A 252,078-nucleotide genomic window follows, 5' to 3' on the forward strand; every position below is an offset into this window, starting at 1 on the left:
ATGTGTGCGTTCCGTGTAAATCTCATAAGTTTTGTTTGTTCCATTGAGCTTTCCGGGCCCTGTGCTCCGGGGGTAATTGAAATGGCTTTTGGAGAGGGAAAAATAATGAGAGTGCTACGTGTCAAAGCGATGGAGAAGAAAGGAGGTGGCAGAGCCGAGCTGGAGGGGCCACGGGGCAGTGGGGGGTGAAGGCGAGGGTCTCCGGGATGTCAGCGCAATTTTCCAAAAATAGCCTTGTGCTTTGGTTTCATTGAAAGTAATGTGAGAGGGCAATAAAGCTCCTGTCCTTTTAGATCAGCACGTATTAATCATATTTATTGGTGCATTATGGAAGAGGATGTGTGCGTTTTGGGAGAGCAGATTGTGTGTGCCTGTGTGTGGCACAGAATTAGCTTGCTTCTCCCAATTAGTGAGAATAACAGGATGTCTTGTTTTGTTAAGATGTTCCTGTGTTTCATAGTGAGGTGTGTGTGATTGTGTGTATGGGTGTGTGTGTGCCTGTCCTCAGGAAGGAGGTGCAAACATTTCTCTTAACAGAAGGGCCAAGACAACCAACTTGCAGCCCTCCCACGGTTATCTATATACCATTGTCCAGCGGCCGAGACCTTCGCATCCTCTGCCAGTTTATACTATAGACTTTCAACATAAACACTTGAAAAAGACAAAAATGGACCACATTTGCACAGGACCTGAATACACAAACACGTACCGCATCTGGCTGTCTGAGTGTCTGCTGTCAGACGGCGTTTCCTGCGTATTCATCCTGTGCTCGTGCAGAAAGGGGAAACAGAAACACGATGGCAGTGTTCCTGCTTTTTGATCGTCGTAGGAGCCTCTCTGTGTTTATGGGCCCCACCTGCAAGAGAGACAGAAACACATACATGTATTACACCTCACTGGAGACGCTAATAAATGAAGGACATGTTGTAGGTGTAAACCTTTTCCTAAACACAGGCCTTTCCTCACTAGGAGGGGCCACTAAGAGAAAATGATTATTTGTGAGGACTCAAAGTTTAATTCAAAGTATCAGTTAATTCATTAACTAATAAATTAGTCAAGATTCCAACATTTTCCTGAATGAATTATCGCTGCTTTTCATAGTTTTATATCACTAAAATGCCACATCTTTATATAGAGTTAGACTGTTATTAATTAATGGGAATTCAAAATAATTATCTAATAATGGAAATTGAAAAGAAAAGCACTGTCCTAGCACGGAGCTCTGAGATATTTGTTGCTGCTGAAACAAATAAATGAACATTTGGGATCTTGGTAAGCCAACATCATTAAGCCTCTAGTTGAACATTAGACTAGCAACATCATTTTCTAGTACTGGAACTTTTTTTTAATCATTTTTTATGTGTTTTTATTATGTAAAGATACGGCAGCTTTGCTTCTCTATGGTCAGTTTGTCTCTTACTTGTCTGTTATAAAAGAAAATAAGTCTTAAAGAATCATCGTTTGTAACCAACAGAAACAGACTGACAAATGGAGATGGATGCAGACAGAGAGATAAACGACAGAACGACCAGGTTTTAATTCCACCTCACCCCTTCTCTGTATCCCAGTCACACTCATAACTCAGTTATGTAATCACGTTTAAGTGGCCGTCCAGAAGGGAAAATGGCATGTGAAAGTAGCAGCAAAAAGACACCCATTCATCTGCAGTTCCGGAGGCCAAGGCACATTCAAACAGCGTTCTCTAGTTTCATCTCACAGTCTGGCCACCGACACACATGCAGGCGGTTTGTAACGCTTGGAGCCACTGAATAAAATGAAAGCTGAAAGTGACATTTCCTCACAATGTCGAACAATCGCTTTCGTCCAGGTTAACTGAACTGAACAAGGGTGGTTGGTGTGTGTGTGTGTGTGTGCGCGCATGTGCTTTGCTGGATCTTGAATGGAAAAACTGAGCTGCCTGGTTTCATAGTTGCAGACATGCCAGCGTGTCTGCGGCATCAAACCCGAGCAAGTTCTTACGCTAAGAAACTTTCCACCTGCATCATTCCTGCGTGATGTGTCACGCAACTTGTATCTCTTAAAGTAATCGTCAAAGCTGCTGAATAAGCCGAGGTGTCGCTTTCTGTTATCAGCAGAGTTAATTTCACACTTGAAAGCCTGAGATAATACGGCATCCCCGGTCTCTCCAGGAATGTGATATAGATTTAAGAACGTGGGTTGGCGTTAAAAAAAACAGTTTTACTCACATCTGCCCACACGCAAACACGGAACATCTTTTTTTGTTTCACACTGATCCCACGCATGGTGTGCTTATTAATACCCCATTTTGTCATCGGTCTTCTCCCTCTCACCTCATTAGTTTGTGCGATATCCTTCCTCTATTTAAACTGAGCCAAAGTGGGACAAAGAGTACCATGAGGACAGATTAATGCGATGTCATCCAGGCCAAACTCACTCTGTAACATAAAGAGCAAACCTGCCGTAGAATATCTGGGATTTTATTTATTTTTCACAAGGATCTTTTTGTCTGACACACACCTTCAGCCATAAATGTTCTGCAAAGACGATGCTGTCTGCATGCATGAAAAGGGGAAAACTTATTGTCACTTCCCCAACCTCCCATGGAATAAACTGCCATTTCATTTCAATGAAAATGTTTAGCTCTTTCTCAAGGCAACTCTCCTCTCCCACTGTGTGTTCATCTAGAAGGGGATCCAGGGTCATCCTGCTCTCTCTCTGTATTCGTGTGCAAATATAGAGTGGCTGCATTTAGTTCTTAAAAGCAAGTGCATTATCTACTTATGAAGGCCTTTCTAAACACAAGGTCTTGACTGATATGTGGCATGTGAAAGTGACGGTCCCCACGTGGAGTGTGTAAATGCAGTAGTCTAAAAAATGTATTCTTAATCAATGCTGCCACCTACTGGGTGTAACGTGACTTGCAGTCAACCAAATCTTGACATTATGTATGTTGAGTGAGGATGCATCTATCCGATTCACAATAGCTCCGTGCTGCGCAGTGTTTGGACATGGCTGCATTTTTTGTAATTTTGGTTTTACTTCAGAAAACAGAAGGCAGAAAAAACAAGGATTAAACTACAACTGCAGTAACAGCCTGGCAAAACATCACAAAGGTGGAAACCCATTCTTTGGTGATGTCCACACAGGCTCCAGACTTTAGGCAGCCATTGTCTGCATAGGGCTCCCGATGAAGTATTAAAAATAAACAGCGGCTTTGTGATTAAATTATTTTGGAGCCTCCAGGGACTGAGTAAAACTGATTGCAGTTCTTACATCTTTCCTCCCATTTGGGTGCAAACAACCTCAAATTAAAGCTGCAAGTCTGAACTTTAAGCCCACGTCCGTTAAAACAGCTCAAATAACAAAGAAACGTGTACAGATCTATATACCTGATTAACTGGGTAGAGGCCATGATGATGACTCTTTCCATTAGTCTGACATTTGATTCAATTTACATTTAATCAGAAACTCACTTCCAGTCTTCTGTTACCACTCACTGCACCATCCCAGCATACATGTTGTGTATAATTTTATATGTATTTTTCCTAACAGACTTGGTATGAGTGTTGAGAAGTGCTTTTGTAAAGGCTGGTCCATGTTTGATTAATACACCATACGTGAAAAGATCCGGTTTTGACTATAGACATGGAGCTAGGCTGTGATTAGCTTAGCTTAGTTTAGCACGAGAGCATGAGGGAGTGGAATCAAGAATCTCTGCTAGTTGCCTGGCAACCGCCTAAAGAAACCAATTAAATCATGAAACCCTCCCTAAAATTACAAAACTCACAGAAATAAATGAGATTCAGCATGTTCATTAGTGGGTTTTAGAGGTGCAAGTCATTATATTTTTGAATTTGGACAGAATCAGGAGCTGTTCCCACCTGCTTCCAGGCTGAATTGCAGCTAATCACCTCCTAATATCTATTAATAGACATCTGTGCATCAGTATGGGGATTAATTAAGCAATGGACAAGTACATAGTACCAGAAGCTTTCTGGTTTGTGTTTGTAGTCCTGAGCAGTGTTGACCAATCATGTTTGAACAGGTTTAGGTTTGAGGCAGGTAAATAGTACATGTGAAGCACCAAAGGTTGAACATTATCATAACCTGTTAACACGCAGGCTAACTGTCACGTTTGTCAAGTATACACCTTAAACAAAAACTGCAAAGCGACTGTAAACTGGTTCTGTCCTCCATCAACTCCTAGCTACTGCTAGTTATGCTGCAAACAATGACTGGCTCAAGGACCAGGAAGTCTTAGCTCAGATATTTGTATTTCTGTCATCTGGATGTCCGCCTGCTGCACCGGAAGACCTGAAACATTGGCCTCTGCCCCCAGAAGTCATCAGCTGATGATCAGTGGGTTCCCAGATTGATTACCTCCTGGCTCTAGGGTCATTCTTTACACACAAACATGAGGGTGGAATTGTTCTTCACGTCTGACTTTTTGCTAGAAATTAAACAAGCTCTTGAAAGCCATCTGGGTTTCAGACCTTAACAAATCATTTACACTTGTATCTCTAAATTAAGTGCAATTATGAAAAAAATAAATATAATTTTAAATATAATTCAGAATGTAAAAATGAAAACCCAAAGTAATCTGGTTCTGTACTGTGTGTACATTGATGTTGATCTGTTTTAACTAACTGCTGGCAACCTAAGCAACACTAAAGTACTGTATGTGACATCACTTCTTTCCATTTGAGCCCTGTCTACTTCAATCTAGTTTAAAAGCCCAGATAAAACAGTCAAGAAGAAGGGTCAAGAGGTTTGTGTATAGAGCCACTGACTATTGCATCTTGATTTATCTTTTCTCCTGTCCCCAGGGTCTTTTAATGTGAACCTGCGCCCGCCTGACCTCCTCTTCAAAGTTATCTTCTGGCTCGGCTACTTCAACAGCTGCCTGAACCCCATCATCTACCCCTGCTACAACCGCGAGTTCAAGCTGGCCTTCATTCGGATCCTAAAATGTCAGTGGAACCAGCGGAAACGTCCCGGATGGAGAGCGTACAATTACCGTTCCTCCAACTTCAGCTCCTCTGGAAACTCCCGCAAAGGCTCCGCAGATCACAACTCCAGCTGCTTGAACGGAAGCCAGCGCACCCTGCCGTCCTCAGCCAGTCCGAGCCCCAGCTACCTGAACAAGGGTCTGCCGCCTTGCATCGAGGGAGAAACGTTGTACATCTGGGGAGCCACCACGCCAGCTCCCTCCACACCCAACCTGCTGCCTGGCAGCCCTGCAGACTGCCAGCACAGTAGTCTGAGAGGGAGTTTCAGAGAAGGGAAAGCATCTGAGGAGACAACTAGTGGCGTTTTCTCTTTCTCTTTTAGGAAGCTTAAAGACAAGGGAGGTGTCAACAAAGACATCATCATTCCCGATGATAATGTGTGACTGCTGTATCTCATCATTACTGAATGAATTCCTTTATTGGGATCACACTCAAACAGAGCATGGATGTAGGATTTCATAGGTTTCACTGTACGGCCCCATGATCATTCATCAGTCAGTGGATTGTCATTGTGATTAGTGGTCAGTGTGAAGTGAAGATAACTATTGACTACGCTGCTGTATCACTAGTACTTTGTTCTGTGTTGCTGTATCTGTGATTGACACAGACAGTTTCTTTCAACGAGCAGCAAGGGGCTCCAAGACAGTCGATCAAAAACACTGTTTGCCTCCATCTTTAGACTGGAAAGAGACCCGTGCATGCATTTTGCTTTAAAGGACAAAACACATCACTTCGGAAATGATGTCCACCCAACACGGCCTTCCCTGTATCCATTTTAGTTCCGATCCAATCCCATCTGCCCTGTAAAAAGACTGAACGCGACAAAAAAAAAAGTAAAAAGCGTGATGAGACAAGGACCCTGCCTGTTGTTGCAGTCACTTGATATCTTTGTGGTATATTGTGGAAGTAAAGTATAACCCGTTTTCTCTGCTGTGCGCACAATCATTAGGCATCATCTTGTTTGTATGTTTGTAGAAATGTGATCGAGAAATAAAATTAGAACATTGCTTAAATGCTGCTTCAAGGAAAACTCTTAATCTGTCCGTTTCCCCTTTGAAAGGAACTTGGCGCTGTCACGTTCTGATGGTGAGTGAATCTAAAGTTTGAAATAAAAATGGATGTGATTTGCCGTGTCCTGACTGAAGGGTGAACAGTTTGGAGTGTCTGAGGTAGAGAGCAAACATTATCCTTTTCCATGTAGAGGACCATTTTCAGCAACCAGAGATGGAAATTATTTTATATCGATAACATAAACCAGCCACAAGATACCGAAATATATATACAGATTATCCCCCCTTTACCCACTGAATCCTGGTACATACCACTTAAGCTTTTACTCTTGCTTTATTTTGACAATCAGTAAGTCCAGCTCTTATTAAGTAGACACACCATGCATTTGGGTGCAATCTAAAATACCTGTTGCTCAACATCACCCTTTGTTCATCTTCCATTTTTAGTCTGAGCAGCATAAAACTGGACCACAAAGTGCAACCAAGACATTATGGACATTCTGCTCTGTTGGGTTCTCCCTTTTGCTTCTTCTTCGAAACATGCGCTCAGAAGTCTCCTGCTGTGACTTTGAAAGCTCTGCTGCCTCCTCTTTCATCCCCATGGGGTTCAGGCTGCCGGCCCAAGGAAAATACCCTTTTCACGGCTGTCCAGAGACAACTCAGCTAGATCCATGCAGTTGAGACCCACAGTGCTTCAGATGAATCAGAACACCAAGATGGCTGACTGTTCAGGGGAAGGCCCACAGCAAAAGGAGAACTATCAAAAGATAGAAAGGAAGTGCAGTAAGACACTCACTTTCCTCATGGGGTTTTCTTATGCTGGCTTCCTTTGTGTGACATGGTATCTCTGATCCCTTTCCTGTAAGCTTAAGAACTGCATGCAACCACGTTAGACAGTGGGATTCTTGGCAGAAAGAGCAGGTTCAGTTTTCTAATTTTGTATTAGTCTTCTCCGGAACAAGAAGAATAAATTAACCAAGAGAAAACTCATCCTTCCCACCAAAAAATTGATCAAAACTGAGGCAGCAGAGACTGAGAAAGTCTTAAAACATTAACATTATAAACCCACTATGGGTTATAATCTTAGGTTCAAGGTAAGATAACCCTGGTGACACCAGGAAGGTACAATTGAGACTGAAGTCTAAATGCAATTTATCTGTAAATCTTGGGAAAAAAAAAAAAAAAAAAACATTTACACATACTTTACACTGTTAAAGAGAATCACAGCTTTAGCGCTTTGTCACTTTCTTCAGCAAATTCAAAGGTTGCACGTTTTCCACTTGTGCACTGCATCCCAATATCGGCACCGATGCATCCTGTTCACAGGGACCAATTAGTACTGAAGCAACTTTAAAATGCAATGAGACAGAGGGGGAATCATTCCCCTGAGCATATGACAACACGATCAAAATACCAACGTGTCAAAAGAAATCCCAAAAAAAATATGTTTGGTTATAGGAGTCATTAAGTGAGCCCATCTGCTTTGGAGATTTATAGTTTGTTAGTTTAAAAGTATTTTTAACGTTGGCTTGCAGCCTTGACCGAGAGACTCTTAAAGAGTGTTGGTCCAAGGCAGTCCAGCTCAAGTTTTACTAAAATTAGCAATCTACAGAAAAGCTAGAGAAAAAACAAAAAACAATAACTGGACAAAATACTTGCAATTATTTTCAATAAAGCTAAAGTGGGCAAAAAAAGTCTGAACTCGAGAGAGAGAGCTGGTAAGTTTTGAGCACGCTAAAGATACAGTGGCTCACAACATGTTCCCTGACCTCCTGTCATCAAGTCATAAAAGTCCCAGGAGTACACAGAAGCTTAGACATGAAATACAGCCTCAAAAAATGCATGATGTCAAACAGAATTGCCTTTTCTTCAGCATTTTTGGATATTTCACATATGCACACTGAAATCGCTGCTGTCCATAACTGGGTTTACACAAAGCTTTTCACGTGCGTTTTTAAGTCGTTCACCTGGTGCACTTAACAGAATGCTCCTTTTTTTAAAATCACATGGATGACCTACAGTGTAATACAGTAGCTTTAACACCGGCTGTTTAGATACAGACCACAGGAGTTGCTGGTCTGCTGATGCAGAGCTCACACTATATCTTCCATCATAGAAGTAAGATTTTCTTAATCTTAGGCTCACAGCTCTGCCTTAAAGCATACTGTAAAAGTGCAACACATCCACCAAAATGCCTTTAATTAATGTTTAATGGCCGGTGTGATCACAAGGAATGACTATAGCAAGTATAACTCTTTTCCCTTCAAGACAAACTTGAAAAATTTCAAACCTGTCCTGTAAAGTGATTCCAAATTCAATGAAAAGCTAAGGCCACACCCCCATTTCTCTGAAAGTATTAATTCAAAACCCAGCAGTGCTGTTTGTAATTTTTCCACTTGATGATTGAAGTTAAAATCTTAATGCAAAATCTAACATTTATTCCCATCATCACTCCACCACAGTGCTGCAAGGAATCAGTATGCGCGTGAGCAAAAAGAAGGGAGTTTGCAAAAAGACTTGGCTCAAAGCAATTCTATATGTCTTAGTGACGCCTCACATTATCTTCTACTGAAAGTTTACATCGTTGTACGCCACGTCAGAGAGGAAGCATAAGCCAAGTGACAATTGGAAAAACACAAATATGATCAGTATCAAAAAACATTCGCTCAAATCATTGGACTTCGCATGGAGCTGCTTTAACAAACATTTTACCTTATAAATGTCACAACAACAGTTCTGCCGAGTGTTTAGTTCGCTGCAAATGAATTGAACAGCAGATGCTCATTTTCCTCTTGGCCACTTAAACAGAAATGATTGGCTCATCCTTAGAAATCATCCAACTCCACCGCCTCCATTTCAAGCTGCTGTCTGTGTAGTGACACAGGGTTCTAGAATGATGATGCGACAACAGCCCTGAAGAATTCTGATGGGTTCCCATTCCTAAAGCAATTAAACGAATTGTCAGTAACTGAATGTAAGTAAAGTGGGTTATTAGTTAAGTTTAAGAGGTCTAAGACTTTCACTTCTAAGATAATAAAACCATACACATCCCAAACTTTCAAAACATCAGGATACTGCCACCTCTTTCCATCTAAATACAGGTCACATGTGAAGGCCTCACCTGCAGCCACACTTCCACAGTAAACCTTAATGACGCCCGTACTTAGTCACACTTTAGGTTTCTTAGATTTTGACATTCTTCTACACCCATAAATGAGGACATATAATTCTAAATTTCATTCAGCATGCTCATTGTTCTGTTTGTGTTTACTGGAGATTCATTAGTTTGACATATTTAACTCCAAGTTAATTTATCTCAAGTTGCTTTAGTTGTCATTTAGCTTTACCAGTGTGGGGGGTGGAGGATCCTTGCTTCAGCTGCTGCGGTCATCACCAAGTTATGGCAAAAACTAGAGGCCTACAAGTTGTGGTCTTAAATACAGGAAGAGACTGATAAGATTGTACCAAGTACACACCAAAATAGGGGTGTTCAGGTTATTTAGTTCATATGTTTTGGACCTTTTATTTGATCTAATGTTGGAATTTAGATAATTTTGTCCTTGATTAATTATATTTATTTCACTTTATAAATTAACTGTCTATTGCGTTTCCACTGTAGTTAGTTAGGCTGGAAGTGCTCAGTGTAAGCCCCTTTATATGTAATTGGTTTGATCAGCCAGGATTGTCCCCTTTTGCTCTGTTTGTCAGACAGGTAGAGTTTTGTAAGGTCAGCTGGTCACTTTTATATCATAGCATGTGTTCAGTTCTGTTCATTTAAGCATTCTGGACCCAGAACTTTATTGTTGCTTGAATTCAAGCCCTTATTTTGAAAATCCACACGCGACCCCTTCTGCCTTCCAGCTCAGCCACTGACAACATTAATTCGCAGTGTAATTCCAAATTAGGATGTCAACACACACATTGTATTTGAAGCATTCATTGTCAACAAGTCAGTGACCGCATTGTTTTTGGCAGACTGAAACATTATATACAAAACAGTCCACACGCTGACAACTACTGCGCTCAGCTGTTGATCACAACTACAGCATGACAAAGTGCTTTTCAGTCAAACAGAAATAACTCAGAGGTAAGATGATAATAGTATATTATATTATTACGATATAAATGACACTGATTTAACTTCCATAATGTCTATAAATAAAGGAACCTCTGCACTTGGGTCTGTTTTTGTATGCAAGTTCAAGGTGAAAGGTCTTTGGGGACTGATTATATTATATTATATGTGTATATATATATATATGTTATTATTATAATTATAGATTATTACTCTATACAAGATAATGTTTCAGTTAAAGGGGAAAAAAAATAAAAAAAATAGTTCCAATCTCAGTCCACTAAGATTTTCATGTTGTTCAATTTAATTTAAAGTGAATGTGGATATAGTATACAGTTATATATACATATATAATCTTTTTTCTAGTTTTCTCTAATTATTCTTGAAATAAACACATTTATTTTATTTTATTTTATTGCATTTTTGTCCCACTGTTTCTGACCAAATATTGTGAGCTCAGAGGTCTGCTCACATAAGTGTTCAACCCATGCCATAACTGAAACCCATGGCAATACTGCATGCAGGGGTATAGTGGTATAATGTGGATGCTGTTTTATTTTTTTTATTTTCTTCTGGCAGTTCTTAACAAGTGACAATAAATATCTGACCGTGGCTGCTATCTTTATTTTGTCAGTCCTTAACAACAAAAAGCTGAAAATACCTACACACAGTATACGACCTTTATTGAAAAGATGCCTGTAACATGAACAAAGACACACTGTATTTTATGATCCACACAATGCATGCACAAACTTGCAGAGGTGCTAGAAAAACCTGATAGTGTCAGGAGCATGGACATATTTTGAATAGAGGGGGAAAAAAACAGTCATAGCTATGCGTTGCAAAAACAACGCTAACATTTTTCACATGCATGCGGGGCTGACACATGGTGAGATTATGTGTGAGAGGAAAGGAAGAGGCAGGTTTGAGAGTTTCTGCAACAAGCCACTCCTCTCTTGGAACATAAACTCCTTCCTCATTTCATCACTTCTACATCAGCATCATGGCTTTTGCTGGGAAATACGAGCTCGAGAGTCAAGAAAACTATGAGGAGTTTCTGGAAGCAGTTGGTATGAAAACTCTTCTTCTTCTTTTTTTCTGATACTTAATCTATATGTGGGTAAATGTGGGCCACCTTTCATTTAGGGTTTGCTGAATTTCTGCATTTAGAATTTCACCTTCTCTATCACAGGGCTTCTCAATGCCAAGACAGACCACAAAGTGGTAACAGAGGTGGTTCAGGATGGGAACAACTTCACCTGGACACAAACCATCCCTAACTGGACCTGGTCTAATACATTCACCGTGGGTCAGGAATGTGAGCTGGCGTCAATGACAGGCTCTAAATTCAAGGTGAGCACATGACATGCGCTGGAGAAAATCATAATTTAACAACTAACCTCGCACACTTCACACAACTTCTCATAAATGCAATCCAGCTCACTGAATATATTTCCCTCTGTGACCTTTTCCCCTTGTGACCTATAGGCCCCTGTTACAATGGATGGCGGCAAGATTTCAATTCAGTTTCCTCAGTACCTTTTCACTGCAGAGATCATCGACGATAAACTAGTTATGGTAAGAGAGGGAAACGCGGGATCACACGGGGCTAAATCACTCACACTGTGTTTCTTTAAATAATCTTTTAATCATTTGTTCTTTTTCCACACTGTATCATGCAGAACTGCATAACGCCAGGAGAGAAGGGTGTGACCTTCAAAAGAATCAACAGGAGGATCTAAGGCTGCAAGACTCAACATGCTTCAGTGGATAAGGGGCTGTGGGAAGGCTTGCTCCCGTTACAAAAAAAAGAGGAATAATGTGACCATCTGTACTGAGGAGGAAGTGAAATGTCTATTGGACTGAATTTTGCTGTGGGAACATTCAAAGTTGTGAAACTAAATCATATTCTGTATTTCTACATAAACATGTTTGCACTGTGTTCAGTATGATCCGGTATAAATCACTTAAATACAGCCTGACTTCCAAGTGATAAAGAGATTTTGCTTTACTGTCAACACTTAATGACTGTTAAAAAGCAGCCAAACATCTTGTCATGGCTGGTTTCTGCTCAACAAATGAGGTGATCTTCAAGGGATTTTATGTGTTTTATGTGTCCGCCGGCCAGCTTGAACTTAAATGAGTAGAAAAAACATGTTTCTTCCCTATAAGTCAGTTTAACAGAACCGTGTTAAATGTGCAAAAATGTGCAAGATATATTCCCTTTGGGTTTCAGATTTGATTTAGGCGCGCGAATCAGAATAAACAGCAAATAGCGACTACTTGGCTCAAACCTGCAGCTGCTCGCAGGACTTTGTATCATAATTACTTGAAATATTTCCTCATTCTGTAATGGTTAACTCATGAAGAAGGCCAACTGCCTGTTTATGCACCGTAATCATTTGACAGGTTGGGTCAAGTTGTGAATCTGTCCAGTTGAAAAAGAAAATAAATGTCTACAATGACGCTTGCATTTGCACTTCCTTTTGTGGTTTTGTCTTCTTAAGAACATCCTGTGTAAGCAATTAAAAAACGTGGAAGTGAGCAGATAAACACCTGTGTCAGAGTGACAGTGATATAAGAAAACAAGAAAACCTATATGAGTAAAATAAATAATAATGTCTCCCTGTTCAAAAATTTGAAACAAATTTGTCAAAGTGACGTGGTCATTCAGTCAGATATCTGTTAGAATTTCATCAATCTTGGGACTGTGGAGGTCTTTTCTACGGAGATAAAATGAAAATGAGATATTCATGGGGCTATTCATGAATACATATTATTTTGTTACTTTGCATGCATTCATTATGTAAGAAAACACGTGTCCCTTGCCAATGGACTTCAAGAGAAGCTGGCTCGTGGTTCTCATATTTCTCTGATGAAACCAACCCTCTGCTGTTGACTGCTGACAGTTCAACTGGACTAAGTAAAACAACCAGGGCCTCTTCCAAAATCAAATCAATGGTTATGTTCAAAGAAACCATTATGAAATATTAGACAGCACTTAGTGTTTTCATGATGTGCAGTGTAACTCTAAAGCTTATCAATAATAAGGTTTTACCCCAAATTGTCAACATTAATCTTCTCAAATAATTTTTAGGTATATATTTTCTAAAATCCTTTTTTTCCCCCTTTAGTCAAACTCAAAAAAGTTAATAGTAAAAGACAGTAAGAGACATTCATTCATCTCAGTCACATCAACAAGATGAGGCTCAACCAAATCTGTATGGGATGGCCACAGTGTGTATATATATTTAGTATATTTAACGTACACTAAAAAGGAGAGAGATCCGCACCAGCCTGCTACAATTTGAGATTATTAACAGAATACATTTTTTCTAGCACTTTACTGGAAACTGGACTTTTCTCCTTCACAACAGATGCGCCTATTTTTTTTTCTATTAAATAAGACCCTGTACCATTTGCTCCTATTTTAATAGATAGCCGTGTGACATCACATCACTTAGTCACAAGTTAAATATTTCTTCCTCTTCCCTCTTTTTATGCATTTGAGACATTCAGTTTTGTTAACCTCAATGATCAAGCTGAAATCCACAGTACAAACAGTTAAACAAAGGTGTCTATAACCACGTAGCAGTGGCTTACAAAATATCAACAACATTAGCCTAACTAAGCTTTTGGTTATCTCCACACGTTCTGTGAAAAAAAAAAAAAAAAAAACACACTGTTAACACAGTCAGAGTGGTTACAGTCTACATGGTGAGCTCTGTACCATCTGTGGTTTTATGTGTACAGTTTAGTTTCTTCTTGTTCTTCTATAAAAGCCTGAGTACATCCCCCTGCTGTTGTGACACCAGCCCTGCTGCCTGTGTGCCAAACCAGGCTGCCTGTCAGGGACCAAATGCTGCAGCGGAGGATGAAATCCCACAGTCTGACAGAGACCTTCAGATGATCACAAGCTGCCACTCGCTTCTCATATTCACGACATCACTAGACACGCTGGAGGTTTCTCCACAGCGCTGCAGGTCCAAATCTAATGATGAAAGAGAATGTGGGAGTGAGGACGAACACATATACTCATAACCTTAAAACCACACAACATTAGTCTGGCGCAAAGGGGGAAAAAAAGATAATTTAAAGCTGGAGAGATGGATCCAGCTACAGTTGGATATATAACATTTTCTGCAGGCCCTGCACAAGCAGTGCTAAAGATGGATTGGGAGAACTGACTCAGTTACTGAACACATAAGCAATTTCAGCCGCATTTGTCAACTGTCACCACTAGGAGGTGCCCTTATTCTTCTGGAAAACATGGACTTTGAGGTTTAGTTTCATTGCATTAATTCAAACATCGATTCTGGATGAGGGAAAACATTTTTAAGAAACTGCCGTGAAGATTACACCTGATTGTCTGATCATGTGGTTTAGTGTGGTTAGCTGAAACTGATCATGTAGACTGATGCTTTTACTTACTTTAATGAGTAGCAACATTGATTGTAATCAGAAACACACTGTAACAGGAGTCCTTGACATTAGTCCTGGATGACTGAGATGTTGATTGTCACCATGGAAGGAAGATGGAGAACTTGCTCCTCAAGTCTTATGTTTGTTTTTTAGCTATCATGCAACAAACGACCTGCCCATGGCTTCCTATCAGTTGTTGACAAGGTTGACATGACATATCACAAAGGGAGATTGTTGTTTTTCTGCTAGATGTACTTAGATGGGCAGTCAGGGTCCTGTTTTTACTTTTTAATGACTGAGTACAGAAAAAAATACAGTAAAGTTACAGTATTTGCCATGATTATGACCAAATTATACCTCAACGTCCAATCTGAGATGTTTGAGAGCTGCCAAACAGATAGGACCTCCTCTCCTCTCCTACATGAAGACTCAACTCAAAACTCGAGCACACAATTCATAGGAGGAGGAAGTAACCGAGAACAATTACACAAGAGAGAGAGAGAGAGAGAGAAGAGGAGAAGCTGAGCATCCTGGAACACAGATCCTCATCCAAAACACCTGAAATGAAGACAGGGTCACATTGAGGTCATTTCATTCAATTTCTTCAGGGATATGAACTGAAACAATTCATTATTCAGCAGTTCAACTCAGCTGATGAATCTGTATGAATGGAAGCTTAAGCCCACAAATGATGGTGATTAGATCGTGCATTGTGAGTTTAGAAAACACGCACCACAGGCATAGGGTGAGCAGCCCTCCCTACGCCAACACCCACCACATTCTTCCTTGAGGACACATTTAACAGAAGACAGCAGCCTACTTCTTTAGCTCTGCACACAAAAGACTGTAAGTGACAGCCTGAAGCGCTGCCCCCACCTGTCCGCACCTCCTCCGCCTCTTTGCAGATGGGCCGCTGAAGAAACAGAGAACAGCTTTTATTTTTCAGTGCGCAGATCAAGTATCGGCAAGCCGACGGGCATTTCAATTACAAAACTGTAAATATTCTGGCGTGTTGGAGGGAACGAAGCAGAAGGAGTCCACTATTCCGTGTCCCACATGTTTGGGAGTATAATGTCTCGTGTGTGTGAGGGAGTCCCGTCACTGAGTAGGTTTCTACGTATCAAAATGCCATACAACACAGAAAGCTCTGAGGGAGCAGTGGAGGCGGAGTTAGGAAGCAGATAAGAGACTGAACTTGTTTTATCAAGTGTTGAATAATGACTTTGTCAGCTGTCTGAAAAGTAGCACTGCTCATGTCTTTAGTATTCCACCCATGGTTTACAAGCGTGGGAGTTACAGATTAAATTATTTGTTTTAGATTTGATCCCAAGCATGAGGTAGGCTTTAGTGGGTGATGGAAAATTTCCTAAGTAAAAATGCCAATCCAAAACACAAATTAAAAGTAAAATTAAAAGATAATGTGCTTTTTTTTTTTTTTTTGTGAAATGTAGTTAGAAATATAAAGCAGAAGAGAACTGATAAGACTCTATAAATGTACTCCACCCCTGGCTTTGGCTTTATTCAGTGCATGTTAAATGAATGTTTTGTCGCATTGACAGCATGTGGCCACAGCTGGACGTCTGTGCTGCTACATTGTCTGCCCTCTAAACCAAATGGAGCAATGCAGTGGAAACCATCATTTCCCTAAAAGCTGCAGGCCCTTCAGTCACGCTTCCTCAGTAAGAAACACACCACCCCTCAGGAACTCTGCTCACATGTGTTTATTTTTTTCATGGCACTTTATGATTTAAAAAAAAAAGAAAAATGACATTTTTTTTAATCATTCAGTGTCACATAAACCAAGACTACAGATCGTTACAAAAGAATATAAAAATATAAACTGGAAGTTTGTGGTGTCGTTTCGTTACTATCACATTAGCGTTGTTTTGGTGTGAGTGGCATCGGCGCCTTTCACGGGAGGGACAAATGCACGGTAAAACTCTAGCTAAAAGACAAAAGCATTCAGTAATATCTATCACTCAAAGCGTGCGGCTGCAATATGCAACATACTCATTGTGTTCAGAGCCCACTGCCCTCTAACAGGAGACCAAGCTACAGCAAGTCAAATCACACAATTATCAAAAATAAGTTACAAAAAGATGAACCAGTGGTATACACGAGACAGTGATGGCTGTGGTCAGTTTCAACAGAAAAATAACGTATTGCACCTTTGACACCTCGATAAGGAGTTGCTCGTGAAATGTGAGGAAAGAGCAAACTGAACTCTTAATAATAAAAAAACAAAACAACTAGTTCACAACAATTCATCAGAAAAAAAAAATAAAAAAATCACAAAAAGATTGAACTAAAATACAATGAAAACAAACGGAATGTAGAAAATATAAGAAAACTGTACACAAGGTTAGAAAAACAAAAAGGCATAGTATCACACTTCATATCACTGAAAAGCATCAAGAGTCTCTCTTCCAGTGGCGGGAAACAAACGGATGTCTGGCTGCGAAAGGGCCTTTGATCGTTTTAATCTGAGTGTAGCGGTTTCAGAAGTGTTCACGTAGTGTTATCTGAGAAACGTTTGTACACGTTTACGTATTTAAGGTTCATGGGTAAAGCCCGACAACAGCTGAGTACAAGGCATTGACATGACGGGATGCGCTGTGTCCACAGAAAACACTAGTTTAAAGGCGTAAAGCCAAATCATTTGAATTACAGGCTATTAAAACAAACTGCAGCCAGTATATATATAAGTTATTAGGAAATCCTTCCAGAGCAAGTTCACAATTTTCCAAAAAAATATTAGAAGACCCTGAATTAACTATGATGCAGAAATGCTGAATGTTTCCAATTTCCATCTTGATTTTATTTGCCATATAAGACCATGTTTTACGCAGCAGGTTATATAAAGCATGTAGTGTCCACTTGGGCTCCAATTAATTTTCAAATGCCATTCATTTAAAAAAAAAAAAACACACACATCATAGACAACATCACAGATGCCACAGCAGATTAATCGTTCATTAGCAGATTAATCGTTAATTAGATCTAATTCAGTGCAGTTGGCAAACACCCCAGAAATCGGGGTATTGCGCATTTAAGGCATCGCCATGGTAACCAGCGGGCAACCCTTGTGACCGGCACGGCGGGAAATCTGGATGTGTTTATACTTTAACAGGATGTGGAAGATTGGAGGATTGCAGCTTTAGAAATCTGGGAAGCAATTACAGACGACTGGCTGCAGATGTTGGTGTTGGTGTGTGTGTGTGTGTGTGTGTGTGTGTGTGTTTGTGTGTGTGAAACCAGTGACCACGGGTTTGTTCCACTCTGTAGCAGACTGCTTCATGCGTTCATTTACCGAGTTGTACTGTCCAGTGATGAAGAAGGGGGAATATTGCAGACCCCACAGATGCTGAATTAGCATCCACTTTAAAGCATAATAGCACAGAATAATGAAAGGAAGGCCGCTAGCTTCAGCCTTACAACCTGAGCCTGAATATACAGTTTCTATAAGCAGGTATAAAGAAGCTATAATTAACCAATGCTGGGTTTCTAAATTGGTATAAAAAGCTAAACTATAGCAAACGAAAATGAATTACATAACAAAAAACAAAGAAATGAGTCATCATAAATAAAAGCTATGGCATGTTTCAATGGCATCATATTCAAGTAATCTTGTTAAAGTCCCTGATACTTCTTGGTTCATGTAAACATTTGAGTCATTACACAGACACAGAACCAACAGTTAAGAAGGCAGCAGCAATTCATATGTACACGACACAACCGACGTCCACGTTTCCGTTCGCCGCTCTGGTCCAGTCACATCAGTTTGTGTTCAATTCTTTGAGTGGCGCTGGTGAAATTAAAACTTTAGTAGGACGAAGCCTGCAGCTGTACGACAACCACGTTTTCACTTGCAAGTGTGAGGGGCTCTGCCTCCAGGCTCGACTTTGGAGAGAAAGAGAGAAAGATGACGAGAGAGGAGGGGAAAAAAAATAAAAAATACTGCAGGCCTGATCGAGCTGCGGACTTCACCTGCTGTGCACAAAACAATGAATTCTTCGTCCCCTCTGAGGTCTTATGTTGTGAGGAATTCCCAGAGGAGCCCTTTAGCTTGACAGATCAATGTTCGCTGACATTCAGGAGACACAACCAAAAATTCCACTGACACACATAACCTCTTTGTGCCCTGCCAAGTCAGCCACAAGCCCCGCTTTCTTCTTTTTTTATCTCTCTCAAATGGTAGCTCCAAAATACAATACCAGCCAAATTTTCCTCTATAAAATGTTTTCAATTTTTGGGATTAGAAACAAAAATGTCAAGCAGCAAGATATGCTTATCACACATACTTTATGTTCTGTGCACTTCTAAAATTGGCTCAGCTATAACACAACTGAGAAGAGGCACTGAATGAGGTGGGTGTTAGATCACACTGCTGCTTTCATCTCATTCACAGTGATGACAGTCTCATAATAACACACAGATTTATAAATCCAGTTCCGAATATAGCAGAGCCTCAGATTTTCATGCGAGGCAATGAAGCATTTGTCACGTCAGTGTGATGACTTCCACTGGGTCTGTCTTGCCTTTGGATCTCTGCTTGCGCTTGAGGCGTCTCTGAGAGAGGGACGTGGGAGCTGGACAAGCTGAGGGTGTTGCAGTGCCGACGGAGAGAGAGAGGAGGTCTGCAAGTGGATGTTTCGGGATAGGGTGTTGGGAAGGAAGCATAGCAGCGGACTCCCTTTGGGGTTTGTGTTCCCTCTCCGTCTCCTGGCGTCACCTGTCAAAGCAGCCGGCAGTGAACGTGTGATGAGCACCGAGATATCCCCCGCTGTAGGCCATACTGAGACAGTGTCGTGACTCTCCAGCGAGGGCCATCTGCACTGAAATGGGGCCCTGGAGCGGCAGCGCACGAGCGGCCGGCTGGAGGGCTGAGGTCAGGCTCGGGTAGGTGGGGAATGCCGCTGCAGGGGTGATGGTTGGAGCCCCAGTTAGAAGACCCATTCTGTGGCTCTGAAGAAAGTCCTGAGACATGTTCATTACAGGGCCCAAAGCCTGGGAGTCAGCTAGCGCTTGCAGCTGGGTAAAGGATGGGGAATGCTGAGAAAGATGTGGGAAGCCATCTGGCTGAAAGAGCAGCTGTGGTGTGGAGGAGGTGGAGGAGGAGGACGCTGGCCTCTGTATGGCCGACACTGGAGAGAGGTGAGAGGTCTGGGGCTGCGACTGCAGAGAGGAAGGCCGGTGAGGCGGGGTGGATTTGGTTTTGTTTGCCTCCTTCACATCGTTGTCGTGAGCACTGTGGAAAAATAAATGCAAACATTTCAGTCGTCATCACAACAAAAGGTTAAATAAGACACGAAATATGTAGGTAACTTGTTGTGGAATTACAATTAAGATTATCATTGCCATCCAAACAACAGCTGCTCAGATAAACCATGAACAGGAGCAGAGATAGATCTGTGCTAACCCTTTGAACTGCCACACGTTTAGTCTGAACATGTGCAAACGATTACACTTACAAAGATGCACACAAAGGAATGTAAACTGCCACAAACTGACCAGGAAAATGTGGAACTTATTAATAGTTTTTAACTTGAGACATCTCGGAGGGTATTAGCTACGATTACAAGATGGAAAGGATTTGCCTGTTTGATGAGACACAAGAGCATAGCTTATTCGTCTACCTTGTGTTCCTATTAGACTTGTCTACTTGTGTATGTTTGTTGGTATACTACTTACAGCAACATGAGCTCAATACACTGGGTCAGGTGGTCCCAGGTGTAGCCTGTTAGTATATGCAGGGCAGCCGTCCAGCTTGGGGAAATCTGAAGGCAAATACGAGACGCTGCTACGCATGCAGCAGCAACCTGGGATGGTCTGAAACTCAGGAAGGCATGGTCTACAAGAAAACAAAAAACAGTTCAATTCACTCTTTGGTCAAACTTAAATCAAACACTTTATGTCCAACACGTGTGACAAAGTAATTGTCTCCTTCTGAACTCACCCTGCAGTGAAACTTCCAGGAAGTAGTGAGTGTACTTGTCCATGAAAGCCTTGGTCTTGGACAGGGAGGACAGGGGCCAGCCATTGTAGAGGTCGCCCTCCTGCACCGAGGCATGGAGGTAGTAGTCAATAAAGTGGGCGGGTGTGGGCATGCACAGATTCCAGCCGAAGGTCTCCAGCAGCAGCAGCTCCATTTTGATCAGATCCTTCTTGTTGAGAACGAGGTTCAAGCTGCACATAAAGCCCAGAGAGTTCAGCTGCTCCAGTTTGGGAACACGATCCTCTTTCTCCTCAAATTTACCTGGAAGGAAATAAATGCAGCGAGGTTAGATTTAAAGTCCTGGCATACTTCTGTAGAAGGAAGTACTTTCTATACAATCATTGCCAAATAGTTTACATTTATATGTAAAGGCTAGGCTTCTTGTGTTCTGTTGAGAACAAACAAGTCCTGCAGCTTTTGGTTTCAAGTGTATGTGTGAGATTTTTTTTGTTCTTCGTTTAATGAAAAAGATTTTGGTCAATAAAATCTCATAAAAGTGTATGTATTGCGGAACTTAGTTGATTAAACTAACCTTAATTGAGCAAACAAACACTGATTTTCACTCTTGAGATGAGTTATAAACAAAACTTCAGGGTTTCCCGTCTTTACAAAAAAAATATGAAATAAATAAAATGGGGCTTCAACTATTTGACAAAAAGAAATGAAACCATTATTGACAGTGAAGTCAAAAAGTAAGATAGTAATATACTAGCTTGTAGAGGTATGCTCCAAACATGAGTCAAGATATTGAATTGTAACATCTCTGTTCTATCGAAACGTAAAAACGTAAAAAGACATCTTGGTTTGGGGTGGAGGCGATTCATCTTGCAGAGGAAACTTTATTAATTGCTCTTTCCATTTTCTTTCTTTTTTTTACAGTGTTTTTTTTATTACGTGCAGCACGTTTATGGTCAGCTCTAAAGCAGCTTACGCTAGTTTCCACAAAACCTAACAAGTGCCTGCTAAGCATTAGCAATTAAGTTGACTACTTCTGAACATCTGGCCATAAAGCTAAGCTCTGCACCAATAAGCCTTGGGAGACATCGCTATAGGCTTACAGAGAGTGGGGCACTTACAGTGGATTACAAAAAAACACTTTCTATGAAAACAGTCAGCTTGATTCTCAATATTTCTGACTCACCCCAGCTCCTCACAAGCATTAGAGCAATGTCATTATGGTGAGCCCCCTCCCCATCCCAAGACATCCTCCTTTCCATAGCAACAGCCCTGAGGCCTCTAGGGCTCATGTGACCAATGAAGAGGGGTGTTTCTGCCTTTAATCCAGGAGTCCAACAGGCCTCTTCTCAAACATCAAGAATGAGGGGAGAAGGTGTCAGGTTACTCTGATACAGACTTCCCTGTAAAGCCTGTGCCGTCAGCTACACACAGCTTAAATGAAACCGATAGCGCCAAAAAAATCCAATCTAAAATGTTTGGGGGATTTTTGAGGCCAATCTCAATATTTGAGAATATAATAATAACACTATTATTAATAATATACAGACATGCTGTTTGGCATTTTTAGTAGTTCCTTAAAATAAGGTCTTACCCTAACAAAGACTCCCTAGAGCAGAAGCTAATGGCTGCTATGACAACACTGCTTCCCATTATATTTGTAAGAAGTAAGCTGTCTGTTTACGCCTATACAGATTTATAAAAACTAAATGATGTATATTTAAATGAACGCTTCCCTCTAAGTGTGTCAACCAACATTCGGCAGATAAATAATACAGCTGCATTCCCAATTACTGTAGGAACTAGTCACTGGAGTGAAATCTCAACACTATCTATACTAATTAAATGGCAGAAGATGGTACATTTTCTTATTTCATTCTAATTAGATTAACACCGCATAAAGCTCATGAATAGTATCATTAGGTAAACGTTTGAAACGGTTCCTTCATTGATTTCATGTTACAATGTCAGTATGACAAAATGTCTGAATAAAAGGTTGAAAGATTAATGTTAGAAGTTAAGGTTAAAAGGATTAAGTGGCTGCTCAGAAAATAATTGATGGGTTAGTGTCACTCCATGGTCACTGTAGAGTTATTTGGTTTAACATCCACTAGCTAGGATTATGAAGTTGTGTATCAGCTCAGCAAAAACATGCATCAAGCTGAGATCAACAACAACCACCACCACCCTCTGTTGGGTAAATCTTCTCATCTAAAACCATGGCAACCCACCATGCAAAATAGAGGCTTTATTGACTTTTCCGAGCTATAGTTAGAAGTGAATATTTCAAGCAACAACCGCCTGACATTGGTGTTGCCTTTAATGGACCTCATTTCTCTCTTGATGCCCACATCTACTGGAGCAGGGTGTCTTCCTACAAAATACAAGTTCTATCACTGACATGGCGACCTACCATTAAGAAAAGAGAGAGGAAGAGAGAAGGAGTGCCAGAGGAGGGGGGGGTGAGGGAGTAATTAGCAGAGAGGCAGTAATGGCGTCTCTCCAGCAGAACAGGAAGCACTATGAAACAGGGCTGTTTACAGCCACCAAAGCTCGTTTCCATGGCCCAGTCCACACTTGCCCCATTCTCTCACCCTCATATCCTCTGGAGCAGTGCTCTGTCTGCTGCTAGACTGCTATGTCCACACAGACGCAGCCATAAAAAGCCATCAATACCCCCAATCTCCACACAAGCCCAGCCTCTTTGATCTTAAGAGAGACACAGTGCAAGTCAGTATCCTTATTGTGCTTTGTGATTACGCCACTGGTTTATAACTGTGGGTGACCAAAACATGAGAAACAAGGGATGCTCAAAAAAAACAAAAAAAACAAGGCAATTTCAGAGGAAATGCAGTAATAGTTTTGAGTCACAAATCGGTTTGAATTACTGTAAAAAGAATGCCGTCTTGTGTATATTACAGCCTTTGTGACAAAACAGTGGCCTCATTCATTTCAAAGGGTAGACACCACAGGGGTCAGCCATGCAGCAAAAAACACAGGATGGTGAATCAGTGAGGTTGACCCTAGTTCTTTTATGTTCAGCAGACACAACGCAACACCCTCCAGCATCAGCTGAGATACCGTTTGAAATCTTTAGATAAAAAGGATTAATATTTATCATTCATTCATCTACTGATTTTCAAATTTAATGGTTCATTGAGGTTTAAAATGTTAGACAATTTAATCCAGTTTTCAAATTGCCAGAAATTGCAAAAGTCCAACGAGCACTCAAAAAATTTCTTGTACATTTGTTCATATGCTAATATGATAATTTGTACATTTTGGCTTATACTATTTCTATTTTATGTTACTAGATTTTATTCTACTTATTTTTTATTTCTATTTTATATAATTTTATCTTTTCTTTTTATCTGAGGTTCTTAAGAGTGTGTTTTTTATGGACAACTAAGCTACTGTAACCAAGCAATTTCCCTTGTGGATCAATAAAGTTTATCTAAGTCTAAGTCTAAAAATCTAAAAATATTCAATTTTACTATAACAGAAGACAAAGACAGCAGGAAGCTTCTTTACATTTAAGAAGCTGCTAAATTGTTAATGTGTTGCTGCCTGCCCAGTCCTAAATAAAAAAATAAAAAAACACTTAGGTTCAAAACCCAACCCCATCTTGCTCCATAAAGCACAGACCAATTAAATCCTCTCTGAATATACTCTTACTTGCCAGTAAGTGTATCACCGGGTCCTCTACTGAAAACAAATACACGGAAATAAAACAGTCCTGCTCTAACACGTAGCTTCATATAAGTTAATGTATTCAGCATTTGTTTAAAATAACAAAGAGTTGTTGATTCAGCTGTATTTTCATTTTAAATGTTGTGGTTTGTCGTAGTACTGAACCATATTGTGTTGTATCGACACAGGTTTCTATTTCCTTGACAACCTTATTGGGGCTTGTCAAAACCTCCAATGGAAAAGCCACTGCACTTTGTGATTTGTATATAATCTTGCCACCTATACCCTGTTGGAATGTGCCAACACTATCGTAGCTCCTTGTGGTGTTTTTCTGTCATCAGTGTGAACGAGGTCTGAGAGCGACGGTGCATTCCGCTCCTATGAGTTCAGCCTACCTGGAATGCAGCAGCAGCAAAGTGATCCTATCTTAAAGGCAGCTAGTAGAAAAGAGTGTGTCGAGAAAACAGCCCTCCTTTTTCACACCAACCGCTTCTTCATACGCAGCAGATACAAGACGCCTTACAGGTGATGGTGATGAGAAAAAGGTCGAGTAAACAGGCACAGGTTATAGGTCGAGGGGTTAGGGAGAGGTAAGGCCAGGATGCAGCGCTTTCTCCCAGGTGTGCTGTTTAGGGGAAGAGGTGGTGTGAGGGGAAAGGTGGAGATGGGTTTAGAGTGATAGGGGCTGTTAGGAAACCTGAGAGCTGTGTTCTCACGCAGAAAGAAAGGCATTCATTTCTGTTGCTCTTCATTTTGCCAACACTGTGCAATCAGGTTAGTTTTGATCAGCGTTTAAGTTTCTCTAGAAGAAATAAGAAGTGGAAAAAAAAGCATTTCTCTACTTTTCACTGTTTTGATTATCCAACAAAAACTGTAATTAAAAAATTTTTTTTTTACAATTAATATTGGGACAAAGAGTGTTTCAAATGTGTATTATTTTTGTATATTCTGTAAAGAGAAAAGACCGATATTTATCATTTATTATTGCTGAAGAAATTCTGAAAATCCCTACCTAGGTGCATAACGCGCAGCTTGAAATTAATCCATCAACAAGACAGCATGAACACGATCGGATTGCATAAACAGGATTTGTTACTGCCATCATTTATTGTTAATAATCTCTTGCCAAGAAAGACTTAGCTTCAAAAAAAAAATAAGTCTTTTGAAGTAATCTTTATTTTCTTCCTCATTCTTTCCTGCTTTTTCTCTTTGACGTCGTGACAGCCATGAAGGAATTTCCTCCGCTCTTTAAACTTCTTTTATTTGTCGGTTCATCTTTCACTGGGAGTGGGAAATTGGTCACAGCTCCATTACAGAATATCTGCGTTGCCACCCCTGGTCCTGGCAGCTCTCACAATGTAGGTCTGGGCCGACCCTTGACCCCTGATGTTGAATGCTTGGTTGACTAGGGAGAATCCTCGCCATGTTTATGTATGTGTGTGGGGGATTCACTGACTGAGGGGGTAACGTGGCTTGCCTTTTGGGTGCTGAAACTGGGGGCATGTGGGCAAACCGAGCATCAGCCATTACACAACAAAACATTACATTTATATTGTAGATTTGTGATCATAATTACACAACAGCTCACAAGTTGAACTGTAAAATGGTGCGTTGGTGGCATCTAGCAAAATAACAGATAAAACCAATGTATTGAAACCGATCTGTGTATCTTTACATAATTTCTTTAATTGTGTGAGAGCACCACATGACAACAGCTCCATCAGAATTACTGTCAAACATCTGTGAGGGAGATAAAGGGGGAAGTGGGTTCCCTATTAATCTACATTTCAGGGCACCCTGCTGGGGTGGTTCAGTTCTAACATGTCCCGTTTTGCAGGCCACCACCTCTCCCTCCCTTTCTACCCTGTTTAACATCAGCAGCCAACCTGCCTTTGAAGTACCGCGCCACTCATTTCCCAACCCCCCCCAAGGGATGTGGGGCTGCTTTTACTGGCTGCCCTGTCCCAGGACTGGTTCACTCGGCCTGACCCTGACAAGGTGAGAGAACAAGGAGGAAACAGAGCCAGCAGCAATAGGTAAGAGGACACCACCGGAACCCAGCCGGTTATATGGCTAAGTGGAGGCAGTAGTAGTGATGTCCTTTCAATAAAAAAAACTCTCTAATGGATTACACTTCAATGTGGATCTTAATTATGTGACTACAAGAAAAGAATAAATAGGTTTATTGCAAGGTTGCCCTACCAACTATGTCCTCCTTTAGCGTTGTTAGCTTACAGCAAATGTCTACCATAGTCACACAAACACACGCCTGCACACACACACACAGCAACCTCCACCCCTTAGAGTGTGCTCCCCTCCCCCTCTCTGCTAAGGGTCTGGCTGGCTGTCCTGCTTGCATTGACTGGCTTTTGTTTGAGGGCTGACTCGGAGAGCATATGGCAGGTGCCCCCTCAGCACACAGCTCTTCCCCACCCCCGGGCTCCGAGGCGTATATAAGTACACTGTTTAGTCAAACACGACAGAGGTTTCTTGTGGTTAGTCATTTCACAGGAAGCTCTTTTTTTATTGTTAATGGAGACCCTTCGTTGAATCAGGTTCACTGAATAAAATACATGAAAACTAGGTTTCTAGAGAGACATCACAAACTCGTTTAGCATCAACTTGTCCCAACAGAATAGCAACCATTTACAAATATACTGTATAAGCGCTGTGGCATCACGGATCCATAACATGCTTGTATTAGCTGGCAGCAGAGCATTAATGATAACAAATAGCTGCAGTATGCAGAGCTTAGACTCAGGGGACCAAAATCTGCCATGAAGACTGATGAGATCACTGCAGGACTCCACGGAACGTAATACAACAGAAACTTAAGTTTTCAAAAGCTGATCCCCTAAAATTCTCATTAGATACCCTTGTATTTATTTATTTATTTATTGTTTTTGCAGTTCAATTAGTTCTCTGGAGTTAAGCGGGGCCTCTAAATAAGTGCCCAATAGTCAATAACACAAAATCCCTATGGGTCTAAAAAACTGACCATAATCTCACTGCTCCTAGTGTAGAGTAGTTTATCCATACGCGCACACACACTCACAAAAAACACATACAATGGAGTAACAGGATTAAGCGGTGACTGCTGAGAGGCACAAAAGAGGTACCGATTAATTAACCGAGTGCAGAAGCCAGACAAGTTTAAAGAAAGACAATGTATGTGTGCCTGTCAAAAGCGAGGAAGAAGAGGGGACCTGGGGAGGTTGTTCAATAACTAGGCCAGATTCCAAAGCACCTCAGGACGGATGAAAACCCAAGACAACTTTGAATCAAACGCCCTTTCAAGCCTTCATCAATCATGACAGAGACTCCCTCGAGGTCCCGGGAGGAGTCAGAAGCCGGAGAACAGAGAGGAGAAAACCTCACCGACTGAAAGCCACAATCAAAAGATTCAATATAAAATCTGATTAATCTATTAGTGATTAAAAGAGTAACCCCTGTCCAGGTTGGGCTGTTATTACTTATATCGCTCCATGAATAAACTCTCAAAGCTATTCTTGGGTCCTCACGAGATTACTTTTAAATAAATCCTCTTTCAAGTCTCGTATTCAAATTTATCCCACCACAGAGACTTCTCTGATTGCAAAGATGGCCCGTACGCGACACTGCGCACGCACACACACACAAACATGCTCTGAAACCTCCCAAGTGAGCAGGCCCTGTTCCAGACTCCTACTTTGACAGCATCATTAGTCTAATTACCCATGATGCCGTGGGCTGCATTAATGTACAGAAAGCCTCACAGTCTGTTAATCACCAGACAGACACAGAAACACTAATAACTACCGTACAACCTGCGCCATGCATCAGCAGCAGGGGGAATGATTAACACACCTGCTTCGCCCAAAACACAAAGACACATTTTTTAGATTTCACAGCAGAGAAGAAATAATCAAACTAATAAACCACAACTTCGCTCAGTTCTACAGACTCTTGATGATGATTAACATTTACATCCATGCACGCTGAAGTATTTTTTAATAGGTTTTGGATAACAGTCGAGCTTTATAGCACAAAAGGTACTATTAAACAAATGACTTCTCATGGACTTACATTGTAATTGCAGGCTTCCTGCTGCAGTGAATCATATGTTTTCAATAACAGAGAAATAAATATTACACCTTTAATTAGAGGACATTTTGTCCTTGGAAGGTACCAAACCAGTTCAGCTCAAATGGACTAAAGCAACAGAAGCAGCCACAGAGATCATATTACAGCCAGGATCAGAGACGCAGATAAAGTTATGCAGACTCCAATTGTTAATCCTAAAACAATGGCACAGTCATCCTTCCATACTGGAAACCTGTTTTTTCTAAGCAAGATTCCAGCTTACAGTAAACTGTCAACACACTTCAGTCTATAAAGTAGAGCTGGAAGAGGAAAAAACAGCTTGGTCTCTTGAGCATAACTCAAATTAGCCTTTTTGCAGGAAGCGCTTCACCTTCTGCCATCTGCGCATAAACCACACGGTGTCTGGTTTAGCTCTGTAAACACGAACCCCAATCTACACAAAAGGTTCCTCCGTGCTAGATTCTTGTTTAACAGCTTCCACGTCGTTAATTAAAACTTGTGTCTGAATCTAAAATATAAACAAAAATGGAACGGTTTAAGTAAATATATATATATGACAAGCAGAAAAAGTAATAGAAACATAAAACAAGCTGGATTTAGAAAAGAAGCTGCCTGGACTTACTAGCTAGCAGCAGGCAGGAGAGAGCAATGACATAGAGCTGCTTGACAGCCACATCATAGTGGTCCATGAACAAGTCCAGCAGGTAGACAGCCAAGTGACGTGCTGTGGGACATAGCTGGTAGCGATTGCTCAGAATGGCCAGCAAGTCTGCAAAGTATCGGCGCATGCCAATCTGCGGAGAGTGGGCCCGGTAGACCGGTAACTTCAGCTCCTGGAGAGGGAGAACAGAAAAGGGGATGTAAACAACAGGGGGTGAGGGTGAGAGGAGCAGGGTGGGCAGGAAGCAGCGATGAAGAAGTGTGGGGGGTTGTAAAGAATATGCATAATAATAGTAAGCCATGCGTGTCTCCTGCTGACTGCTTTTAACTGCTGTCCAGAGAGGAGCTGTGGGTATAAAACACTCAAATCAAGAATAAAACTCAAATCGAGACTGAAAACTCTTCTCGATTTCAGCCTGGTAGAACGGTGGGAAAGGTAAGCGCTGTTCTACACGAACGCTGCGCGATGGTCGGCTCGGTGTCTTTCTGTGGTGGAGTTTGCAACATGTGGAAATTAATTTGGCTATAGGTATAAATGAGAGTGTGAACGGTTGTCCATCTCTCTGCGTTAACCTAACTCTGGCAACATGTACCAAGCGCTTTCCACCTCTCGCCCCAATGCTTGTTGGAATTTGCTGAAGACCTCAGTGACCCTCTACAGGATGAAGCGGGTATAGATGGATGATTCAGCCTCATTTAATTCACCATTGCTGCAGAGAGCTGGAGTTAATTTGGGTCATTGCAGGGGTCTCTGAACAATGGGTTGAGGGTTTGTGTGTGTGTGTGTGTGTGTGTGTGTGTATGTGGTTCGGGGAGGGGAGGGCCTTCCTCCGGTGGAGGTTGAGGAACACATAAGATTAGGTTTCACCCCTAGCACATCTCCTATTCATGTTCAATTAGCTGCATGTGTTTCAAAGTGGAAGGAAGACACTCGAGGGCATTAGCATTCAATCAGCCTTGTGTATGTTCCCAATCAGCTGCAGAAAACGGGAGAGCACAAGGTTTTCAGTTTCACAACCTGTCTCAGAGTAAGAAACAAAAGGCATTTAAAATAACATGCACCCGTGTTTAAGCCTCTTATACTCCAAAATATTTTGTTTCTAAAAATGTTTTTTTTTTTAGCCAATCCGTAAGTCTGAGTAAAAACAACATGTTTTGGATTTAAGAGAGATTGAGCATTTGTAGATTAATCTCCTTAGAGTCAGCGAGGGGTCATTAAAATGGAGGAAAAATACAGAAAATCCACACCATGCCAAGACTATTTAGGAATATCCTAGACGTTAGACTGGCTCAGACAGCCCAGTTATGGCTCTAAAAGCTTTGTATAGCTGCAATGAACAGTGTTATCTTTAATTATTAAGACATTTCAAAACAAAATATCAAACATTTGGTGGCCTCATGTTCTAATTTATTGTTCTTCCATTACAGTTAGAAAAAAAAACTGCAGATTGAGACAGTTTCTTTAAACAAATACAGATTAACTGAGAAAATAAAATAAAAGGCAGACCAACCAGTGATGAAAATGTTTGATTATTGTTTAGTGCAGGCTGACTGCATTTTTAAATAACCGTAAATCGCTCTGAGGATTAATCTATCATCGCTGCCACGGTTACACAGACTGTCATGTATATATATTTTTTTTCCAGTTCAACTAAAAACAACAAAGAAGCTCAGACTGACACTTCAGTGGAATCCAAAAATAAACAGTGCCCTCCTCCCAAATCAACATATAGCAACACCACCCCCGGTGCCACGGCCGACCACATCTCCCAACCCTCCCCAAACTTCTCCTCTCCTCTCCTCCCACTGCCTCTGGTCCATCTGTCTGTCTGGGGGTACAAGGGCAGCAGGAGAATGGGGGGGTGGATGTGAAGAGGGGAGGCTGCTAGAAGTCTGGGGCGGGCTCTGTGGGGTAGAGAGGTGCCTTTGTGGGGGATCCGCACCATAATTAAGGATTCCACAGCTGCCTACTGATTTGCATGTCTGATAATTTACCACATGCTACACACCACCGCTATCTCCCACATCAGGGCATTATGACTGCAGCGAGCGTCATTAAGGCAGGAAGAAATCTCAACGCTGTGTGAAGACCTTTAACAAACAGCCTTGATGCAGATTTTTATTATTCTCCTGTATTAGAAATTTCACTGTGATTACAGATTATGCTTTTCTGAAAACATTTTAATGACAACTGACAGATTATGTGAAACGAATCCGTCTGACTTTTTACGAATTGTTTCTAATTGAAATAAGATGAGCTTTGTTTTGTCAGCGAGACAAACAAAAATTAAAGGTAATCAGTCTGCAATCATGAAAATCAGCAGATTTTGATGTTTCAAAAGGAAGAACAAGCAAATGTTCTGCATTTTAACTTGATACTGATTTACACAGTAATTTTAGTAACAAAACTGCTTTTTCTTAAAAAGTTAAAAATATATTCTTACAGAAAACCTTAGGTCTGCTCCAACTCAAATCTGGGGTTCATTTATTACACTTAATGAGGCTTTAATGCTGTAATTTCTAGTTTAGTCTACTTTATTCTTATTTTTTTTTCAGCTTAGTCTTTATCCAAATTACCTTGTAACGTGTTTCTACTACAATCTCTTAATACTGTTTTTGTTTAATGTAAAGCTATATTTGCCTTATTGTTAAAACATGTTGTACAAATAAACTTTGCTATGTTAATTATCTGTAAATCAACTACGCTGTTTTTATACAGGAACATACGAGAGGATCAACTTTAGAAGTCTTTAGCGGAGCACCACTAAACAAACAACAGTACGTTTCTGGCAAGGTAAATGTATATAAAAGTTATGATAAGACTGACTTCTTGGAAACGCCGCAACTCTTACAGTACATATGCATCATGAGTTAGTTTATCAAAAGGTATTGAGAAACTGGGAAAAACCCTGTTCAGGAGAGTCTGACTGACTGACTGGGTTAAAACAAGGTTTTAAAAGGTAAAGTTATCAACTCTACTGTTTCACTCAAGCATTCCTTAGTTCCTCATATGTATCACATATTTCTCTATTTTAACCTCACGCCATTTACAGCGAGGGGATTGCATATAGTCGACACTGTGGAGTGATTTAACCCGAAGTGATGATACAAACCAGTCAAAACCCGACGTTAGACTTTTAGTATCTCCCTCTCTTTATAGTATATGAGAAACGTGTGGGTGTGTTGTTTAGTTTCCAGCTCTGCGTTCAGATCTTCTGTCTAATTGACAGCTCTGAGTCAGATGCTGGCCGGCATGAGTAAACCGAATAGAAGCGTGTGTAAGTGAGTGACTCATTGTATGACTCGCAAACATTTGATTCACAATCTGATACGCAGCTCCCTCATTCTACACTTATAGTACACTCAATCGTGTTTTGACATGCGACATCTAAAACCTGGTCTGTGATCCACCTCCTTTAGTAAGAAGAAGGCAGGAGAGACCCGGCTTGAAAATGCCTGTCAAGTGACAGATGTCTCCATTAAAGCGACACACGGGAAGAAATACGATCACGCTTTGAGGTTAATTAAGACATTCTCAATTAATGAGCCTCAACTCCCTCCATGTAATCTAATTTAGATCATGTTTAAATAGACAACAGGGCCGTGTAATTATATTTTCTTGCCAACTCTTCATCGGGTAGCATATAATATGCAGTGGAATATCAACAAGCCTTATTTTCAGCATGCTATTAAAGGTATTGTAAAAAAAAAGCACAATATGATGGCAAATAGAATTATACTCTCGAGTACGGCTGTGGTCTTTAAAATGATTAAGATTTAATTGTCCAAACATTTCAAACCCTCAAAAGATATTTAATTTATTACGCTAGGAATAGCAAGTCAAGCCCTCGCTCATTACCTTCAATGAATTATTTGGGATTTAGTTACCATCTTGTCTGTTTTATTTATAATATAGTGCAGCATACACATGCTCTCGGGTTCATGATGGAAAGCTTAACAAATAAATGGTGTTTTCTTAAACTCACGCAGCCAAAACTGAGTGGTCGTATACCAACTAAACGTAGAGTAGTAATGGTGGCTAACTCACCTTGATGCGCAGGGACTGATGGATATCTGCAGCTAGCTGTCCTTTCCACCATTGCAACTCCCTCTCCATCTTTCCCATTCAGAGGAGGCTTCAACAGTCAAGGTTTACCTGCCGACAGAGATGTGTCCGAAAACGAGACAAAGTTCAGATACCAACAAATGTGACAAAATTTTAATACTGACACAAAAAAAGAGCAAAAAAACACAAGGAGGTCGAATTTAGTGTTTCTACAATTGTTCTTATCAAGCTATAATTTTGGTTTTATTTCAGCATGAGGTTTGTGTTTGCACTGATAGTAAAGAATCAAATAGTAATAAATACAGTCGTTTCGGTAAAGTTTTTCAACACCTTGCTAATCCAACAGCAGAGGTTTCTCTGCCCACATAGGCCATTTTCTCTGCTCGGGCATTTAAATGGCTCAGTTAAATGCCCTCTAACCCTAACCCAAGCCGTATAGGTTAAATTAATTTAAACAGCCTCCCTGAAATCTCACTTTGGACATGGTTGTTCATTGCGGCGACAAATCCCCATCACATCCTCACTTTAGTGATCATTGCATGGGCTTCTGCACCACGAGCCAGCGGCCAAACACTGAGGCTACACAAGTTAACTGCCCACCGAGCACAGAGACGCTGGCCTCGTTTTAAAACAAAAACAACACGCTGCCCTGAAACTACACAGCTCCACACAAACTCGGCTTATTCCTCCTACCGGGAAGCTACCAGGTGAACTTTTCATCTCGGTGGGTAATACATGTGCCACTCACCGCTCCGACGGGAATGCCCCCCAGACCCCTTTGTCTCAGTCCGACATCCTGAATGAGAGAAGTCCTCTTCGGCTCAACTTTGAGAAAGACCTCAATTTGTCGGCGAAAACGCAAAGTTTAAATCCGCTGGCGAGGTCACACAACAGCCGCTACCGCCAAATTCCCGCCGACGGGCCTTCGGTTGAGCCGTTTTCGCCAAACTGTTCACACTTTTCAGAGAGAATCCGCTCAGCCGTTTGCTCTCCGGTAGCTCCGCTGTAACAAAGTAGCCTCTTCGGCTGCACCAGCTGCTGCTGTTGAGTTGAGAGGCTCGTGCGCTCGACGTGCTTGTCCCTTCCCAGAGCTGGGAGTTGTAGTCTTTTAGAGGTCAGCTGTGAGAACTACAAACAGCCACAATTTAGCAAGGGTTAACAATTACGTTTCAGTTTATATTATATTATATTATATTATATTATATTATATTATATTATATTATATTATATTATATTATAATAAAAACAATTAAAAATCAAAGTTCTTATAGACAAATCTGCTAACATTTTTTTTTTCTTTTACACTTTTCTCTCAATTTTAATACTGGATAATTTGAACAGTGGTATAAATGAAAGTATCTGAAAGGCTTGGATATGTAATTATATAATTATATGTGTAGTATTATAATATATATATATAATATGTATATGCATTTTTACACATTTAAGCAAAAGTTAAAATACTCCTTCCACCACTGCTGTAGATTATGTCTGATTAATTGTTTCAGCCTGCAATGAATGATTGGCCAACACCATCACTCTGACACATTTGAGCATAACAAGCTTAATCTCTTTTACCAGAAGTAACATTTCATTTTATACACCAGGCTGTAACGTGAAGCAAAACACAGACTAAAGCTCCTCTCTCCGTGCATCCTTCATGAAAAATCTCATTATCTTGCACTTTACTAAGTACAAAGATCATGAACATTAAATGTATGAGAATCCAGTTAATGCTGGTACTGTCACCTGGTAGACTGGTAATATTCGCCAAGAACAGCTTAGACTGTTATTTCAAGAAAATGTCAGATGTATCATGATTAAATTATGAAATAAATGTAGGTATAAATTATGTTAAAATTGTCAAATTGTAGGGTTTTATTTGCTGACTTTTCTCTTGAGACATTTTTTTGTTTTTGTTTCACACAAGACCTGAAAAACAAAATGCATTGCACTGTAAAAAATAATATTACAACAAGTTAAAGGAACAAAGGAAGGTAAATTAATTCAGATGGGTCATAATATAGCACCACGTTGTGGCCACAACAGAAATGTTTTGTTCAACGTCTCCTTGGGTGATTTTTTTTTTCTTTCCTTGTGCACCCCCTGGTGTCAGAAGTCATTGAACAACTGAATTCCACTGAAGGTGGTTAAGTGTCAGTCTGAGCATTTGCTTTTTTATCAGACTCGTCGAGAAACTCCTGGTCAGCGTAAATAAGGAAGCCAGTGAAGGTGCTGTCGGTCCAGAAAGGGTCAAAGAAGAGTCCATTCTGCTCTGAGTAGAAGATCTGCAGCCAGACCTGGTCTGACCGCTTCAGGTGGAGAACGGTAGAGCCAGAAGCTACGTCATGGTTCCCTGTGTTGGCATCAAAGGTCTTGATCTTGTACTGTCCGTTCTGCACCAGCCCGATGGCCAGATGCTTATTGGCTAGAGTGATGTCGTAGGTGAAGTAATAAACCCCAGGGATAACACAGACAAATTTCCCACTGGTGGCGTTGTAGTGATTACCCTCATTGAGCAGGATCCGGCTGAAGCGAATGGGCATTCGCTCTTTGGGATAGCTCTTTGTCACAGCCACAGAGAACGCTGACCGGGCTGTACTGCCACAGTTACAGCCACCAGGAGCTCCCTGCTGGCCCGTGTCACCCAGCGTGCCCTTTTGTCCCCGTTTTCCAGCCACTCCAGGTATTCCACGTAGCCCCTTCAGTCCCCGAGGTCCAGCCTTGCCGATAACACCTTCACGACCTTTCAAACCTGGCTTGCCTGGGTTACCAGGTCTCCCTGGATCACCTGGAACAGACAAATAATAAAAAGAGTTGACAGGATGGCAATAAAACATAATGTTTTTGCTGAGCACAAGTATTCAAACATAGAGTGTTAAGAGAGCACAGAAACCTCCAGAATCTGTCCTCATATCTCACAGTGGATCTGACACTGACACAGTTAAGGTTGTTGCTCTCCGTTTGATGGCTTTTGAAGTGAAAAGAAGTTAATAACCTGCAGCCAAAAACAAACTATTCTTCAAATGTTAATGTTCTTTTTATTCCTGAAATTAAAAATATAACTACAGCAACTGTAGCATGTGCAAACAGCAAATGCATTTTTTTCACATACTGGTAAAACACCCAGAACTTCATTAACTTGGCCTTTACTGACACATTAAGACTTCTCTAGCAGTCAGCTGGTGATAACCACAGAGCCTGATAAATTGTCTGTCTCTTCAAACCTCCTGGCAACACTTAGCAACCACCACTCCTCCATGCAACCGAGTGAGGATCTGAAAATGAAACTAAGCGATGCCATCAAAGCAGGGAAGGCTAGTAAAAGGTATCAAAGTGCTTCAAGCTTGCAGTTTTATGCTTACTGTGCTAAACGTCATTAAAAAACCCGACACACCAAAAACACTGTGACTCTTTATGCTGTGAAATTGTAAAGAAATCGTGCCAGAAAGCAATTACCTTATATTGTGAAAAGTTTATAAAAGTTTATAAAAATCATGTTTAGTGTGTTTTTGAGTTGGCCTTTCCCAAACAGATTATTAATTTTACAGTAGAAGAGAGTCAATAACTACCTCTAGTGCCCTTTTCTCCCTTCTCTCCGTCCTTCCCATCTGGGCCATCTTTCCCTGGGGTCCCCATGGGGCCCATGACCCCCGGTGATCCAGGGGGTCCTGGGTTTCCTGCAGGCCCGGCTGGACCTGGCAGACTGCAGACCACCTGGGAGGACTGGATGGTGATATTACGAGATCTCTTCAACAAGGGAATTGTTGACTGTGAGACGACAGCTGACAGCAAACAGATCATCACGCACATCTGGATCATGGTGAGCGCTGTGGAGTCACAAGAAGACAGTGGAAAACCGCAGTTCACAGCAGTAACTTTGATTTGAGTTTTCTGTGCCAGTCGTAATCAGATGATGTAAACATTCGTTACCAAAAGACAGAGAATCTGCCAGATCATCTAGAGCTAAAAAAGAAAAAAGAAAATCATCAGCTGAAAACCATATGATCTAAAATGGTGCGGTCAGTTTCAGGCTATGCCTCAGTTGTGTGAAATAAAAGTGAAGCATGCAGCTTACAGCATGTTTTACACAGGGTGTGCATCAGCCATCTTAAAAACACAGAGAAACGACTCACCGGTAGAGAAACTGTGATCCATGGGCTTTTCTTCACGTCTATCTGAGCTTCTTTTTTTGGCATGAAGGTGCAAAAACTGTCCTACATTATTTTTCCGGTAAACGGGTGAGATTTGAGATTGCTTTCTTCAAGTGAGGCGCTGCAGAGAAACATGCAGCCCAAAGAATCATACTCCATAACATCCGCCCTGGTTTGAGCAAGTGCTGTGCCAAAAAATTCTTTCACCATGACATCATTAAATTCAAGTCAGCGCAACAGTATTACGCAGCTGAAGCAGTGATGTATCACTTGTTCAGAAAGTCTCACTATGAGGAAAATATTGCATAACAGATGTCTTGAAGTGTAAAGCAAACAAATCTAGTTAAGTATTTTGAAGGTTCAAAATCAGCAGAACGCGTTGCAGATGTGTATTACAATGCGCTGTGACTACTACCAGTTGTGTTTGTGTATATCACTGTGATTAAGAACCACAGGCGGAGAGGCCAATAATAATGTTCCAGCAGTTAGGTGAGGCTATCTATCATTCAGTTGTATTTACCTCAAACTGGAACCATTTGTTTACTATGTTGCATGTTTCATGTTTCCAAGAGACATTTTTAGCCAAAGGAAAGAAATAACCACACAAATGATCGACTGCAGTTGATTTATTTCTTAGCCGTGGCAAGATAGAAGGTGTTAACAATATTTTGGAAACTGTGACGGCCTGGGTTCGATGTTGTGTCTGCGTTCGGTGTACTGTTGGTGTGCTTGTTTGTTGCAGGTCTGAAGCAGTGCATTAGGTTGACAAGGAGCACTTGGCCAGCGTTTCCGGTTAGGCCTATTTAACCCCGCCTTCCCAGATGCCAGATCACTCTCCAACTGGCACCAAACCAGCATGCTGGTCTTTTGTTTGCTTTGTCTTATTTCGCACTAACAACATGCACCACACATTGACCAACACACCCATACATGCACCTACACCACTGATACGGATTTCGGAGTATTTACTTTAATAAATCTTGGTTTGTTGTACTTGACTTTTGAGTGTGCAACTCCTGTTCTGTTGCTGCGGCCTACGAGCCGGGTTTAACAGAAAAATATTATGCTTCTCTAAAAAAGAATACTCTTTATTCACGTCACTTCTTCCACACTGTGCAGCAACGTCTGAAGCAATCAGAAATCTAGTAAATGAAATGGTTCATTTAAAGACCTTTACTCATAAATGTGCTTGTTAATTCTTGGCTGTTTGGGCCTCATTGTTCAGTTTGACATTTAAGGATTTTTTCACGTGCTGAAATTTCAATCTGAGTTTAAGACCTTAATTATGCAAAAGATCCTTCTGTGGCATTAGAATTTCTTAAGGAGAAATTCATAATCCGGTATGCAAAGAAAGAGCAGGTGGAATTTTAAGTAGTCAAAACTAAGAGGACACAATATTTATTCCAAGCATATTTTTCTTATGTGATGTGTAGAAGGGACCTCATGTGAACTCACCAAGAGACTGAGAGACGAATGAAAACACCAATACATTCAGGGATATTTTATTGTAAAAAAAAAAGCATTAATCCCAGTAAATGTAATTATGTTCCTCAAGTTACTGTGAAGACTGAAGGTGGTTTTCATTTGACTGAAACGTATTTAAAATAAAAATAAAATGTTCTGCAGAACAGAGACTAAACAAAGCACACTTCAGTCCTGAAGTCTATCGACGTGCAAATGTGACAATGACATTTACAAAATACTGTACACAATCTTTCTATACCCAAAACGTAGCACTGCTGAAGGGTAAAGGATCAAAGATTTAAGGGTCAGAGATGATATATTCTGCAAGAGCAGGTGCTCTGATAAAATCCTCAGGGAGTTTAGAGGAGTCAGCAGGGATTTAGAAGAGGTCACTGTCCTAAGAAGGAAGCCATGGGATCATCTGCCCGTGGGCGCTTCATGCGGAAGGCTTCCATCTCCTCCTCTGTGGGTGCCTTTACTTCATGCAGGCTGCTGTACGGCCTCTTCCTTTCATCCAGCTGCATTATGGAATCTATGTGCTTCACCCGCTTGTCCTCTGCTTCCAGAGCCTGTGAGGAACAATTGGGTTGGAGGTCAGTCACAGAGAAAACCATCCAAACGACAAATACAGAAAATAAAACAAACAACATTTTTACCTTTCTCAGCTTCTCCTTCTTCTTCTCGTCATCATCCGAGTCACTGCCGTCGGAGACGTGCTTCTTGTTCTTTTTGTTCTTCTTTTTGTTCTTCTTCTCTTTTACCATCTTATCTCTGTGCATCTGGTGATAAAAACAATGACACGGTGAATATACAATTGAGAACACAAACAGTTCTCACAGATAACTCTTGTAGGTTCATCGTAATTTATTGCTGTATTTTTAAATCAAAAATTGAGTATTGCTTACTTCCAGCAGAGTCTTTGGCGGTTCCTCCTCCTGTGGCTCAGTTAATCCTTCTTCAAATGGATCACAGTCTGTGTTGTTCTGCAGGTTATTAAAAATAAACTGCATGTAAGCAACAACGCTAACATTATAAAACAAAACAGAGGATTTAAACACAGTCAGTACATGTACTCACTGTTCCAATTCCAGCCGTTCCTGTGCAGTAACTCTGTTTGACCATGGAGTGACAACACTTGAATCCCCAGTAGCCGTCCTTCCAGTAGGAGCCCCATATACACTAGAAACAAGAGATATGTTTAGAATACACAATGACTGAAATTCACTTCAGGAGCTTTTCTTCTGCTGTCCTTACAGTGTGGTTGTTGATGAGCACATCCTCCTCATACTTTGAGCGGGCGACGGCCTTCTCTAGTCCTTTCAGCACGGCACCGTGGCGAGAGTACTCCACATAGTCCTCCGTCTGGGCCAACAGCAGCTCACGTGGTGGTGCATCCAAGTGCTCCTGACCTCCATACTGAATGCCAAACACAAGAGCAAGAACACACAACAGTAAAGCAGTGTTGGTTGTCCTGAATACATTTATGAAACAGTCAAGAGAAAATCACGGTGAAATCTCTCGTTGTCATTTCAAAATAGTTATTTTAGATTCAACTGTGAGACACATATGCCAACAGCCAATTTTAAGCTTTGTGTCAAAACGCAGACAGTAAACAAATTAGGACCAGAATCCCAAAATGTGCTGCTTTTATCTACAAACCAACCCAGTCAAAAGCTTTTTGAAAAAGAAACAAACTGTAAAGGGCGTAACACTGCCGCTTTACGATACCAGCTGTGTACCTTTTCTAGGATGCTCTCCCTCTGTTCTTCTTTAAAGTCCTCCTTCTTGACCTTGAAGGAACGGTGGAGCAGCTCCAACTTGGTGGGGTCAGCCTGCAGATGGACCTCAGAGCCTCTCTCATAAGCCTCCCAGGCAAACACTGTCACAGTGAAATGACAATTTTAACACAAGACATGCATGTAATCTATTATAGTAACGAGAATTTCTTATATCTATCATTTACTACAAAAATATGATCAATCCTAACATGTTATAGCACCACAGGTCTGGCTTTGAAAGAGTGGTATGTTGGATTTACTGCCATCTAGTGGTAAGCTGAAAATAGCGACCAACTGAATAACTTTCCTGACTAGTGCTATTGTGTGTAGAAGGGTCTAAAAAGGTGAAAAATCCCATCAGGCCCTCTCTAGACCTTTGTTTGGTTTGTTTGGTCTTGGTTACTGTAGACAGATGGGAGCCCAGCATGGCTGAATTCATGGAAGAGAACCCTGTAAATATGAAGGGCTCATTCTAAGCAAACAAAAACTAAATAATTGTTCGACAAGCTAAGGCAAGAGAACCTCAAGCTACTAAAACTACTGCGAAGATGTTAAAAGACATAAGACAAGACACAACTTAAAATAGCATAATGTGAGCACAGCAAAGTTTATTTTATCAGTTATATCACAGTAACCTGCAGTTGAGATGTAGCTGATATCCACACCGTAGATGGGGGAAAATATGTTTTTGACTTACACTGTGTTTGAGCCATGGTGACTGTGTCCCCACTATAGCGAGCAAAGTTGTCTCCAGCGTACCCCACTCTGTTAAACGAAACAAATTTGAAAACGTCTCAGTGTAAGCCAGTGAGAGACCAGCCATCCAGAAATACAGCAACTGTAACTTACTCATCAGGGTTCATGCCGGTGTTTGAGTACGGGTTCTCTCTCATAGCTCGAGTCTTCGGATCGTAGTACGCCGAGTTTGGATCCAGATTCCTCAAATACTGTAAGAAACAGAACGTCGAGCACCTGAATTGTTTATTACTTCATCAAAGAGCTGCTTCAAGAGCTATCTGTAATGAAATAATTGCTCATCATTAGTTCCTGAGCCTCTTACTTTAGCCGTGTCTTCTCTGATACGCAGATTCCTGACTGTGATTCGCCTTTTGGAGTCAAAGTTCTGACCGGGCATGTCGATGTCATCTGCATATTTGTCTTCATCCTCATCTTCACTATCGTGTTCCCGCTCCTGCAAAGAAAGAATTCAAATTAGTTTGATATTTAGTTCAAACAGTAGACAACAGTAGAATCTATTATTATTATTATTATTAGACATATATTAGTGAACACTTACAGTTTGGTCTAGTTTTCCTGAGGCAAGCTCATCCTGTAGTTTCTGTGCCTTCAGCGTCCGTTTGGCCTAAGAAACAAACACATAAGACATCAGTCATGCAGCACGCATGAAGTCGAAGACACAGATAAAACACAAGGTTAGTAGTCAGATGTCAACTTTTGACTCTTACACCTATATAGTTTAAAGTTGCTTTGTAATATGTGTTCTCATTTTTGGTTGAAAAAGGGTCAACCACATTCACGAGTCCATTTTCTTCTTCAACCAAGCCTGCTTACCAGATCGACTTTGGCGTACTCCTCAACGATGCGCTGGTGCTCCTCAGGATCGTAGCCATTCCAGCGATCGCGCTTTCCATCGTAGTCCATGTCGAGCTGGACCTGAGCCTGTTCATCTGGAGCAATGCTTGTCCCTGTGAACTTCGCCCCAACCTTTCTGGGTCGCTGATGGCACAAAGTCAGATGTTAGCATAGTTTATAACAGATATATTAATGTATAGGAGAGAAGTAAAGTTTATATTCCTGCTGGCAGATGAAAGATTACTTTATGAATGTTACCTCCAAACAATCTTTTTTCTTGTGTGTCATGGCACCACAGTTTTCACAGGCGCCCTTGCGGTATTTAGTTGTAATGGCATTCTGTTTGGAGACACAAAATCAAACTTTGTTGTTTACTTTTCTTAGTTAACTAGTTATGACCGTGTTAAAATATGCAACTGACTCATCCTTGCCTCTTGCACTCCTCTCTTGTACCAATCGCCAATGGCTGCAAACTGCTTCTGACATTCAGACTGAGGTCTCTGATGCTTTAGTGTGGGCCTTTTAGATGGGTCAATGTACCATGGAACTGATGAAATATACTGCGGGATGTGAGGGTTAATGTCCCTGGAGAAAAGAGAAGGCAACAGTAAGCACAGCTGTAAATGTGACATTAAACACTTCTCCAGGTTATTCAAAACGACACTAAAACTTACTTTCCCTCCTCGTCCACCTCAGCTGGAGCGTTTCCCAGTTTCCTCTGCTCCTCCAGCTCCTTCTTCTTCCTCCAGTCCTCCCTGGTCATCTTCTTTGGCTCATCCAGACCCACGATGCCCTCCGAGGCAGCGCTCGTCTGCACGATGCTCTCCGCGCCGGCGCTCGTCTGCTCGGCCATGACTGAACCTGCCACCAGAGAAACACACCTCCTTCATGCATCAATGCAGCCACGAGACACAGGTAACATGTTTAGATTATCCAGATGATTATCTCTCGCTCTCTCGTTTCACCCATGCGCATTCAACAGCAAGTACGTTTTGTTTCTAGTTAGAAAAGTTAAAACAGAAAACATCGACACTACAACGTTAGCTAACCTAGCTGTTTACACGCAGTGTTAAAGTAAATTAATTACAATCTTATAAACTTGGTTACCTTTACAAGTTGCGTCAAACTGTACGGTGTTGATATTTCCTCTGTAAAAGCGACGCTTTTCTTTGAAGTATGTACTTTTTTGAGGCTCCTCTGCTGTGTTTTGACTAAAACGCGACCGTCGCCATTTTACATCAATGGCAGCTACGTCACGTCGTTTCTTCCTCGGTGGTGTGTAACTTGCGTCTGTGGAGTCGGCGCCGGGAAGAGCGACGTCTAGCGGACGCGACCGCTCGCTTTATTCCCGGAAATGTTCGCGTGTTTACATTGTGGTTATTTAATCAGCACTAGCTTGTTTCTGTGAGATACATGGCAGATTTTAAAATACGTTTAAACGATAGGGGATGCTCATTTATTCACAGCTGCAGAGCAACTTTACCCCCATGCCCCTGAACTCCAAGGGCTATGGCCTGCGTGCCAGTGATTGAAAATTACAGTAGTTTAAGAATACACACCGAACAGGCATAACATTATGACCACCTTGTTAATATTGTGTAGGTCTCCCTTGTGCCTCTAAAACAGTTGCGACTCATGAGAGACTGGACTCGGGCCATTTGAGGGTGTCCTGTGGAGGGGTCCTTTATGTCCTATGGGTTGAGGGGGAGGGGCCTCCGTGGATCATCCCACAGATACTTGATCAGTTTCGGATCTAGTGAATTTAGAGCCCAGGTCAACACCTTGTGCTGTTTTTCATGTTTTTTTTTTTAAGTTGTTCCTAAACCGTTTTTGTGTGTGTGCCTGTGTCAGGCTGCATCCTGCTGGAGATAGCTGCTGCCGACAAGGAGTGTCATTGGTGGGTGGTACATGTCTAAATAACATCAACACGAATGCCAGGTCCAAAAGTTTCTCAATAGAACATTGCATTGTCACAAGATGGTCATTCACTTCACCTTTACCTGGTCATAATGTTATGCCTTATCTGTGTAAACCTCCAAAGCAGAATATGAGCTGATATAAGGGTCCTATTCTAATGTGTAGCCCATCTTTAAGTGGGTTATTTATTCCAAATCTGAACATTCCTAAATGCCTGCTTTATATAAGTTGTTGCAGATGGATTTGTATTGTATTATTAATTCTCCCTTACAAAAATGAAACATCGATTCCGTTATCTTTCTTCATAGAAAACCTGAACACATAATACGGAAAATGTAACTGCTTTGCCTTTTGCAGATAGAGGACTGTCAGCAATCCTTCCAGACAACTCTCGACTATTTGATGAAATATACAACATTAAAGCCCAGCTCTAAGTCATGGGTGCCATACCTGAGAGCCAAGTTTCTGTTTCACTCCAAAACAAAGTATTGGACACTAACAGAAGAAGTACTGTGATTTTATTCTGATATTGGGGGGGACAGTAGTGCTGGCTGTTACGCCAGTGTCAGTTATATCTGTAATGGTATCCTTTTCATTTCTCTGTGCTGAGGATCCAGAGCTATGACTTACCTGTTCACATGGTAAAAGCTAAATTCATTCAACTTAAAGTCAGACTTATGTTGTGAGAAGAATTGTCTAAAGCCTTTAGCCTTGATGACTCCAGTGGGTTTATTTTTTGCATTCATCACAAGCACCAAGTAGGTACCGTCGTGCCTAACTGTAACACAGACCAGTGAGAACCCTATGTTGATGACTCTTGTAATTAGAAAGACAAAGTTAAGACAATAACAATGTAAGATGCCCTCATGATGACAGTTTGGTCAGGTGGAAATTCTCACCGTTTTTCTTATGCTCCAAACATTTAAAAAAGGCCCAAAAATGTAAACAATGTTAAGAGAAACAACAACAGAAACATAACAGCACCAGACACAGATAAACATATCAACAGAAGTATAAAGAGACTGAGTGGATCAGTCGTTGAGCCTTAGCACCAGCACACATCCCCGCTGTCAGTCCAGCCGTCTGGAGATGAGAAGGCCATGTTGTACCAAAGTGAAGGCGGCGTTGCATTCAAGTAGGTACCAAAATATTGAACTCTTTCAGTTTTTTTGAATGTCTAATGAAGGAGCAGATGGACCGAGTCACTTGTCATCGTCCTCCACCCTCCCCCACTCCTCCAAGTCCTCCCCCTCCACCTCTCCATCATCAGCATCTTCGTCCACGTAATCGTCCCACGTGTCGTACACATCCCCTCCCTCGTCCTCCTCTTCATCGTCGTCTTCCCCCTGCAGGTCGCCCCCGTACAGCGGCTCATCCTCCTCGTCCTCCACAATCTCCATCTCCTCCATTTCGTTCTCTTCCTCTTCCTCGTCTGCTTCTTCGTCGTCGTCGTCGTCGTCATCGTCCTCCACCTCCTCCATGTGTAGTAACCCGCACACCTCCCCGTCCTCCACCTCTCCTTCCTCCCTCTCGTCTTTGGAAGAAGCAGGAGTGGAACTGAACGTTTTCCCGTCGGCTGCGTCCGGGGGGTAGGACCTGCTGGAGGGGACGAAGCTCGAGGTAGCTGTCTTTGTGTTGATGTAGAGACGAGGAGGCGGCGCCGGGCTGGATGCTGCAGCCTGGCCGGAAGAGGAAGAGACGGAAGACGCGGAAGAAGAAGAGGAAGAAGAAGCGGCTCTTCTGGAGTTGGAGATGTGCGCGGGAGCGACGGGCACGCCAACAGCCCCGGGCCTCATGGAGGTCATGCTGGGCACGTATTCACGTATCTCGCCCGGCTCCAGCGGGTCGGGCCCGCAGGGGTCGTGTTCACTGCAGGATAACTTGCCGTCCAGCTTGGAGATGAAGAGCATACCTTCCCGATGCTCTTTACAGTAGGAGCTGGGACACATCTCACAGAACGAAGCTGCCTCTTTGCCACAAACATCACACTGATGCCACGGACACTCCCATCGCCCTGGAGACAAGATCATTGGGATTAGACTAAGTAGAGCACCTTTACTGTTACAGTACTGGCCCAAACTCCACCTCTACTTGCCTGCAGGCCTCTTGGCCAGGTTGAGGCAGTCGGCGTGATAGACCTTCGGACAGCCCGGCTTCTTACAGGAAACTATCTGCCCACCATCACCACAGCTGAAGCACTCGTCTTCCCTCTCCTTTGTTACTTGCTGCTTGGTCTTCTTCTTCATCGGGACCTTCCTTCCTCTCCCTTCCTTCAGTTTCATTTTCTCAGCAGATGGCTGGTTCTACACGACAACAGGAAGCAAGAACACTTACAAGACAGCCCTTCTTTTAAAACTCAAATTTAGTGTAGGCTGGTCAGACGATCATCTAAGATAGATCACCTTCGGTCGAACACCCAGGAAACCACTGCAGTTGGGTGATCCACATTTACAGGCAGTCTTCCCATTGCCGAGACACTCCAGGTTGTAGTTGAAGGTCAGCTCCACCCCTGATGTCCCGGTTTAATAAAGCGTGAGATGAAATTTAGATCCTACACAATATGAAACACTGAAATCAGATGAAGACTGTCAAGACTCAAACCTTGCGGGATGTCCTGTAGAGCAAACAGGCCCACTCTGGTGTCCCCGTTCACAGTCCACTTCTGTGTCTCGCAGTTCGGCTGGCAGCTGTGGTTCATGAAGCGGGCTTGGTTCCCTTTGGGCCCGGCATCGATGATCCGGTCCTGGGGTGAAAAGAAATCACAAGCTGGTTTGTAAGAATCATCTGATCCGTGCTATAAATGAAGCCTGTCGCTAAGGCCGCGCTTGAGGGTGTCTGTCTCATTATTACCTTGTCCAGTGTAAGCATGTAGAAGTTACAGATGTCACTCTCCTGAGCGCGTCTGATCCTGGCTCGACATTCTTCCTCGTCTATCACCTCTCCCACATATTCACTCACGAAAGCTCCCTGAGCAAAAAACAGTTGATGGAAAAAGAGGAATAAGCTAAATGCGCATACAAAAGCCCTTTGGTTTCATTTGTTTTTCCTCCCGACCGACCTTCTTTATGTCCGAAACGCCGCGTAAACCCCAGCCACGGGACAATGTCCTGAAAATCTCCACGGGTGTGTACTGGCGCTTTGTGAAAGCCTGGTTCTGACACCGCTCCCCTGCCGCGCACACCTGAGGGTGGCACTCATACATCAGCATGCGATTAATGCACTCCGAGTCGATGCCGCACGGGCTCTCGTCCGACGCCTTGCAGTTACAGCGGGGGATCTCTGACAAATCCGCTGTGATGATCTGCACCTTCCCAATAGGCCGGTTTACCTAGGAGACAGAGACATTGCCATGATTTATACGGTACATCTCAGTGAGTTGGTTTTAAGTCCGGTTAGATGGGTACCTTAATGTGCCTGTATGGAGGAGGTTTCTTGTCGTTCTTTCTGTCTTCCTGAAGCTGCTTCATCTCCTTCTCAGCCTGGAGCTCTCTGAACCGCTCCGCTGCTTCGTTCAGGGCTATTTAAAACAGACATGACCCTTACTGAGACTTGTGAACACAAACAAGCTGAGGGATTCTTTTTTTTTGGTGACCACATACCCTTTTTATACACCGCATCTGCACCCTTGCCCATTTTCTCTATGTTGTGGGTGTCACCCTCCATATAGGGGAAGACTCTGGCCTGGTACGTCCACACAAAATCTTTGGAGCCAAAGAACTGCACCGGGAACTCCCCCACCTCGTGTTTCATCCTCAAGATGTTGTTGGGCACATCTTTGGCCAGACAGACTTCAGCAGGCCACCACCTGAAGAGAAATATAAATACGGGTCGTTCAGCTGGTGCAGCCCTGTGGCACTGTGCATGTGTGCGGGAAAGGCAGCGTCGCACCCTCACCTGTAACGCCCCCATTTGACCCACAGTATGTCCTTAATGCGAGGCTTCTTTCCAGCTCTGCAGTCGTTGCAGTACCAAGTACCCTGAGGCATTTCCATATTCAAACACTCCCGATGGAAAGCAGCAGGACAGGATTCGCAGCACAGCAGACTGCCCCCTAAAAACACCCAAGTTAGTCATATAGTTTATTGACTGTCATTACAATCTGTGTACATTTATGAAGCATAACAGGCATAAATTAATTATCTATTTACTAGGAGAATGGTCGTCAATAGTGAGCCAAGTTAAGATTGCGAAACCGATGCTGAAAATGAAGACATTAAGGATGCACCGAGCTACCTTCGTGTATTCAAATGAACTCAGCCGCATCATCAATGTCAACAGCAATGGCATCCAACTGTGAACGTGCCGATTTAACACTCAAGTTTTGGCACATTCATGGAGAACAGCCTTGTCTTTACGGCTGCTGGGTTTCAGAGTCAGATGTCAGTGGAGGTAAAACAACTGCTGCATTTCTCAATATATTTTAAAAGCAGGAACATTTAAGTCACAGGTGTCAAACATACGGCCCGGGGGCCAAAAGCGGCCCACCAAAGGGCCTAATCTGGGCCATGGGATGAATTTGCAAAGTGCAAAAATTACATTGAAATTGCACTTTTTCTTAAAAAATGTACAGTTGTTCCTTATATGTAAAGACTTTCATAGCGTACTTGTACTTCTTTGCACTAAAACAAAGGGAAACATTTGGAGTTGTCATTTTTTGTAGGTTAATACGCTACTGTGTTAGCGGTCCGGCTCCCTTGAGATCATACTGGGCTGTATTTGGCCCCTGAACTAAAATGAGTTTTACATCCCCTATTTAAGCGGAAAACAAGATGGACAATTATGCCGAATCATGATGACAGTTTGGCAAAAGGTGCAGGAGCGCAGTCAGAGGTAATTGAGAAGTCTGGGTGCTGAACCGATTATAACGCCCGTATGTGATTCTCAGTATGTCCACACTCACCTTCAGAGCAGACGAAGCACCAGCTAACGTTGATGTGTTCGTGGTTCTTGCAGCCTTTGCGGGCAGTGAAGTGGTTCGGACAGAGGAAACTATTGTTGGCCAGCACCAAGCTGCCCGCTGCCATGCAGTTGTCGTTGGCATGGTAGGCCACAGGACAGCGCACGCATCGAGCCAACCGACCTACGGACAGATATACGGGAGGAAAGGCAGCTTGATCCATGCACATCTGGACTTTTAACTGAAGTTTTGTAACATTAGCAACCCTTCACGGAGCACTTTAAACACACCTTGTGTCGATTTCACCTTCATTATCATAATTTCATGAGATTATAAGAAGAGATGATAGAACAAAGCACAAGAAAGCAATCGTGTACATGTGCCAACTCATGCTTTTCCAGAACTACAGCCAGAGGTTAATGGAGCCATATCACAGCCAAAATCCAACGAAACACACCGTTGGTGTAACAGGTGCTGTTTCAAAAATATTTCAAGAACAAATGATCTTAGGCTACTTTATGTCTAATGACCATGAGCAAAGATGCCAGAGCTTTCTTGTTGTTTTTTTGGCACCATATCTTTCTCTGCTTACACGAACACAGTGAGTCATTCATAAAAGAAAAAAGCTTAATCACCACCACAAAACCAGATATCTCCATGCATGAAACAGAAAGCCATTAAATAATGGGTTCAAATGAGGCCGCGGATGCTTTTCACTCAAAATAAAAAGCAAGCCTGCATTGTTAAGCAACACAAAGCCCCTCTGAGGTCAATGATCGTCAAATTAGAAACAAAGAGATCCAGCTGTTGGTGCTCGATCTCCCGAGAATTGTCATACGCTGACAGCAAGCTCAGCAAAAGCAACTCGGATCCAAGACTTTGAACACTACAAGATGGCATTAGTGAAGACACACTGCAGCTAAAGAGGTATAATGTAGTTAAGACTGCTGTATACTGTATATCAAGTGGCCTTTGAAGCATAAAGCATCATTTTAATGTACCAGGAAATATGACTTTACTTCAAGGCCAATTACTTTGCTGTAACAGCATCCACAAATCAGACAATAATATTATTTGTAGCCATTAAGATTATGGAAGCACATTTCTGCCAGTGCGATGAAAAACAGGATGCCACAAGGCATTATAATAAAGAAATTAAATAATGATTTAAATCTTGTATCAAGCGATGTTGGGTAATTATTTCAAGACCGTTTCTCATATAAATGACATCCAGAATGTTTATTTGTTTCATCGTGGAGGCAGAAAGGGATTTCCATATCTGCTGAACTGCGTGGACGATTTCCAACACGCGGTTTGTGGCAGGGATCTCACCTTTAGAGCTGCAGACGTTGTGAGGGTTGGCGATGTGGCAGGACAGACACACGTGCAGGGAGCAGCGGAAGCCTTTGTTATGCATCTGCGTGGTCACGTTCTTCGCTATGCAGTCAGCGTGGTAGAACTTCCCACACAGTGGTATCATGCAGCGCTTCACATCATCACCGGACTTCTTACACACGAAGCATGAGTGAAGACCTGAGAGGTTGATAAAAAAAAAAATAAAAAAATGTACATTTAAATTCTGGCTTTACTCAGTCACGTCAGGACATTTTATTTCTCATAAGTGACAGACTCCTCTCAGACACAGCGTGCACCCACCAGTTTTGCATTCGGGGCAGAGGAATTTTCCTTTGGGGGCCACCGACAGCCCAATGCATTGAGGGTGAAAGGCTCCATAACAGTGGCCGTCACACACCAGCAGGTCTCCCGTCCTCTCGCACACCTGCATAAACACACACAGTGAAACACCCGCTAATGATTTACCTGTCACAAAGGAAGTGTCACAAACCAAGCAAAAACAATATATATATATATATATATATATATATATATATATTTATATATCTAACAGACTGTCTCACCTGGCACACATTCTCCTTCAAGTATGTAGCTCCTATTTTCCCTTTCACATCCACTTGGGAAGAGAGGCCGTCGTTCAACCCAACTTGTAGCACCTGCAGAGAGGAATGTCATCTGCCGTCACTGAAGCATAGCATGACACCCATGGATCCAAAGATACTGATTATTTCCGTATTAACGGGCTAGCTGAACAACACGCTACCTCGGGTTTGGGAGTTAGTGTTCCAGTGTGTGCATTTGGTTTCTCCTCCGTGCTACAGGCCTCCATCTCAACCTCCTGCTTGGGGGTCTCGGATATTTGCGGGCTGGGAGATCTGCTCTTTGAGTGCTTGCTTGCAGCGGCAGCAGAAGCAGCAGCAGCAGCAGCAGGGGCAGATGATGGGCCGGGTCCAGGCTTCTCTTTCCTCGCAGATGCACACTATCCAATACGAGATTTGGTTGAGTTAATTTTAGCACGATGGTGTTTGATGGGAAACAATGATAGAGACAAGAGTTTTCTTTTGATGTACCTGATTTCTCTTGACTAACACCTTCACCTCTGACGTAACTCCACCTGGCTGGTTTTGCTCCTGGAGGACAAACAAACATACATTCAACATCTTCAAGGCTAGCAGAGAATGTTAACTGAAATATCTCCCAACGTACCTTCTTCTTCGAAGAAGCAGCAGAGACTTCTTCTATGGTACATTCCAGCACCCTGTGCGACAGCTTTCTCGGCCTCTTTCTATCACGAGGCAATAACTCTGCGTCTAAAATAAAAATAATTCAACAATGAATTATCTTCTCAAAGATAAAAAAAAAAAAAAAAAAAAAGCCTCGAAGTCAAAACAAATGCGATACTGCAATTAAAAATACTGTAAAAAGACACCGGTTTACCACATTCAGGAGGTAGATCAGTTTCTTCTGCGGTTTCTTCCGCTGCCTCTGTGTCAAAGCAGGGTTGTGTTGTGACTGGAGATAGAGATGGCGGTACGGGAGAAAGCTCGTCCTGGGATGGACTCCGTTCCGGCTCTGGCGGGGCCTCGGCAGGCTCTTCAGATGACGAGGTTGAGGTAAGAATCTCTGGTGTGGCGCCGAGATCATGGAGTGCTGCTATCCCTGAAGTCTGCTGCAAAGACACATGACAACAAAGCACAGCTGAAGTGCATCAAATATGTCGTTTTTATTTGAACACACGGAATGAGTTCCCCAGTCTACTGTGGAAGAGTTTATAAAGCTGCTGTTTGTTTCTACAATATTTTTACAAAACCGTTGACCATAAATGAAGGAACACATCTGTGCGTACAGACGGAATCTGAATGACGTTATCATTGTGGTGGTACTTATACCAGTTATTCCCTAGAATTAATAAATTAGGGCAATTTTCTTCACACATGATTGATTTTTATTTCATTTTCGGAGGAGACACGTTTTATGTGTTAAAATTAGGACAACTGAGACGATACAATGTGTGTCTTTTAAGGCGGGATCTGAAATATGTTGTCTGAATGTAAAGGCATATGAGTATATACACAATATGTAAACAATATAGAGGAATATATTCAAAGTATCCCTGGAAACACGTTATATTCTGTGGGCTACAGACAACCTGGACCTTATTTCTGGCATAAAATACGATGCCAGGGTGTCATTTGGAGTCGTTCGGAAGATATTTAGATCCAGCGGAGCGCCCCGTATATCCATATAGTGGGAGTGAATGGGGCACCGAAACGCAGCCTCTACATAACGCAGTATCTGCCGCGAAACTCGTTCATTTCACCAATATTTTGTTATGATATGCTAGTGCTATTCCCCGGTGAGTCAGATAATGCGTTACTTAGAGGCTGCATTTCGGTGCCCCAGTCACTCCCACTATATGGATATATGCGGCGCTCCGCTGGATCTAAATATCTTTCGAACAAATGACACAAAAGTTATATGGGTGAGTAAATGATAGTATTTTATGCCAGAAATAAGGTCCAGGTTGTAAAAAACAGTAGTTCCCCTTTAACACTCCAAGGGGCTCATAGAACACTTTGCTTAATTAACATTAAAAAAACGTTTTAAATTACAATCTTATTGAAAAGCTGAAAAAAAACAAAAAAACATTCAGCAGTCAAGAAGGTGTCCAATAAGCAGAGGTGTGGAACAGAGTTAGTCTGGAAGCCAGTTCAACTTCACCACACACACAACTGTTCTGCGGTGGAAATGTTCTGATAAGAACCGAGTTTGGCTAAGTCGGGCTATAAAAGAGTATAAAAGCCAAGTGATAGACTACATGATAAGCTCAAATAAACACAGGCCAAGCCGAAAGTAGCAGATAAACGGTTATATTACGTAGACAAATATTGGCTAACAGGTCAATAAATATTGGTGGATTGACTGATTGTAATGATGCAAGTGATGGAAATAGTTTTTAGTAGGGTTAAAATATTTAACCACTGTGCCGTAAATGGAATAGATGAATGGCTGAAACATCCAGGTTCTGCCTCGACATGAGTAGTCTGCCATGCTGCTCCAAAACACTGACTGATTTCAAAAGTGGTTTGAATCCAAGTTTAATTAACACATTTGGAACGTGACAGGTGGTAACGAGGGGCGCCAGAGATCATCTGACAGGAAGAGTGTGTCTGGTAGAGAATCACTGCTACAGTCAGAGCGCACACACACACACCGCTTTAATGTTTGTGAGATACTTTTCATGTCAAGTTATATACACCGCAGCTGAGCACTTTCCTTTGTTCTGTGAAGGAACTGAAACATAAAGCTCTTACCATTTTGGAAGATTCTGAGTTGTGTTTCTTTGATCTCTTTTTTGGAGCAAATATTTGTTCATACTCCTCAGGTGACTCCAGGAGCCTTTTAGTCGGTTTCCGCATGCGCTTGTTCTCCAAGTTTCCTGTAGAAAAAAAAAAATAAATAAATAAAAACTTGTCACTTTCTTACTCATTTCACCGTCTCAACGCATAAAGACCAAGCAGCAGCAGCAGCTGTGTACGTCTTACCGGCCGTGCTGCTTGCGTCCGAGAGGTGCGAGTCATTCTCCGCATGCTTCTCGACCCCCAGATCGAGATCCGGCGATGCTCCCGCGGCGCTCGCCCCAACGGACAAACCAATCGAAACGTCACCCTTGTTCTCGGCGGCCCCCTCTACCAACTGCCAGCGCTTCTTTGGAGCCACTGTGGTTTCGGAGTTCTTATCGAGGTAGCTGGTGGAAGGATGAGCGGCGACAAGAGGGTCAGCCAAGTCGGCGTGGCCGCTGACAAACTCCCTGCCGTAAGCCATGTCGGTCAGGTCCGAAGAAAGGCCAGGTATGCTGAGTTTCAGTTTGGCGGGCAGTCTTTGTTTTCTACGCTGTTTGTCTGAGATTCCAGTCTGAGAGTGAACGGGAAAGTCTTCATAATGGTAGGTGTCAGCTCTCATGATAGGTTTAGTCCTCATCCTGGTTTTACCTGCTGTCTTATGGGATACTCTAGATTTCCCTGGCTGGCCGTTTTCTAGTTTGACCCCACGAGTTAAACCAACGCTATCCCCAGATGTAGGGATCACCAGAGGTTCTTCCTTGATTAGGACGGGTGATGGTGGGAGCGCCAGGGGTTTGCCTTCCTTTTCTCTGGTATCATGCATGTCTTTTAGGAGCATCAGGAAAGTACTAAATTTATAATTGGAATCAGGCCGAAATGCTGTCACATCAGAGTCACTGCTGTCCTCCTTCACAAGAGACTTGAACATTAGTTCCTTGACATCCTGAAAAGTGTCCAGTGAAGACAGAGATAAGGATGGGGAGGTGGTTGATTGATCCGACACAGTGCTTTCTGTCTTGATCTTAACAGGTTGCAAAGTGAGTTCACTCGAGTCGACACACTTAGACGTAATCAATGAGCCATTACGAATTAGTTTCTTATCGAGCTTCCTCGCACGTCTTTTTGGGGAGCTGTGATTCACAGAAGACGACGCATTGTTGGGGAATTCCCAGTCAGAAGACATTTCAGCTTTGTAGGGAGCATTAGTAGGTGTATCATCAAGACAATCAGCAGCAGCGGCTTCTGGTGAAATTTGGCTTGTGGCCAGTGCATCTTTGAGATCGGTCTCTTCCTCTGCTTTCAGAGCCCTCGTCATCAGACGACTGCTGGCAGGAAGATCCACAGAGTGCTTTTCACTTGAACTGAATGAGAGTTCAACACAGCTGCCCAAACTCTGACCAGAAGTTGCATTTTTAGATGACAGCGTATTTCGAAAAATGCTTGAGGAATAACCTAAGTCTGTACATTGGTTCATCTTTTCCGAACACTTTTTTGCTTTAGTCGGAGCCTGCTGTTTTCTGGTCAGTCTGTCCATATCCTGTATTGGAGACACAGCTGTGCGTTTAGGTCGATGCAGCATTGGAACTGAATCCAGGTCAGCATACGGTGAGTCCTTTGGCTCGTCTTTCAGTGCATGCGTTGTTGTATGAAACTGGCCCGAGGCGTTCGTGACGGCAGATGATTCCTTCGCTCCACCACCAACTATATGACCAAATATGTCTGACAAACACTTCTTCTTCTTTTTGCAAGTTTTACTCTTACTGCCTTGAAGTGGAGAGTTTTTGGTGAGATGGTGCTCATTTCCATTGGGGGCCACGCGGGGTGATGTGGGTCTGCTGGAATCCACAGAGACGGAGGGAGCCTCCTGTGGCTTTTGAGCAGGGAGTGGGCTGGGTAAACGCTCCTCTCCATGGATGGATGCTGAAAGAACACTTTCACTTTTCCTTTGTCGACTGGGCAGCAGGTACTCCGCTTCTGTCACACTGACTTTCCACGCAGTCAGCAAACTTTTGGGTATCTGCCAAGAAAAGTATCAATATTGAGATGAATGTTCACAGAAAGTAAATACAAGACGTTCATCATTCATTTCATGACTTTACCGTGTACTTGTAGTCTTTCTCCTTCTGCTTCCCTCTCCGTCTGAGCACAGGAAGATCCTCAAACTGTTGGCCTCCTTCAAAAGCAAGAATGGCATTCCCTGGGACCCAGGCGCGTTCTGTTATCTCCCCAAACGTCTCCAGGAAATACATCCGACAAGGTCGGGGACTTGGAACTGGAGCAAAATAAAAGAAAGTCACTTCAGGTATTCCCTGTGGTTGGTGTAGACATGCCAGGTAAAGGCCAAGTTGTGGGAAATAATCTGATTATAAAATCAATATTCAAATAAACCTTACCTTTCATCTTAGTGTGAATGCTCTGATCTGGGTCACAGGTGACTTGGCAGGGCCACCAGGGCCGTCTGTTGAACTTTGCCCACACCAAGTCCCCTTCTAAGTATTTGACTGCAGGAAGAGGCTTTTTCTTTGGGCTGTTGGACTAATGAGGACAATGAAAACACTTTAGTATCTGATGCAGAAAACTGTGGAAGTGTGTCGAAACAACTCAAAATCCATTTCATGTTTGAACTGACATTCTAAGTAATAACATATCCACAGACAACACTGTTATGAACGTGAACTGTCTGTACGGTTGGCATCATGTTTGAACGGTCATCTGCTGTTTTATGTTCAAACTTTAAAACCTTTGCACTCTGAAAGATTATACAGGCGCACTTACAGGTAGCTCAGGTGAATGGGAACATTACGCTTAATTATCACTTAAAGCGTTAGGTTTCTCAATATATAAACCCAAAATAACCTTGGTTGTACAGGAGTTTGAAAAAGTATCCCAGATGTTTCAGACTCACATTAGAGTTGGTGCCAGCTGGTGAGATAAGTCCAGGATCAACAGGAGAGGTAAGTTCACCATCACTGTCCGACTCCTCACCCACACTCCACCCATCTCTCATAGTGATTTCTGGCAGTGCACTGGGGCTTAGTGTCGGGTTGAGTTCTGATATTGTTTTTGACATCAGATTAAAGACTGTAGGCTTGTATGTTCTTTTATCCGCCCCCGAGTTCTTACACTCAGTAACAGTTCGGTCCTGACTCAGTTTTGGGGGGTGGTGAAAAGGTGCAACGTCCTCGCTGCTGTCGAGCTCCCCCTCTTCATCCTCCTCCTTAATGTCGCTGCTGTCAAACAGCGTGGACTCGAAATGCAGGTAGCCATTGGGGATGGGGGAACAGCGCTCGAAGCTGTCGGGACTGCAAGGGGAGAAGCCGTTCCTGCTCACGTCCTGCAGAGTCTCAAAGGGCTCAATGTCATCGTTGACTGGAGAGGGAGGCAGCTGGACTGACGGCGCCTCAAACTCATCGTCGTCACTGATTGGGCTCGCGCAAGGCAAGTTGCTCCGAGGACGCAGGTCCCTCTCTAGGTCGGGTTTGCCGACGGCGGGGTCCTGCTGTCTCCTCAGCGGGCTGTAGCAGTGAGATCGCTCAGGTGGACTGTAACCCAGCAAAGCAGGTTGTTTGAGGTTGCAGGACTGCTGGTCTGAGCCGCGCTTCACAATGCCACACTGGTTTCCATAGGAAGTGCTCACAAGGCCATTGTGGGGCCTCAGCTCTGACTGACTTGAGCCAAACACTGAGCTTACCCTAAGACCTGGTCTGTATGACTGATTCATGTTGTCATGTCAATATCCTATCAGGTCAAAAAAGAAAAAAAAAAAAAAAAAAAAAGAGGTAGTGTTAGACAGGGGAAATGTGCCATTTAAGTTTCTGACAAAATATAACATGTGGGGTTTATTTAGACTTGTACAAAAATCAGAAAGCATGAAGACAGACGCACTAATACATTTCAGAAATAGGGCAGCGATCATATCCAGTCAAACAGAAAACATATGAAGGAGCATACCAGCCGAGGACTGCGCGCACACTCACACACACACACCAATAAGCCGACATTGCACGGCCTCCATTCTAGAGGCCAGTCGGACGGCACAAGGCAAAACACACAACACAACCGTATTCCATTCACAAACTATTAGAAAAAAGAAAAAAGAAAAGCGCCGCTTTGTCTTGACGGCTGTGGGTCATGGCGATCGCTGGCTAGTACAGTCAACGGAGGAGGCTGTAGTAGAGGTGGTGACACTGAGCCATCACAGAAACAGTGAGTGGCTCACACAAACAAGCTACGGCCGCACACCGACATAGGAAGCTACTATTAACTCCCACACACACAAAAAAAAGGGGGCTGATCGGCACTAAGTTCACAATTCCCCCCAACAACACGTGGAATAACGCGACAAACTCACCATTTGGAGGTCGGTCACCGTGAAACCAACAGCGGGTCTTTGATAGTGTGGCACAAAGCGAGTGTTTTTCTCGGTTTGTGAAGGCAGGTCTGCACAATCCCAGCTGCAGCAGCACTAGTAGTAGGCCAAGGCACAGCTCTCATTCTCGGCACTTCATCGCCTGATCAGCGGCGGCCCTCTGAAAAAAAAAAAACTGTCACACTGAATACAAAATAACCAGTAGAGCTCCTTTACGCTGCAACATCTTACAGCGACGAAATTCAGTGTGCCACAGCCGGTCCCCTTAACAGCCACAGCGGCTTATTTACTACATGATTTTTGCCTGCTGTCGAAGTGCCCCCGGTAATGTTAAAACAAGCCCAGGCTGACTGTGTTGGTGAGCAGCAACCAATCGGCACCGCTACCCAACCCCCCGTCTGCAGAGGGCCGTGACACTCACCCTCCTAACACACGCGCACACTTACAAGCACGCACGCACACAGGCAGACGTGTACGCGTGCGCGCGCGTCCAGGTGAAGTTTCTAATTGTCACTGGGTTTTTTTTTTTGTTTTTGTGTTTTTTTTAAATAATAACAGCTTTATACACAAGTGAGCGTGTGGCCAGATTTGGACATTTGCGCCGTTCCTGCGCGTTTGTCTTTTATAATTTCGCGTCACCAAAAAGCGTTCGGCGTGTGTGTCAAAAGGGTCGCAGAGGGTGAATCGACAAAACAAAACGATTTCAGTGCGCCCGTAACAACCACACGGCCTTTCCGGTCAAACCGAACTCCGTGCGCCATGTTGCCTTTCCACTGAGACATGAGGAAGAAACAGGCCGCCAGGCGCTCAGGAAAATGAGATAAAGAGGGGGTGAGTCAGTGTGGCTGCGAGCGCGGAGCAACTCGGGGTTTACCTCGAATAAATAAAAAAATAAAACAATAAAAAAAAAAAAAAAAAAAAAGCAGAGGCCGTCCTCCTGCTCACACCGTGCGCGCCTGGTAAAGCCGGACAGAAACACGTCCATAAACGCGCAAACTTATGAGAGCACAATGGGCTCGCTGCGGCGGGCCGGTCCCTTTAGATCAAACAAAGACCATCCTGTTACACGTCGAGTGACAGCAGAGCAACTTACTTCTCTGTGCTGTATTTTTTATTTTTTTTTCACATAAACTACATGGTTGACGTTGTTTCTGTTGACCTCAGTGCGGTTACATTTCTCAAACGTTTCTGGTGAATGATCATGTGGAAAGAATATTTACGAGGCGTCTGCCCTGTTACATCAGCTGCATAGCGTTTACACTGAAACTTATTTCCCTTTCCAAAAATAAAAAAATCACATCAGCGTGACGGCACGTCCAAAAACTGACACCATAAATAGCGTGTCCGCGCGCTGTCGTTTCATTTAAGGTGTAAATAAAGGTATTATTACAAGGTGATCAGAGCTATCTGGGGACACAGGCCCCCTTGCGTCTACAGGGAGAATTACACGCTTTCGATTTGGCAGGAAATTGTGTGACAAAGACGATTCCTTTTCTTTTATTTTGGTTTCACAAACAGCACATGAGCATTTATTACATAATCCACAAAGCATTTTTTTTTTCTCATTTTCATGAAGTTCTATTTCGTTTCTAGTGATCAGTATAACAACATACATGTAAATATGGAAGTGCAGGTGGGATGGAAACAGCTCGTTACGCTACGTGAGCAAAACCTGTATTTACAAAGAGCAGGAAAAAGCAAATGCTGTCAAACGGATGTTATACATTGAGTTTTAACAGTTCAGGCTAATTAAAAATAAAAATAAAATGTCTCGCTGTGTTCCCATAAGACAAAAATAACACATGTTGGACAATACATAAAAGACGACTACACATTGACACACTTAGCTCAGGAGAAAGATGACTTGATTGAATGATTGTACTAAAACGTTTATGAGTGTAGAAAATGTCACAAGACCTCAGCTATAGAAATAGAGTAAGAGAACAACTCAGGGACAAAATGATTACTGGGGAAAAAAGAGAACTCTCCTGTGACGAACCACAAACTGATACGTACTTTTTTTTTCCTATAATGATTTCTGTGAGTAATGTATATATGCATGCATCTCTGTCAAAGTGGAACAACGTACTTCAGTCATTTGTAATGAGATGAGGAAAGTGACTAACACTAAGTTAAAAAGAAAAAAGTTCTTTATACCAACATCTGAGAAATGGTTTCCTTGGCGTCCTTGTTCTCATGCAACCATGTGTTGTTGTTTTTTTTTTTTTTTTTCAAACACCGTACAGAACTATTCGCTGCTTTCATCCACTTTGCCACCGGGCTCACAGAGGTCTCTTTTCTCCATCATGGTGTATGGAAACGGTGGAACATCACAGCTAGTGAAGTCCAGTTTCTTGGGAACACTGCAGTTGCTAAAGTCAAGTTTCTTGTTGGCGTCGCAGCTGAAATCCAGCTTCTTGAACCGAGCCACACTCTTGATGCTGCCGGGCGGCCTGCCGGGGCTGACCTTATAGCCCGCCGCTTTGGTGGTTCCGAGTGGCCTCCCCGGGCTGGTTTTGAACCCAGCTGCTCTAGTTGTCCCAAGTGGACGCCCGGTACTTGTGCGGTACCCAGCTGACTTTGTGGTCCCAGACGGCCTCCCTCTCCGGCCCGATTTCACTATGCCCTTCTTCTTCTTAGAGCCGTCGGGCCCTTGGGCCTCGGTGCCTCTGATTCTCACTGTCTGTGGCTGGAAGTCGTTCTGGGAGTCCTGCAACTGGCACGCCATGGCTTTGTGCATCCCCTGTGGCAAAGGGGCAAGGCCGGCGAGGGACAGTTGCAGACCAGGGTTAGTCGCAGAGGGGTAGAATTTGTTTGACTGTGTGCTACATAAATCAAAGTGTCCGCCTGGATGACAGTCGTCTCCCAGTCCACTCATGCAGTAGTCACTGCTGCTGCTGGTCACTTGATGCATCATTTTCTGTTGGGGTGCACAGAAATATAAATATTAGGTAGAAGTGCCACTTGTACACTCACAAACATGAACCCAAAGAGGCATTTATAGTAGCTTACTTTTGGAGCAAACAGGCCGTTTAGCGTTAAACACAAAAGGTGCCAAGAAAAAGTGGATTGAACACATTTATAGTGTGCAAAAAGTGCGGCATGCGTAAAGACAAATGTAAATCGGAACTGCTGGAAAATGCTTAACAATATTAAGAACGTAAAACGAACAGTTCGTACCTCATTTGTTGTTGGATTTTGGGCAGGAAAGGGTTAATTTCGAATCGTAGTCATTTCCCTTCCTTGACAGCCGCAACATCTTTGTGAAGGCGCTGCACAGACTACGCCCTGCCGTCCCTGAGTATTGTCTCGAAGCGGCACTGGGATTTCTGCTGCTCGGTTAATCCTTTACGCAGAGGTTTAGATGAGAGTGGCAGCCATTTTCGGCCGGAAAAATAAATTAATAAAACAGTATGCGCCCACCACGCATGCGCAAACGAGCTTCCAGGAAACGTAGAAGCATTTCAGCGTGACGCAATGTGGCTTCTCAAAAATACGACCACACAAAGAAGGGTCCCGCCAGCGAAGCGTGGACTTCTGATTATAAAGTCACCACAATATAATATTTGTCAACACTGCAGCAACTTTAAATTTATAAATTAGTTTAGATTAGTAACTACTAATAATGGTGAACTGACAAAAGAAAATCTGGGTGTATAGGAGTGACAACAATCATCAATGACACAGATCATTCTCCATTTTTTGTAGTTTTTATTAACACTTACATGAACTTAAGTAAAGACACTGCATTTATGGAGCAACCACAGTGCTAGAACAAGTAGCAATGTACATTTATGAGCGTTTCCCCCGATGGTCGTCTTTAAGTCCACAGGACTTAAGTTTCCTTCATCAGCTTGGTCAGCTTCTGGATCTTTGTTTTGGTGGACATGTCCACATACTTGTCCCCGATACTGACGATCATGCCACCCAGGATTGACGGATCTGACTGTAAGGAAAGATTTAAATTTTTATTCACCATTCTGGCACCGAACTGATTTGGATCACAACTGATTACAATACAATTAATAACAATTGTACATTGGATATTTATAGGTTTGTGGGATCGTTCATTAAAACAGTACCTTTGTTTCCAGCTTGATCGTTTCCCCCTTCTGCAGAAAGCCGTTCAGAGCCACTTTCAGGTCAGAAAGATTAGTTGCATCCAAAGGCTGAAATGGAGAAAGTCATTGGTTGATTGTACAGTACATCTACAGTAATAACACTGCTTATGAGGCGACCAGTTTCAAAAAGTAGGAAGTTCAAAGAGGAAGTGTCTATCCCCCCATTTTATACCTGAGCAGTAGTGACGGAGCAGATGACCTCTTTACGGTGTGCACTCATCATCTTGCCAAAAGCGGTGATTACATCCCCAGTTAGAGGGAGACGACCGTTGTCGGACAAAACATCTGACAAAGAAGAAAGATATGTTTGAGCGAGACTGACCAATTTTTATGTTTCTCTGCTTCAACAACAGACAGCGTTGACCGAGTGAAGAAAACAATAAACACTGTATTATGCCAGTTCAAAGTCAAAAGATATTGTCAATGGTTTTATTCAACTGAACCTACAATATAGTTTTATCAATTAAACATAAAATTTAGAAATAAACCCTCCAACGTTTACCGACAATGGTACATTTACACAGTGTTGACTACAGCATTTGTTTGCTAATGCAACTGTGAGCAAAGTCAAGTAAAACCTATTTTCTTGACTAAACTTCAGAAGGTAGTATTCTTTACTACGTGACAAAAGGTTTAGTGTAAACCACAGTGTGTTCAAGTTTGCAGAAAACATTTAAATTTAAAGGAAACACTGCGTGATTATGTTAATTATGAGAATTAACTTAACATTAACATTAATTTTAAACTGTGAACAATTCGCAGGACAACAATAAAGTGCTTGCATTGTATCTGGTGTGTGTTGGTGGACTTGCAGCCAGTCTTTTTATTATTCATCCTGCTGATACCTCTCAGGGAAATGTTGAAAAGGAAGGCTTAAACTTATTTTAATGTATGAACACTACACACACACACACACATTAACAGAACCTACTTGGATTTTAAGATAATGACATGCTAAGATAAGCCAAACACGCCAAAATTTAGCAGCAATGGGAACACTTCGCCCAGGTTAGAGATGACTCACTGATGAGGTTGATGGTGATGGGTGAAACCTTTGCCTTTGCAAGAGCATCACTGAAGGCCTTTTGCTTGAGGCTCCGCTTTACATGAGGATTCATTACAATGCTGGAAATCTTGGGGTCCTTGATCAGGGTCTGAAAAGCAAGATGGCACACGGCAAAAAAAAACAACTTAAGTTACATACTAGACGAAAGGCAGCTTAGGCTGCAACTGCTACAACATTTAGTACTGATCAAATTATTATCCCAATGCATCATTCTACTGACAGTACATATGTAGCGCGATTTACCATGCAAATATCCTTATTTATTTTATGCAGACACTAAAGAAGCTGGACGGATAAACCAAGTGTAATAAGATCTACAATAAAGATGAATGTCTTTGTTAATCATCATTTCATAGCAAGTGTATGTATACGAATTCCTGTGTTTTCTAATTTCATTCTCGTTCTATTGTTTATCTTAAAGTGGCTCAATAAATCTTATCCATTTACAAATTACACAAATACATGCACATTGACTTGGGATAAAATACACCATGCATGCTTAAAAGAAAACACTGTTCTCTATCATACACACAATGAAACTGTGAGTTATTGTTGGACTTACAGAAACTTTCCCCAGCTCCTGCTCCACTTGGTCCAGTTTGTTCTGCTTGCTGGCAGCTGAGAACAGAGCAGTGGCATAACGGCCCTCCACCCCATAGACCTGGATGGGAGGCTGGAGAGACATATGCACGGAGACAAACTGAATCAAATGAACCAAACACTGAATGAATTCTGTCACTATTCTGTTAAACATTGCTGCGCCGCACAGCTTCACGTCATTTACCTTCATCAGTTTTGATGCAGGTCTGATCACAGACGAGCTGAACTGGCGGACCTAGAAAATAAAAGATATGCACCGTGTAAACACACAGATAACAGCATTTCAGATGATGAACAGTCGGCACGGTTTGTGCCGTTTACGTCTAAGACAGTTAGCTTGTAGGCTAACACGTTAGCAGTCATTCAAGTGCAAAGCCTCGCGTTAATATTTTGGACGTTTAGCTTTACCTCCTGGACACCGCAACGAAGAACATGAGTAAAACGTGCTTTTAAGATGGGAAAATGCCGAAAAGATCCATTACAAAATTACTGAAAACATTAAAAATGTTTCAATGTCTTACCTGCTGTCCTAGCATGTGTGCTGCCATTTTCTCCTACAGCTGTCTAGAGTAGAACGACCGACTGCGCATGTGTACTTGAGAGGAAAGCGCTTGTCTGTGGGTAATGTAGTTTTTTGCAGTTTACACGGGAAGGTTATCTGAAATGGACTACAAATATTTTAAATGCACTAAAAGTTCGTGTTACGTTCAGTCTCACTGGTTGACTATTATGTCATAAACTTGTTAAAAAGAACAATTGTATTTTTAAACAATTATAAGACTAGTTCACTAAGATACAGAATGATTATATTATATTATATTATATTATATTATATTAAAATATATTATATTACATCCTGCAACATTTAAAGGCTGCTATGCATAACCGCACTAGTAGCCTAAATCCTGTTAATATAAATTACAGAAGGCCATTTAAACACTTTACGCACATTATTCTGATTAATTCTATTAGTTTCATTTTATTTATATAGGTCTGGTAAATTAATTTATATAGACTTAGGTGTGTATGTGTACGTTGTCACCTTATACAAACATTTAAATCTTACATTTTATATTATATTCCCCCATAATGTCTAAAAACACCAATAAACAACATAGACACAACGTGTCAAAGTGCCAAAAATGACCAATTATGTAGACAGGGTTTTCTCCAAAGCTGCAACCTTCAGGGAAAATTCCTGGAATGTTTTCTAGAACCTTTAGAGAACCTTGGGGGAATAATTCCTTGGCGTTTTCTGTTTCTGCAGCCTTGTTACAGCTGGTAAAACTTGTTCATGGAGTCATTATAGGACGTTCATTAAAAGGTTATTTTTTGCAGAGCCCGTTCTCTGAAGGTCTCCTAAAGGTTAATGGCAATTTAACTTGTGAATAACCGTCACTCAGAAAGCGCAACAGCAAGCCAGAGCGTATAAAAATAAAAACAGATCCACTATCAATGCAACGTCATCTCCCTTCTATACGCGATGCCGCAGCCTTTAATGTGATTTATTGATCAGCTTCGTCGTGAACCAGAGTCGGCAGCATTTCAGAGCCTCTGTGATCGTATCTTCCGTGACACCATAATTTCTGTCTACTTTTGTCGCCACCAAGCCGCAGGGACGCACTGTGGCGCGTTCGTTTTCGTGCAGCGCACAGACGCACTTACGCGCTGCGATTGACCAGAGCTGGGTAGGACGCAGTAGCGTAGCCGGGGCACAGAAACGTAACGAAATAGAAAGAGGCTTTCTCGAGGAATTTCAAGGTGCGTCGGCTCGCTAGCTGACAGCAAGCCAGGCATGGACGACAAGTCATTCACCAAGGAGCTGGACGGATGGATCGAACAACTGAACGAGTGCAAACAGCTATCAGAGAATCAGGTCAAAGTCCTGTGTGAAAAGGTAAGGACTGCGCAGTAGGAAGGCAGGCGAGTCATTAGCAGCCTGAACTAGCCGTTAGCTGTGTGTGCATCTCTGTGATTCATCAGGTTTGGTAGACATATAACCAGGGCTAGCCTCAGTTCGGCTACTGCATGTGGCCTTGCTGTAGAGCACACCATTTGGCTGCAGCTGCATGCACCACATTTCTAAAGGAAGGCACTCGTCAAGAAGATGGAGGGGGATGTCTGCAAATATTGTTTTCCCAGCTACGCCCACTGTTGGTACCTCTTCACCACTGGAAAGTGCACTAGCGACAGAACAGCAAACTATAACATCTCTCTGTGTGCTTCATCCGATGAAAAGGATATTTATATTTAGTGGATTAAATGCCTTGTCCATGCCCACTCACTGTGTTCGCTGCCACTGTGCACCATACCAAACTGTTAACCCACATCTTCCTGCGTTTTCTGAATTTTCTGTTCCAGGCCAAGGAAATCTTGACAAAAGAGTCCAATGTGCAGGAAGTGAGGTGTCCAGTGACAGTCTGTGGAGATGTCCACGGACAGTTTCACGACCTCATGGAGCTGTTCAAGATTGGGGGGAGGTCTCCAGACACTAACTACCTCTTCATGGGAGACTATGTTGACAGAGGCTACTATTCTGTGGAGACTGTCTCGCTCCTAGTTTCTCTTAAGGTAAAGAAAACAGACACATGGCCTCTGATGCCCTACTTAAACAAGTCAACCATGATATGTCTCTTTAATACTCTTTTCTTTGTAGGTGAGGTTCAGAGAGCGAATCACGATTCTCAGAGGGAACCACGAGAGCAGACAGATCACGCAAGTGTATGGTTTTTACGACGAGTGCTTAAGGAAATACGGAAATGCCAACGTTTGGAAGTACTTCACAGATTTGTTTGACTACCTGCCCCTTACAGCGCTGGTAGATAACCAGGTAAGGTTGTGTATTTGGTCAAATGTGGCACGTGACGTAAAGCACGGATGCCAGGACTCGGTCATTTATTTCGTTTTTTCTTTTTACTTCAAGATTTTCTGCCTCCATGGAGGATTATCCCCTTCAATAGATACGCTGGAGCACATCAGAGCGCTGGATCGCCTGCAGGAGGTTCCCCACGAGGTATATAAGGTTTATACAAATACTAGAGTAATTTTGCAAGTGATGAATTTGATTTGGGTTAATTCAACAACTGCACACTGTCTAAATCATTCTGCCAAACATACACATTCAAGATAATCCATCTCAAAGTCTGTAGGTAGTAAATCTCTAGCATCCTCCATCTTTACTGAGCTTGCAGTTGACTTAACAACACTGTCTCCCCTCCGCGTTTCAGGGCCCAATGTGCGACCTGCTATGGTCAGACCCAGATGACCGTGGTGGCTGGGGAATCTCACCCCGTGGTGCTGGTTACACATTCGGGCAGGACATTTCTGAGACTTTCAACCACGCAAACGGCCTAACTTTGGTTTCAAGAGCCCACCAGCTGGTGATGGAGGTACTTTCTCTTTCCGTTTCCTTTTCCTAGTTGGAACTGCAGATGAGTCGTTGATATGTTTTGACTTATGCAACTAATCTCTCGGTGCAGGGTTATAATTGGTGCCACGACCGAAACGTAGTGACAATCTTCAGCGCACCAAACTATTGTTATCGTTGTGGAAACCAGGCAGCAATAATGGAACTTGATGACACATTAAAATACTCCTTGTAAGTAGAGTTTCCAATGTATATTAAAGCAGACATCTCTGATCTGTCTCATTATTATCATTATAAATAGTCATACTATTTAAAAAATGGGAGGTGATGATGAGTCCTGCCTTTGTTTTTTTTTTCCAGCCTACAGTTTGACCCTGCGCCACGCAGAGGAGAGCCGCACGTGACGCGGCGTACACCGGACTATTTCCTGTAAATACTGCCGGTGAGGATGGTAACAGGCTGCACAGGGAGGCTTGAGACATGAAGCATTCAAGCGCTCTGAAACTGTGCGCCATAATCACAATAATACTAATAAACTATCACGGCGAGCTAAACACCACCATCCTATCGACGTTTCCCCCCCTCTCTGCATGATGTTTTAACTGCTAGAAACTACCGCTACTATGAACTATACCGTCGTAATACCTGCTGGTTTGTCAGGGAAAATGAAAGACATGATGCTGAGATTAAATGTTAGTGACCTTTGTGTTAATAATGACCAGATTGTGTTGCAATATACAGTATTTAAGCTGCGTCTCTCACTTTGGCATGACCTCCGACCAGACGTTGCAGTGCATATAATGTGAACTTTTTTCTTTGTAACAAGCACCGATGTTTATTTCGTGAGATGCTAGGGTTGACGTCAGAAATGTTTGCACTTTTTGTATTTGATTTTTATCACACGGCACCGACAGACTGCGTTCTTTTTATACTCTGTTATAGTCTCTATTAGCTCCCCTTCTGCTGTCTCTTAAAGGAGTGAGTGTAATCCATTCAAGCAGGCCGCGCTGGTGCGAACGGTGTCGGATGTAAAAAGAAAGGAGTCGATGTTTTGCAGGCGCAGCTGTACAAAAATAAAGACAGAATCTGCTTCGTCATTTCTATTCCCGCAGACACAGTGTGCAGGATTATTCCCCTCAGCACTCACCAGTCACCACTAGATGGAAACAGACACCCAGAGTTCTGACCATCATTTGACAATATGACAAGACTGCCAGCACAGTTATGATCGGCCTAAACTGGGTAATTTGTCTTGATCTGTTTACTTTAATTTAAACGGTACCACATGTATTTATTCTGTATATTTTAAATGACAAGATTAATGTGTTCTTTCATTCATTCGTTTAATTATTTGTGTATTATTTCATTCATTATCATTATTTTTTTTATTTATATGCCAATACATTAATCAGAGAATGTTGTGTTTGTTTTATTGGACATTTGCTCCTTCATGAGTCGCCTTTTCATGCCTGTTCGTTGTGCGTAAAGTCGCGTTGTGTTGCAATCCTGCAAAGTTTTTATACACATTAATGATTTACTGCCTGTAAATCAATGCAGCGTTAATGCATTGAGCCTTGACGGATGTAGCACTGGCTTCGGCGCTGAAAATAAAAGCATGCCTTAAAGGACCAAGTGAACTGAACCTCAACTTTGTCAACCCAGACTGTGTCGTCGCTTAACAGGAGAGTAGAAAACAATCAAGGATCATTTCGGGGCTCGTTTCTCTTGGCAAGACTCTGGGTTTCCTGCGCGAATTGAGGCTGGGCTTTTACTTTCTCGGCGAGGTTCCTGGCGCTGGGGGATGTGCCTCTGTGCGCTCTCTGGCTGTGCTGACGCTGCTGCATGAGAAAAAAAAAAAATCTGCTGGCTGCAGCCTTTCAGGGACTCCTCTCGCGGACCGCCGGAGCACAGTGCAGTAAGTAGCATGTACATGTTTTGTTTTTTTTCCTTAATTGATCCACGCACAGAAAGCTACGCGTCTGATTTCGGTGCAACAGTGACTCGGCTCCTTGAGAAGCCTGCTGTCTGTGTGGATGTGGCAGGCTGATACTAGTTGAATCTGGGGCGCACAGCTGGACAATTATCAGACTGGACAGATGTCGCGCCTAATTGGCCGCATTGGAATTATGACACTCGGGTTTTCATTGATCGGGTTATGTTTTTTCTTTTTGTAGCCTACAGTTCTTCTTAGATGCAGAAACACCTCCAGTCCAGATCTGACTGGTCTACGTCGGGTCGGACAATAAAGCGTAACCATTCACCATGCACGCGTTTTACCCACAGACAGCGGCGTCTGTACAAACGGGGCTCACGAGAATTAAAACATCTGTCACCAGATGCCGCTTGTAGTATTTTAATGATGTGTTTGATTGAGAGGAGTTGTTGTGAATCGCAGGTTAATGTGTAGCCACGCAGGCCGCCGTTGATTGGTGGAGAGTGAGGGCAGACGCAGCTGAGGGTCTATCGATCAAAGGCCGCATGTGAGTCCAAAGTTCAGTCCTCTGATAATCGATCGTCATGTTATTGCTAATAACTGGAGAGGGGGGGTGACTGCAGGAAATGCCCTGCAGCCAATGCGCAGACCAACTCGTGCAGTGATATAGCAGTTGTGCTGGATGGGGGGGTGTTTTGTTGCCGTCTCGTGAGAACCCCGTTGTGTTTAATTCAATTTAAAGAGACAGCGCGCCTTCTGTGCAGCACAGCCTCCAGCCAAGAAGAGACTTTCTTGTCAGTTTTGTTGTCAATCCAGCAGCCATCTTTGGTGCAGTTTCAGGTAGAGTCCTGTGCTGCTGCTGCTGCTGCTGCACTGACTCGCAGCACTTTGGTGTCCTTGGCCTCACTGTACTCCATGAGGAGCAAATGGTTAAAAACCAGATCTGGCTGGGTTACAGGACCCACACACACTGGGAGGAGGAATGAGCAGGCTGCATGCACATCCACAAAGCTGATGTTTCTGATTGTGCAGCGCGAGCCAGTCTGATCTGGTTTCAGACTGTTAGTAAAAACACAACTCTTCTATGAAAACTGTAACAAACCCCCCAGATTACATCATCTGCAGTGCTGTGCTCGGTTAATTTGCGGTTTGTTGATTAAAACGGTCCTTTCACCTCCTTACAGTGATTTTCTGTGCGCGTGGCGTGCAGAGGGCTTCGTCACTTTCAAGGAGCTGCTTTTCAGACACAGTTTGGGGGTTGCTGTGTGTCCATAATAGGGCTTTGCAATTTAGCGCTTCACAACCCTTGTGTCAGGTCAGCCATCACCATAGCAACATAATACTGAATTAGCAGCACGGCAGTCGAGAAAGGAGCATTGTACTCCACAATCTCTTCTTCGCAGACTTGTGTATGCTTGAGAAATAAGGAGCAGGGTACTGGTTCCATGAAGGAGTCAGTATTTATATTTTACAATACAGATATGAGCAAGACATCTTCAATTCATGTCTAGTTTTGAGAACTGTAGTGCTTCAGATTGTTAGCACTGCTTCTAAGGGTGGAAGAAGGTATCTGAGAACCTTCAAAGCGTCACAACGTGCACTGACAAAAATGTGATATTGTGAAACATTTCTCTCTCCAGATAAATATGGCAGCAGAGCTATCCACTTCCATAAACATCAAGGAGCCCCGGTGGGACCAGAGCACATTTGTAGGTCGGGCCAAACATTTCTTCACCGTCACAGACCCGAGGAACATCCTCCTCACCAACGAACAACTCGCCCACGCACACAAAATCATCACTGACTACAGGTAAACCACGAGCCGTCCACCGGCAGCTAGATGCAAGTGACGTGTTACTGGATGAGAAGTTTTCTTTCTTGCTCTCTCGCAGGCAAGGTGTGGTCTCTCCGGGCCTGACGGAGGATGAACTGTGGAGAGCCAAATACGTTTTTGACTCAGCCTTCCATCCCGACACCGGAGAGAAGATGATCCTGATCGGACGCATGTCGGCGCAGGTCCCGATGAACATGACGATCACTGGGTGCATGATGACGTTTTACAAGTGAGGACTTGTCGGAGCCTATTTGACTATAACACACAAGCTCATGCTTTAAAAATAAATACAACAACAACAAGGCCGCTGTGGCTTTTTGCGGCTTAACACGTTGAAGCGGGAAAATCAAACATGTGATGTCTGGTTGCGGTTTAGCTGCTTCAGTTTCAGGGTGCTGGCACTGCATACTGTCGCACTGTCATACTTTACTGAGACTCTTAATGTTATTAAAAAACCTTTGCATGACTTACTTTGACAAAACAGAATTAGATTTACCTGTTAATACTTGATGGGAACATCTGGCAGGGAAAATATAAGTTTAAACCCACGAGTTCATATTTTTATCATCTCATTTCATTTTCAATCTTGCAGGACGACTCCAGCCGTGTTGTTCTGGCAGTGGATCAATCAGTCTTTCAACGCAATAGTTAATTACACCAACAGGAGTGGCGACGCTCCAATCACAGTCAGGTGAGAGACAGGCGTTTTGCCGCCGCCACATATTAACCCTTTAATTCTTGAGTTGTTGCTTGGACGTGGTCTTTTGTGTTGTTGACGTGACCGGTGACTCTTCTGTTTGCAGTCAGCTTGGCACAGCTTATGTGTCTGCCACCACGGGGGCAGTTGCCACCGCTCTAGGACTAAATGCACTAACAAAGGTATCAGTCCATCTAACCCCATTCTACGTCTCATTTTAATGCAGCGACCTCAGACGCATGGGTGTGCTGACGTGAAGTTAACCACGCATAAATAGGCTCTTTGTCGCAGAGGAACCATGTTATTTCCAGGGTCATGCTCAGTAATCAGTGTGTCACCATGGCAGCTTCTACACTGACTCTTGGCTGTAGATTCTCTCTTATGTTAGAAAAGCCTTCATGTCCAGTGTCTGAAATATAACACGCAGGAGACGTCCTCTGGTCTGAAAAGTTAAAATGATTTTACTGTTTTGCAGCAGCACAGCTTGATTAATGTCCTTCTCTTCCCCCCCCGCTGTAGCATATTTCACCTCTGATTGGACGCTTTGTCCCATTTGCTGCTGTGGCTGCTGCTAACTGTATCAACATCCCACTGATGAGACAAAGGTAAGGAGGACATGCAGCGTTAGGCTTTTCACATGTTGATCATTTCCGCATATAATCGCTTTGACCATAAGCATATGCATATTTTTCTTTTATGTGTCTGTTTTACTTTTGAATTAAAAGTCATGCTGGTTTTTTTCAATACTTTTTGTTTCTGGTGCACTGCTCACATGACCGATTTTCTGCCTCTCTGCGTTTTTAAAGTTGATGATATTTTAGTTTCACTTCTTGTACAAAATCATAGTGATTCTAACAGTCTCACCGCAGACAGCGGTGCTGAGCCACTCTGCCATTCATCAGGACCAATCCGTGCTCTTCTTCCTCCCTGTTCTCAGTGACGGTGTGTCCAATACTGTATTTACTGATACCCGTTAATCTTTTTCCCTTTCTAAAATATTTGGAAGAGGCTGGGCTGCTTTCTTTGTTCACGTGACACATCTGTGTTATTTGTGACGCCTCTCGCTTTACGGCACGTCGCTCAAAGTTTCCTTAAGCATCCACGCTAACGGATTGTAGGAGATCTGATTTATTCTGAAATCAGATCCAGTGATTTTGGCCAGTATGTGACTGATACTCTGCACCAGATCAACATATTCCTGCTTTGGTGCCTACACCAACTGTTTTGAGTGTTCTACACTCAAAGTATATCTGTAGCTTCTACCTCGGGGCGGTCAAACATAAGGCCCGTGGGCCAAAACCGGCTCGCCAGATGGTTCAGTCTGGCCCGCTAGATGAATTTGCATAGTGTGAAAACTACATAGAAGATCAGTCAGAAGATAACACTGCACGAAAACAAAGGGAAACGTATGGAGTTGTCATTATTTCTAGGTTATTGTGTAATTGCTGTGGTCCGGCCCCCTTGACGTCAAATGTCCTGTCTGTGACCCCTGAACATGAATGAGTTCGACACCCATGTTCTACCTGAATGTCTCCGGTCTGGCGTTTAGTTTCATTCCTGCGTCCCTAATTGCACATTCGTGTGAGCATGTTAAGTCTCTGCTCCTGAAAACCGAACCTTTCCTGCTGTTGTTGGTTCACACTGAGAGCTTTTCACCGGCAAACTGGCAGAATGCCTTTTTTGTTGTGAATAAGTTACGATAAATGTAATTTAGCAGAGCTTCATTAGCTGTTCGCTACTTTATCTTGCTGTGCTGAGCAGTAGAAAAACACTTAGACTGTATCAGCATGGCTCAACTGATCAAAGCCTTTCACAGCACAGCAGGGCACGACTAATCAGCATGCAATGGAAAAATCCCAACTGGCTTGGATTTTTTTTCACTTTTGTCTCCAAGTCTTAAGATGTTCGCATCAAAAAAGAATCTGTGATACGACTTATGTTTTCTGTCGCTGTTTCTTATGTGTCTCTCCTGTTAAAGGGATGTAAACTTTCCCTCAGACAGACAGAACGACATATGGCAGACCAGAGAAGTCACAAAAATACCATTTATCCGTACATGTCCTTTTAGTATACATGCATTAGCATTTGTGTGGTAATGCTACTTGAAAGTGATTGCATGTGTGCATGCATCGGTCCACTTCTTTTTTGTTTTCATCAACACATTATTACCATTAACTATCTTTGGTTCCAGGCAGAGTTTTCAAAATAAAAGTCACAAAAACTAGTAGGAGCTCATTGCAAGTACGCGCCAAAGGTGAATAAATCCTAAATCTCATTAGGTCTGTCTCGTTTTACTTTAACTTCAACCACATCTCACCCTTCAACTGAAGCTTTTATTTCAACTCTTTAATTGACTTTGAAAATCCATTTGATGCTTTTATTTCCTTTAGCACTTTAACCGTTTTCACTGATTGAAATTACACAGCTCCCCCCTGTAATGTGGTCCAGATTGCAGCATTTCCAGATATGCTTTGCAGTTTATTTTGCCCATCAGCCTGCACACGTATTACCTAGAGTGCATCCATTATCGCTCGTAATTTTCTCTGCTTCTTACCTTCAGAGAACTTCAACACGGTATCCCCATAACAGATGAAAATGACAACAGGTTAGGAGAGTCGACGAAAGCTGCACAGCAGGCAATCTCTCAGGTCGTGGTCTCTAGGATCCTCATGGCTTCTCCAGGAATGGGTATGAATGTATTTGCAGCGTCAGTCCAGTCAGACGCATGCTCTGAGATTTATGGATACCAACATTTAATCAAACAAATCAAAAGTTTTAACGATTTATGTTAACATGCGACGTGCACTCAGTTTTTTCTTGGTGTCTTTTCAGCTATCCCCCCGTTTTTAATGAACCACCTGGAAAAGAAGGCGTTTCTGAAGGTAGGCACATTTATGAATTCATCTTTTAAAACACAAACCAGGGAATGCATATTTTAATACAGCAGCCTCTCGGACATTAAAAGCTGTATGGTGAGAATTACACGGCCGCTTTTAGTTACCACTCGTCAGAGGAATGACATGCACCGAGGACATGAGGCCGCTCTAGTATGGGAATTCTCCAGCGCCTTTGTGCCCCTCACTCGTTTTTTTTTTTTTCTGTGCTTGGTCTTTTCAGAAGTTCCCATGGATGAGTGCACCTATTCAAGTCGGCCTGGTGGGATTCTGGTGAGTTGTCAGAGACGGTCCACCTGACAAGCCATGATGTGGGGGATTCCTTTGAAAATTTAACCTGATTTCCTACAACCATGATACGATGTATAATACTGTACTGCCATTCAAGTTACAGTGAAGTAAGTCAAATGAAATGTGCGCGTAGGGTTTGTCAGTGGTTAATGCTCTGAGGTTCCTTCAGCCCACCTCGTGGCAATTAGGTGACACTGAAGTTTTTTTTTTAAGTTTTGCTGCTCAGCTTTTCCCCTTTTGAGGCCGACCTCTGCGTGACCGTTTAAAATAATTTGTAACATTCCTTCTCCGCGGCACGAATGTCATGAGAGTGATTAGCAGCACATGCTGCCAACAAGCATGCACGCAAGAGAAGAGCTGCTATAGGGGCGGATAGACGGACAGAACGACGTGCCACAATATAAAAACCAACGACCGGTGAAGAGAATTTCATTTATGATCTCAATACAATGTCTTGTTCTTCTGGGAGTAATAGGTCCTGGCATTTATTCAGATGTTAGTTTGATACGTACCACAGCCTGAACTTTAAGGAGGTGTTCCTTGCATCCTGGTGCCATATGTTCACCAGCTAAGGAACGCATAGACACCCGGAACATCCACATGACGTAAAAAAATAAATAAATAAAAAAGTGATTCATCAGACCAGGCCACCTTCTTCCACTGCTCTATGGTCTCGTCCTGCTGTTGGCGGTGGCCAGCCAGCAGTCGTCGTCGGCACCCTGACTGGTCTGCAGCTTGGCAGCTCCATACAAAACAAACTGTGACGTACTGTGCACTGTTACAGGAGATCTGTGTGTACTGTGAAACAACAGAAAATGGTCATCTGTCGGAGATGTAGCATTACTTTATACACCCAAGGCCACAGAGTGCATTGCAGCAAATCACCGTGAAGGAGTGTTATGTGGTGAAAACATGCGGACATTTGTATGATAACAACACAGCTATTTGATGGATTGAAGTTCAGTACACATGTGCTCATGTTTCCCTCATGACTGTAACAACTTTATGACCCATCTGCTTGGTCTAATTATACGATCATTTAATTGTGCAAGACAGACTTTCTCATCAGTCTCAGTTGTTCCAACTGTGCTACATTGAGAAAATTACATTACACACAACAGCACGATGTTAGCGTTGACATTGTTAGCATGCTGCTTAGTCTTTTTAATGCGGATTATTCACATATTTTTGCAAAATGTTATAATATCGTAGTAATATTTATATCAATGAAAATGAGCTGTGCATCTGATTGTGTACTTGAATGCACTGATTTTAAAGTTTATTTATTGTCTTTTCTGTTCGGTGAGTTCTTTTTTAGACTTCTTAAATGATGACGGACGCTCTGGACTGTAAACTTCATAGATCTGTGTTTCTTTTTTCAGTCTGGTGTTTGCCACTCCACTCTGCTGTGCATTGTTCCCTCAGAAGAGGTGAGTTAAAGTCGACACAGAGATAACAGCAAATTGTCCGTCACGGCCGCAGAACCTTATCTCCGTCTGGCTGAATATATACGCAGAGTGTGCAGGAATCTGTTTTGCCTGAAAAGTTGCGTAATGCCCCTGCAGAGTGTGCTTGATTGTCCCACTGACCCCTGCGTTTCTCTCCTCGACCCAGCTCCATGTCTGTCGGCCGCTTGGAGCCAGAGCTGCAGGAGAAAATCCGGGCCAGCCACCCGGGAGTGGAGAGGGTTTACTTCAACAAAGGGCTATGAGTGTGCATCCCCTTCATCCAAACACTGCCATAACACAGCTGCAGGCTCGGTCCTCACCTCTCTGCCAGCTCTCCTCATTCAGTGTGCCAAAGTTAAGTTTCTGTCCGCTCATTTCCACCATTCACATGGGTATCTGAGGACTCCCTCTCTCAGTCGGTCTCTTTGTAATGAGATGTTTGCTTTTGTCAATGTGATCGTTGATTTTATCGAAACTGCTTGAGAAGATTTTCTCCGACTGTGCCGGGTGGAAAGTTTGATGTTTCTCACGACAGTAGCCCATGTAAAGGTTGTTTTTAAGTGGACTTTCTTTCCTGTGAAGTATTTTTTGAGTCGGTGACTTGTCGATCGTATGTCGCCATGAAAACCAGCGTCATACTCTCCTGGCTGAGATTGGCAGGCAGTTTAATTCTGAATTATTACTGATTATATTATTACACAGCTCTCAGCAGTTGTTGCAATTGCCAAATCTGTACTTTTTAGACCTCTATCAATGACAACAACCTCCTAATTTAGTTTTGAAGAACGGTACTCCCTTTAACTCACTTAAATTCAGCTCATTTTGCCAAATCAGGTACATTAAGGAAGCCTTGAGGCCTCTGGACATCCGATGTTGTATCTGAAAACAATTCTCCAGGGAGCCACCCTGTAAAATGTGACGGTGGCAGCCATTGATAGGCCAACACGGTGCTATTTGATGTCTTATTGATCAGTGTTTATCACACTATTTATTCTGCTTGCCAGACATGCATGAACAAACCACTCCTCATTCGAGCGTCGCGACAGAAAAGTAATATTTCTGTTCAGGACCAGTGGACTGTGTTACAATAGATGGGTTTCACCAAAACGCAACAGGGCCGACCTCCATTGTGACTACTCAACAGTTCAACAGTTAATCCAAGGCTTTCTGATCGCGGTCAATTCTCATTCATGCCATACGCATGCCACACGATTATTATAGCACAAAGTAACACATTTTAAATTGTTGTGGAAGTGTAGTCATGCCGTTTTTAAGGTGTTAAAAAACCTTTACTTATAGATATGGATGTTAGTGTTTAGGGAAAATGCCAAAAACATTGGAAAGATAGTATTTGCCGTCACGGCTTCAAGCAGCTTTTAACATTTCAAACTATGACGCATTTCAGCCTGGGGAGTTTGAGGAATGTAGGAATTCCCAGTTAACAATCTCCTGCTTTGTGTTCCTTTATATTTCACTGTCAAAGTGAACTTTATTGTACCGCACAGTCACAGACAGAACACGCTATCAGCCGATAAAGCTGCCGTGTGATGTTGCAACTTTTGTTTTACTGCAGCCGTCAGTATTCAGATATCTGTCAGATATGTTCAGACTTTGATGTATGAGGCCTGGTACCAGACTGCATTCATCCAAAAGTTAGCCAGTGTTGCTGAGCTGCAGTAACTTCACACAAGAGAGACTGGGTAGTCACATGCCAGATTTATCACTGGACATTTTTTAAATTCAGGGATGAGAGTGATAAATACAGACTTGAAGCCACAGATCTCACAAGCAGTATTTAAACTTTGACCAAGCTGTCCTCATTTTAAATGATTTTAAATGTATTCTAAGGACCCAGTGTGTATTGAAATCATCCACTGTTTACATCTTAAATTGAACTACATGAAATGCTCGTGATCATTTTAATGCATCCTGTCCTCCTCATGGTGTGTAATTTTCGTAAGGTGTTTAGTGTTTAATACATATATTGCCGTATAAGTAAGTTTATTTTAGATTGTCGGTGTTTCCGGGGAGGTGTGTGCGCGTTGGATTCGGAGCTGTTCCCTAGCTGATCTGAAGTGAAGTTTGTTATTCTAGTTGTTCATGGTGAACTGAATGTAGCATTTTCCAATTCCAGCTGTTTCCGATGTGTTAGTGTAGAGAAGCACAATGTTGTAACAGATCTTAAATGCTGCACAATTTCTTTTTTACAACACGTTAAACCTCTTCAGTTTCCTGACCACAATGATTTCTCGGTACATTCTTTGATCAGCAAGGGAATAAGGAAAAAATTGTTTAAACTCGACCTTTGGTAGATATGTGTCTGTCCTTTTAATCTTTAACTGCATCTAACGAGAGAGCTAACGCCTCGTCTGTGTGAGGAAAAATCTAAAAAAATGAACTCCCTGTAATGAATAACACACATTCTTGAGCTTCAATCTACCAAAATCAGATGAAATATCAACAGCAGCCAAAGCGATACAAATCGACTTAAGAGGAATAAGTCATTTATGGGTTGTGTTAATCAAAACGAATATTTTTAAAATACTGTGACAAAATGGTATTTGATTGTTTTGCAGTACACTGGGATGATGTGATGTTTAGACTAACCGGATGAAATAAAGTTGATAAAATCTACAAACTACTTTTTTTTGTGTGTGTGTGTGTCGCTCGATCACGGACAGATGGCTCCGCAGCACCATCTTCTGGTTGAAAGTGGAAACTGCAGTCGCGTTACAAAGGCATTTTATTCAAGGCACACAACGTTCAGAAGAACTATGGAAGATGGCAAACACAGATTTTGCTTAATTTGACCGCACACAGAGTCTTTACAGAGCATTGCACAAAAACCACAGATTGACATGAATCGCACTCGGCAAGCTGAGACTGCTACGGAGTATAGTGCATCGTGGGAAAGCGGCAGGACAAACTGAAGGTGTTTTTTATTATCAAAGAATACAAGCCTGACGATGAAGAGAAAAAATAAAAAAGCTAGGCTATAGTAATTTCTAATGATTGGACAACAATAATAAAAACAGTCTAGCTACGATTGCAAAGTATAACTGTTGTGAATCTCAGATTTGTGATTTTATAATAAGTACTAAAGTCATCAGTGTTTGCTTCTCAGTAACTTGTTTGGTGGAGCTGCTGCAACACAGCTGGGTTCATTCTGCTGTGTTTCCTGCTCCCCTTGGTTTAGAGACGTGTCTTTGATCTACAGCAACCACGTGAATCTTAGGAACAGTTACGCCACCTCATCTACTGTAACAACAAGCAGGGCGCAATCACATCTACAGCTGAGCCTGTTCAAAGCGAAAAGTGATTCGAAACAAGGTAGGCAGTACTGTACTCCAAGCGCAATGTAACAACTTCCGCTTAAATATAACATGTAGTAATGTTCACATTCGTGGACAGACATCTTCTGCCACTGACCGGAGATGCAACGAGTTGACAGAAGTAAAAGAACCAGATCACAGTCGACTTTCAGCAGATCTCTGCTTCGAATCGTTGACCTTCACTCTGTTCACATTTCATGCACGTTGAGTCCAAGATAACTTTCTGCACGCCGCCCTCTTTGGAATGTGGTGGACTGCCAAGTTGGCATTTCAGCTGGCACTTGGGTAAAACTGACATTTAGCACTCACTTCATACATGTTTTTTTGTCAGTTTGCAGCTCATTACAAGGCTCCTCACACTGTCTTTATATGCTTTGATCAGTAATTACACATTTTGGGAGACTGAAAAATTAAAATTGGCATTTGGATTCAACAACTTCATTTTTCACATAGTAGATATAGATATAATGAAAAAAACTAGATAAATAATGATAATATAAATAGTCTGGAATTCGAAAACAGTGTTTGTTCAAATGTAACTCTGTAGTGTCCTCTCTTAAATGTCTTTGGATAGATGTTAAAGATTGTTATGGGCAAGTGACCACAGTGGCAGAGATGGTCTTTACTCTGCTTCCTGGATGTGGACGTTGCTTCAAGGCTCTGACGAAGCTTCATGCCCCTGAACAGAGAGTGTAGGCAGGTCAAAGCGTCTAAGGATTTGTCAGAGCACACCTGAGGGCACCACAACAAAAGACAGTCTGCAGCTTTAGGAGAAGAAGTCAGCCCAGCGTGCTCTGTAGTGCATATGATGAGCTGGTTGAGCTAAAAGAAAACATGGGCCATACAAGCTCCCTTGAAGTAAGCAGTACTGCCCTGAGGGCACCTTCAGCGGATGGATGGGCCATTATTTAATGTTACCCTTTCAGCTCAGTCTGGCCTTCAATAAATGCAGTTACTGTTTACTACAATCATCTCTGCTGACCACACGAGGACCACGTATTCAGCATAACTCCTCCTCGTACAGCGTCGAATCCCCCACCAGCAGCGAGTGTTTGTCGGGCTCACTTAGCGCCAAGCTGTTGAGCGAGCGCTTGTCGGAGCGCAGGGAGTTGATCGAGGCTCGGCTGTAGTTGACGATTCGGTCCAGCAGGCTGAGTTTGGGAGAGGGACGCCGCCCGTCACCCATGCCAATGTGGACGCTGACGTCAGACAGGCTGCCCTGCTGCCTGCTATTCCCCAGTTTGGCCTCCAGCTTCTCAGCAGTGGGCTTAGTGTAACTACACAAAGACACAGGGAGCAAGTAGAGATAAACATATGAAAATGAGTTTCTATAAATATAAAGTACAGAGCCCACATACAACATTAAATATCTCGTTACCATTTGAGTAGAAGGGAGGACAAAACCACAGAGACTGACGACAGCGCCATCGCAGCAGAGCCCATCCACGGCTGTAACACCAGACCAATGGGAAGGAACACACCTGTGCACAGACCAGAGTAGTCACTTTACTGCTTCACTACAAATCATTTGAATGGTTTAAGACTCTGAGATCATATGTTATTAAATAAACATTTATTTTCTCCAGTACATACCAGCAGCAATAGGAATTCCAACCAGGTTGTAGATAAGAGCAAAAACAAAGTTGATTCTGATTCTCTTGACTGTCTTTTTAGAGAGGTCAATACTCCCTACCACGTCCAGGAGGTCGTTCTGAAGGCAAGAGGACAAGAGAAGGTAAATGAGGAGGGTCTTAATATCAGATAATACGAGGTTAATAATTAAGTAAGATTACCTCTACAGAAAGGGTATGATATAATAAGGAAACAACTTTATTCAGGTTTTTATAGGTCAACAGAGAAGAGTGGATTTTAATTTAATTTAATTATTCAGACACCTATTACAGGACATAGTTTATGACTCTTCAGTGAGTAAATATAATAATACTGTAAATCCTATGTGTTTTAAAGACCTCTACGCCCATATTCTTACCCTAATCAGCACCACATCTGCTGCCTCTATAGCCACATCTGTCCCGGTTCCTATGGCGATGCCCACGTCAGCCATGGCCAGAGCGGGCGAGTCGTTCACGCCGTCGCCCACCATGGCAACTCTCTTCCCTGCCTGCTGCAACTGTTCCACCTTGGCCACCTTGTGGGAGGGCAGCACCTCAGCAAACACCTTCCTGATGCCGACCTGGCGGACGAAAGGCAGAAACCGACCGGCTCAGAAACACACAAAAACATGATGGATTTTCCATTTGCAGCTTCATATTACAGTATAATTTGACACACTTTTCATATACTGTACCTAAATTACACTATATTCATTCGATATTGATGACGTTTCACAAAAAATACATGTGGCTAGCAGGGGTCGCGTTAACCGAATATTTTCCGTCATTGACTTTTTTTTTTTTTTTAAATATGACAGAAAAATCTGAAGGCCATCCGTCATTTTGACAGATTGCAGTTCACACCGCTGACCTCTTGGTGGCGAGTGACCTTATTAATTGGCTCTTGTCTCTCATCGAAGTTTGCGTTCCAAACATCGCGGAACTTTTGTCGGTGCACGATTTCCTGGTACACCGATTACACTGATGCACACGTCAGAGCTCGGCTAACTATGGACCAGGGATTCCCAAAGTGTGGTGCGCGCACCCCTGGAGGTGCATGAGCTGCCTCTAGGGGGTGGGCGAGATGCAAAATGCAATGGCGGAGAAGAAGTTATCTTCTTCTACGCACCATATATGCGCAACTAACTGAGCCAGCTGTGCTGCACTTGATAATCGTCAGATGGATATTTTTTTTTTATCTGTTCCTGAGCCTATCCTCTTTGTTATTTTTGTTGTGGGTCGTGTGCAACTTTATTACAATTTAATTCAAATTACTGGTGTTCTAATTTTATTTCCATAACCGCTGTGTTATGATGACGCGGTTGTGTTAGCTCCACGGTCATTGCTGCAATGTTTGTTAAATGCGGCTGAAAATGTTATCCATATTTCCCCCAACTTATCTGCTTTCTGCCTCTGAGCCTGAGCCTGAGCCTGTCATCCATCCCCTTTGCTCTTAAAAGTAGAAGCTTGTGCGTAACTTTGTTTCATTATATTGAAAATGTTACAGTGTTTCAGTTTAATTCAAATGCGAGAGCGCGTTGTTGTGATCGGGATTATTTTGTTATATGTGTGTTCTGGTAACTTGAGCATGATTAAACATGCTGCCTTCAATATGGATATAAAAAAGCTTGTTGCTTTTTTTTTTTTTTAAAGTGTGGGGGATTGGGGGTGCGTCAGCGCGGTTGGGATATAGAAGGAGGCGGTCAAAAAAGTTTGGGAACTGCTGCCATAGACCAAATACAATATATATGTATATATGTCTATGTCTACGCAGCTAACGGCTACCAAAATGGAATTTGCATACCACCGAAGCACTTCAACCCTACGGTACCGTCCAAGAGCTGTTTACGCTAGCAGTCCCGTACGGACAAGACGTGTCGGCAGCCGAAACTTTTTTTTTTTTTGGTTACCATTTAAAGTAAATACTGTTCTGCAAAAAAGTACTTAAAGTTAATGAAACTTTAATGAAAAGGAAATGCTATTGAATATGTCTTTATTATCATTTAAAAAAAAAAATAATTAAAGTGACGGGTAAAAATAGATTATGACGGAATTTTTATGACCTTGTCAGTCAAAATGACCTACAACGAAAAAGTCTAGCGCAACCTCTGGTGGCTAGTTATTAGGAAAATTTAATATCAACGTGTCAAATATTTTCTTCATGGCAACCTTCTTAATTTTAAATACATACTGAGGTTGACTGGTCATCGTAACTAAAAAAAAATATGCAAAATAAACATCAGTATAAATCAGAGCTTTACCCAAAATCTTTTCTTACCTGGGCAGCAATGGCTCGAGCCGTCTTGCTGTTGTCTCCAGTCATCAGCACAACTTCCAGACCCATGCTGTTCAGCGTGTGGACTGCCAGCTCAGCCTCTGGTTTCACCGTGTCTGCTATGGCTATCATTGCACACAGCATATCTATATATACACACACAAACAGCCATTTAACCATGAGGACAATATTTTCTCAATATTAGAGAAGAACACAGCTTTAAGCAAATTTAGGAGCAAATTTAAAGTTAAATGTTACTACTCACCGTCTACAGCTACTAGAACAGCAGTGCGACCTCTGCGCTCATGCTCTGTCATGGCATCATCGACTTCAGGAACAACTTGCACGCAGTTCCTCCTCATCCACTCCCTGTTGCCAATCAAGACGACATATGTAGCCGTCTGGACGAGGCCTGCACACAGAGATCACACGGCTTAGACGGCAACAAAACAACAAAACCCGTGTATTAGGTCGCTCCAACATACTCAGTGGCTGTGGGTCCATGATGAGTGGGTGAGAGGTGGCGGACATCCGGGTGTCACTGATCTGGACGAGGACACTGTTGCGCTGGTTGTTGTCCTCGCTGTCGCTGTCCGCCTGTTTTAGCAGAAACTCCGTGTTGCTGACCTTGCACTGGATGCCACATCCCGGCACCGCCTGAAAGTCTGTGCACGTTCCGAGAGAATCTGTGCCGAGGTCCTGCGCACACACGCAGTAATCGAGCTTTGTCATTTTACAGATCACAGTAATGTGTAGGACCAGTTATTTAAGATTTTGACTAAGTCTGAGGATTGTGGATTGGATTGTAGAGGCTGAATCAGATGGAGAAACCAACCTGTTTACAGTATTTGGTGACAGCTACTCCCAGAGGATGTTCACTGCTGTTCTCTGCTGTACCCACAATGGCCAGCAGGCGGGAGCGAGGCATCTTATTCCCCTCCACTACCATCTTGACTTGGATAACCTTCGGGGCCCCGTATGTGATGGTTCCAGTCTTGTCAAACACCACCGTCTGCACCTGAACAGAAAATGACATATAACGAAAACGTAAACAAAAGCCTGCCTGGCTGGATTTTGAGTAATTTCTAGACTAATGCGGTTTTGTAACCTATGAAACCAGAACCACATCACAATGTGTTCAAATTGACAGTTGGCCTGTTACATAATTGGCCGACTACACAGAGGTGTCAGAATGTCATCATTAAAGCACCTTATGCGCCATCTCGAGTGGCTCTCCTCCCTTTATCAGGATGCCATTTTGGGCTCCGACACCTGTGCCCACCATGACAGCTGTCGGGGTTGCCAAGCCAAGGGAACAGGGACAGGCGATGCATAACACTGTTATGGAGGCCTGGAAGGCGAAACGAATCACTGCCTCGGTTCTGGAAATGCTTTTGTCGTAACCCTGCAGGGAGGACAACAATTACTTTTACCTTCAGTGAACGACAAGGCGGATTTAGATATACTGGGGATCTTGGCACAGAAAGATATTAAGATTAAAAAGAACTCACAGGAAAGTACATCTCCACTAGAGAGAAGTTCTGAAACCCAATAATAGTCCAGGCGATCAGTGTAAGAAGAGATATGACAACAATGAAGGGTACAAAGTAGCCGCTGATCTTATCTGCATACTGCTGGATGGGAGCCTGAAAAATAAAAATGGACAACGTTAAACACCTGCAGAGCGTTAACCCCGAAGCTGGTAGACACGGTGCACAAACCACGTTAATTAACCTTGGAAGTCTGAGCCTCCTCCACCAGTTTGACGATCTGAGCGAGCGTAGTGTCCGAGCCAACATGTGTAGCGCTGACGAGCAGAGAGCCGTTCTGGTTAATGGAGCCTGCGATGACCGAGCTCCCAGGCTTCTTTGTCACTGGCATGGCCTCACCTGAAGTCACAAAGCAAGAGCTGCTCAGAAAAACAACCACGAGGGGCAGTGAGAAAATCCTTTAATCGACACTACTGTTTCGTCCTTCACTCCTGATATTTCACCTGTGATGAGAGATTCGTCAGCCATGGAGTGTCCCTCAATGACCCTCCCATCGACTGGGAACTTCCCCCCAGGAACGACTTTGACCACGTCTCCCCTCTGCACCAGTTCAACATCCACCTGCTCTTCACTGGAACACACATGAAAATTGGAAATGTTGCTCATTGTTATGCTAACTGTTATTTTTCAGCAAACTTTTGTGATTATATAAGCACCGCGCCATCCTGACCCTTTCAGCTGATTTTCACAACAAACATTTGGATACGACGTTATCTAAAAGCGATAAAAAAAAAGAAGCTTTTTGTCAACAAAGTGAGGTCAGAGAACAAGGAGTACCTGAGTACAGACATATCACTGCCCAGCGTGACCACTGTGGCCTCGGTGGCTTGTAAAGACATCAGTTTGGACAAGGCCTCGGACGTCTTGCTCTGGAAGGCAACAAGCAAACTGTTACGATTTCTGGATTTCAAAAAGGTCACTTTAAATGTCATAGAAACCATCGATCAGAACGGGTTAAACCTTGGCTATCTGTTCCAGCCATCGTCCCAGAGAGATGAAGACGAAGAGCATAGGTGGAGTGTCAAAGAATGTGATGGGGTTGATTTTCGCCTTCTCCACCATTGCCACTATTAGCACGACCAGTGAGTAGCTGAAGGCTATGGTAGTGGCCAGAACTATCAGCACATCCATGTTGGCAGACTTGTGTTTCACTGCTTTGTAGGCTTGGATGTAGAAGTAGCGACCACCTATAAACTAGAGAGAGGGAAAACAAACTGTTTAGCACTTAGTCACACAAAAACATTTCTCTACATTCTCCTGCACGTGAAAATGTCCAGCTAATATCAGGTTTCATGAGGCTGGAGTTACTCCTTGCGGCTTACCTGCACAGGCACACAAAAGAGGAAAGAGAGGAGGTTCATGATGGAGAGGCCGGGGAACAGCTGTCTCTCCAGGAACATGGTGGAGTGGTAATGGTTGCGGTCCTCCGCTGTATTGTTGTGGTGATGTGAAACATTCATCTGGTGGTCGACGATAATCATGTAGACCATCATCCCCATTACAGGCACGCAGAAAACCAAGCTCACAAGGAAGGATTTTCTCCATCTGAGGAAGTGAGGACATTTATGTGTTAGAAACTGATTATTATTTTTTTTCATGATCTAGTGTTTTTTTAGTCTAAATGATTAAATATAAATATGCAAGTTTCAAAACTTTAATCCTAAATACAGATAACGCTCTACAGACACAAACAAGGCTTCGCTGCTGAAGCTGTTTTGCTCTCTATAGAGTCTGGTTCCTGCAATAACAGGATTTATTGAGCAATGTGCAGGCAAGGACTAGTCATAAGACAGAAGACCTTTCTGAGAAAACTGTGAAGTCATTGTGAGTCAAAAATACAACTGGCGTAACAGGACTTCAAGTTACATACACATATACAGCATCAGAAGAAATTCAGGCAAACGCTGCTTACTGTCGAATCTCTTTGCTGTGGTCCAGGTGACTGGCAGTGCGGTCCCTCTTTACCAAAGATGCTTCAAACCCTAGGCTCTAGAAAGTAAAATAAAAACTACTGATCAGACCTCAAGTCTCTGCGATTTATCACTTCAAACTTAACGGGCAAGTATTGATGAAATAACGGCAGAGATAACGGAGGCAGGGTCAATATACCTCGATGTGCTTGATGATGTCTCGCGCACCTATGATTTCAGAGTCGAACTTAATGTGTGCTTTGTTAGTTGCCAAGGCAACAGAGGCATATATAATCCCCTTCTCTTTCATGAGGCTGGATTCGATTTTGTGAACACAAGAGGCACATGTCATTCCTCTGACCTGAAAGAAGATAAAGAGTCAAACAGCGACGTCAACATTCGTCTATTAAAAGGAGGCTGCATGTATGCATATACATTCTTCTAATGTAGTAACAGGAATGTTTGTGTATTACTTTTATACTGCTAATAGAGAGGTGTACGCATACTCACCACCAGTTCCAGGTTTCCATCTGAATCTTCATAGTTCTCCATAACGTGGGCGCTGAAGCCCAGTTCTTTCACACACTCAGCTATCTTCTCTGGATTGATGACTTCGGGGTTATACCGGACCTCCGCTTTACTGGCCATTAGTGCAACCAGAACAGAGGAGATACCTGCACAACATCACAACAGCCACATTTTCTCTTTAGATACAAATAAAAAGCAAAGACATTCAGTGAATCCATTTCAAAAGTATATTTATTTACAGACCAGGTTCGTTCTTGAGGTTTCGCTCGATGTTTGCCACACAGGAAGCGCAGGTCATCCCTCCAATCTGGATGAAGCATTTGGAGTGCGTGGCTTCGCTGTCCGGCTTCTTAGATTTGACAGGTGTAACACTTGACGAGCCTGACAACACGGGATCTGATGCAGGCAGCAGAGAATTGGTTTCTGTTCACAAGAAATGATCGTTAGGTCAGCTTCAGATTATCTGAACTGCTTCAGCCATCCCACTTTGTAGGTAATTCAGCCACCACACAATGTATGCTCTTACCGGGTAGGAAAGCATCGAAGCCCATATCTTCTACGGCGTCCCTCAGCTCCTCTGGTGTGGTTAGAAGGGGATCATACTCAAAGATGCCCTGGTGATCAGCCAGAGAGACGCGGGCTGACACTACACCCTTCCTTTGAGAGATCATGCTTTCAATGGACTGGACACAGGAGTTACATGTCATACCCTCAATGTGAATATTAGCTACAGTAGCCAGAGGCTGAGTAAAACAAGGCTGTAAGGCAGCAGGTTTGGCCTGGGTTGCTCCTGCAGGCCGCGATGAAGGTAAGGCAGGCGTAGGCGATGTGAATGCAGGACTGAAGGGGCCAGAGGAGTCCCAGGGTTGAGTCTTAAAGTTTCCTGGAGGCAGTGCCTCAATTGCCTCTTGCAGCTGAGTCACTGTGACCTTTAGGGGATCGTAGCAGATAGAGGCCATCTCCTTTTCCAGTGAGACCTCCACAGACGAAACACCAGGCAGCATTGAGATATTATCTTGAATGTTGACCACACAGGAACGGCAGTGCATGCCTTTCACCCTGAGCATGACAAGTGTCGTGTCGATGAAGATTTCCGTCTCCTCCGATGTTTCTGACGGAGAAGAAACTGTTGTTTTTTGAGAATCGGCTAAACGTTCAATTTCACTGGGAGACAACTGCAGAGGGCGGGGCTTGGACTTGACGGAGGACTTGAAGCCGGCAACAGCAATCTGGTCGATGATGGTCTGGACAGTGATGAGGTAAGGCAGGTAGACGACTGTAGCTTCCTGAGACTCTAAAACAACTGTGAAGAATGAAAAAAGGGTTAAAAACAGTTATTTCACAAGAACAGGAAGTGACTGACAGGTCTGCAAGGCACATGACAAAAACATTAATAAAATCTATTCACTTTAAGCATTCACGGTAAAATAATAAATCCTATTAAAAAATGTTAAAGGAAGGCAACTGGACTTGAAGAATTTCTTCTCAAGAAAATTTTCAGGAAAATCAAAAGTCCAGATGTCTTTCTTTTTGGACATATCTTGACCTGGATGACTGACAAAATCACAGACGTTACACAATCCTGTTATTTTGAGATTCTGGGGCAGAGATCCTTTCAAGGCATGACTTAAAACTATAGTAAGAAAAGGCTGAAACGCTCCTGAACAACCTCCCTGAGAAAACCATACTGGCTAGATAAGTAAAATCTTTTAAGACTGAAAGGAAACTGCCAAGCCATTAAAATTAGTCTCTTAACTGTGATCAACTCAAATAGTATACGCCTGAGCCGCAATGTGATGTCTGAACCAGACAAAATTAGTCCTCTCCTGTGTCAGAAATAATCTTAGTGCAGATGTTTTAATAATTTATTACTGTATAATTGTGTCATGTGAGTTTTGTGAATTTTGTGACTTCATCGAGAACCCACTGCAGGCTGCAGGCTGCACATACAGTCACGTCAACACAATGACAATTCTGTACTCAGCAAACATAATCCCATCTGTCTACATGTCACTCCTTCCAACAATACAAGTGAAAGGATTTCATGAGTCAGAGTCAAATCCACAAAGCAATCCCTCAGTAGCCAACCTACAGAGAGTCCATCTGATATATAATGACATGACACCTGTCATCTGTAAGATTAGGGCTGGGTGATATGGCTGAAAAATGTATCACGATATAAGTGTTTCATATCAGTCGATATCGATAATTATTGATTCGTTTTTTTAACCTATTCTACCCAGACTTCTCAACTGTGCTAAACTGCATCCGTTATTTCTTTATATCGCTTTGATGTTTTGTCGTATGGCACTGCTGCCGTGTACCTCCAGATCAGATGTTGCGCTAGACTTTTTCCATTGTCTGTCACTTTGACGACAGGGTCATAAAAATCCCGTCATAAACTATTTTTTATAACTATACTTTAATTTTTAAAAAAATTATAACAATGACATATTCAATAGCATTTATTTTTCATTCATTTTTAATTAATATTCAGTAGCGGTGGAAAAAAAGATTCGGTTTATATAACCGGCAAACTAAGGTACTCAGACACTCACTCACTTAAGCACAATACGCAGAGAAACGAAACTTAACCGACTACTAATCAAGAGACAAGAGCCAATTAGTATGCTCACTCGCCACCAAGTTAGCAGACAACATCAATTCAATTCAATTCAATTCAATTCAATTTTTATTTATATAGCGTCAATAACAATACAAATCGTCTCAAGACGCTTTACGAAAACCCGGCCTGAAACCCCTAGAGCAAGCCTGAAGGCAACGGTGGCAAGGAAAAACTCCCTTTTAACAGGAAGAAACCTCGAGCAGAACCCATCTGCCTAAGGCCAGCCGGGTACAGACAGAAGAAAGAGAGAACAGCAAGATAAACATACATCTGTCATAGATACACATATCTGACTAAAGTGTACATGTGGAATCTTATGATACAAACTGATGATGTTACATGACAGTTTGAAAATGTAAGAGGAATCATAGGCAGGTTGGAGAACTGTTCATTCAGGTAACATCGGTCTGACTCTTGTCTGACTTAAAATAACCAAAATATTGCCAAACTGGTGACGTGACCGTTCCTTTTTTATCAACAATTTCCTCTCGCGCTGTCGCACACATATTCTCCTTTCACTCCACGCCGTTCTTTTTTTTGTTGTTGATGCCACCAACCTGGCATAGCTGGGCCGTGATAGGTCGAGAGGCTAAAGCCCTTCCTCTGCCCACATCCCCCAGAATGACTTGCAGTTCTGGCTCGGGGTTTTCTTCCTATTTTTTTCTAACGGAGTTCGAGTGAAATTATCGAACATTCTATCGAACGTATTTTCTATTTATATCGATCACGTGTCTATCGCGTGACTATCGCGATATATATCGTTATCGTTTTATCGCCCAGCCCTACGTGCAATGCAGCAGTGTTTCAACATCTCTTATAGCTCAGACAGTGACGTTATATATGACTGTAAGCTTGCAAACTCATCAAGTACATTACGTACCTTTGACCTTTTCAATCCCTTTCAGTTTCCCAATCTTCCCTTCAATGGTGGTGGTGCAGGAGTGACAAGTCATTCCTTCAATGCACAGCTTCAGGAGGGTCACTCCTCTCCCCGTGGTGGCGTGAGATGGAGACACGGGTAGACCTTTTTGTGTAGGGCTGCTGGGAGCGGGCATCTCCACAGGCGTTACGCTGGATACAACCTCACTCAGCTGCAGCATGGAAGTCAGGGAAGGAATAAACGTGACAGTGAGACCCATCAGAGGCAGGTTCTCTCTGACATCCAGCACTCCCTGAATCTGTGAGAGCTTCTCCAAGGCTTCCTGTTGGGCTGCAGGTGTTAGGCCCGAGGTGGCGATCAGCTGGGTATCTGTAGAGACTGGTGTGGCTGCGCTAGACTCCGACAGACTTGATTCAAAGCCCATGTCCTCGATGGCCTCTGACAGAGTCTCTGGGCTCTGTTGGCTGTGGTCAAATATGACTGTGGCATTTTTCTTCTCTAAAGACACCTGCAAAATCAAGCCAAGTAAAGGGCTATAATTAGAAAACGTAACAACGGACATTCATAAATTGTCAAAGAAAAATCTGCCAAATCTTAATCAGTTCGTAAATCTATGCCTAAGTTTGACGTGAGCCTTTTATTCTGCCATTAACTAGGCAAACAACCGCTGCGGGTAGCTTTCCTTTGATAACACTGATAAGGGCTTAATGTTGATTTGGTTGCCCTTGGCGCAGAGCTGTATTCAGTTTGTTATTTATTTTAGCAGGCTTCTTACGATAACTTTTGGTCGAGTCAGCTTAACGTTGACTTGGATACTATACAAACTCTTGCCTCATGTGGCCACTGGCACTCGTTCAATTCCATTTCCATTTAATGATATTTTACTGCCACTCGGTGAATGTGTCTTATATAAACAATAAACTTTTTCTACATTATAAGGGCAACATGAGTCCAAGGGCTTGGTAAGCTTGCAACACGTTCCGTCAGCATGATGAGACTCAGCAAGAAAGAAACATGTGACACACTGAAGGGATCACTTGACTCCGACATAAGTTATAGACCACAGTGGGGGGCTTAGTTGTGAGTAAACGTGGTTGCCTGAAGGACTAACCTTTATTTCCTGAGAATGAGAGGCCAAGGAATGAGAAAATGGCTATTCTACCAGAAAAAATCAATTCACTCCTTGCAGATAATGTCTATATAGATTAACATAAAATGATCCAAGCTCTAAATTCTCTTAAAACACAAGTGACATTTCCTGTGGGTACAGCATATACATCCGATGTCACGGTGCTGCAAAGGGCAGAGCACTATCAGGGAGACTTTATTACATTATCTCCTCATTTAACCTTAGCCTGAGGGGTAAACACACAATAAGCAAAACAGCAGGCCAGACCCATCGCGATTAAGCCGTCTCCCATGGCTACACTGATGTTACTTGGTTGTAAATCAGAGCAGCTTGTCCTAAGGGAGAAAGACTCTGGCATAATAAAACGCTGAGATGAGCAGGAACTTTTAGTTAATATAATAATGTGTCGATATCTGTTGTGTAGATGCACTACTTTAAAAAACACACTGGACTCTTACGACATCTATGGTCAGATCCTGTTTTTAAAACAGGAAGTGCCATGGAAAAAATTTTCAAGTCATTAAATTTTAAAAATAGCAACGCAACATAGAACAAAACTCGCTAAATGACATTTAAACATTGACGTATTTACCTTTATATGTATTACGCCATGGAGAGACCCAATGCGCTGTTCTATGGACTGGACACAGGAGCCACAAGTCATTCCCTCCACTCCGAGGGAGACTGAAGACAGGCTGACTTTCTGTGTCATGATTGTTTAGCCTAAAAATAAGGACAAAATAAAGACAAAGTTTATCGTCTGGCATAAACAGTCTTTGGATTGAACAAAAAACACAGACGAGGAGGATCACTAAACCAAAGCAGATGCTGAAAGACACAGACACATTCTTCCCTCAAAAAACAAAACAAACAAAGAGGCAACGGAAATATATAAAGCCAGTCATGTTACATTCTTGGGCAAAAACAACATTATTATTATTGTTATATATATGGCATTACACATTAATATAAATAAAGTCTTTCATTTCAATTTGAATCAAAAGAGACTTTAAACTAATCACTGAGAAATAGAGTTTAACAAAAGAAAATAAAAGGTTATTTTTGAGCTTTTAATCTTCTAATCAACATAGAAAATCAATATATTTTAAAAGGGGAAAAAAAAGACACTTCGGCACAAAAGGTGAATCAAACTTCTACTGTCTGTTCTATATTAAGTTTAGGTTCAAAATTGACAAAAACATTCCCTTGTACAAGACGTACGGGAATGTAGAAAGCGTAAGTCCTCTGTGGATATTTCATTTTCAGTTTCCTTCAAGAAGTAGTTCAGCTAAGTTAAAGCTTGTAAAATTATGACACTTTTATTGGATCTACAGTCATCTATATGCACTGTCAGATGAGATGAGAAAATCCAACACATGACTGTCATCAAAGGTTGTGGATGGGAGCCAAATGAACAGTCACTTAGCTATCGATTCAGCATGATGTTTGCGGGACACTTTTAACAACAACACAAAGCTCACTTCTCAATTTCAGTTATGGACACAGCAAGTTAGGACACAGCATTTATTTTTTTTTTTTTACAGCTACGACCACCTTGTAACTTATTAAGTTAACACAGCAAAAGTAAAGTTGACGTATGTTTATTCTTTCTTATGGTTACCAGTGGTAACCAGTCACTCAGTAAATATAATCATCTACAGCCTACCTAATGTTAGCTACACATGTTTTGTTACATGACTAGTTTTGTGACTTTTGGTAGCTTAAAGACTCACTTTGCTCGTTCTCATATATTTCATACAGCTGATGTTAAAGAAGCTAACACTAAGCTACCTTGTCTAAGTTAAATAACAACTTAAACTGGACGTTACAGGGACAACTCTAACTGTTAGCTGTCGCCTAATTGTTGCTAAACTTACAAAACCATGTATCATCAGTCAGGTGAAATGTGTCCTTGACCTACTGGAACAAAACGACCCACCTGCTGAAAAAAAAAAACACGGCTGATGTTCATGGTTAGCATGGAAAACAAAACTCTTACCTCGGGAATCCAGAAAGGAAGTTAGCTGCAGGCTGCTAGCGTCGGCTGTCAAGACTGTGTGGCTAGTTTAAGCTAGCAGGCTAGCTAGCATCTTCTCTTCATCCCACGTTTCAGCCGGCAAAACGGACACGTCGCGGCATCGTCCTGGAGGCGAACAACAGCGGAGAGTGCCGAGTGCCACTGTTATCACAGAACTCATCTATGTGCAGCTGTTTTTGTTGCTTCTCCCCACGCCGACGTGACGGACGGCGACTGCACTGTTGGTGCGTCAGTTCCAATGGGCGGAGCCTCGCGAGGGGAACCGAGCGTAATGCTAATGGGTAAATTTTGCCCTAAAGTTTGCCTATGAGGGTGTTAGCACATAGCTATTATCGCTCTCATAACCCTCTGTTGTATGAACGTGTTTCGACTGTATTGAGTTAGATCAACTATTCGTTTTGTTAGTTTTACGGGAGTGGATTTGCCAGTCCTTTGTCAGAGGCAGAGTTTGAAAAATGTGAACGTAAAAGACAAAGCTCAGGGCTATAAAACATATAAGAATCAGAATCAGCTTTAATGGCTAAGTGTACACATACAAGGAATTTGACTCTGGTTCCTTTGCTCTCTTGTACAGAAACAACTTAAATAAGTGAAAGAAAAATAAAATAAAATAAAATAAATCTCAATCTGTACACACAGAATATAGGATAAGAGCAGATATATACACCAAACCAGGGTTTTGTACAGTGAGTATATACAATAGTGCAGAGTTATTGTTTACTGATCATGTGAATGGTTCACACTCTGTGACTGCTCAGAGTTCATCAGACCGACAGCCCGGGGGAAGAAACTGTCCTTGTGGCAGGTGGTTTTGGCGTACAGTGCTCTGTGGAGTCTGAACAGGTTGTGACCAGGGTGTGAGGGGTCAGTGGAGATTTTACTGGCCCGCTTCCTGACCCTGGACCGGTACAGGTCCTGGATGGAGGGAAGGTCGGTGCATGATTCATCTTTGAGTGACCTCTTAATAAACAACATTGGGTCTTATAGGAGCACTTTAAAAACAGAGCCTTTTTACATCATCATAAACTGTATGCTTGTTGGCTTGTTGGCTTGGCACTAGCTGGACTGATTCTCCTTATAATGCTATATATGTTGAAATATGTTCTTGAATCAAATGGCATTGTTTCATGCTGTGACTGAATGCTTTTGATTTCTGAGATTTAGACAAAGAATAATAAATGTTTATAATAAATTATTCTAATAAGTTACATCCCCAGGTGAAACCACTGGTGGTAGGGAATACACAGAACACAGTCATCTCATACTTTTTCTTCTTGTTCGTCTTCTTATCATAGAGCATATGTGTCAAAACATACGGCCCGGCAGCCAAAATCGGCCCGCAAGAGGGTCTAATCTGGTCCGTGGGATGAATTTGCAAATTGCAAAAATTACATTGAAGACATTAACTGCAATTTTTCCATTAAAAGTAATTGCTGTTCCTAGGGTTCACACAGATTTAGTAAGAGTTGTGGACATAACACAACACTGAGACCTAGAACTAAACAGAAATTGCACTTATTTTTCTTAAGAAATGTCCAGTCATTAAATGTAAACATTTTCATAATGTTCTTCTTTGCACTAAGGGAAAGGGAAACATTTGGAGTTGTCGTTATTTATAGGTAAACATCGTGTTATTAGTCTGGCCCCCTTGACCTCAAACTAGTCTGTATGTGGCCCCTGAACTAAAATGAGTTTGACACCCCTGTCGTAGAGGCAAGAAGAAAAGTACATCTACCATGTGTAACAGTGAAGTGGTTGGAATAACACGTGCACTCAAATACAAAAGCCGTAAGCCTGCATGATGCACAATGATCCAGCTGAGTGTTGGCCGATTTACTTCCGCAATTATTCTCCAAGTCAGTGTTAAGATTCACAAAGACTGAAAGGCACCCATCTGCAAAGCAACAGGCAATCAGCAGCATACGTGGCTACAAGTAGTAGTCACACCAGTCCCTTTTAAAATGAAGCAGGAAGATGAGTAATTCACCAACGACCAAAATCCTGCTACACTAGAAATACTACATATGGTAGGGTGACATGAAGTTCTCTTTGCATTCATGACAAATTCCAGTTTTTTGATGTTGTGAGTCTCAAAGTCAGAACAATATTAACATAGATCTTCCTAAACTATATGACTCAAATAAGTTATTATGACCAGTGCTTCAAAATTGAGACTGAATGACAACATATTGCTCAGTTTACCCTGAGAACCCAGAGGAGAATTATGTGTTTTATCTCAAACCCTTTACACACAGACACACACACACAAAACACCAGCTGTCAGTCTTACAATAAATTATAGTTTATTGGCGTTTAATGCGTGAACTAAACATTTAGTCTGCGACAGTTTAATGTTCCAGTGAGCTTAAATAGATGTTTATGGATGTGTCCGTGGCTGTTTTTTAATGACCATTTTCACAAGATCACTCTGTCTCTCTCACACACACACGCGCGCGCGCACACACTTTGACACACTGACCTACTTTCTCAGTCCGCGTGCACATACTATCTTGTACTCTGTGCTCGTGGATCAGGACAACAACAACGCACATTGTTGTAAACGCATTAGTCAAAGTGCAGGTGTTAAATTATCCTCAACAGGGAAAAGTACGAAACCCGTAGGTCCCCCGTCGATGCAGGACTGCTGCTAATCTATTTCTCTGCGTGCATGCTGGTGGCGGGAGATGCAGCCGAGCAGATCCATGTTTTCCTCCGCTCACGTGTACCGGGCTGCTCGGCGGCGCCCGTCAAGCTGTCGCTAAAGCGAAGGGAGCTTATTATGGGAGCTGCTCATGCTGTCCTATATCAGCAGCAGCCAGCATTTCTCCAGTCTTCTTCTCCAGCCATGGCTCCAAGTGGACGCTCCCTTCCAAGGCGGCCGATCACAAAATCCGGAGGGAAGTGTTGTTTTTAAGCAGTTCGTGTAAGTAACATGTCGCGTTATTGGCTGTTTGAAGTGTGTTTGATTTTACTGTTCAGCTGTCGGTGAAGACCACCTCAGAAATGTGGAAAAGCTGGTGTGGGCAGCTGTGCGTGTTTGCACATTAATGCTCTGTAAATGTGTTTATATGGCGCCACAGGTGATCTTCCACTCAGTTCAGTGCAGTTCAACCTTTAAGATATGCAATATACTTTGATACTGTATAGCATACATCAATAACATAATACAATCATTTATATAGCAAAAGCAATAAGTATACTGCTACAAAACTAACAATAGGAAAGATATCATGTTTAGTAGTGCTGTTAATACTAACACTTCTCTCAAAGAGTCTGCACTGAGGGAGGCTACAAGAGTCAAGCTTCATAAGGGGTTGTAAATGATTATTTTTAGGCTGGACCAACATGTCTGTAAACAGACATTACAACCTCAAATTTAACTTTCAAAGCCTGTAGCTGCAGCCCCTGGACAGGACGGGGTAGTGACCAGTTAAGATACTTTATAAATAAGCAGGAGCCAATGATGATTCTTGCGTCGTGCAAAATTATTGCTCCCGGTTATGAACCTGCCTGCTGCTCAGTGGGAGATGGGTTTTTTGATTGGTGGTTCACTCATGCGTGGAGATTACATCAGTGCAGATCTGAGGACTGAGTGAAATTCTGCTTCTGCAAGACTGGTGACAGATTACAGGGAAAAGGGTTTAATTCAGCATCAGCATCAACTGTCATTTGGCTTTTTTTTTTTTTTTAGGTAAGTTCACTATCAATATTTATTTACTTGAATCAAAGAGATCAGTGTAGATCCTTTAACTTGAGATGATAGTATATGAAACTGTATTTAACTTTAAAAGGGGGCTTTTTAGAAATGTTTTGAATGTCACAGGATTGCAAACTGTGAAGAACCCATGGCATTTAGTGGAGAAGTAATTATTATTGCTGTGTGCAAGATGCTTAAAGTAATTCAAGATTTTATAACATGAGTACCTTTTTGTGCATTTTGGATTTTAAACTAAAAAAAATCTGCATATAATCTGTATATTATAAGGTGTGTGAAAAATGGAGTACATAGCTTAATACAGAAATGAATCTAAGTAGTTGCTTAAGAGAAGAAAATGTGCGAGCTATCGTTGAGTAATGTGATTTTATTCATGCTGGACAAAAACAGAGATTCTGCAGAAGCTGAGGCGTTTACCCATAAAGCTATTGTTGGAGAGAAGACCTCAAAGTGTGTTTACATAGTACTGAACCGTGTGGCTTGTGATATCACACCAAAAACAAATACAAAGATACTGCAAATGTGCTGCAGCACAAATATTGTTGGAGTATTTTGTTTCTACCAATTCCTAATTCTCCTGACGCCACAGTGGGCTTTGATTTGTTTCAGGATGAAACGAGGAAGGACAGGTCTCAAATCCAAGTGCCAGACCTTCTCCTCCCGTGAGAAGCGGGCTAAAAGACAGAAGCGAGCGGCATCCAGTTTCACCCTGACTCAGGCGCAGGACTGGGGTAACCTGCCCCACCACATAGTCCTGCAGATCTTCCAGCATCTGTCTCTGGTGGACCGTGCCAGGGCCTCATCCGTGTGCCGGAGCTGGAATGACGTCTTTCACACGCCCGAGCTGTGGAGGAGGTTTGAGTTTGAGCTCAATCAGCCCGCCACGTCTTACCTGCGCTCCACCCACCCTGACCTCATTCAGCAGATAATCAAGAAGCACGCCCAGCACCTGCAGTATGTTAGCTTCAAAGTAAGAGCCTTCCTGCTGTCGCCCTTTTCTTCCCTTCTTTCGCCTCCTCTGGCCTCCTTCCAACTCTCCATTTTCACAACACAGCTGTCTTAAAAACAGTACGCACGCTCCTTAATCCAAACCATCTGCTGCTGAATTGATCATGACATATTAGCCGTCTTGGCTCTTTGGTTTAACAGACTGAGATGATTCTCACACCTCATCTCTGCATTTTTCATATGTGTTTTTATTTATTTATTTTTTTTACCTAAATGGTGAATGGCTGGTAAATCAGGTGGACAGCTGCACAGAATCTGCAGAGGCGGCCTGTGACATTCTCTCCCAGCTGGTGAATTGTACCATTAAGACCCTGGGGCTGATTTCTACAGCACGACCCAGCTTCATGGATGTGTCTCAGGTAAGAGACAGCCTTGTGTGCACGTTATATATTCTGTTTGCATGTTAAACAGAATACTGTATTCACCTCCCCCCTCCCTGATTTTTTCACTTTGTCCTGAAATAATGCGCAATAATTGTCTGGACAAAATTGCTGTTATAAGATATGACATCCTGGTTTAACCACCGCTGTTTCCTCTCTCCTCAGGCGCACTTTGTGTCTGCGCTGACGGTGGTGTTTGTGAACTCCAAGTCCCTGTCCTCTATCAAGATTGATGACACCCCAGTGGACGATCCATCCCTGAAGGTGCTGGTTGCCAACAACAGTGACACCCTGAAGTTGCTGAAGATGAGCAGCTGTCCTCACGTCTCCCCAGCCGGTCAGTAGTTTTGAAGCAAAGTTTCCTGTTTTGGCTTTTATTATTTTGCACATTAGAGGATGCAATATGAGAACAGAGAGCGACAGTGACAACGCTGATATTTAAAAGCTATAACGCTCATGATATTCAGTGATCTTAGTCTTCCATTTCCAGATTGGCACTAAATAATAAGGGAAGCTGATGGGAAATGTTGTTATTTGTTCATAAACTAAAGTATCTCTTTGACGGGACAATGGTATGTGAAGTGAATGGAGCCACACCAAAGTGTTGCTGGCACATTTCACTCAAAAACAAAATCCCATAGTGGTGTTAAAGGAGAGTTCAATGCCTCACTAAATTCAACAGGATTCATCCTCTGGGCAACAGTCGCTGTTGAGATCGGTCAGGACAAGGCTTGTAGGCCAATCATCTGAGCGATGTGTTATTCACACCATGCTGCCTTTTTTTGTTTTTAAGAATCTTTAACATCCATATGTTCCTCTCGTTCTTACTTCAGGTATCTTGTGTGTTGCCGATCAATGCCATGGTCTCAGAGAGTTGGCGTTAAACTACCATCTCCTGAGTGATGAGCTCCTCCTTGCCCTGTCGTCTGAAAAACATGTCCACTTAGAACACCTGCGCATCGATGTGGTGAGCGAAAACCCCGGCCAGACACACTTTCACACCATCAAGAGGAGCAGCTGGGAAGCCTTGGTCCGACACTCGCCTAAGGTCAACATCGTCATGTACTTCTTCCTCTATGAGGAGGAGTTTGAGCCCTTCTTCTGCGAGGAGACCCCGGTCACCCACCTGTACTTTGGCCGGGCAGTTAGCAAAGAGATGCTGGGCCGCATCGGACTGAACTGCCCCCGGCTGGTGGAGCTGGTGGTGTGCGCCAACGGCCTCGAACCCCTGGACGAGGAGCTGATCCGTATCGCGGAGCGCTGCAAAAGCTTGACGGCCATCGGGCTGGGCGAGTGTGAGGTGACCTGCAGCGGCTTTGTGGAGTTTGTGAAGATGTGCGGGGGCAGGCTGACTCAGCTGTCAATCATGGAGGAGGTGTTGATCCCAGACAGCAGCTACAACATGGAGCAGATCCACAGCGAGGTGTCGAAGCACCTTGGCCGCATGTGGTTCCCTGATATGATGCCCACCTGGTAGGCTGACATGCAGCCAGAGGGGATGTTAATGAAGTGCATGACATCTATGGCCTCCGAATGAGGATTGCATAAGGGTAATCTTAACATGGTTACACCTTTTACTTTTCATTTTGGACTGGACAGTTTGGACTGTAAGTGTTCTTGGCCAGATTACAAGAAGATGGATCATATCTAAAGCTATCATTCTTATTTTCACCTTCAGCCAATTTGATTAATGTTATTAAGACTAATAATGGAAACGGTTTATCACAAACTGATCAGCTTTTCCTCTATGCATTGATATTGTGATGTGATATTTTGGATGTAGTAGTGTGAATAATGGCCTGAATTTCTATACACACTGCAACCATTCAGCCGTTGTGCATAAAGGATGCAGATCTGCCATCTGCTGGTTGCTTGTGTTAAAAACACCACACTTCCTGAGCGTTATTTATACCCTGCTGTATTCCTTTTCATCAAAAAAAATGACTTCTCTGCTTCTGCTTAAGCTTTTTCCCAGCATACACCCTTCCCTGAGCATAGCGCCAACAGAGGACCGAGAGAACAAGAGTTTCCTGTTGAGCTGGAGCAGGAATCACACCTCCATGTACAGCACAATGGATCTTTTGTTTTCCTGTTTATTTCAGTGGAGTTCTAACAACTCAGCTTTAGATGCTTTTTACGTGCCGAGTCGTTAAACCAGAAATTCAGATCTCACCTGTCTTATCAACAGTGGAGTTTCATTTACCCTTTTCTTGCCCCTGAAATGATTCAATGAAGTTGGCTTCATGTTCTTTACACACAAGGCAGTTGATGAGAAGTTGTAGTGAAGATAACTCTGTGTAATGTGTAAAAGATAAAATGGAACTAAATGAGGAAGTTAATCCTGTGATACAATGAACATTTAAAAAAAACATGAACTATAAACTTAATTTGTGCAAATCTTGTGCATTACAGGCAGACCCAGTGCCGTGATACATGACTACAGCTGTAAATATTTATACTGTATTTGTTAATTTGTCAGTTGAATGTAAGTTATTTATCACATGTGTATTTTGGGTATATGCAGCAGTAATGGGCTAGCTAGAAGTCTGCATCATGGACACTGCTCTTTCTTTTTCTTATGGTGTATTTAAGTCTTAATAAAAAAAATTTAAAAAAAAGTGTTTACATGACTTGCATGTTCTTTTGGCTCTGGTACAACAAAGCCTGATCTAAGCTGTCCCTTTTCCTGACTTTGTCCCATTTGACCTTTCTGCAGCTCTCCATTCTCTGCTCTAGAGGGCAGCAATGATCTAACTGGAGGCTGTGGGACGTTATATAAGCAGAGCTGCTACTGTATAATGAAGTACGCCAATGATAACTCAGCCCTTTTTGCAAGTGGATTCACTTGTGCACACTCCATTTCCATAAAAAAAAAAAAGCACCAGACTTTGCAGCTTCGAAGCCTTTTCTTCCGATTATGCTAAACGTACCGTTTTGTCGTAGATGCTCCGTCAGAAATAAGACGAAGCTTGACAGACACATTTGGGGAAAATGAAATGCAATGTATTTCCTTTTCTTTCTTTACAGATGTACATAACATACAAGAAACTACTCACAAGCCAGCCAATAATAATAATAATAAAAAACAACGATAATACACAAAAGATTAGGTAGAAAATCTGTAAACCACACATTTTTGCCTTCGTGGCTGTTGAGGGTATCTAGGTGAGAGGAATACATTAAACCAGCTAAGCATTTTGTCTTGGAAAAGAGCCATTTTTTGGAGGGGTGGGTGGCATGAGTAATTGGGTTACCACTGTGTACAGAAAACCCATCATGAAAGTAACAGGCTTATGTGTTACTTTGTTATGAGGAGAGGAAGGAGAAGAGGGCCTACGTGCTTTTGTAGAGTAGTTTATTGCAAAATAATCTCCAGCGATTCACCCTGATTGCCTTTCCAAAATGAAACATTATATTGGGATCATGAGCCAGCTCAGATATTCACAATGTTTTGAATAAATAATCATCATAGTGCTCTTTTTACCCCCTTCAAGTTGCCTCTGTTTGTCATGTGTGCACAGGCTGCTTATAGTTTACACTGGTGACATTCAGTGAGAGATCGTCCCCCGTGCCATCCGCAGCAAAACACCCAGGATAATTGTCCACAGAGGCATCCAGGGTGGGAGAGGGCGGGGTGGACAGCCGGGAGCGTTGGACATGCCCTCCGCCCCTGAGGCTCCTCCACTCCTTGATCCACTCGTCTCTTGTGGAAGGCTCCATCCGGTCCAGCTGCCTAGCTTGTAGGATCGGGGAGGGGGCGATAGAGTTCTTCAGCACGTGAAACACGTACCTGGGGGAGAGAGTGTGGTGGTGAGAAAGTAGGCCAGTGAAAAATATGCGGCCCTTTGATGTAAATCAGAGCATTCCCTCTAAATATCAGCTCTTTTAGACGCATCAGCAACCGAGAGGAAGACTGAGCCATGGTGCAGTCGCTCCTGACCTTCACAACTAACGTTATTTAATTACAAATTAGCCCAGAATATATATATATATATATATGAAACAACTTCACAGTTCATAGCAGTTAATGATTTCCACCAGTGTAATTTATAGAAAATTTAATTACGAGGTAGACTAGAATGAATCTCTGACAGTCTTTGAGCAATATCTACATGGGCTCCCTCATCAGAGGTTATTTTTAGATGCTAAGAGAGAGGGTAACGTTCGAGGAAAAGTAACATCATCTGATGCCTTTAATCACCTCGGGACTGCTCACATTCCTTGCTGGTAACCACTGCAGTAATCCACCTCAAATAAAGACTATGTGATGAACAATAAATAAACAGAATAGAAAACTACGTACAAAAAAATCCTCCGGCGGTGCATTTTAAAGACTATTCTGCACATGTTTTGATGCTGATTCATTGTTAATTAGTCAAAAAATGACTCAAATATTCGTTTCTTGGTTTCATCATTTTGTAGTGTTGTAAAGGGAATATTTTTTGATTTTGGAGAGCTCTGAAAAACCATGACCGTGTGTTTTTATTTCTGCCACATTTCAAAGTGTAAAACAGCTAACTGATTAATAATCATTCAGTATTATTAGCTGCACACACTTTGGGCTTCTCCATAGGTTGTTTTATGAATAAAAGCCGAGCCAAGCTGGTAGTTCTGGTTCTTACTTTCCCCAAAGCAGTTCAGTCATGCTGCCGAATAACATTTTTAGACATCTTCCTTCTCAGGGATTAAATGAAACCAACAGGGCTAGGTAACAGGTAATGCTACTTCTATGCTCTTCAAAGAGATGTGATCGGGGAAGGCATGCATGTCTGACAATGGAAATAAACAAAAGAGTACGTCAAAAGAAGTGATTCTTCTACAGTGACGTGAAGACATGAAAAATGTCTGTCATCCATCGGGTTGTTTGAGTGACAGACGCAGGGAGGAAAAAAACACTTATAGTACCTGGGAAGCAGAGCAACCACGGTGGAGAGGATGCAGACAAGGTAGAAGACGGGGTCGGCCAGCTGCCTCTGGAAGATCCAGTATGGGTTGGACGGAGGGTTACACGTAACGCAGGTGGCGCTGTAGATGAGCGTCACGATGAAGAACAGCGCCACACTGCCCAACATGATCAGCCAGTGGACTTTCGTCTACAGAGCAGTCACAAAAACCAGCTGTAACAATCCAGCAGGCCGGACAAATTGCAGCAAAAACAATTTCATCCACAAAACCAGTTTTCTACAACTGAACTCACCCAGGATTTGATCTCTATTGACAGATGCAGCAGGATGGTAAACAATGCAATTGTGTTTAAAGGAGTTCCAAAGGCGAACATGCCAATGTCTGAATCCTGGTAAGACTGAGGGAAAATGAAACAGGTTGTCAAACTTTATTTAGAAAGCAGATAGCAAACGTGATTATAGCCGGACTATTTAAATGTGTCTCTTACCCAATATGGAATAAAGAACACCACCAGGCTCTGATAGAAGGCATCGAGCATGGAAGCCCAGAAAGTAGAAAACCTGTATTCCTAAACAAAAGAGCACACATTTAAGTACACAAATTAATCAGATTACTCATTTTACTCAAGACACAGCAGGTACCGGTTTGATTTTCTCCCTCAGACTTACCCCTTCACCTTGTCCGGTTTTGTACAAGTCAGGGACACCCAGCAGCACCTCAGCAGAAACATCTTTGTCCATGATGCCAAACATGATGGGTGGGACGGATGTGAAGAAAAGATTGAAGAAGATCAGCAGCCAATAGTCGGTCATGGAAGTGGCAGAGAATCCGCAGAAGAACTGATACCAGAAGAGCAGGTTCACGTAGGCCTGAGAGACACATGAAACCGCGGATGATTACATTAGAAATCAATGCAGACGGTGGATTTCGACGCTAATACAGACACAGGACTCACCACATTCTTATAGAAGAAATAAATGATCATGTTTGCCAGTCGAGTGTAGCACCAGTGCCCGTGGACCAGGAGAAGTTTCTTCAGGTGTTTGAAGCGAGATATGGCAAAGTCGCTCGCCATGACGGCCTGCAGACGGCAAGAAAGAAGTCAGGATTAGTTTGAAGCTGTGAGAGCAGGAACAGAAAAAAAACACATCTGTAGCTTTAATGATTAAAAAAACAAAACAAACTCCAACCTGCATCCCCTCCTGACCGGATATCCCAATGCCGATATCAGCTGCTTGGATCATGTTCACATCATTTGCACCATCACCTGAAACCACACAGTGAATGTCAGTCCCAGGTTCAAGAACTTAACAATGCCCCTCGAGTTTTTATTTTGGAGTTTAGTGCAAGTTAAATCTACAACACACATTCTTTGCATCAAGTTAATTTAATTTCCAACACTCACTCTCTTTTAGCCTTGTGTTTGGCCTCTACTGTACCCACCCCTGGGGGAAATATCTTATTCTTTAGCTGCCAAATGCTCAACCGTGTTCAAGGGTTGTTGCTAACTGTGTCTTTGCTGAGCAGGCAGGAGGTTTAGAGCTTTTTTTAACTGCAGAAAACAGCTGCCTGATGTGGCCAAAAAAATGACACTATGGGAGCAGTGAGAATGAGCAGTGAAGTTGCAACTCACTATAAAGCTCTGCAAAGCAAGCGGAGAGCTGAGAATCACGCTATGTCAACAACCAGCTGTGCAAAAATGTATATGGACATAAACCGGCCTCTTAGGGCCGCTCAAGTGGGACACACCTGATTTGTGATTTAGAGTTTTTATACAGTTACTTTTAATCCTGACAGTGTTGTGGATAAATGCATATTGAACCAAGCAATGACTTAAATGCACAGATAAATGTGTCAAATCCAGCGTCTTCTCACCAACAGCGAGTGTCATGACCTTGAGTTTCTCCCTGACCACTTTCACCACTCCGCTCTTCTGCAAGGGTGTGACTCTACAGCAGAGCACCGAGCGGCAGCGCTTCGCCAGGTCCACAAAGCGGTCCTGCAGGTCCGCCGACAGGGCCATGGTCAGGGTGCGCCCATCGATCACCAGAGCGATGTCTGGAGTCGTGTCCACGTTGCGAGGGTCCTCGGTGTACCTCCTCACCTCTTCCAGAGCGCAGTCCAGGATGGATGTGCACATGAGCTGTAAGAAAGAACAAAAACAGGGGATTATTCTGCTAATTGTAATAATATTACTATTAACAGATAATCATTTCCATCATTGGTTTGTTGCAGCCTCTCAGAGGTGAAAACATTCTGCTTTCCTTTGTCTGACATGATAGTGAGAAGCTGGTTAGACAAAGTAAACATCCTAAACATGGCTTTTGGAAACAGTTGATTGGGGTTTTTCACAGACTAACTAACAATTAATTGAATGAACCAAAAACGATCAAGAGTTTAATTAATTACGAGTGAAAATAGCAAGTTAACAAAATGGTAATAAATAGAAGTAACACTCAGGGACTATTCTTCTGGAGAAGGGTACAGATTACAGTGTCTGCCGGTAAAAGAAACACCTTACGCTGCCGGTGAGTCATGTACATGATGTCTGATCAGTTACCAGGCTCTGGTCCCGTCAGACTCATCACTGTTGTGTGTAAATAAGTCCAGACTCTCCGCCAAAAAGAAACTGACACGACGTAGAAAAGGCTGCGTTCTATTTTTATTCCATCTATCGAATAGCTGGCTAAATTTCATTTGGCTTGGTAGGCTGATGGCTGTGGGAGCTCATCTCTCAGGTGGTCATTGAGTTACGGTTGTAAAATATAGTTGATTACCATTATGGCTCCGTCCTGGATTATGAGAGGAAGGGTATTTCCTCTGAGGGTGGAATTTTAGACTGGTAATTAGATATGAAAGCAATAGTTATTGTGTTGGGGGTATCACACTCCATTCATCATCAGTGACTAGTCCATCTAAAGGGAGCGCAGCAGCCGCCCGTTTCAGAAACTTCCACATGTATCTGACTTAGAGCCGACAGGTCATTTTGGTCTATTTGAGGCCGGGGATGATTAGACATGGCCAGGTTGTTATGAAGGGTTCATTCCTGTGCTACCAGATCTTTAATGACCTCAGAGAAGCAAGGCCCTCACCTGACACCTTATCTTCCTCAGATGGATAGTGAGGGTTTGACCTTTAGCTGAAATGTAAAAGTGGTCAAAGAGGTTCGGCCATTTAAATTGGAGGGAGACAACCTCACGAGGGAAACCGGCCGAACTTACTACTTGGAAAACACACAACTTCTCCTAAATGACCATTAAAAAAAGTTAGTGCTGCCCTCTGGAACAAGCGGTGCGGTGTGTGATATATTAATTATATCTCGCCTTAATCTGTTTAAAAAGGCCTACGCGCGATAAAGGTTTTTGATGCTTGTTAGCTACTACTACCCCATGTCTTTGCTATTATTTAAATCAAATTAAATAAATTAAATTCCTAGAAAAGTTGCTCAAATATTCAGATACATATTTGATGAGCCCAGTAAATTGTTTTTCAAAAGCTAAATCGGACCTCAACTTCGCAAGTTGCAGCCTCGAAGATCTCTTTTACTTGGTAGTAAATGGCAATTGAAGACATGTTTTTTAAACATCACTTCACACGTATCCAAACCGTGTTGCCTGTGTGGCGTTGTCAGTCACGTGAATGTTAGCGTGACTTCCTGAAATCTGTCAGAAAGGAGGATGCTGGATGATGGAAAATGTGTCGCCAGCTGTTCACAGTTTGCGTTCTTGCACAGGAATGTTTTCACACACACCCAGTCCTAAATACGGTGAATGCAAATACTTGCAATAATAATACATCTTGTCAGGTCAGGTCTATTTTGCTTTGTCATTTCAGCCCCTTGCCAAGGCTACATGGCATCCACAAGCCTATATAACCGTCCGTTGTTTTATATCCCTTTACAGAGATGATGTTTTACTTTATTTTGAAAAATTATAAAAAACAAATCTACTTTTTTTTTTTTTTTTGAACAGTTTGACGAGGTGTTTAAAAAGATGGTTTGATGTTATCATAGGACTTAGTAAGAGTAAAACAGCAAATCTTCACTGAGGAAGAAAGCGTCCTCCTCCTCCTCCTCACCTTGTCTTTGCAGCTCATGTTAATCACCAGGTCTTCATCTTCCAGAAGCCTGCAGGCATAGCCAATGTTGACAGCCGTCTCCGGCTTGTCACCAGTCAGCACCCACACCTGGATGCCTGCCTCCCGCAGAGCCAGGATGGTGTCTGGGACGTTCTCCTGCAGACGGTCCTCGATGCCTGTCGCCCCTGCAGGATGACATAAATCCAAAGCCGGTTATCATCCATGCACAGATCTTATATCACACATACACATGATGTATGTTCTCCAAGTGTCGTGAATGATGTACGTTGGGTTGATGTATGTTACCTAGCAGGGAGAGGCCCGTCTCTAGCTGCACAGCAGTCTCCATGAGGAGCTCCTCTCTGTTGTCTATAGCAGCCAGAGCTCTTTGCCTGTCCTCTAACCAGCTTGCATAAGCTTTTTCACTCACGACCTGCAACACACAGAGAAAAAAGAATAAACAAGGGATTTTTTTTTTTTTCAAATAAGTGAACGATGCTGGTAAATATAACTATATTTGATTTTATACCTTCTTTGCAATGCACAGTGTGCGGAGCCCCTCCTTAGCATAGTAGTCAATGTGATGCTGAGTATCAGTTGCTATTTTCTTCTTAATGCCACTGAGGTGTTCTGGAAATAATGTAATACAGATATATTTATATAGTTTTATTCTGAATTAAGAGACGACTCAGATGACCTCAGAAGTGAACGATGAATGTAAGTAATTTAATAAATACTACTTTCATCAACACACACCTGCGTATGGTGTACCAAGTAGCTCCATGATAGCGTAGTCTGCACCTTTAGTGTACAGCACAAACTCTTTTGTAAGTGGATGTCGCACCAAAACAGACATTCTTTTCCTGCTGGAGTCAAAGGCCAAGGTGTCCAGCACCTCAAACACCAGGTCCTCCCCAGACGGGAGCCTGACCGTCACGCTGTCAGGGGTGCGGGCCAGCAGAGTGAAGCCATATGCCTTGGCCGCGTACACCAGGGCGGCCTCGTCTGGACTCTCCGCCTCGTAGCTCAGATTATCCAAGGGGGCTGCAGGCTTGTCGCTCTGGGAATGAGCGTAGAGAGAACATGCCTGGAGCCCATTGGTGTCCACGATGTTCTCCATTATTATAGAGGGATGAAAATGGTCCTCTGTGGCCGAGTCCTCTGAGAGTGTTCGTCTTTTATTGGACTTGTCTGTGCATGAGGTAAGACGGTTGTATAAAGATCCAGCATTTTTCACCAGGCTGGACAAGGTATCCAGTGGATTATTTGTCTGGCCGAAGTGCCAAGACCCACTCCCCTGAAGAAAAGTCGAATAAAGAAAGCAAGAATTAAATATGTTATTAGGATGATATCTTGCCACATTACACATATGGGCATAGACCAGTTTCCTTAGTAACAATATACAGTAGTTCCACTTGTTGTTTTGTGCATTTATCTTTAATCACAAACTCTAGGGAGATAAAACACATATAGAGTTCTCCCATCTGCTAGATCTCAAAACAGCACAGTTGGGAGCAGCAAATTCTCTAAATAATGAATCCTTACATCATTGCTTCTGCAAGCCTCTCTTAATTATGTGGCAAACTAAGTGAAGACTCACAACGTTTACAACTGGGACTTTTAAAGACAAAAGAAAATTAGTACTGATTTAAGCTAACAGTTCAAATTAAACTTCGCCGTAATGTTTTTCTTCATTAGAAGTTTGCAGATGGTGGAAAAAAAAAATAAAATAAAAATAAGATAGGACAAATCTTTCATCCATCTTTCCCATCCTGACAGTGCCCTCCATCTCTTCTTCCTATCCACAGTCGCAGTACCAAAGGAGTGCTTACCCTCTGTCTCCGATCTGTTGCCGTGGAAACCACCACTGTGTTGCAAATGGCTAGAGCCACAAAAAAGTCCAGGTAAGGATCCGTCTTCAGGCTGCTGCTGTTGCTCTCTGCCCTGCTAATCTGCTGAAGCAGCTTCCTGTCTGGAATCACCTCAGTTTCCTGTTGGAGAAGAAGTTAATCAGTTTTTTAATTAAAACGCTCGCTGTTGACAAACCGCTTCTAGTTTTATTTTCAGCTTTCACCGACTTGACTAAGAGGGGACTTGGAGAAAGTTTGGGGCCTGTTAAACTTTTCACCCAGCTTTGATTGTCTGTGTTTAAGGAAAGATTACAGGAAGGACAGAAGGAAGGGAGGAAGTGTTCATTCATACGAGCATTCTGGTCCGTTAGAGACGCAGCGTGAGGGATGCTAAAGATGGACCCTGTGCTCTGTGCTGGAATAAACGCAAGACCTTTTTCTGTCTCAGCCTGTTTCTCCAGACCTCTGCTCTCTGCCCCGTGGACAAAAATAGGCACAGAGCTACTGTACTGTATATCAAGATGCCGATGACTAATCTATAGTGCACGTTTACAGTTTGTGGGGCATACGTGGTCTGTGCCAAATGGCGCTCAGCGTGACCATATGTCCCGTCACAGACACAGGGGCAATTCTGAGCCAAAATGGATGTGCTCATCACTGACACCTAGCAGCTTGGCCATCTGCAGCGGGGACTGGGACCATGAGGCCTTTTGACACTAGGATGGGTCAGATTTGGGTAAACAAATGTCAGTTTCAAGTCTTCTAAGGATGGATTTGGATGTGAACTATGTCTTGGGTAAGAAAGTCCTTATGAAATATCCTTTGAAACGGATCAAACTGTATTTTAAATCTTAAAAAAAGTGGCAGTTACTCAATAATTGAACAACATTTCAAGGAGAACCCATACCCATAATTCACCACAAACATGCACTGTCATTTTCCTCAGTCATGATTATTATATGAAGACAAAAAAAGCCCCCTTCCTAAATTAAATAGCTGTCTTATTTTATTTATTTGACTGAGCGATTAGCATACCAGCGGACTGCTGAAGGCCACATTGCTCTGGGCATTTCCTGCGACCTTGCTCTTGCGTCGGCTTCCACGGCGTTGTTGTAAGTCTTCAGGCTTGATATCCTCTGCATCCAGGGACCAACTTGTCGGTAGAGGTAGGGGACGCTGGTTGAATAGAATGTCCTCCTCTGACTCTGGTTCATCAAGGACAGCTAAGCGGACGGCTGCCAAGCCAAAAAGACAGTATTGGTGTATAAAACATGCACCAGGACTGGTTCAAGCGCTGAGTCCTTAACCTCAACAAGAGTGGTTAAGAGTTTAAAGCCACACTCTGGTGGACAGAATTAATCTCTTGAGGTGAGACAAAATAAATGAAGGAAGAACCTGGAACTCAAACATGAAACAAAAATAGCAACAAAACAGATCAGTTTAAATGTGGAATCAAAAACATACCGTATGTATCCGATCTGCAATCAACACAATGTACAAATGAAAAAAAGGATAGCAGTTTGGCTCTTCTTCATGTATCTTTAAACATATTTTGACTGATGAAATGTTTTTTTGTGTGACGGAAGTGTTGCTCTAATTATGATACAGCATTAATATAAATGATTTCACGTGTAGAGTCAACCAGGAAGCACGTGCCAGATCAGAAAAACAGATCAGGGTACAAACCATAATATAATCAATGTTCAATGACATCTGAAGATAAAATAATATTTATGGCACACGTGAGCTGGCAATATGATTTAAGTGACTCCCGGCCAAGTGTTTTTGTTCTAGCATTACATTAATATCGCATACTAGTGTTATCTCGATGTGTGCTCTGTTAGCGTTACTGTAAGTGTCATGGGAAGAGTATTTTCTGTTTTGTGATCAACTGAAATATTGATATTGTGCCAACGCAGAAGTGCCAAAAACTGCAGTTCTTAAAGTGACCACTGGGGAATGACTTGAAAGGTGTATCAATCCCCATGTGCGACCTTGTTAGGGTGCCCAACTTTACAACAGAAATAAACATGTTGACTGCACAATAAAATAATAAAAAAATAAATTAAATAAACATGTTTCTATAGCTAAAGGGGGGGGGGGGGGTTAGCATTTAAATCATGTCAAGGCTCAAAGTTGTTCAGAATTAAGGGCATAGCTGCACTTACCGATTACTATCTTTACCCCTAGAGCCTCTCCGCTCACGCTCCACCTCTTTACACATTTTTGAACTAGCCAGGAATTACGCCGTCTTCAAAGGGAGCTTGTGAGCTTCTGGTTATAACACGGGACGTCGTGCACACAACTTGTAAACTCTGACCTTACTGAAAATTTCCACTGTGTGAAATCCCCAAGAGGGGGCTTGTTCATACGGAGTTTACTCGTTGTTACGTCCCTCTGCACCTCCACTGACAAGTGTGCAAGTGTCTTTGGCTTGTGCTTAATCACCATAACCAGCCACACATGAGAAGACTGAATAAAGGGCCTTGTTGAAGAGGCCTAGGAGGAATCACTTTTCAGCTGCAGGAGCTCACTATGTCTTTTTGTAACTCTGTCATGTGTCTCCACATTATGTTGCGCCTCTCGAGCCCGGTCGAAACATCGCTAATGTGGTAAATGGTTAAGCCATCGGAAAGATGGTGACGAGCTTCAAAACCTCTCTTCAGATGGGTGATGTCACGGAGAGTTTGCCCATCTTTGTATATGGTTGACGGTGTTAGGTGATGAATAAAAATAATAATAAAAGTAAGAATTCATTCATTCACTGTCACTGGTCGAGACTTATTAATATTTAACTAATGAATCATTAATAGCTTTGTGCTGCCGAGTGGCTTTGAAACAAGAACAGTTCATTAGCAAAGTGGTCAGTATGTCATGACAGATTAGGCTGTAACTAATTCTGGTTGTAATCATTAACTTATTTATTATCAGGATGTTCTTGATTTGTTCCTTAGGAGCTCCACTCACAGTGTTGTGTACCATGTTGTACGCTATTCTCAAATCAGGAATCAGGATGTTTACCGTTCTCTTTGTGTGGATACTCGGTGCCCATGATGGAGCATCGGCGAAACACCATCTTGTTCTCAGTGAGGGTGCCCGTCTTGTCTGAGAAGATGTATTCAATCTGCCCCAGGTCCTCTGTGATGTTCAGAGCCTTGCACTGCATGCGGGTGTCCGTCTCCTCGTCGTACAGGTCGATGTCGTTAATGATGAAGAAGATCTGTCCAACCTTGACCAGCTCAATGGATACGTAGAGAGCGATTGGAATCAGGATCTGTAGGAAAGGAAAGGATGTAACAGCAAAAAATCAAAATAAGTCAATATGAAAACGGGAGAAGTGAGACAAAAGAGAGAAGAGGTGAGATGAAGAGAATGGGACACAAACAACAGAGAAGAAATGGTGTTGATGTAATTATAGGAGGTAACAGAAGCAAAAATGTAAAGATAAGTTCACAACATATGGGACAAAAACACAGAATGAGCAAAGAAAAAAAAAAAGAGAGAGGAGGAGATGAAAGGTAACCCACAGGGAAAACCAGAGGGAAGTAGTCCAGACAAGAGGAGAGAAGGTTCGTTTAATGACTTCAAAATGAATCTAAACAGCCTCCAAATCGTTATAAACACTCTCACTCAGACAGTCAGACTGCTTCACCTGCAGCAGGATGATCATGGTGAAGAACATGTAGAAACTGGACAGACTGGGACTGTTCGCTTGACCATCGTCAAAGACCAGGTACGGGGGCACGTCAGGCAGCGCCTTCAGCCATATGTAGTGACCTGCATGTATGAGGACAGCGGGATTAATCACACTGACTGCGGAGCAGGGAGGAAAGCTATTTTTGGCACCACACCTTCCCCTGTCTCCTCCCTTTCCTCTTGGTATGTTTTTAGGCCCGTGGCCAAAGTGAATCCTCTCTTTTTTTGGCAACGTAATGCCCCCTCATAAATGTAAATGCATTAATCATGAATCAGTGTGTGCAGTGAGTTTATAGTTCAGCGTTGTAGCTCATTACTGACCCACAGATCCGACGAGACACATGGCGAAGAGGAGAATGACGCAGAAGAAGACGTCTATGTTCAGCTTCCGCTCTAGTTTGCTGCGCTTGTATCTCGGCCCCTTGTTGTTGAGCATGGACTTGGTTTCGTGGCCTTAAGAGGTTGGACAAGAAGGAGGTTGATTCAGGCACTCTGTCAGTAAACTTCCCCAGGAAATCAATATCATATCTTAAAACACGTGCTCACTCTGTGTCAGTTCATGCTAGGACACAAAAATAACTGCTTGAAGCAACCACTGAGGAAACTGAGGTCATATACTTTGGCATATTTTCCAGAAATTTGAAGTTTTATTGTGGCATTAGGAGGCTTTTTTCACTTTTTATAATACACATAGATGCAAATGATGTTAACCAGTCCCCACCAGGGTATAACTCAACATCTACTTGATTCAGCAGAAGAATCATTATCGTTCATGATCAAATTCGTGGAAAACTAAAGACAATTTAATGAGTCTCGACTGTACTTTGTGTATATTGTTAATTGAAACTAAACTAGAATGAACAATAGGGACATAAACATTACACCTGCTAAGAATCACTATCGTCATTGTGAGCATCGAGCTCAGAGCACTGCTGGGTCATGAGTACGGCCCCACAAAACAGCTTGCGTGACTGTAGACTAAGTTGTTGGGAAAACTAATAAATAGGTCAGTAAATAAAATGCAGTTGTGCAGAACATGTTATATTATGTGATTTGGTTGGCGGTGAGGGAAAAGTGTCCACTCGTGGCCTCAATAATTCAAAAGACTTGGCTCCGAGACAAAAACTAAATGTAAAAGTTCAAGGTTGAGGCAGCGAAGCAGCTGAGACCATACCTGCATATACCACAAAGCCGACAGCATGGTCTGTGTTTCTCACTGTGCAGCCTCGCAGCAGCAGACTCTCAATTCCAGCTCCCACCTTCTCCTTATCGGGTTTCTCTCTGCAGTGGAAGAAAGTGAGGAACCACCTTTGTACTATCAGATGCTGTTAGAGATTCATTACTGCTTATATATGCCCCATTATCAATTCTCCTGCTTTATGACCATACAGCTGAACAGCGCTGGCAGACCATCAGTGAGAGGTGTGGTGCCTGAGCAAATCGATTACGGTCTATTACAGCCTCCGGATGCATCAGAAAGTCTAGCACGCGCAATTAGTTTTGCTGTGAAAGGGTCGGAGAAAGTGTTCGGGGAATCCATGTGATGTGTGCATTTGATACTCACACAAAACACTTAAAATGATTCAGGTTGCTGTTGGGCTTTTCACACACCACAGTGCTGTTGAAGTTTTCCGGGTCAAATTCTGGATTCTGGCAAACGTGGAGAGACATTAGGTCATTAGAGCACAAGTGGAAACTTTTTAAATGCAACTCAAACCTGTGTTTCAAGGTGGAGAAGATTACTGCTGTACAAATGTATGCCTTTATGGCATGCAATCCAACTGGTATGTTGTTTGGACAGATTCTGTTACGTTAAAATGTGTGTTAAATTTTAGTCACAGCCAAGGAGGCGGTGGACGAGTGTGTAGGAGGACAGGAGACAGAAACCAATGATGAAAGAAAAAACTAAATCAAGAAGTAGTAGATTTAGTAACTCACCGAGTTGCAGAGCCCAGACACAACCCTCCTCTGCTTCAGATTGGTCTCTCCGTCCAGGTTGGCCGTCTCTGTGAGACACACACCATTGGGGTCTGATGTGTAAAGGAGAAGGAGGTCTGCAGGGATGATCTCATTGCAAACCACCTTCACGAAATCTCCTACCCGCACATCCTTCCAACGTCTGTCCACAAACTGTTTCTGTTTCCTGAAATCAGAGCCACCATTTAACTTATGACCATCTAGATTACTCTATATTGAGAAAAGTATTTGCTCATCTGCCTTTACACACATATGAATTTAAGTGACATCCCATTCTTAATCCATAGGGTTTAATATGACGTCGGGACACCCTTTGCTGCTATAACAGCTTCAACTCTTCTGGGAAGGTTTTCCACAAGGTTTAGGAGTGTGTTTATGGGAATTTTTGACCATTCTTCCAGAAGCACATTCGTGAGGTCGCTCTAATTCATCCCAGAGGTGTTCTGTCAAGTTGAGGTCAAGACGCTGTGCAGGCCAGTCAAGTTCTTCCACACTAAACTCTCTCATTCATGTCTTTATGGACCTTGCTTTGTGCACTGGTGCGCAGTCATGTTGGAACAGGAATGGGCCAACCCCAAACTGTTCCACAAAGTTGGGAGCACGGAATTGTATAAAATCTCTTGGTATGCCGAAGCATTCAGAGTTCCTTTCACGGGAACTAAGGGGCCAAGCCCAGCTCCTCCAAACTTTACACTTGGCACAGTGCAGTCAGACAGGTACCGTTATCCTGGCAACCGCCAAACCCAGATTCATCCATCAGATTGCCAGGTGATTCATCACTCCAGAGAACACGTCTCCACTGCTCTAGAGTCCAGTGGCGGCGTGCCTTACACCACTGTAAAACAAAAAGCAGGTGAGGGGTGATAGGAGATGAAGACATGCATCTGCTCTAGAGTCCAGAGGCGGCGTGCTTTACACCACTGCATCCGACGCTTTGAATTGCACTTGGTGATGTATGGCTTGTACGCAGCCGCTTGGCCATGGAGACCCATTCCATGAAGCTCTCTACACACTATTCTTGAGTTAATCTGAAGGCCACATGAAGTTTGGAGGTCTGTAGTGATTGACTCTCAGAAAGCTGGCGACCTCAGCATCCGCTGACCCCGCTTTGTCATTTTACGTGGCCTTCCACTTCATGGCTGAGTTGCTGTCGTTCCCATTCACTTCCACTTTGTTATAACACCACTGACAGCTGACTGTGGAATATTTAGTAGCGAGGAAATTTCACGACTGGACTCGTTGCACAGGTGGCATCCTATCACAGTACCACGCTGGAATTCACTGAGCCCCTGAGAGCGACACATTCTTTCACAAATGTTTGTAGAAGCAGTCTGCATACTTAAGTGCTTGATTTTATTCACCTGTGGTCACTGGAACTGATTGGAACACCTGAATTCAGTTATTTGGATGGCTGAGTGAATACTTTTGGTAATATAATGTATTTCTAAGACTCTGGGCAGCCTTTATATTGATTTTAGTCACATTTATTAACTGTAATATTGGCATCACAGGCACATTTTATTTCGTATTATGCAATCAAATGAGATATCGATTCCTTTGCCCACTGAAAGAAAAGAAAATCTGAGCACTGACTTCAGTTAGAGAATAAACAACAAAAGCCAACAACAACAAAAAAAAAATCAATTGGTTGTTTTTGGAGAGTGGCCCACATGTGTTTTGTGATTTTTAAGAACGAGGAAGCATGAAGTGGCACATTATGAACTGAGGCTGTTCCCAGCATCAGTGGTTTCCCACAGAGCCTGATGGTTTAAACCTGCGTGTCAGGCTGGCTAACCACCAGTGACAGAGAGTTGCAGGTATGCTGCCCTGCATGTAGGACCTGATCGGGTAGCTGCTAGTGACACCACACCTCACGCCAAACAAAGTGAGGGGACTTTGGTTGGATTTATTTATTTTTAGCATGCCTTCTTTAGATTATCACCAGGTTGCACAAATGTCATGTAAGGAAAGCTTTACAGGGAAGCCTTGTTCCGATTATGAAGGAGTCTGACAAACTCTTTTAAACGATTGAACTTATTAGCTTTTTGACAAGAGTTACTTGAAAAGGCTGACAGCATTCTCATGCTCTGAACGGTAAATTTGAAGCTACTGCCAGAAGACATTTAGATAAGTGTAGCACAATGACTAGAAACACAGGTAAGCTTGTTTCCTCAAGCCTGCCTCTGTCCAAAGGTGACATTATTCATTTGCGAAACAACAGTGAAGCCATAGTTCAGGACATAAACCTCCTATAAAAGGGAGTATTGACAGGGTTACAGTTGGTTCTTGTACAGATTAATCAAACATGTCAAACAAAGCTAATTAAACAATTAATTAGCTTTAAAACTACAGTTGGAAGATGTATGTTCCCTTATAACACATGTGTGCTATTTGCCCCTTTTTACCATCAATAAAATTAACATATTCCCCAAAATGTTGGTGTTTTATGTTATGTCTCTCAGAAACTTTAAACTTGGACTTTAAATAATATAATAATTTAAGTTAAATATCTGGATCGTCTTTGTGATAAAAGTTTTTACAGACAGTCTTAAGAGATTAACATTTTACAACGATAATGCGTTCATTTGCAATAGACATGATATGAGTCATAAGTACAACGTGTAGATGTCTTTTGACACAGTGAGGTGAGGTGTGGTGAGGTTTTACTGCTCAGTGTCGGGAAGACAATAAAGCTAGCATTGTGTTCAACAATGCAAGAACACGACTTAGCATTCCAATAATCATTATTAACAACTTGTTTGTTTCATGTTTGGCACGTCTGAGTGTAGTAGTGAACTGTGAAGATACGGAGATGAGATAGGATGGCCCTGAAGATACGCAGACATTTCACACCGCTGTGAAAACAAAAAGCAGGTGAGGGGTGACAGGAGACGAAGACATGCGTCTGTGGATGTGATGGGTTAAGTTGGTCTCATTTGGCTGCATTCCATGTGGGCTCTTACGGGAATTACAACGATGACTGACAGATTTGAGAGTCCTCATCCTCCATGCGTGCTGAAATTGGTTCTCATGTTGCTTTCAAACGGACAAACTAGCTAGCTAGCTGGACAAGAAGAAGTAGCCTAAAATTTATTCTGGAAGCTTCTTCAGGAAACATTTGTATACTTCAAAGAGATCCCAGCCAGTCGATTCTTTTCTAATCTTTACAAGCCCAAAACGAAGCTTTAGTTTCCCCCAGCCAGCGAGCCATGGGAGACCCACAATAACCCGCTCACCGCGGCTTAACTACCGCATGTGTGATTGTGCGAGGCAGCAGCGACTGGTGTCCGCTAACAGGCCTGGAGGGACACGGTTCTTCTCTGAAGTGCTTGAAATGCTGCATCTTGAGTCCACACTTGAGGCCACCTGGACCCAGTCACCGCACACACAAATACAAACACTCACTCATACATAAACACACACTGTTCTGAGTCTTCCCGACACCACTGCCGACTCTTCTTTGGAAATTTGAAAGCAAGCAGCTGCTGGAAAATGACAAACCCTTCCAGAGGTTGAGCATTCATCATCACAGAGAAGGAGTTTCACATCATATCCACAGGAAATCCACCTCCCCTCATCCTCGTCCCACTGTACTCCAAAATCACAGCGGCAAAAGAGTTGGGGATGACAGTGTTTACCCTCCTTTGTGAATTATTTATTTTTCACCAGTTGTTCAAAAATAGATAACCGCTAACCTTACCGTCTTCGCTGACGCAATACCCAGATGAGGATTTCATCAAATGTGAACAATGTGGTGGCGAGAGATATTGTTGTTAGGCTCTTCAAAAGAGAAATAATCTCCCACACACACTTTCTCTTTCTAAGTCAAAAATTCCCACGGGGTGCTGCAACGCAGAGGAGGTAAAACACACACACACAGCACAATCACACAGATCTACACACTCACACAGCAGGACGATAAGATTCACAAACACAGATGTGGAGGTGCCTGTAACCATGAGAGCTTCCACTTGCCCCATCACGCATGAACAGCACGACACGCCGCATCTGTGTTCAGCACATTATTGTTTTCTAGTTAATTACCTGCTGTAGATGGAACATAGCGTGTTGTTAAGCGTCTTGTCCGACTGGTACCTCCTGAAGTCTTCCCACGCGTCCTTCAGGGCCGTCAGAGCCAAGATGATACAGATGGGGATGACCGCTACACCGGGCTCGAAGGCGTTCACCACAGGGAAAAAGTTCAAAATTGCCAGGCCCACAAAGTAAAGATTAGCCACGCGGTGAAACTGTTCAAAAAGGTTCATAGGGAGAAAAAAGAGCAGGGTGTATTTGGTGGTTTTGACGGCATTTGATGGAAAGTAGCGGTTAGGTTGCTTGCTCTTCTCCAGTCCCTCATAAGGCAGATTGGAAACTAAGTGTCGGAGCTCAGACTCCCGTGCCCTCTGACCTCGCAGACCATCCCTTATCAGGGCCAGAGGGCTCCTCCACGGCATGGCTGACCGTCCGTTTTCCTTTTCCTCTTCTCACCAAATATTTATTCCCATCCTTTCAAAGCTTTCCTTTAAGACACTCTCCTGAGGAACCATTCTCTCCGTCTGTGATTTCTTTGTTTGATGCCTGTGTCACAACAAGTGGCAGCACACCTTGTCGTCAGTAGAGTCCGCCCCTTGCGTTGACAGGTGTGTTTGCATTCCTTGCACTGAAGCTGTTAGGGGAAGCATGTCAGACAGCTACGCTCAGAAATGTATATGTGTAATGAGTAATGAGTGTCCCGGTTAGTCTGGTGATTTGGACTTTGAAGCCAATAATAATAATACGGTCTGAAATGGTCCTTTGCTTTTCAGATGCAGTGAGGCAGTGATACTTGTTTAGTAGTTTTAAGTGTTGCTAACAGGTGCTCACAAACGGATGTTGAAATTTCAGAGACAAATAATCTAATCTAATCACAGTAAATAATCTACTGTGACACATACGAGTCAAAGATATGTTTCCACATACATGGAGACAATTTACACACCAGAATGCAGGTCACAGTGTTTAAAGAGATCTGATTTATTGTTCTTAGTTAAGACCAACCAAAATAAACAGTGAGCCTCCTTATGGGTGCAAGTGCAGAAATTTGACAGGTAGGCAGGGGCGGTTTCTTGTCACATTAGGAGAACATCTTCGGATTTGCACGTTGAGTCATGAAAGTGAGTTAAGATCATATTGTTTGTGAGGTGTTTTTTACATGCATGCATGTGAGAATGTTTTGTTTGATGGACTGCAACAAAGCAGCATCTTGCACAGATGGCATGCATGTAGGATGCTTTCCACTTCCTCATGTTGACATATGTTGTCTTTTCCAAAGCAGGCTGCCAAACCTGTTTAAAGAGGCCTGATTTGCACCTTGCCATGTTCGAATCTTAACACATATTTGCAGAATCTGCCCTGATACTATCTTGTTATTCAAACATGTGAAGGAACATGTGAACCGTTGGACGTTTATCTTCATTTCTTAATGATGCGTCACGCTGCTGATATATCACCCAATCGAATATTTGAATCATTTCCTGTTTTGTATCTGAACAGATGACACAATCACGTCCAGCTCGCCGTGGTGTTTTTATCCACCAAAATGTGTGCGCGTCAAGGTGGCCTCAAGCGTGACGCGAGTGTGGCAGACTCTCACCTGTCCCAGTCAGCTCTGGCTGGCTTTGGCTCGGCTTGGCTGGCAGGCCGACTTCACAGTGGCGCAGCTGTGAGTTCACAGAACACACAAAAACTAAAAAAATGGAAAAAAAAAAACACACTCTTGGAACCATAACACACACATGCGCACGACTCCACAGAGCAGAGGTCTGTGCATTGCTAATTACGCCAGTGACATGGAAACACTACAAAGTAGAAAGCATCTGCCTCTCCCCCACTTTGTCAACACTAATGCCCCTTTTGAAAAGAGAAAAAGAGAACGAGAGCGAGAGACAGAAAGAGAGAGAGAGGGAGAGAGAGAGAGAGAGAGGGCCAATTTAGCACAAACCATCTGTCTACTGTAGTGAGATAATACATCTGTTATACTGAGGGGCGACAGCGGTGTAGAGCTGATTTTTACCAATGCATGAAGGAACCCAGAACAAGGTTACATGTCACGTTACATCAGTTTTTACACCAATTTGCCTTTTTAGGTAGTTTTGCACTTAGAGTCTTTACTCCCAGAAGCATCACACACGACACACACAAACCCACATACACACAGAGCACGGTTGCGCCGCTTCTGTTTTCTCAAGCTCAAGCTGTAAAACACTCCGAAACGATCAGTCTCCCTCAGTTAAAACGCTTGCTGCTGCAAGCTTTTATTTGATGTATATGAGCAGTGTGACTAACTCTAAATGCCCTGCTTTCATACTTTATTTCTAATTCATTGTGTTAATCAGATATTTCCTCACTTGGTCTCTCATTGTGTGCCTCTGGTCCCCGAAGTTCAAAATTAAACATTAGCTGCACATTAGTCCCAGCAAGAACAAAATCCCTTTTTAAATATTAAATATTCAGTGTTTTGCGGCATCAAATATTCACTAGCATCCATTTAAGTGGTCAGGTCAGGAAGCGAGTGCAGCGCAGAGTGCAGTCGGTTTGCTGAGTGAGGAAAAGATGCAGTTAGAGGTCGAGGCATGGATGGAAGGATGCATGGATGGGTCTTTCTCTTTCCTGCCCTTTATTTTCTTTCTCTTCCGTTTTTTTTTTTTCTTTTTTTGTAGCAGGCGCTCTGGCCCCTGCAGCCAGAGGGCCACAGTTGAGTCCACAGAGTGCCTCCATATCTACGGCTCTCTGCGTTAATGTCCCCCGAGGCCGGGGTTGAGCTCAGCCCTGCTCAAACCACGGACGAGCCCATCGCAGTCAGCGCAGACCACCACCGCCGCGGCCTCTCGCTCCAACTCCTCTGCCTCGCCATCCATTATGCAGCCAATAGTCCCCAGCTGCAGCGCTCGCATCTCTCAGCTCACCCCTTCATTTGCTTCTCTCGCTTGCCCACTCATTCCCTGTGTCGGCTTTAGTTGTTCACTCGCTCATTCAGACACTCAATCAGCCGTGAGCCCGACAGTCAGCAATCAGCCTCGCATTCATGCAAGGACACATAAAACTGGCACCCATGTTCTCCATTATTGAAGTGATAGACTGAATTAAGTTTTAATTGAATTTAGATACATCTTCATAATTGCTGACAATCATTACACAAGATATTTACAGTCATTATGAAATATTACAATTGGAATTTACAGAAACTTTGTACAAAATATGCCTGACTTCAATGCCTGGATAGTGGGGTCCTTGTTAAGTCGTTTCTGGAGAGCAAAACATTGACCCAAAAGTCACTGGTGTCTGGAAGTGCTTTAGTTTCAGCAAGTAGATGCTTTTAGAGTCCATTAAAAAGAAAGTAAAGAGAGAAAAGTCCCAAAAGTACAGAGTCAGCAAAGTTGTGAATCGTGTTTTCTTTTTTCCGCGGTTAAATTGCTCTTTTCTTTTTTCTTTTTCTTTTTTTTTTTTTGACTGAATGGTACGTTTGATCTGTAATTCAACTGCAAAAACAACAACAAAGACCCATTTAAATAGAATAAATCCATAATATTTACACGATAATGTGAGTATTGATTTATAAAAATGAATTATCTCTTTTTCTTTGAACATGATTTATGTTTATCTACAGTTTTTTCTTTTTTTTTTTTCAAAACAGAAACCTAATCACAATGGAACGCATCATACTTCTATCATTCAATTTCTACTGATTATGATGATTGTGGATTGCCATATTTATGCAGCAACTCTGATTGCAATGAAACTCAGCTCATCAGAAAAGTTCTTACACCAGCTTAAAGTCGTGTTAAAGCCATTCTCCGCCTCTGAAGCTCCTCGTGTGATGGCAGAAGGTACGGAGTCAAATGTTCTCTTTAAAGAAAAAATGAAAAATACACGTGGTGAAATGGACTTGATTCTGTCAGCACAGCAAAAGCGAAACATAAACTCGGCCAAAGCGTCAGTGTCCACAGTTCTGCTCTTTTTCCAGATAATTTTGTGACCTTTAACAAACTGAGGATTTTTTTATTTTTTTAATTTTTTTTCATTTTCTGTTCAGCGTTGGCACCATTAGAGCCCAGCGAGGATGTCCAGAGAAGAGAGCGCCTCCTGCTGTCCACCGGTTGTCATCCAGCGTTTCTCCGACCGTCCGCCCAGGTGGGCCGTGCAAAGCCACAGCTGCGATCTTGAACTGACAGAATAACCTCTACTAGTAAAACTAAAATGCTTTGCGCTCCATCGTCATTATGACTGAGATGCAAATGAAATCAAACATAAGCATGCTTTTAAAGGATGTTTTTGATATACAGTAATTATAGGAAAATAGACTATCAAGGATGACTCCTTTAAAATCATTTTATAAAGCTTTCCTGGATGCAGACAGCTCGGCTACGAAGTAAATAGATACTAAACAAAAGAAATCCTTAAAGTATATGCAAACACAAGCATAAATATTTGATCCACAGAGAGTAAGCTACGAATGACAAATATTAGTGATATATTGAAATTCTGGAACAGGCACCATTTCTGTCTTTTTAAAACTCACTCTTCTTCTTCTTTGAGCGCTTGTCAGACGTTTTAAGGTGTTTCCCAAATCCTAAAAGAGTCACTGCTGACTGTAGTGTTGGGTGCTGCTGCAGTCCATCTAAAAAGTCTTTGCATTCTCCTTACTTTTTCTAAAACGAACCAGCTAAAAAGTCGGTGCACTGTTCATCTCTCATTCTCTCTCTCTCTCTCTCTCTCTCTCTCTCTCTCTCTCTCACCTCATCTTTCTTTCTTGATTTCTATCGTCTCCCCTAAACCCCCCTCTCCACCCTCCCCTCCCCTCCCCCCACCTTCTTTACACGCTCGCCACAAGCTGGCCGCTGGACTCCGCCGGCTTTAATGGACGTAGTAGAGCCAGTAGACCACGTTAAAGAAGGAGAAGACAGTGGGGAAGATCATCCTGGACCACTTGTCAATAGAGTTCACGTCGGACAGGTCAGGGATGTTGACCTTGAGCTGGGAGGCCCGTCTCCGTAGGCGCGACTTCTTCTGGGCGTGGCGCTCCAAGGCGCTGTGGCCATAGTTCTGGCGGGCCATGGCTGCCCTGCGGTACTGCAGCGTTGAGCTATCGTAGGCCAGCATGGTGTTGCGGGGGTCTCCGGGTGCTCCCAGGCCCCGAGACAGATCCCCGGCACCACCCATCTCGTTCTTCATCTCCAGGGTGCCGAACAGGATGTTGTCGTCAGGGGTCATCTGTGTGAAGGTGCAAAAAACAGGTGGATCCATGAGAAGTTACTGCCAACGGGAAATCTTGGCGTGTGTTAAAACTTTTAACTAAGTCTAGCCAAATTATTACTCACAACAAGTATCACTACAACAATCATTAAGTAGCTGACTGTGTAAAAATACTGATGAGGTGCTAGAATGGGTAATGCAAATGAGTCAAAAATTGTATTACTTACAGTGAAGAAGGATTTTAAGCATTTTTAAAAGCACTAAAATAAATTATTGATCATATGTCAATCAATATCTGAGTGATAATACGACCACAAGACTATGAGATAACATTCCTGGAAGAGCACAACGCACTCCACAAACTAACTCTCATGGCGAAATCATCTTCATTGTCATCTCAGAATTTCAACCGGGGAGGTTAAAATTCTGTCGATTCACAAGACAAAACTGAATTTAAAGAAAAAAAGTAAAACAAAATAGAGAAAATAAAAAGAAAAGAGAAAAGCAAAGGAAAAAAATGTGACAGGAGAAGGTTGAGAGAAATAGTAAGGACTTTGCAAAGATGGAGGAGAGGCTAAAAGGTTCGGGGCAGGTCAGGAGAGACGTTGTAGGGAAGTGAATTCGGATCAACATTTCTTCATCCATAGCCTGACTTCTGAGGAAAAACATCCCAATAATCCAATCCCGTCCTGCTGTAAATGTCAGCTTGATGTATTTTGTTGTTTTTGTGTAACTCACTTTGAAGCCACTTAGTTGGTGCAATTCATCAAACTGCAAATGATTTCTTTCTCTTATCTGACAATTCTTTTTACTTCTTTTTTTTTTTTTTTTTTTTTTACCCCAGGTGCTTCACTTAGTTTTAAGAGGTGAATCAATTGCCGTATATATATATACAGTACAGTATTTGCATCTAAATGATCTTAAGAGAAGCTACTGATGTTTCGTTTTCTCTTGCCATGTTTGTCGTTTCCCATTAAGTCAGATGTAGAGCCCAAGTTAAGATTAAATTAATGCCTGCAGAAATCAAACTGCTAAGCCATGTTTGTCAGGAAAATGCATGAAGAGCAAACCAAGAGAGGGAAAAAACACAATGGTGGGAGTGATGATCAAGGTTGCCTTAAAAATCTATAAAAATCAAAGAAATGCACAGAAACTACAGCATTTTCCTCTGATCTGGATTGATTCAGATTGATGACATTGTTAGTTTTGACTTTCAAAACCTCCAGTACCTTATTTCTTTGCTCGCCTAGTCCTAATGCGGCATCGTCCACAAAGATGGGATCCCACATCGAGTCATATGCGTCAATTTCCCTCTGTTTCATTCTGGCATACAGAGCATCATCTCTCTGAACTACATTTCCCACCAGCCACTGCAAGCATACAAAATCAGCACTGTTACTTAGGGGAAATCGTAGCTTGCCACACTCAGAAGGAAAGGGTGTTTTATCGTTTTTATGTTGCCGTTGTTCTTGCTAAGTTTAGCAGCTGAATAAAATTTAAAGAGAAGGCTTTGGCACCGCAGCCAGTGATTTTTCCAAGGCGCCTTGCCCTTTGGGAGACACAGAAATATGGAGATAAAGTATAAGCCAGTCATTGCTTCTGCATTCACTCTTTCAGATCCTAGTTTGAGTAATAAAGTTGACACACAAGGCTAAACCAGTGAGAAATGGAGAGCTAGAGAGCAGGAGTAAAGAGTGCTGGTAAAGGACATCAAGCATTGATCACAGCATCACATTGACCTTGAGAGGAGGAAAAGTAATTTGCTCCCACAGAAACAAACACACACATTAACCGACAGCACAGATACCTCCAGAGGAAGTTTGCCCCGCGCACGCACCTTGTTGGGGTCGGGCCTCAGCTTCTCGTTATTGGCCGTGGCCGCCTTCTCGGCCGCCTTCTTCTGCCGCTGGGGGCCCTGGCCGAAGAAGATGTAGTTGACGAAGGCGTACTCCAGCAGGGCCAGGAAGACAAACACAAAGCAGCCCATCAGGTACATGTCAATAGCCTTGACGTAGGGGATCTTTGGGAGCGTCTCTCGCAAGTGGGTGTTGATGGTGGTCATGGTCAGCACCGTGGTGATCCCTGGAGACGTTCAGACAGAAATTCTTTAGGCGCCGTAAGGAAAAATCATCAGTTAGAGTGAAAGTAATACTTTTTTTAGCAGGGACAGTTCCTATGTGCGTGCACCACTTCACTTTGGTCCACACTCAAGTATCCCCCCAGACATTCATGTTCCTCTGAATCCTCCTAACTTTGCTCATCTTGTGAATTTTCCTCTTCCGTCATGAGCAGGCTGGCGTGTGTGGTTTTGAGTGAAATGTCTCACTTTAGCTATTGGTCGAGGTGCCGCAAAATTTTACCTCAAATGTTCGCATGCCCCTCGAGGGAGGGGGGGGATTATATTAATTTAGGTGATGTTTTAACTTTTTGTTCAGCCTGAGAACCAGTGCTGATCTTAGCATTTGGCCTTAGGGACTGCTGAGTGTAAGCAGTCCTGCCTTCAAATATATTCCTATTTACCCTGTTCACGAGAAGAGTCTCTATGAACTGAACGTAACCTTGTTAGAGGAAAATTTGGGAAAGTTGCTGTGACCTAAATAGTGGAAGTGGATGGTAAGTTAATATTTTGTAATTCATGTTTTGTTTGTCTGTCATTTAATAATATGTCTGAGGGAAATGTTGATATTACCGACAGCGTCTTCCCTAAATCGGGATGATAGTGATGTAGTTGCCACTAGCTGGTCGTTCCCTATCTATGACATATACCGACCAGGCATAACATTATGACCATCTTTCTAATATTGTGTAACCTCCAAAACAGTTGTGACTCATCGGAGAATGGACATGGTCCTTCTGAGGGTGTCCTGAGGTGTCTGGCAACAGGACGTTGTTAGCGGGGGCCTTTGGGTCCTATGGGTTGAGGGGAGGGGCCTTTTTGGATCAGGCTGGTTCCAGTGCATCCCACAGATACTTGATCAGTTTGGGATCTAGTGAATTTGGAAGCCAGGTCAACACCTTCTGCTGTTCTTCATGTTCTTTGAGTGTCAGGCATCCTGCTGGAGATGGCTGCTGCCATCCAGGACTGTCATTGATATGGGGTGGGGGTGTCTGGTCTGGTCTAGGTGAGTGGTACACGTCTAAGTAACATCCACACAAATGAATGCCAGGTCCAAGAGTTTCCCAGCAGAACACTGTATTGTCACAAGATGGTCAATGTTATTTACTTCTCCTGTTGGTGGTTTTAATGTTGTGGCTGACCGGTGTAGTCTTTTAGTTACTGCTTTCTACTGAGAGTCTGTTTTAAAGGTGTCAGTGAGTCAACGCGGGCGTCTTGCTTCATTGGATTTTGCTCTGCGTCGAAATAACTGACATCAGGTGCTCATCATCAAAGGATATGAGCTTGTGAGCATGACCATGTGGGCCTACATTATGTTGTATTTATTTATAGCCAACAGACTGTTTGTCTGTGTGAGGCTACATGGAAGAAAAATATCCAACAGAACCTCCTGAGCCTGAAACTGCGTGTGTTTCATAAGCTTGTGAGTGAGTTTTCATCCAGTCACGTATTCACAGATCAAACTGTGCAAAAGGCTGCAACACTGTCACTGTAAACATCTGCTGTTAATCACAACACGATTCACCTGTTTTTTTGACATACACGCATTGTGTTTGATACATTAGTCATCTGCCTGCACAATCTGCATTTGGTCAGATTCACACGTATTATAAATAACCCAGCAGCCTCCAGTGGCACTGTAGCATGGAGCCTCGTCTCTCATTGGCTGCACTCGCCCGCTGCACGTTCTCAGGGAAGCAGGCACATCTTTAAATCACGTAACCCTCCGAACAAACAGTCTGGGGCTTCAACCTGCCTGCGTCCCGACTCGCAAAACAAACGGCGTGCGACACGTGAAGCTGAAAGCCATTTCCTGACTGTGCTGCCAACGTGCCAGTCTAAAAACGTTAATGTTTAAGGTGCGTTAAAGCAAGCGTTGGCGCCTTTAGTTTCAGCCGTAATTTAGCTGCGATTTGGCTCTGATAAGCTGGGCTCTCAGGCCAGCGAGAGGCTCCGATAGACAGACAGGCAGAGAGGAAGACAGCACGCTTCAAGGTCGAGCTGCAGCGCTTCTCGCTCTGCATGAGTCATGCATATAGTCATCTCTGAACAACAGACATTTAGGCAGGCGGCCTATCACACTCGGCTATCACACACATGCTTAGAGCTAATGAGAAAAAACTAAAGGCTGGAAAATTAAAGAGTCAAAACATCAGGCTCGTTACAGACACAATAATGCACAGATCTAAAATGGAATAGGCTCAGTGTATGTTAAATGGCCGCTCCGGTTGTCTGTTTCATTTCGGCTTTGGGTTATTTCCCAGGGTCGCTGTTGAGCAGAGGCGAGGCGATCCTACCCAGGGCCACTCTGGCAGCCGATGCATCGTAGTTGATCCAGAAGGAGACCCAGGAGAGGATGGTAATCAGGATGGAAGGCATGTATGTCTGCAGGATGAAGTAGCCAATGTTCCTCTTCAGTTTGAAGCTGAGGGACAGGCGGGGGTAGGAACCTGAAGGAGGCAGAGGGAAAGAGGAAGCGGGATAGACTCTGAATGTTTTGCTGCATGTCTTGAACACATTTTTATTTATTTTTTCCAATGATCAGATGCAGATTAAATCCGCGTACCTGTTGAGAAGACCACGTTCTTGGAGATGAGCTTGTAGTCGACAATGGAGAACTGTGGCAGCTCTATTCTGTCGACCCCGGACACTGCGCCGTCTCCACCTCGCCAGTAAAACTCGATATCATCTGTGGTGTATCCGTCTGCACAAGACAAAGCCAGGACACTTATCATCACTCAGTCATTTTTATACTATACATCATAGCAATGTTAAATTGAGTAAAAATAGTAACCAAATAAATAGCACATCACTTTAAAATCCGTTCTTGGTGGTGTGTTTAAGAGCTTCTGATGAAGAAACCAAGACCAATTTACGGAAAGGCCTCCCTGACACAAACGTGTGACATAAACAAAAGAATGTGGCTACATGTTCACTGTGATGGATCGGTGTCCCAGACAGGTTTGTGTTCATGACCTACTTAAGGCACATCAGCTGTAAACAATGACTGCAACCACAAGAAGAAAACAGGTTTAAAATGAGTCTGAAGTGCTTGGGAGAATTCCTGGCGATGGCGCAAAAGGAGGTCAGCGGAAAAAGCACGAAAATTGAAAAGGGATACGTGGTGAGTCACCGAAACTCAATTAGAAGCGAGTCCGTGTTAAAAACATGGGCACATTTCCACGGGGGAAACAACTTTGCAAAGGGAACTTCATGCGTTTGTCGCACGCGCACGGAAAGCAGTGCAGCCGCAGTCAGGGGACGCTCGTGTTCAGACCGCCTGCCTCCGACACGAAACGGCGTCTCAGGCGAACGGGGAGCAGCCATCTCCCTGCTCCGAGTTCTACTTTGTCCGCTTCACACTCAAAATAGAGGCAGTGACCTATTCAGATGCGATGAATAATTAAACTCGGAGGCTTTGATTTTTTAAAAATTAACACGAAATTCTTTGTTGCCATGGCGCTGACATTCAAGGTGAAGTTAGTCACGGTGTTCATGTTGGGTTGTTATTGGTCGGACAGGCAGCCACGGGCCTTTTTCACAGCAGACATTTTGATTTGTCATAGTAGGAGAAGCACAGGTGTTACTAATAATATGAGCAAAGGCTTCTGTCGGCGGTAACCTGCATGCACAGTATCAGACCCTGAAAGTGAGCAGCCATCAATCATTGTGTTATTTATACCTGAGCTTTCCCTGCTGTGAAATGTCAGCGGTGGAATAAAGGGCTTCTGTCTCTGGTGATGGTTTGAGGATATACATGCATCTTGCATCACCGACGGTTAAAATAAAGGGTCATGAATACATATAGATTTATTTATTTTTTTTTAAATTAGTATTTCCCCCCAAAAAGCTCATTGCAAACATTACTCAAACAGGAATAACTTCTGTCTGTTGAGCAGCTTTTGCAACTGTGGACGGACGTTTTGCAGCATTGACTCAAAATAAACCAGGCTGTATGAAGGAATACGTCAACCAGTAATACAGTGCGGCCCATTTGTGTGTTGTTGCACAATTTTTTTTTTTTAAAAAGTAGTTCCTTAGCACAAAGAAAAAAATGCAGGCGTGCAGCAAAAAGTATTTGACGCTGAAACAGTACACCTGCAGACACAGTAAGCTCTCCCTCAACGTCTGCGTTATCACCACCCTGCATTACCCTGATCGCAGCCGAGTCCGCCGCGCTCCTCTTTTCGGATGCGCTTCTCAGTTCAGTTCTGATCAGCCATGACCAGCCGGGCTCAGCGGGGCGTCAAGGCATTCGAGCAAAGGAGGTTTTGTTATGAAGAGCGTCGTAAGCGGACAGTTTATGGCCTGCACGTAACTGGTCGATCAGTTTGTAGCTCCATTCGTTCCGGACCATTTTCTCTGCACGTTTTCAGAAAGATGTCGATGTATTACATCACTGTGCTCACCCTGGGCTGTCATCTGAGTCCCATGAGGAGGACATGAAGAGAGAATACAGTATGAGCCGAGGTACACGAACATACATGTAATAGACTGTTAGCATTAGAGGAGCAGAAATGAATTATTGCTGAGTACAGCCCAGCATGTGAGACCAGTGGCCAGAGCCACAGCAGTGAGCTGCTGATGTATCAGGGGTTCTGGGGTTTTAAGACTTGTGTCTGTTAAAAATGCATCAAGTTTATCAAGGGAAGTGAGAGTTCTCTGGGCTCATTAGTCTGAATAAAATAGCACGCTCTGGCATGAAGCGATTCCAGCGTTAAAACCGTTGCCAGTTAATCCATATGAGAGCAGATACTGCCTGGTGATCAAAACTGGAGCTGTGCATGTGAGACTGTGTGTGTGCATGTGTGTGTGTGTCTTTTGCATTGGGCTGCCTGAGAGAGGAGAAGAAGAAAAAAAAGAGCATATGAGTGATGGAGGGAGAGATAAAAAGGCTGTGGGGGAAAAAAAAAGATGTGGATGAGACTGTGCAAAGAAGGGAGATGAGAAACGGAAAGAGAGAGTGACGAGGAGCAGCGGCGAGGGGCGGTTCTGACCCGCGCTGTTTTTGTGCTGCTTAACGCTGCTGGCAACAGAGTGATCAAACCCGGAAAGACTGCGCCCTACAACACATCCCAGCCCCGTAATCCTTCTCTCCGGGGACCCAGATAAAACACGCAAAGGACCTCGTCTTTCTCTCTCATGTTGCTCCTCTCTCCCTCACTCCCTCGACTCGAGAGCACCGGATCACGTACAATTACAAACTCCATGTGAGCGGCGCTCTTTGTGCCGTACAAACATGGAGGCAGAAAGCAGCAGCATAACGTCCTCTGTCAGCACACCCCTGAAACACTGGACCTAATCAGGCTCCTCCACGCCTTGGGAAGCCACTGCAGTTGGAGTTGAATTAATTAGGCTGGATGTTATCAGTCACTGAGCCATTAGTGATGTTCCTCTTCTTGATGCATATCTCTTGATATCTCATCAGCCTTTCTCAGCATTTTACATCCAGTCTTATCAACCTTCCTTCTACCTTGGTGCCACTGGGCCGGCAGACTGTTTTCAGAGAGCTGCATGCGTTCTCTGTTTAGTTCTGCGTCTACGTGTGGGTGTGAGAGCTGGTTGTCAGGGACGACGGTACTTACAGCTTTCGATCTCCAGGGTGCAGTTCTGCTCGTCTAGAGGGTAGCGGCGCAGGTCCATCATGCAGGCTGCAGTTGTGGTGATCCTAGACACAGAGAGGGATGAAAAACACAGGATTCATCTCGGAGCCGGTCGAGGCGGGCAGCCGGCAGCCCAGCTCATTTCATTTGACCTTCACTGCAGAGCACGATGTACACATCTCAGCAGGATGACGACAAACCTGTGTAACTAAGGAGCACCGGGCGTGGAACCATTCCTCTGAAAATAACATCAACAAATCTGAGAAAGGCTTCCCAGAAGACGCTTAGACAGAATCTTTTTTTTTTTTTTTTTTAAATAGCTTTGCTCTGTCTGCCCTGTTAGAGTTTAGTTACTGTTTTGACAACCTCAAAAAAAAAAACCTCCTGCTGACCCTGCAACTTGCGGTACCTCAACATTTCCCCTCCAAGTTTGTGATCTCCTAGGGTCCCAGCTCCTGAAAATATATTTTTCTCTACTCTCAAGCAACAGCTCAGCCTTGCATCCCAGATTGAATCCATACCTTTGAATCTTTGTCTAAATGCTGGAATTCTGCTTTTTTTCCCGTCTGTTCTCGTGGCTCTCATTAGGCAACCTTGTGTAAATGAATTAATGAACTTATGTAGCAGCTTGTTTACTGAGTAAAACATCAGATATCATTAGCATTAGCTTTCAGGTCTGCAGCATTTATAGCTTCTCAGCGATTGTGATTAAATCCATACTACAAGCTATTTATGAGCAGGTTTGGAGAATGCATCGTGTTCACACTGTGCACTCTGCTGTCTTACAATACGAAGTAAAAATAAATGGACTTGCTAATCAGATATTAAATAAATTATCAGATCTTGTCTTTTATTGTTGAATACTGCAGTGTCTTTATTTCTTTGGCACTAACTGTAAGAACAGCGTACTATTTAAATCAGGACATAATTCATGCTGTGAGTAGTGCATCCTATATGGAACTGAGATACGATACTGTTTTTTCTAAAAAAGATTTTAATCAGACCAAGAGATAAATACAAAGCAGGGTTCGACCTCTGTATATCCGGAGTGCGGGCCAGCCGCGTGCGACAGGTTCACTCGGAGCAACGCACTTCCTGTTACACATGACAAGTTGGCCAGAGCTGAGACGCGTTGGCACCCGGCCGTGCCAAAGCCCCCCGGGGCCGTCCCAGAGAGACTGGACACACGCTTTAACTACGTGGAACTAAATCTAGCATCCTAGACTAAGACTTAAGATAAAAAAGGCCCAACACACACTGATTGATGTAAAACATGATAGCATCATGCAGCCATTAATAATAATAGCAGCCTGTGGGAGAATTCCCAGTATAGGATGAATCGTTTGTCGTAACCGCGGGTTTCCCTTGTCATATACAGTCACTGTCACTCTGTCAGCTTATTGCGTTAGCGGTTCATTCATTCATACATGACAATGAGTATGACCTGGGAGCACCCAGGCATGGACCAATCAGTAGAAATCAGTAAAAAAATTTAAATTTAGGTAACGGTTGGGTATAAAGTTGAGTATTGAAAATCTTGTTTTCTTAATTCAAGTGAAAGAAATGTGCCAATAAACCAATGAATGAATTAATAGCATTATTTGATGGTCTTCTATGGAGGTACTCATTACAAGTAAATAGGACGAGAAGGAATAAAAGAAAAATCTTAGCAGGGGTGATATGGATAAAAGGTTTTATCATGATATAAACAATTTTCTGGAAAAATGATCAAAAACACTATTGGTTAAAAAAAACAAAACAAAACAAAAAACATCCAGGAAGTATTTTACTGCATCACACAATAATCCATCCAAACATGTTAGAGGGGTGGTGTCAATGATATGACAAAATCTATACTGTCTAATGCTACGTACCTGCCCTGGGTCAAACTGTCAAACTGAGCTAGACGCTTTATTTTTTTACACATTTTAAAAATATGTTTTTCTGCACAGCAACTAAAACTGTGCTCCGTGGAACTGTTATTCCATGCAGCTGAGGGAGTGAATAACTAAATCACGTAAGCTCAACTTCACCGTATCTGCAAACATATCTTAAAGAGTGCTTTGTCTTTAATAATGAAGAGCAAAAGTTTATGTGAAATCTTTCTACGTACGATGTGCAGCTCCCCTGGGCTTAGCCTGGCAAGTTTAAGATTTCATTTATTTATTTATTTTTGTAGATGAAGGGACCCACAGTCTTTCTCTCACACACTCAGACTCTCTGTCTTTCTGCTTCACTTTTTCTTGCTCTCTGGACTCTTACGTAAGAGCCAGTTAGCAGGGCCATGGAGCACTGGGGGATTAACACAGGAGTCTCATTCCTGTCCTGCTTTACCCCTTTTTATGGCCACAAGTTGCTGGGACGCTCGTCAGAGAGGCGCTCATCACTCACCATCATCACCAGTACATCATCATCATCAGGGTGGCGCAGAGGAAACGCAGGGGAAAAGCAGAAATGAGGCCAAAATGGCAGGGGTAAAAATAACAGCCTATTTATAGCCCACCTACATCATCACCAGAAGCTTTTTCGGCTGAGACTCTGCATCGCCGAGCTGCATCAAGAGCCGCATCTGCATCCAGAGGCTCGCTAACATGTTCGATACCCACTCTAACAATTAATAAAATGCTATAAATGAGCAAAGACGAGGAATGGATTGAGGGTTGCTCTGCAGGATTCCCTCCCCGTCTTTGCCTCTCCTCCTCCTCCTCCTCCTCCTCCTCCTCCTCTTCGTCATCTCCACTGCAGAGAGAGTCTGCCGTGGACCTCTGCAGCAGCAGCAGCAGCAGCAGCAGCAGCAGCAGCAGTGATCATGAAGCACAGGCGTGTTTGCTCTTCATCAGCGTCAGCGCCGGCCCCTTTCTCTCATCCCAACCTGCCGGCGGAGAGGCCGTGCTCTAGCAGATCACGCAGATTCAAACACGCTACATTTGCTCTGCGTCGGAGCTAATAGGACATGGAGTTCTAAAAAAGGCTGTTTTTTTTTGTGCATGTTCCTTCACAGTTCAGCCGGGGCTCTCTCCCTCTGTCTGTCTGTGTGTGTCTGTGTGCATGTGTGTGTGTGTGGACCCCCCTAAGGCAGCCTGTGCACCTTTATTCCAAATGACCTTGTTTACGGACATAACAACCACCATGGATTCCCAGACAGAATCTCATTTCGAGGGAGCATCACAGCAGAGGCCGAATGCAGAGGGAGACGTTTTGCAGTTTGCAAACCTGCGCTGCCTTTAATTAAACCGACCTTTTATCACACGAGCATTATAATAAAATTATCCTTTCAGAAGTTAAATTAAGATGGAGAAGCTGCCTCCATTTTGGAGCTGGAGACACACATGCGATGGATCGTCTCCGCCTGCTCAGGCATGGTCGGCCGATTTGAAAATAAAATGTCTGCAGTCACAACAAATGAGCTTCCATATGTGCCAAAGCATGACAAATCAAAGGGGAGGATTATTCGTTTCAACATAAAGGCACATCCAACCATATACTGCATTAACGAACCACGCTGCCTGATCAGTAACTGCAGAGGGAGATATATAACTTTGAAGGTGATCCTGCTGAAGGTATTGAGAGGAAAAAGAAGGCAGCTCTCTCCTCCTGGCCACGGGATATCATCTATTGAGCAGCAGAGTGGAACACTCTTCGCCCTGACAAAAGACGACGTCAGTCTCCATAGCACAAGGATATGTCCTCTCACAAAAGGAGTTACAATATTCACAGCGAGAGGAGGGAGTGGGGAGAGGAAGAAGCGAGGGAGATGGAGGGAGGGAGAATCCTTATAATTTCTCCATTTTGAATGAAGTCTGACCTTCACGTCTCTTTTTCTTTCTCTTTGGCTCTCCGTCTTTTCTCAAGTCTGTGAATTTGGGGCGACGTGCACCAGGAGTCACGCACCGAATGTCTGTGTTATTTTTTTTTTCCTCTCTTCCTGAATAAAATGAAATGCTAAGTGGAGTTTGTGTTTTCCTGCGGTGTGTGTGTGCGTGTGTGTGTGTGTGTGTTTTCTCGCAGCCTGTGCGGTATCTGTGTTATTGGCTGAGGCTGTTCAGGGGCTGGGTAATTAGATCAGACGGCCTCTCCCCGAGAGTCAAACCGAGCACTAAAGTGACAGTTGGGAGCACTGTTGTAATTTTCTGCTCCTCCTGGTAATTGAAGACCAGGATTTGGCAGGATTGGGGTGAACTATATATCCAGAGAATAAGGAGTAAACAACACCCTCACCCTTCCTCCTCCGCACGCACGCCAAAAATAACACCCGCCCACTCACGCACACCCACCCATAGACACAGATCCCTTACACACACACACACACACACATACTCAAACATCTAATGCCTCCTGCTAACTACACAACCGTCTAATTTCCTGGTGTTCCCCAGGTCCGGTGTTAACTAATTTCAGTTATTTCAGGCCTGTAATATGTTTTGCGACTCATTATGCAAAGATGGGGGAAAACGCGATGTTGTGTTGCATGATATTTAGTAAAAGTTTAAACTAAAGCAAGTGTATTTTGTAGTCGGATTTGTTGAGTTTTGTAATACACAACGCTTTTATGCAGAGTGTGGATGAATGAGAATGTAGGAGTCAATGTGTGCTGCATTTGAATGTATATTAGTATGAAATTCAAGCTCATGGCTAAAAATACTGTTTGATATTAAAGGTGTATTCTATGGATTTGATATTAAAGTAAAAATTGGGAACAGAAAATAGAAGCTACGGACTAAAAATAATTGTCACAATTGCTGCAGCAGAAGTTGAGAGATTGTGATGGATCAGATCCATAAACCAAGGATCCTACATTTCCCACGATGCAACACATCATTTTCATGGCAGGTTTTCAAGTCTCCAAGAAAAAGCTATGGTAATCAGGATGTGTAGCACTTCTCATGAGGTGTAAACTGATTTTTTTTATGTAAAAATGTGTTCCAACTATTATGGCAACAAGCAGTGCATTGTGTGTACCTACATGCTCTACTCATAGTAGAGCATCAAAAAAAGGTGGGTGCAAAACACAGCAGACACTTCTCACCCTCAATGGTCGCCATCTTGGCTAAACGTGGGAAGCTAAACCGGTTTTTAAACTTTAAAATGCTGAGAACATGGCACTGTACGAAAGTGGAACACATCTCCAAAGTGTATTTGAATACCGGTGTACTCTCAATTAGAAGCCATCTGTATACGTATTGGGTTCTTTTAGCAGTCTGTAATAAATCTGTATCATAAAATGCAACAGTTAACACTGGTCAAATGTTGCTGTCGTCGTTTTGGTGAGAACCTAACTAGATGTATTCACCTTGAAACAACACAACCATGTTGAAATTCATGCACTACACAAGTCAGCGTACACATCCAGTATGCACTGTACTACATGGAAGAGTATTATCGCAGTTTGAGACAAGGTCACAGATATTTTAATGCTTCTGACTGAAGCGAAAGTGGCGGTGAACAGTGTTTAAATTAAACCTTAACATTAAACAGGATTTTTGAAATATTCGAGGTATTTCAACTTGATGGTAAATTATAACTGTAAAATATTCTATTTAGCTAACATACACAGTCACATGTACAGTATTTGATAGCTGTAGTTTCCTTAGATGTTTCTGAGATTAATATTGTATTGACAAGACATATAACTAGTTAATATTATGCATTATTATCGATTAAACTACAGTATGTAAGGAGCAAGCAAATTTGGTTTGTTCCACCTTTCCCAAATACTCCAATCAATCAACTATATGCATCAGGAATAAAATTTCCAGTTGCTACCAATATAAATATGCAGTGGTCATTCTGCAGCTTAATTTATCTTTTGTTTACCCTTTACTTTAAAATGCAGGACTTGCAACAGATCAAAATACATCTTCCACCGCCGCTGACGTTTACACTGATGACGATGACTCGAATAAATTCATAGCCCCGCAGATGACGGCCCAGACTCCGGCTGAGACACTCTGACAGGATGTGTGTTCACATACGTCCTGTTTCCCCGTTGAAGGCTCCGCGTCTCCTCTCGGTGAGCCGTCTCCTCCACATCCACCAAAGCCCTGCTGTTGCAACCAGCCGGCCCCGTCTCTACAGGTATGTGTCAGTGTGCTCACAGCGCACAGGCATCTGGCCGGGCTGACTCTGACAGCAGCTTGTGTCTGGCCTTGCTAGCATCAAATAAAACCTGGACCAAACCCACGAACCAAATAATGGAGGAGCCGGGAGGCAGCGGCACTGACAAGGACAACGTATCTGAGCTAACATCCCTCTGCTGCACGCACACCCTCCAATTTTTAACCACACTTTCACAACTCTCCGAGCTGCTTTTTGGCTGTTACACCAAAAAAAAATAAAAATAAAAAATAAATAAATAAAAAAAAACGTGTGAGGCTTATATAATTGTGTGTTAGAAATTACATGTCTTGTCTCTTGAAACAAAATGTGGCGATGAATAATCTGGTGCAATGCAGATACTTAAATTTTTTAAGCAGTCTTTGCGCAAGAAGGGCATCTCAGTCTAAAGAGAGAATGAGTGAGCACTGCAACGTCTTGAATTAGCAACAATAACCTCGGCTTTTAAACACACACGCGCGCGCGCAGACACATGAAAAGGCGGTGACAGATCTGAGGAGGCAGCAGCGGCGGTGACGGACGGGCTGCGTTAGCCCGCGCAGGCAAATGCGCAGCAGCAGCATCAGTACAAATACAGATTCAGTGTTTGTATTGAACTGCTACATTATTGATCGGGAGTTATCAATTATGGATGCCGGCATCCTCAGAGGCATCGCAGTCCGGCACCGCAGAGAGACGTCTTGTAGCAGGGCTTAACCGTTCTACACAATCACATTCACTTTGGCTGTTTGTACCCCACCTGCTTCATTATTGATCATAACCAATCAATTATTGAAATTGATGATCACCAGGGGATATGAAAGGCTAAGATGTACAGGCATATAGATGCTCCTATACACAGCATGTTAAGGATAACTTGGCATCTTTACAACTCATCTTTGGGCCTGGCTGCTTTCAGTTATAATAACAATATGCACCAGGGTTATTACCGAGGAGTTAAAACGTGACTTTATGTGGAACAGTATTTTTTTATTATCCTGTTGTCAGGTTAACTTTGTGTGTCTTTTAAAATATGTCTTAATGCCTTTCTTATGTAAAACACTTTGCCTTGCTGTTGGAATCGCTGCACCAGTAAACCTGCCTCGCCTGGCCTCGGCGTGCCGTCTTCTTTTCAGTCTCGTTAATCATCTCAGAATGCAGCGCCACATAATAATCTACTCATTGCAGACGAAAAGTACAACTTCAATATCGTCGAGTCGGGTCGGTCAAGGTTGAATTCAGAAGTCAATGTCTCATGAGTGAGTGTCAATTTCGCTGTTTGCTTCCATTTTCTCTTGCAAAAACAAAAGTGAATGTGACTGCTCGCGTTTTCTTGCCACACTGAAACATTTCTTTGAAGGATGTTTCATATCTTATTACAACCATTTGATATTTGGTAGTGGAGATAACCAGGAAGTATACTGGATTCAAACCAGCTCCACGGTGGTGAGGACTATAGCCCGCTGAGCCGTTACCAGCAAAATCAATACCAGAGGACATAAAATTAACAGCCAAAATAAATTTAACTGGCAATTACAGTTCATTAAAAGAGGTTCAGTCTGAGATAATTCCCCTGATACAATCACATAACTCCATTATGCGTCATAATCAATCCTCTAATTGGGACACAATGGGAAGGGCAGCTGTAAAAGGCTTACCTGAGTCCGTAGAGCACCGTCCCATCGGGGTGGAGACGGATCATCCTGTTCTTGACGGTGACGCCGTGAACGAAGGACTTCTTGTCGTTCAGGAAGTAGGTGTCGGGCACCCACAGCTGGTCGGCCACTCGGTTATCCAGAGTCAGGTTGTAGGAGATCTCGGAGTAGGACAGACGCTTGTCCCGCCACGCTTGTTGGAAATACATCGTCAAGGTGTAGTCCTGGAGGACGACATTGAGAATCAATAATCCTGGTGGTAATTACACTATAAAGCCAAACACATAAAATCTATTGACTACATCTTTCAGGTGCGATCAGTTTTACTTTCGCTACCAGCCGGGGAAAACATCAAGCACCAGCAGCATGTCATCTCAGCTGAACACGACCCCAAAGACGTGTCACAGCACGTTGTATGGATGCCGCATAGTGAGAAGGTCAGCCAAAAGGTCACGGGTGGTTCGAAAGGCCACAGCCTGTACTAGGGGCCATGGAGGCCGGGGTTCGGGGGTTAATATTCAACTATCCTCGCCTAATTCTGAGACCATAACCAGAGGGGAACTTTTTCAGCTGGCTGACTATTGTCTCGCGCTAAAAATATCCGCCTTCCACTTGAACGAGCGAAGCCACTTTCTGCTTTACAGAGACAATACTCCCTCCAACGCGAAGCGCCAGCAGATCTCCGCAGCTGGGGCTTCCTCCCTCTCCCTTTTACTGTCGGTTTTTGCATAATAAACAACCAGAGCTGATGAGATTCAGGAGACTTTTCCAGATTTAACCTTAGTGGGGGAAAAAATTGTCTTTATACTGTACAGTTTGTTTTTACACATGCTCAGAGATGTGGCAGTAAACTGTACCACCTCCTCTCTTTCTCTCTGTCTCTTTTCTCTGCGTCTCACTCTTAAAAAAAAAGACTCACACCCACACAGCCACAGTGTAACACAGCACTGCAGTCGGATCTGCTTGGTTACAGTGCATTGCAGTGCAATCAGCGAGTGGGAAAACAAATTAAAAAATACGGCCCGTGAAACAAGGCCCTTGAGCTTTTATTCAGAGCAGCCATCATCATCACTTATCGCTGTGTTTCTGTGTTTCCGAGCCGCCCCCCCACCCCCCCACCCCCAACCCTCCCCTCCTTTTTTTATTTTTTATTTTTATATCATCACACACTGGCGTGACACTGCACAGCAATTGCCACTTTCGCTCCCAAACTCTTATCATTCATTGCATGCAGCGTGCGCGACCAAAACATTGTGCAAAAAGGGCATCTAAAAATACATGAGCCGCTGCCATGTTGATTTTCTTTTCTTTTTTTTTCTTTTTTTTCAGGAATGAAAAGTCAAGCGGGGACAGCTGCATCTTTATCCTGTTTTTACAAGAGTCCCCACCGAACCCTCCGCTCACGCTCGCTCCCTCTCTGTCTCATTATCAGCCTGTCGATCGGATATCTCTATCACCTCTGGGATCGTTAGCGGCTGCCTGCAGGCTCGGTGTGCACATCGCCCGCTGAGGCTGCATCTCCTGCAATACGGCCCTGTCTTTAGCGCCACCCTTGTGCCATGTTAATGAAGGAGCACAGGAAGACAAGGAGCTTTAACCGAAGAAAATACTGTAAAGATTTTTAAAAATTAAAAAAAAGCAGAAGATAATATCAACTAGAGCCGCCTGACAATGATTTGAGGATCATGACTGTTTAAAAAAAAAAACTAAAGTGAAAAATCATTTTGGCGGATAAAGGGAGAAGGTCAAGAGTGTGGACGCAGCATGAGTGTGTCGCCCACGTAGTTCAGGATTTTAGATTTTAATGTTTGACCTGTTCATTTGTTGGTTGTTTTGTCTTTTTTTGTTCTGTCCAGTCAGCAATTCAAAACTCAGAGATACAACATTCACAGTGGTATAACGGAGAGAAAGGCAGTAAATCCTCATATTTCTGCTTAACAAGTGAATCACGGGACTGATTGATTAATTATTAAAACGTGATTAATGTTCCTCCGGTCGACTAATTGATTAAATGACAGATGGTTTCAACGCCACTGGAATTTAAATCAGTCTGTATTTTAAGTCACTCTCCCTCTAATATAAGACACATTCAGTCACTTTTAAACCACCGCCATGTGTCTCCTGTCACTCAAATGTAATTTTTTGTGTCTATAATATATGAAAAAAAAGAATTACAGAGGAATTTTTAACTTGTCATAGAAGCACGAGTGTTATTGAAAGCATTAATGATGATTATTCAAGCGTTAACCCGTGACAGCCAGACAGTGAGCAGGGACCCTGAAAGTGAAGCGGTCACATGGAAACCCAGCTTCATTTTTTATTTATTTTTTATTTTTTTAACACCTGTGCTCTTTCTGCTCTCTAAAATGTCTGAACACATTTTGAGATGTAGCTCTCGTTAAGGTAAGGGAGCATAGATTTAAGACGTCTTCTTGACTTCAACGCCTCTTTGAGTATGTTTTGGGGGGTTTTAACGGTATAGATACGCACTGAGAACACCTGGGCCTGCACACTGCCTCCTGGCTGTGCTTGAAATGGCAGCGTAATTACGGCTATGCAGATGGTGATGTTTACCTTGAGCTGGACATCACCTGAGCTTAAAGAGGGATTCAGAATATAGAGTCCTTTTTTCTCTTAGTTATTGTAAAACTAAATCTTACTCTACTGTACGGTATCAAGGTTACAGGCCATGCACATGCCCTGCATTACAATAGTAAGAACAATAATGTTATTTTCCTCGAAACAAAACAAATATAATAATAAAATTATCTCCGAAAATATGCATATTTGACAAATTTATTTCTGCGTCCTTAGTATCAGCATCGCTTACAGTCAAGATTCTGATTTTTCCCCCCGGAACTGAAAATAATTTCTCTGTAACAAACAAGATGTGAAGTCAAAAGCAAAAAGACACGAGAAGCAGGTGAGGAGGATTTTTTTCAGCATCCAAAACAAGCAGCAGATAAGCAAGAGTCGGGCCGTCCCATGCTGGAGCGTTGGTCTCAAAGCGACCTTCAGTCTCCTTGTCACAAGCTCTTCTCAGAAACTCCATTAACATCACGCGGACGGCACAGTGCGCGTCAGAGAGGGAGACATCTTGTGGAGAGCGCCAACATTTCTATTTTATACCATGACAGCACTGAATATATAAACGCGGTGGAGATGCAAACGCGGCCGGGCCACCTTAAAAAAAAGAAACATCGAGGCTGGGCGCTACGTGACAGCGTCCCACTGCGGATGCGTTTCTGGGCTAACAAACACCCATTACAAACCTGACAGTGACAAGGGGTACATTTGTGTTTCCCTGAGAAATCTGACAGACTACAGTTGTTACAAGTCCTCCATTACAACTACACCGGCTGTCACAGGCGACATGGGAGAGAGCTGCACATGGACAAGCTTGACTCCACTCGGTTTGTAAATTTAGATTTGAAGGAGCAGCTGGCATTATACATTCACTTTTATTTTTATAAAATGAAACCATCCCGCCAGTTTTATTCATGCAGAGTAGTATTTTGTGTTCATTTTATGTTAATCTTGATTTCTAATTAAAATACTCAAGTATAAGTGTATACGGTTACTATTTAGTCCTGGTCTCAGATGAAAAGTGATTTAGTATGATGGATATAAACTAATTTTCAATGCAGCACCCAAAAATAAATGAAAAATGATTAAGTTTTCTGTTTTGTAACGATTCGTCTGAAAGATATCTAGCGGGGAGGTTAACCTCTCAGTGTAACTGACCCCAAACATGAATAAAATCATAACATTTATTTGTGAATCAATATATCTTTTAAATTTCCACACATAAATAAACCAGCGTTTTAAAAGCTGATGGAGAAATTCAGCCAAAACATCTGAATTTATAATATTTATATGAATAACTATATTAGAAATGAAATATTTCACTATGTGCTTTACTAACCTCGGCTTAAGGCTGTCTTTTTTTTATAGCGGTGGAGAAAAAAACCTTGTCTCTATGTGCTCTTCTCTCACATCTCTCTGCAGCTTTACTGCACCGGACAGATGTCCACCATGTTGCTACCACTTTCTCTGTACCAGGGAAGAATCTGCTGATAATAACAAAGTCCACTGTCTCACGAGGAGACAATTTGACATTTGGGCAATAACGAGCTCGTCTGCAGACATCTCGGCCTCCTCGCCTCTTTGCTCCCGGTCTACGAGCTGGAGCCCATAACACGGCACATCAAGTGTTTCCGGTTAAGCACAGGCTTCAAATTAAATATTAGTGGTCAAGGGGATGGGGGATGGTGGATGGTGGTGGTGGGGGGCTTTAGTGCATTCTGAATGAGTTGCCAGTCGCACACATCCCGAGGGAAGTGACAACATGGACGCCTTTATGACTCTCTTTCAAATGGGTCATTTTTCAGTTGCTTAGCTCCACTGGAGAAAGTGCCGGACAGAATCATTAAGTCATCAACACATTAAGGGCCTTTAATGGAGCTGGTTAACTCACGCCCTGCTTTGAGACAAACTGTTATGTTGTTCCCTATATAGGCCGTAATGAAAGAAGATTACGACCAATTTAAACTTGGATCATAACTTTTCTCCCACACTGGGACTCTTTGAGAGAAAGCATTGCTAACTACAGTAAATGACAAAGCCCACAAAGTAAAACCAGGAAATCTCTTTGATTAATGTCGATGATCAATGAGAAAGCCACCGACTGATTTACAAATTAATAAACCGGGTGTGGGCGGCACAGTGGCGTGGTGGTTAGCACTGATGCCTCACAGCAAGAAGGGTTCGAATCCAGGTCTTTCGTGTGGAGTTTGCATGTTCTCCATGGGTTCCCACTGTCCAAAGACATGCTCATTAGGTTAATTGGTGATTCTAAATGACAGCTGGGATAGGCTCCAGCCCCCCGCGACCCTTCACAGGACAAGCGGTTACAGAAGATGAATGAATAAACCAGGTCTGTTTAACAAAAACACAGTCATCATTGAAAAAACAAAACCAACGTATTACAATCCTTTCTTTACCACATTTGGCTTTGAGGTCTAGCATAATTGTGTTTTTTATTTTATTTTTTTAAATGAGCCTTTTCGAAGCAGTGAAACCCGCATGCATGTAAGTAAGCTGCAGGATTAAGTGTTGTTCTTGTGCTGTAATTATACTGCTGACCATATTAATCTGTAACTCTGTGCGTCCGCTCAGCATAACTAATGACATCGTTCTGGACAACCTGCATTCGTGTCCTGGGCTTTTTTTTAGGAAGCTCAGCAGAGCAAACGGAGGAGACACAATCAAAGCTATGATTGGACAAACAAGAAGCAAAACTACTGAGTGTATAGACTGTGAATACGTCTGTGTGATAATGTGCGTGTTTCCAGTTTTGATTAACATGTTAGCAGGACAAATAAGGGTAAGAGTCCATATTTTTTGAGGATTTGAATTCATTCAGAGGCAATTCTGACGCAAATATCAAATAATAATTGTAAATGGTTGCTGGATTCAGCTCCTCAAGTATGAAGATTAGCTTCTTTTCTCTGTTCTCCGTTAATAATTGCACATTAGTTTGATTGAATAAAGAATTTGGAAGTGGCTGTTGTAGCTGTGATGGGAATTATTTGCAGTTTCGGGGAAACTAATAACAGGCAGTCGCATCTATCTGAGACATTAACCTTCTTGGAAATTCTCATTTTAAGTCAGCAGTTGTTAAAATAATAATAATAATTGCAATAACAGACAGAAGATAAAACAATCTTCACCTGGATTGTAGCTAAAAACCTTGAAAAAGTCCCGGGGAAAGAAAAAAACAAAGAGGCCTTATTTGCTTTTCCTTGACTTTCCCAGATCCACCAAAAAGGGCTGCGTTGTCATGGCAACACGGAGTAAAAATAACACAAGCTTATTTTCCACAAGCTGAAAATAAAATGGAACAGGATCAGTTTGGACAAACAAGATCAAAATGGTTGCTAATTCACAGACACAAGGAGCTGCATCTCTCGCACACGGACGCACTGTAACGCCGAGGCCCCTCGTCTCCTTCCCTCTGGTCATCGGCTCCCGCTATCCGGCGGCCCGATCCCCGCCTCGTGCTCACGTAAAGAGACCAGCGCTCGTCGGGATAATGATCTTAATAAAGGGAACTCTCACGCCCCACTAATTCCTCCATCCCAGAAGCCACCACAGCTGGTTTGTTTAAATCTTTTAATTCACAGCCAGCTAATTAACATTCAGAGAACAGTATTATAGTACAGGCAGTGCCTCTTAACAACCACCAACCTCAGGTACTTTACATGTAATTAACGAGAAGGAGGAAGAAAAGGCGAGGAGCGAAAATACTCATTTACCTCCCTCCTCATTCCTGCCTCGCAGCGTACATTGTAGCTGTGCTCAACATATGGATTGCATGCTGAAGACATTGCTATGCAGCACTGATGCAACGCTGAGACAACAGACTCGACTTGTATTTAATCAGCTGCTCTGGCTGTGTGCGGAACACTTTTTAATGCACCGTAACCAGGGTTTGGTTCCTGGATCTGTGATTTCAGCTAAAGCAAACAGCGTTATGCAAATGAAACTTCAGCTGCAGAGTGAGGGAGATGATTGATGAAGCGAGAACAGGCAGACAGACAGATAGACAGACAGAGTGGGATAAACAGCAGAGTGGGGGTCTCGACCATGATATCATATCTGTGCCATATTCTGCACTAACCCCAGTGAGTCAGCACAGCCCACCCAGCGAGGATGTGTGGTCACACCTCGGACTCGGAGGACACTTCCCTCCTGAAATAGCAGATTTGTAATGTCATGCAGGCGAGGCTGCTACCACGACGCTGACTGACCTGCACATTTTTATTGCCCGACAACATGGCTGACCTTTGAGCCTCAATGGGCCCGATGCTGTGGATCAAACAAGAATACACACACACACAAAAAAAAACCGTGGCACACGTGAACCTGTTCCACAGAGGAAAGGACGCAAAAGAACTACAAGTCCCAACACAATCCCCACTTCAACAACCATCTTGCCCTTCATGTCAGAACAAAAATGCCACAATGCCTTCAATCAGCCACGACCAAAATGCAGAGTTCATTGTGCACCAGAGGCAGTTTTATCTTTAATTAGAGGAGCGAGCAGCTGTATCCTGCACACCACCACCACCACCACCACCGTGGCAGGCCCTGCACACAGACACTGAATTCAAATCCAGTCATTTTCTTTCCACGCAGCAAATTCCTCCATTTTCCTCCCTTCACAACTCGTCTTCATTTGGAGTCGAGCATAAGTGGGATGGATCTGGTCAGCGCTACTGTACCGGTTCCTTAGAAATCCTTCTAATCAGAAATCACTGAATTTACAATTTTGCCCTGATTAAGACGACATAAGCCCACTGTCAAACCAAACGAAGGCTTTTAATAGAACTTCTCTCACAGCCCCTCTCAGAGCTGCGACCAGCTTGTCGTCTTGAAGACAAATTTACCCTCAGCACCTTCTCATTCTCCTTTTAAAATTCAAATTAAACACCTGATATCTTTAACCAGAAACCACTACGGCTTCTCGGATGTGAATATTTTCTTGGCTCTGTGATGGTTTGACTTGGTTTGGGGGAAAAAATAAAATATTTGATAATTTTACCGCGAACACCAAAAACTTTTAATGACTATTTTTCCCTTTTTTTGGCTGATATTGTTGGGACAGGCTGGAAAATGTGTCATGACCCGTTAAGCGCTCATTTCATGTAGCTAAATGTTTAAATTCTCTAATTTCTTTAAACTAATGTAGACATCCCAAATAGCTAAATATGTCATGCCAAATTTGGTGTGCATCTAGACTATTTCAGTAATATTTCAGCTTGATGGGATGGTCCTGCTCTTAGATTTTGATCAATTCTTGAGTTTGAGGGTTGTATAATTTCAGTAAGGATGATTTTTCCAAATTTAAAGCCATGTCAGGGGGTTAAAGATGCCCAGACATCAGATCTTCAGCGGTGACACAAAGGTCTGCAGCAACTTCTTCTACAGATGAGACGGTGAAACTGATCACCTTCACCTCTCTCCCACCCCGCTCCTCACTGCATTCACCAGCTTCATCCCGGGCCTCTCTGTGTTGTTTTCCCTCTCAGCACTTTAATCTTAAAAGCAGCTGCCCCTGATGAGGAAGATCAAAGCGGCCCTGCACCAAGCACAGGTCACCGACTCCATCCTCATGATCGCGGTGCGCGGTGATATTATTGATTTCTCTGAGATCAATCTCGTCAACCGCTGTTATCCTCTATTGCACCAAAGAGAGCTGGACATGAAGGAAGGAGGAGGAGGAGGAGATTCCAGCCTGTTATGTAAGTCGAAGGGAGGAATTTTTCAGAAGGTAACAACAGCGCTTGGAACGCGGGTCCACAAGGACTCGAAAGGTTTTCGGGTTTTATTCTTTTGAACTTTTTGTCTAAATCTGTCTGTCGTGTCAGAGGGACGCCTGTGCAGTTCTGGCAGGGGGAGCTTTTTCTGAGAAATGAGAGAGATGAATGCGCTCTCATAGCCACAGGGAGCTGCATGACGTCAGTCGCCATTCACTGTTTGTGCACAGTTTTGTGTTTTGTTGCAGACACACACACACACGGATGTATGAAGAAGTGTTTTTTTCCAGATGAATGCCTGCATAGATGCCTAGTTCTTAAGTAAGATAACCCTTTGGAGCAAGGCAGAGGTGGATTACATGGCTGCTGAGCCCAGAGTCACAGCCAGGGATCCAGTCAAAGTGGTGGGAGGGAAGGATGGAAAAGAGAGAGAGAGAGAGAGAGAGAGAGAAAGCTGAAGAGGGGTTTCTATTTCAAATCTCCCCGGACCCCCAAGGCACTTCCGTTCTGGCAGCATCTTCCACCAAAATAAATCATTTCCATCAAAGAAGAAGCTACAGTCATTGTTTTTTTTTTTTCCAACCCAAAGCAGCTGTTATGTATTGGCTAAAAACTCATGCAGGGCGGTTTTAAAATGACCATCCGACACAGAGCAGACATGCAAAATAACCACAAACCAAATTAAAAATGGTTCAGTTTAAAACAGAAAACACATCTCCTTCAGTTCCTGGTGGCAAACTTGTTTTTCATGCTTCTTATATAACATTTCTCCACGGAGAGGCTGCCTTGTAATCATCCTTTCTCACACTCTGACTGCTCTTAATATATTTAAAAAAATCTCATTAGCAAAGCCAATAATTTTACACAGAATCAGAGCGCCTTTAATGTCGTTTAGCTGCACTAAAACACACATGCCCCTGCCGTCAGCTTCATGCGGGTTGCGGTCGGTGTGTCCGTCTGTCGCACGGATCAATAGGTGGAGCTCTTGCATGGGCTGAACTTTTCCCCCTGTCCTCTCCAAGTCGCGCATCAACTTCATTTTTTTTTTTGCGCACCGGAGCTTTTTTTTATATTTTTTTTTGCCTCAATGCTATGTGACCATACATTTATTAATAACAAATTGCTTACGTCATCTGACAAGTAGGGGGGGGAAGATCATTTACGTAGGATGATGATGATGTGACTGGTCGCTGAACTAAAAGCCTCAAAAAAAAAAAAAAAAAAGAACCAAATGATGGATGTTTTCGGAGGGGAAGACGGTGCCTTGATTCGTTTTGGGGGTGGCACATGCGAGAGAGTGTGTGTCCGCAAAATTAAACCGCCGAGGCTTGACAACGTGAAGCAGTCACACACACACACGCGCGCGCGCGCGCACGCACGCACAAGCAGCTCTCCGTGCGCGCAGCCGGGGCCGTGCGTCCGAGTGCGCCAGTGAGAGTGTGTTTTGAATTCAAATGCAGCATCACACCAGAGCTGCAAATGCGGAGACCGCGGAGGAGAGGGTGGCGATGATGTGTTTGGGAACGGAAGACCTTCGCGTTTCTTTCAAGTCAAAATATAAAATAAAATAAATGCATTCACACAGATTGATTCTCTCACACACACACACACACTGACCCGTGATAAGTAGCCCACTTCAGAGGTGGGCTACTGCAGCCGTGCCAGGCAAACAATTTTGGCAACGTTAAACGGGATGATGGTGGTGATGATGACGACGGTGATGTTAAAGATTCACCTACCATATTGACTTCGGACACCATGTCTATGCTGGCTATGTCTATATTCATCCCCACGGCCACCGGCGCACCTGTGAAGGAAAGGAGGCGTTAATACACGAGAAACGAATTCTTCTCTCATCATGTAAATGCAACCGATTCGTGACGCGAGCACAGGTTCCTCTCTGATGCCCGCACCTACGGGAGACTTGAGCATCATCAGCCCCCGAGCAGGAATCTTCGCGTCGGACACACACACACACACACACACACACACACACACAAACGAGCTTAAACGGTGTTAATTTCATTTATTTGGCGGCGTAATCAAACATTGATGAGCGGGTATCGATCACGTTAAAAGCGCCCCCCCTCATCAGGCGAAATATGCACATCATTTCTCTTAAGGCTAATTGGAAAGGCCTATCTGAGTGTGAAGGGACGATTATGTAAATTAAAGCAGATTTTGCGATTCATTAAACATGTATCGCACGTCGGGAGGGCGTGAAAACATGACATTCCGTTTTCAATTTGCTCGTTACCTCCGAAATCTGGCCTCAACCGAATGTCGTATCCTTTCATCAGCCTGTCCACTGTTTCTTTTACCAGAGGCATATTGCTCGGATCTTTGATATCCTTGACGCTGTGGAGGAGGAAGAAAAAGGTGGTGTAATGCAAAATAGCTTGTTCATATCTCACGCCAGGCACGTTTTAACAGAGGCTACACGACACGCAAGACACGGGGGACCGACACACGGCATTACCTTTGAGCCCAGACGAAAGTCACTAGCAAGGAAAAAGTCAAAATCCCAAAGTGGTTTTTCCTGATCCTCCCCATCGCAACAGCTTTCGTGATGGTTTCTGGATGCGAGTGAGGAGAGCGCACATCCAACTTACTCCAGACGGTGCAGAGGAGCCAATGAGGGGCGCATGCGTGCAGGCAGCCCAAGATCAAAGAGTGGAGACTGATGATGGTGGATGAGCAGTTTCCATTGCAGAGAAAAATATTAAAGGGACAAGTGGATGTGCGTAATGAAGAAACAAGCGAGAGGAGAGGGGGGAAAAACTGCATCTATGTTCTATTCAGGCTTGCTTTATTATTTACCTTCATTACATGGTACATAAGTTTGTCTATAACCTCACAAGGTCAAACAAATGGTTGCACTGTAGGGGGTAAAAATGTTCAGATTAACTTGAGAGCAAGTTCCTTCTGTATTTTTCTGCCAAGTGGCTAAAAAAGAGAGCAGCATCCAATCCTTTACAGGTACACACACACTTCATACAGAGTACAAACACCCCAACAACTATGCACCATCCATGCAAAAATAGTAAATGAATGCCATTAACACCCATGGGTATTATATCCCACTCATCTCCGCAATGTTTCCAGAGGACCTGCAGTACATCTGAAAATGCAAAGGGAGCACCAGAGCGCCAGAGCAGAAAGGTGGGAAGGAAAAACACAATCCCCACAATTCATTTTCTCGGGTTTGAGTACATTTTTGAAGCGGCGAGGAGGGACGCGAGCCCCCTCTAAATCGCCTTTGATCTTGTTGTAGTGGGAGCTGTGCTTCTGTAGAGGGCAGGCTTCTGAAAGCATTGGTTCGCAGTTGCATCACCACCAGTTACAGCCATCATAGATTATATCATCCGCATCTTTTTGATGTGTTTCTTGGCGTGTTTCTAAGCGTGCGTCGGGAACATCACGCATACTGTACGTGTGTGTGTGTGTGTGTGTGTGTGTGCGGCGCGTGACGTCTGCAGGCGGCCCGGGCCCCCGGGAAGTTGTCGTGTGTGTACGTGGAGGGGTTTAAAGTGATTGAGGCCCCCGTGAAGGGCAGCTCTTCAGTTACTGATCAGAACACAAGTGGGCAGTGGTCACAGCCTGTGAAATGAATAGATGTGCAGCAGGAGAATAAATGAGTTTCTGATTCATTTCCTCTGTCAGATGAGAGCAGAGTGAATGCTGAGAGCTTGTTCGCAGAGAGAGAGAGAGAGAGGGGAGGGTGAGGTGAGGCTGGCTGGCTGGATGCTGAAGGTCTCTCAGGCTGCACATGCCCTTTTCCAGGTCCTCTTAGTCCCTGCAAGACCAGAACACAGCAGAGCAAAAATAAAAAATAAAAGCGAGAGCAAGAGCGCACAGAAACCTCTCTGCTTCCACATTCAGAGATGCTCCCTCTGCAGTATACGGCACAGCCAAAACTGTTACTGTGCCCCCCACCCCCCTCCCACCCCATCCGCTCTGTGCCTTCTTATAAAGTACCAAGCTGGAGACATGGAGAACATACAAAGAGAACAGATATGATGCAGCTGTTCTCTCCATCTTGTCTCTCTCCTTATGCTGCAGAACGCTATAAACAAAACAACCATAAAAATTCACTGGCAGGAACATGAGAAGCATGATGAGCAGATTTGCACTCCCCAGTGTTATATAACACTTCTCTCTCTCGCTCTCTCTCTCTCTTCACTCTCTCTGTATCTCTCTTTTTCTTTCTTGGACATGGAGCTTTGTGTTCTATACGGGGTTCACTTATAAGCGGGAATAGCGAATAGTCGCTTTTTCACATGGTTAATGTGCAAAGTAAGCTCCGGCTTGTTTCGCCTGTGAGTCTTTTCTCCCCGTGGAGGAGCTGTGTTGTCATTAAAACGACGGAGGTTTTTGCCAGCCCCCAGGTAAACCTTATCTAGAAGACGAGAGAGAGAGAGAGAGAGCTCGATGCATACTTTCCTTTTCAAATTAACTGAGTGCCCGGCCCCTTTTTCTATTATGAATCCAAGCTGATGATAAAAGCCACAGTGCTGGCGTCAATGCAGCTACAACGCCACCCAACATCATTCTCCGCTCTTCTGTTTTTTTTTTTTTTTCTTTTTTTCGCCTACAACTCCCCGGGCTGTTTCAGCATTAGAAATTATTGATGTCTTTACTGCCTAGATAAAAGTCTTTGACAAAAAACTCTAAGTAGTTATTGTTACACTGAAGCTTTATCAGAGCAGACTAGAACAGGACTCCAGCTCTTTTAAGATACAAATATAGACTGTAAATCCTACATCCACCGTGAGAGGTTTTTGTAGGATGCCGTTTGCCTCGGCCATTTTTACTGCTTCACATGTGCAGCTTTATGGGTCTGCTGCCTTGTCACATCTGTCTCAGAAGGTCAAAGGTCAAATGCTGAGATGGCAACGTGAATAAAAAGGAAACATAATGCAGCGTTTTATCCGTTTGGCTTCATTTCGTTTGGATAATTTTATCTACGTATGATGAATGACAATGAATGGTAAACATAGTTAATCTAGGATACTTATGTTTGGATCGGTCACCAAATGGCAAGGGGCTCATCTGCCATCAGTGTCTTGCCCAAGGACACCTCGGCATGTGAATCGAACCGCCAACTCGTGCTCACACCTGAGCCAGGTTTGCGTTTTCTATGTCCATGTGAAAAGTCCATACGAACAACCACTTCTAGCGGTACTCGGAAATTTGTAACTGGGAACAGGCCTAATTTGATGTTTTTAAAAGTGGTGGAGGACGATGGTGAGTTAATAACCTGTAATTTAGCCATAGAGAGCGTCCTTTGTCTGAGGAGAATGTTGATATCCCCAGTGGCCCCATTCTTTCATTATGCCTTTGCATTTAATTTCCTACATTAAGTTACTTGGTCGTTAGTTTGCTAACTGCCTCGACGACTTCCTAGTAGAGGTGCTCTCAAGACGTACGGCTGATGTTACCACTTGAACGGCAAGTATTTTGTTTACAGAACTCAGTGATGTCTGACAACAGCCGCATAGTCTTTTGCAATAGACCTTTAACCCTGAAGACATCTTGACTTAAAGGGGAACGACTGTTTTTTTACAACCTGGACCTTATTTCTGGCATAAAATACCATCGTTTACTCACCCATATAACTTTTTTGTAATTTGTATTCCTTCGGGAGATAATTAGATCAGCGTATATCCATATAGTGGGAGTGACCGGGGCACCGAAACGCAGCCTCTAAATAACGCATTATCTGCCACCAATATTTTGTTATCGTACACTAGTGCTATTCCCCGTTGAGTCCGGAGTTACCTGTTATCATCATCCAGGGTTTGTAAATTGACCTACAGACACCGGATGATGTCTTCTGACCTGGATGATGTCATCTCTGAGCGCCACGCGCACCTGCGACGGTCGGCTTGTTTACCTGTAATTTGCTAATGCTAGTTTTTTACAACATGGCTGAATATTTTTCCGATTCTGAGGTTGTGGACGAACCATAGCAGTAGCAAATTACAGGTAAACAAGCCGACTGTTGCGGGTATGCGCAGGCCAGAGTTGACATCATCCAGGTCAGAAGACATCTTCCAGGGTCTGTAGGTCAATCTACAGACACTAGATGATGATAAAAGCTAACTCCGGACTCAACGGGGAACAGCACTGGCGTACGATAACAAAATATTGGTGAAATGAACGAGTTTCGCGGCAGATAATGCGTCATTTAGAGGCTGCGTTTCGGTGCCCCAGTCACTCCCACTACATGGATATACGACGATCTAATTATCTCCCGAAGGAATACAAATTACACCAAAGTTGTATGGGTGAAACGATCGTATTTTATGCCAGAAGTAAGGTCCAGGTTGTAAAAAACAGTAGTTCCCCTTTAAGAAAAGCACAGGCGTTTTAATGATGTCTGCATTCCACATAACCTTTGAAAAAAAAAAGCCTACTTATGGCTTAACTATAAAATTTGGACAATAACAGAGCTTTGAGGCACAGAGGAATAAGACGTGTAAGGCTTTGGTTTAATTCTTAAAATTCCTGGACTTCACAGTGGTGCCTTTCCCCCCCCATCCATATGCCAGATAGACAGAGATAGATGATAGATTATGATTTATGATAGTTTACCTGGCCCTCTCCATGGTGTCTTTAACCAGGTAGATATACCAGTAGACGAGGTTGAAGAGGGCGAAGGCCAAGGGGAACAAGATGCGGGCGTACGAGTCAATGGGGCTGGTGCCGGCCAGCTGTGGGATTTGAGGAAAAGCTGAGCCCTGCTGGAAGAAAATCGGCAGAGGTGGAGCTTCTTCTGGCTCACTGCGGCTCACTGAGTGGTTTCTCCTCTTCAGGCCTCCCCGGGGGCTGCTGTCCGACTGGTGAGAGGAGGGCGGGGATGATTTGGAAGGAAAGAGGTGAGATGGGGTTAGCTTTGTGGCGACCAGTGAGAAAAAAGGAGAAAAGTTAAACATGGATGGATTTCGGCCCTGCAGCTTCATATATGATAATTTTAACATGCTTGTGTCATGAATACAATGCTGCAAGTAACGTTTGCTCCCACAGGAGCTTTCTCTCAATGGTATGTCAGCTTCTCTGCAGAACACAGCAGGCAGTTTGCCGGATGCCTATAGGATGGTGAGGAGATTATACAGAGAGGAGTGCTGGAGTTTTTCTCTGTTCTCACACTGAAGCTATTTTTAAAGCATCTAACCATGAGCTGTACACGTGAGACAGATCCCAGGAGGCCGCTGTGGTGGCTTACTGTATTAGCATAAAGCATATAGCTAAAGATGAGAGCTCCACAACAGCACATATTACTATTTCATGTGTTGTGTGCCCTGAATGGGAAGAATAAAAGAGGCAGGCAGGGTGACTACTTGCAAATGCATAGAAAAGTACCCGTCTGCGGCATGACTTGGTTTGTCTGCATCTGAGACTGAAGCAGCTGGCTCTCTGTTCATCATTAACATCACTGCAGCAAACTCTCAGCAAGACTCTGCACCTCCATTCACCATTATTAGCAATGTAAATGCATTTGAAACACTGAAAGAAAGGATGCTGGTGAGCAGGTTGCTTTCATTCAAAGTTTAGGACAACACCAATCAGCTCATTAAACTTGCAGTAAAACTAAACATATTTTATATATAGATTTACACACTTTGAATTAGCAACTTTTTAACAGACAGATTGTCATGTTCAATGCACAATATCATATTCAACTTTTTTCACCAGTTTTATGTAGATATGTTGTTATAGATCAACAGACTATACTGACTAGACTTAGCTTAGGATAAAAACTGGAAGCAGGATCACAGAGCTGGCTAAGCTAAGCTAAGCTAAGCTAAGCTAAGCTAAGCTAAACTAAGCAACTGCTATCACATTTACTGTGTCAACATCTCATCTCATCTTGGCAAGAAAGGAAATGATTTCCAAGAGTTGTCACAAACTTCAGACTATACGTTATATCTGATGTGACCGGTGTCAAAATTAGTGCTGAAGACTCACTACCTGTCAACCACACCATATATTAATAATTTAACTAAACCACACCGTGTGACGGGTGATTTGGGTGCATTATTTAAGCAATAGTAGCTGCACGCCATTAGCCACCGACAGTGATGAGGAGTGGGATACACAGAACTGGTAAGCAACTGGCAGTTTGTTATTTTCAGTTTCTACATTTTTTCAACGAATAACATTGAGTCAACATTTGAGTGAATTAAATCAGACCTTCTGGCATCACAAAAAGCTTTTTCTGATGTTCATACATGCAGTAGACCGGTAAACACACTATTATGTGTCAAAATCTCTTTAAAGGTGCAATGTTCTCCTGATCAAAACAAAATATATCCCAGTATTTATATTTATGCTAGAATATGATCACCTGTAACTAGAAATCTTTGTATTAGCTTTGTAATGAGCTCTTAAAGGGGAACTACTGTTTTTTACAACCTGGACCTTATTTAGTAGTAGTTATAGTTACATGGGTGAGTAAACGACTGTATTTTATGCTAGAAATAAGGTCCAGGTTGTAAAAACAGTAGTTCCCCTTTAATGTCTGCAGAGGGAGCTTTTTCTTCTCCATGGAGTCATGTTGACCAGAACAGAATCAAACACTGGAGGCAGAGATTCATTCATTCATTCATCTTCTGTAACTGCTTGTCCTGTGAAGGGTCACGGGGGAGGCTGGAGCCTATGCCAGCTGTCGGAGGTAGAGATTGTTTTTCATTATTATTTTTTTTCTTTCTGTTTTTTTCTGTTCTCTACTTGGAAATGGATGAGTGAGGGAGGAGTATTCAGTCGGTTGCAGTTTGTAACCTCACCAATAGATGCCACAAAATCCTACAGATTGGTCCTTTAAAAAAAATGATGATGTACCACCTTTCTCCATTTTTACTCTGATGATTATTTTTAGTATTTCTGTATGTGCGAGCTCATCCTGCTTACCGAAACTGTGTCGTCGTCATCGCTGCCGGTGGCCAACACCTCAAGATTGTCTTGCCTGGCTCTCTGTTTTTTCAAGCGGTGAGCCTGCAGGGTGGCGAAGTAGTTCACCGCTGCAAATTCAACGAGAGCCGACGCCACGAAGGCAAAACACACGGCGATGAACCAATCCATGGCAGTGGCATAGGCTACTTTGGGCAGGGACTCCCGGGCGCTGATGCTTAAAGTGGTCATGGTCAGCACTGTGGTGATGCCTGAAGGAGAGTATTTATGAAACACAGGCTGATGTCAGACTGATCTCAACACATTTAAATGCCTGGATAGATTGCTGGAAAGTCGTGCATACCAGCAACTGTCCGTGCAGGAACAGACTCTTTGTTGATCCAAAAAGAGACTTGTGAAAGGACGACAACCATTATAAGAGGGATATAGGTCTGTATGAGGTAGTAGCCCAGCTTCCTCTGCAGGCGGAAATGGACCACCTGCACAGAGTACTGACCTGCAAGATAAACAGAAAGTGTGAAGAGAGGAGCCCTGAGGGACAGAGCAGTGTAACACAGAATGGATGCCCTTGCCTGCCCTTGAACCAGACCATCTCCTGGGAGAAACATATAGCTATATATTGACGTGTTTATGACTGTCACAGCCTGCTAACTGTGAGGTAGCATGTGACAGTCAGGGAGAAAGAAGAGGGGAGGGTGGAGAGGGAGAGAGGGAAGAGAGAGGAAGGAGCACAGCAGACATTTGAAATTGGGATAAAATCGAAGAGGAAGGAGCGAGTGAGGTGGGGGCAGGAGGAGAGCATGCAGTGCCACAATGCGTAACACTGCTCTGTCTAAACACATGCATGCAGACATTCATAGACCAAAACATGCTGCATCATGCACACGCACAAATGGCCTCTTTTTCACTCTGTATTTCTTAAATGTGTACTGTCTCTACGTTTTGGAGCCTGCCTCGTCCCTTCTCTCCCTATTCCAAAAACGTGTTCTCAGCAGGGGAGTACTTCTGTTTTCTTCTGGTGAAACGGGAAAAATGCTCACACACGCATACACACACACACATCTCCATCCTCCCTCCTCTCTGTCGGTGCATCCGCTGGGCTTTAAACCGTGTAGTTCTTTTTTAAGGAACACCGTACGCATTAGGACTGACCACTTAAGCATCTTAGATGGCTGCTCAAGGAGCTCTTTGCTTTTATATCAACCTGCTGTGGGGGAGTAATGGACACTAGTGCAGAGACTGAAGGTACTCATTTGACCTCTTTCTACTCTTAAGATTCAGTATGTTTTAATTAAACTTCTACCTGACAGTCGAGTGCGAGCTTTACCTGTGTTTGCTTTGAATATCTCACTGGACAAAGTCTGTCCCAAAAGATCATACTGCAGGAGACTTATCGACTCTTTGGGACAGTCGACGGAATTTACTAGCCCCTTCTTCCAGGTGAACTTAATTTCATCTTTGGTGTATGCGTCTGAAACGACAAATCATTGAGGAAAACAGACAGCTCCACGGTTGGTCACATTTATAAATATGTACATTTCTGTATGCAAATGTTCGTCCTGTTTTTTTTTTTTTTTTGGCAATACTCACAGCTTCCAAACCTGAGAGGACAGGCGTGGCCGTCCATGGGGAAATCCATAAGCCTCATTGGACACTCTGCACTAATTGTCAGTCTAAGAAATAGAGAATATACAGAAATCAGACTCTCTCTGTGAACTAGATGAACAGACATCTCTCAAGGCAACAGCTCTTTTCTCACTAGATCACCTCATGGTGTAGAGGACAGTCCCGTCCTGCATAATGCGGAAAAGCTTGTTTGGCGTGGTCATGTTATGGGAAATGGACTTTTTGGAGTTTCTGAAGAAAGTGTCTGGCGTCCAGATCTTGTCCACCATGCGGTTGTTCAGCCGCAGGATTTCAATGGGGCCCTCGAATTTTAGCCGCTCATCAACCCACGTCTGACGGAAGAACATGTCCATGGTGTACTCCTGAAGCAGGAACATAACACGTTAATGGATGCAAAAATAAAAAATAAATAAAATAAAATTCTCTAAATCTTAAAGCTTTAACTTTAGATCCCAACACGCAATTCGCCCAAATGCATAATACTGGAGAGACATTTCAGCATTCAGCGAAAGGTGAGGGGCGAACACGAGGCAATGATGAATGCCTCTCATCCCAGATAATCATTCATCAATCCATTCATCCATTCCCTCTGCCTGACGTGTTGTCATATTGATTTAGAGGCCATCAATAATGGAGTCATAGGGCTGGTCAAACAGATTAAAGCTCATTAAATGGTCTCATGGCAGATTGCTCATATCTGAAACGCTACCCACAGTCATGACATGCACGTCTTCTTTCAGCTGTAGTATCTCACCATCTCAACGTCCGAAACAGGTCCAAAACTGGTGACAAAGATGTCTGTCTTCACCTCGGTAATACCACCTGCAACAGTCATCAGAAACTTTAAAATAGTGTAGCGCAATGTCTTAAATTTATCGAACTGTTGTTAAGTTTGAACTACCTCCAGAACCAGGCCGCAGTCTATTGTCATAACCATCCAAAAGTCTATCCAAAATACGAGTGATGTTGTCTGAGTATATTTTTTCATTTCCCCATACGTTGCCTAAACTGCTGAAGGAAAGAAAAAAAAAAGAGCATTAAACTCAGTGTAATCTGAGACATGTTTAAGTACAGACAGAAGACTCACCTTATCCAGCAGATTAAAGTAACCAAAGTAAAAGAGGGGACGGCCATCCTTGGCAGCAGTTATCAACTTTTTAGCCAACTTCCCCAGCAACTCATACAACGTAAAACCTCATGTGAGGGGAGTAAAATCCAAACGGAGCAAGGGTCCTTTTTTTATGGCTCCGTCAAAGTGACTGGTAGGTATGCATGTGGACACAGGTGGCACTGAGGCAGGACCAGTAATCTAATTAACAGATTAGCAAATCCACTCCATTTTTAGACAAACTCTGGATTCAGTGGGTTTCTTTTGTTGCTAAATTAAGACAATTTAAAAATATGAAATCTAACTGAGTAATGATACCAAAAGGCTGTGAACACTGATTGTATATACTAAGACTATGTAGTGTAAAATGAGAACTGGTTTACTTCCTGTATTTCATCCTATGAGACAGCAGATGGCGCTGCAGCCGCAGTGACGTCCACAACCGGAAATGAGCCCACACAGAGAAGAAGAAGAAGAAGTTTGGAGGCAGAGAGAGAGGGGCAAAACATCACGGGGGGAGTAAATATAACATCAGGAACTGAAACATATTTTCATTCAACTATTTCCAATAACGCGCTTTTTAAATAGGCAGCACTCGCACAGCTGTAAAGATTAAGCGCGTGCCAAATTGTTAGCATAACTTCTGCTAGCTAGACACACTATAAGCATGTCGGTTCACTTCGAGGAGAGGAGCGGTGTCGTCCCCTGCAAGACCCCCTGGGGCTCCTGGTACCAGACCATGGAGGAGGTCTTCATCGAAGTCAACGTGCCTCACGGGACGTCTGCCAAAGAGGTCAAGTGCCATCTAGGATCCAGAGACATCGAGCTGCACGTCAAAGGGAAGGAGATATTCAAGGTAGGCTCCTGGAGGGACGCTGGTAGATGGACTGTGACATTCAGCATCATTTTAATGAAGAGGAGAAGAAGAAGGCTAAATAAATAGGGGGGGATCCACTGTCAGCTCTCTTTAGTAAATAATGCATTCATTAAGTCTTTCTCTGTCACTAAAATTACCAATAAACAAACAAGAAGAAAGAGCATATTTGCTTTGTATATACTGTACATCAGTTTAGACATCCAGCAAAGTCATTCATTCATTTAAATCATAAAGTCACAACAATTCAAACACAATGTGAACATTTACAAGATATTAACTTGTTTGTTGTTTCTCTTTTCTACCAGGGAAAGCTGTTTGACACAACCGTATCTGACGAGGCCACATGGACACTCGGTACTACACACACACACACACACACACACCTCTGAGAAACATCACCAGGCCTCACTTTCTCTTAAATGTACTAAAGCCGGCCTCACGTCTCTCCCGTCTCCTTGATTTTCTCGCCCTCAGAGGATAAATGTCTCATCCGGATCATTCTGATGAAGACCAACAGAGAGGCAGGGAACTGCTGGTCCTCCCTGCTGGAGGGGGAGTACTGTGCGAACGCCTGGGTCCAGGACCAGATGCAGAGGAAGCTCACTCTGGAGAGGTTTCAGCGAGAGGTTAGTTTCACCGCCATCTGAAGTGGCATCGACCATATCATAAATTTTATTAGTATAATAAGTTGCACACTTGCTATGGTGGTTGTCATACATTTCTTCTGCACATGGGCACATGGCTGAAACTTGTCGCTCCATCTTTCTAATAAGGAATAGGTTTGAAGTTATAGATAATTGATGAATGTTTTCTTTCAGGTAAAAGCTATTGATAATAGTTCATGTTGTGTGGAACGTCCTTCTGTTATAAATTTAGCTAGTTCTTTAATAAATGGCCGTACTCTTTTCTTGCACTAATAAGCCATCATGTTCTCAGTTCTAAATATCAGCGTGTCATTAATAAAGCGTTTTAATTGTCAGGACTAGAGTGGTGGGAATAAATGAATTTCATTAGTCTGCTGCCCTTTTAAAAAAAAAAAAAATGAGTAGTTGATGCATTTTTTCAAGGAGAGTTCTCAGAGTTTGGCAACCGAAACTTTGTTCCTGTTAATGGATTATAATGTTCGTGTTAATCAATAGTAAATACTTTGTCAAGCTAAAAACTATTATTTACAATTTAATTTGGAAAGCAGTGACATCAAGTAGAAACAAGATTACGCTACCTGCTGATGTTAGAGTTGTTTGAGAAGAGAAAAGCAGTTACAGGTGTCTTTTTGTCCTACACCTGTCCTCATTTTACTGAGTTTATCCTGAGGGAATCCCAAAACAGTGTTTGCAAAATGTGTTAACAATGAATTCTGGTCTTTTTTAAGCGGTGGCGGGACGAATGCTCATGATCTTATTGTGCTCCTCTTTTGTCAGAATCCTGGATTTGACTTCAGCGGCGCAGAGATCTCTGGGAATTTTGCTGGTGGCGGTCCGGACTTTTCCAGCTTACAGAAGTGACCACAGCTATGAGCTAAACCTAGAACATACTAGAGTCTGCCTATCATCTGTGACATGCCAGAGGAACAATGGACTTATCAGGTCATCTTTGATGAGAAGTCAAACAGATTTGCCTTCAAAGGAACTCAAATATTGGCTGGCTTGTGAGACTTTTGTTTGAAGTAACTCTTTTCACAGCAGCCCTTTCATCTGGATTGTCTAGGCTGCAAAGGACAGATATAGTTTAAGCCTGATTTGCCAAGTTGCAAGGATCATTATACAGGAGGAAGCCTATGGGGACTGTTAATTCTGGTTATAAAAAGCCTTTGAGATGAAAGAATGAGGATGTACACAGCAATAACTTTTCAATAAAGTTTTATTGAAAGGTACAATGACATAGGTTAATCAGAAGGTTTATTCAATTTGCCACTTTGAATTTGAACACATTTTATTTTTGTCACTAAAAGAAACATACCAGACAGGGAAACTGGGAAAGAAAATGCAATACAAATTGCAAACCTACATTTCCACTGCAATGATCTTTTTTTTTTGTGTGTGTGTTCTCTGTCTAATTGACAACTGAAAGCAATCAATATATGTGGTGCTTCACTGTGTCCACAAATGTAACAATTGGTGAAAACAACTCATCTGTAACCGCTGTTGACATTTCAGCTTGAACCGTACGGTTAGCCATATGTGACCGGATCGTCACGAGCTTTACTTCCCTCGCCACTATCAAAATAAAACAAAAAAAATCATCACCTTGGGTAGGAGTGTGCATTCAGGACAGTTTAGCAACCTAGGGTGGGAGTTAAGGATCTTGGGCCCGATTTCTTGGTTCCATTTTTGCTGTTCACAAAATCCTTCTCCCTCCTCTTCCACATAGTGGACTGAGGACCTAGGTGGTTCTATACTTATTTGCTTAAAACCAGCAACCCGTTCCAGGAAATACCAAACACCTTGGTACGGATTTAAACGAGAACATACTGTACACCTGTGCAAGCAACTCAACCAGGAAAGTAAAACTTAGCAGGATGGCAGTAAATCAACCTTTCTGACTAAACGTTACTCCTTGTCATTGGGACACATAAAATAGAGTGTGCTTGAGCAATGTGTGGTGAAAAATAACTTTGTGTTTTAGCTTTTCCTTAAAGAAACCCATCATCGGTGATGAAGATCTGTAAAGAAAATAAGTGGAGCTGTAAGTGGGTGACCATACTGCAGACACATCACCCAACAATTACATCCAGCCGGAGAGCAAAGACGTAACAGCGGGGACAGTTGTAATCTTTCTCTGCATGTACGGTCACCCTAAGCCCCGGTTTTAACAAGCTGACTCAGGTATGGTGGGAAGATGAGTGATCTTGTAGTAGCTGTGCTTCAGCTGACGCGCAGTTCTTCCCGAAATAGTCCAGCGAAGTCTCTGGCAGTTAGGCTTGGAGCACTTGGTGGTGGCGTATTCAGCCAGGCATTTTCCAACTAACTCCCGTACACACACCAGGTCCCCGTCTCTGATCTGTGCAGGGCAGAAAGAGTTGATCAGGTGTGTGTGGCAACACGTACTTCTCATTATCATTCAGCAACAATCATCACAAACATTTACGTTACAATTATTCAGTTCCTCTTGGGGTTATTCATTTCCACATATACTACAGTTACTCATTTAGAGAAATTCTAAATTACTGAGCTCAGTGCATTTGTTTAACCCATTCAGGCCTAAACACTCTTCTGTAAACCCCCTCTCAAAACCTGAGGTTTTTCAAAATATGTCAACGCTTACTAAAACCTTAATTTCTCAGGCTCTGTAGCAGATAAAAACATGAGATAAAAAGCATTTGAGAGCTTACTTCTTTGGCTTTCAACTTGACTGACTTGCTAGGGCATAATCTTCAAATGCATTTTTTTTAAAAATCAATAAACAATTAAAATAAAAATTTTGAAAATCAGTAAAGATCTATTTTTCCAATTACTTCGTCAATATCACTTCCTTCACTTGAGTCAGCCGTGACGGATCGCTAGCACGGTGTTTAAAATGTTCGACCAAAACATACTCCACGTGTAGGCTTACTTCGACCAATCACAAAGCGCTTTATTAGTCACATGAGCTTAAAAAAAATCCCGAAGCATCTCTGTCACTCACCCCAAGAATATTTCAGCCAATCACAGTGCATATAATTGGCCATGTGCCTCGAAAAAGGCGACAGCGCTCAAAATGACACAGACGCGTTTGCCGGCCTTAATGGTAACTACGCACAGATGCGTGATCCGGTCTGAATGGGTTAAGATTGGGACTTACATTCAGCTGCTGCTGCAGACTCTTCAGGGCCTCAGACACGTTGTCGACATGCTCAGGGTCATGTTGTTCCTGGGCCTCATAACACAGGAGAGCCATGGCAAGCAGAGAGGGCTGCAATGAAAAGACACAAATAGAAGATTTTATTCCCAAAAAGTCAGCAGCGAATATGACTGTCGAAGATAACTGGTTGTGACACACATTAAAAACAGAAATGAATCAGGTTATTAAAAAAAAATCTAAACCAGTGAAATTCTTTGAAAGATGAACAGCTGGATAACATCCACCTGAATTCTTCTTTTGTATTTCCAGCTGGAAATAGGTCATTATTTAAAATGTTGAAAAGCCAGCTATTTTGACCTACCTTTAGTTTGGAGAAGACAAATGAGCAGTGACAAGCTTTCAGCTGTGCCTCCAGTCTCTCAAGGCTCAGGATGTTCTTGCTGTAAAAAGAAAATGTTTTTAGTGTCAAAACTGCAACTGTGTATGCAATAATGTGAAACAGTCAATTTAAGGACAACAAAAAAAAGACTGATATATATTAAGATACAAAGTTTGAAAGGGAAGGATTTCATATTTGTTCCCTAACATGCTGCCACATGTTAAAAAATCTAAATGATTTCAATCAGTCTGTGACTTTTAGCCCAAAGATATTTCAGGTTAGTGCTATCTTTCAAGCCAAACATGACACGACACATTTGAGTTGAGTAAATATAATCTTGTTGAGCCATAGTTCGGCCCTGCAGGTTGACAGGACCATCTGTCCTTACCTCTCAGCGTCGAGCTGCTCCTGGATGTGGCTGTGAAAAAGGCGGAGAAAGCGGAGGGCTGTGGGGGCCTTCACCTTCCAGTAGAGCTTCTCCATGATGATCTTCTCCATCCTCATCATGTCCGACACTGTGAAGCGATTCTGACTGATGCGGATCAGGTCATTGGCCAGGGGCACGTTCTTCTCCTCCTCTGAGGACTTCACGGCAATGTAGAAGCAGCACAGGCCCACGCAGGACAGGTGCTTAGGCTGAATCTGTAGGAGACAAGGAAAGGTCAATAAGAGTAGGAGTGATTTTAAAGGAAAACGGGCAAATGTGTGCATTAAAGGCACTGCTTTATTTACAAACCTTCATTGTAGAGAGGAATCGATCCAGCAAGCTGATGGCCAATGAGAAGGTGTCTGAGCTGAAACCAAAGAACCTGGTCAGCGTGAGCAGGTCCTTCACCTCCAGCTCTCTCAGTCTGGTGGTCATTCGGAGGCCATTGTCTTGGGCAGTCTCGATTAACCTCAAGCCACTCAGCTTTGGTTGGTATCGGCCCTCCAGGTCCGTCAGGGCCTTCAGCTTAGCTGCAAAGGGCTGTGGAACGGGTCCTGCCACTGTGTCAAGCATCTGAGGGGACCGAAAAATAGATGTGAATGATACTTAATGCCTCAAAAACACATTTTTGGCCCTCAATTTCAATGCTTAAGATTATGTGTATGACGATATACGCCCACCTGCTAGTTCATTAGATTTACTATTGAAAACAAGTTAATTCTAATACAACGGTACTGCACAAAATCCCTCGAATGACTGAGAAATGTGGTACTTCAACTGTATAATCACTTGGGAGGATGCAATTTGTGGTGCTGCTAAACTGTTTGTGTTATTTAGTCAAGCCCACTGATTTAAATGTGGTTGTCAAAATAATAGAAACATGTGTCGGTACAACATAAAACAGTTCAACAGTACAAACCACAGTCGAATCAACAGATCTTAGTTACTTTAAACAAATGAATATCATAACTTTCACGGAGCTAAGATTTAGTGCAGGGCTGTTATATAAGAATACATTTGATGTCACTAGTCCACCAAATGAATTGGCAAGTGAGTGTAAATGTATGTAAGAGTTTGTAACTATACAGGGCCATATATCCACATATATGATCATCTTAATCTCTAATCTATGCAGGTTTTGGTGCTTTAGTAAAGTATTGAGTGTGCCCATATATCAGAGAAAGAAATATATATATATTGGATGTAAATATGTCAGCCATGGAGGTAGAGACACAAAGCACTAATTTTAAAACACCTCTTGTTGAAAATGATAATGATTAAGCAATCCAGTACCTACAATAATTGCAGTTTATTCTTCAGAAAAGTCAGGATTAGTGGTGTACATTCCTCATGAGTGTCTAAACCACAGTACTGCCCACATATTTAAAAGTTATCCAGTAACAAGCCTTCTCCTCACAGCTGTCACTGAACTGGACTCAACTGGACTAGACGAGGTCACACAACACGGATCCATAACAGGGTCACGTCAAACTTAAGTTTCTCAGTTTGTGGCAGCGGTTGATCATATTTGGGGTCACCCACACGTGTCTTTAACTATGTGACCTCAACAGTTTTAGTAACACTCTTGAAAGTCCGGGCTGTGTGTGTATTAAGAGTGTATCTGTGTAGAAGTACGAGGCCTAGCGTGTGCAGCAGGGCAGGACCTGGATCATGTCGGGGCATGTCTCTGCCGTACACACCAACAGAGCTAACTCCGTTACAACAAACCCAAAGTGCGACAACAGTTCAAAACTACGGCTAAAACTATTAAACACATCATTGGTAGCATCTTTTAAGTCAAAGCGACACACTTATAGGAGATAAAGTAAAAAGAAATACTAATGTTACGTTCACGACGCAACTGTTAGCAACAAATGCTAACGCTAGCTAAAAACGATTTCAGCTATTAGTGGCTTTATTCATTTTTCTGGTGACTGACTTCCACACTACAATGTGTTTTAAGTTTCTAGACACTATTAATTAAATATATGGTTAACTTACTATACGTGATACATAGAAAAGCTTGGTTTACTTACCTTGGATAGTTACGTTGGTCTTGATATTATGTAAAAAAAGAAAAAAAATGCCTCCACGCGCTTTCAATAAGCGAATGAAATGAGTTTTAAAACACAAAAAAAGTGTAAGTATGAACTTTCACTAAAGAAAGTTTTAAGCATAGGTTAATTTCTGCCTATGCACACCCCCTACCCTTGGCGTTAGGCGATGGGGAAAAGGACAGTTTAGGTATTAAAGCAGGCATAAAACCAAGCCCATGCCCTAGTATGGTGAGTGTTCATTGGCTATCAGCTGACGACGTTTATGGTTCTGTGTTTTTATTGGATAAACTCACAGCCATTTACAAATAAGCCCCGCCTCCCCACACGCTGGCGGACCAATCGCAACGGAGAAGGCGGAGCAATGTCTGGAAATAGAGTCCTACTGTTTTCTGATTTAGAATTAAACGTAGACAATAAAATTTGGCTATATTAAATATATTTTTATCAATATTTAGCAATATAAATGTAACACTTATCTACACAGCTGCGAATTACAGCTGAATTATTTTTATATTCTGTAAAACAGCAGCCAAGAAAATATGTACTGCTTTTCTAAAGCGGTGGAAATAAGAGAATTAAACAGCACAATTTGAAGAAAACTGGACAATATATGTTGAAAACGTAATGTTTGAAATGTTTTCATACAGCAGGCGTTAGCGTATAATGCTGCCTCTTCTTCTTCAGCTGAGGCCTGCTGTTAGGTTTCTGGAACAATCTGGAAGGAATCTGAATCTGCTGAGAGCAGGCCACAGCCTATACCACCGCCAGCTCTCTGTGATTTGTTTTTTTCTGTTTTAAAAGTGAAGTTACAGAGAGAACAACACACATTTTCAATAAAGTAATTCTTTATTAGCACAGGATTTACAAATCTGCAAGCGGGCCCACACGGACACCACCATATAGTCATATAGATTGACTCACATTAAGAGATTCAATCCTGAATCTATATACATCCAGGGGATGTAACAAGTAACAATAGAATATATAGTTTTTACAGTTTACTATGAAATACTTCTGTCTATATCTTTAAGACACAACATAAAATCTGACAGGTTAGTATGATAGGGAAACATTTATGACTATAGATATGGTTAAAAATAGCATTTATACTATAACTGATTTAAAGTGCTTCTAAATCATAATATGATTTAAAACTTATACAGACTTCAACAGCATTTTCATGTCAGTTTATACCATATATTTCACAGTGTAAATTGGCATCAGTCATGAACTACGAGCAGAACATGGAAAAGAAAACAGCACATTCAGTACAAAAACTGCAATTTTGGCAATGGAGAGGTTTTAACACTCATGGGGATGAAGTTAGGGAGCCATGCACAGACCATGCTACAGAGCGATGTTTAAAAAGCTTAAAGGACAAGGTTTAGTAGACATGGAAGACTTCAGGCTGACTCTCACTTCCGGGGATGTTTCATTTCTATAAAACTTTTATTCAGCATTGTAAAAATAATACACTTGATCGTTAGTCTGTGAAGTTTTGATGTGGCTGAGTGTCTCCTAATTCAAATTCCTTCCTGAGGTTAAGGAGCACGCAGATGGAAGACTAAAGAAGCTATGAAAAGGAAAGAAAACAAAACATGTCATTTATCCTGAAAAAAGCAGTAGTTATTAAGTTCACTTGACAAAACTCAACAACATTAATACAGTTTAGTGAAAATACTGATAAAGGCTTAATTAATAAGCATTTTGCCGCCGAACCAAACTGAAGCTTAATCAAACAGAGCTTTACAGGAACACTATAAACATTGTTAGGAAATTGAAATTAGATGTGTGCTTGGTTATGTCGTGACAAAATGACTGCAACATAAAATGCTTTGAATAATACAAATGTGATGAAAGTCCCAGAGCAGTAAGGGAACAGAAGGGGAATGGGTTCAGATGACAAATGAACTGATGCTTTATTCCTTTTTTCAGTGTCTTTCTTTATTTGAATGTAAATAAAGGCAAAATATTCACTCACTTGCAAACCATTAAAATATATTCTGTTTAGTAACTTTAGACAGTTACATTATCTTATTTCAAAACACAAGCAATTAAAAAAACTATTATTCTTTTCATGTAATTTTTTTATCTACATTACATACACACCATCTTATGAATAACTGCATGTATAAATATACACAATTATTAATTTAATGTTATAAAAACTCACAACCATCAGTTCAGTCTGTAACTGATGGTCTCTATTAAGTCCTGTTAGCATCTCACTGAGAACCAGAGACTTAAATTGACAACACATTCATGACAAGGACATAAAACAACACAAGCTACGAGTTATGAAAACAGTCCACGGATTTGTTATCATGTGTCGAGCACAGTCAGCATTAGGGACAAATTAAATACACTGAGCAAAGCTACCCCATTTGATCCGTAAGTACACAGTGGCTCACATTATTCAGGCTCACATACGTGCTTAGTCAGTCCACACGTACAGTGTCAGTAAGAAATGTCAAACATGACATGTGTCTCTTTTTCCCATGCTGACGGCAGACACATTCCAGGATCCACAAATCAACTGAAAGGGGGAAAGAAATAAGACAAAATATGGCAAAAGAAAAACAATGAAGGGTTTGATGTATGACAGAAATTAAAATAATAAGGTGAATGAAACTGGAATGAAACAGTGTTTGGAAATGCATTATTTCCTTTGCATACTACATGATTTTAGGCTCAACTAATGATTTGGACATCGAATCTTACTTACAAAATTTGTCATGGAAAACAATTACTAATTTCAAATTTAGACCATGAACCTGTATTTATAAACTGTTGAGACGTTTCTCTCCGTATGAAGAGTTGAGGTCAAATCTAACAAGACAAAACACTGACACCACATCTGGAGCATGGCTAGCTTACCAATCACCAGGAATGACTGCGTATTAGAATTTCCTCTGTCATTTGAAAAACAAATGAGGTTTGGCCGAACACTCGGAAGCTTTTAACATCTATTTGCTCATCTTCTTAGATTTAAAGCATCATATTTTGCACATTTCTTTAGTACGTCTCTTGCTTTTTTAAAAACTGTATTATAACCATTAGCCACAACTGTTGAAATCATATCTTCAGCACATTGTGGCATTACACTGGCCCACATTTTCACCCACTTGTTAGGATGTTAAAGTCAGTACAAACTGACATTACCAGTGAAATGTTCTGAAGCTCTCATTTGTCACGTTTTTCTTTCTATTTGACCGATCATGGAGATATCTTTGTGACTGTGGGTTTCAAGGCTAATCATAGCTTCAAACCGTGTATATGAGTTTTGAGCATACATAATTCAACCTGACACGTAATGTTTCCACCTGCAAGAATGATTAGAGCTCTATGCAGGATGTCTGAGTATCATCTTTGTTGCACATGGCGTGAACATCGGTGAGACCAGTCCAATGTAAACAGGAGTGCCCCTGCCTGAGATACAGTCTGGCAGGTCAGCCTGCAGAGACAAAAGCATCAGGCTGTGTCATGCAAGCTGTGACCCTTCCTACCGAGTCTGGGCACACAGTGTCAGTCTGAATCTGTCCCTGTATCAGTGTCTGAGCCAACATGGCTTCTGGGAAGATGACACTATCTCATTAATCACATTCTACAGCTCCCCCCGCTCCAATCAACTCCACAGAGACTGGCTCAGACAATACATGTCCTTGGCTTGTGGATATAATGTATGTGCGACATTTCACAAATTATCCTTGAATAGCTTGAGAGATCTTAGTGTTATTAATGGTTGATGGCATTTATGTTCGTGCCGACGGCTGTGGAGCATGAAAGAACAACCGCAGAACAACTATACAGAAAACCAGACTTACTTCTTCTTGTCCTTGTCCTTCTTGAATGGCTGTTGCGAGCAACCCTGGAGTGCCTGTCCCATCAGTGTCTCAGCTGCAACCTTTCGTCTGTTGAAGGCGTTCATCTCCTCTTCCAGCTCTCGTCTTTTCTCCTCCAGATTTTTCTTTTCTTCCTGGTGCATCCGCTTGAGCTGCTCAAACCTCTCGTGAAGCTAGAGAGGATGATGATGTCGACACAGGGCGCAATGTGAGACATGCCACTTGTATCAACGACCAGTTAGCTTGTGATGATGCCAATCCTCACCTCTTTTTCTTTTTCTTTCAGCTCTGCTTCTGTCTCCTTGACTTTGTTGACAAACATCTGCCTCATTTCTTCCTCTTTACGCTGCAGCTCCACAAGAAACTCCTTCCTCTTGGCTTCGTATGTCTCCTGGAGGCTGAACATCAGAGTAAAGGCAATGTTATGCTGACTTTTCTGCTGTGCATGGACAAGGCTGGTCAAGCTGCACCGGGTCTTTGTTTTGTCTACATAACTTCAATGCTAGATAGAAGATAGGATGTAATAAGTAAATATCTATGACATTTGCTAATATTTAGTGCAGCGCTGATTATTAATGACACAAAAAAATATCTAGTTTACACATGAACTGGAAATATTCCCATAAATTGAGATGTGAGTGGCTAATCTCTAGATTAATTTATGAAGGGACTAAAAGGTTCAGATAAGATTAAATGAATTGAAAAATGAGAGAAACTTTATTTTTTCTTCACTAAGTTCATATATTTATAAAATGTAACACTATTATACTACTTACATTTATCTTACACTACTTCATTAAACTCCTAAATTTTCTTTTCTTTTTTTGGACTTGTTTAATTATACATCTATTCCAGTGCGATAGGTGATTAATTATGTATCTAATTATGTAATTCTAATTATATATCTATTCCTCCTTTTGAATTATGAGACTTTATATCAAGAGGAAATTGATATTTACTCAGTGTGGTGCACAGAGAACAACCTACAGCTGAACGTCAACAAAGCTAAGCAGCTGATTGTTGCCCCAGTGGAACTGAGGCAGAGAAGGGTAATGGTTTTAGGTTCATCACACATCTCCACCCGGGTAACGACAGCTTATAGATGACTGTGCTGAAACTTAGGAGAGCTAAGTTAACTCTTACAGAGGAGCATTTGAAAGCATCCTAAATGGAAACATCGCAAGGCATCATAAACAGCAAACGCTGTGGAGTTAAAATCCGGCTGTTGGTGAAATTTTAGCAAAAGTAGAGTTATTTATACTCATTGTAAAGATATATAACTCCCTGAGGACAAATAGTTGGTGTTAAAATGGAGTGTTTGTGAATTAACTCACATTTAACTCTCTTAATTTCTACAATGACCTCTGAACCTGGATATGACACCTCATATCCAGGTTAATTTATTAGCCTCGCCCATTTATTATACCCACACCTGGACAGTCATTCCGAGAACTAGCAACTGATTGTTTGGTGAGTAAATGTAATTCACTTTGTGTAAATATTATGTTTGATGTAAATATTGACTGTTGATCTAGCATGCCCCGTACATCGCTGACACCTAGCTAACGCTAACATTTGATTTCTTCAGCCATGCTAAAGTCAGTAAATGCTAATTCATGTACAATAACACAGGTTAATATAAATAGACTATTACAATTGTTACAGCTGATGGCAGAAACAGTAGTTAAACTGACAGTTAGAGACGGAGACCAAGTAGACTAAGTCTGGTGGTAACATGGTTGTCGGTTAACATTAAGTTTGACCCCAACTAAACCGTGTTAGGTTAGCGGGCCCTGCACAATCGGTGCCGTTATACACTAAATATCCCACAGGGAAATTTAGATGCATTATTTGGGAGCTTTCTGTCTTCCCCAATAAAATACTGGTACAGAGACCAACAAGACACCACGTGGTAGTAAAGTAAGCTGGGTATAACTTTACTGCACTGCTACAGGCCGCTGTAACCTGGTACTGCTATGGCACCACTCGCTGTCTGTTTGGTGGTTCACATGAAGTCCAAAAAGTCTGTATAAGTCATTTGACTATATTTCTCTTTTAATTTAACCTTTTTTTGTGTTTGTTTGCGTTTGTATGCGTTTCTTTATGAGCCTGAGGGCAATCTTGCGTGGAGACTGGAGACAGTTCATGGCATACGTAACTGAAAACAATATTATAACACCATACAGTGTAAATATGGAGTGACACTATGAGAAAGTTGATATCTAACCCTATACACTAGTTTAGAATCTAACACTGGTGGTCAGTGCTGAGAAGTGTTAAATTTTAAGAAGAGTCAATAATAACACTTTGGAGTGTTAACAAACCGAGATTTCAAAAAAAGAAAAATTAACACTCTGTGGTGTGGACCTATATAGATACTTTAAAGGTGTTGAGATTGACTCTGATGGTGTTGATTTGAGTTTCTCTCTTTCCTCTATGAGGATGTGCAGGGAAAACTTGTGTGTTGGGGGAATTGCGTGTGTGGCAGCCTTTAATAATGTTGGATGATGTTGGTAAAAAACAGATTGAAAATGTCTATCACTGCAATTTGCAGAGACCTAAATTTCACATATTACAACAGCTTCATAAGAGTCCAGTTATGGTCCTACCGGGCGCCTAGAGATCTAAACACATTAATGACGCTGGCTAAAGTTTGCCTGAGCGTGGCAAAATAGTTAGTTTTGTTATTATCTCAGTGGACACAGACATGGCTGACCCAGATCAGATTAATATCCCATGATACCTAACCCACATTTACACCTTATTTTAATCATTTAAATGTGAAGTTATTTTCATGTGCTGTTTATGAACAAAGTAATCTATCACTGCAGTTTTACCATCATGTTTTCATGCAGTAAATTGCCCAGATGCATTACACAACCGCTATCCCTAATCTCACCTGAACGACTGGCTGTCAGGCCCCGTGTCCTTGAAGCCCATCTCTTCCAGCTTGCAGCGACGGTACAGCTCATAGTGTCGGGCGTGTGTTTGCTCCCGGAGATCCTCCATGTTCACACGCAGTAGCATCTCCCTCAGTTTTACAAAATCGCAATGGTTTTCATTCTCCACTGGGAAAAAAAAAAAGAAAGAAGCTTGGTCATTTGCAATCAAGTCTGTTCACACTGAGCACATAAAAGCACATAATCATGATCTTGTGTTTATATCAATAGTGAAAAACTAAAAATAATAATTTTGGCAGCTGATGAAACGGCTGTAACGTTTGGAGGACATTATGATGCTTGTCAGATAAATTTAGTGAACTCACCCTGCACTGATCCCCAGGGATACAGCCTTGCTTTCACCATCTTATTTCCTACTTTAACGTCTTCTACGCTTCCAACCACAGCAAAGGGAAGATGAGTCTATAACATAGAGTACTGATACTGTTAAAATATGGTTGAATATAATACTGTTGCATAGAATATTTCTGATTTAGATTAGTAAACTTAGTGCTGGAAAAGGTCAGTATCTGTCTCCTGTATGTATGAGTGTTTCTAGGACTCACATTCATGGAGGAGTTGATCTCTGCAACAGCTTCATCCTCCGTAGGAAACTGATATATCTGCACTCCATTGCTGACCAGCTCACTCATAATCTTGATCTTTAATTTGTCCAGTTCACTCCTGGACACGGTGTCGGCCTTCGCAATGACAGGGATGACGTTCACCTGAATGGAGAACCACCAAACCGTGAGTGACAGACTGAGGAGCGAGTAGCATTACCTGCTGAAACACAGAGAGCCTCAGCCTCTCGTCACCTTGCTGTCCAGTTTCTTCATTGTGACGAGATCAAGGGACTTCAGTGAATGTCCGGTGGGAGCGACGAAATACAGGCAGATGTGGATTCTCGTGTCGTGGTAGTTAAAGAGGGAACGTCTGATTTTCAGCTCCTCTTCGAGATACTTCTCGAACTGGGCATCGATATATTCAAGAATGGGCTTATAGCTGCAAAAAACACACACAGGATATTTTATCTTGACATTTTTTCTACATTTCTCCTGCTTCTAGTTGTTTGAGAGCCATGTTGGTATCCTGGTTACGAACTCTGCACTCTACAGCGCTACAGCCAAGAATGCTAGAGTTTTACACTTCCTGCTGTTTGGAGCACTCAGCTGGCTATTTAGACTGCCTTTGTTTTACCAGCCATTCCCTTATTCCCTTTCTGCTCACCCAATTCACCCAAAACAAAACAGCTCACTATCAGGAAGCGTGTTTGCTTTAATACAGAAGCAGGAGGGGGTAGTGATTGACAGCTGGCACTGATATCACCAAGAGAAATGTTTGTTAGTATTTAAGGTTTTCTACACTGTAGAATCGCTTTATTTATTTTTTTGTCCGGACTTTTCTCATTCTTAGTAGAACATCTGTTAACAGTTTGTACCTGTCCTCTTTGTTGATCTGGTCTCCGAAGCCCACAGTGTGCACAATGGTCAGCTTTAGGTTGACGTTGCTCTCCTGCAGATCATACGTTTGCGGGCGAAGCTGTACCTCTTGCTCATAGTGGCTGGCTTCCTCATTTTCAAATGTTGTATTGAAAAGAGTGTTCATCAGTGTTGACTTTCCTATCCCTGTCTCGCCTTAAAAAAAAAAAAAAAAAAAAGCAGACAAAGTGATGCATTAATGGTCCAAAATCCAAATGGGTGCATGTTACGTTCAAGGCACTAACTTTGGATTATGAACTCCTCCCGCACGCAGACATACCTACGCAGAGGATGTTGAAGCAGAATCCCTGTGCAACTGATTTACTGACCAGCTGGTCTGGAAGGCTGTCGAAGCCCACATGGCCGCCGAGCTCCACGTTTCGCTTTTCTTCGTTCTGAAAAAAAGAGCGTTTTGGAAACACACAAGACAAAGAGTATTACTTGCATTTCAATAATATGGCATCATATTCTCCTCATGCCAGTAAATATCCGAAGAACGTCATTAAAATGGGGAGGTTAAAAGCTGGCGCATCCCATCCCCACACTCTGCTTTTAAGCTTAAAAGCATTCTTTGCAAATGAGATCGTCTGACTCTTCCACTTAACACACCCAACAGTCCCATCTATAAAAAGGTTCTGTGTGAATATACCAGACTAGACTCCCCCCCACTAAAGACAAGAGGCGAGAGAATAATTCGAATCATGCAGCTGTGACGTCTGATGAGGTTCGTAAAGTTAACGACTATTTATTAGTAACTTTAACACTACAGGCAGTGATGGTTTGTGATCATAAATACGGGTTTATTCAAAAGAAAATCATATTTAAGATGGGATATTTTACTTTCGAGTTAATTTCTGGGGATAATTATATTGTGGTTTATAAACATTACTTCATCCTCATGTTTGTAAAGCTAACATAACAGTTTAACCCCACTGCACAGAAAATACATATTGTCGTCTGAGTTCCATGTTCATTGACATAAAGCTGAAAATACACAGACACAGACTCTGTATATAACTATATGTTGCCCTGGCTTGATCAGCTGGCATACTGAGAGGTTGTTCCACTTATACCAGACTCACCCTGGGACCCTGGCATCTTGCAAAAGGCTCAACATGAGGACCAGGATGTGTGCAATGCAACAATCATCCGTTTCTGTCTCGCTCCCTCTCTCTCACACACACACACACACACACAAAGAGCTCTTTATCTGGATGTTATTTCACAGAGAGGAAGGGTATCCAAGCTTGCTGGCTGCCCTGGTACCCATAGCCTACCCCCACTTTACATGTCCTCACACTGCGTTAAGTAAACATAGTCTTGCAATCTGTATAATGCAGCCTGACAAGAAACTCATCACCAGGCATGCACTATACGCTATGTTTTAATTAACAGATGGCCATGAATTGCACATTGGGCAGACACACACATACTGAGCAATGTGATGCTGAGTCTAGAGGAGCTAGTAGCTCCACTTAGCACTACCAACAGGCTGCTACTTAAGGTTTATCCTATTAACCTAGTCTCCTACTGCCTGCTGTCATATGTTTCACTCAAACGCTCCTGTTTATTCTGCAGCCGTGCACACACCTGTCAGAGGTGCTGACACAGTAAACAAAGTATTGATGAGCAGGCTCCGTGCTTTACACGCTGTGCAGCGCGTCTGGATGCTGAAGTGCGTTTTTCCTCCGCGTCTCCAAAGATTGCTCATCCAATCGAGGCGACGAGGCAGTTTTTTTTTTTTTTCCAGCTACCAAGAAACCCGTCTTCATCGCGATTCATTGCACATAACGAGCTTTCTCATCACCGCAGCGATCCTGCAGCTACTCTGCACACACACACACACACACACACACACACATCTCATTACCGCCGCCCTCGCTCTTACGTAGCTACACCTGAATTATACGCCTTTGCTGGTTTAATAGTACGAAGACAGCAAACCACGCAGTCAGCGCAGACCCGCAGACAGTACATCATCATACTTACTGCGAAGACATCTATTTCACCGGCCGCCATCGTCACGAGAGTCTGTGTGCGCAGGAATTATCTGTCTTCAGCCAGACCTGCTCTCTCCACATCTCACACACACACACACACACACACACACACACTCCTCTCAATATGGCTACTTGGAGGCAACACCCCCTCGGTGTTGGAGGGCGACATTACAGCAGACTACTCCACTTCTAATTAAATATCACGACAACTGCTTCTACAAACAACAAAAAAAGCACCACACAAATAGTGCCGTAATATTTAACTGTTGTTCTACTTTCATTTTAAATTTTTGTGTGTTTAAATCACTCAAAAAAAAAGGGGGCTCATTGTGCAGCTTTGCACTCTATTTCTGGAAGGTGAATGTTGTTTTCTGACTTAAACACATGTACAAGAGTCTCATTGTTTAGAGAGATCAACACTGTACATGTGACAATGGAAGACAATGAAATCAATAAACTCCTGACACATTGGGAGCCCCCTGCCTTTTTCCTGCTACTAAGAAAAATAAACTGCATGCAGGTGTTTGTTATTTACTTGAGAATTAAGTTGATTTTTTTTAGGATATACGCAAGATAAAACATAGGTGTTGTTATAAACCATGCATGTACATTTTGTAAAACTGAATTGGCTTCACTGGACAGCAACAACATGGGACAGTAATGCACTCATCTCTTTCTGATGTCTAATGTTTTATTTAAACAGCTATCTCAGCATTTCTTCCTCTACAGCAATATGGACTGACATCAGAAGCAAAAGTATTATTGCCAAAACATTAGGTAGACTAGTGATAACTAATAGAGTCATGCACTAAACCCCACCCTTCGTGACTGTGAATCTTCAGTTTATACAGAAACAGTGTGAGATCAACTATATGATCATTTTGGAGGACGTTGTTTGTGTTGCTGTTAAACTGGACTGAATTAAACACTGAAGTTTTTGTGTTATTTAGCCGAGCTCACTGACTAAAATGGGGTTGTTAAACAGGTCTCAGTACAACACAGTACAATTCAGTATACTACAAACCTGTTATATCGGAATACATTCATAGTCACGAATGAACTGGCGTACACACATCTATAACAATAAAATAAAGAAATCCAAAGTATGTTGGACCAGTGTTCATTCATATTTAACTACTAAGTGAAATATCTTTGTCTTTTTGGCCTTAAGTGTCCATTTGTATGATTTGCAAAATGTGCCTTTAAAACATTTGGGCAGATAAGTCACTGCGTGATTTCCAGTACATTTAGAGCTGGCATGTCACTGTACGTTAAGCGATTTATCATACTTATTGGTTTATCGAAAATAACATTAAAAGCCACTTCACCACTGCACTTTACTCACATAGCTGTTTTCAATATTGTAAATATGCGTATCTGTACGAGCTACCCCCCTCTAAGTTTACATTTTGAGTGTACAGTCTATATTTTATTTTATTTTTCACGGTTTACATTTACGCTTATATTGTTTACCTTGTGTGCTATGTGCAATTATTACTGTTTTACTGTAGTACTTTTTTACTACTGGCTGCAGGTACAAAAATACATTTCACTGTGCATTGTACTATGTATAACTGTGCATGTGACAAATAAAACCCATCTTATCTTATCTTAAAGCCACAAAAGCAATAGATTTAAGAAAAATAAACTTGACACTACTTGACGTGAAGTACAATGTATATCTCTTTATCCAGACAGATAGATGATAGATAGACTGCTTGTATAGCTTTGACAGCCTACAACTGATACACTGATCTTTATTTAAAAAGAAATAGTAATAATTATCTTCGCATTTAAAAAGCATATAAGAAAAAACAAAAAGCATTTTTGTCATATTATCATATTGATCCACCGACCGACGCTGAGCTAAACTTTGAACAGGGAGTGTCTCACTAAAACCACGGGTGGATTTGTTTGGAGAGGCGCCGGAAGCAGCAGCAGCAGGTTGGAGGAGGACAACAGAGAGGGGAGCACACACAGGCACAGATTAGGCTTTACCTGATCTAATCTTCTGTTTCTCTTCATATTTTCCTTTGGCCCGGCAGGACAAAATGTCTTTGACCCAAGAATCCGTTTTGTCTTTTTTACTGGAGCACGGAGGCAAAGTGAAAAACTCGGAGCTGCTGCACAATTTCACGAGTCTCATCAACTGCGGCGATCCCGCGGAAAAGCTGCACAATAGAGACCTCTTCAAGAGGCTGGTGAACAGCGTCGCCGTGGTCAAGCAGACGGACGGGGTGAAGTTTGTGGTCGTGAAGAAAAGGTACCAGGACTTTGTTAGAGAGGATGCGTCCGTGAAAACGCACACGGAGGACAGCTTCTCGAGCCTGAACACGAGCTTTTCTTACACGTCTCCTCATCGAGCCGAGTCTGCCAGGGTGATTTACTCGGACATCGAAAACAATAACGTGTGCTGTCCCTCCAGCGTGAATGGGAATTATTATGAGGATGCCAAGCATATGCACGGGGAGAGCATGCAGAAAAGGAGGCTGTCATCGAGAAGTGTTAACAGCGCGGACACAACCACTGTCAAAGTCCTGAATATCTCTGCAGATCAGGGGAGCAGAGCGGGGAAGTCTGGAGCTGTGTTCGCTGTCATTGCAGTGAAATCCCCTCCAAGAGATTCAACAGCAGCACAGGACGGATTACACCAAGTGCAACAGCACAAAACTTCACAGAAACAGATTGCAAAAGACACCAAAGTTTCTGCAAATCTAAATTCTCACAAGAAGGACGCCTTAAGAGAATCACAACGTTGGAAAAGCAGACAGACAGAGGACATACTACTCCCTGGCTTTCCAGACGCGAGGCCCCAAAACAAGACCACAAGACCATCAGATGAAGCCAAGTACTCTGACTCTGTGCCCTTGGAGCCATTAGCTCATGAGTGGTTGGTGAAGTGTGCTGCTGGACTGTGGGGACAAATACATGCTTTGCTGCTGCGCGACACACGGTTAGCACAGAGGAAAGACTTCATGTCCGGTTTCACAGCTCTGCACTGGGCGGCCAAGGACGGCAACGGCGAGATGATACACAAGCTCATGGACGTCTCCAGGAGGAGAGGCACTTATGTGAACGTCAACAGCAAGGCGCACGGAGGATACACGCCTCTGCACATCGCAGCCATACATGGCCACGCTGAAGTCATGGTTCTGCTCGTGCAAAGCTACGGAGCAAACGTGAACGAGAGAGACGACGACGGGAAGAAGGCCTTCCACTACCTGGGGAAAGGTGTGTCGGCCGAGGTCCGAGCACTTCTGGGAGGAGGGCAGAAGAGCAAGGAGACGGAGGATGAGGAGTGCAAGGAGCAGACGAAAGGCTTTAATACAATTAGTAAACTGTTCCACCCTCACATGGGGAAGAAACAAAAGACAAATAAGTTTGCTCACGACTGGTGAGAAGCTGAGAGACTTGTAGGAGACAAAACGGTTTATGTCATTATACTACATGTGTACTTATTGTAGCTGTCTGGTATAGCTTTGTACAGTGTATCACTGCCAGATGTTCTATTTATGAATGGTATTTATAATTATTTTTCCCCTTTAGGTTGAATTTCATCTGTTAACAACTGACTTGTTATTTTGCACCTACTTAACTTATTTTTATGAACACCAACAATCTGTGAAAGTTGTACATAGTCTCATGAGCTAATGAGTAATAAACCTTTAGAATAATTGATTCCTGACTACAAAGTGTGAGAAAATACGGAAATGGACCAGACCTGGTAAACAGTTGCATCCAACACCTTTTGAAGTGTAATGACCACTGAGTTTCTGCTCTGTGGATACAGTCAGATTAAAATAAGTTTAATTCTTTAAAGCAAACCTAGAGTAGAGGAAACATTCAGTGCACTATTATAGAGAAAGATTAACTGTAGGCTTTATCATTTAAAAAAGAAAAAGAAAGAAAAAGCTACCTCTCAAACTCAGCACAGCACATGCAAAGAAGGACTCATTTCAGACCGGTTTATGCAAAGCAGGGAGATGACTAGTCAGGCTGGTGGAATGTCTCTTTTATCAGTTGCTTTGTAGACTTGAGGTTGTAAGGGATGGGCCTCCTTTTGTGGGATAGCATGGGCCCCATTTCTGGGCAGCTATGGTAAAAAAAAATAAAAAAAAAGAAGAGAGACATTATCAGTCACAGCAATGCTTACGATGCCAAGTATTTCAGCTGAATACAAGTTTGACACAACGACAAGTAAAGAACATGATAAATTTATAGGATTTTAAAGCTGGTCAGTGAGAACATACTGATAAATTAATAAACCTGGCAGCTTAGTAAAATACACCCACAGCAGACGTGCATGAAAACGGTCTTTTTCTGCCTTTTTGGGGCGGCACAAAAACACTGTTTTCATCCTCAACTGACCCAGAGGAAGAACAATCCCCCCGATGACATAAAAGGAGTCGGAGCTCAGACAATGAAGGCACAAGCAAAACGCTGCCAGAACAATGTCCTTTGTCTTCCTTTGTGGAGAAGCTGCTTGCACAATACAACGACAGGACAGCTGGGTAACACATCAGCCTGCGTGATGCGTTTTATTGCACCTCGGCATTGTTTATTTAATACTGCAAGAGAAGCAAATGATTATAAAAAGAAGGCTGCCCCAGAAAGGCTTCCTGTGTCCCATGATTCAAACATCAAACGTAAGGTGTGGAGCCAGGCTTTGTACAGTGCAGTTCCTGTTAGTACAGAATGAGTACAGAACAGAATAATAAACAGATTTTAGTTTTGCAACGGTGCATGTGGTGGAACTGGGACACAGCTGCAGCTTACGTCTGAAGCTCGGCTAGTTCATGCATGCAGGTTACAATTACACCTGAATTTTGCTATTTTAATATTAGAACCATAAACAACCAATCAACATAAAATCAGAAGTAATACTATCCTGATAAGCACCAAAAAAAAAAGCTGCTTGAGGATTTCATGAAGACAATATTCAGAATGTATGTTAACATACCTATTGACTGGATGTATTTCAGTGAAAGCATCAAATCACAACGTGAGTCAGGCTGAGTCAGTGTGAAACATATCTTGATGACAAAGCAGAACAGCTGCTTCATCATGCACGGCCATGCGTTCACTTTGAGAGTATTAAATAAACCACACTTCACATCTTAAAGTTAAGTGAGTTAAGTGATGAACTACAGTCAATGTGCAATTTATGTGCGCAGAGGTTATTTGGTTTTACCTGGTTTAATTTTATAAACATTACCCATTCTATTTGTTAGAGGCTCTTTAATGGTGATCATTTCTGTATTGAGACCAATCATTATTTGACATATGTATTTATTTAATAATACATATTATTTTACATTTAGAGAATTTGCCAGCTACTCACTACAGTAAGACTGGACAAAGCCTTTAAAATGTGAAGAACAAAAAAATAATTACATACTTTGTTATTATTTGAGTATATCATTTGCTTGAAATTGTTTATTCGGACAACAAAATAGTTTAATATGGTTAATATTGGATTACTATTTGCTTTGTGAACTAATCAAACCGAAAAATGCAATATTTTGTCCTGCCGAACATCTCAGGACATACTGTACAGACATCCAAAGATAAGAAGGACCTCCAGAGTCACATTCAAGTATTTAGTACATTCAGCACTTCTCACATCTTCAGCTCTGCATACAGTTCATTGTGCTGTCTTTAAAGATATTTTAATTAGTAATCAAAAATGAATGAACAGTGGTCCAAGACACTTTGGATATTTTTAGATGTATAAGAGGCTATACACGCACTTGTCAGTTCATTGGGTACATTAGTGAAAGCTAATATATTCTAACAGTCTTGTACTAAATCTGAGCTTCATGAATGGTGTTCAGCGTTTGTTTAAAATAAAAGAGGAAGATGATGATTAAACTGTGTTTTCATTTTGGATTCACTGTGGTCTGTAGTACTACTGAACTGTACCGACTCTAGCTTCTATTATTCTGACACTCCCGTTTTAGTCAATAGGCTTGGCTAAATAACAAAAACACTTTTGTGTTTAATTTAATCCAGTTAAACGGCACCATAAACTCCATCCTCCATGATGATCATACAGTTGAATTAATGCATTTCTGATGCCTTTTTCAACATAAACTGAACGTTGTAACAGTCACGAAGGAGCATTTAGTGCATTAGAATTGATTGTTTTTTATTTTGTACCTAGTGTATTCAGCTACTGTACAACATTATGTCCTGGATATGCAGTTTTGCAATATACTCTCTGCCATCTAGTGGCCAGCTACACTGTGTACTGTCATCTTAGAGTGGACACAACACACTGCTGTGTGCTGTATATGAAATTAACAAACCTTAATTAAGTTAACCAAAAAAAAACATTAACTATGCATGTACATTTTAAACTGCAGATTAATTTTGTGAAGCTGCACTGTAGGCTACAATACTAGTGTAAAGTCCCTAGCTACACACCTTTTTATTATTTTCTACATTGTAGATTATCTTTTAGCTTTTTTTTTTTTAGCTTTTAGATAGGTTTATTTGTCACATGCACAGTTATACATAGTACAATGCACAGTGAAATGTACTGTTGTACCTGCAGCCAGTAGTAAAAAAAATATATAAGTACTACAGGATTAATGCCTTAATAAAAGACATCCACACTATGATATTCTATCTTAGATTCTTCTAAGTTGTCACTTTTTGCTTTGATGACAGCTTTGCACGCTCATGAGACCTGACTCACCTGGAACGGTTACTTCCTTCAAACAGCTTGGACCCAGAATGCATAGAACTGTGAGGATCCTCGTCTTGATCTATAGGATTGACGTGAGACAAAGGAAATGTCAACACACATACACAGACAAGTTCCATTTCAAACAGCAGGTGGAGCAAACATACCTTTTTATAAGAGCCTGACAGACATCTCCCAGCTGCCCCAGAATATCATACATGCAGATACTGGAACGGCAACATTTGCAGCTCCTAAAGCTGCTTTAATTTTGTTCGGATTGATCAGATGGTCCATCAGACCATCCAAGACCATCTGTTCAAGTTTTATCACACATGAGGTTAAAATCAGTAAGATTCTATGATGTCAGCTTCCCGTGTTTTAGCACAAATAAAGAGAAAGGCTTCATCCACCCTTCACCACAGGCTGGTGCAACACCTGGCCCATAACACATTATTTTTCTTTGGGTAACCATGGCAACAGCTCGGCATTGGCCTACCTTCTGATGACTTTGGAGTGATGAGGAGCACATCATTGTTCTCTGCATGAGAGGTCTGAGTCACGATGAAGACAAAATGTTCTGTGGAGGCAAAGCAGATGCCTGAGCCGCTTTACACTCGCTCGCCAAAACATAAGGCACACTAGAGAAGACAAATGCATTTTAATATAACAGCACTGCACTAAATCCTCCTTCATGACTGTTATAATGTTCAGTTTATGTTGAAACAGTGTATTTCCAAAGTGTTATTAGCCACTATCTAAAATAGGGTTGTGTCTGTACAACACAATACAGTTTTAAAATTTGAAACGATCCAACAGCCTATATACTGTAGATTGTTTCAATAAGCTTCTGCAATGTCACAAGATTTATTTCCATCCAGTGTTGCATTCATTTTTCACCAAGATCTTGTATTGATGATGGGAGAGTCTGACCACTGCACAAAGCCTTCTCCAGCACATCCCAAAGATTCTCAATGGGGTTAAGGTCTGGACTCTGTGGTGGCCAATCCATGTGTGAAAATGATGTCTCATGCTCTCTGAACCACTCTTTTACAATTTGAGCCTGATGAATCCTGACATTGTCATCTTGGAATATGCCCGTGCCATCAGGGAAGAAAAATATCCACTGATAGAATAACCTGGTCATTCAGTATATTCAGGTAGTCAGCTGACCTCATTCTTTGGGCACATAATGTTGCTGAACCTAGACCTGAGCAACTGCAGCAACCCCAGATCATAGCACTGCCCCCACAGGCTTGTACAGTAGACACTAGGCATGATGGGTGCATCACTTCATCTGCCTCTCTTCTTTTTTCTGACCACGTTTCTTCCTTGAAGACGATGGTTCCACCATCATTCCGGTTTTTAATATTGCGTTGGACAGTTCTTAACCCAGTTTTAGTAGTTTCTACAATCTCCATAGATGTTTCCTCTGCTTGATGCATGCCAATGATTTGACCCTTCTCAAACAGACTAACATCTTTCCCACGACCACAGGATGTGTCTTTCGACATGGTTGTTTAAGAAATGAGAAGCTATTCATTGCATCAGTTGGGGTTAAATAACTTGTTGCCAGCTGAAAGATAATCGCCCATGCAGTAATTATTCAAAGGAGTACCTATTTGCTTAGTTAAATCCAGGTGGTGACTTTTACTTTGGCCAGGCGGTGTACACCATATCAATATTGTAATAGCTAGTGTTAGGTACCACTCAAGGTACTGCAGCAAAGTGGATATAGTTCATTCAATGTCATTTTTAGAAACCACAACAGGAGAATCTCATTTATATTCTACTACAACACGATAACACACCGCAAAAAAAAAAAAAAAAAAAAAAAAAATGAATAAATAAATAAATCATTAACAATTTTGGACTGAGAAACTAATCTCGACACAAGACCGGAAGTTTGGAGGGAGTCGTCTTCAAAATAAAAGCGCAAAGCATGGTCGCCATAGAGGCCTTTTATTTTATTTTTTTCTTTAACAATACTGTGGTAAACTATTTATTTATGCTGCCCCTTTGGTTTAATTAGTTAAAAAATACCTCTCTTTGAATATCAGCTTTAGCTTTCTAGTTTACATAGCCGGGAACATACTTCAAGATTCTGTGTTCACAAATAAATATAAAGAAATGACCAAGAGCTTCAGTATTTTATTGGAATCAGGGTACTCACAAACACGAAGCCACAGCTGGGGAGGGTGTACCTCATTTAAAGTAAGATATATGTTAGAATGACTGGACATAAGCTCTAAACCTGTTCATCTCTGTGAAAACGTAGCTAATATGAGTGATGGAGCTGATTGCTGACACCTGCGTGCGTTGATCACCGGCGACACGTTGACCTCGCTCTCAGAGCGTCTCTTAAGTTTTCACCGGTTTCGTTGTTTACAATGGAAAACCAAACTCTGATGTCAGCTGTCCTCCGTTCTTTTCGCACTGTTATGTTGGTGCTGCTTGTCACCAGCTTCTTCCCGCTGCTTAGATCTTCCCTGGGAGCCTCCAGTGCGCTGTACAACCTGGGCGACTTCACGTACCCGTACGACAGCATCTTCTCCCCGCTGGTCAAGGCGCTGTCAGAGCACGGAGGGTCGAGGTGGAACCCAAGTCTGAGGAAGAAGATGAAGCCCGAGCACAAGTACATGAAGTACCTGAAGGAGGTCTTCAAGATGTCCTCCAGAGCGAAGAGGATCGTGGACGGGAATAAAATCTACAACACTGTCCGACTGATCAAGCCGCAAGATGAATGTCTTGCACAGAGAAATAAAGGTGAGCCAGTTGTACAGTGACCCCAGGACGCACCGGCAGACTGGACACTGACAGCAAACACAGCTGTCCCAGTATAGGGGCCACATTCAAATAAGCCCATAACACCCAAAGATATAGGCTGCTTGCATATAGAGTCACATGCTTTAAGTTTAAATGGGTTGAATACAACTCCAGTGTTTTGGCATTTTGCCTTTCAATAAATAAAGGTTTAAAAGTCACTTTTTTTTAAAGTGGTGCTGGGGTTAGGGTTAAGGAATTTAATTAATTAATAACATGTTGGCCTGTGTTTTTGTTTATATTGTGCCATACAGTGTGTGTATGTGTTTGTTGGATAAATCAGAATAATTTTATCTACATTACCCAATAATTGTTTAACACCTGAAGATCTTGTCTTTGTATTTGGTAAGTTTTATATCAAATTTATTTTTAAGAGAAAAACTCTGCTGTTTTGTGCAGTTGCTGATTTTTTTTGTATAAATATGGAACAAATGCCAACATTTTAATCTGCTGTGCCTCTTGTTAAACCCCTTTTAAAGTCACCAGTGATACTTAAACAGGAATATACAATACAAGATGAGCATACTTATTCTGATGAGTTAAACTGTAGTGTAATCATAAGCACGTCTTTGATTCTTTGTGTGTTTTCATGTGTTCTCTCAGAAAGTTTTATGCAGGACTTGTCCTACAGCCTTGATCAAGTAAGGAGAAAAGAGCAGCTTCTGAAGTCGGCCCTGCTGTATAACTTTGACCGTGACCACTCGGCGCCCGTCAGCTCTGTGTGCTACCTGAGTATCAAGGAGCAGGAGCAGTCAAACCAGTGCCGGTCGTGTCCTGGGATCCACCGCGCAGTAAACTTCACAGCCGGTGCGGGCAGCAGGAGCTGGAGGAACTGGGTGGAGGTTGACATTACCTTGTTTCTTCAGCCTCTCTTAAAGTTGCAGAAGAAGACTATACACCTGCTCCTCAACAGCACCTGTTTGGAGGAACAAAGAGCCGGAGGCGATGGGCGCAAAGGCCCCCTGGAGTTCACCCTGAGGTCCCCTCCTCTGCTTCTTTACCTCAATGACACCAGCAAAATCGCCCACCAGCGGTTCAGTCCCAAAGCAGGTCAAAGGCCGACCACTACATCAAACGCTCTTCCGAAGCCGATGGTTTTTAAACCAGAAAAGACGCCAAGCCAGAAGAGGAGATGGAAGAGAGAATCTCCAAAGAGCAAACGAGGGGATAAAATCCTGGACATCCACCTGCCGGAGCTTCTTCCGAGCTCTGAATTCCCGACAAGTGACTGTGCTTTGTATGATTTCAGGGTAAAATTCAGTCAACTCAAACTGGACCACTGGATTGTTTTTCCACCAAAGTACAACCCCAGGTACTGCAGAGGCATCTGCCCGATGGCCGTGGGCTTCTTCTATGGTTCACCCTTCCACACCATGGTGCAAAACCTCATCTATGCGAGGCTTAACTCCTCTGTGCCCAGACCTTCATGTGTGCCCTCTCACTACAGCCCCCTGAGTGTCATGATCTTTGAAGAGGACGGCTCTTATGCCACCAAGGACATCGAGAACATGATTGCCACCAGATGCACATGTCGCTAAGCCAGCTGCCAACATGTCTTTTGTTTTTTCTTTCTTGTTTACGGAACATCACCAAAGACCGCCTCATCACGGGTGGACTGATTCCAAGCGTCAAATATTCTGACCAGGCTCAGTGATTTCATGAATTTATAAAATTGTTGTGCATGAAAGAAGTTTGATCTGGAGCAGGTGTGTTTACTTAAAATATTTTATTGTAATGTACAAGTGTGACGTTTATTTCTTTTTTTGTTAAGGCATAGTTGGAAAGGGTGCAAATGCATCCTATTGTTCAGCTCCCCGTTTGCAATTTGGTAGTGAATATAACACACCTGAAGAAAATGTGTGACATATTAATTTTTTTAAGTTAGTTTTTCGTTAACTTATTTTGGGTGGGTCGTCCGTAATTATTCTTTAATTTAGCACAATTGCCAAATTTTAAGTAGCCCTGTTCTGCACAACATCAAAAAAAAGGGACAAAGAAAAAGCAGTCACAAACTCTTATCAAACCTTTTACATATCGTTTTATTCCTGGAGATTACAGGATGGCTGTCTGAAAGGCAGTCGTCCTCGTAATGTCCAGAATGAAAGCTGTCATGGTTTCATTGTATATTTATTACTTCTAGTCACTGAGTGACTGCATACGTGTGAACTGACTGCATGCTCATGTATTTGTACTGGTTGAATGTGACTAAATGCATATCATGTCTGTTTATGCAAACCGAATGAATTCACTGTGTGTCTGTGCTCAGCTTAGGAATATTCAAAAGAATGAACATATGTAGACATTTTCTAAAAAGTTGGAAAATTAAAAATAGCATGCACAAATGTTGTCTGAAATGCTCATACAACCTAGTGAAAATACATGTACGTGGCTCTGTTTGTGTTGTGTCCAAATGGCCCTTCCAAATGCTTATTATTTAGTCCCTTACTTTTGTGATAAGGGAGTTGAATTCTGGAGGGAGACGCCGCTCCATCGCGCTGTAAAGACTCGGTTGACGCGGCCTTGGTATCTGGTGAGAATGCCTCCTGAGCACCTAAATTTGGAGAGTTACAGGGCACGGCCAACTGGAGGAGACCCTGAGACAGACCTAGAATATCAGTCATAACATTATGACCACCAGCCTAGTACTGTGTAGATCCACCATCAAGGTATGGACTCGGATAGATGTCTGAATCTGTGCTGTTGTATCAGGCACTAAGATATTAGATATTAGAAGTCCTGCATGATGTGAAGTGGGGCCTCCATGGATTGGACTGGATTGGGTAGTCTAGCTCACTTTACAGATGCTCTGTTAGATTGAGATCTGAGGAATATGGAGGTCAAGTCAACACTTATGTTGTGTTCCTCAAACCAGTCCTGGGTAATTTTTGCTTGCAATCAAGCACTACTGTTTCCATTAAGTGTTAGGTGTTCATGATCTGCAACAATGTTAAGGTGGCTGGTATGTTTCAAGGTAACATAACGCATAATTGGCAAGACCTAAAGTCTCCCAGCAGGGCACTGACCAAAGTATCACACTGTCTTCTTCCCATAGTGCATCTTGGTGCCAAGTGTTGCCCAGGTAAGCAACGCACATGCACCCAAAACGGGATTAACTGGACCGAGTCAAATTCTTCCGTTACTCTGTGGTCAGGTTATGATATTCTGATGTCCACTGTAGGTGCTTTCAGCAGGTGGCCGGAGTCGGCATGGACATCCTGACTGTTCTGCAGCTACGCAGCCCCATACGAGACAGACTGTGATGCACTGTGTACTGGCTGAATTTTCACTTGCTGCCTAATATCCCCCACCCACACACAGATGCCATAATAATAATCAGTGTTTTCCCCTTCAGTTGTCAGTGGTCATGATGTTATGGCCGATGGGTGAATGCTGACTGGTCAAGGAACACCTCGAGATTCCACATGAGTTGCCACCACCACTAGCTGGCTTCATATCAGCAGATGAAAATGAATGGATGCGTTTTCTGATACAATAGTTAAGCAAATTTATATATTTTGTTGTACAAAACAATTCAATAAACCGTAAACATCACTAGTATTTGCATTCAAAACCGTATTGATAATCCTGAGCTGGAGCCTCTCCGCACTCCGGTCCGACAGGTGGCGGTAATGTCCTCAGTGTTTGCAGACAATCCAACCTGACCTGAACAAAAAGGACGGACACCAGAAGTCTACCAGGAAACACCGTCGGCTAGCAGCACGGTGAGTCTCAATGTCACAAAGTGAACGGCGTTGACTTTGTTTTTTAAAATCAAATTCGGGGTTTCTTGCACCGTTTATGACTTATATCCGTTTTTACAAAACAACCTACGCATGTTGGGTTAAATAACTACGTTAAGTCACCGGTTAATGTAACGTTTCAAGGTCTGTTTGTACCTTAGCGCTTAGCCTCCTGGAGCTAGTTGATGATGCTAACGTTTAGCACGGCTAACTAGCCTAGCTCGTTGTGTGGTATTTCAGCTTGCTTGTCCTGTTCTTGTAGACTTTTCATTTTCTGAGACCTTCTATTGCTTCCTGTGACCTTCGATGCCCTTTCTGCAGATTATTGGTTTAATAAACGCTGTTAAACACGTCGTGTTTTGATAAAAGAAACGGACATAACTTAGTTTATTACACGACTTGCATACTAAACCTTACATAACAACTAAAGATAATACAGTAAAGAAAAGAATATGGTTTGTTTAGCAAGTTAACTCTAAAGATTGTTAAACTCTGACTCCCAGTATTCATTTAACACAGTAGTTAGTCAGTTCAGTATGAAAACAGACCAAGAAAATGGATTCCTTAGAAGTCACTAGTATTCCCTGTTGTTCATCTGGAAATGGACTTCTGTTTCGTAAATAATCACTCTGTGTGGTTTTCATTTTGATTTGGACTGTATTAACTGTGTCAATGCTTTGTCCTTTCAGACCAGCTCTCGGGTGAACATGGGACGCCACTTTGGAGACTTGTCCAGGGTCAGACATGTGATCACATACAGTCTGTCTCCATTTGAACAGAGGGCTTTCCCCCAATACTTCTCCAAGGGAATCCCTAATGTGTGGAGGAGGTTCACATCCTCTTTCTTCAAAGTTGCCCCCCGTGAGTTCTATATATTGTGTTGGTATATACTCTTATTATTATAAGTGTATGACAATCTTATTATAAACCGTATGGGTTTGTCAATACGAGTGCCCACATGTTGATTCGGTCTGGTTCCCAGTCACATGTTATGTCCTCTGTTCAGACTTAATTGCCTTTCCTTTCTACACTTTAACTTACACCAGTCCTGAAAAAAAAAAAAATTAAAATATGCTGTGTATTCACACACACTAATAACAATAATGTATTTTTTCTATTTGAAAGGAGTTATTCAAGTAACACAAATTCAGCTTATGCTCGAATTAATGGTTAGAAGCAACAAATCACTAATTTTGAACAGAGACTTTCTTACAGTTTGTTACAGTATTTTGAGCATTTATTTTTTTTCCAGTGAAGAATATAGTCTTTGCATTTGAAAAGAAATTTGTTTTTTCAGGATCTCTGCGAGTATGGATAATATGATATTTTGTAATGTAGTTTAAATGTTTAAGTCCCAGCATTTTAACGAAGTGCTGGTATGTTTTGGTGCTAATTTGCTTTGTTATCTTCCTTTTTCGCAGCAATGACGGTCATGTACGTGACATACGTCTGGGGCAACGGTGTCCATCAGCAGAGCAAGAGGAAGAATCTGGCTGATTTTGAGAAAGACGAATGAGCTCCTCTCACCTTTCAAATGTATTAATTCACACTATGTATGTTTAACCAATAAAAATGAAAGATATTTAAGTGAAGTCAATCTTGCCTGATTTGATTGAGCCAGCTCTTCTTGGTCGGATCAATGTACAATTGTATATGTTAAAATGCAGATTTAGTGGTGACAGACTTTTTGAGCAACAGAAAACTAATCACCTGCAGCACAATATGTTATAACATCTCTTGAGTTGTATAAAAATAAAAAACAAAGCTTAAACAAAGACAACTGGACTTGTTTGGTTTTCTTGAAGGTGTTTCACCACTTACACAAGTCATAGATGGCTGATGAGGAATTTAGTTTCTTGTCAAGAATATCTGTGTGTGACTTGGGTTGGTTAATGACCAGCTACTCATCTGTAATTGGAGAAGTAGCTACTTGTGTGAGTGGCGAAACATTTTCAAGAAATCTGGCAAGACCAGCTGCCCTTTTCCAGCCTCGTTTTTTTATTTGTTTTTGTGTACACCATGACCTGGGTGATGGAGGACCTTAGCACTCATTGAGCTGTTGCTCCAGCACCTGCAGCGTTTTATCATTTTTTATTGAATCTTGCTGAGCTTTTAGTGGATGGAACCAAGAATACAAAGACAATTAATTAAAAACTGCATAAATGTGACAATGGTAGCTACAAGTTGAGCGGGCCACAAACTTCAGGTTTTTTGGACTGTTTGAACACCACCCACATTATTAAAAAAAAGCCCAGCAGCGTCTCTTTTTCGTGAGAACGCTGAGGAGGAACAAAATCCCTCCACCTCTGCTGAAAAACTTATCACTGCACAATAGAGAGTGTCCTGACCTACTATGGATGTACAGCGTGGTATGCCAGCTACACCGCATCCGAGATGAAACAACTGCAGCGGGTCATCAAGACTGCTCAGTGGCTCACTGGCTCTCCACTCCCATGACTAGAGGAGATCTACTCCAGCTGTCTCCTCTGACGGGTCATGACCCCTTAGAGTAATGCGAGCCCGCATTAGACTTAAACATAGCTTCTTCCCCATGGCTGAGAAAAGACTACTTCAGGAACCAGGCTTGTTCCAGTTCATCCCACAGATACTTGATCAGTTTGAGATCTAGGGAATTTAGAGGCCAACACCTTGTGCTGTTCTTTGTTTTTTTTAGTTGTTCCTGAACCATTTTTGTGTGTGTGCCTGTGTCAGGCTGCATCCTGCTGGGGATGGCTGCTTCCATCAAGGAGTGTCATTGCTATGGGGTGGGGCTGCCTGGTCTGGTCTAGGTGGGTGGTACATGTCTAAGTAACATCCACATTAAAAATGCCAGGTTCAAAAGTTTCCCAGCAGAACAGCGCATTGTCACAAGATGGTCAGTGCTATTCACTTCACCTTTCAGTGGTCATATTGTTATGCCTAATCGGTGTTATCTATTTGAGTTCATGAGCAGTGGTGTGTTGTGGTGGATGGGAATAGTATGTTTCATGGAGCTACCTGGCTCGTAGGTAAACAACATGGTCGAAATGAGTGTGCTGTGTCCTTTCACGTCTGCTCTTCTCCCTGTACACAAACAGCTGCACCTCCAGTCACGAGTCTGTCAAGCTCCTGAAGTTTGCGGATGACACCACCTTCATCGGGCTCATCTCAGGTGGAGATGAGAGCGCCTACCGACTAGAGATTGACCGCCTGGTGACTTGGTGCAGCCGCCACAACCTGGAGCTGGACGCCTCCAAGACAGTGGAGATGATCATGGACTACAGGAAGAACACAGCCCCACTCCTCCCCATCATCCTGTGTTACTCTACAGTCAACACTGTGGACTCCTTCCGTTTCCTGGGCACCATCATCTCCCAGGACCTCAAATGGGAGCTGAACATCAGTGCCCTAATTAAAAAAGCACAGCAGAGGATGTACTTCCTGCGGCAGCTGGAGAAATTCAACCTGCCAAAGACAATGATGGTTCACTTCTACACTGCCATCATTGAGTCCATCCTCACCAACTCCTTCACCACCTGGTATGCTGCAGCCTCTGCTAAGGACAAGAGCAGACTGCAGCGTGTCATTCGCTCTGCAGAGAAGGTGATTGGCTGCGGTCTGAAGTCTCTCGACGAGCTGTACACTTCCAGGACTCTGAAGCGTGCAGCTAAGATTGTGGCCGATCCCTCTCACCCTGGACACAAACTATTTAACAGACTCCCCTCTGGCAGACGGCTGTGATCCATCGAATGTAGGACCACTCGCATGGCGAACACTTTTTTCCCATCCGCAGTGTGTCTGCTGAACAATGCCAAGCCCCCCCCCCCCCCCCCCCCCCATGAACACATCAAACCCACTACCATCCCACTGTAAATATATACTGTTTATATATTTTTTGTATTTTTGTATATCTTTTACACTGCAATAGTCCAGTCTGTCCTGACCACATCCGTCACTGTCTGGTTTGGATCCGCCACCAGACATGACAGGGACAGACTGCAGAGAACAGTCAGGTCTGCAGAGAGGATCATTGGTACCGACCTTCCCTCCATCCAGGACCTGTACCGGTCCAGGGTCAGGAAGCGGGCCAGTAAAATCTCCACTGACCCCTCACACCCCGGTCACAACCTGTTTAGACTCCTTCCCTCAGGCCGGCGTTACAGAGCGCTGTACGCCAAAACCACCCGCCACAAGGACAGTTTCTTCCCCCGGGCTGTTGCTCTGTTGAACTCTGAGCAGTCACAGAGTGTGAGTCCATCCACATGAACAATAAACAATAACTCTGCACTACTGTATATAGTCACTGTACAAAACCCTGGCTTGTTGTATATATCTGCTCTTATTCTATATTTTTATGTGTATAGATTGAGATTTAGTTTATTTTGTCTTATTTTTATTTTTAATTTTCTTCACTTATTTAAGTTCGAGTGTTATGTACAAGAGAGTAAAGCTACCGGAGTCAGATTCCCTGTATGTGCACATACATAGCATCCTCTATGGCACACCATCCAAAACTTTAAATAAACTTCAGTACATCCAAAATTCTGCTGCACGTCTGCTCACCCACACCCGCTCCCGTGATCACATCACTCCTGTCCTCCAGAAACTCCACTGGCTCCCAGTTCCACAGCGTATACAGTTCAAAATCCTCCTCCTCACACACAAAGCCCTCCATAACCAGGCCCCCCTCCTATCTCACTGACCTGCTCCATCGCCACAATCCATCCCGCAGCCTACGTTCATGTGACGGAAACCTCCTTACTCCATCACTCAAGACCAAGCATCGAACCTGGGGCGACAGAGCCTTCTCTGCAGCTTCCCCCTCCCTCTGGAACTCTCTCCCCAAACACATCCGCGACTGTACCGACCTTCCTACCTTCAAATCTCTGACAAAAACACACCTTCTTAAAATTGGTTTTAATGTTTAGCTCAGTTTATTGTGTTTTTAATATATTTCAATATAATATATTTCACACTGTTTTGCTGATTTGATGTTCTTTTTATGTAAAGTGTCTTTGAGTATCTTGAAAAGCGCTTTTAAATAAAATTTATTATTATTATTATTATACTTGGTCATTAAAGCTGATTCTGATTCTGATATTTGAAAGCCAAGTTTCTATATTTTACTTTATTTTATTTTATTGTAGGCGTAATGAGTGCAACAACACCAAAGCAAATTCCTTGTATGTGCAAACATACAACGGAGTATTAGGGCCACATTAAGGAAAAAAAAAAATCACAAACTTCGAGAATAAAGTCGTAACTTACGAGAATAAAGTCATAATTTATGAGAATAAAGTCATATATTACGAGAATAAAGTCGTTATTTATGAGAATAAAGTCGTAATTTATGAGAATAAAGTCATATATTACGAGAATAAAGTCGTTATTTATGAGAATAAAGTCGTTATTTATGAGAATAAAGTCGTAATTTATGAGAATACAGTCGTAATTTCTGAGAATAAAGTCGTAATTTCTGAGAATAAAGTCGTTATTTATGAGAATAAAGTCATATATTATGAGAATAAAGTCGTAATTTCTGAGAATAAAGTCGTTATTTATGAGAATAAAGTCGTAATTTATGAGAATAAAGTCGTAATTTATGAGAATAAAGTCGTTATTTATGAGAATAAAGTCATATATTATGAGAATAAAGTCGTAATTAATGAGAATAAAGTCATTATTTTATGAGAATAAAGTCATAATATTCTAACCGGTTGTTTTAGAGGAAGACAGTTGGTAAAATGAGGGCCGTGGAGGATTTTGTGGAGTTGTACTTTAGGATAGGTTTCACAAACAAGGAGATACTTAATCGTTTGGCACATCAGCATCACATCATCATAAGTATTAGGACTTTAAAAGGAATATGCAAGAAAATGCATCTTTTCCAGAGAAAGAACCAGACGGACTTGGAGGAAGTCGCTGCTTTTGTGGAGGGGGAAATGGCTGGAACTGGTCAACTGCAGGGTTATCGGTGGATGCATCAGCGGGCCATTCAGAGGGGTTTCGTGGTGTCTCAAGAAACAATCCGACTGATAAGATTCTGGATCCAGAGGGAGTCGAGCTCCGGCGAGCACGGCAGCAATACACCTGCAGAGGCCCCAACACCTTATGGCACATGGATTCTTATGATAAACTAAAGCCCTATGGCATTGCTATTAACGGCTGCATTGACGGATTTAGTCATGACTTTATTCTCATTAATTACGACTTTATTCTCATAAATTACGACTTTATTCTCATAAATAACGACTTTATTCTCATAAATAACGACTTTATTCTCGTAATATATGACTTTATTCTCATAAATAACGACTTTATTCTCGTAATATATGACTTTATTCTCATAAATAACGACTTTATTCTCGTAATCACCCCCATTCTGAAATCCCTTCACTGGCTCCCTGTCCCACTCAGGATTGAGTACAAGGTCTCCCTCCTCACTCACCAGTGCATTCATGGACATGCCCCCCTTTACCTACAGGAACTCCTTACCCCCCACACTTCCTCATGCACCCGGTCTGCAACCTCAAACACCCTTCAAACCCCCAGAACCAAGCTCTGCAGCATGGGTGATAGGGCCTTTGCTTCTGCTGCCCCCAGGCTGTGGAACGCCCTCCCTGACCACCTGAGGGCCCCACAGACTACAGATACTTTTAAAAAGGACTTAAAAACATATCTTTTTAAAAAAGCCTACAACTAAATTGTATTTTTTTCTTTCTTCTATTTTTATTTTTTAACCTTAATTTTAAATTTTTTACGACGGCGTATTAGGGCCACATTAAGGGAAAAAAAAATCTGAAACTTCGAGAATAAAGTCATAATTTACGAGAATAAAGTCATATATTACGAGAATAAAGTCGTTATTTATGAGAATAAAGTCGTTATTTATGAGAATAAAGTCATATATTACGAGAATAAAGTCGTTATTTATGAGAATAAAGTCATATATTACGAGAATAAAGTCGTTATTTATGAGAATAAAGTCGTTATTTATGAGAATAAAGTCATATATTATGAGAATAAAGTCGTTATTTATGAGAATAAAGTCGTTATTTATGAGAATAAAGTCGTTATTTATGAGAATAAAGTCATATTACGAGAATAAAGTCGTTATTTATGAGAATAAAGTCATATATTATGAGAATAAAGTCATATATTATGAGAATAAAGTCGTTATTTATGAGAATAAAGTCGTTATTTATGAGAATAAAGTCATATTACGAGAATAAAGTCGTTATTTATGAGAATAAAGTCGTTATTTATGAGAATAAAGTCGTTATTTATGAGAATAAAGTCATATATTACGAGAATAAAGTCGTTATTTATGAGAATAAAGTCGTTATTTATGAGAATAAAGTCATATATTACGAGAATAAAGTCGTTATTTATGAGAATAAAGTCATATATTACGAGAATAAAGTCGTTATTTATGAGAATAAAGTCGTTATTTATGAGAATAAAGTCATATATTATGAGAATAAAGTCGTTATTTATGAGAATAAAGTCGTTATTTATGAGAATAAAGTCGTTATTTATGAGAATAAAGTCATATTACGAGAATAAAGTCGTTATTTATGAGAATAAAGTCATATATTATGAGAATAAAGTCATATATTATGAGAATAAAGTCGTTATTTATGAGAATAAAGTCGTTATTTATGAGAATAAAGTCATATTACGAGAATAAAGTCGTTATTTATGAGAATAAAGTCGTTATTTATGAGAATAAAGTCATATATTACGAGAATAAAGTCGTTATTTATGAGAATAAAGTCATAATATTCTAACCTGTTGTTTTAGAGGAAGACAGTTGGTAAAATGAGGGCCGTGGAGGATTTTGTGGAGTTGTACTTTAGGATAGGTTTCACAAACAAGGAGATACTTAATCTTTTGGCACATCAGCATCACATCATTATAAGTATTAGGACTTTAAAAAGAATATGCAAGAAAATGCATCTTTTCCCGAGAAAGAACCAGACGGACTTGGAGGAAGTCGCTGCTTTTGTGGAGGGGGAAATGGCTGGAACTGGTCAACTGCAGGGCTATCGGTGGATGCATCAGCGGGCCATTCAGAGGGGTTTCGTGGTGTCTCAAGAAACAATCCGACTGATAATTAAGATTCTGGATCCAGAGGGAGTCGAGCTCCGGCGAGCACGGCAGCAATACACCTGCAGAGGCCCCAACACCTTATGGCACATGGATTCTTATGATAAACTAAAGCCCTATGGCATTGCTATTAACGGCTGCATTGACGGATTTAGTCATGACTTTATTCTCATAAATAACGACTTTATTCTCGTAATCACCCCCATTCTGAAATCCCTTCACTGGCTCCCTGTCCCACTCAGGATTGAGTACAAGGTCTCCCTCCTCACTCACCAGTGCATTCATGGACATGCCCCCCATTACCTACAGGAACTCCTTACCCCCCCACACTTCCTCATGCACCCGGTCTGCAACCTCAAACACCCTTCAAACCCCCAGAACCAAGCTCTGCAGCATGGGTGATAGGGCCTTTGCTTCTGCTGCCCCCAGGCTGTGGAACGCCCTCCCTGACCACCTGAGGGCCCCACAGACTACAGATACTTTTAAAAAGGACTTAAAAACATATCTTTTTAAAAAAGCCTACAACTAAATTGTATTTTTTTCTTTCTTCTATTTTTATTTTTTAACCTTAATTTTAAATTTTTGACCCTGGATTATTTAACTTACATTATTTTTAAACTGTTTGCCCTGTAACACTTTGAGATTGCTTTAAATGTAAAGTGCAATACAAATAAAATTGATTATTATTATTATTATTATAAATAACGACTTTATTCTCGTAATATATGACTTTATTCTCATAAATGATGACTTTATTCTCGTAAATTACGACTTTATTCTCGAAGTTTGTGATTTTTTTTTTCCTTAATGTGGCCCTAATACTCCGTCGTGCAAACATGCTTGGCAATAAAGTCTTTTCTGATTCTGATTCTGATGTACCTGCGTTGTAATGCCGCCTCTGAGCTGTAGGGGGCGCGCGTCTCTGCAGTCGGACGCTATTGGTCGACGGCCGGACAGAAAATTCCTGAACGCTCTCACGCATCAGCCGGCGCACCGCATGCTGCTGCTGCTCAGATTCATGGAACGAGAACAAGGGTGGATCGCCGTCCGCTGACTGGAAACCACTGTAGCCGCCCCCCGCTGTTGTCACTTTTAACACTGAACTGTATTCCTGTTCTTCCTTGTAACTCTACACTGTTAAATTAGCCGGCCAGGATGTCAGTCGTAGGTTTTGACGTCGGGTTTATGAACTGCTACGTAGCGGTAGCCAGAGCCGGAGGGATTGAAACTGTCGCTAATGAATACAGCGACCGATGTACACCGTGAGTACGAGTACTTGCATAATTGTGTGTGATTTGTGTCGCATTGTCTACGGCAATAACAACCACCGGGTGTGGATTCGTCCAATTTTGTTTATCGGCATACTGAGCGAGGCTAACACTGCTACACGGCTAGTTAGCATGCTAACGGGTTTCACAACAGGAAACAGCATGTGAGTGCTAAAGCTAATGCTAGCCGACACGAAATGACTGGACTATAAAGGAATCGCGGCGCCACTTCACGTGATAAAATGCTTCGTGTGGAGTCGTACTACACTAATGTCGTCGAGATTACCTATAGACTGATAGCTGACTCGTCCGGTCAGGTGATGGATGTTTTACTGCAGGCATGAATGAGCGCATGATGGGAGGAGGCCGGATCCTGGCTGTCAAAACGGCTTGATCAATCCATTGTACTACATTATCAGACATATGCTCAATAGAAATAAACGGCAGAGAAGTATAGAATACACATTTAGAAACGTTTAAAATAACTAACACAAGAAACTGTTATCTTCATTGTTAGTTGATATTTTATTACCAGCTGGATGAGTTCATGCAAAGCTGCACCTTTGTTAATATAATTGTAGATGAGAAAACTGCATTGTGTTTTCTATTTATTTTTTATTTTTTTTTAGAGCATGCGTTTCTTTTGGACCCCGGAATCGATCAATCGGTGCAGCTGCAAAAAGCCAGGTATGTTCATGACCCACACACATAAATCAAATCCAGCACCAGCAGAGAACACGCTTTCAAGTGTTAAATCCACGCTCGAATGATTCTCTCGAATGATTCTTCAATTTCCACGCATTTAATAATTGTTTTCTTTTTCTCCTGACGAACAGGTCGTCACAAACTGCAAGAACACAGTCCAAGGGTTCAAGAGATTTCATGGCAGGGCATTTTCGGATCCCTATGTGCAGCGCCTCAAAAACAGCTTGGTCTATGATATTGCACAAATGCCTACAGGAACCACAGGCATCAAGGTAAGAGAATGACAAGTGATGTTGGGTAAACTCACAGTTCACGCTACGTAGTTTATTAAAATCCCAGTTTGCTCTCATTTTGAGTGACCTGTAGTACTATACAGTGAATTGTTTAACCTCGGCAAGTGAAGGCAAGTAAGATTTAACCAAAAATAAGCAAAAACCTTCATCAACTGCTCTGAGGCAGAATAAAAGGAGAAGTGTTGGGAAGATTCAATGTGTTAAACACTGATTGGTTTTACTTCTGGATGACTCATCACACCAGAAACGGTAAAGAGAGACTCATAACATGTGGGACTTTATGATATGGTCTACATATTTGTGTCACACCTGCAGAGAGAAAGAAGACATATTGAAGACAAATAGTCACATAAATTAGTTATTACATATACTCCTCATTAAAGTGGTTTACACTCTATTCAATAATCGCAAATGAATATTTTTGTGTTTCAGGGATCAAAACTGGTTTTGTTTTTGGCATTTTTTGTGAGATTATTAATTTAACAGAGTTTACAAAACACTTCTAATGCTAAAAGCACATAGCTGAACAGCGCTTTATTATATAAGGTGCAGTATATGTGCAGGGTTGTGAAACGCTGTGTCATCACGAGCCGAACTGTAATAAAGAATTGTAGCCGTGATAATACAGTGGACGTGGCACGTGACACAATACAACATTTTTCTGAGTTGTATCATATTTTATTGGCCAATTACCGTTCTCTTTCCGAGGTGGCACACAACAAGTCATGTAGAGCAACGCAATAATCTAATCAATCTGTTGTCTGGCGATTTGACTGAAGGTGATGTACATGGAGGAGGAGAAGCTGTTCAGCATCGAGCAGGTCACTGCCATGCTGCTGACCAAGCTGAAGGAGACGGCAGAGAATGCGCTGAAGAAGCCCGTTACTGACTGTGTTGTTTCTGTAAGTATGCAGTCCATACAAGCACCCAAAGCCCGATACACACCCTCTCTCTACACCCTCTCTCTCCACCCTCACGGATGCTTTCGCTATTTTGCCTGACGAGACCTGTCCCGAACTGAAGGCTCATGAAGGAAGTTGGCTTTATTGGCCAAGTGCTTCGTTTTAACATACGAGGAAGTTGTTAACCCAAGCATTTGTGCACACTGAGAGTGGAGCCCACTGCTCCATGTGTGCTTACTCCTTGAAGGCGTCCAGGGAGCAGTTCGAGGGGTTTGATGCCTTGCTTAAGGGGACTTCAGCCATGAAACATACTTTGGCCTAAAATAAATCCCAGACAAAGTATGTTGTACGCTGATCCGGTCACAAACTGTTACTTCTAGAAATACATGTAACATTGAGCTTGACAGTTCACCCAAATTTGATGTTATGGTCTTAGTAAGATTATATTTAAAAAATAAAGTTCAGACAAACCTATAGAGTGACTAGACATTGGCGTAGCTCAGGTTGTTAACAGGTTTGTCCTGTCATATCTGTCACTACCACCGCTTTCATCCAATCATCATCCAGTTTTTTTGTCAGCTGATGAGGACCAGCATCTTATCACCTGAGCTCTGTTTATGAAGAATGTGCTCCCCTTTGCTTTCTGTAACTAGTGGCACACAGGCTAGGTGATAGTTTATTTGATGATTGATTTGTTGGGATTAACATTTTAAATATACAGAACTGGTCAAACGTTTGCTCCATTTCTTTAAATGCTTGTTTATCAACTGTATAAAATAGCTGCATTTCTTTTGCTACATAGCTGTCTGTTAACATGCACCACCGACTACTGACACATTTATATTATTATGTTATTTATTTTGCACTTGTGAAATAGCCAGTTATCAGGACGGGAGTGCTGCCGCCGCTGTCTTTCCAAACTCCAGGAGTGAGGAGGCGGATCTGTAAATGGTTTTATAGATTAGAGTTATTATCGCTGGCCTCTTAATTTTCATTTCACTTTTCACTTGCAACCAGAATGTGCCCACTGTGGTGATGGTGGTGTTTGGAGTTGCAACTAAGTCATGAAGATAAACAGTTGGACATGCTAATTCTCCCTTCAGGTGCTGTTAAAGCATAGCAGCATTAGGGGATGGAACAAGATGACGCCGTTAAAAGACCTCCAGTCAAACTTCAAACTGTGGAAACGATGTGAAAAAAATAAAATAAAATTACATTTGTGTTAGTTTCCTACAACATTTTTTATACAATATGGAAACATTTCTAATTATTGACAATAATTGTAACAGGTGTAACACTGGTACAGTCAAAGGAAGCAAAGTTATAATTCCCAACAACATGTCTAAAGAAATGTTTGACCCAACTAGAGATCAGTGTAGCAGAGACTACCTTCAGTCTGTTTTAAATGCTCTTCTGTTGTGACCAGGTCCCGTGCTACTACACCGATGCCGAGAGGAGATCAGTGGTCGATGCTGCTCAGATCGCTGGACTCAACTGCCTGAGGCTCATGAACGAGACTACTGCAGGTCTGTACTGGGAACTTTAGGCAGGGCTTTGCGTGGATGGGCTTCTTCTTCTTCTTCTTCTTCTTCTTCTTCTACTGACTCCACTCAGCCTATCGGCAAATATATTGATCCCAGCCCTTATTCACTTTATTAATAATTCATTTGTTTTCTGTGCAGTTGCATTGGCATATGGAATCTACAAACAGGATCTCCCTGCTCCCGAGGAGAAGGCCAGGAATGTGGTGTTTGTGGACCTGGGCCACTCTGGATATCAGACATCAGTGTGTGCCTTCAATAAGGGCAAACTGAAGGTGTGTTGGGGAAGGAAATAAATTGGTGCACATGCATTATCAGTCTGTTGGTTTTGATTCATCCTCTCATCTGCCTCTTCTTCCTGCCGCTCAGGTCCTTGCCACAGCCTGTGACCCAGAGTTGGGAGGAAAGGATTTCGATGAGGTACTGGTCAAGCATTTCTGTGAGGAATTTGGCAAAAAGTACAAGCTTGATGTCAAGACAAAGCCCAGGGCTCTGGTCAGACTCTACCAGGAGTGTGAGAAACTGAAAAAACTGATGAGTGCCAACTCCTCTGACCTGCCGCTGAACATCGAGTGCTTCATGAATGACATCGATGTCACTGGAAAACTGAACAGGTGAGGCCAGGGAGAAGTCATTTGTTGCCATTTCTGCTCATATATATATATATATATATATATATATATATATATATCTGTGTGTGTTGTTTTAAATTTAGTCTGTAAAGCTTAACTCACGTTCGCCTTTTCTCTTACACAAGGGGTCACTTTGAAGAGATGAGCGTGGATATTTTGGCCCGAGTAGAGGCTCCTCTGCAGTCTCTGTTGGAGCAATGCAGTGAGTATAGTTTTGTCTGACAGTGTGTTCATAAAATATTTCCTTTCTTCCCTATTGCATTTGCGGTGCGTGCTGTAATGAAACGGGTTGTTTTCTTCCATAAGAACTGAAGAAAGAAGACATCTATGCAGTTGAGATTGTGGGCGGCGCTTCCAGGATCCCGGCTGTCAAAGAGAGAATCAGCAAATTCTTCGGGAAGGAACTGAACACCACGCTGAATGCTGACGAAGCTGTGGCCAGAGGATGTGCTCTGCAGGTACGCACTGCTCTAGCTTCAAGGCTGGCCTCCACCACTCCTCTAGCTCACCAGAAGATCACCTCTTGTTTGCTTCCAAAAAGTTTGCATATGTTGGAAATTGGTACTGCAGCTCTCACAGAAACGATTCCTCTTCTTTCCACAGTGTGCAATTCTGTCACCTGCCTTCAAAGTCCGTGAATTCTCCATCACAGATATTGTTTCATATCCGATCTCTTTGAAGTGGCATTCAGCTGCAGAGGAAGGTTTGAGGTAAAGAAAACCTCTGTTCGTTTTTTTTTTTTTTTTTTTTTTAATTGTCTTGAAATGTAATATTTGAATATAGTTATGATGCCGTGTTTATTTGTTGCAGTGATTGCGAGGTATTTACCAAGAACCACGCAGCACCTTTCTCCAAGGTCCTGACCTTCTACCGGAAAGAGCCTTTCTCTTTGGAGGCCTACTACACTTGCCCTAGTGAGCTGCCTTATCCAGATCCAACTATTGGTAAGAAACTTAGGGAATAGGAATACTTCACAGCAAAGTCACATAAATGAGAAGTCGCTGATGTTGGCCACAGTTACAGCACTGTGTGTGTGTCGATGGCTCAACGTCTGACTTGAACATCGGGACTCTGCCACTTTACCATACGTCTTCACACAGCAGCTTATAGGCGGTTTATACTTCTGCGTTAAGTTGGCGCAGAGGCTACGGCGACAACGCAGACACCTACGCAGAGCCTGCACAGACCCTAGCACCGTAGCTGACGTGTACCTCCATCGGAAATGTAACAGAGTGCAAGAGCTGCGATTAGTAGCGTGTTTACGCTTTAGTATTTCCGGCTGCTTCTCCATCTCTGAATTTGATTGTTTTGGATCAATAAAGAATCGGTAAGGTTAACTGAGGAGGTTTGGAGATACAGACATTTGTATGACTCGTGTTCGACTGAAACTTTCGGCTTAATTCGGCTGAAATTTCAGTTGCCATTTTTGAAAGTGAAGCAGGAAGTCGAAACAAAAATTGACCCGACTGCAAAAAAAAAACACAGCGCAGACTAGCGTTGGGTTTTTACAGACCGAGCCAGACTTGCAAGCGCATGAGTATAAATGACTTGCACCAGCGTATACTATGAGCGTAGGTTACGGCGTCTGTGTCCCGCAGAGGTATAAACTCTGCTTCAAGCTTTGACACCACTGTTCAAGTCCAGCCATAAATTAGGATTATGGTCTGAGATTTGACTTGGCCACTACAGAACGTTCACCTTGTTGTCTTTAGTGCATGTCTGTGTCGCATACGCACGATTAAATTGCAACTGAATCAGATTACAGTGGAACAGTGGAATCCCCAGGATTTCACTGTTTTTTCCTGCATTGATTTGACCATCTACCTTTACACGCTCTCTCCTTGTCTCCTTTTCCACAAACTCTTTAGACTAATATCTGTGTTGATAAACTTCACCTACAAATATTAATGACACCATGTGGTGATCACCCAAATTATGTTTCTCATATATTCTTTTCATTCACCCAACATGTCCTGTCAACCAGTGACACGGCTCTGATATACCCCGCTAAAGTCAGACTGTCCCTGCTTTTACTCACAAAACTACAGCACAGAGCAGGAAGAAGCCAAACCTCCACTTCTTTCAGCCTTCCCAGACTTTTAAAGCAGCGTGTTAAGTCCACCTTTGCCCCAAATTTGGAAGTGTCTTCATCTCCTTTCATCAGTCCCAGTAATCTGTCAAGGAACCGACTCAGCCTCAGCAACTGCTTGGTAATCAGGCCGCATTGTAATTGAGTCGGCAAAAGCCCGATGACCAATTGACCTTTTGTTTCTTGGCTTCTCTTTGATTAAAGCTTTAGATATCTGTGGATTTTGGGTTGAGAATGACGTGAACTGAGCTGTTGATGGGGATACTTCTTGTTTCTAGCTTTATTCTGTTGGATAATCAGGAAAGGAGTTGTAAAGGGAACTAGACTGAAATGTAGTCCAGGAAATCCTGTAGTGACTTCCCTCTGCTCAAATAAACTGTCACATTTGTTTCTTACCATTATTTATAGACACGTCTGTGTTTTAAGGAAAACATATAACCTGGGTTCATGGGTATTCTGAACCGTTTTTATATTGACTCTAACTTCTATTTGGTTTAAGTTCATGTAACCACGAGCTGCATTAAAGATGTTTTTCCTACTTAATTTTTCTTCCTCCTGTTTTTTTTCTCTCTAACAGGTCAGTTTCTGATCCAGAAGGTTGTCCCACAGGCATCTGGAGAGAGCTCCAAGGTGAAAGTCAAGGTCCGGGTGAACATTCACGGTATCTTCAGCGTGTCCAGCGCTTCCCTGATTGAGGTGCAGAAGTCCGATGAGACAGAGGAACCCATGGAAACGGAGCAGGCCACTGACAAAGAGGGAGAGGTACTTCAGCCAAACAAGTGTCATCATCAAGTGTCCTCTTACACTGAATTAAAGTATGCATCTTGTTCGACGAAACGAAAAAGCATCTTTTTATTGCTGATCTACAGAGCAAGATGCAGACCGATCAGGAGGAGCAGCAGGCTCAGGGAGATGCTCAGAAAGAAACAGAAGACAAGTCACCACAAGAGAACGAAGAGATGGAGGTAAGAGGCTCAACTTTTAGTGTAAAATATAAATCAGGTTTACACTGCAAGAACTTTTCCCAGGAACTAGAAACATTTAAATTTTACTGCATGAAACCAGTTCTAAATTAAGTTTGGGTGAAATTATTTCACCCAATAAAAAGTCTCTGCCCCGGGGCGGTTCCTGTACTTTTCAGAAGTACTAGAACTCTTGCATCGCTGAACATTTCTGATTTGTTTTGCAGCGATTATCTCATGGTCGGTGTCTTCTTTAGCTCATAAAATCCACCTCAGTCCTCTTTGCCGATTATGCTGAATTATTGCATTTTCAAAGCAGTAACTTACTATCAACAGCAACTCCTCTGCAATGCTTAGAGTAAATTCTTGTCGCAGTGCCACAGCTTCACAAGACATTGCTGTATATTCGTCAGTATTGTCGTCACCTACTGGACAGGGACAAGCAAGTTGTTGAATAAACACGCACAAAAATGACATGCGGGGGATAAAGCTGCCACTTTTGTTTACATTTGCTGACTAATTTGGCCTATCCTGATGATTTTACTCTCTGTAGCACATTCAGATTAAAAATGGTCTGAAAAACTTTTACTTTTTTTGATAAAAGTTTCTGGAACTAAATCTTTCAAATACTTTAGGTGGAAAAGCAGCTACATAGAGTAAATAGCCTATTAGGAGTCAATAGTGTGCAGTAAAACCTACTTTTAATGTTGTTTTATTTAAAGTGATATGAAACGCAGTATGCGTCACTGCAAATCTTGATATACTCTGTGTGATGCTTGAAATGTAATGCTTCTTCTTTTAACCTTTCAGACGACCACAGGGGAGGGCAAAAGCGAGAAAAAGTCCGACCAGCCCCCGCAAGCCAAAAAGCCTAAAGTCAAAACAAAAGTTCTGGAGCTTCCGATTGAAAACAGTCCACAGTGGCAGCTAGCGGACGACATGCTCAATCTCTTTGTAGAAAATGAGGTAACTGAACTTGCACTCAAGTGAATATAACCATCAAACAGCCGTCTTGGTCAGCAGTTATAATTGCTTTTTATTTTCCTCAGGGTAAAATGATCATGCAGGACAAGCTGGAGAAGGAGAGGAATGACGCCAAGAACAATGTAGAGGAGTACGTGTACGACATGAGGGATAAACTTCATGGGATGCTGGAGAAGTTCGTCAGTGAGTCTGTGAGTAAACGACCACATCATTACGAAGAATGGAGTGTGATGCATGTTAAAATAACGCCATTCATATTTATCTTTCCTTGACATATTGTGAAATTATTTCTCTAATTTTAGGACAGAGATACTTTGTCACTGAAGCTGGAGGACACCGAAAACTGGCTGTATGATGAAGGAGAGGACCAACCCAAACAGGTGTACATCGACAAACTGGCAGAACTAAAGGTAATCATTGCTTACAATTATTTTCCTCCATTGTTTGTTGATGTATTGATTTTATTGAACTGATGCATGAACTGTGTGCACTACAGAAACTTGGCCAGCCCATCCAGGAGAGGTACACAGAAGCTGAGGAGAGACCCAAAGCTTTTGAGGAGCTGGGAAAACAAATCCAGCAGTACATGAAATTTGTTGAAGCCTACAAGATGAAGGTAAGACAAAAACAATACTGATCATCTACCCATGACAGCTTCAGTCATAAATAAAAATAAATTGCTTGTGGTAATTCGTAACACTGCTTCTGTTTGATTTCCAGGAGGAGCAGTACGACCATTTAGATGAGGCAGACGTCAGCAAAGTGGACAAACTGACCAGCGATGCGATGATCTGGATGAACAGCGCCATGAACCAGCAAAGCAAGCAGAGCCTGACAGTGGATCCACCTGTCAAAGTCAAAGACATCAAAGCAAAAACAAGAGTAAGGGTGCACACTGGAACTCAGAAAATGATCACACATCTAAATATGTTTACATGTGAATTAAATATGTTGCTTAAGTCATGTGCAGTTGGCTGGTTATAAAATTATTTTGTTGCCATTGTTGGACTGATAAATTGTGCAACAGCGATACTAGCTGTTGCAATGTGTCCTGACATTGCAGATTTACAGCATGTGAATCTGCAATGTCAAGACACATTGTTTTGGAGCTTTGAATTAGTCCGACTGCATCCCTGAGTGGTTGCTATACATTAACAAATTAACATTAATCCTCACATACGGTGGTGTTGATGCGTGGATCATTTTGGTGCCTATATTGCAATTATGGTGTACAATGTCAGTATTTTTTGGTATCAAACTTATTATCAAAGTATGATTTCATCTTGTGTTCTTTGTGTGCATTTCCAGGAGCTGTTCTCTGCTTGCAACCCCACCGTGACCAAGCCCAAGCCCAAGGTGGAGCTTCCCAAGGAGGACGCGGCCGCAGAGCAGAACGGGCCTGTCAACGGACAGGAGAAACCCCAGGAAGGCACTGCAGACAAGGGAACGACCGAGAACACCGGCAATCCAGCCTCAGAAACCACAGAAAGCAAGCCAGAGATGGACCTAGATTAAAGCAGCCTAACGCCTCCTTAAAGCAAAGCTGAACGGGAGCTGATTGTTTCAATTTGAGATGCAGCCTGGCTGTATATCAGAGCCAGTGAAGTGTTTCAGGAACTGCGCTCCACAGTCAAAAAGCAGACAGGGTGTTTAGCACACGAGCCCAGCTCCTCCTGGTGGTGGTGTCTCTGTCTCTGATGACATAGCATGCCCTTTCTCTTTCTGGATGAATAAATCAAAAGCCAGCTGCAATAATTCTGTTTGACGATGAGCGCTGTACACATGATGGTATTTATTTCTGTTGTGTGCTCTGTACGTGTTCTGGTCTGTGTCACAATATGGTTTTAATAAAGTTATTGAAAATCACTTGCCCCATCTTTATTATTCAGGTCTAGTGGTGCAGCAGCTGCCATAAAACCACGGGTCATTGCTCGCTGATAAATAGAGAGGAGTTGCTGTGCCATTAATAGAAATATTTGTTTTTTTTAAATGATAGATTAGGGTGTGTATATCAGACAAGAATATAAAATTAAAGGGATATCATTAAATGTGAAGGTTTAACTTGGGGTGGAAATTATTTAGACACATCCCCAGTATTTCTGCCAGGTAATTTAAGGTCGAAAATTAATCAGTCGTATTAAATATTAAATGATTTAAGCCCAAAATTTTCGCTGTTGACGTGTACCGAAAAATTTCACCTTTGCTGTTGCTTAGCAACCGTACATCGATGCTAGCAACTTAATTTTCTGTTCAAGTATCACAAGTATCTTTCAAACTTGTTCTCTGGGTGCGTGTTTGTAGCGAGATACATGTATTAAATTCTTTATTTAAGACGTATTACCCGCCCGACAATGAATTCCTGATCATTTTAGTGCGCCCTGATATTTTTAAACTCCCAATTCTAAAGTCAAAAAGCCACTTGATTAGCTTAGCAGCTAGTTAGCTCCGTCCGCCTCTCGTTAGCTCAGTCAGCAAACGTCACCTCCGCGTTGAGCGCTGTTTGTATCCAGGAGCAGAAATCACATGATCCATCCAGATCCTGTCTGCTCCGACTGAGAGCTGCCGATAGTTAGCGGTGCAATACTCTTTGTGTTTTTTTTGTTGGGGCTGTAATACATTGCGCAGGTGTGTTAAAGCTGTCATTATTGAGGCTTGTTTAGCATTAGCCCTCATTCTGTTTTACTACTTCTGCAGTACTGACACATTTATCTCGACGAGTCTAAAGTCTGATATAGGTGTGCTTTCTCCAGAGTTGCTTCGAAGCTGAAGTTATTCAGACAAAGCACCCCATTCATCTTTCCTTGTGTGTTGTTTTATCTCCAGGACAATGAAGCTGATCATCTTGAATGACTACGACGATGCAAGCGAGTGGGCTGCAAAGTACATTAGAAACAGGATTTTACTGTTCAAACCTGGTCCGGACAGACACTTCACCCTGGGACTCCCTACAGGTAAGAGATAGTTGCAAACCTGTGCGCTAGTATTTTAAAGTATATATGAATTTTCAGTAAATTGGTGTTTGAGGCAGTGTAGGAGCCACAGCGAGCCATTTCCGCCCACATTTGCTGATTCAGTGGCACAAACAGACTCCGCTAAATACAACTGAACTATTATATAGAAATGATTGTAGAGCAGTAGCGTTTTTATTAAGAGCACAACAAAATAATGGTATTTATTTACAGTTAAAAGTACATATTTTCAGGCTTTGTCACTTTACACTGTATGTTTTGCATGCATAATTTATGCTTCACATAGTTGGTGCAGCCATAAGAGTGAAAGTACAGTTCCTTGAAGGAGAGTGTAAACTAACAATATAAATAAACATATTGCCAGTTTACACTGTGTTTCTCGACCACACTAGTTTTGATAGTGTTTCCGTTTGTCTTTAGGAAGCACTCCTTTGGGTTGTTACAAGAAACTTATCGAGTACTACAAGAATGGAGAAATCTCATTTCAGTACGTGAAGACTTTCAACATGGATGAATATGTAGGTGAGTTTTTATCCGAGCGCAGAGGTGACACACTGAGGGATTTCCGAAAGCTGTGATCTTGCATAAGAAACGGTCATAAACTCCTTTTTTTTTTTTTTTTTTTTTTTTCTACAGGCCTTCCCAGAGATCACCCTGAGAGCTACCACTCCTTCATGTGGAATAACTTCTTCAAGCACATAGACATAAAAGCGGAGAACACCCACATCCTTGATGGCAATGCACCTGACCTGCAAGCGGAATGTGAAGCCTTTGAGAGGAAGATAACAGCTGCCGGGGGGATTGAGCTGTTTGTAGGAGGTTAGGAGTTCACAGTGTTTACAGTGAATATGTCGTTAGATTTGCACACAGCGCTGTTCTGTTATTAAAATAATTATGCAGTCACGGACAAAGCTTCAGTGTAATTAAAACTCCTCCCGTCTTGTGTCAGGTATTGGACCCGATGGCCACATTGCTTTTAATGAGCCTGGTTCAAGTCTGGTTTCCAGAACCAGGGTGAAGACCCTGGCAAGGGACACTATCATGGCGAATGCCCGATTCTTTGATGGAGATCTCGCAAAGGTGCCCACCATGGCACTGACTGTAGGAGTGGGCACTGTCATGGATTCAAAAGAGGTTAGGACCGTAGCTGAGTGCCACATTATTTAGTTTTTGCTTCTACTGAAATTTTCTTTCAAGACTGCAAGATGCTCTGGCTTAGTCACACAAGTGACATTTTCACTTTCTTCTCAGGTCATGATTCTCATCACTGGAGCACACAAGGCATTTGCTTTATACAAAGCTATAGAGGAAGGTGTGAATCACATGTGGACAGTGTCTGCGTTCCAGCAGCACCCACAGACTGTTTTTGTATGTGACGAAGACGCCACCCTGGAACTGCGGGTCAAAACCGTTAAGTACTTCAAAGGTGAGACTAAATCGACAAGCATACAGCTGTAAGCTTACAGGGTATAAACGTATATTTCAGGCACCAGTTACAGCAACCCAGATTGCAGAAGAAGAAGAAAAAAACAGGTATATATCACTGAAAACTTGCTAATTCTTGCTCTTTATGTAGGGATGATGCACGTACACAACAAGCTGGTAGAGTCGCCTCCGTCAGAGCCTAAGAAGAACTGAGGACATCTATGTCAAACCTTATGGATCATGGAGATTTACAAAGATTTACACTCCAATAATTCCTTTATCTTGTGGTGGAGATCAAGCAGTGCTTGGAGTTTCCTACAATTAATCGTCATATGGATTGTAAGGTGCTGGTGTAGCACAGGCTGCCAGTTTTTTGGTGATTGTTTATACAACTTTCTTTCTCATTTGTTCTTTGTAATAAAGTGAGTTTAATTTTTAAACATCCTGTATGTGTGTGTTTTTAACGGTTAATGCTGCGTTTTGTTTTTTCAGTCTATGCTTCCCATCACATGACAACACGGAACAACTTGTGTTGCCTTCAGGTGCTCTTTGTAAGCTTCCAGATTTTGAAAGGACATTTACTCGAAGTTGCTGTGCACAGTTTTGAGGGAGTTATACTTTTCTACCTTTCTACAGCAATTTACTGCTACTTGTACTTTGGGCCACAACATATCAGACTAAAATTCAGATTTTTCTATTATTTAAATAGATTACATACAAAATTTCTAATAAACTTTGCCGTTTTCAACATCAACATGCCCTTCACACATAAACTGATCATATCTATGGTATATATGTACAATAAAACTTTAGTCAAGTCGCTAAAACATATACATTCAGCTTTGATGGTGGGTGCAGCTATGGCCTAGTGGTTTGAGAGGTGGACCTGGGAGCGGAGGGTTTGAATCCCAGGACGGATTGAGCAGTGCTTTGGCATCCATTTTTGACGTTCCCTTTAGCAAGACACTTAAATCCCTGTGCACCATCGAACAATGAAGTATCTCCTTTTCTTTTCTCAGTTTAGCTCAAGTTTTTTTTTTTAACTAAGTATATTTTACAGTGTGTCTCAGCTTTTAAATTACGTAAGATATTGTGCAACGATTGCTCTTAAGAATTAATGTGTAAATTTACACTTTTGTTGGCTCTTTCTTGACCTAAAAAAAAAAATAGAGTTGAGAAATTTCCGACGTCACGTGAAGCCGCATCAAAGCTGCTGCCGTCCTGGACTCAGGAGTGTGGGAGAAGGAAGGAGATGGCCGACTAGGAAGCAGCCTTATCTTTTGTTATTTCCACGTCGAAACCTTTTTCCATTGCTCACATTCACGGCGGAAGCAGGAACAGGACGTTTGAAATATCTCGCTCCACGTCCACAATGGCAGAACAAAACAGCAACGTCAGATATCAAGAGGTAGGTAACAGGTTGCTGGTACGCTAAAACGTTAAGCTAACAGCTAGCTGCTAGCTGCTAGCTGCTGCCCAGTCAGCTAACACTAGTCAACATTAGCCTGTCACTGAATAACAAGCCTAACCGTCGTTTGATAACGGTCGGGCCCGGGGTGGATACACATATTTCAATCATACAACAAACCAAATTGCGCAGATTCAAACTATTATACGTATTATTATATATTTTTCCATATGTAACCGGACGCTGATATGAGCTATTTTCATGTAGCTGCTAGTTAGTTGCTGGTAACGTCAGCTGGTAGTGTCTGGCCTTAACAGGATAGCTGTGTAGTGTCACTTTGTTTAGCCTTGATTCAGGGCCGTGTACATTACTAGACCGTCCTGAAATCACCGATCAGTCCTCCAGAGACGGATTAGAAGCTAAAATGTCAACCAGCACCCTGCTCTGATATCTACGTGGTATTATACGCAGATGATGTTTGAAATGCACAGTTTATAGTGTAGTTTGATCTCTTTTTGGTGATGATCAGAGGGGATTTTGTTTTATTTAAATGAGAATTAGTAACAGATGTGTTTTTCTATATTTGGGAGATAAAACTTAGAACCATGAACAGCGGTTCCAGCTGTCATTGGGTAAGAGGTAGGGTACACCCTGGACAGGTCGCCAGTCCATCGCAGGGATAACACAGAGACACAGACAACCATTTACAGTCACACCTACAGACAATTTATAACCACCAGTTAACCTAAGGAGCATGTCTTTGGGAGGAAGCTGGAGTACCCGGAGAGAGAACCCACACAGACACAGGGAGAACATGCAAACTCCACACAGAAACCCCCTTCATGACTGTTATAATGTTTAGTTTATGTTGAAACGGCATCTGAAAGGTGGTAATTGTATGAACTGTATGCTCATTTTGGAGGATGTGCGTTGTGGTGCTAATAACCTGGATTGAGTTATTTAGCCCACTGACTAACATGGAAATGTCAAAATAATAGAAACATGGGTTGGTACAGCGTAGTAAAGCTCAACAGTACAATAAATCGCAGCCTCTAAAATGAAAACACAGTGGAATCAACACATATGTTATTTTCAAAAAATTCTGAACACCATGACCTTCATGAAACATGAATTTAGTGCAGGACTGTCACATTTAAATGCATTTTCCCCACTGTGAGATAAATTAGAGGATCTATCTATCTATCTAATGAACTGGCAATCTATCTAGACTATCTTTGTTATCTTACATTACAAATATCATCATCATCAACAAGTTTTTGGAGAGGACTGCATTGCATTTAAGTTTGTTTTTCTCATTTATTAACGTTTCTTCAGCTGGTGAACGAGGAGGAACCGGCCCAGCCTTCCCAGGAGGGTCCTGCCCAGGATGCACCACCACCCTACAGCAGCGTTGCTGCAGCAAATGCAGGTCAGAAAAGCTTTACAGCTTTGTCACACACCGTCTGATAATTCAGTTTTCAATTATTTAAATCCATAAATATCAGTGCAGCTGTTTACTTATTATGTGAAAGTCATGCATCCAACAGCAGCAGCAGCACAGGTGTCTAAGAGAAAGTAAACACTGTGAACACAGAGGCCTATGTTCATGCAGAATATGACAGCTGTGCCTCACAAGTCACGCCTGATATAATCAGTGCTATTGAAGGACTATTGACTTGTATTGTGTTGCACCAACACAAGTTTCCATTATATTGACAATCCCATGTTAGTCAGTGGGCTAGACTAAATAACAGAAACACACAGCACCACAAACTGTATCCTCCAAAATGATCATACGGTTGAATCATCACCTTTCTGATGCTGTCTGAACATAAACTGAACATTATACCAGTCATGAGATTTAGTGCAGGAGCGTTATAATAGCGTCCATCGTTTTAAATGGTGTACCTAATGAAGTGGCAAGTGAGCAGACGTTGTAAAGCAGAAAAGCCTGTGTGCAAGAACAGTCTCATGTTTCTAATCTCTCCTCTCAAGAGGGCATAGGTCAACGTGTTGCATAAGTGGGAGCAGCCTTGAGCTCTTCCTGGGCGAGTGCATTGATCTGTTTCAGTGCTGTTAGTGTTTGAACAACACAAAGGAGGACTCCTGGATCGCGGCCAAATGACCCAGATAAGGTTCTTGGCTTGCGTGGGGAGAGCATAAACCCTAATGGGCACATATACGACTAATGTCTTTCCTCCTGTTGTAACTCATCCATCCCCGGTCTGCTTTTAAAATTCTGAGCCACTGCTGCTGCTGCTGCTGCTGCTTTCCTTTGTGAAGGAAGTGAAAGAAGATTTCTGTTCGGTCAGCAGTAAAAATGTTCAAGACAGCTGAGTCAGAAGTCACTGGCTTTCAGCTTTGCCGTTCCTTAGATAAAGACAGATTGTCCTTTTTAGAGAACGGCTTTTGACCATCGATATCTCTCTGTCTGTTAGTGGAGGTGATGAAATGGTCCCTACAGAAATGATCTGCTTGTAGTGACTTGCCAAAAGGTATAAATAGTAAGTTCAGTTTACACTGGGATCAAAAAGTATTCTTCTGCGCTACGCCAAACACAGATGTTCTACCACTAAAAAGAATAAATAAATAAATAAATCGGGTTATTAGAGTAGGGATATACCTCACCACCAATGTGAACTACAGGATAATTGACTTGGTACAGCTGTTGATGCTGACTTTTATGTAGAAATAGCAAAGAGAAGTAAAGTGAGCTCAGAGAAGAAGTCAGGGATATTTTGTGTGCACTCTATTTTTGTTACCTCATCAAAAAAAAGAAACCTCAGGCTTCCGTCAGCCAGGAAATGTAAAAAAGTGTATGACTCAGTCCCAGAAAGACATGGAGCAGACTAGACCACGTAGTTGTGGATAAACTCAACAAAAACAGACTAGAAACAGCAGCAGAGATCATGAAGAACCTGGCACTTGGATCACAGACTATTTGAATTACAAGTGTAGGATATTTGATAAAGACATTTTACAGAAGGACGACAGCATTTGGAGATTATTATTGATTGTCAGAATATTCAACACCTTGGATGTGAAGGTAGACGGTTTGTGCAGAGGTGTCCCTGCATTTAACCCGTCCACTTATTCATACAAAGAGTAGTTAGCACACTTGGAGTAGTTTTAGGTGCTTAGGTGCCTAGAGTCAGTCACAGTCCACTTCCCAGTCGAAGTCACAGAGAAATGTCTTTTTCTATTTCTGGAACTGTAGTAAGAAATGTCCAGCGTGCTCAGGGACATGTTTAGTATAATGAATCAGTTAATTTCAGGAGGGATCACTCACTAGCTTTCTCATTGCACCTGCAGCTTTCTTTGAATACAAGGAGGAAGGAGGAAGGTTTCCCAACCCGCCGTCCTACAACGTTGCCACCACTTTGCCTTCCTACGATGAAGCCGAGAGAAGCAAAGCAGAGGCTACCATCCCCCTGGTCACCGGAAGAGTCACGGTACCTGCCGTCTAATGACTCTGGGTCTCGTCAATCAAACCAGAGTTTAAAAACGCAGGTTGTCTTAACGTGTGTTCGTGTTTCTTGCTGTCGCTGCAGGAGGAGGACTTCGTGGCCAGAGACGACTTTGAAGATGCTGACCAGCTGCGAATAGGAAATGACGGCATCTTCATGCTCACTTTCTTCAGTAAGAAATGGCTTCCTGCTTCCTTCCTTTAACATTTGATATGTAGTTGCTTCTGAATAAACACTCTGGTGTACATTTGACCTTTAAATACCCGCACAGTGGTTATTGTTGTTGAGAGCTTCTGCCAACCAGTTTGATGACTTGTATTAATTACTGTTTTCTGCCACCAGTGGCATTCCTCTTCAACTGGATTGGCTTCTTCCTGTCGTTCTGTTTGACCACATCGGCCGCCGGTCGATACGGGGCCATCTCAGGCTTTGGTCTGTCCCTCATCAAATGGGTTCTCATTGTCAGGGTAAGAACTGTTTATTCAAAATAGAGCACAACCGGTTCGGCTCCTGTGTTACTGACGCATCATGTTTAATGTTTTGATTGAATAGTTGTGATCAGCGTGTCTTTATGTTTCTGCAGTTCTCCACCTATTTCCCTGGTTACTTTGACGGACAGTACTGGTTGTGGTGGGTGTTCCTGGCCCTGGGTGAGTGACGGACATGACTTTATAAATTAATATTATAAATGATTATCTTCTGTTACAACGTTTCATCCATTGTGTATCTTTCTTTGCGCTCAGGTTTCATGCTGTTTATCAGAGGCTTTGTTAACTACTCCAGGGTGCGTAAATTGGCCGACCCCACTTACGCCACTCTTCCCCGAACAAGGGTACTCTTCATCTATTAGAGGTAAGGTATAGTAGTCCGTATGCAATCACTGCGTAAATCAAGTGTCACACTGGAGACATTAACATGTACTTTACTCTAGTAACAGTGAGAGGTGAGATTAAGAGTTTAAATGGTTAGACAGCATTGCTTACCGAGTTGTCTGTATTAAGTAAACCAATCAGGGCCTTCATCACCAATCTGCAGCTCTTTGAATCCTTATTAGACTAGTTTCTGATTGGCTGCCTGTGTGCTCTAGCATCTGAGAGCAGATATGACCTCGACAATCTGCAAACTGCAGAGTGTTGAAAAGGTGAAACTAAGCTTTCTATACTACGGTTGCTTAAATGGCATTAACATTAATGTCTAAAACGAAGACAACTGGACATGCTTGAGGTTTCTTGGAGACGTTTCACCACTCAGCACTCAAGAAGGAGCATGGTCATTCCTTAGTGGGCATCTGAATTTTCACATCCCCGTGCAGACTGAGGCAGAAATGTGTTCGCCCCAGGTCCACACTCTATGTAGTGGAGTGAGGAATGCACAGCCCTGTACGCTGGGAAAACTACACAACCAATTAACAAATGCGTGGCTGAACACAGGAGAGAGACAGCTCTTCGGGTCAGGACTCAGCAGTCCACCTACACCTAAAAGTCAAGAGACACAAAGAAGATTACCACCTATAATCTGGTCACCTTATTATTTAGTCAGTTAATAGCTAACACAAGAGCACCTCTGCTGAGTAGGCGGTCTTTAATGTGGCACACACTGTGTGGTCAAATGTGTCTCAGCTCACCACCATGCGTCCTGATGTGTGTTCACATCTGTTCTTTAGTCACGTGTGATTCTACAGAACAAATGTTAACGCAAGGTCTGAACGGGGCCGTTAAGGTGACGTCAACGAGCCGCTGATAAGAAACTTGATCTATTGTGAAACTTCAGGGTCAAACTGCAAAAATGACTTAAAGTGCATTAAATTACATTTCTGTAAGAAGACGTTTTAGCCAGTATTAATAATTCTGTGGCGACCCCGGTGTAACCAAGGATAAATCCATATCAGCTTGGTCTACATATGTCGTGTAGTTAACATAAATAGATTAAATAAAAGACATGCCCGGGACCTGAAGTTACAGAGCTTACAACACAGACTTAAATATTGAACTGTTTTAAAGGTACAACTCATCTCTCAACGTGATTTGTTTTCTCATGGCATAAATTCAGGATGTGGAAGATTCGGATACGAAGAGGAAGAAGAAGAGTTTAAAATGAAAAGACAGTTCATCTGAATTCAGCCAGACGAGTTCTAGACGAAGGTGACTGAAGACTTATAAAATATTCAGGAACTATATCACTTGTTTTATTTTGTTTTGAAACTTTATTAATGGAAAATGATTAACAGTAATAGTCCCTCAGTGTACTCATTAGTGGCGAATGTTAAGTGCTATTTACATCTGTCTGTAATGTATAAGTGATGCCTTATATCATTTGGTGGTAGCATGCGTCTGCCCTCGAGGTCAATAAATAGGGAGAAGTCTCATGTTGGTGACACTCGAAGCCAACCGGTATTGATTAGCACAGCACTCTGTAGACTCGCCATAGCATGCGACACACTTTATAATCTCACTTCCTGGTTTTAATCTGCTGTTTTTAGATTAAACGAGCGAGCTTTCATTAGGCTTTCAGCGCTAATATACACATCATACTGCGTATTCCCCTCACCTGTTGGCTTTAATCAGTGTTTCTAGCCAGGAGGGGGCAGTGTTGCCTGCAGCTTTTCTCATCTTTAGGGGGGCATAGTCTTAGTGAAACATATTTTGTGATTCAAACACAGTGTCAGTGGAAGACACCGAAATTACAACCATGCGATGGAGGTTAGGATTTTACCTGTTGGGTGTTTTGTTAAATCAGGTGAAGCTATCCGACCTGGAAAGAGAATTCAAGTTAGAGGTGATATTAGACGACCATTGATCGCTGACAAACCTCAGAGGTGCTCTGTAACACAAAAAGACGTGGAATATTCGTAGAGCGACGTCAACCGAGATGATCTTCAAGAACATATGTGCACAGTTTCTGGTCTTGGCTTCTGAGTTCTAGCTGTTAATGATCAAATTATCTAAGAGCTTAAAAAATAACTTCAGTTCCACTTCCAGGTGTGGTTTTGCCTTAAGATTTAATTAACAGATGGAGATTATTTTTTATTTTCTTCTTTTTTTTTTTTCTTCTTCATACGTTGTTAACAGTCGGCGATCTTGTTGGCATCGGTTATATCAAAGAATGTTGTATGCAGGTGCACTTTTAGAAACATAACCAATAAAAACCCGGAGGACGTTTTATCAAGACACAGACACACGAAGCAACGAAACCGGATGCAGGATTTTTTAGTTTCTGTTATTCATCATCTATAGCACACTGAACAGCTTGAATCATGGGTTAACTTCATACTTATGCCATCGCTTTGATTACAGACCAATTACGCTTATTTCTATGTGATGTAGAGTGGCAGCCTTTGGGGTTTTGTTGTTATGAAACTGTACAGAAAATGTTTAGTGTTAAATAAATGTCACTTTCAATGCGTCTCCTGGGTCGTCTGTGTTGTTCTTTGAGTTTTTTTTTTTTAATTCTCAGAATAGATATGAGGTAATGGTCGGGATTGTGGAGCAACTGAATGTTGAAATTACTGATTAAGACGCTTAAAAGTGATTGTAAGGCGACACCTAGTGGCAGTAAAGTGTAACTGTTGGAGACATGAGACAACATCCACGACGTCCACGACATCCACGACTTTTTGGCCTGTGACCTTCAAGTTATTTTTTTTTATCTGCTGAGGTATTTCACCTCCAAAATCAAATATAAATGACAAGTCGAACTACAAGCAGCACGTGACATCCATTAACTGTCATTTCTCATTCAAGTAAATTCAGCAGTTTATGAGAAAATGGGACGTTTAAATCCCGGAGGCACTTCCTCCTGCCTCAGACCTCACATTAAATGTTACTAAAGCTATTTTTAATATACTATTTAAAAAAAAAAAGTAAAGACTTCTACTTCAAGTTTTGTTGGTATGACAGAATCGCTGCTATTTTTCTTCTTTGTCCCACGTACGGCTACTTCGATCGAATAAAAAAAAAAGATGTTGCGTGAACGAAAAGAAGATGAGAGGGCACAGTGTGGCGTCAGAGCTAAACGCACTTCTAACGTGTTGACAGCCATCAATAAGCAGCGTCCGGTCCTTTTTGTTTTTTTTGATCGAGGCACGGCTACGCGTTTTTCCTGTTACGTCTTCAGTCGTCCATCTGCCTGGGGAGAAAGAAGATGGCCTTCTGTCCAATGTGAGTTCTTGGGCCGAGTTTAGGTTTTCCGTTCTTTTTCAGGGCTACGTACCAGCCCCTGTCCTGGTACTTCTGCGACTGATACGTGTTGTAGTGGTTCTCCTCCAGCTTCTCCAGGAAGTAACATTCATCAGTCACTGTCGGCTGAGGGGGAGACACAAAACAAGAGCCAAGATAGATCTGAATACTAATGAGTAAGTGACACATCTGAATGATGAGGTGTAATCTACAACACAGCTATGGACACTCACTGAGCTGTACAGACGGCCTTCGTCACTCATGGCCAGATATCGCTCGGCCTCTGCTCCTTGGACGACCACGACGCCTCTCTCCACAGCTTTGAGCTTTAAAACAGCTACAAGGAGAAAAGGCCTGAAGTTAAATAACGACAACAATCGAGCATGAAACGTATTATATTAAGAAATAAAAGAGCACAGTGCATTTCCTTCTCAGCAGACGTCGTTATTGATCAGAAGATTATGCAGCACCTACAAGGCTAGTGCTCATCTACTTTCTCATCATTCACAACCAATCTTCAGTGAATTGCAGCACTAGTCAGAGTACCAGTGTTTAAAGGTGTGTTCAGACAGATTTATATTACTGACTCAGTAATGGCATATGACTGTGAAGGATCTCGTCCATCCAGGCCATTCAAGAACGAGGCTTAAACAAAGGCAGCTGGACTCGTTTGAGTCATCTTAAAGACGTTTCACCATCATCCAAGCAGCTTCTTCAGTTCTAAAAAAAATTCATCATTTTTACTAGATGATGCATTGTTTGGTAGAGTCATCTACAGAAATACATCATGTGCAAGGATGGAGTCAGTGAGCAACCATGCCTGAAGTGCCCTTGAGGAAAGCACTTAACTACTAAGAGGGCTCACTGCCTTCTGCCTAAGCAGGAATCTTCTTTAGACCTTTAAACAAAGCAGAATGGGAGGTAGACCTTTCAGCTATCAGGCTCCTCTCCTGTGGAACCAGCTCCCAGTTTGGGTTCGGGACGCGGACACCCTCTCTACTTTTAAGGTCAGGCTTAAGACTTTCCTAGTTAGGGCTGGACTAAACCATCCCTTAGTTATGCTGCTATAGGCCTAGGCTGCTGGGGGACGATGCACCAAACACACGTCCTCCTTCTTCCTTCTCTCTCCTCTCTCGCATCCTCCACTTTCTTTTCTCTGGCACAGAGCTCTTGCCCTCTAATTTCCCATCTACTGCTAGTCATGCAATTCTGTGCTATTACTGTATAGCATGTTTAACTGCTGTGTGTGTGTCCCTCCCCCTATCTAGCTTTGAGATGTAGTACTAGTATGAAGTGATGTAAAATGAAAACGCTCAATTAAGAACTCTGAATTTATATCCAAGCAAAAGTGGTTCTGCTCAGTTACAATCCATCACCAACAAGCATCCTAATGTTTGTGACCTTTACTGAATAGCCTATATTTTTATGATATAGCCTCATCTTCTGTCAATAGCAGAAGGATTTGAATAAAAAGATGCCTTTGCACCAAACATAAAAATGTGTCCCCTATAATGTGTACTTCTGCTATTATCAAACTTTCTGAAACATTTCCCTCTGTTTCTTCATGTAAGCTTTCCTACATTAAGAGTCTGTATGAATCTGAAGTTGTGGGACGTCTTGAACTTAACCTATCACAGCTGCGTCTCCCTGAAGAAGGAGTTAAAATCGACGCAAGGGCACTTTGGTTCCTGCAGCAAGTGAAGTGAACGCATCACGCTGCAGGCCCTGAGCAGGATGTGCAGCGCGCTGTGTGCTGCAGTGTCTTTCTTACTGTGAGCGTCCCCGTCCTCCCTCTGGCCCTGCACCGTCCCGTCGGGGAGGATCTGGAGGTGGTGTCCGCCATTCATGCAGTAGAGCCGAGTTAGCCGCCGGTAGTCGAGCCGCAGCGGGCCGCCGTCCACAGCCCGATCCTGCGCTGAGAACATCGCTTCATCCGCCATCAGCTCGAAAACTCCACGGCAGGTGGTTCAGCAGCAGCGATGGATGTTTGGGTTTTTTTTGGTTTTTTTTGTTTCGTATGTTGTGCGAAGCATCGGCCTCAGTCCCCTTGCGGCGTTCAGGTGTTTACATGCTCGCGAACGTGCGCGGAGACCACACAAGCAGCTGCATGCGCGCCCCCGACTCCTGGCCTCAACCTTCAACTTGGGTGATGGTGTGGAGGGAAATCACTCCCGTTATGGATCCATTAAAAGTAATGCATAATAAAACAACACCATCGGTAATAATGTCAAGACCTACATTATTAGTTACTATATCTATGGTCAACTATTCCTAAATGAAGATTAGATGATTAATGTAGGTTTACTGGACACCTAGTAATGGAACTGAAGTTTGGAAGCAACATAATAATGTTGTGCATCAGATTTTATCAGGACCTTTAAGGATCTTTAACTAATTTTATCTCCCATCCGCATTAAAATCCATGAAAACAGACCCTTGTTAACAATAAATATTCATAAATAGATAAGAAAGTAAATAAAAAAACATTGTTAAAAGTTTAAACATCCATCTGGACTGTGTGGCTTGAACAGATGTGACTGAAATAAATTAAACGCTTCTCGGTTCTGAATCACAGAACGCGCCAGAGCTCAGAAAACAACGGTGTGTTCAGAGAATCAAACTAAGATAATATTATAGAGCCTCTGGGAGTAAAACCAAAGTGATTTAATCAAATACAGTCAGAAAAGAGTTGGAGTTTTGTAGTGAGGTCGGACCAAGTCACTTAGCAGAATCAGATATTTAGTTTTTTAATACTGTCTCTGTGAAACCACGTTGAATTCTCTTTACTTCTGAGACTTTGTCAGAAAGTAGATTCTAATATTATTCTTGAGGCTTTTAATTCCTATTTTATAATCAATAGTAGCATCTAAAGTTTAACTGTATGTGGAGTCGGTGCTTGTGAATCCTCTCAGCCTTATTTGAAGCAAAGGCCTGCCTGAATTTGACCTCATTTGTGCTCGAGGAGCTGAGAGGAGCCTCTCTCGGGCACTCAGGGCTAATCTCCATTGTTTGCAGCATTTTCCATGAGCCAGCATTCAAACATGACAGATTATTTCTCTCGGGCGGCGAGCGGTAACTGCAAATGCGCTCCTGCTCCAGAAGCGCATTCGTGAGGTCAGACACTGATGTTGGACTAGAAGGCCTGGCTCGCGGTCTTCGCTCTAATTCATCCCAAAGGTGTTCTATGTTCTGAGGTCAGGACTCTGTGCAGGCCGGTCAAGTTCTTCCACACCAAACTCGCTCATCCATGTCTTTATGGACCTTGCTTTGTGCACTGGTGTGCAGTCATGTTGGAAGAGGAAGGGGCCACCCCCAAACTGTTCCCACAAAGCATTCAGAGTTCCTTTCACTGGAACTAAGGGGCCAAGCCCAGCCCCTGAAAAACAACCCCACACCATAATCCCCCCCCCTCCACCAAACTTCACACTTTGCACAATGCAGTCAGACAAGTACCGTTCTCCTGGCAACCGCCAAACCCAGATTCATCCATCAGATCGCCAGATTGAGAAGCGTGATTCGTCACTCCAGAGAACGCGTCTCCACTGCTCTAGAGTCCAGTGGTGGCGTGCCTTACACCACTGCATCCGACTCTTTGCATTACACTTGGTGATGGCTTGGATACAGCTGCTCGGGAATAGAAACCCATTCCATGAAGCTCTCTACGCACCGTTCTTGAGCTAATCTGAAGGCCACATGAAGTTTGGAGGTCTGTAGTGATCGACTCTGCAGAAAGATGGCGACCTCGGCACACTATGCGCCTCAGGCATCTGCATTTTACGAGTTGCTGCCATTCCCATTCGCTTAAAACTTTGTTATAATATCCCCGACAGTTGACTGTGGAATAATTAGCAGTGAGGAAATTTCATGAGTAGACTTGTCTCACAAGTGGCATCCTGGAGTTCACTGAGCTCCTGAGAGCGACCCATTTTTTCACAAATGTTTGTAGAAGCAGTCTGAATGCTTAGCTGATTGATTTTATACACCTGTGGACATGGAAGTGATTGGAACACCTGAATTCAGTTATTTGGATGGGTGAGTGAATACTTTTGGCAATATAACTGCTGTAAGTGTGTCTTACTTATGATTTTGGGCAGGAATGTCTCCAACGAGTGTCAACTTCCGGGGCAGAAACACTAAACTCTAAACGGTGCAGTTCCAAATATGTCCGCTTGAGGCAAACTCCAACACCTCCATGTTTGCAGAGAACTCATTTATTCTCTCTAGCTGATTTCTCCATTCTTGACCAATATACAGCCTTTTATATAACTCACTTGTTTAAATTGGATCAAGGATTGCCCCGCGCCACTCCCATTCAGCGCTCTCAAGGGAGGGTGCGTCCATATACAGTCAGCGGTCTGAATCACCACCTTGTTGCTTCATTTGGGAAAGAGGCGGTTAAATCTCGAAAATCTCGAAAACCATCGAGATCTGAGTCACCCCAAGACACTGAACTCTGCAAACACACAGTGAATCCCTGATCTCGGTGGATTTCAGCAGTCAACACACCGTGTCTCAGAATGGAAAAGCTTATTTATTTGATGAACAAGTGCTTGCTGTGATCATGAAACGTGTCTTACAACGAGCTCACCGCGACCAGTCACCGTCACGGCAAACACAAGCATACAGTTCCTTGTTTTGAGAAGTACCACACAAAGACATACGCTTCGACCTTTAATCAAAGGAGGAGAAGATCAACAGGAGTCACACTACAGAGGAGAAATAATACAGAGGGTAGGTACTGAAAAACTATTATTTGGAGACAAATACACCACATTTTCTTTACAATGGATTATATGTACATATTAAACTTGTTTTAAGCGAAACAAAAAGCTCTTTTAGAGAAAGCATATACCAGTGAAACGTGATCCGCCCTTGATAGTTCTTAAAAGTTAATGTCTGCATATGTTTTATACAAAATAGATTTTCAAACAATATTTGGGTAGTGCAAATCTTTCTTATTTTTTTTTTTATTTTTTTATTTTTTTAAAAGATTCAAGCAGGTTGATTACTTTCACAAACAGTTTTGTGTGTGAAAAAGACAGACTCCGATCCTATTCACAGTATTACACAGTTTGACCAAAGCGGTTTTAAAGAGTAAAAAAAAAAAAATTAAAAAAAAATAAAATGTTTAAAATCAAACGACTGTACATTTGTGTTCTCGGAGCTCCTCTACGCCGACAGTATGTTGAATTCGTCTGTGTTTGCTTTGGTCACCTTGTAGTCAAACATTAAAGTGTGTGTGTGGACTGATTGCTGTTTCCTGAACGTCCAGATAATCTGGCCTGCAGAGATAAAAGTTATACGTGAATCTCGTTGTATGCAAATAGCTTATATCAGAAAAAAAAAAGTAAGAAAAAAGGAAGTTAGGACATTATATTATGTGGTGATGATAGATTATCTGTCATTTCTATTGCATATTCAGTTGTCCTCCTCAAAAATGTATAAGAAACAGGATACATTTTTGAGCGAGAAGAGGCAAGTATGTGCTTTCAAATATATATATGTATATATTTCTGTTTAAATGAACAGCAGCAGCGGCGGCGGCGGCGGCGGCAGCAGCAGCAGAGATTTGGATACACTGAATGTGAAAGTAACCCATGAGTAAGCCTTCTGCAGGTAATGAGGATGGTTTTCAACTATTCTGAATAAACCTGAAAGAAAAATAAGCATCCGTTGTCACGACGTCGGTGGCAGCGGACTCCTCAAACTTTACTCATCTGAAGCTAAACTTTGCTCCCGACAAACACCGTAAAACACAGAAGCGGACACATTTTGGGGGAAATCCAAACTGCCAAACAGTTTTTTGGTTTTAACAACTAAACACGGAACAAACTGTGTGAAATCAGACAATTGTAACAACCTGAGCATGGGAACAGTTTAAAATACATAATGAGTGCTTTTATATTCGTCGTTGGGGTAGATTAGAAACACAACAATTTGACATCTTTAATATTTACCACTCTAACGTTGCTCACATCTTTTTTTCCAATTATTCATAACTGACAGTTCGTCTCTAATCTGCCTGTAGCATCTCTTTTGAACAAATTCCTCTTCAACAATCATTTAAAAACCTGGATCAATAAGCTTTAAACACAAACAAGTCAGGTTATGAAACGCGACGCCGAGCCGAGCAGACAAAGTGATGAAAACATTGCAACACATTTCAAATTCCCACTTCGACCGCACAGAAAGGAAACGCTGACAGACCTGCATTAACGCGTGTGGCGACACAATACACAAGTGTTACGGATAAAGCTCATTTATCTCGCACTAATGACATCTATATCCAGTTGACTGAAGCTCTCATAAATTGAGGACTTTTCTACTAATTAATGAGCTTCAACGCTTGGATTCATTTCCTCTCTCTCCATACAAATACTGACCAACTTTCAGAATCGCTGAAAACAGACAAAACAGGAGTTTGGCACTGAAATAGTTCCCAGAGAATAAAGGATCCATTTTGCCTGCCTCCACCGTCAAAAATGCTTCACTCTCTCTGTGACAGGACTCTGTGAGGTGACTGAGGCTAAGTGCTTTCAACAGCTGGGGCTCACCTATCTAAAAGACAATCAAATAAACGTGCAAAGCTACTAAAGACATTGGGACAAGGTGCCTACAGGGCGTTGAAGGAGGGGAGGGTGGGGTGGGGGTCAAAGCTTACAGGGTAACAAATCTGACAATGTCTCATCCAAAGTGCTGTATATGTTAGCTATCGTATTTAAAAAGAATAGTTTGACATTTTGGGGAATACCTTTTGAGTTTCTTGCCGCAAGCCAGACGAGGACATTGACGCCATTTGTGTGTTTACAATAAATATAACAAGACAGCTGGTTAGCTTAGCTTTAGCATAAAGACTGGATACAGAGAAACAGCTGGCCTGGCTCTGAATGAAGAACATCTACATCTCAGTAATGTATAACGCATGTGTTTAACTCGCACAATAAAACAGAATGAGGACAACTCAACCATCTGGACTATTTCCAGGACCAGTTGCTAGGCAACAATACAAGGCTTCTGGATGTAACTCATCCAAGGCAAGAAATCATATAACCCACCAAAAGAAGATGTCGTTTTTTACATCTGAGTTGATGAGCGTTAAGAGGTGCTGGTTGTAGTTTAGCTCTTCTCCGTCTTTGAAGCTAAGCTAAGCTAAGCTAAGCTAGGCTAACCACCGTCTGACTCTTCTTCGGCCAAAAACTCAATGCATTTCCCTAAAAGTTCAACTATTCCTTCCAAACACTTAGCGAGATGACAGCACAAAGGCTTTCAATAAAAAATATATAAGCAGATGCTTAATGAGAGCAAGGACGTTCAGTCCAAGAATCAGCTGCAGACTCACAACTGCATTTTTACCAGGCTACTAAAAAAAAAAAAAAAAAACTAATGTGAGGGACGGTTACTTCTTGTTAAAACCACCACAATGATAAATCCTGATTAATAATGACATAACTTTTCAAACACAATAAAATATGCCCTCTCTCTTGTGATTGATAGACGCAAGAATTCATCTCATTCAACTACTGGGACTACAGGGGCAGGAGTGTGGCGCAAAATAAAGACAAGTATGGGCTACTTCCTATTGGAAAAGGGTCTAACTTCCATCCAAGGTCATACAGTAAAGACAGCATAACAGTCTTTCTTCACAGTCTTTTAAAGCCGTTAGCAGCTCCCAGTGCCCAAATCGCACTTGAGGAGACGAGGGAGATCGCACGAAAAAAGGAAGCAGGCTCCGATTATTGTTAGAAGAATCGTTTCTACGCACGAAGGATGGACCGAGCTGCCACTTCTTAAGATAAACACAGCCATTGGAAAACCAAGGAAAAACCTGCAACTGCATGTTATATATATATATATATATATATAAAAAGTACAATCAACATACGAAAGTAGACCAGACAACCAGACAGGTTGGTGAAGGTTATGGTAGGAAGAAAATGACTAACATGATATTTGAAGCAAAAAAGGCACATGTTTTTGTTTTTTTTCCCTTTTATAATAGACATGTGTAAACCTGGAAGAGGTCAGCTTGTGGGAGAAATCGTCCATTGACTGCTGGACTTCGGTTAATAGTCTCACCGAATTAGTCAAAAGCAACAAAAATATGCTTTTAAGTGACTATAAAACAGGTCCCCCCCCACCCCATCCCCCTGTGTGACTGATAAACATTTTGTTACAGCCTCCTATGAAAACTAAAAGTGGAACATACAGTCTAAAAGCCTACTTAAGAGCATGTTATTAAGCGCCGTTACCTACTTGGGTAACAACGACCTGGAAAACTGTATAAACTGTTATAATTTGAAAATGTAGAAAATACTATCAGAACCTGTACATAGATACTTGTTCTATCTATTTTAGATATCGTTCTGAATTTGAAGGTAAGAATCCTGAGACGACGTTGATGTTAGCCTACTTTCTATTTGTGATTATCTTTTATCTTACAAATGTTTCCTATGCATGGTTATACACTACGTCTTGGGACTGTTCAACAAAACAACAACTCTTGTGCTCGCCGCCTGGTTTCTACACAAACATCCCCGCTCTCTCTCCGTCCAGACCCGTAAGCCTCTCCACAAAGTTGCATACTTGCTCCCAAAGACATCATTCACTCCTCGCCCTGGATCCTCAGTCCTTTCATCGTCACTCCTTTAGGGTGGGGTGGTGGTGGTGGGGGGGGGTTGGTTGAGTTGGGTGGGGGTAGTGAGGTGATGCGGTGGGATTTTAAGGCATTGTGTCTGTTACGGGTTTCAGTCATCTCTGGTGGAAGAGGAGAGGTTTGACGCTGCCGGCCTTGAATTTTGGTAACTGGTTGCTGATGATCTCCGCCAGCATCTCCGGGAACTCCACGCTCAGGGATTTATTCACGAAGGTGTAGAAGCAGAAGTTGAGCAATCCACCGACCAACTGCAGACACACGAGAGAAGAGCCCGTGATTAACACACGATACAGGAGAAAGACACTACACTTCTTTAAGCTATAACAAACAGGTCGCTGTTAAAGGATTCAGTCAGAAAGCTGCCGAGAACCTGAGCCTCTGCCACAAAGCGCTCTGTCTCTGTACCTCGTGCATGGAGTCCAGCAGCTTGGTGAGCTGGTAGAATCGCTGCCAGTTCTGGCTGGAGTTCTCCTCGCGCTTCACGATGGCCTTTCCCAGCTCCTTGATGTACGACATCCGTATCTCGTCGAACACCGCCTGGCTCTTCAGGCCGTCCTTTGGCACTGTGGGAGAAAAATTCAACGTCAACATCTGGGACAGAAATAAGGACGATGTACCCAAGTTTGCAGTGTCACACGTAACGCTTAAACTTTTAAACTGCAAGGGTGGAAGGACGATTTTAAAATTTTATAGTAATTGTCACTGCTGTAAATCACAAAAATAGCAACTAATGAATAAACATCAGTTCTATGGGAGACAAACCTGACATATTGTGTTTTTCTATCAGCTCGATTGTAATTATAAAGTCTTGGCACCTTTCATTCTCCTGCACTAGATTAAATTCAGGAGACAACATGATGTAGAGTCACGTACTCTCTACTTCTAATCAATAACTGACTTATTTATAGTAACTACATCTTTGTTAATGAGTGAAGAAAGTGCTGCAATGTGATGTACTGCCCTGTGCATTCATTAATAACATCAACTCCTGGCATCCGTACACCGTATTGGACTAGAATAATAGTATTTCGCATTAACATAGTCACACCCCAACATGTGATAATGGAAGGTCTGGAGCAGTCCCTGCTGCTCTAAGCTAAACCCGACTAACCTGTGCTGAGCAGCAGCAGCACCTTCATGCACAGGTACTCGTCGTGGGAAACCTGCAGCCGGACGAACTCGCTGGAAATCTTCAGCATCTGCTCACACTGGTCGGCCATATAGGGCAGCTTCATCCGCTTCCTGGTGGATTCAAACAGAAACGGTTCAGACGGAATATACTCGTTTCCCCTTGTGTCACAGATGATTCATAAGGCAACTGCGTACTCAGTCAGACAGACGAAGCAGCTCTGTGTAATAATTTGTGTGTGTGAAGGATTTACTAATGAATACAGTATTCATAAACCTGTTTTGATTTGTGTTTAATAACCTGCACTTATTGAGTCATTGTGTTTGGTTAGATTAAATCGAGCCGTCTATATTCACACAAGAAACAGTGACTCTAAAGAGGACCTTACATATTTTTACGCTGAAGTAGTGGACTTTCCTAACGAGGTTACTCTCCTAAGGTTACTCTAATGATTGCTGCCTCACCACCAGACGCCACAAAACTCTAAAAACTATTCCACACTAGAGCTGCTTTAACAGTTCTGAGTCAAAAGGACCCGAAATGTCCTTAAAACGAAAACCATGAAACAACAAGTCATCCAGTCTAGATCATTATTCATGAAAGATGTCTTTTACAGAACTCTGCCATGATTAAATGACAAATACAACAGTTGTATATAAATTAATTTATGGGGATGACTGACATAAACAGATATACACTATAATCTTGTTAACTCTGAGCTTGATTAAGAAATAAAAAGAGCAAAAGCAAAAGGACTATTTTAGCCATAAGGGTGGTAGCTGTGCCTACGACTCATTGCACACATGCGCTGCTGAGGGTGGTCATTATCAAGTCTGTGAGAAGGATAAAGACTTATTACTAATGACAGCTGACAGACACAGTTTGATTCTCGGGAGATCGGACACACAGCAGAGAGCTGCAGTAGGAAATATCACATCAGTGCTAAACTCACATGAGATCGACATATAATTTCACTCGGAGGATGTGATTTGGACTTTCATTTTAACTACATTAGCCAATCCTTTTGGTATCAAACTAAACAGGAGTCAAACTGAGAGACTAAACAATACATACTCATTGATGACGAGGTCTGGTGCAAAGCAGAGCATGTTGCCATTGCACTGCTGATAGGACCTCCAGCCCAGTCCAAAAGACATGAGGAAGAGCCAGGAGCACTGCAGCAGAGTCATCTGGTCATCCAGGTGCAGGTTCCTGAAACCTGAGGGGAAGAAGGAACAGTCTCAACGTGTGGCAGGACATCAAAGTTCAAAAATTCATTAAATCTATTTCAGATGTGGTCCAACCAGCATAGAAGAATCTGTTTTAGATAACCAGATTCTGAATAGTTGTTATTTTACTTTTATGACTAAGTGAGCATGAAACATCAACACCATACGCACTGTACCCTACTAACCTGGCAGAGCCTTGGCCCACTTGACAGCAGAGATGACCTGACGGCCTCCAAGCCTGTTGAGGGTGGTCATGAGGCGGGTGGAGGTGTCGGGCAGGGTGCTGTCGTAGCCAGCATAGATGGTATCTGGCTCTATGGCCTTCAGCAAGGATAGCATCGTGGGAACAAGCTGAGGCATGCACTTGGGTACAAGGGAGCAAGCCTCAATTGGCGGGGAAGGCGTCACCTCGGGCGGGTTGCTGGGCTGGCTTCCCTTTAAGCGATTCAATTTCTTGGTTTTGCGCGCTTCAGAGGAGAAATAAGGGAGAAGTTAGGTTATAACAAAGAGAAAGGGTGAACAGGAAAGATGACTCAAGGTTTATCATCAACACTGTGGTTGATACGTACTTTCCAGGTTCATGCCCGCCATGAGACACTTGCGGAAGCGGCAGGCGGGGCAGTTCTTCCTTCTGATCTTGTCTATTATGCAGTCATTCCTCCCAGCACATAGGTAATTATGCTGCCCTGTGGCACACAGAAGAGGAATACTCATTTGTTATTTACGTTAATCGGCAACACTAGAGGGGGAATAACAAATGTGCTGTATTACAGTTTGTAATCATCATGTGTCAAATTTAAAATCCCAACTAAAGCAGTAAACTTATGTGGCATAAACATCGTGAGTGGCTGTGTTTATTACAATTCGTAAATAAAAATCCCAATATGGTTTTGCACCTTCTACTGCTCTCTTGAAGAAGACCTTGCAGCTGCCGCAGGTGAGAACACCGTAGTGGCAGCCCGAAGCCTCGTCGGAGCACACCAGACAGATTTTCTGAGTCCTGCCTTTTCCCTGTGCCAAGGGTGTGGTGGCGCCCCCATCCTGTCTGGAGGTAGAACTGGAAGAAGAAGTTGATTGAGATTGAGCAGAGACAAATACCGGGGATACTTTTTATAAAACACATTTCACAAACAAAAATGTAGCACAAAAGTTTTGTTTTAAAAAGATTAGACTATAACACTGCTGCACAGGTATTTAAAACCATATCATGTATGTGAACAGTATGCCATTTATGTAGCCTAGTCAGAGAGTTCATCTGTAGTTCATATTTACAGTTCTGCACTAAACCTTTAAATAAATAAATAAATTGAACAAATACCCTTCACATATATATATATATATATATATATATACACACTTCATCAGACTGAAAGTGTTCCTTGTGCTTATTTTTCTTCAAGTCAGTGTTTGGTCCCATCACGAGTGGAGAAGAGTGAGTCCCACTGTGAGTGTTTGGTTGTTTAAAGCTTAAATTATCTCAAGATCTGCGGTCACATCATACATTCAGCGGTTGTCATAAACCCGCCCTCCCTCCGTTTGATTGAACCCGCAAACGTTTCCAGACCCGGTCGGGAACTAGTTACAGATGCACTTCTTCAAAAGTACCACTAGAGGACGTTTGGCTTTGCTGCATGCAGCATGCACCAAAAGTTTACACCCCCCCCCCCCCCTTTGTAACCCAGTGGCCACAGCAACAACAACGCCCACAGTGAGAGGATATTGAGCCTGAGACACGCAACAACCGGGTCCGTCTGCCCATGTGTGTGTGCACACATCTGACGCTGCAATCAAAACAAGAAGTCTTACGCGCACACTTCTGCAGATTTAAGCAAGGGAAAGTTCACTCTCAGTTCTACAACACGAGAGTATTAGCATGAAAGCAGGGCAGACTCCAGCAGTCAGTCAGTCAGTGGGTGTAGCAGGATGAGAAAACCTGAGTGTAAAGTCCATACGGGTTCAGCAGCCTAATAAAACAAAAATTAAAAACGAAACAGAAGAGGCCGTCTATTAACGACCTCAGTGTGTTATCTCTGACAACACACTGAGGTCAGTAAGTTTGTACATTATGCATCTTCAAGACAACGGCATGACAGACTGTGAGCTTTCATTTCCTGAGTGATTTGTTCTGTACGGCTCAAATTCAACCCTGACATTGTTCGGCTAAACAACTCACTTTGGGTTGGGAGATGTAAATGCCACAAAGTGAGATGCTCACTAAACACCTACCGTATTTTTCGGACTATAAGTCGCACTTTTTTTCATGGTTTGGCTGGCCCTGCGACTTATACTCAGGTGCGACTTATATATTAAAATATATAATTTCACGTGTTCGTTATTTTCACACTGACAGCCGCGAGAGGGCACTCTAGGCTTGTGTGCCAGTATCTGCTACTTCTTTTACTCCTGCGTAATAGCGGCGGTGCGCCGTCTACCTCCGAAGTTCGCGGAGTTGCTTAGAAGTGACACAGAGGATGAAGAATTCAATGGATTTAGTGATTTGGAGTGAGATCGAGAGTTTGGTAAACTTGTTATGTTATATTGTTTATGCTATAGTTATCTGAATAGCTGTTAACATACCAGACACCTATTCAGCCCGTTGTTCTATTGTTAGTACTATAACTTGCCTTTCAAGATGAAATGTGTTCTTGGTCTCCGATTTTATCAAATAAATTTCCCCCAAAAATGCGACTTATAGTCCAGTGCGACTTATATATGTTATTTTCTTCTTCATTATGCATTTTTTAGCTGGTGCGACTTATACTCCGGAGCGACTTATAGTCCGGAAAATACGGTACTTGATGGTCCTGCAGTGAAAGGCGAAACCAGGGGCTGATTTAACTGAGACAGAGCACAGCAGCGACTAAATCTGTGATTAAACCTGCATTTCTAATAAATCTGACCGCTTGTTTTAAAAAAGAGCAAAGCTGTTTATGACTGATATAAAGAACCAGCAGCTGAACGATTGCGTCAAGTGTACAACCTCAGCAAAAAGGAACATTATCATAAACAGCTATAACTGCAGTGAAAATCAAATAACTCTGTTTTTAGACTTGGATATTGGGCTCATTATTATATAACTAACAAATCCCGCACAGATAGATTAACCGTGCACACGGAAACTTCATTATCTACTGATCTGTAAAAGTGGAAATAATAAACGACATCCAACTCACCTAACGGCACGGACTTTGGTATTGTAACAACTTCGCTAGCACTACCAGATAATCATATACAAGCAGACAGAAAAGTAAAACATATATGGTGAGGAAACAGACCCCCAGCAAGAGGTGTTGATGAAAAACACCTAAGTAGCTTCAGAAAAGTGGCTAAATATTGCATTTACAGCTTATCCCATTGCTTATTGCCTTAATGATGCTTGGGGGGGACACTCAGATCTCTTCCTGATCATACTTCACGGTGGGGATGAGCGTTACAATATCTCCAGTGCCAAAAACCTTTTAATTTTCAACCACAAGCGCCATCAAGCAGCAGAAGGGTGTGGTGACCAGCAGGGTGGGTGGAGCGGCTAATGACTCCAGAGTGGTGGTGATGATGATGATGAAGTCAGAGGGTGTGGAAGGGAAACTAGTTTGTCCTTCACTGGCTGACTGGGACGGTGTAAGTAGGGCAGCTTTAGGAGAAGGCTTTAGCCTATAAGTTCAAATCCAATTACTGCAGCCGCTATATGTTTTCAACAACAACAACAACAACAAGAGAGACATCTGTCCTGCATTCCTCAAAACTCAATGTGAAACCAGGTGATGACGTTCAATCACGACACGCACTGCGAATCCGTCTTCACCGACTAAAGCCCGAACCACTTTAAACTGCACACAGTGATGTGAGAAGACAGAATTTCCCCTTTCTGAAACCATCTGCTGAAGTGCGTGCTCGCTATCAACAGGAAGTTCTCGCATTCCCTCCGAGTTTACTGTCGGTCAGAGTCGAGCCACACACGCATGCAGAGGCGACGCAAGACGGGCCCCGAACTTCAACGTAAGAGGTCGGCCGGTCATCTAGCAGGGAGTGTGGTGTGATCAATAAGCCTGGGCTTTGATGAGGAAAGCTACGTCACACGTTTACCGTGATGCTTGTGTCCCAGCTTAACAATTCATTATCCCCTTTTAGCCGTGAGTGTCACGAGCAGCTCGGCAGGCCCCTACTCTAAATAAAACCCCACTGCCTTTGTCAATCCACATGAGAAGCTGTTGGGGCCATCAGCGCAATGGCCTGTTATTCTTCCTTTCACATGACGGATCATTTTCACACATTAATCTGTATGAACCTCCTTCGGACCCGATCATTGCAAATGTGCAAATCCCAGTGAAAAATATGAATACGACTCACGTGTGTCGGCTAGAGGAGGCTACATGGTTTACACCTGAGTTATTATTTATTTCTTGTAACAGCTAATTACAGCTACAGATAAAGATCATCACCGCACAAACATCTCATCTTCATCAAATATCTGAGCGTGAGGAGGAGCGGAGGGAGGGGGAAGTGCTCCTTCCCCGAGGTAAGAGCCACCAAAATAGAAAAGGGGAACTGGTCTGCAACGCTCTTAATCATTCTCACATGCAGAACAACAACAAAGCTTCTATCAGGGAGTGAAGTTTTGCTGGAAAGGATTTCTCTAAAAATATCTGCCTTGTGTGCGCCAGTGCGTCTTTATAAGTACTCCACATTCATGCGACATGTTCAGTCAAAAGTTGGAGCAGATTACCAGAATGGAGACGGAGCACCCTTCAGGTCTCACGCTGACCTCAAGTGTTTTAACGGCCATGCGATACTCTGGATTGTCCCTCGGTGCCGCTGTCTATAAAGAGCTATTGACTTTTCCTTCATGCCGTATTGACATCCCCGTTTTCAATACTAGTAATATATGGAGCCCAAAGCAACAACTACTGCTGCTTGGCTTCGGACACCGGACAAGGAAACTAAACCCAACTCATGAGCACCAGAAAAAACAACCCCTAAGGATTTGAGTTTCCATATTAGTTTCCTTAATAGGAGCAGTTAGTGGCTGTGTGTGGATGGGAGGTGGCTTCCTGGCCTGTACAATGAATTGAAGGCTGGCTACTGTGTAGAGCTAATACTTTTAGCAGGATACTGCTGGATGTGGGAGGAACCCACTCCCTAAAGTTTGACTTTGCTGACTCAACAACTACAAAAAGTAACAAGCGCACAAACAATGCGCAGCTATAAAAACCTCAACGTGGAGACTTTCTATAAGCCTCTCCCGCACTAAAACACAAAATGTAAATATCCAAAAAGAAAAAAATTTTGCGATTTCAGGGGAATGCAGTAATAACGTGAAAGCGGCTGGAATGGCTGGCATTTGATCTGGTGCATTCACTCGGCGCCAGATGTGGGGAGGCGGGAGGGAAAGTAGGTCAGAAGAGTGAGAGCTGCACGGCAGAGCTCTGTGGTCCGCCTTCCTGCCTGCCATAGCGTTCATGACACACCCACATGCACACACACACACACACACACACACACACACACACACACACACACACACACACACACACACACACATGCGCACAGTCATATATATATAATACACAAAGCTGACAAACACACATGTCACATACAGACGCAAGCGCATAATCATAAAAGGTGATTTACAGCAGCTGAGAGCTTCTGCTGACAGTCAAGGTCTCTGCCCTTGGTTTCAGGAAGAAAAACAGGGGACAGAGACGGAGACAGAGACAAACACACGCACAGAAACAGCAGCAAGCAAGAGAAAGAGGATGGGCGAGCGAAGTGAAGGGTGGGCACTGACCTGGCTATCCCCAAAGACTAAGACTGTAAACACTGAGCCAAGACCGGGAGCTTAGAATATTCATATACCAAATATATCCTTTGTGTAAATACATACAACAATATATAAGTGGCCCACCACAGACCATAAACTACTCGTGTATCAAAACCAGACACCGAACCACAGCTGCTACAGACGCAATTTATACAGCACCACTAAGAATCTATGGACTGGATTTAGCTGAAGCCTCACAACGAAGGCCTGTCACTATAAGAGCAGAGGTCTGATAAGGCTTTCTAATCTGACCTGACATTAAATAATTGCTTACTACATACGCTGCTATACTACGATGCTTAATCAATAAAAAAAATTGGCTAAAATGTACACATATCTACTTGTGTAGGTTTTCATTTAAAATATGTTTGTTGCTTATTTTATACGTAGTTTGAGGAAACCATATGGGGTGATAATATAACCATCTGCTGTGGCAAAGAAGAAAACTGCTCTGATGCAGCTTTGGGTTGGATGACAGTCTATTTTCAAGTGGTTTCTTTTCTGTGTTTTAGTAAAGCAATGAGTCATAGACAGTTTCCAAAGTACACTCAGTTTTCCCACATGGGAAATTCTCTGGAGTTTAACCACCTCGTGGAGCTCAGCGTTGGCTGCGCTCTTCGCCGAGGCTTGATTCAGTCGTGTCGTGCACAGCGGGCCATGAGTCAGCAAGGCCCGAACGCTGTCTGTCTGTCTAACTACCAGTCAGTCAGATCATATTAGCGCTGCAGCGATCAAATGCTTTCATTATGGATTCATCTGTTAGTTTCCCCAAACATTGTTTGGTCAACAACATGTCTAAAGATTCAAACTAAATGACTTGAGAAACCTTTTTACATGAAGGAAAAACCTGAACCACAGATTACTCAGAAAATGTGCAATATGCAGAGAGAGAGAGAGAGAACTTGATAATAAAGCTACACAACAGCATGCGAGAACAGCCAGCTCTATGCGGTGAGTCAGGTTTATTACCCCTGCAAGTGGCAATGTTGAAGTAATTACACAAGTTACTCAAAGCCGAGCCAGAAATTCGCCTTTGGCTAAGCCACACCCTAGAATGTAGATTGACCAATCACAGCGCAGCCAAGAGAGCTCCTCCCACAGGGGGTCCGACACTTTTTCCACAGCGCTCCATTGACTTTAACGCAGGCGTCTCATAGGGTATGGATAAGCCCAATGATGTGCGCGCAAAACCCTGTGGAGCTAACCAAAACATCACCGTTACAGCTTAAGTTGCATAGTTGTTGATACGCTATAGCACACGCTGAAGAAATACAACGTTATAGACGGGTTTCCTGTTTACAAACATTACTGGGTGCGCGCGCATCCACGGGGGCAGAAAGCCAGACTGACTACGACGTCCCCTACGACAACAATCTTTTTTGTTTTGTTTGTATATAAATGCACAACTGCAAACTCAATAAAACGTGATTTTAGTTGGATCTGTTTGTCCATCTTTAATGTTGCAATGTTACTGTACATGCATGGCTATAATTATCATGTTAGGCGGGTAATGTAAAACGTAGCCAATTTTAACAGCGGCATCAATCGGACAGCCCGATTTTACTTTTAAATTAAAGTTAAGAACCCTTCGTTTTTCTTTAGTCACAGAGCTTACCTGGCTTGCTCACATATCTTGAACATTTAGCTGAATTTACCTTTTTGTAGATTTCGAGCTCTTTGTCATTTGACGTGCAGGCTACTTGCTAAGATATGTTGGCTAATGTTTACGTATTTCGTGTTTTAAGTATTAAAATACAACCTGTAGTTAAGTTGAAAGGGGATATTTCCGAAGTAATGATCCAACCGGCATGCTATAACAACATTAGCACTCGCAAACGTGATATCAGTTAGCTAGCGCTAGCTGCTAGCCTGCTACGAACAGATTTACTGAACGCAACGTCTTTTGTTTACAACTTTGTTAAACTTTAACATGAATGAACGTGAACATGGACGAGCATGCGGTGCTAACTTAAACTCATAGATAGAGAATTAAGATAGCTCTAAAACAAAACACCACCTGGACCCCAATCTGCCCTTTTTATGGCCTGAAGCCATAACCTCCTCCGGTTTTTTGCAAAAGTATGATTCCCCCTAGGAATATTAAACATCTGGCACTCATCACTAGAGCCCGACCGATAAAGGATTTTGAAGGCCGATACCGATACAAATATTTGTTGGTTTTAAAAACCGATATATCGGCCGATATTTTTTTTTTTTTCAGAAACGCGCAACAAAACATTAACTGATTTCCCTAACATTAGTTATTTGTAGTTATGAGTTTTAACTAAAATAATATGATAATGCATCCCTTTACCTGCACTTTTTAAATTCTTTCCATCAAGCTACATCAAACCATTTTCAATCATCAGTTGCTGCCTGCCTTCTAAAACCTACTATTTAGCGATCTAAATCCATTATGTGACTCGTTAATGCTGCGGCTGAACGACAGTCTGCAACGCACACTTTGCGTCATTGGATTTCATACACGTGTAAAAGAAAAGCTAACTTTTATGCACAAGCTACGTTTGATACTTTTTCTCTATGTCTAAATGTTCACTCCTCGCAAGTCTAACTTACATTTTACAATGCAGGGACTGCAACTAGAGATATGCTAGTTATAAATACAGTAATCATTACAGTACTTTATTTAGGCAGAATTAGTTCGTTGTGGTTTCCAAGCTCATTAATGTTAACGTTAGCGGTCTTCCACTGATAGTGGCATTAGCTAGCTTTGTGGTTAGCTAGTCTATGATGAGCCATAATTTAGCAATGGATAACGTCATACTGCAAATTGTAAAACATACATTTTCAATATAACAGGCCAAGGAGAGATGATACGTCTCATTGCTATAACTGTCACGCTATTAAAGAAATACTTCAGTCACATTGTCCAAAGTTAAAAGGACAGTCAGTCAACTACACTGTAACAACGTAACGTAATTAGCTAATTCCGCTTCGCTCTCGGCTTATTTAACAGCAGCAAAACTGGACATGATAGTCACGAATTTTGTCATGCTTATTTGAGTTAAGAGAACTGATGGGGATGTTCTTTTAATTGTTATTCAAGCAATGTATGTCTCGTGACCAACTCACCATGAACACACTTCACCGATGATCTTACTCGCGGATAACTGATTCTCTCTGCCCGACTCTGGCTGGATCAGCACGAGTTATACACGAGTGTTGCCAACAGGGACGGTGTAGAGTGCCCTCTGGTGGACAAATTAAACTATACAACGCCAACACTCATGACATGGTTGAAGGGTGTTTCGTTTTTATTTTATTTTTGAAATATTCATTTATCGGCCATTATAAATGCCTTTTGACTGCTTTTGCCTCTGTTTGGATGCCTTTGTTGTTCGTTGCGTTTCACTTGTATCATGTCCTGAATATAGCCTCCGAACGCATATTGCAGCCCCCTTTTTTTTTGCCTACTTCTATCGGACACTTTTATTTGCTGCTTTATAAAAAGTTTGACAAAAGTTCAGCAGGAAGAGCTGCCACAGCATAAGCCACGTTGATACCAGAGCCTTATAGATAACCAGAAAACCACAGCCCAGAAGAGAATGTCGGACGTAGCAACAGTAACTAAGGGGGGCGGGGCTTAGCCAAAGGCGAATTGCACTAACTTACAGTCTACATCATAAATAACATATCTGAACTGTACTAATAACTTTATATTCTAACGTACGAGAAGTCAAAGCAAAGCTGCATGACATGGGTCAGTCATACGTAGGCTGAAGGGGAAATGCAGCTCTAAAAACAACCGTTACATAACACAGGCGTAATAAAGAGCCGTGTCATTATCTACAAGAGGAATTTGTCCTCCATACAACTCAGGCTTTATCTTCCAGTGAGATTCAACACAAAAGTCATCTCACGTGTCAAACCAGTTATCGCGTGATGAGGGCGTGTCATTTCCCAAAATAAGAACAACACAGAGCCATTTCTGAAGCATTCTTCATTTTGTTTGAACAGGCAAGTCGAGTCTGATTGTGTTACTGCGACGCTTAAAACGGAGAAACAAGGAGGAAAATTAGAGCGCAGGTGATGTGGGTGAAAGAGGGTTGCGTTATCAGTGTGTGTGTGTGCACGTTGGACGAGCGCTGAAAAAAACCCACTGGAGCTACAGTAGATCGGCTTGCTCAGTGACACGCACGGTCCTCTGAGTCAAAGTTTTTAGGAGGAAGCAGCAGCTGCACGATTGCGTGAGAAGCTGGAGGAGATTCAGATCCGATGCAAACAGCCTGGCAACCACAGACGCGCACGAGCCTAGCGTTCAGCTAATGGCAAAACCGCTAAATGTCACACAGGTTGGGTCAAAAGAGCACCAAACATTAGACAGACACGCCGACGTGCTAATCTTGCACACGCTCTCAAGCCAGTGACCGGCCACGCAAAATAGTTTCGCTTCACACCACATGCACAGACATAATCCTACTATGTTTAAACACACACGCCTCTACGGAACACAAAGACGGGGCGATTAGAGCCTCCTGTGTGAAAGGACGCTAAGGTGTATTGTGTGTCTCTCTCCCCATCTGTTCCTGGTGATCGGGCAATGGAACAAATGTCAAACAGTCATGAAGATGGTACCAGGCATTACTTGCACAAGCAATACAAACACAACCACGTCGGTGCCCTTGTTGACCTGACACTCCTCCCTCTCTCTCTCTCTACGTGCCAGTCTTTGAGCCGATCACTCCCTGTGTGATACTGAAGCAGATACCGAATCAGACAGGCATGAACATAAAAACAACACACACGAAAGCCAAGCTAAGATGGCTGATTCTCTCACGCAGCCGCTGAAGACCGGGCCCCAAAGCCACATTCACTTCTGAGCTCGTAAAAATTCTACAAGGCCCCAAAGTGTTAACTGCACAAAAGACACTTTGTGGGGCTACGAGCAGTGCAAACGCTCACTCCTCTGAATGGGAGCACACTGGAAACAAATGAGAACAGAAACTAAGATTCAAAATCGATGAAAGAAGCCCCCCCTTTTTCACATTTTCCACTTGATTGGTGCAACGTAGACCTGATCATTCCTTTAAAGCCACAACTCATTCATCCCTGTTGTTGAATGAACCGTCGCAGCTGCTTCATGGGGACACATCTGCTTCAAGTGCAGGCAAGTGCAGACCTCAGGTTTATTTATGGCTTAAAGCAGATAGAAAATACACCCAAAATAATATCACAAGCCCCCCCACGATAAACCAGAAAGTAGAACAGATACTGACTTTTTAAAATCTGAATGTCCCCACGCTTGTTGCTTATACAACGGCGAAGCCTGCCTCCAAAAAGTACTATCTCAGGTCCTGGGTTAACCATCTTAGGGGTTAACCCAGGACATTTTTTTTTGGTCATGACGGTGGCTTTATTTTAAATCTGGCTCCGTTGATATGGCAACCGACACTGCAACCGAAACCTGCAAAGAGCACACAAAAAAAAAAAAAAAAAAAAAAGCCCACCTCCTCATCTATCAACCACAGGAGCCACAGTCCCTTCAGAATCCCACAAACAGGAACAACACCGTACTAATTATTACAGCTAATGTGTTTTTCTTTCCATTACGGCATTTCTCCTCTTAATATAATCCGCGAACACGTGTTTGCAGCTACGAAAATATATTTTAATTGTGAAAATATGCACCACTTCAACGATGTATTGAATCTCCTGCATATTTTTTTTTTCCCGTTGACGCTGGATGTGAGAGGCAGTTAAGTGTGTGAACTTTATAAAGCTGATAACCACCTTTGGTAGACCGGTTATCCAGAATTGTTAATGTCTGATTAGTGAAACCAGATAACAGAGCCTGAACAGGCTGAGGCATAAACAACACAAGTAAAACAAAAAACGAAACTATCAACTTATGTCAGCGCTGATGCATACACTGTCTTTACCACTGATTTTTTTTTAAGACTGATCAGGGGTATGACGTCCTATCTCTTATTCTGGCCCCCTTTGTTTCCTCTTCTCAGTTTACACGAGCACAATCAAATCCAACTCAGTTATAACTCCGACGTAATTTTTCCCAACACACAGTGTTATAAGAAGGGGAACAATAAAGAAGTGTAAACAATCAGCAGCCATCAGTTTTCATTTATGGTAACAACTCGTCAACAGTAACGGTGAGTCGGAGGCCTCTCTGGATCTAAAAGTAGGCAGATCAGGAACTGAATTTACAAATCAGTTAACTGTATGCTGGGACAAAAAGAGATGGTCCAAATAATATCTCGTCTTTACGGCCACCACACTAAATGAAAACAGTATAAATCGTATTAAAAGACATTATGGTAGCCAAGAACTACAAATTGTTGTTAAAATGTTTTTGCTCCTCTTATTCGGTTTGAAATTATTGAGTAATAATCAGTTACCTAAAGCGAGCGTGTGACGCTCATGACCAGGCTTTGAAATATTCTAGAGACCACAGGTCTGTTGCAAAAATGGGACAAACCGTAACACCTCCCATGTTTGAGAAAGAACAATAAATGCCTGGTGATCCCCAAAGGTGTCAAAGTAACCCCTAACTAGTGTGAAAACATTATTATATAAGCGTAGCTAATGAGACTGCCAAGATCACACAGCTGCCTGCATTTCTTACCTGGCAAAGGTCGTGGGAAAGGATGGAGAACTTGAGAAGGTCTCACTGGCCCTGTGGTTTGACGAGTTATCCCCAACACCCTGTCCTCTGTTCCAGGGCCCTCCAATGGTTGTTACCGGAAGAAACAGACTGGTCGCTGGCTTCTGATCGTTCTGCTGCGGAGCTTCGTTATTTCTGGGGTTAACTCCAAAGTGGTAGCTCTGTCCTCCCGATGTGCTGACCCCACAGATGGAGATGGGGTTAGCGCCGGCCATGTCCGCAGAGGAAGCGCTGCTCATCTGGCAGTAACTCTGGCCTGCAGACGTCTTCTCCTGTTTAATCACTCCTGGGGTGCAGAGCTGAATGAAGCCAGGGTCTTTTTCTTTTTTAACTAATCCAGACAAAGTGGTTGTAGCTGTTACGGAAGCAGTCGTGGATATGCTTGAGGTGGTTTGATCTTGGCTTGTCATATTGGTGCCATTGAGAGAAACAGAGACCAACTCTGGGGTGTTACTGTTCTCCACGACAACAACCTTTGCGTCCCTGTCTGAGCCAACGTCCACAAGCAAGGCATCATCCGCCAGAGTGGTCAGAAACGCATCGTCCCCGACATAAAAATCTGAGGGAGACCCAATGAGGTCAAAGTCTTGGAGCAGGTCCAGCGTGTTGTCACTGAACAACTTCTGGTTCACATCCATGTCTTTCCCAATGTGCTCAAAAGGGTGGTCGATGTCAATGCGGTCCTGCTCACCTTTATCCATGGTGAAATCATCTGCTTTCATAGGGAAGAAGATGGGATCTGAGCCCCCAATAAGTGAATCCATGGAGGACTGGTTTATGTCTGCTATACTGGCCTCCAGCTGTGGCAACTTTTGCCCAAATGTTGTGGAAGTCTGTGTCTGAAACAACTGCTGCTGCTGAGGCCTCTGATCTCTGGTCAGGCCATTGGGCTCTGCACTTTCTAACAAGGAGCCACCAGTGGCAGTGACAGAGGTGGAGGTAAGCTTCTCCGGAAGTGGGGTGTTGCTGAGGCCGTTGGGCACCTGTCCTGGCTGCATCAGTGGGCTGGGTGGAAGAGCAACAGATGTGGCAGAAGTGATGGACATGGCACTGTGGGGAGCCACTTTCAACAGACCTCCCTCCTCAGGGCTTTCGGTGTAGACCAGTTTGCTCAAATGGTCATCTCTTCTGTACGTCACCTTCTTCACTCCTTCGTCCATCTGTTTGTTTTTTGGGGGGACAGGACGAGAGAGCGTTGACGGAGAGTGCAGCGAAAACACAGCAAACACATTATCATGAGACGAGCAGAAAAGCTCACAGTGTGGCAGAGTTTATAGATGTCACGATTATTTACAGACACAGAGAAGGTAGCTATAGTTAGGGCACTACTGGGGAAAGTTGCCGAGCGTGACCCCCCTGAGAGCGCTCGATAGTTACCGAAGGTGAAGGCACCAGGCTAACAGCGTTAGCTATAGCTACCTATTAGCAAAAAAATGTTCACCAAAACGCACAAACAGCTCTGTACGCCCTTTATACTGCGTAACTACTGCCGATGAGAATAACAAGTGTTCAACTACACATTACATACAGTGACCAGGAAAGTTTAACAAAGTCCGAGACATGCTAGCGTTAGCTCGTGGCTAACTGTGCTAGGTAGCTAACAGTTAAAGTGGCTACGTGCCTACATTTCGCTCGAATGTCGTTGACGCTAATGCTAGCCTGCTAGCTAACATGCCCTTATAACTATATATATATATATATCCAGCGTTAAACGAGCTTGCTTGCTGCGTTCCGTCTTAACCGAGCAGATGTATAAACTCAAACATATATAAAGTGTCATATTTACCCTTGAAATGACTGGTTTCTGATACGTGTCCACAGGTCGTCTGTCAACATTGTTTTGGCTGAAAGTGGCAGTTCACAACACGCTGACTGACTCTGTTAACGTTACTCCTCAACCGTCGCACCGATGCTACATGGCTACATAAACGGTAAAAACTCATCGGTTTATCTACGTTACCGGCTTCCGCTCTTCCTCTCGGGTCCCTCCGACCGTCAATTGTCACGCAAAACGTTAAACTGGCTAAGCTATGGGGATTTATGTGCTAGCCATTAGGAAAGTAGGCGCTAACCTCCAGGAAAAACATACAAAATGGAGAACTGAGCACGGCGGCCCCATGGCTGACCTGAGTGCGGCGTGCAGCTCTGCCTCCTGCTGGCCGCCCCGGGGACCTGCAGCTCATGTGCTGGAGTTAAAGGCAAACTTTGAGGTAGAGTTTCGCGGTAATTTGTGAAAACTAATAATGGAAACATATGCTGAAGAGGCAAAACTGAGATCAGTATTATTTGTGAAAAATAGTAAAGAAACAAGATTTTATTGGGATATATATATATATATACCACTAAATAATGACACATAGAGATAGAATGGTGACGTTTGAAGCGCTACTGACAACAGACAAAACATTATTACAATACAGTGTTATTATTATGACAGATGGCTTATTCAGAGGTTATATAATACGTGTTTCAGCTCATGTTTGGGCGTGGATGTGAACTCGAGACTGTTTTATGTCACAGTTAACAATCCAGCGCTTACTCATACTGCCCTCGTGCAACACGGTGTTGTTGCTGTGTTATTGAACAACATACCATTACATGCATTTCAGTTGCTTTTCTTTGTGCAATATCAGTCGTTCTAAACAACAGAGGGATCAGATAGATCTGAGCTTTCGTCCACAAGCAAAGCATCGTCTGCCAGACTGGTCACAAAGGCATCCCCTACATAGGAGTCTGAGTCACATCTGTGTCTTTCCCAATGTACTCAGAGGGATGTTCGATGTCAGTGGGGTCCCGCTCTCCTTTATCTGTGGAGAAATCCTGTGTTTTCATAGGGATCTAATCCCCCACTAAGTAAATGCACGGAGAACTGGGTATTTTCTGCTATACTGTCCTCCACCAGTTGTAATTTTTGTAAAAAGAAAATTATGTATGAAGCAACTGCTGCTGTTGAGATTTCTGATCTTTGGTCAGATGGATCAAAATAAAAAGTTGCCACCTGGATTTAGCTAAGCAAACAGGTACGAGCCTCCTATTGGATAATAACTGCCTGGGTGATTATCTTTCAGCTGACAACAAGTTATTTAACCTCAACTGATGCAATGAGTAGCTTCTCATTTCTTAAACGACCATGTCGAAAGACACATCCGGTGGTCGTGGAAAAAATGTTAGTCTGTTTGAGAAGGGTCAAATCATTGGCATGCATCAAGCAGAGAAAACATCTAAGGAGAAACTACTAAAATTGGGTTAAAAACTGTCCAACGCATTATTAAAAACTGGAAGGATAGTGGAGAACCATCGTCTTTGAGGAAGAAATGTGGTGCAGCGATCGGCGATCACTTAAATGTTTGGTGAAAACAAACTGAAGAAAAACAACAGTAGAACTCAGGGCTATGTTTAATAGTGAAAGTAAGAGCATTTACACACGTACAATGCGAAGGGAACTGAAGGGATTGGGACTGAACAGCTGTGTAGCCTTAAGAAAACCACTAATCAGTGAGGCTAACCGGAGAAAAAGGCTTCAATTTGCTAGGAAGCAGAAAGATTGGACTCTGGAGCAATGGAAGGAGGTCATGTGGTCTGATGAGTCCAGATTTACCCTGTTCCAGAGTGATGGGGGCGTCAGGGTAAGAAGAGAGGCAGATGAAGTGATGCACCCATCATGCCTAGTGCCTACTGTACAAGCCTGTGGGGGCAGTGCTATGATCTGGGGTTGCTGCAGTTGGTCAGGTCTAGGTTCAGCAACATTATGTGTCCAAAGAATGAGGTCAGCTGACTACCTGAATATACTGAATGACCAGGTTATTCCATCAATGGATTTTTTTTCTTCCCTGATGTTCACGGGTATATTCCAAGATGACAATGACAGGATTCATGGGGCTCAAATTGTGAAAGAGTGGTTCAGGGAGCATGAGACATAATTTTCACACATGGATTGGTCACCACAGAGTCCAGACCTTAACCCCATTGAGAATCTTAAGGATGTGCTGGAGAAGACTTTGTGCAGTGATCAGACTCTCCCATCATCAATACAAGATCTTGGTGAAAAATGAATGCAACACTGGATGGAAATAAATCTGGTGACATTGCAGAAGCTTATTGAAACAATGCCACAGTGAATGTGTGCTCTATTTAAAGCTAAAGGCGGTTCAACAACATATTAGAGTGTGTGACTTTTTTTTAGAGGCGACTTTTGTTTTGGCCAGGCAGTGTACTTTCCTTGTTTGTCTACTGACTGCACTGCCCTCTAGTGGCCTCAAGGAGACACTCCAAGTCAATGCCACTGAAAGAGCTGTAAGCAATGAACTATTATGGGATGGTTATTAACTGGTGGCTTATAATTATCCTATTTGCCTAACCACCAGTAAGGGAAAATGCTCATTTTCAAATGTAGCATCAAGCATGAAGGAGAATTCAAGGAGAAGATGTGTGGATATTTTATGACTAAAAACCTGCACTGTTACTTGTAAGGCAGCAAACTGTAAGAAATCTTTTGTTTCTCAAAACACTGCGGTTCACACTTCTGCCTCTTTAATCTGGAAATATGAGTGGATGAAAAGCAAGCAGGGAAAATAGGGCAAAGGAGGCTGTGTGTGCATTGGGATAATAGCTCTGCAAAGAGGTTTGGACCTGTATTATGTGTTGCTTTCAGTGCTGCACAACACTGCATTGTAGATTTTTTTCCACATTGGGCAAAAAAAAAAAAATCACTGTCTGTAATTTTCCACATGAAATTATTTAAGAATTAAATTTAAATCCATTTCTTATTTGAAAGATAATCTTTGTGCATGCACCGCAAGTTCACCTGCCTCTCAATTTATTAATGTATACAGCATGTGCTTGCAAATCCCACAGCTGACAATTTAATGTTAGAGCACATACGGATATTTTTCGAGCTCAGCTGGGACCCATATTGTCTTACATGCTGAATTTGCATGAAATTCAACCCCTTCCCAAAAGATAGGATCTGACCTGGGAACTGTGCATGAACAGGAAATAACGTGAAGACAGGAGCCAGAAAAAAATGATCTCTAATGGGAGGATGAGGGATATGGATAAGAAACAGAGTTTATAGCACATGTGGGATGGGAATCGTCCAAAACCATATTCAGGTGAAGTTATACGGTCAGACAAATCCAACAGCAGGTGTGTGACTTTATGAATAAACCACCACAGAGTACACCTAATGATTTTATTCCTTTTCTACAGTGGTATCTACTTCTAGGCTTAAGTTCAAATATCATTTATAATGCAAGCAGCAAAACCTCGCGTCACAGAAAACGAGCTCAGTGTGCTCACTGTAGCTCTAAATCCCCACTGTTTGAATCCCACTCAGTCCCCTGCGGCTGCTTAGCAACCCCTCTCCAGCACAATATACTCTGAATTAACAGGGTAAAGCGTGACCGCTGCCTCCTCAAAACCACGAGTCAAGGGTGCTCTCCCATCATCAACGCCTTCTCTCAGCACCGCAGCAATAAAAGCCTCTGATTTATTACAGCGTGCCTTCAAAACACACAAAATAAAAAACAAAAAAAAAGGTGAAAAGCAAACACGGGATACAAAACAGTCTGGAGCTCGGGCAGGTGTTTGTGTTGATGTGGGCAGTCCCGCATATTGCTGGGAGTCCTATTGTCACTTTGTTCTCTCATATAGTGCTATACATACAACTCAAGCTTGTGACCTACATAAAAATGCATAAATATGATGCCATGCATTGTGAATCCTTGACTTTAGTCTGGCATCCCACTTCAGCCAAACTGGATTTTCCACTCTGCAGTGGTTGGCTTCACTTTAGTCTATACTGATGGCCCTATAACAAATTCACTGCTACAGCCACAAGTCCCAGACCACTGTCTTCCCACTGCTATAATCCAGAATGAATGACTCAGTAATGAGGGGTCGTCTTCACGAGTTAAAACTGCAAGGAACATGCACTTAAATGCAAACTTTCCATCCCAAATGTACTCATATTGATGCATTATGTTCAGTTAACACCACAATATATAAATGAATCCTTATTAACTAATGGGTTTTTAAGTGTATCAGCTTATATTAGAGCGGATGCAGCGTAAAGCAGGAGTGATTTTGATGTTTGCTGAGATCTGTCCGCGGTGCTGAAAAGAGAATTCTCTCGTTCAAATCAACGGTGAATAGATCAGTTTTCATATCCACTCACGGTGTTCTGGGTGAAAAAAGTGACACTGGTGCAGCTTCCATTCGCCTTTTTGTTTAGTTCATTGATTTTTAAATATGACAGTGGTTGAAAAGGGGGGAGTTAAGAGTAGTACCGTGTAGGTCACCAGCTTTGCACACCTGCAGTTGTCACAGCTGATGAGTTTTTGAGCAAGGCACTGGCACACAACCCCACACCAGCCTCTCGGGATAAGCGCGTCAGCTAAAAGCGTTAAATGTAAATGCGAAAGCGCTCTGTGAAGACTCGGAAGAAG

At 42.5% G+C, this 252,078-nt stretch overlaps 24 protein-coding genes and 1 pseudogene across 36 annotated transcripts in view; 12 read left to right on the forward strand and 13 right to left on the reverse strand.

The window, feature by feature from the left end:
• The window catches only part of LOC311492255 (alpha-1A adrenergic receptor-like), a 10,754-nt gene extending 4,589 nt beyond the window's left edge, over positions 1–6,165 (forward strand). The window contains exon 2 of the mRNA XM_084550488.1: positions 4,809–6,165. Coding sequence (XP_084406614.1) covers positions 4,809–5,374 — 566 coding nt within the window. The 3' untranslated portion in view covers positions 5,375–6,165. The remainder of the gene's footprint in view (positions 1–4,808) is intronic.
• Positions 6,166–10,940: 4,775 nt separating this feature from the next.
• LOC311492283 (gastrotropin-like) lies at positions 10,941–12,542 on the forward strand. The gene is made up of 4 exons (XM_084550519.1): positions 10,941–11,146; positions 11,269–11,429; positions 11,565–11,654; positions 11,759–12,542. Exons 1-4 carry the CDS (start codon positions 11,080–11,082, stop codon positions 11,816–11,818), a joined length of 378 nt encoding a protein of 125 aa, XP_084406645.1. The 5' UTR covers positions 10,941–11,079; the 3' UTR covers positions 11,819–12,542.
• Positions 12,543–16,204: 3,662 nt separating this feature from the next.
• ccnjl (cyclin J-like) lies at positions 16,205–33,845 on the reverse strand. The gene is made up of 6 exons (XM_084549820.1): positions 33,696–33,845; positions 32,930–33,037; positions 28,844–29,054; positions 20,455–20,754; positions 20,190–20,349; positions 16,205–19,746 (listed from the first exon to the last, which is right to left on the reverse strand). The coding sequence occupies exons 2-6, from the start codon at positions 33,005–33,007 to the stop codon at positions 19,227–19,229; spliced, it is 1,269 nt and encodes a 422-aa protein (XP_084405946.1). The 5' UTR covers positions 33,008–33,037; positions 33,696–33,845; the 3' UTR covers positions 16,205–19,226.
• Positions 33,846–34,711: 866 nt separating this feature from the next.
• c1qtnf2 (C1q and TNF related 2) lies at positions 34,712–37,225 on the reverse strand. 2 transcript variants are annotated; one of them, XM_084549299.1, is made up of 3 exons: positions 37,084–37,225; positions 36,520–36,777; positions 34,712–35,738 (listed from the first exon to the last, which is right to left on the reverse strand). In XM_084549299.1, the coding sequence occupies exons 1-3, from the start codon at positions 37,103–37,105 to the stop codon at positions 35,098–35,100; spliced, it is 921 nt and encodes a 306-aa protein (XP_084405425.1). In that variant the 5' UTR covers positions 37,106–37,225; the 3' UTR covers positions 34,712–35,097. The 2 variants fall into 2 exon arrangements, with proteins under 2 accessions (XP_084405425.1, XP_084405426.1); XM_084549300.1 differs by having other exon boundaries at positions 36,520–36,913.
• A 1,297-nt stretch (positions 37,226–38,522) lies between these two features.
• slu7 (SLU7 homolog, splicing factor) lies at positions 38,523–43,174 on the reverse strand. The gene is made up of 15 exons (XM_084549579.1): positions 43,044–43,174; positions 42,611–42,797; positions 42,368–42,521; positions 42,195–42,275; positions 41,916–42,080; positions 41,641–41,706; positions 41,404–41,535; positions 41,193–41,290; positions 41,041–41,108; positions 40,305–40,444; positions 39,820–39,981; positions 39,643–39,744; positions 39,471–39,548; positions 39,222–39,344; positions 38,523–39,134 (listed from the first exon to the last, which is right to left on the reverse strand). Exons 2-15 carry the CDS (start codon positions 42,787–42,789, stop codon positions 38,955–38,957), a joined length of 1,728 nt encoding a protein of 575 aa, XP_084405705.1. The 5' UTR covers positions 42,790–42,797; positions 43,044–43,174; the 3' UTR covers positions 38,523–38,954.
• Positions 43,175–44,342: 1,168 nt separating this feature from the next.
• On the reverse strand, positions 44,343–58,299 carry nsd1a (nuclear receptor binding SET domain protein 1a). Its single transcript, XM_084550049.1, has 23 exons — positions 57,802–58,299; positions 56,356–57,188; positions 55,844–55,985; positions 55,550–55,722; positions 53,652–55,467; positions 53,421–53,545; positions 51,544–51,775; positions 51,313–51,416; positions 51,177–51,236; positions 50,870–51,085; positions 50,670–50,762; positions 50,407–50,530; positions 50,083–50,283; positions 48,754–48,933; positions 47,748–47,904; positions 47,453–47,658; positions 47,258–47,370; positions 46,912–47,181; positions 46,704–46,820; positions 46,455–46,596; positions 46,256–46,362; positions 45,949–46,156; positions 44,343–45,867 (listed from the first exon to the last, which is right to left on the reverse strand). The coding sequence occupies exons 2-23, from the start codon at positions 57,169–57,171 to the stop codon at positions 45,056–45,058; spliced, it is 6,414 nt and encodes a 2,137-aa protein (XP_084406175.1). The 5' UTR covers positions 57,172–57,188; positions 57,802–58,299; the 3' UTR covers positions 44,343–45,055.
• Positions 58,300–59,300: 1,001 nt separating this feature from the next.
• LOC311492317 lies at positions 59,301–64,167 on the reverse strand (annotated as a pseudogene). Its single transcript, XR_014699953.1, has 8 exons — positions 64,128–64,167; positions 63,791–63,841; positions 63,569–63,679; positions 62,965–63,094; positions 62,113–62,225; positions 61,902–61,988; positions 61,719–61,765; positions 59,301–60,739 (listed from the first exon to the last, which is right to left on the reverse strand). The product of XR_014699953.1 is annotated as an uncharacterized misc_RNA (transcript).
• Positions 64,168–65,342: 1,175 nt separating this feature from the next.
• Positions 65,343–67,470, forward strand: LOC311492089 (serine/threonine-protein phosphatase 2A catalytic subunit alpha isoform-like). Its single transcript, XM_084550242.1, has 7 exons — positions 65,343–65,503; positions 65,968–66,177; positions 66,263–66,436; positions 66,530–66,619; positions 66,834–66,995; positions 67,086–67,204; positions 67,334–67,470. Exons 1-7 carry the CDS (start codon positions 65,402–65,404, stop codon positions 67,404–67,406), a joined length of 930 nt encoding a protein of 309 aa, XP_084406368.1. The 5' UTR covers positions 65,343–65,401; the 3' UTR covers positions 67,407–67,470.
• A 1,309-nt stretch (positions 67,471–68,779) lies between these two features.
• sfxn1 (sideroflexin 1) lies at positions 68,780–78,708 on the forward strand. Its single transcript, XM_084550241.1, has 11 exons — positions 68,780–68,888; positions 70,547–70,716; positions 70,799–70,969; positions 71,333–71,431; positions 71,544–71,619; positions 71,957–72,042; positions 73,998–74,125; positions 74,270–74,319; positions 74,555–74,604; positions 76,005–76,052; positions 76,237–78,708. Exons 2-11 carry the CDS (start codon positions 70,553–70,555, stop codon positions 76,331–76,333), a joined length of 969 nt encoding a protein of 322 aa, XP_084406367.1. The 5' UTR covers positions 68,780–68,888; positions 70,547–70,552; the 3' UTR covers positions 76,334–78,708.
• Positions 78,709–78,795: 87 nt separating this feature from the next.
• atp7a (ATPase copper transporting alpha) lies at positions 78,796–94,899 on the reverse strand. 2 transcript variants are annotated; one of them, XM_084550239.1, is made up of 23 exons: positions 93,913–94,899; positions 92,506–92,636; positions 90,785–91,292; positions 87,805–88,581; positions 87,522–87,701; positions 87,261–87,424; positions 86,950–87,111; positions 86,753–86,829; positions 86,163–86,385; positions 85,801–86,034; positions 85,618–85,709; positions 85,284–85,411; positions 85,025–85,179; positions 84,802–84,936; positions 84,501–84,695; positions 84,126–84,308; positions 83,776–83,989; positions 83,556–83,702; positions 83,294–83,436; positions 81,393–81,596; positions 80,996–81,113; positions 80,781–80,883; positions 78,796–80,679 (listed from the first exon to the last, which is right to left on the reverse strand). In XM_084550239.1, exons 2-23 carry the CDS (start codon positions 92,623–92,625, stop codon positions 80,403–80,405), a joined length of 4,539 nt encoding a protein of 1,512 aa, XP_084406365.1. In that variant the 5' UTR covers positions 92,626–92,636; positions 93,913–94,899; the 3' UTR covers positions 78,796–80,402. The 2 variants fall into 2 exon arrangements, with proteins under 2 accessions (XP_084406365.1, XP_084406366.1); XM_084550240.1 differs by lacking the exon at positions 93,913–94,899 and adding an exon at positions 93,791–93,832.
• An 861-nt stretch (positions 94,900–95,760) lies between these two features.
• Positions 95,761–101,642, forward strand: fbxl3l (F-box and leucine-rich repeat protein 3, like). 3 transcript variants are annotated; one of them, XM_084550323.1, is made up of 5 exons: positions 95,761–96,874; positions 98,276–98,636; positions 98,911–99,033; positions 99,220–99,391; positions 99,888–101,642. In XM_084550323.1, the coding sequence occupies exons 1-5, from the start codon at positions 96,744–96,746 to the stop codon at positions 100,529–100,531; spliced, it is 1,431 nt and encodes a 476-aa protein (XP_084406449.1). In that variant the 5' UTR covers positions 95,761–96,743; the 3' UTR covers positions 100,532–101,642. The 3 variants fall into 3 exon arrangements, with proteins under 3 accessions (XP_084406449.1, XP_084406450.1, XP_084406448.1); XM_084550324.1 differs by having other exon boundaries at positions 96,750–96,874; positions 98,256–98,636; XM_084550322.1 differs by lacking the exon at positions 95,761–96,874 and having other exon boundaries at positions 97,935–98,636.
• Positions 101,643–101,709: 67 nt separating this feature from the next.
• atp10b (ATPase phospholipid transporting 10B) lies at positions 101,710–120,950 on the reverse strand. The gene is made up of 21 exons (XM_084550405.1): positions 119,604–120,950; positions 115,521–115,725; positions 115,147–115,232; positions 114,757–114,863; positions 113,904–114,035; positions 113,539–113,663; positions 112,908–113,160; positions 110,922–111,121; positions 109,869–110,027; positions 108,793–109,333; positions 108,566–108,666; positions 108,343–108,469; positions 108,037–108,221; positions 105,835–106,102; positions 105,150–105,226; positions 104,915–105,040; positions 104,628–104,828; positions 104,447–104,527; positions 104,252–104,356; positions 103,960–104,147; positions 101,710–102,844 (listed from the first exon to the last, which is right to left on the reverse strand). The coding sequence occupies exons 1-21, from the start codon at positions 120,011–120,013 to the stop codon at positions 102,562–102,564; spliced, it is 3,960 nt and encodes a 1,319-aa protein (XP_084406531.1). The 5' UTR covers positions 120,014–120,950; the 3' UTR covers positions 101,710–102,561.
• Positions 120,951–124,451: 3,501 nt separating this feature from the next.
• Positions 124,452–151,239, reverse strand: gabrb2a (gamma-aminobutyric acid type A receptor subunit beta2a; the record flags this gene model as incomplete). Of its 2 annotated transcripts, XM_084549780.1 has the most annotated exons (10): positions 151,058–151,239; positions 150,836–150,936; positions 150,318–150,385; positions 140,261–140,481; positions 132,492–132,574; positions 129,473–129,610; positions 129,204–129,356; positions 126,628–126,872; positions 126,020–126,160; positions 124,452–124,808 (listed from the first exon to the last, which is right to left on the reverse strand). In XM_084549780.1, the coding sequence occupies exons 1-10, from the start codon at positions 151,129–151,131 to the stop codon at positions 124,452–124,454; spliced, it is 1,581 nt and encodes a 526-aa protein (XP_084405906.1). In that variant the 5' UTR covers positions 151,132–151,239. The 2 variants fall into 2 exon arrangements, with proteins under 2 accessions (XP_084405906.1, XP_084405907.1); XM_084549781.1 differs by lacking the exons at positions 126,020–126,160; positions 151,058–151,239 and having other exon boundaries at positions 150,836–151,053.
• Positions 151,240–152,297: 1,058 nt separating this feature from the next.
• gabra6a (gamma-aminobutyric acid type A receptor subunit alpha6a) lies at positions 152,298–160,251 on the reverse strand (the record flags this gene model as incomplete). Its single annotated transcript, XM_084549751.1, has 10 exons — positions 152,298–152,374; positions 155,176–155,420; positions 157,492–157,742; positions 157,835–157,987; positions 158,819–158,962; positions 159,082–159,164; positions 159,259–159,479; positions 159,872–159,939; positions 160,019–160,125; positions 160,205–160,251. The coding sequence occupies 10 exons, from the start codon at positions 160,249–160,251 to the stop codon at positions 152,368–152,370; spliced, it is 1,326 nt and encodes a 441-aa protein (XP_084405877.1). The 3' UTR covers positions 152,298–152,367.
• Positions 160,252–160,689: 438 nt separating this feature from the next.
• Positions 160,690–162,819, forward strand: nudcd2 (NudC domain containing 2). The gene is made up of 4 exons (XM_084550123.1): positions 160,690–161,081; positions 161,408–161,456; positions 161,577–161,728; positions 162,524–162,819. Exons 1-4 carry the CDS (start codon positions 160,893–160,895, stop codon positions 162,605–162,607), a joined length of 474 nt encoding a protein of 157 aa, XP_084406249.1. The 5' UTR covers positions 160,690–160,892; the 3' UTR covers positions 162,608–162,819.
• Positions 162,820–162,944: 125 nt separating this feature from the next.
• ccng1 (cyclin G1) lies at positions 162,945–167,927 on the reverse strand. The gene is made up of 6 exons (XM_084550121.1): positions 167,725–167,927; positions 165,998–166,261; positions 165,650–165,903; positions 165,244–165,322; positions 164,883–164,993; positions 162,945–164,102 (listed from the first exon to the last, which is right to left on the reverse strand). The coding sequence occupies exons 2-6, from the start codon at positions 166,259–166,261 to the stop codon at positions 163,911–163,913; spliced, it is 900 nt and encodes a 299-aa protein (XP_084406247.1). The 5' UTR covers positions 167,725–167,927; the 3' UTR covers positions 162,945–163,910.
• A 584-nt stretch (positions 167,928–168,511) lies between these two features.
• LOC311492090 (septin-8-A-like) lies at positions 168,512–178,103 on the reverse strand. Of its 4 annotated transcripts, none has more exons than XM_084550245.1 (10): positions 177,997–178,103; positions 176,288–176,402; positions 175,968–176,163; positions 175,345–175,531; positions 175,093–175,254; positions 174,853–174,949; positions 174,487–174,655; positions 171,853–171,985; positions 171,570–171,760; positions 168,512–170,281 (listed from the first exon to the last, which is right to left on the reverse strand). In XM_084550245.1, the coding sequence occupies exons 1-10, from the start codon at positions 178,024–178,026 to the stop codon at positions 170,278–170,280; spliced, it is 1,284 nt and encodes a 427-aa protein (XP_084406371.1). In that variant the 5' UTR covers positions 178,027–178,103; the 3' UTR covers positions 168,512–170,277. The 4 variants fall into 4 exon arrangements, with proteins under 4 accessions (XP_084406371.1, XP_084406369.1, XP_084406372.1 ...); XM_084550243.1 differs by having other exon boundaries at positions 168,512–171,199; XM_084550244.1 differs by having other exon boundaries at positions 168,516–169,318.
• A 1,955-nt stretch (positions 178,104–180,058) lies between these two features.
• sowahab (sosondowah ankyrin repeat domain family member Ab) lies at positions 180,059–182,049 on the forward strand (the record flags this gene model as incomplete). Its single annotated transcript, XM_084549783.1, has 1 exon — positions 180,059–182,049. One exon carries the CDS (start codon positions 180,059–180,061, stop codon positions 181,403–181,405), a length of 1,347 nt encoding a protein of 448 aa, XP_084405909.1. The 3' UTR covers positions 181,406–182,049.
• A 4,769-nt stretch (positions 182,050–186,818) lies between these two features.
• Positions 186,819–190,183, forward strand: gdf9 (growth differentiation factor 9). The gene is made up of 2 exons (XM_084549185.1): positions 186,819–187,458; positions 188,119–190,183. The coding sequence occupies exons 1-2, from the start codon at positions 187,083–187,085 to the stop codon at positions 189,051–189,053; spliced, it is 1,311 nt and encodes a 436-aa protein (XP_084405311.1). The 5' UTR covers positions 186,819–187,082; the 3' UTR covers positions 189,054–190,183.
• A 996-nt stretch (positions 190,184–191,179) lies between these two features.
• uqcrq (ubiquinol-cytochrome c reductase, complex III subunit VII) lies at positions 191,180–193,021 on the forward strand. The gene is made up of 3 exons (XM_084549441.1): positions 191,180–191,237; positions 191,945–192,116; positions 192,677–193,021. The coding sequence occupies exons 2-3, from the start codon at positions 191,963–191,965 to the stop codon at positions 192,769–192,771; spliced, it is 249 nt and encodes an 82-aa protein (XP_084405567.1). The 5' UTR covers positions 191,180–191,237; positions 191,945–191,962; the 3' UTR covers positions 192,772–193,021.
• A 7,301-nt stretch (positions 193,022–200,322) lies between these two features.
• hspa4b (heat shock protein 4b) lies at positions 200,323–210,585 on the forward strand. The gene is made up of 19 exons (XM_084549948.1): positions 200,323–200,605; positions 201,241–201,298; positions 201,448–201,588; positions 202,389–202,511; positions 203,938–204,037; positions 204,194–204,327; positions 204,422–204,666; positions 204,810–204,886; positions 204,991–205,142; positions 205,288–205,394; positions 205,495–205,628; positions 207,351–207,535; positions 207,643–207,738; positions 208,546–208,701; positions 208,785–208,910; positions 209,022–209,129; positions 209,216–209,335; positions 209,440–209,601; positions 210,028–210,585. The coding sequence occupies exons 1-19, from the start codon at positions 200,499–200,501 to the stop codon at positions 210,232–210,234; spliced, it is 2,538 nt and encodes an 845-aa protein (XP_084406074.1). The 5' UTR covers positions 200,323–200,498; the 3' UTR covers positions 210,235–210,585.
• Positions 210,586–211,331: 746 nt separating this feature from the next.
• On the forward strand, positions 211,332–213,620 carry gnpda1 (glucosamine-6-phosphate deaminase 1). 2 transcript variants are annotated; one of them, XM_084549950.1, is made up of 7 exons: positions 211,332–211,344; positions 211,543–211,670; positions 212,109–212,210; positions 212,325–212,507; positions 212,638–212,822; positions 212,940–213,114; positions 213,265–213,620. In XM_084549950.1, the coding sequence occupies exons 2-7, from the start codon at positions 211,547–211,549 to the stop codon at positions 213,324–213,326; spliced, it is 831 nt and encodes a 276-aa protein (XP_084406076.1). In that variant the 5' UTR covers positions 211,332–211,344; positions 211,543–211,546; the 3' UTR covers positions 213,327–213,620. The 2 variants fall into 2 exon arrangements, with proteins under 2 accessions (XP_084406076.1, XP_084406075.1); XM_084549949.1 differs by lacking the exon at positions 211,332–211,344 and adding an exon at positions 211,450–211,454.
• Positions 213,621–214,150: 530 nt separating this feature from the next.
• ndfip1 (Nedd4 family interacting protein 1) lies at positions 214,151–221,391 on the forward strand. The gene is made up of 8 exons (XM_084550489.1): positions 214,151–214,521; positions 215,857–215,950; positions 217,834–217,973; positions 218,073–218,160; positions 218,331–218,455; positions 218,572–218,638; positions 218,732–218,840; positions 220,038–221,391. Exons 1-7 carry the CDS (start codon positions 214,486–214,488, stop codon positions 218,836–218,838), a joined length of 657 nt encoding a protein of 218 aa, XP_084406615.1. The 5' UTR covers positions 214,151–214,485; the 3' UTR covers positions 218,839–218,840; positions 220,038–221,391.
• Positions 221,392–221,516: 125 nt separating this feature from the next.
• fgf1a (fibroblast growth factor 1a) lies at positions 221,517–224,509 on the reverse strand. 3 transcript variants are annotated; one of them, XM_084550492.1, is made up of 4 exons: positions 223,935–224,509; positions 222,397–222,500; positions 222,198–222,289; positions 221,517–222,113 (listed from the first exon to the last, which is right to left on the reverse strand). In XM_084550492.1, exons 1-4 carry the CDS (start codon positions 224,101–224,103, stop codon positions 222,098–222,100), a joined length of 381 nt encoding a protein of 126 aa, XP_084406618.1. In that variant the 5' UTR covers positions 224,104–224,509; the 3' UTR covers positions 221,517–222,097. The 3 variants fall into 3 exon arrangements, with proteins under 3 accessions (XP_084406618.1, XP_084406617.1, XP_084406616.1); XM_084550491.1 differs by having other exon boundaries at positions 221,517–222,289; XM_084550490.1 differs by having other exon boundaries at positions 221,517–222,325.
• Positions 224,510–226,076: 1,567 nt separating this feature from the next.
• nr3c1 (nuclear receptor subfamily 3, group C, member 1 (glucocorticoid receptor)) lies at positions 226,077–247,863 on the reverse strand. The gene is made up of 9 exons (XM_084549637.1): positions 247,419–247,863; positions 245,594–246,792; positions 234,071–234,231; positions 233,744–233,860; positions 233,360–233,641; positions 233,020–233,164; positions 231,928–232,058; positions 231,222–231,379; positions 226,077–231,064 (listed from the first exon to the last, which is right to left on the reverse strand). The coding sequence occupies exons 2-9, from the start codon at positions 246,790–246,792 to the stop codon at positions 230,912–230,914; spliced, it is 2,346 nt and encodes a 781-aa protein (XP_084405763.1). The 5' UTR covers positions 247,419–247,863; the 3' UTR covers positions 226,077–230,911.
• Between the last annotated feature and the right edge of the window lie 4,215 nt (positions 247,864–252,078).

Source organism: Chelon labrosus, assembly GCF_963514085.1.
Source record: "Chelon labrosus genome assembly, chromosome: 8".
NCBI lineage: Eukaryota > Metazoa > Chordata > Actinopteri > Mugiliformes > Mugilidae > Chelon > Chelon labrosus.

Coding starts and splice junctions, on each gene's coding strand:
- nsd1a (XM_084550049.1), bottom strand. CDS start 57,171: ATGAATCAGTCATACAGACCAGGTCTTAGGGTAAGCTCAGTGTTTGGC. Junction 47,371..47,452: donor AGATGCGGTGTATAAAAAGG/GTATGTGGTCAC, acceptor TGTTTTAAATAG/CCCTGAACGAAGCAGCGGAG. Junction 47,182..47,257: donor CTCCATACAGGCACATTAAG/GTACCCATCTAA, acceptor TCTGTCTCCTAG/GTAAACCGGCCTATTGGGAA.
- nr3c1 (XM_084549637.1), bottom strand. CDS start 246,792: ATGGACGAAGGAGTGAAGAAGGTGACGTACAGAAGAGATGACCATTTG. Junction 234,232..245,593: donor TTTCCCACGACCTTTGCCAG/GTAAGAAATGCA, acceptor TTCTTCTTCCAG/TTCTACCTCCAGACAGGATG. Junction 231,065..231,221: donor TGCTGGACTCCATGCACGAG/GTACAGAGACAG, acceptor GTGTGTCTGCAG/TTGGTCGGTGGATTGCTCAA.
- gdf9 (XM_084549185.1), top strand. CDS start 187,083: ATGGAAAACCAAACTCTGATGTCAGCTGTCCTCCGTTCTTTTCGCACT. Junction 187,459..188,118: donor TCTTGCACAGAGAAATAAAG/GTGAGCCAGTTG, acceptor GTGTTCTCTCAG/AAAGTTTTATGCAGGACTTG.
- hspa4b (XM_084549948.1), top strand. CDS start 200,499: ATGTCAGTCGTAGGTTTTGACGTCGGGTTTATGAACTGCTACGTAGCG. Junction 207,536..207,642: donor CCACTGACAAAGAGGGAGAG/GTACTTCAGCCA, acceptor GCTGATCTACAG/AGCAAGATGCAGACCGATCA. Junction 208,702..208,784: donor ATCTCTTTGTAGAAAATGAG/GTAACTGAACTT, acceptor TATTTTCCTCAG/GGTAAAATGATCATGCAGGA.
- atp7a (XM_084550239.1), bottom strand. CDS start 92,625: ATGACACAGAAAGTCAGCCTGTCTTCAGTCTCCCTCGGAGTGGAGGGA. Junction 88,582..90,784: donor AGGGATTGAAAAGGTCAAAG/GTACGTAATGTA, acceptor CATTCTTCACAG/TTGTTTTAGAGTCTCAGGAA. Junction 87,425..87,521: donor AAACCTCAAGAACGAACCTG/GTCTGTAAATAA, acceptor GATGTTGTGCAG/GTATCTCCTCTGTTCTGGTT.
- LOC311492090 (XM_084550243.1), bottom strand. CDS start 178,026: ATGGCGGCCGGTGAAATAGATGTCTTCGCA. Junction 171,986..174,486: donor CCTGACAGCCAGTCGTTCAG/GTGAGATTAGGG, acceptor TCTGATGTTCAG/CCTCCAGGAGACATACGAAG. Junction 171,200..171,569: donor AAGGACAAGGACAAGAAGAA/GTAAGTCTGGTT, acceptor TTGTCTCTGCAG/GCTGACCTGCCAGACTGTAT.
- fgf1a (XM_084550490.1), bottom strand. CDS start 224,103: ATGGCGGATGAAGCGATGTTCTCAGCGCAGGATCGGGCTGTGGACGGC. Junction 222,501..223,934: donor GGAGGACGGGGACGCTCACA/GTAAGAAAGACA, acceptor TTCTCCTTGTAG/CTGTTTTAAAGCTCAAAGCT. Junction 222,326..222,396: donor AAGGCCGTCTGTACAGCTCA/GTGAGTGTCCAT, acceptor ATTAGTATTCAG/ATCTATCTTGGCTCTTGTTT.
- fbxl3l (XM_084550322.1), top strand. CDS start 98,004: ATGTGCGAGCTATCGTTGAGTAATGTGATTTTATTCATGCTGGACAAA. Junction 98,637..98,910: donor TGCAGTATGTTAGCTTCAAA/GTAAGAGCCTTC, acceptor CTGGTAAATCAG/GTGGACAGCTGCACAGAATC. Junction 99,034..99,219: donor GCTTCATGGATGTGTCTCAG/GTAAGAGACAGC, acceptor CTCTCTCCTCAG/GCGCACTTTGTGTCTGCGCT.
- atp10b (XM_084550405.1), bottom strand. CDS start 120,013: ATGCCGTGGAGGAGCCCTCTGGCCCTGATAAGGGATGGTCTGCGAGGT. Junction 114,036..114,756: donor CGGCTTTGTGGTATATGCAG/GTATGGTCTCAG, acceptor CAACCTCTTAAG/GCCACGAAACCAAGTCCATG. Junction 104,357..104,446: donor TGTTCTTTATTCCATATTGG/GTAAGAGACACA, acceptor ATTTTCCCTCAG/TCTTACCAGGATTCAGACAT.
- LOC311492283 (XM_084550519.1), top strand. CDS start 11,080: ATGGCTTTTGCTGGGAAATACGAGCTCGAGAGTCAAGAAAACTATGAG. Junction 11,430..11,564: donor TGACAGGCTCTAAATTCAAG/GTGAGCACATGA, acceptor TGTGACCTATAG/GCCCCTGTTACAATGGATGG. Junction 11,655..11,758: donor TCGACGATAAACTAGTTATG/GTAAGAGAGGGA, acceptor TGTATCATGCAG/AACTGCATAACGCCAGGAGA.
- uqcrq (XM_084549441.1), top strand. CDS start 191,963: ATGGGACGCCACTTTGGAGACTTGTCCAGGGTCAGACATGTGATCACA. Junction 192,117..192,676: donor TTTCTTCAAAGTTGCCCCCC/GTGAGTTCTATA, acceptor CCTTTTTCGCAG/CAATGACGGTCATGTACGTG.
- LOC311492089 (XM_084550242.1), top strand. CDS start 65,402: ATGGACGACAAGTCATTCACCAAGGAGCTGGACGGATGGATCGAACAA. Junction 65,504..65,967: donor TCAAAGTCCTGTGTGAAAAG/GTAAGGACTGCG, acceptor TTTCTGTTCCAG/GCCAAGGAAATCTTGACAAA. Junction 66,996..67,085: donor CCCACCAGCTGGTGATGGAG/GTACTTTCTCTT, acceptor CTCTCGGTGCAG/GGTTATAATTGGTGCCACGA.
- nudcd2 (XM_084550123.1), top strand. CDS start 160,893: ATGTCGGTTCACTTCGAGGAGAGGAGCGGTGTCGTCCCCTGCAAGACC. Junction 161,457..161,576: donor CGAGGCCACATGGACACTCG/GTACTACACACA, acceptor TCTCGCCCTCAG/AGGATAAATGTCTCATCCGG. Junction 161,729..162,523: donor TGGAGAGGTTTCAGCGAGAG/GTTAGTTTCACC, acceptor CTCTTTTGTCAG/AATCCTGGATTTGACTTCAG.
- sfxn1 (XM_084550241.1), top strand. CDS start 70,553: ATGGCAGCAGAGCTATCCACTTCCATAAACATCAAGGAGCCCCGGTGG. Junction 71,432..71,543: donor GACGCTCCAATCACAGTCAG/GTGAGAGACAGG, acceptor TTCTGTTTGCAG/TCAGCTTGGCACAGCTTATG. Junction 71,620..71,956: donor GACTAAATGCACTAACAAAG/GTATCAGTCCAT, acceptor CCCCCGCTGTAG/CATATTTCACCTCTGATTGG.
- gnpda1 (XM_084549950.1), top strand. CDS start 211,547: ATGAAGCTGATCATCTTGAATGACTACGACGATGCAAGCGAGTGGGCT. Junction 211,671..212,108: donor CACCCTGGGACTCCCTACAG/GTAAGAGATAGT, acceptor GTTTGTCTTTAG/GAAGCACTCCTTTGGGTTGT. Junction 212,211..212,324: donor CAACATGGATGAATATGTAG/GTGAGTTTTTAT, acceptor TTTTTTCTACAG/GCCTTCCCAGAGATCACCCT.
- c1qtnf2 (XM_084549299.1), bottom strand. CDS start 37,105: ATGGATCACAGTTTCTCTACCG. Junction 36,778..37,083: donor GGATCACAGTTTCTCTACCG/GTGAGTCGTTTC, acceptor GTGACTCCACAG/CGCTCACCATGATCCAGATG. Junction 35,739..36,519: donor GGGAGAAAAGGGCACTAGAG/GTAGTTATTGAC, acceptor TGTCTGTTCCAG/GTGATCCAGGGAGACCTGGT.
- slu7 (XM_084549579.1), bottom strand. CDS start 42,789: ATGGCCGAGCAGACGAGCGCCGGCGCGGAGAGCATCGTGCAGACGAGC. Junction 41,536..41,640: donor CAGGAAAACTAGACCAAACT/GTAAGTGTTCAC, acceptor CTTTCTTTGCAG/GAGCGGGAACACGATAGTGA. Junction 41,291..41,403: donor TCAGAGAAGACACGGCTAAA/GTAAGAGGCTCA, acceptor TGTTTCTTACAG/TATTTGAGGAATCTGGATCC.
- ndfip1 (XM_084550489.1), top strand. CDS start 214,486: ATGGCAGAACAAAACAGCAACGTCAGATATCAAGAG. Junction 215,951..217,833: donor CGTTGCTGCAGCAAATGCAG/GTCAGAAAAGCT, acceptor TTGCACCTGCAG/CTTTCTTTGAATACAAGGAG. Junction 218,456..218,571: donor AATGGGTTCTCATTGTCAGG/GTAAGAACTGTT, acceptor ATGTTTCTGCAG/TTCTCCACCTATTTCCCTGG.
- ccng1 (XM_084550121.1), bottom strand. CDS start 166,261: ATGCTTGACACAGTGGCAGGACCCGTTCCACAGCCCTTTGCAGCTAAG. Junction 165,904..165,997: donor GATTCCTCTCTACAATGAAG/GTTTGTAAATAA, acceptor TGTCTCCTACAG/ATTCAGCCTAAGCACCTGTC. Junction 164,103..164,882: donor GTCTGCAGCAGCAGCTGAAT/GTAAGTCCCAAT, acceptor TGCCCTGCACAG/ATCAGAGACGGGGACCTGGT.
- ccnjl (XM_084549820.1), bottom strand. CDS start 33,007: ATGGGAAAGATGGAGAGGGAGTTGCAATGGTGGAAAGGACAGCTAGCT. Junction 29,055..32,929: donor ATCAGTCCCTGCGCATCAAG/GTGAGTTAGCCA, acceptor CTCCCTCTCCAG/GAGCTGAAGTTACCGGTCTA. Junction 20,350..20,454: donor CCTGGAAGTTTCACTGCAGG/GTGAGTTCAGAA, acceptor GTTTTCTTGTAG/ACCATGCCTTCCTGAGTTTC.